The 288,358-nt window shown below is 43.9% G+C and overlaps 4 protein-coding genes and 2 long non-coding RNA genes across 8 annotated transcripts; 3 read left to right on the top strand and 3 right to left on the bottom strand.

Annotated features, from left to right (window-relative positions):
• The first annotated feature begins 111,557 nt into the window (after positions 1–111,557).
• Positions 111,558–180,971, top strand: DNASE1L3 (deoxyribonuclease 1L3). 2 transcript variants are annotated; one of them, XM_089654794.1, is made up of 9 exons: positions 111,558–111,657; positions 120,358–120,451; positions 124,245–124,333; positions 131,164–131,253; positions 160,658–160,770; positions 162,830–162,942; positions 168,542–168,699; positions 173,114–173,207; positions 177,724–180,971. In XM_089654794.1, exons 2-9 carry the CDS (start codon positions 120,371–120,373, stop codon positions 177,799–177,801), a joined length of 816 nt encoding a protein of 271 aa, XP_089510920.1. In that variant the 5' UTR covers positions 111,558–111,657; positions 120,358–120,370; the 3' UTR covers positions 177,802–180,971. The 2 variants fall into 2 exon arrangements, with proteins under 2 accessions (XP_089510920.1, XP_089510919.1); XM_089654793.1 differs by lacking the exon at positions 111,558–111,657 and having other exon boundaries at positions 120,159–120,451.
• Positions 180,972–183,768: 2,797 nt separating this feature from the next.
• LOC149444219 (uncharacterized) lies at positions 183,769–200,518 on the bottom strand. Its single transcript, XR_016306545.1, has 4 exons — positions 200,366–200,518; positions 193,609–193,664; positions 187,664–187,751; positions 183,769–184,033 (listed from the first exon to the last, which is right to left on the bottom strand). It is a non-coding gene; the product is annotated as an uncharacterized LOC149444219 (long non-coding RNA).
• Positions 200,519–201,085: 567 nt separating this feature from the next.
• On the top strand, positions 201,086–215,300 carry CCDC51 (coiled-coil domain containing 51). The gene is made up of 4 exons (XM_089654792.1): positions 201,086–201,411; positions 202,120–202,447; positions 207,759–207,923; positions 214,485–215,300. Exons 2-4 carry the CDS (start codon positions 202,148–202,150, stop codon positions 215,259–215,261), a joined length of 1,242 nt encoding a protein of 413 aa, XP_089510918.1. The 5' UTR covers positions 201,086–201,411; positions 202,120–202,147; the 3' UTR covers positions 215,262–215,300.
• A 6,151-nt stretch (positions 215,301–221,451) lies between these two features.
• LOC149444217 (putative CENPB DNA-binding domain-containing protein 1) lies at positions 221,452–221,868 on the bottom strand. The gene has a single exon (XM_089654781.1). It carries the CDS (start codon positions 221,866–221,868, stop codon positions 221,452–221,454), a length of 417 nt encoding a protein of 138 aa, XP_089510907.1.
• A 6,388-nt stretch (positions 221,869–228,256) lies between these two features.
• LOC149444216 (mitogen-activated protein kinase 12-like) lies at positions 228,257–285,087 on the bottom strand. The gene is made up of 12 exons (XM_089654791.1): positions 284,910–285,087; positions 271,985–272,114; positions 270,197–270,255; positions 263,872–263,983; positions 245,919–245,948; positions 244,490–244,537; positions 240,219–240,333; positions 238,607–238,678; positions 235,603–235,682; positions 235,053–235,131; positions 231,367–231,540; positions 228,257–228,691 (listed from the first exon to the last, which is right to left on the bottom strand). Exons 1-12 carry the CDS (start codon positions 285,026–285,028, stop codon positions 228,630–228,632), a joined length of 1,080 nt encoding a protein of 359 aa, XP_089510917.1. The 5' UTR covers positions 285,029–285,087; the 3' UTR covers positions 228,257–228,629.
• On the top strand, positions 247,343–285,475 carry LOC149444215 (uncharacterized). Of its 2 annotated transcripts, none has more exons than XR_016306544.1 (3): positions 247,343–247,466; positions 284,734–284,764; positions 284,854–285,475. It is a non-coding gene; the product is annotated as an uncharacterized LOC149444215 (long non-coding RNA). The 2 variants fall into 2 exon arrangements; XR_016306543.1 differs by lacking the exon at positions 247,343–247,466 and adding an exon at positions 283,915–284,454.
• The last annotated feature ends 2,883 nt before the right edge of the window (positions 285,476–288,358 follow it).

The following is a 288,358-nucleotide window of genomic DNA, read 5'->3' as shown; positions in this document are numbered from 1 at the left end:
AGCAATGTTCTCACCTGCGCCATCCCTTCTCTTCTTCTCTCCACGGTGCCGGCATCTCAACTGTGGGCACCAGGCTGCGACAGCTTGCAGCTTCACAGCTGGGTGCCCACTGCACCTCCTGATTGATCCAGCAGTCTTCTGGAACCTGTAAAGAAGCCCAGGAGACTGCAGGAGGGAGGAGGGGGTCGAACGTCCAACTAACTTTGCCACGGCAAACTGAGCCGGAAGTGGGAGCGGGTACCTGTCAAAACCAGGTACCTGCTCCCCCCCAAAAGGTGCCAAATATGGCATTGGAGGGGGGGAGGAGGCAAACAAGTGGAGCTTCCACTTTTGGGTGGAACTCCATTTTAAATGATCTCCTAGGCTACCTGAGTCAGTAAGGCTGCATATTGGTTAGGAAGCCTACCAATCAAAATAAAGGACCAAAGTCTTGGGAAGCTGGACAAAGCGGGACCAAGATATTTTAGTAATTAAAGTCCACCTTCAGGAATTTTAGAAAGTCCACCCTTGCAGTGGGCCCCCCCTTGAATGACAAGGGATAAGTGCTCTTTACATATAAAGGTATATGAACAGGGTGTAAATACTTACCTCATTCCTCGTCCCAGCAGGGACCCTCCTCCGGTCCCCCACAATCTGTTCTGTAAGCTGCAACCAGCTCCAGAGTATTCCAGCCTCCTCAGCCTACAACACAAGATTAAAGCGGAGCTCCGGACTCCCCCCCCCCCCCCAAAATAAAGTCAGCAGCTACAAATCCTGTAGCTGCTGACTTATAATATAAGGGCACTTACCTGTTCCAGGGGTCCAGAGATGTCCTCACCCAAGCCTATTCTTCAATCGGCCTCAGGTGCAGACGCCACCATCTTCAGTAAGGGAAACCGGAAGTGAAGACTTGCGGCTTCAGAGGTAATTCCCTACTTCGTATGCAGGAAGTGCACTGCGTTTTGTGAATGGTCCGCAGTCTTCTGGGACCTGTGAAGTGTCCCAGAAAGCTGTGGGGGGGTTAGGCGGGGTGGGGCAAACTTTGGGCTCAGATTTCTGCTTTAAAGTGGAACTAAATTTCACTAAGGCTAGGTTCACACCTATGCAGTTTGCGTTTGATCCATCTCTGCAGTGCTTTTTGGGTTGCGTTTTGCATTTTGGCACACTCCCTTGAGTGACATGCTTTTTTTTATAGGGGGTTTTTTTTTTTTGACCAACTTGTTGCTAGGTAGATTAAAAACGCAAAAGACATAAAAAACGTGTCAAAAACGCACTACATGCCTTTCTGCAGTGAACCTGTCCCATGGTTAAATGGATTGTGGTGAATTTCTGCATAATGCTAAATGCTGAGGCTCCATGTACACTGCGGCTGATAAACTGACGCTCAGGAGCTGTCCTGCATTTTTTTCAGCAGCCCCTGAACTCTCCCTAATGTTCTCCTATGTGTCCGTGTACACATCGTCGCTTACAGTCGTTTACAGGCAGTTGAGTTTACAGCAGGGGTGGACTGACCATTCCGGCACTCGGGCACTGCTCGAGGACCCGGGGTCAGTAGGGGCCCCATGAGATGCCCCTGGTACCTTTCATAGGCTTTTTTGGGTGTGGTTTGAGTGTAAGCGAGGACACGGGGCCCCATGATTGCCTATTGTCCGGGGGCCACATGAGTTGCCAGTCCGCCCCTGGTTTACAGTTGGTTTACAGTGCGTTCAGGAGCAGATTTTATCAGCATTTCAAATGCCAAACGCTTGTAAACGCGGTTAACCACGTTTATAAGCGCTTGCGTTTAGAAGTGTTTTTTAACTGTTCCATGTCCAGATGCTGTCCAGAGCCTTTCCATCATCAGAAATGAATGCAAAGCATTTTCCATGTATTCAAATGGACCCGGTACACCAGCGCAGTCAGTTCCAGGTTTTGCGTGAAAGAAACAATGGTAGAACGTGCCGCATTATACTCCTGATGGGATCCATAGTGAATACAACCGGAAAAGACAGGTCATCTCAACACATACTGCTCTCTCTGCTTCTGCGCTCTCTATTCCTATCAAAATGTCTGAAATAGTTAATTTTTTACTATTTTTCAGTGCATTCTGGGCGTTTGGGAAGGTCTCCTGAGGTTATCTTTTAAAAACGCTTCTAAACACAAACGCACATAAACGTGGTATGCAAACGTGGTAAACTGACATTTTTTTAACCTACGTTTTCCAGCAGTCAGTTTCCATCTTTCAGAAGAGTTTTCCAAACGCCCCGTGTACATGAGCCCTAAGGTGCGAACCTAGCCATGTACACGGGATACTTCTGAACAATGGAAACTGACTTCTGGAAAACGTTGGTTAAAAAACGTCAGTTTAGCCGCGTTTTTGCGCATTTGTGTTTAGAAGCGTTTTTTTAAAGATAACCTCAGGAGACCTTCTCAAATGCCCAGAATGTACTGAAAAACAGTAAAAAAAATTAACTATTTCAGACATTTTGAGAGAAATAGAGAGAGCAGAAGCAGAGAGATCAGTATGTGTTGGATGTGTTCCAGCTCATTTCTGTGCAGAAATTATTGCAGCAGCGTCTAACGTATTTTCTTTCATGCGAAACCTCAAAGTATGGTGTACCAGGTCCATTTGAGTAAAAAGAAAACGCTTTGCATGCATTTTTCTGGACAGCATCTGGAAATGGAAGAGTTAAAAAAAAATTCCAAACACAAACGCTTATAAACGCGGTTAGCCACGTTTACACCCATTTATAAGCGTTTGAACCGCCGGTAAAATCTACTCCTGAATGCAAGTTTGGTGCATTCAAAAAAACGACTGTTAACTCAACTGCCTGTTAAGGACTGTAAATGAAGATGTGTACATGGACCCATAGGAAAACATTAGGGAGAGTTCAGAGGCTGCTAAAAAAAACGCAGAAAAGCTCCTAAACGTGAGTTTATCAGCTGCAGTGTATGGAACCTGAATCAACATGAACTATTTTGAATCCTTATGCTGCTTATGCATCCCAGTTGACATGAATGGGACTGCCTGCATACAGATGTACAGATGCACATTCACATCAGTCCCTGTCATCAAAGAGCTTACAATCTATTGTGTTTTAAAGATTTATACAGAGTTTAGCTCAATGAAAAGATTAATTCTTGCAGACCCAAAGGTGACGAGTAACGCACAGCTTCGGGACTGGCCAGAACAAACGGTCTAACCCTCCGGCACCTCACCGGTTAACCTCTCTTATTCATTAAGGCCCTTTTATCTCCATAGGAGCCTACAGGAGTCTGCAAATGACTTACTGTGCCACTGGACGCTGTTAATCATACGACCAATTATTAACAGATCAGAGTTAAGTGACTATAATCCTCTCTGTGTCTCTTTTTGAAGTGATAGATTATGTCTGCGCTCCAAACATCCTCAATTAACTGCGAAACAGACTCTGAAAGAAGTGCGTCCGGAGGGACAGTTTTGATGAGTGCGTCTTCAGGAGCAGATGACGAGCTCCCAAATTATCGTTTTTTGTTTTGTTTTTTTTCTTTCAGCCACATTCTTTCACGGCACTGATTTGCAGGTATTTAAAGAGAATGTGTCACTGGGAATTAAATATCTGGTTGTAGATCACATTAAACACTACCTATACATTTGTCTGTCACCAGATCTTTGGGGTTTTTATTCACCATACGTAAACCTCGTCACCAAAATATGAGCTTTTTTTATGTTAATTCAAAAGTAATTTTCAATATGATCAAAGAAAAATTTCAGGTATGGATATTTTTACATAGTTTCTTTGATCCACTTTGGACCAATGTAACCATCTACTGCACGGGTGTCAAACTGGTGGCCCTCCAGCTGTTGCCAAACTACAAGTCCCATGAGGCATTGCAAGACTGGCAGTTACAAGCATGACTTCCAAAGGCAGAGGCATGATGGGACTTGTAGTTTCATAACAAATGGAGGGCCGCCAGTTTGACACCCCTGACTACTGTATATACCATACCTGTGGGATCCCTCTAGAATAGCCTTTCTCAACCTTTTTACTCTAGAGCAGGAGTAGCCAACTTTTGAGAGGTGGAGACCTACTTGGACAACATGAAAGAGATCAAAGCTCTACAGAGTTCGGCACCCTCTTTTTTTTTTTAAAAGCAGTGGATGGTAGGCAGGGGTGTATTTGCCTTGGGCGGCATGGTTTTCCTGGGCACCGGGACTGGTTGTTGAGTCTCTCTCCTTCTCTGGGGAGGGGTTGGCAGTGGTGTACAGGGGTCGTAGGTGGGGGGCACTGGGGGGCGGCACTTGGGCTGAGGCTGATGCCCAGGGTTTGATCCCTCTCCTCCAGTGTGATGAGGTTGCTGGCCAGTGATGGTCTGTGCCTCACCCTGGCCACCCTTGCCCCTCCTAGCGGTCCACCGATCATTGGTATGAGGCGGACTCCTGGCGACACCGGGACCGGTGCAGGAAGCCAGGGTGGGGAAGAGGAACAATCCAGGATACATATACACCCTGGGGCAGCACCTCCCCTTCCGGGGAAAAAAAATCACAGACCACCCAGAGAGGAGAGCCGCTGTTCAGAGGAGTCTGCCTGATCTCCAGGGTGGGGGAAGTGTCACACCAGGAATACCAGCACTGAGAAATCCCCTCCCCCCACCCGTACATGACCATGGGCAGCCACTGCACCCTTCAATTGCTTTGGAGGAGATGTCACTGGTAGAGTGGGGGTGGGGGGGAATGTGTCAGATTTTTTGGTGTTGCCTAGGGCAGCACAAAATCTAAATTCTCTCTAGTTCCCTAGTCTCCTAATCCCTCGCCGCCTCCAGGACTTCTCCAGGGCCTCGCCCATCCTCTGGAACACCCTACCCCAATCCATCCAACTATCACCTACTCTCCTCTCCTTTAGGCGCACCCTGAAAACCCATCTCTTCAGGGAAGCCTACCCCACCCCCTGCTAATTCCCGACCTCCTCCACTCTTCCTACCACTCCAACCTCCACAGCTATTCCTCCCGTACCACTCTCCCCTCCCTCCTAGATTGTAAGCTCCAAGGAGCAGGGCCCTCGAACCCCACGTGTATCGCATTGTATTGTTATTGTTCTGTCTCATGTATTGTCTCCCACTATAATGTACAGCGCTGAGCAAACTGTTGGCGCTATATAAATACTGTATAATAATAATAAATACACTCCTGTCAGTAGGGCAGTGGATGGTGTCAGTAATTTAAATTTTTTTAGTTTTTTTTTACAATTGTTTTTTTTTTTTCTTACAATTTTGTCGGAGCCCCGTTATGGGGCTTTGGTGAGATTTCAGGGGTCTAGACCCCTGATGTATCACTTTTGAAATAGAGAAAGGGACTGAAGAAAGAGAATTCCCAATCCTTTTCTCTGGACAGTGAATAAATGGGAAATGCTCTGGGTTGAGTGGCTTCCAGTTCATTTACTAACACAGTTTACTATGCTTTAGATATAAATGAACACCACAGGGAGTAATCAATACCAATCACTCACTGTGTTTATTCAAAAAAGAAAGAGGGCTGTAAATTATATAATTACTGGTGGCTTCCCAGCTCTCCATCCTGAAGGCATCCCCCGCAGCAGTCTGCAGGAGAGGAGGGAAGCCGGCAGCGATGCGGGGGAGGGGTGGGGTCCAGAGGAGCACACATGGGGGCTGGGCAGCCAAAAGAAGAGGAACAGGTACAGGAGGGGCAGCATTTACTAGTAAAGATCTGCTTTCCTCCAGCACCTGCTGAATGCTGGCTGCAGAAGGAAAAGGTATCAGTACCCAAAAATGCCGCCAAAGCCACCCTTCCTGTCCAAGTTCTGGGGGTCTGCAAGGATCACAGTGTACCTGTCACCTATCAACGAGGAGATCGTGATCAACGGGTTGCCAACCCCTACTCTGGAATAATTATCATGTCTTGGGGAACCCCTCCCAAAACCAATGCATCCAGGATCAGTGGGGAACATGCCTCTTACATTGTTGATCAGTGGGAAGAATATGGCTGGATTACCATCCTCACAGTTGGCCAATAAGTTCATTGTTCTCATACCAATAGTTGCCAAGTGGTGCTGGCCCTGGAACTCTGCAGGCAGCATCAAATCAGAGGTCAACCAGCCACAGCTCAATTAATTTCTAACAACCTCTGGAGGAATTCTTGAGTTCCACTGAACCCTAGTTGAGAACTGATGCTCTAGAACCTGGAACTCAGTGTAATAGACACCGCTACTCTGGTGATCACCAGTAGCTTGCGGGTTCCAGGCAGAGTGGCTTCCCTGCTACATCTGAACACAGGAGGTCAGCTGCTCTGCATCGATGTCCTGCTCTCCTCCTCATCCAATCAGAAAATGCCTTTCATTCATTGAAAAATGCAAAGCATTCTCTGATTGGCACCAGTGTCCAGCTTCTGATCTCCTGTGTTCAGAGGGAAGTTGCTCAATGCAGAACCTGGAAGCTAGTGGAGATCACTGGAGTAGGAGTGCCTTCTACAGTGATTTCCAGCTTTTAGAGGGACCCCGCAGGTATGATATATGCATATTTATAGTGGTCCAATTTCCATACTTGAAATTCTTCTTTAAATTTGCAGCTTTCATTAAAATAATACCTGGAGATCTTGCAATGAAGGTCCATCAGCCACTTCCTGTTGTAGTGTGACAACATTCTGTCCCTTTGTCCCAACAGTGCTCCTGAGTTGTCACCCCACTACAGGTGGGTTATTGCAACACACATTAAAAAAAACACAGTTTTCACCATCACCATCACGAAACCTGCCCTGAAAAATGCCATACAGCCGTCTCTGGAGTGCATTGAATTATGGAAAAAGGAAAGTCAGTTTAGAGCAGAGAATCCATGTTTGTCTTTTCCTGCACAGCTTGAGCATTTTTCTGCTGAGCTGTTGGATTTTATATGAATTCTCTGGCAGCCATGTGTCTGTATGGAACATGTAGCTAAAAGTGCACCTGTACGTAAATCAAGTGGTCCTGTGGGTGGTTAAATGGACCTGTAATTGTTTTATGACAAATTAATATAAAGATACTTGATACATTTTTAAACTGTTGTTCTACGTTTGTTTCCAGGGCAGTCCTAATGCATGGCCACCCCTGGGCAGTGCCCAGGGGCCCCAGATGCATGGAGGCCCCATGGTAATCTTGCATTACATCATACTTGCCAACTGTCCCGCATTTGCCAAGAAAGTCACGCTCCCGAAGCTAGTAAGAACCCAGAAACGATGAGTATTCCGGTTTCTGCTGTCAAATTTCCTGGACACTTTTGCAATGGAAGAAGAAAAAGTACATAAAAAATGACATACGAGAAATTATATCCTGTGCCTCTATGTGCAAAAATTGTGTATACATATATAAAAAAAATAATACTGAGGAAGTCATGTGACATCAGAGTCAGGAGTAAGAGGTCATGGTCACCGAATGTGACGCGGGAGCCGCGGCCCCGTTTGCTTGAATGCACAGTTTTTGCTGTTTTATGTGTAAGTGCAATTTTTAAATAAATAAGGAATATGTTAATTTTACTACACTATGGGATACTTCTGTTTCTTGTGAGCTTAACATAGACTAAAGAAGGGGATCGCGATCTTAAAGGGCCAGAATATATAGAGATACATCCATTCCTTATAGAAGAGGCCTGGAAGCACCAGTCTATACTGGCTAACAGAGGTGGATACATTTAAAGAGCCCCATTTGGGGAAAAGGTGCACTTAGACCTGAACACCACAGTAGAATTTGGAAGAGAGCGCAGCAATTTCTCATCAGCAGTTAGAGCAGTCTTTTGACTTCTATCAGTGTCCAGCAGAGCATTGGTTAAAGCTTGTAGGAAGAGTTTTAATTCTCCCCTGATTGTCCTATGAGGCTGCATGACCCCTGACCCTGTGTCTGGACAGTGCTGATTGGACTTGTGCTGATAGAAAACACTCTCTCAAAAAAAGAAAAACCCTCTATTATTATTATTATTATACAATATTTATAAAGCGCCAATAGTTCGCTCAGCGCTGTACATTACAAAGGGGGACAGAACATGTGACAGAACAATACCAATACAATGCAAAACATGAGGGGATTGAGGGCCCTGCTCCTTGGAGCTTACAATCTAGGAGGGAGGGGATGGTGGTACAGGAGGAGATAGCTGTGGGGGGTGGAGTGGTAGGAAGAGTGGAGGAGGTCGGCAAGTTAGCAGGGGGTGGGGTAGGCTTCCTTGAAGAGATGGGTTTTCAGGGTGCGCCTAAAGGAGAGGAGAGTAGGTGATAATCTGATGGGTTTGGGCAGGGAGTTCCAGAGGATGGGTGACACCCTGGAGAAGTCCTGGAGGCGGGCATGGGAGGAGACCAGGGAACTAGAGAGAAGGAGGTCTTGTGAGGAGCATGTGCAGCTTGCCCCCAAGGCTCTGTTCTATCAGCAGATGGATTGGGGACTGTGGAAGAAGGGGAGGATCAGAGAAGACAGGATCTCACAGCCTTTTAACAATGTGGAGGATTAACCCCTTAGGTTCCACAGTGAGTATAACAAGCATGCTTTATTTTATATACAAACTGATTTTACTGTTGTTGGTTTAGTAAAAAGTAAACATTTATTATATTGCAGCTTACCAATTCCTACATATGATGGCTGCATCAGTTTCCTTTTTTAAGAAAATTTCAGTATTTGCCGCCATTTGTAGACGCTATAACTTTCACGTAAACCAATTAATTTACATGTATTGGGATTTTTTTTTAGGAAAGACATGGAGCAGAATACATTTTAACCTAAATTGATGACGAATTTGATTTAAACATTTTTTTCACTGGACATGTTTTATAGCAAAAAGTCAAAAATATAGCTTTTTTTCAAAATTGTTGGTCTTTTTTTGTTTATAGCGCAAAAAAATAAAAAATTCACAGACGATCAAATACCACTGAAAGAAAGCTCCATTTGTGGGGAAAAGGACATAAATTTAATTTGGGTGCAGCGTTGCATACCTGCGCAATTGTCAGTTAAAGTAATGCAGTCGTATCGCAAAAAATGGCCTGGTCAGGAAGGGGGGGGGGGGGGGAACCCTCAGGAGGGCAAGTGGTAGATCGGGAAAATTGTTTAATTTTTTTTAAATATAAAAAGTATTGCAATAATAATTAAAAAATTGTGAAATTGTCAGTTAAAGTAATGCAGCCGTATTGCAAAAAATGGCCTGGTCAGGAAGGGGGGGGGGGAATCCTCATGAGGACAAGTGGTAGATCGGGTCATTTTTTCATTTTTTTTAAATATAAAAAGTATTTCAATAATAATTAATATCTGTGTTTGCTGAGAATTCACTGCACTGTCCCTTTAACTTAACCACTTGCCGTCCGCCTGCTGTTTATAAACGGCAGGGCGGTGGCACTCCAGGGGTGGGTTGCCGTTCATAAATGGCACCCGCCTTTTCTAGCTGTGCGCGCTCCCTGGGAGCATGCAGCACCGCGATCCGGTGCCCACAGTGAAACACCGATCGTCGGACGGGACCTCTGTACGAGGTCCCGATCATGTGATCACTGATTGGCCAATCAGTGAATACATGCAAAGTAGTATGCAAGATGTCACTTGTGACATCATTGCTTACTATGTGTGAAATCTGTGAATGATCACAGAGGTCACATGGTACAAGGCTATTCACAACAGCCTTTTACCATGTGACAAGGTGTGACCAATCACAGCTCACTCAGTATTTCTCAATGGCTGCAAGAATGCAGACAGAGAGAAAGAGAAATGATTGCTTTTACATCCTATATGGGTGTAAAAGCAATCACTGTAAAAAAAAATTAAAAAAAAATCTTCATCACCCCCCACAAGTAGTACAGTGTCACCATGGTGACACTGTACTGCTAGGGTGACAGTATGTAAAAAAACAAAAAAAAAACAAATAATAATATAAAAAAATAAAATACAAATGTAAAAAAAATGTTTAAAAATTATAATTTTTGGTTATAAACTAATTTGGCTTATTTTTTTTTTTACTAAAAATATAACGAAATACATTTTGGTCAAGATTTATGATGAAAGATTATTTATTTGCAAAATTTTATAAGAAAAACACTTTTTTTTCAAAATTTTTGGACTTTTTCATTTACATAGCAAAAAAAATAAAAATCTCAGCGGTGAATAAATACCACCAAAATAAAGCTTTATCTGTCTCCAAAAAATGGTAAAATATTCATATGGGTACAGTATTGCATGACCGCGCAATTGTCATTCAAAGTGTGATAGCGCTGAAAGCTGAAAATTGCCCTGGTCAGGAAGGGGGTAAAAGTGTCCGAACAGGAAGTGGTTAAATATTATCTCATTTGTAATGGTCTGTTCATCGTTCACGCAGAAGGCTTTTTTTTCCAACTAATTTCCTCTACTTACATTTTTCAAGATCCGAGTTTTGTTTTCTTAAACCCAGTTTAAAAATGTAAAATACTTTTTAAATAAAAAAATGAAAAAAAAAAAAAGAAATCATCTGATCTACATTAACGTATCAGTTCCTTTGCATCTTCTGTAAGCAATACTCCTTGAATAGAAATCGGTCTCTTAAATAAATACAGAATCTTTCCATTCCAGGCCGAGAATTCGCGGCTTGTGTTGGAAATACTTCCTTGCTATAAAAATATACGGAGCCCCGGTGGACAGTGACGCTTTGTGCCCTCCGAAAATTACATTACAGACCAGAGATGAATATGAGTTCTTTTCTCTTGCTGGTCGTTAGCTTGTAGCGTGACAAAAAACTGCGAGATCCCCTGCTGGAACAAATCTGGGGAGACGCTGCCCTGTCTTGTATCTCAACTCAATGCAAATAGAAAAACAAAAAGGCTGCATTCACATCGGTGTAACATGGGAACATGCGCAAAATTGAACAATTCTGTGCGCATTCACAAAATACACGAAAACTGCATGTTGCGCTTGAGGTGCCATCATTTGTTGCTAAATTATATGTGAACACTCACCCTGTAAAACAACCCATTCAGTTTAAAACAGAAAGGAAGGGCAAAACATTTGTGTATACATATAAATAAAAACATTATAAATAACTTTTTTTCTCTTTTTTTCTTAGTGATCACATTCCCTGGGTTCTCAGCTGCACAAGGAGCTCAGGGAGGTAGGGGAAGCGAAACAGTAGCACACTGGTCTTCCCAGTGAATGGCTGTGCAGAGGAGGCATGTCAGCAGATCTCTGATCATTGGAGGAGAGCAGGCTGAGTTCCCAGTACAGCTAGAGAACTGACCATGCTGTGCTCTCATGCCTACTATGGTCAGTTTTAAATAGGAAAGCAGAGGGATTGGCAGGAACACCAGGGATTTCACACAAAGGAAGCAATACAAAGAGAACGGGATACTTTTTTTTTTTTATATACAAGGACATGGTACAGCAGGCACATATCAGGAATATGAAATGTTAGGTTTGCATATTCTTTAATGGCACTCTAAATGTGGCAAGCAAGACAAAAAACAGGCAGTAAACAAGCTAAACCATGTGGTTAAAAATGGAGCAAAACATGAAGCTCAAAAAGCTCAAATGAGCTTTTTGTCGTGTTTGTTGTGCATAGGGCAGCCCACTGAAATGAATAGGCTGACCTATGTGTGAAAAATTAAAACGCACAAGATAACCGCATGCACGTGGCACCTGATGCAACATAGTGTGAATGGGAGGGGGGGAAGGGGGGGTTTATCCCCATTTATATTTAATATACAATTGCTTTTTGTTTTATAATATGCTGTGTATTCTTTCTTTGTACTGAAGTATATGTGATTCAATAGAAAAAAAGACACTCCACCTCAGGGGCGGACTGACAACTCATGGGGCCCCCGGGCAATAAGGGATCATGGGGCCCCGTGTCCTTGCCCAAACTCAAAAAAGCCTATGAAAAAGGTACCAGGGGCATCTCATGGGGCCCGTTACTGACCCCGGGCCCTCGGGCAGTGCCCTAGTTTCCAAATGGTCAGTCCGCCCCTGGTAGGAGGTCATGCGAGAAGCGAAGAATATGGTTTTGGGTGATATTTAGAGACATGTATTGAAACAAAAATTGAACAATCAGCCAACTTTGCATTCAATTTTCTATCCAGGTATGGCCAGCTTTAGTTTTGGCTTCAATTGCCAAAGTCAGCCCCTGCTCCACCTATATGCTAATATTGTTTTTTTTCCTCACAATTGTTGGATTTTTTTGTTTATAGTGCAAAAAATAAAAAAAAGCACAGGTGATTAAATACCACAGAAAGAAAGCTCTATTTCTGGGTAAAAATGGACGTAAATTTCATTTGGGTTCAGCGTTGCATGAGCGCGCAATTATCAGTTAAAGTAACGCAGTGCCGTATCACAAAAAATGGCCTGGTCAGGAAGGGGGGGTAAATCCTCTGGAGGGCAAGTGGTTAATGAGAAGCTAGGGTGCATTTCACACATTTGCACACAGTATGTGTTATTATGCATTATTTATGTTGCCTGTTGTTCCTATATAATATACGTTTATCACATATAATAGTTGCATACCATTATCAGAGGATTGAAGGATCGTCCCACGTACTGGGAGATGGTTCAGCAAATCTAAAAACTCTCCCTGTATAACAATAATTGCCACCAACTGCTTGAAGCTCTCATTATGACCCAACAGGGCATCAGAAATGGCCCGACCATCGCAAGCAATGCCCCAAATCGGAGGTACAGTATTGCGTTTATTGAGCCATTTATATGGGGATGACTTCTTTAAGCGCTGATATTAATACATTAAGACTCTAAAGAGCCGGGTCAGCTATAGGTTATTGCGCCCTGGGGGGAAGCATCTGCATTGCTGGATAAGATGACTCCTGAATATGTATGACTCTCTAAAATGATGTGAAAACTCTCACAAATGCCTCTGAAGTCCTAATTCCCAGCAGAAATGGCGAGTTTGGAATATCAGATTCCTGACGGTTTCCATGAATTGGGCCAAAGCTGAGGAATAACCATTAGGACAGATGTGGTCACAGTTTGTGGGGGTTGGCTAAGATGTTACTCAGACCTACAGGATCAATTTCTGCAGAGCCGAGATAAAGGTAGAGAGTGGTTGTAACCCTTTCTTGACTATTGCACCAGAGATAGGCTTGTCCACTCCCCATTACCACCATGACCGTTCCGTACCAACCCCCCTTTCCACTTAACCAATTATACTTACAAAAAACATGACACCAATTTTGGAATAAATGGCCAACATGGCCTTTTATTAACAACACAAATTTAAATACACCAACCATTCCTTATTACAGAAACCCAAAGAATTGTTGTTGGTCTTCGAAGGCACCCCCAAACAATCCGAAATGCACCTACAGACAACCATATACACTAGGCCTCCAGCCGCAACCAACCAGCTCGGAGACAACCATACCGTCCGCAGTGCAGCACCACCACCTTCCAGTTAAACCTTGGTTAACTGGGAATGTCCACGGGCATCCCATACCACCGATGGGTCCCACACCATTGTTTTTACCTTCCAAGATAAGAACCGCCTCCAAAGACCAACAACCACCCAGGAACCATCATAACCCCCTTTTACCTGGAGGGACCCAATACTCACCAAAAACAGGGAGGGCGGGAGGGAAGCTCTCACTCCTGACGTCCAGCTCAAACTGACGCCCCCTCACTGAAACCCCCCACCCTAAGGTGCAGGAAACCCCACCTACTCTCAACCTTCCACCAACCAAATACCCCCACTTTCAAAAACAAACCCCTTGGATCTGCCTTAACCCTTTCTGTTCCTCCTTCCCCCCCCTCTGGGCCTAGTCATGTATGCCCTGCGCCATTTCTTCTTTCTTTTTTACTACGGGCAATTCTTGACCATTATTTATTTATTATTATTTATTTATTTCAGGTACTTATATAGTGCCGTCAATTTATGCAGCGCTTTACATATATATTATACATTCACATCAGTCACCAACCCTCAAGGGGTGTACAATCTAAGGTCCATAACTCACATATACTAGGGCCAATTTAGACAGGAGCCAACTCACCTACCAGTATGTCTTTGGAGTGTGAGAGGAAACCAGAGTACCCAGAGGAAACCCACGCAGGCACAGGGAGAACATGCAAACTCCAGGCAGGTGGTGCTGTGGTTGGGATTTAAACCAACGATCCTAGTACTGCCAGGAGGAAGTGCTAACAATTATTGATGCTTAGCAAACCAAAGATAGCAGCATACATGGAAAAATGAACAAAGTATATCCTTCTATATTGTACACTTGCCTGAAACCAAAGCACCTAGTGTCTCCTCTCTTATCCCTCTGCTATCTGCATGAGTCACTTCTGATACTCTAAGCCAGAGTTTCTCAACCAGGTTTTCATGGAACCCTAGGGTTCCTCCAGGGGTTCCTAGGGGTTCCTTGAGCAATTTCTGCCTCTCAGATAAGTTCCCGCTGACAACATTGATCTTTTTAGCAATCTGTAAGGGGGTAATTCTTCCCAATGATCACAAGTGTAAGGAACATTCTTCCCACTGACCATCACACTAATGTATCATGAGTTGTAGATAAAGTACTTTTTAGCAGGGGTTTCCTGAGACCTAAACATTATTTCAAGGGTTTCTCTGTGTTGAAAAGGTTGAGAAAGGTTGGTCTATGCCAACACCAAGCAATCTGCCCCGCAGGTGATTGACAGCCTCAGGGGTGCATGTTCCTCTATGAGACTGTGTAGGGGGAGGTGTCCACTCCCTCCACTTAGGTCTCAGATTACACTCCTGCTCTGTGCTGTGCATAGTGCAACGTCAGAGCCTTCTGGAGCAGAGAAATGCTGTGTAAATTCTGGACTTTGAACTGATGAAAGAGGGATAAACAGGTAGAACATATGTAGGAGTATTTACTTTATCTCTTAACCTGAGGCTAGTCACTTCAGTGGGTAGATGTAAGGGATTACAACCACTTTCATTACCTAGACTAGGACAAATTTGCAAACCTAGTCTTATTTTAAGACACAAAAGCTTTATTTTGGTATGCTGTTTTAATAAAAAGGCTACTTTTTATTATTATTATGATTATTATTATTATCAACGTTATTGCTCCCTGTCAAATGCAAAAAAAAAGTACATTTATTTTTAATGTAGATTTTTTTTTAATACTGTAATTGTACAGTATTTAAGAAATGGCACTGCAGATGCCACTGCAACCTGAAGGTGGCAGTGTTCATCTGCAGGCTGAAGGATTATATTGCCAATGATGTCTTTGGCCTGTATGTGATCACTAGGATCCCCATGTCATAAATAAGTAATCATATGATCAGGCACCTCATCCCTTTGGCCTAGGTCAAAACGATGCCATACATCCCAGGTGTCCAGGAGGGGCTTTCATAGCTAACAACACCCTCCTTCCTGCATGCCCAAGCCAGAGGCACGTTCATTTTTTACAATTAACAAAAAAACATTTTTAACTTTTTTTTCATCCCCTATGTGATGATTTTTTTTGGTGACAGGTTCTCATTAATGAGACCTCCAGGGTTGAAAAGACTTTGGATGTCTCCCCTGTTCTCCACTGAATCTAATGCAATCTAATCTACTACAGATCACACTTCGTTAGATTCTTTCCTGGCCATACTGACCGAGGACACTGACATGGGGACCTGGAAGGGAAGGTTTACATGGGTCAGCAACAAGAAGGGGAGGAGATATGTGTACCAGATCCCAGCGGATCCCGGTCTGTTTGCCAGATGTACACACAATCCCTGTGACTACAGCCAGGGCCGGATCCAGCCTATCTGATCTGGGGGTGCAGTAAATAAAGTCAGGGGGCAGAATGTCAATACTGTGTGTGAGTCACTGACAGTCTGTCACAGTGTCATATCCTGGGAAACACTAGTATGGATTTGGTTATCATTAGAATTGAATGATTAAACAACATGTACCCCCTTATATCCAGGTCCCTATCAGAGTGCCCTCCTTACATCAAGAGTCCACATCAGAGACCCCTTTATATCAGGTTCCCATCAGCTTGCCCCCTTACAGCCCCCTTTCAGGTGCTCCCATCAGAGTATCCCCTTACATCAGATATCCCCATCAGAGTGCCCCATTACATCAGGGTCCACATTAGAGTGCCCCCTTACATCAGATATCCCCATCAGAGTGCCCCATTACATCAGGGTCCACATTAGAGTGCCCCCTTACATCAGATATCCCCATCAGAGTGCCCCCCTTCATCAATTGTCCCCATCAGAGTGCCCCCTTACATCAGATATCCCCATTAGAGTGCCCCTTTACATCAGATGTCTCCATCAGAGTGCCCCCCTCCATCAATTGTCCCCATCAGAGTGCCCCCTTACATCAGGGTCCCCATCAGAGAACTCACATCAGGTGTCCCGATTAGAGTACCCCCTTACATCAGGTGTCCCCATCAGAGTGCCTCCTTACATCAGGGTCCCCATCAGAGTCCCCCTTACATACGATCAGTTATCCCCATCAGAGTGCCCTCTTACAGTACAGGGGGGAGTCAGGAGGGCACAGTACAGGGGGAAGTCAGGAGGGCACAGTACAGGGGGAGTCAGGAGGGCACAGTACAGGGGGAAGTCAGGAGGGCACAGTACAGGGGGGAGTCAGGAGGGCACAGTACAGGGGGGAGTCAGGAGAGCACAATACAGGGGGGAGTCAGGAGGGCACAGTACAGGGGGAGGAGTCAGGATGGCACAATACTGGGGTCAGGAGGGCACAGTACAGGGGGAAGTCAGGAGGGAACAATACTGGGGTCAGGGGGCACAGTACAGGGGGAGTCAGGAGGGCACAGAACGGGGGGGAGTCAGGAGGGCACAGTACAGGGGGAGTCAGGAGGGCACAGTACAGGGGGAAGTCAGGAGGGCACAGTACAGGGGGAAGTCAGGAGGGCACAGTACAGGGGGGAGTCAGGAGGGCACAGTACAGGGGGGAGTCAGGAGAGCACAATACAGGGGGGAGTCAGGAGGGCACAGTACAGGGGGAGGAGTCAGGAGGGCACAATACTGGGGTCAGGAGGGCACAGTACAGGGGGAAGTCAGGAGGGAACAATACTGGGGTCAGGGGGCACAGTACAGGGGGAGTCAGGAGGGCACAGAACGGGGGGGGAGTCAGGAGGGCATAGTACAGGGGGAAGTCAGGAGGACACAGTACTGGGGTCAGGGGGGCACAGTACAGGGGGGAGTCAGGAGGGCACAGTACAGGGGGGAGTCAGGAGGGCACTGAATGGGGGGGGAGTCAGGAGGGCACAGTACAGGGGGGGAGTCAGGAGGGCACAGGACCGGGGGGAGTCAGGAGGGCACAATACAGGGGTCAGGAGGGCACAGTATAGGGGGAGTCAGGAGGGCACAGTACAGGGGGGGGGGGAGTCAGGAGGGCACAGTACAGGGGGGGAGTCAGGAGGGCACAGTACAGGGGGGGAGTCAGGAGGGCACAGTATAGGGGGAGTCAGGAGGGCACAGTATAGGGGGAGTCAGGAGGGCACAGTACAGGTTCCTGGATGCTGCCTGGGCCATCCCGTACCAGCTTATTAAAAGGTGTGACTGTCCTGGCAAATCCGGGATAGTTCACAAGCATGATGTAATGAAAGATCTAATGGGGGCTTCATGCACCTGGGGCCTCTGGACAATGCCCAGGGGTGTCCATGCATTAATACATGGGCCCTGGTGTGCAATCACCCATTACATGCCTGTCTATGTGGGGGTAGGTCTATGTAGCCGCTGTGTCCCCAATAACTAGGCTGCCTGCAAGCTGCTCCAGACACATACACAATTTGCGCTCACACGCTGTACAGGCCTCTGCACCCATGTGAATGACCCTAACAGACCGAACTGGTAGATCTGCATTATGAGTAAAGTCAACCACTGCGTAGTACCACTAAGAAGGAAGTAGAGGCTGCTTATGTAATGAGGGAAAAAGGCTGCAGTAATATAGAAACATAATTACAGCTATGCACAATAATAAAATTTCTAAAACATTACCATACCCTGATAAAATATTTCCATTAAACAGACCAAGCATATATATATATATATATATATATATACAGGGCTTTTTTCTCAGATAATAGGTGCAGGAACTCCCACTTTCTGAGTCACCCTTTATTTCCGACTTCCCAGTACCACCCCTTTCAGAGAATATGTTATGTACGGTAATTTTTATGGAATTTATTAACAATAACAAGGAAAGCAGTCAAACAGACCCCCCAGCAACAATAGATCCATCGACCACAATAGACCCTCCCCAGCCACAGAAGATCCCCAGCAACATCAGACCACTTGTAACAAAATACCCCCAGCAACAATAGACCTAAGGCAGCAGCAACAGATCTCCCCACAGCCAACCCCCCCCACAACAGTAAGACCCGGTTCACACCAATGCAGTACGGGAAATGCTGCAAATCCTGTGCGTTTCCCACACCACATTGCAATCGCGATCATGCGATCTGGTGCGGATGTCAATGATGAATTAGTGACACCCCGAAACAGATTGCAAAACATGATGTGATTGCCAGAATCAGGTGGGGTATTAAAAAAGGGTCCTGTGCATTTTTGATGCAGATGCGGTGCGATTTGAGCCATACAAACTGTATGGCTCAAATTGCACCGCTCTGACATTTGCATGTAATTCGCACAGGAATGTGGTGCGATTCCTGTGCAAATTACATGCAGTGTCCTGCAAGGCATAGTGTGAACCTGGGCTAAATCCCTCACAGCAACAGATGACTCCCCCCCCCAGCATCAACAGATACCCCACCAGAAACAAATAATAGACCCTCTAGCACACCCCAGCATGCTTGCCATTAGATACATTCAGTGCTGATGGTGCCGGAACTATGTTCCCCCACGTTCCCAGTACAAAAAAGCCGTATATGTATGGGCAGCGCAGTGGCTGAATGGGTCGTTGTCGTTTGGTGGTGCAAATCCCAACCACGGCACCACCTGCCTGGATTTTGCATACTTTCACTGTGCCCGTATGGGTCTTCTCCAGGTACTCTGGTTTCCTCCTACACTCCAAAGACATGCTGGTAGAGCCGCAGGACTACAAGTTCCATCATGCCATGGCACCACCTGCCTGGAGCTTGCATGTTCTCCCTGTGCCTGTGTGGGTTTCCTCTGGGTACTCCAGTTTCCTTCCACACTCCAAAGACATGCTGGTAGGTTACTTGGCTCCTGTCTAAATTGGCCCTAATATGTGTATGTATGAATGTGAGTTAGGGACCGTAGATTGTACACCCCTTGAGGCGCTATATAAGTACCTGTAATAATTTATATACTTTTTAAATTATTTTTTTAATTGCATAAATCTCTGAAGTGCAGCGTAAAGTTCACTAATGATTGCTCTAAACCCAGACATTGCAGATTATTGTCCAAACCTGAGAGTGAATTTTGTGTCTCACTGTAACAATAATCCGAGTACTGACAGACTAAGTAAAAACATGCTGCTTTATCTGCTCAGGGCCTTGCTACATGTTGAAGTGTTTTTAATAAGTGACAGATCCCATTTCAGCCTCTTGTAGATGAAAATTGAAGCTTAAAACGGTATAAAACCCCAAAAGATGGATGTAGTGTATTGCAGCTTACCAGTTCTTAGATGTAGGTATTGCATTCGGTTTTTTTTCCCTTTACTTTCACCTGTGATCTGGCCTGTAAGTCTGTTTGTTATTTTTCAGCTTCCTTTAACAGACTGAGCTGCTCAGCAAAAGCAGCAGTTAGAGGGTTTAGACAAATCATTTACCACTGACAGGGGGGGGGGGGTTACAATCAGGGCGGACTGACCATTTGGAAACTCGGGCACTGCCCGAGGGCCCGGGGTCAGTAGGGGGCCCCATGAGATGCCCCTGGTACCTTTTTCATAGGCTTTTTTATTTATCATTGTTCTGTCAACTTATATCTGATTGTTTACTTAAGAGAGTAAGGAATTTAAAGAAGAAGCAGAAAGTAGCAAAACTATAAAATTGTCATTTTACTGATCATCTAATAAAACGTGGACTGTCCATCACAATCCACTACAGGGCAAGGACACAGGGGCCCCATGATCCCCTATTGCCCGGGGGCCCCATGAGTTGTCAGTCTGCCCCGGTTACAATGTTCAGCTTTTATTTATTTATGTAAAACCTTTAGCCCAAATATAACAAAACTGTTTGCTGCAACTGATTATAAAATGTTAGCTGGTGCTTCAGTGTATTTGAATTTTCTAGTACATCTAACACTCCACTCCCCCCAGATTACCAATGCTGCTGTCCAAAGGTGTCTCAGTTGCTCCTCCACCAAGAGTGGAGATACCCTAAACCTGAGTTCATACTTCTGCGGTGTGGAACATCGCATTTGATTCGCACAGGAACCGTACCGTACCGCATTCCTGTGCAAATCACATGCGAATTCTATGCGGTGCGATTTGAACCATACATTTTGTATGGTTCAAATCGCATCGCATCTGCACCAAAAAGGTGCAGGACCCTTTTTTTTGTCTATACCAGAATTGGATCACATGGGTATTCACACCTATGCGATCCGATTCTGCACATCACATCGATTTTGGAGTGTTTTTAACTTAACATACACACCCGCAGCGGTTTGCATGAACGGGGTGCAATTGTGATGCTTTGCGGAATTTGCAAAGAAACTGGTGCAAATTCCACACCTCATCAGTGTGAACCAGGGCTTAGGCTGCATTCACACTTGAGCAATTTGTAGCTTGAGCCCTGGTTCACACTGATGCGGTACAGAATTTGCAGCGAATTCCGCACCGCATCAGAATTGCACCCTGTTGATCCCAATACGTGTAAATTAATTGGTTTACGTGAAAGTTATAGCGTCTACAAATGGCGGTATATATACTGGATTTTTTTTTCTTATATACCAGTAATGGTGGTGATCAGCGACTTATAGCGGGACTGCGGCGGGCATTCTAACATGGGGGGAACTGACTAACTGCCACTGACATCCCCAGTGACACTAATACAGTGATCAGTGCTAATAAAAAGCCCTAACACTGTACTAATGGCACTGAGCAGGAAGGGGTTAACATCTGGGGCGATCAAAGGGTTAACTGTGTGCTGTATGGGTTTTACTATGTAAGCATGCTGCTTTGTATTGCTGTGCTGCAAAGCAGCATGCTGGCACTGACAGGGGAGAGATCTGTGTTGTTTAAATACAGACCTCTCCCCTGTCAGTGTTCCTTGGCGATCGCCAGGTGGAGGCGGGGAATCTCTGTCCGGGACCCGGTGATCGACAGCTGTAGCCGCCAATGGCGGTGTGAGTAGGGCAGCGCGCCCTATACCTGGAAATGCAAAATCATGTATATATACGTGCTTTTGTGCAGCCCTGCGCCCTTTTTTCCATTAAATATATCCAGTAAAAACATTTTTTAAATAGAATTTATTCATAAATTTAGGCCAAAATGTATTCTACTCCATGTCTTTGCTAAAAACAAAAAATCACAATGCATGTATATGAATTGGTTTACGTGAAGGTTACAGCATCTACAAATGTAACCAGTAGTAGTTCCCAACCCCCCACCCCTAAATACTTACCTAAGCCCAATCCAGCGATGTGCACAAGAGCAGAGACTTTCTCGGCTCCCTCCCCCCTCATTGGCTCAGAAACAGCAGTGTAAACCATTGGCCAGTGAGGAGGGTGTAGGGGTGGGGCCCAGCAGCACTCTGTGTATGTTATAGACACAAAGTAGCGGCTCGGGAGCAAGCATGCCCAAGAGCCCCCATACCAAGTGGCTTGCTATGGGGGCACATGGCAAGGGGGAGGAGCCAGGAATGCTGGTGGGGCACCCTGAGAAGATGAGAATCAGGGCTGTTCTGTGCAAACCCATTGCACAGAGCAGGTAAGTGTAACATGTTTGTTATTTTAAAAAATAAAAATCACGCTTACAATCATTTTAATTTAAGGTGAATTAACCCTTTCAATAGAATCTGAGCCTAGGCAGAGTACACACTGCACATGTTGGACACTGTCATTGTACCCACTAAATACTCTGTAATTACAATGTCACAGGAGACATACACTACCTTACATCTCCTTCTGCTCCTCGTACATAGCGAGGTGTACCGGCTTTTTTAATAACAGTACAAATAGCCATTTATTAGAATAACCCATATCCACCAATCAGGAGCCAGACTGCAGTTACATAGGGTGGACTGACCCTTTAAACTAAAGAGAGCACACAATTCCACATGGAAGTTATATAAAGTCAAATTAATATTGTGCAGGCGTGTTCTACAGATCTATTTGTGGAAAACATTCAGAGCTCGTTATTACTGAACTATTTTTATTTTTTTATTGCTCTTTTAAAGGTGAACTCTAGGCAGATATACAAAACACTGAGGTACTTATATATAGCCATCAATTTACGTAGTGCTTTACATATATATTGTACATTTCATCAGTCCCTAACCCTCAGGGAGCGTACAATCTAAGGTCCCTAACTCACATTCACATACTAGGGCCAATTTAGACAGGATCCAATTAACCTCCCAGCATGTCTTTAGAGTGTGGGAGGAAACCGGAGTCTGCAGTCTCTGACCATCTCTTCTATCATGTCTGCAGTCTCTGACCATCTCTTCTATCATGTCCGCAGTCTCTGACCATCTCTTCTATCATGTCTGCAGTCTCCGACCATCCCTTCTATCATGTCTGCAGTCTCTGACCATCTCTTCTATCATGTCTGCAGTCTCCGACCATCTCTTCTATCATGTCTGCAGTCTCTGACCATCTCTTCTATCATATCTGCAGTCTCCGACCATCCCTTCTATCATATCTGCAGTCTCCGACCATCTCTTCTATCATATCCGCAGTCTCCGACCATCTCTTCTATCATATCCGCAGTCTCCGACCATCCCTTCTATCATGTCTGCAGTCTCTGACCATCTCTTTTATCATATCTGCAGTCTCCGACCATCCCTTCTATCATATCTGCAATCTCTGACCATCTCTTCTATCATGTCTGCAGTCTCTGACCATCCCTTCTATCATGTCTGCAGTCTCTGACCATCTCTTCTATCATGTCCGCAGTCTCCGACCATCTCTTCTATCATGTCTGCAGTCTCTGACCATCTCTTCTATCATGTCTGCAGTCTCCGACCATCCCTTCTATCATGTCTGTAGTCTCTGACCATCTCTTCTATCATGTCTGCAGTCTCTGACCATCTTTTCTATCATGTCTGCAGTCTCTGACCATCTCTTCTATCATGTCTGCAGTCTCTGACATCTCTTCTATCATTTATTTATTTATTTCAGGTACTTATATAGCGCCGTCAATTTATGCAGCGCTTTACATATATATTGTACATTCACATCAGTCCCTGACCCTCAAGGGGTGTACAATCTAAGGTCCCTAATTCACATTCATACATATACTATGGACAATTTAGACAGGAGCCAATTAACCTACCTGCATGGAGGAAACCGGAGTACCTGGAGGAAACCCACACAGGTACAAGGAGAACATGCAAACTCCAGGCAGGTGGTGCTGTGGTTGGGATTCAAGCCAATGATCCCAGTACTGCCAGGTGGAAGTGCTAACCATTTTGCCACTGCACTTGTGTGTATGAATGTAAGTTAGGGACCTTAGATTGTACACCCCTTGAGGGTTAGGGACTGATGCAAATGTACAATATATATATGTAAAAGCACTGTGTAAATTGTAGAGCTGTAGTGTAAAAGGCAGAAGCAGCACAAGGAGCCAATCAGTCCACGCGCTTAAAAGATGCATGCTGATAGAAGGAGAGAGCAGAGTGACAGAAGGATGAGCTCATCACTGCAGGGGAGATTTACTAAAACTGGAGCACTCAGAGTCTGGTGCAGCTATGCATTATAGCCAATCAGCTGCTAACTTCAGCTTGTTCAATTAAGCTTTGACATTAAAACCTGGAAGCTGATTGGTTTCTATGCAGAGCTGCACCAAACTTCACACCATGCAGTTTTAGTAAATAACCCCCTGTGCTACTACTCTTTTGATTATCCACAGGCTGAGGTGGATTTAGAACAACCTGGGCTCAGAGGAATACGGCTGAATGATGCTGGCCATCAAACTGAGGACATCTAAAGGCAGAAAAAAGTACTGCAGCAAAAGCTAATTTTGTTATTTTATCTTGCAATGGGCTATTCAATGATATCTTGTTATTTTTAGGTTTAGTTCTGCTTTAAGACACATCCTATCTCTGTATAAGGCTCAGTATAACATAAGCAGCTTATTCCAAAGTAGTTGTCATCACAATTTTACAGTAAAAGAAAAGTCTGGATAACAGATGACTATTCCCTATATACTGGGGTGCATGTGGGGGTATATTTTGTTCTCCAGCTTTACAGCTGGGACAGACATCATTGTAAATGTGATTTAAGACTCTACTACTGTCTGATGTTATCGTCAGCGGCTGGAGTTGGAATTTGTCTGAGTGTACCCAGCACAGGGAAGCAGACTGATACTGGGGAGTGGGACTGAATACTTAACAAACTCCCCTGGAGATAGACTGTATGGAAGAGGTCTGTGTTTGGGGACATACAAATCGCTGCATTGTAACTCAACCACAGGGACAATAAATCTGGGTATATACCAGCAGGGGCAGACTGACCATTTGGAAACTAGCACTGCCCGAGGGCCCGGGGTCAGTAGGGGGCCCCATGAAATGCCCCTGGTACCTTTTTCATAGACTTTTTTGAGTTTGGGCAAGGACATAGGGGCCCCATGATCCCCTATTGCCTGGGGGCCGCATGAGTTGTCAGTCCGCCTCTGGCCGGGTCCATTTGTGTGCTGTGTGAAGGGTGTGTGTGTGCCCCTTCTTTCCAATCAGCTCTCAGAGCATTCCTCACTTTAGCTCCCCACCCCCTGCTTTTCAGAGCTGAGAGATCCTGTGTAATTTCTGCACTTTGAATTGATGTAGGGGGAAAAGAGCTGCAGATAAACAAGTGCAACTTACTTAGGATGATTCGTTTCATCTCTGTGTATCATCTGAGGCCAGTCACTTCAATGGGTATATGTAAGGGTTCAAAACTACTTTAGGCAAATAGGCCTGACCAGTAGTGTCTACAGGAGCTGTAAGGAGACTTAACTCTATAGCATCTACTCAATACTAAAATAACAGTTGATGGGCATCCCCTGCAACAAAAATGTCATTGTTGGTGAGATACTTCCAAAGGGAGATCACGTCTAATGAGATGCAGACCCTGCCACTTTCCTCATTAGAGCCCTCCAGGTGCAGCAGCTGGTTGATATTTAGTAAGTCACTCTCATAAAGAATCACTTTGCACATGGACACAGTGGGGTTTATTTACTAAAGCTGGAGAGTCCAAAATCAGACTCCCTTCTGCATAGAAACCAATCAGCTTCCAGGTTTCATTGCCAAAGCTTCATTGAACAAGCTGAGGTTAGAAGCTAATTGGTTTCTATGCAGAAGGGAGTCTGATTTTGGACTCTCCAGCTTTAGTAAATAAACCCCAGTGGGTCAGTAGGGGGCCCCATGAGATGCCCCTGGTACCTTTTTCATAGACTTTTTTGAGTTTGGGCAAGGACATAGGGGCCCCATGATCCCCTCTTGCCTGTGGGCCCCATGAGTTGTCCGTCCGCCCCTGTATTCCAGTATCTATTGATTACAGGTGTATATATTTTGCTGTCAATTTACACAGCACTTTACATATATATATTGTACATTTCTGGATCAGTGGGAGGAATAGTGCCTCACTGAGCAGGTGTCAGGAACTATGTCAGCAACAGTGGAAGGGGGGGGTAATAGCCTAAGGACCAGATAAAAGAAAGTAAAGGGTCGCATTCAGCCCCTGGGCCACAGTTTGGAGACCACTGATAGAATGTATAAAAACATTTAAAAAAATCAATTAAATTTAAAACGTTTCAAAAACATTTTCTTCAATAATTAGTCCATGGAAGCTTGTTAGGTTGGGCAGCTCTTATCTTTTTGTATACGCCGACCAGGGGTGGACTGACCATTTGGAAACTCGGGCACTGCCCGAGGGCCCAGGATCAGTAGGGGGCCCCGTGAGATGCCCCTGGTACCTTTTTCATAGGCTTTTTTGAGTTTGGGCAAGGACACAGGGGCCCCATGATCCATTATTGCCCGGGGGCCCCATGAGTTGTCAGTCCACCCCTGATGCCGACCTAACAGTCTCCCTGACAGAAGCTTAGAGAAAGAAGTTGGGGACGTTTGCAGCTTCAGATAAATTAACAGCAGGCCCATTTTTCTTGTGAATGGATTTATTGACTGTATGGGACTCTGTGTGAATCCAGTTAGCATGAGTTGAAATAAGAGCTCTCTCTGCTCTCTCGGCATATTAACTCTTCCTCGCATGGGCTCAGCCCCTGTCTTTCCATTACGCTCATAACCAGCCATTGTTCATGGCGCTCAGAGGGTTACACCAATCACTTGGCAAGAAGCGATGGTTCTGTCTGGCTAGTGGACACATAAAAAGAGAATTATTCCCTAAGTAAAAATCCTCTTCTAAGTCCTCCTGAACAGAGTCATTACATGAAAATCAGAGATTACATCGTCCTCCCGAAAAGGCCGTTTGTCTTTCTGCACAGCCCGTTACTCTGGCATGGCGACCATGCTAATAAACTGCTGATTCGACTTGTTTCTCTGACATCGGGAATTGATATGTACAATGGGAAACAGCTCTTTCAGTCTGGAAGCTGGTCCCCGTCTACATGGGGGGTTCGAAAGTCGTGAGAGCTTGGCAGCCGTTATAGAGGCACATTCTTCTTTTCGGTAGAAATGGATAGAAAAGTTTGCATTATGTAGAAATAAGGGTTGTCTTGAAGTGAAACTAAAAGGCAGTAGTGATGGGCCGAGCACCCCCTTGTTCAGTTTGTGGTCGAACATTGGAACCTACCGAAAGTTTGAGGACCCCTGTCCTATAAAGTAGGAATCATACTGGAAGCAAAAGAGGCAGCATTAGGCACCAATCAGGAGTGCTGCGGGCATATGTCCTCACTAAGAACATGCTGACAGAAGAAATCAGAGAGAAGACCTCATAGGTTTGCTGCTGCTCCTTCATTGCCCAGTCAGAGGCTGGGAGCAGGGATGTGACCTGGTTGTATTGGCTTAGTCCAGGCCCAGACTGCCTAGGCACACCCTAATCCCCCCATGCACATTAGCATTACAGCTTTTGTGTGCCAGTGGGAAGATGGGAAAGATCTGCCTCTTACTGGCTCTGCCATAAGAGAAGTGCTTACTCACTTCTCTTTTACTGTGCTGGCATGGAGAAACATAAGACCCCCCAGGTACAATAGATTCTCCACCAGCAACAATAGACACCCCTCCAGCAACTAAAGACCCCACTCAAAAATAGATCGACAATAGATACCCCAGCAGCCAGCATCAACAGACCTTCCAGCACACCCCTGCACCCCTTGCCATTACATACATTCAGACTGAAAGTGCCGGAACTGCGTTCCCCAGCGCTCCCACAAAAAAAAGCCCTGGACATAGATATGTAAATCTCAAGACTGAATTACAAATCCTTTGGCAGATAATACAGCTCCAACATGCGTATTTCAGTTGTGTATATGCTTAGAAGTTGGTTTTAAATCATTGGCGTGCGCAGAGGGTGTGTCTGATATGCCTAGGCACACCCTAATCACCCCATGCGCATTAGCATTACAACTCTGTGTGCCAGTGGGAAGATGGGAAAGATCTGCCTCTTACTGGCTCTGCCATAAGAGAAGTGCTTACCGTACTCACTTCTCTTTTATTGTGCTGGCATGAAGAAACATAACACCCCCACAGGTACAATAGATTATCGACCAACAACAATAGACACCCCCCCAGCAGCTAAAGACCCCACTCAAAAATAGATTCTCTCTGGCGACAATAGATGCCCCAGCAATCAGCATCAATAGACCTTCCAGCAGACCCCAGCACCCCTTGCCATTACATACATTCAGGCTGAAAGTGCCGGAACTACGTTCCCCGGCGCTCCCACAAAAAAAAAAAGCCCTGGACATAGATATGTAAATCTCAAGACTGGATTACAAATCCTTTGGCAGATAATACAGCTCCAACATGCGTATTTCAGTTGTGCATGTGGCTATTTGCTTAGGAGTCGGTTTTAAACCATTGGTGTGCGCACAGGGTGTGTTGGTGTGCCTAGGCACACCCTAATCACCCCATGCGCATTAGCATTACAGCTTTTGTGTGCCAGTGGGAAGATGGGAAAGATCTGCCTCTTACTGGCTCTGCCATAAGAGAAGTGCTTACTCACTTCTCTTTTACTGTGCTGGCATGAAGAAACATAAGACCCCCCCAGGTACAATAGATTCTCCACCAACAACAATAGACACCCCCCCAGCAACTAAAGACTCCACTCAAAAATAGATCCTCTCTGGCGACAATAGATGCCCCAGCAATCATCATCAATAGACCTTCCAGCACACCCCAGCACCCCTTGCCATTACATACATTCAGACTGAAAGTGCCGGAACTGCGTTCCCCAGCGTTCCCACTGAAAAAAAAGCCCTGGACATAGATATGTAAATCCCAAGACTGGATTACAAATCCGTTGGCAGATAATACAGCTCCAACATGTGTATTTCAGTTGTGTATATGCTTAAAAGTTGATTTTAAATCATTGGCGTGCGCACAGGGTGTGTCTGATGTGCCTAGGCACACCCTAATCACCCCATGCGCATTAGCATTACAACTCTGTGTGCCAGTGGGAAGATGGGAAAGATCTGCCTCTTACTGGCTCTGCCATAAGAGAAGTGCTTACTCACTTCTCTTTTACTGTGCTGGCATGAAGAAACATAAGACCCCCCCAGATACAATAGATTATCCACCAACAACAACAGACACCCCCCCAGCAACTAAAGACCCCACTCAAAAATAGATTCTCTCTGGCGACAATAGATACCCCAGCAGCCAGCATCAATAGACCTTCCAGCACAGCCCAGCACCCCTTGCCATTACATACATTCAGACTGAAAGTGCCGAAACTACGTTCCCCAGCGCTCCCACAAAAAAAAAGCCCTGGACATAGATATGTAAATCTCAAGACTGGATTACAAATCCTTTGGCAGATAATACAGCTCCAACATGCGTATTTCAGTTGTGCATGTCGCTATTTGCTTAGGAGTCGGTTTTAAATCATTGGTGTGCGCACAGGGTGTGCTGGTGCGCCTAGGCACACCCTAATCACCCCATGCGCATTAGCATTACAGCTTTTGTGTGCCAGTGGGAAGATGGGAAAGATCTGCCTCTACCACTCACTTACTCACTTACTTAAGTGCTTACTCACTTCTCTTTCACTGTGCCGGAAGGGAGACCAATGTGTTGGGGACCTAATATATGTGTGTTTGAGTTTTAGGGTGCCGTGATTTTTGTCCCCTGGTGCTGTGGGCCCACTCGATGCAGCAAAAGCGAGGTTAAAATCGGGAATGTTCAACACACTCTTCCATCTCACGTCTATGCATAGTTCTATACGGCTTCATTCCAAGAACACATTTTTCATGCAGGGATCTTTCTACAATGAAAATCAACTTCTTTGAAAATATGTTTAACATTTTCCCCCTTGTGCCCATAATCTAACTTAATTAAAAACTTTTTTTTTCCTCTTTTAACCAAAAAGCGCACATTCAGCTAAAAAGCTGCTAACATGATAAAACTGAAAGCCTTATTGTTTTGGCAGACAAAAGGCGTCCTATCGCATTTCATAACTCCTCGTTCCCGAGACAAAAGTTCTACTCTGAAGCCGACTGTTCCTTTGAACTTTTACATACCATCATTTTTCGGTGAAAGAGAGAAATATGGTCATAAGTCCATCTGATAAATACAGAACTGAAATATAATTGTGCTGAGACATTTCGGCTATTTAATTATTGCATTGGGAAAGAAAAATGTCACATGACCTCTGCGAGACGGGGTTAGACTGTGCGCTACTATTGTGTTACAAGTCAAATTCCATTACAATCTGTAGGGTTTCAGGCATGAGTAAGCTCTGGTAGTATCAGGATTTTGTAGCAGAAGCGATGGAATATTAAGAGGGTCGCCAAAAACTGGCATTTTAGGGCTCATTTGCACTTGGGGTTAGGGAGAGACGGTAAAAATACATGGTCGAGACTCATTTTTACCAATCTCTCATTGGAAGGGCAGCAGCCATGGAAGCTTTGCTTCCACCTCCATCTCCCCTGGCTACGCTCAGCAGCCAGTTCACAGCCACACGTCTAATCCTACCCTTACTGTTTGGTGGATGTTGGTGAGTCAAACCTTCCAACAGTCTCTTTTTTCATTTTAGGACCACTGTGCAATAAATTCCAGCACTCATTGGGATAGGGATCTTAGATCCCACTTTTCATGTGGTGTTCCTAATTTCCATTATGAAGAATGCAACAGGAGGAGTGAGAATGTCTCCGGGAACTAAAGTGTAAAGGAACTTGTTTCTGGAGGGTCTAAGATAGTGGTCTCCAGACTGCAGCCCTTTGCTTGCTTTTATCTGGCCCTTGAGGCACTATTTAATCCACTGATACCAACAATCACCCCTCTCCAGACTGACCCCAATGAAGGGGCGAAATTCATCCCAATGACACCATTAATAGGGCACAATTCCTCCCAATGACACCAACGATGGGGTACTATTCCTCCCAAACTGTTGAGGCACTATTTCTTCCACTGATACCAAAAATGGGGCACAATCCTTCTCCCCCTCCAGACTGACCGCATTGAAGGGGTGAAATTCCTCCCAATGACACTAATGACTGGGCACTATTCTTCCCAATAACACCAATGATAGGGCGCAATTTCTTAAAATGACACCAATGATAGGGCACAATTCCTTCCAATGACACCAACGATAGGGCACAATTTCCCCAAATGACACCAACGATAGGGCACAATTCCTTCCAATGACACCAACGATAGCGCACAATTTTCCCCAGTGACACCAATGATAGGGCACAATTTCTCCCAATGACACCAACAATAGTGCACAATTCCTTAGAATGACACCAACAGTAGAGCACAGTTCCTCCCAATGGCATAAACAATAGGAGACAATTCCCCCCAATGACACCAACAATAGGGGACAATTCCTTCCAATGACACCAACAATAGAGCACAGCTCCTCCCAATGACACCAATGATTGGGCACAATTCCTCCCATTGACATCAATGATTGGGCACAATTCCTCCCACTGACACCAACAATTGGGCACAATTCCTCCCACTGACACCAAAGATGGGGCATTATTCCTCCCAATGACACCAACAGTGGGGCGTTTTTCTTCCCAATGACACCAATGATAGGGTATTATTCCTCCCAATTGCACTAACAATAGGGAATTATTCCTCCAAATGACAAAATTGCCCCAACATTGATGTCAGTGGATGGAATTGTGCCCTATTGTTGGTATCAATGGAAGAAATTGTGCCCCATCCTTGGTGTCAGTGGGAGGAACTGTGCTCCATTGGTGGTATCAGCAACAGGAATTATGCCTCATTGTTGGTGTCAGTGGATGGAATAGAGCCCCAAGGGCCAGATAAAAGCAAGTAAGGGGCTACATGCCTTGTGATGAAATAACCTGCAGTAATGTGATGCATTCACGTGTATTTCGTTAAGGCAATGCATAGCGCCGCACTAATGTAGATTGCTGTGCTCAGTAGCCTGGGATGTCCTTACTGTCCCACGGGCTTTAGGGGGCCCGATAGTGGCCAGTGAGTATAGAAAATGTCCTGGTGTCCAGTGGGAGTAAACAATGCCCTATCTTTGGTTTCATTGGGAGGAATAGTGCCCTATCATTGGTGTCATTGGGAGGAATAATGTCTTATTGTTAGTGGAATTGGGAGAAATAATGCCCCAACATTGCTGTCATTGGGAAGAATAATGCCCTATCATTGGTGTCATTGGAAGGAATCATACCCCATCATTGGCGTCTTCAGGGGTGGCCAGACTTTCTAAACAAAGGGCCAGTTTATTGTCCTTCAAATTTTAGGGGGGCAAACTGTGGCCAGTGGGAGTAGAATATCTTGGTATCAGTGGGAGTAAACAATGCCCCATAATTGTTATTAGGGGTATTAACAGTTGGTATCAATGGGAGGAATAGTGCCCCATCAATGGTGTCAGTGGGAGGAATAGTGAGCCATCATCGGTGCCAGTGGGAGGAATAATGCCCCATCATTGGTGTCAGTGGGAGGAATATTGCCCCATCATTGGTGTCAATGAGAGAAATAATGCCCCATCATTGGTGTCAGTGGAAGGAATTGTGCCTGTTATTTGTGTCAGTGTGAGGAATATTGCTCCATCATTGGTGTCAGTGGGAGGATTTGTGCCTGGTATTTGTGTCAGTGAGAAGAATTGTGCCCCATTATTGATATCAATGGAAGGAATTGTGCCCCATCTTTGGTTTCATGGGTGGGAACTGTGGCACATTGGTGGTGTCAGCAACAGGAATTATACCCCTTCGTTGGTGTCAGTGGATGGAAGGGCCAGATAAAGGCAAGCAAAGGGCCACATCGGGCCCCCAAGCCATAGTTTGGAGAGCTCTGTTCTAGAGGTTAGACAATCATGGGAGGAAATATCGGTAATAAATGCTATTCATGAGTTTATTGGCATGTCTGCCTTAGGACATATTATTGGTGGGATGGATGGACTTGGTTGTGCTCTCAGGTCACTGATCTGGAACAAATGCTTCTTTCTTGTTGCACTATTGAACACCTTGGCATCTCCATTCCTAAAGTTTGTACAATAAACTGTTGTGAGGTCTCCTATTTGTATATGGTTCTGCCGGGATAAGCCGCCCTGTTTGGGGTCTGGTAGGGATAGTCGGGAGGTATGTAGAAAATGTTCTCCATGGTTCTGATGCTACTAATCTATACGCCGAACACAACAGCACCACTCGAAGCGCATTAAGCATGTCACTCAGAATCAGGTGCCAAGTAAAACAAAGCTGGCGGCTTGACAGCTACAAGATAAGTCTGCCATTGATAAGGGCTTGGCGAAAGGAAAGCGTATTTACACAAGAAACAAAACAATAATCCGATTCCAAGTGTGATCCAATCTCTCCGAGATAAATGACTCTGTTTAGATTTGTATTTGCCAGATCCAAATGTCAAGCCGTATTTTTTCCAAAACATCACACTTAAGGATTTGACGTGATTCTGATTAAAAAGCTTAAGCCCCATGAACACTGTGCATTTAGCCCCGATGCATGAAGCTCCGGTATTTAGGCGCAGATGGAGGGCATGGGTGCATCGTCCAGCCCCGCGGCCAGCGGCCTGTCAAACTCCATGAGAGAATGATCGCTGCTGCAGTTGGATGTGGTGGATGGTGCACATAGCAGTACTTACATATAGGGAAGTATGCACCCAGAGATGAATGCTTGGAATACAGGCTGTTTGCATCACTACAGGGACTGACACTGGCTGGCCAAGTGGCTTCCATGCTGCTTAATGGATACAGGCGATCACTCAAAGCAGAGGTGCCATTCAAAGAACACTTTGCATTTTCTCAATTAACCAATTCCCATCCGGTCCATGTATATAAACGGCCGGACGGGAGCAGTGCAGGGGTGGGTGGCCGTTTATAAACGTCTTCCCCACTCCCTGCTTGTGCGCGCTCCCTGGGAGCGTGCAGCACCGCAATCCAGACACAGCGGAACACCAATCGCTGTACGGGACCTCTGTGTGAGGTCCCGATCATGGGATCACTGATTGGCCAATGAATGCATGAAGGTAAAATACCTTGAGCCTTTATAACCACTTTAAAGCGGAGTTCCACCTGAAATAAAAAAAAAATAAAAGTCAGCAGCTACAAAAGCTGTAGCTGCTGACTTTTAAAATACAGACACTTAACTGTCCCTCGATCCAGCGGTGTCCTCACCAGCGCTGGTTTCACCGGCCATCTTCTCTCCCTGGCATCTTTAGTGTGGGCACCCGGCTGTGACAACTTGCAGCTTCACAGTCGGGTGCCCACTGCACATGTGTGAGAAGTGCTGTGCTTTGTGAATGGCCCCGTAGTCTTCTGGGACCTGTCACGTGTCCCAGAAGACTACCAGGGGGAAGGGGGGAGGACAACATCCGCTTCCAATCGCCTAGGCCAGGGGTAGGCAACCTGCGTCTCTCTAGCTGTTGTGGAACTACATTCCCCATGAGGCATTGCAAAGATTACTAAACTGACAGTTACAGCTATGACTTGCAGAGGCATTTATTTATTTATTATTGATTTCAGGTACTTATATAGCGCCATCAATTTTTTTAAGCTGCGCTTTACATATATATTGTTCATTCACATCAGTCCCTAACCCTCAAGGGGCGTACAATCTAAGGTCCCTAACTCACATTCATACATACACATACTAGGGCCAATTTAAAGAGGAGCCAATTAACCTACCAGCATGTCTTTGGAGTGTGGAAGGAAACCAGAGTACCCAGAGGAAACCCACACAGGCACAGGGAGAACATGCAAACTCCAGGCAGGTGGTGCCATGGCATGATGGAACTTGTAGTCCTGCGGCTCTCAGGTTGCCTACCCCTGGCCTAGGAGATCACAGCAGAAGTGGGAGCGGGTAACTGTCAAATTTGGGTGCCAAAGGTGCCAATCCTTAATGGGGAGACAAAGGCTTAAAGCGGAACTTCCCATTTTGGGTGGAGCTCCACTTTAAGTTTTAGACTAGGGAAGAGTTAAAGCCTTATGGGGTTATTTTTTTTCAGGCCTGTGTGCCCCTGGGTAGATTTTCCTTCACTTCCTGTTCTGGAGATGCAATAGGAAATAGAATTCTCATCTTAGGGAATTGTCACAGAAACAGGGGTTCCCACTTGTTTTTGCGATTTCCTCTCACTTTGGATCTCAGTAACAACGGTCACCAGAACATAGAAAGGGTGAATTTCCCCATTGGGGACAAAGACAGCAATAAAAACTTGACAAAGGGTCTAACCCTGCCTTACCCTATCCAAAACTACAATAATGACTTTACTTACAGTATATAAGTCTTTGAAAGGTAGACAGGTTCACTTTAAACCATTTAAGTTTTCTTTTTTGTTTTTTTTTGGAAGCCGCAGTTTTTCTTATCGCTGTAAAAGCCGAGGTTTCAGAAAACCACAAGGGAGAGTACAGCAGCATTACTGTATTGTGTGAAAACCAGACCGTAGGCATGGCGAGTGACCTTAAATTGCAGGGTAATTATGTTGCGGCAGGAGGGCGAACAATAAGCGGTGACATGAAATGATAGGGAACTAAGTGTCCTCTGTCATGATCAGCAGCTTGTCGTGTGGTGGGAGCCGGTTACCATGATTATTTATTGGAAAATTGAAGTGTGGTTATAAAAAAAAAAAACCAATGCCTTTGGTGACAATAAATCATTTCAGCACGAGCCGGCCTCTGTCATCTCACACTAAGCTGCAGGCAGTTCTTTGTAGACATATTGGGGGTTATTTACTAAAACTGGAGAGTGCAAAATCTGGTGCAGCTCCACATAGAAACCAATCAGCTTCCAGGTTTTATTATCAAAGCTTAAAACCCTGTCAGAAAATAAAAGTCAGCAGCTACAAAAACTAAACTAAAAAACAGCCACTTACCTGTCCCTCGGTGTGTCCCCCGCAGCCCGTTTCACCGGCCGTCCTGTATTCCAGGAGGCTGGCATCTTCAGTGTGGGCACCCGGCCGGGTAACCACTGTGCATGTGCGAGTAGCGCTGCATTTCATGAATGGTCCTGTAGTCATCTGGGACCTGTCACGTGTCCAAAAAGACTACAGGGAGGCAAGACACCTTCTGCTTCCGATCGCCTATGCGATAGGACTGGAAGTGTTAGCGGGTACCTGTCAAATTCGGGTACCCGCTCCCCCCTGCCCCACAAAGGTGCCAGTCCTTAACCTCCCTGGCGGTATTCCTGAGTGTAGCTCGGGGTAAAGTTTCAGCACCGCAAGCGGTAACCCCAAGCTACACTCAGGAATACCCTGCAGCGTTGCTCCGGGATCCCTCGATCACTTACCTTGTCCTGCGCTCCCGCGATGTCCCTCCTGCAGTGTCCCCGGCAATGTCCTCCGGCCGATGCCGGCATCTGTCTTCTGGGTTCCATTCCCTGCGACGTCAGGATGTACGGGGACAGAACTGGTGGGAAATTTTAAAATTTTAAAAGTGACATTCACTAAACTCACTAAAATAACATAGTACCCCAAAAAAAAGTACCCAAGTACCACCCAGCATGCACACTCTGCTCCTCAAAAGACCTCCTTCTCTCTAGTTCCCTGGTCTCCTCCTCCCATGCCCGCCTCCAGGACTTCTCCAGGGTGTCACCCATCCTCTGGAACTCCCTGCCCCAACCCCACTCTCCTCTCCTTTAGGCGCACCCTGAAAACCCATCTCTTCAGGGAAGCCTACCCCACCCCCTGCTAACTTGCCGACCTCCTCCACTCTTCCTACCACTCCATCCCCCACAGCTATCTCCTCCTGTACCACCATCCCCTCCCTCCTAGATTGTAAGCTCGAAAGAGCAGGGCCCTCGATCCCCTCATGTTCTGTCCCCCTTTGTAATGTACAGCGCTTAGCGAACTATCAACGCTTTATAAATACTGTATAATAGTAATAATAATAATAAAACATTACTGTATCAAACCATTTCACATACATTTTGTCCCGAATGCTTTGTCCAGCGCCCTGCCTGCATTTTTACCGTTCTTTCTGCCTGGAAACAGAAACGTCCATGGCGTCCAAAAAGCGTCCCTTTAGGTCAAAAGCGGTTTTAGACCGGCTAGAGAACAGCGATAGTAAATCAGAACCACTTGCAGAATTGAGTGATAATGATTCGTGGGGGAAATTCCTCATCAGACACTGAAAACAATTTTGCGACTTTGCTCAGCAATGTGCGAACTTGGCGCTATATTTCAAATTTCAGTGTTTTGGTTTGATTATATTATTGAATTAAATTTATTATTATTATATTATTATTTTTTATGATTATTTATTAAATTATAATTTATGATTTCATGTTTCAAATTTTATCATACCCGGGATGTTTATTAGACTCTTGTTCGGACAGATTTCAGTGAGTGATTCCTAAAAATTACAGGCCAACAATAAAAAAATACATATTTCCATGCAAAAAAATGTACCGCTTTGAGCACAGAAATATGGACATAATCAGACCGCTAGGGAGGTTAATAGGGAGCGGGGGAGCAGTCCTTAAAGCAGAACTTCCCCTTTTGGGTGGAGTTCTGCTTTAATTGAACAAGTTGAAGTTAGAAGCTGATTGGCTCCCATGCACAGCTGCACCTGATTCTGAGTGCTCCAGTTTTAGTAAATCACTCCCACTCAATCTTAAAGTGGACATAGCATTTGGATGTATTTTCCATGTTTTCTGAATGATTGCTAACCAATGTGTAAGTCATGGCTGGACAATTCCTGGTCGCCAGGTCACCATGGCAGCTGTAAAAACTGTCTGGCGACAGAGTCATTGCGAGCTGTTTCTGGTGAGGTAGAGCCACCAATGCAGGCAGTCTTACCCTTGGTTCACAAATCCGCATTCTTTTGCGCAGGCAAGAGGGCCCATTCATTTGAATGGACTCCCATGCCCCGGGACACACAGGGAAGAAGTCCCTGCACTTCTGAAAACGCAGCCCGCGCGGAAACGTCAGTTCCCAGTACGGTTGCGATTTCCAGTACGTGTGGCGTGCCATTAGAATTTCTTGTGGAGATTTTTGATAAATATTTCTGTCCCACGTGGAGGAGCTTCTCTAACCTAGTCTGCAGGAGGGCCACCAAGATTAATATTACACCTTTTCATCCACTCCAGAAGGGAAGATTTATTGTCTTTATTTAGACAAATTCCCGTTCCCTCCATAGGCTATAATCAGTGGGTAGATGGGTAGCTCATAGTCCCCTCCAAAAGCCCCTTGCCCCGGTTGGATCTGTCACAAGGAGTGTAAAACTAATTTCAGCATTAGGGTTGTCTCCAAAGGGTCGGTTATATCTGTAAGACTATGTACACAGAGTCCAGGAGTACACCATGTACAGGGTGCAGGGTTTAGGGGTGTGCTATGCACAGAATGCAGTGTTCAGCTCTCTTTCATAGGCTGTCCACATCTCTCTTCCACCCCTCCTCAGTTTTGACCTCTGTACCAGTCTGCCCTGGGTGCGAGAGCCCCATGAAATAGCCTGGTGGGTTGGATTCAGATTGTGCTTGACACATGTGCCATAGATGTGTCTTCTGCCTATGTGTCCCAAAACATACTGGTACATCAGATGTCACAGTGGAAGAATCCCCAATAATAAGTATATCTCTGACCGACTCAATTAGCACCAACTACAGTTCCTGGGGTAAAGTTGGTGTGGATGCTATTCTCTCATTCCCCAAGGATGCCAACCCTTTATCCAACTCCCATTAGGAGCCAAGACTGTGCCCACAGTCTGAGAAGACTCCTCTTCGGACTCCTTGGAGGGCACAGATCACCAGTGATGAAGCCGAGGTCCTGATGACATGCAGGTGCTCAAAGACTAAAACTGGGGGGCTACATCTATATTATCCAGTCTGTCACCTGGCCAGTGACTTGTTTAAAGTAAAACCAAAAGAACTAGGATTTCCTAGAGCAAATTTCCACATCCTCACTCCTAGATGCTAGGCTAATAACTGAGTTTGTGCACTGTGGGGGGTGGTATGGGTTTGGCCACCAGCAGTGTCTGACTCTTGGCTGTCTTTTTTTGTAGTTATGCCTAGCATCCTACTAGGTGGCACTATACCCCAGAAAGTGCCCATCCTGAAATCAGGTCAACAGGAGTAGGGGGGGGGAGGGGTTGAAGGGGCTATTCTGGGACTGTGGCCCTCACCTGGAAAGGGGCAGGGACAATGTCCTAGGTAAAACATGGATTTCTGATGCTGTTGTGCTGCTGACTACTCTATGTCCAGCCTGGCAGGTTACTTTATGTGCAGCCTTGGAGGTCTGCAGAAAGGCTCCCTCCTAGGTGGGAATTGCTGCACTGAACGCCCCTTCAGTTGACTAGTGGACTTGTGCGTTCACATAGAAATAAGTAAGCTGCTCAGTGCATGCTTGTCTTCTGTCTGCTCATCACGTGTTGGGTACCACTCAGCTACAGACCACCCAGATCAATGGGTGTCTAAGGATAGCTGCCAGCAGAGAGAGTGATAGCCAGACAGCTTCATCAGCACCAGAGCCACATGCTTCAGGCACCACTTATCAGGTACTACCTAGAGATAGCTGCAGATGTCTTCATTTGGGCTGTCAGGACCCAAAATAGTTTAAACACAAGAAAAAAAGGGGGCAGGATTCAGATTTTCTAAGTGTCCCCGAAATTGTCATTGGGCACACTGGCTCAGGTTCAGCAGCGCACCACAAAATGGGGACCGCCCTCAGTAAAAAGGGAAAAGGCCCAGAGTTGAGAATCCACACGCATACAATCCAATGAGAGTGCCAAACATCCAAGAGTCCAAGGTATTTTATTGATAATATTGTTTCATAGCAGAATAGATCTAACACATTTCAGGAGCAAAACTTCATCAGAGCTATAAAACAAGTATAAATACAAAGCTACAAATACATAAATGCTATACTTGTTTTGTGTCCCTGATAAAGGGGAAATGTGCTTGGCCCCTGAAACACGTTGGATCCAGTTTGCTATGAATCAATTTTATCAATAAACTACCTTGTACTCCTGGATATTTGTATGTGAGGACCTGGAATAATGACATGCCTATAGCATGTGTTAGGTGACATGGTGGGGGGATGTAGAGTACAGAATAGATGACAGAGGATGATAGAGCTGAATGGGTCCCCATGATTTTTGATGATGTACCCTGATGGGGAAGCAAGTGCTGAAGTGCCGGGGATATTGACCGTGCATTAAAACATAGCAGCCAATGTGACTGTATTGACAGCTGGCGTTGCACGAGACAGACTGAGCTAAGTCTTGCCAGTATATAAGACAGGTGAACTTAGCTCAGTCTGCCTTGTATAACGCTCCCCACCAGCAATAGTCATCAGAATGTTGGGGAAAACCCCAGGCACAAATGCTCCCTCCGCAAGCTGACATTTGTCAGCTCCAGGACCACGGCTTATCTAAGTTGTGAGCAGGGGCGGACTGACAACTCATGGGGCCCCCGGGCAATAAGGGATCATGGGGCCCCGGTGTCCTTGCCCAAACTCAAAAAAGCCTATGAAAAAGGTACCAGGGGCATCTCATGGGGCCCCCTAATGACCCCGGGCAGTGCCCGGGTTTCCAAATGGTCAGTCCACCCCTGGTTGTGAGAGATGGTGCAGCCAAGCCATCACATGACTGTGACTGGTTTTCAGCTATAACCCCCCACTGTTGTTCTTGAGCACTAAAATTCATCCATTCAGGCGGAATGAATCAAAGACTGAACACTGCTATTGCTGTTCCTAGTGCCAGAATGTAACAAATGTATTTATTTATTTCAGGTACTTATATAGCACCATCAATGTAGACAGCACTCTACATATATATTGTACATTCACATCAGTCCCTAACCCTCAAGGGGCGTACAATCTAAGGTCCCTAACTTACATACACATACTAGGGCCAAGTTACACAGGATTGAATTAACCTACCAGCATGTCTTTGGAGTGTGGGAGGAACCCAGAGGAAACCCACGCAGGCACAGTGAGAACATGCAAACTCCAGGCAGGTGGTGCCATGGTTGGGATTCAAACCAACAACCCGAGTGCTGCCAGGTGGAAGTGCTAACCATTTAGCCACTGTGCTGTTTAGGCATCTTGGAATCATGGGCAGAACCACCACAATTTTGCACTAGATTTGAAATTGCGGCAAACCACGTGACGCACGTTTGGTTACCATTATTGATAATGGAAACCCAAACGCGGTGCAATTCTACCCCAATTGTCAGAATCATGGCAAAACATGGGATTAATAATTGCTCCATGCTTGTCGCCAAAAAGGAGCAGGATCATCTTTTGGGCAACAAATGCACATAGAATAGCCCATTGAAGTAAATGGGCTGCCTTATGAGTGGCACATGGAAACATGTAAATCACACTTTCAGAATCACAAGTGGGAACACTTGTTCACACAATGCGATATCTAAATATGCAGCTTTTTTAACTTTTAAAGTGTTACTAAACCCACAACAGTAAAATCAGTCTGTATATGCAGTAAAGCGTGCTTGTTATACTCACTGTGGAACCTAAGGGGTTAATTCTCTGCATTGTGGCTGTTTGATCCTGTCTTCTCTGATCCTCGATTCTTCTACTGTCCCCAATTCATCTGCTGATAGTACAGAGTTCTAGGAGTCACTCTGCATGTGCTCAGTTTGGTGTTTATTTTACTAGTCCCCTCCATGGATGTGAACCTTCATGCGGAGGAGGGCTTCTACGCAGACTTGGTGGGCTTGGCCTGCAAGGGATGCTTGCTCACTGTGGAGGTAGAGGACTTAGAGGATTTAGTCCTCTTGTCTGAAAAAAAAAAAACTTTTATGAGTTGAAAAAGTAGACCTTGATTTGTAATAAGAATCCTTGGCCTTTGTAAGCTGAGGCCAGAAGGTACTTTTTCCTACAGTGAAGTTCTTGATGACCTTGTCCAGCAGTGCGCCAAAAAATATCAATCCCGTGTGAATGGCAGAACTGTAAGAGCCTTTTTAGATGTTTGGTCCATTGACCAACCTGTGGTTCACCACAGATGAAGCTAGCAGCCTAGAGACGAAGGAACCTGAATCCAGTGCTACATTGCAAACATACTTCAAGCCCTGTAACCAGCTGCTCCGCCAAATCCACGTAAACATGTAAAACCTGTTTCTTTGCTAGACCCTTGAACTTTGCAGACTCTGTTAAAGTTTGTAAAACAAGCGATGATGCTAAAACTGGACACAAGGATCCTACGACTGTGTACATAGCGCTTGCAATTGCTTCTGCATTCCTTTTTATACGGTCTTTAAAGGAAGGAGGATCCTCCAGAGGAATAACTGTGGCCTTGTTTCATTGAAAAACTGGAGCATCCATCACAAGTGGAGATGCCCACTTTTTGGCAGATTGTTCCTAAAGAAGGGTAAAGCATAAAAAATGCCATGGCAAAGCAAATACCCAAGTTGGTCCTCTCCACTATTTTTAGAGAAAATCATAAAAAAAATAAGTGGCAGGGAATGCTTAGTGGAGTGCTTTTGCATATGAATCCTAAAAGATACTAGTGCATCAGAAGAAGAATCCACAATCATGAGCATATTCCTGACCAACTTAATTAGAACAGACTCCAACTTTTTCTTCTGGAGTCAGGGGCGGACTGACAACTCATGGGGCCCCCAGGCAATATGGGATCATGGGGCCCCTGTGTCCTTGCCCAAACTCAAAAAAACCTATGAAAAAGGTACCAGGGGCATCTCATGGGGCCCCCTACTGACCCCAGGCCCTCGGGCAGTGCCCGAGTTTCCAAATGGTCAGTCCGCCCCTGTCTGGAATACAGTTGTGGATGCTTTCTTGTTGCTCTCCAAGGAGGTCACCCTGTATCCAACTCCTTATTAGGTGCCAAGACTGCACCCACACCCTGAAAAGACTCCTCTATGGGCAAGGAAGGGGGAGGCACCTGTCTTGAGTAAGAAAAAAGTATGTTTTACCTGTGACAAGAATCCTAATTGGACACCAAGGAGTCCGATGAGCATAACGGCCCTGGAATACCCAAGGCTGGGAGAGGGAAACCAGAGGATGGGAAGGATGCCCTCGTAATGGGCATTAAAAAATATATTCCCTGAAGCCCCCTGCATTGCCAAATGGGCCAGAGAAGGCAATCCCTGTCCTGTAGCCCCCCACCCTCCATGGATACCCTACCCCTGTGACATACCACTCCTAAGACTGCCCCCTCCCCAGCAGCTTTCTGGTGTTTAATGCTACACTTGGGGAGGAAGCCCATGGCCCTGCTGCAGAGAGCCTCTCTACTGCAAGCCGCATCTTCTTCGCTTCAGAAGGTCCAAGGCCATCTTTAAAGGACCAGAGTGCCTCAAAATACCCAATCAGTCCCCACTTGAGTCCCAGTGGTAACCCCACTCAGGGGAGCCTTCACACACCCTTATATATTCTCCTATAGTAAAATTGAGGGAGCAGGAGAGGGTAAGGGACTATGGATAGTGGGTGACTGAGAAGGGAAACTCCCTACTTGCTCTACCAGGGGTGGACTGACAACTCATGGGGCCCCCGGGCAATAGGGGATCATGGGGCCCCTGTATCCTTGCCCAAACTAAAAAAAGCCTATGAAAAAGGTACCAGGGGCATCTCATGAGGCCCCCTACTGACCCCGGGCCCTTGGGCAGTGCCCGAGTTTCCAAGTGGTCAGTCCGCCCCGTGCTCTACCTTTCTTTGATATTTGCTTGGATACGAGCTGTTCGCTTGCAAGGCACCACTGGTGGATGCTGCGCTCGAAGGCTAAAACTGGGGGGACTATATCTATATTATCCAATCTGTCACCCAAAAAAGTATGATTTCCTCACTCCTAGATGCCAGGCCAGCCTTTTTCAATCCTTTGACCCCAGATGAACCCTTAAAATAATTTTCAGGTCTCAAGAACCCCTGCTAAAACTAACTGATGTAGGGTCAATAGGAAAAATGCCTCTTAGATTGGTGGCCAGTTGAAAGAATGCTCCCCTTACATTAGTGGTCAGAAAACCATCATTAAAGACCGTTAAAATAATCATTAATGTCATGCTGATGACTTTGCCAAGTGGCATTGGTTCCAGAATTCTGTGGGCACCATCAGAAGAGAGGTCAATCATCCATACCTCAAGGAACCTGTAGAAACTTCTGAAGGAACCTTAGGGTTCTGCAGAACCCTGGTTGAGAATGGCTGTGCTAGGCTAATAACTGAGCTCGTCCACAGTGTGTGTGGGGGGTTAGGAGCCCACTATTAGGGGCCACCTTTTTTTTTTTAGTTGTACATAGTGTCACACTAGGAGGCACTATAACCCAGAAGGTGATGATCTTAAGTAAGGCTGTGTCCTCCTATGAAAGAAAGAGAAATCAAGTATATTGCAATAACGAAAAAAACACATTTAATGTTTCCATATTCCATAGTTTGCTGTGAGTTTTACATTTCTATCTGCAATTGTTTTTCCCTCCAATCCTGAGAATTTTTTATGTCTGTTTTGGGATCCCTTAAGCCACACATGAACTTTTCGGTCTAGACTCGAGCAAGGAAGCACGATTAAAACATTGTCTTCTTGGACAGAAAACATTTTTCCAACTCGCTCTCCTTGCCACTGGGGTATGTGCGGATGCTTAGTTTCCTAAGTAAAAACGTGTTAAAACGATATCCTAATGTATTATAGAAGCAGATTGTCTCAGTTTTTTATGTCTTTAAGTTGGAGAGAAGCATAGCCATATTCTATGTGTTCCAGGGTTTCTGCTTTTTGCTGGTGTTCGGTGTCACTGGCGTGCCAAATATGGGATTTCAAAGAGAGGGACTCTGAAATTTAAGGGGTTGTACTTTGTACCTCCTATGTGACATAACAGTAAGGACAACTTATGCAGGCCATAGATGGGTCGAAAAAAATCGGCCAATTTTCTCACCGTTAATGGGTTAATTGGTCGTCCGTTTTTCGGGGGTTTTGGCACATTTTTTTATCGGTACAGTTGGAAAAAAATCGGCTGATTTTGCCAATCAGCCGATTTTCCCGGCAATGATGGGCAAATCGGCCAATCGTTTTATCGATAAAAAAGCTGTGCATGAGCCGTGACCTGCAAGAAGAAGAAAAGAAGGAGAAGATGAAATAGAAGAAGAAGAAGAAAAGAAGAAGAAAAAGAAGAAAAAAAGGAGAAGAAGAAATAGAAGCAGAAAAAGAAGAAGAAGAAACAGAAGAAGAGGAAGAAAAAGAAGCAGAAAAAGGAGAAGAAGAAATAGAAGAAGAAAAGAAGAAATAGAAGAAGAGGAAGAAAAAGAAGAAAAGAAGAAAAGAAGGAGAAGGAGAAATAGAAGAAGAAAAAGAAGAAGTAGAAGAAAAAGAAGAAAAGAAGGAGAAAAAGAAATAGAAGAATAAAAAGAAAAAGAAATAGAAGAAGAAAAAGAAGAAGAAGAAGAAGAACAAGAAGAAGAAGAATTCCACTCTGCTATTATATTTGACATGAAAAAGTATTGCAGTTGCAACAATGTATCTATTTGTATCTGAATAAAAACATCTGTATCCGAAATGGATACAAATAGATACATTGTTGCAACTGCAATACTTTTTCATGTCAAATATAATAGCGGAGCTCTCTGCAGGGACAGAAGTAATTAAATGCCGGCCGTAGACGGGACGAAAATCGTCCAATTTTTTTCACCATTGGTGGTAATGTCGGCCTATTGAATGACCGATTTTTTGTTTTTTTATTTTTTTTAAAACGGCCGGTTTTCGACCCATCTATGGTGTCCATTAGTAAGGACAAGCCCCCTGCAAAAGTGTTTCCTATGAGTATTCCTATGAGGACAGGATGTAAGAAGAAATCTCCCCAGTGAAGTCCTGGCAGCAAAACCTGACAGATAGTTTAAGCTACCCTACAACAAAATTATTTATCCTATTACACGAAAAAACAAAACAAAAAAAAATTTGGCTGCAGCTATATTTTCAAAATATTTCTCTGCCTTGCCACAGCACCCCCACACCCTCCACTGCTGATCTAGTATTCATCTTTCTAGAAATTGAAATTTCTTTTGAAATTTTGGATTAGCCCATTTCGTTTTGGAATGAATGGGGGCAAATTAGAGTTCTGAGCGTAATGGAACTTACACTATGTGAGGGATAAAGGATAATACTATGATCTGCACATAACAATAATTTATGAATAAAGGCTGCAATTGCAGTCTTTATTCATAAATAAATGAAGAGTGGGATTCTGCACTGACAGTCTTGCCGTTTACACTGGGTGCAATCACTGGAGTTCTGCTATTACAGTGGTTCTCAACCTGTGGGTTGCGACCCCTTTGGGGGTCGAATGACCCTTTCACAGGGGTCCCCTAAGACCATCAGAAAACACATATTTCCGATGTGTAAAGAGCAGCTACTGTGTAGAAAGCAGCTGCTGTGTTGAAAGCAGCTACTCTGTTAAAAGCAGCTACTGTGTTGAAAGCAGCAGTATTGGAGGTAAAACGACACTCATGAATTATAATTACTGGGTAAATAATTTTATGGTTGGGGGTCACCACAACATGAGGAACTGTATTAAAGGGTCACGGCATTAGGAAGGTTGAGAACCACTGTGCTATTACTTTGACAGTGGTTCCATGAAATTCGAATTTTGGAGGACGGGTATATTCTTTCTATTTTATTCTATTCTATTGTTTATTCTAATCTATTTTTTTATTCTATTCAGTTCTCCTATTTTCCATTCTTTTCTATTCTATTCCAATTTGAATTTATTCTATTTGAAATTCGCATTTCGGAGGACAGTTATATTCTATTGTATTCTATTCTATTGTTTATTCTAGTCTATTTTTTATTCTATTCAATTCTCCTATTTTCTATTCTGTTCTATTCTATTCTCTTCTAATCTATTCTATTCCAATTTGAATTTATTCTATTCGAAATTCACATTTCAGAGGACAGTTATACTCTATTTTATTCTATTCTATTGTTTATTCTAGTCTCTGTTTTATTTTATTCAGTTCTCCTAATTTCTATTCTATTCTAAGCTATTCTATTCTAAGCTATTCTATTCCAATTCAAATTTATTCTATTCGAATTTTGGAGGACAGTTATATTCTTTCTATTTTATTTTTTTCTATTGTTTATTCTAGTCTATTTTTTATTCTATTCAATTCTCCTATTTTCTATTCTATTATTTTCTATTTTATTCTAATCTTTACAAATTTATTCTGTTAGAAAGATGATTTTCTGAAGGTGGTTACATTCATTCTATTCTATTCTTTTCCATTCTTTTCTATGCTATTCTAGTCTTTTCTATTCTATTCTAATTCAAATTTATTCTATTCAAAATTTTTACTTTTGGAAGACAGTTATCTTCTATTTTATTCTATTCTGTTGTTTCTTTTCTATTCTTTTCTATTCTGTTCTAGTTTTCTATTCTATTCTTTTCTATTCTAATCTATTTTATTAGAATTTTAGAAGATAATTTTATTCTATTCTATTGTTTTTTCTGATCTATTCTATTAGTTATTCTATTCTTTTCTATTCAGTTATATTCTTTTATTTGCTTTTCTTTTCTTTTCTATTCTATTCTAATCTTTTCTACTCTTTTTCTATTCTATTTTTTTTTATTCAGTTATATTATTTTATTTGCTATTCTTTTCTATTCTATTCTAATCTATTCTACTCTTTTATGTTCTAATCTTTTCGTATTCGAATCAAATTCAAATTTAAATTTTGTAATGTATTTCAGAAATTCTGATACATTCGAATTTCTGAATAATGGAAAATTAGTTGGAATTTCGATTAGGAACAAAATGAAACATGTCTACTGATCACCCCTAGACGAAACGAGCAGTTGATCTGTGCAGTGCGGGCACGGCTCGAATGCATGGGAAAACTTTTTCTGGGCTTTAAGAACCTGAAGGGGGCTCCAGCAAAGACATTGACCATAGGATGTGGCATCTCAGGGTGCCTGCCATGCACTGTCCAAATGAACCTGGTTTTGTTACCAACTTTACAGGTCTGATTTTGGTACTGTTTGGCAGTATACTTGAATGCCAAAGTCGCATGCGTATGTGCAGCCAAACACCCGTCCATAATGATGGGCTTTGGAAGGATCAAGGTTGGCGCTCGCTCTTTGATGAGGCACAGGGCTTGTAAAGTATATTGTAGAGAGCAATTCCGTTCAGTTACCTGCACAGCAGTCCCAGACAGAAGGCCTATTGTCTGTCCCCTAAAGGCTGCCCATTCTTAAGAGCTCAGTTTAATAAATGCTTAATTAAACCCCAACACAGTATATGCAAGGAATTTCCCTGCATATGCAAATTTATTTTTTTTTCTTTAAGTCTGAATGACTCTCGGGGCAGATTAAACCGACTCCGTCACATGCGAAGTAAGATCACAGAGCTGAAAACAAGGAGAAATTGCCTTTCTATTTTAACCTCATGCTGTTTTTTCAGCTTTTAATTTCAATCTCAGAGCCAACCAGAAAAAGTTGCTCTGTGTCTGAACCCTGGTGATCAGTTCATGTTATAAAATCATAATTAAAAAAAGTAATGTCCAAAGTTTATTTTTGGCAGAAATTGAAAACAATCAGACAGAAGAACGGTTCCAATCAGGGGCGGACTGACAATTCATGGGGCCCCCGGGCAATAGGGGATCATGAGGCCCCTGTGTCCTTGCCCAAACTCGAAAAAGCCTATGAAAAAGGTACCAGGGGCATCTCATGGGGCCCCCTACTGACCTCGGGCCCTCGGGCAATGCCCAAGTTTCCAAATGGTCAGTCCGCCCCTGGTTCCAATCTTTATTGTTCCTGAAATTATAGTACATTTTAGGGTACTGTAGTACTGAACTCTCTGGGGTCCCTTTATAAAACATTTGTTGGACAAATGTAACATACTTTTGTGCATGGTGCTTAAATTCTGGCTTTTTCTAATAGATTAATCCCAATGATTGCCATCTAGTGGTCAAAATATGGTATTGTTTTCTGAAATGCCTCAATGAGAAAATATACTGCATTTTGGCCACTAGGAGAACTAACGATCCTAGAGATTACTCTATTAGAGAAATTAGTCGGAATACTTGCTTACTGTATTCCAAACACTACACTGCATCTGATCAGCACAAACCAATAGCACATTTAATTCATTTTTAATATTCAAAGCAAACTCTCACATCCATCCATGTCTCCATGCTTTATTTTGCTGAGAAATAACTTTAAAAAACACCCCTCTAGCATTTCTGGTCATGGCCATCTTAAGTAAGGGCAGATTAATTTACTTCCTGGAATCTGCAATCCATCTGCCTTAGCTGAGAAAGCCCCTCCTCCCCTCCTGACGATATATGACATCATTTGCCTAGGCATGGAAATCAGGAAGTAACTGAGGAAATGTATGAGATTTTTTTTGGCTGTTTTGGGTCTCACTGTCTGCAGGCACAATTACATCTAATTGATTCTAGAATGTAGCAGACCCTGGGCCTGAATTTATGTGGTCTTAGCCAATCCTTGGGGGGATGCTCAGTAGGTGTGCAGCACCCTCCTAGTTAGCTAGGGGGAGCTAGCTAATTTTTTTTTAGATAGAAGGCTGAGTAGCAGCCTGGGTGATAGTTAGAGGGTCAGGGCTGAGAGGCTCTGATACCTCCCCCTGATCTAGAGACTTGGAGAAATCTCCAAAATTCAGTGGGCAGGGGTGAGGAGTGGCTGATCTGCATACTTAGAGGATCCCAACCAATGCCCAGGCAGGAGGCTTGGCATGGGTTTGGGACAGCCTTTAAGTATGTTTGAGCCTGCTCAGCAGCAGGAGAGTTCAGGTGGAAGATGGAGTGAGAGGAAGAGTTGCAGGAGTCTAGGAGGGGACCCAGTGGGGAGGGGCCTACCTACAGGCTGGGTCTTGGACAGGAGGATCATTCAGCCTCACTAGTCAACGGAGGGAGGACTACCTATGGATCCAGGAAAGGAGCCAGCCAAGCAAAAGGCCTGAAGGCAGCCACCTACTTAAACCAGCTTACAGGAAAGAAACTGAATGCGTAAACCTTCACCCCCTGGGCCAACTGAGGGGAAAAGAGCACTCTGGTGGGAAATGTGATGAGCTCCTTACCTGGGACTGTTCATCTTAAGGTGGCAGGTACTGGATCCCCTTGCCCAGGGATTCCTCCAGACAGCTGGGTAAAGAAGAGGATTTATCTGGGGTCTTGGGTGATACACCAGGAGAGGCTGGAGAGCTCTCCCAGAAGAGTTTTGCTGTGTAAAGACTTGTATATAGTTTCCAGAACGTTATCCTCAGTTTACTGTTCTTTGAGCATCCCATGCATCCCTCAACCCCATCCAAGTTTATTACCCCTAATAAAGCCCCCCCAAAAAACAAGTGCAAGGACTGTTTACTGTCTCTGGAATGCAAGTATGTGGAAAAAGCATGTTGCCTGACTGTGCAGTACTATAGGAGGACCCAAAGGGGTTGTTCCTTATGTCATCACACCCGCAGACCAGCTCTGGACGTGAGGATGACAGGGACACTCCACCACTGGACGTGGGGGAGTGCAAGTTTTCCAGAGGATCGGAGGATGGGGTAAGTATAGCTTTTCCCTGAGCCCCTAGACAACATGAGCACTTAATCCATGCAGTGCGGGCACAGCTCCACTGTATGGGAAAATAAAAACTTTAACTGGATTTCTGCTTTAAGCTTGCATTACATGGATCAAAATTTGGCCGGTTCAGCAGGGACTGGAAGAATTTGATCCATGTATGGGCAGGCTGATTATACCCAAGTCCACTCATCATTTGACCTTGGTACAACCAGCTTGTCGGACTATAGGAGGATCCAAATCCTACAGGTGGCTGAGGAGTGCATAAATAGTCTGAAAATTCAGGGTTCCTGTTCAGAAGGAGAAGACCCCAGATTGATGGGCTCCTGACCTTCTGGGCAGTATACCTGAAGTATCTTCGAGGTTCTCCGAGGTTCCAGCTCAGGGAGAGCTGGGGGGGAGCCAATTCAAAGATGCTCTGGGGATCTGGCCTGGAAGATCACAGGAGAAATATCTGGCCATTATTGGATGGAGACATCCAAGTATACAGGGGTATTGTGAGTATAGGCTGGAGCAGGGGCGGACTGACAACTCACGGGGCCCCCGGGCAATAGAAGATCATGGGGACCCTGTGTCCTTGCCCAAACTCAAAAAAGCCTATGAAAAAGGTACCAGGTGCATCTCATGGTGCCCCCTACTGACCCTGGGCCCTCGGGCAGTGCCCGAGTTTCCAAATGGTCAGTCCGCCCTTGGGCTGGAGAGAGAGATCCTAGTTACGGTTGCTGCTTTAACCCTTTGAGCATTTGCTTTAGTGTTGCTGTTGTTGACTTTTCCTGTGCTTGGAGTCCCTGACTTGCTTTTTTTTCCTATAGTCAGTCATGAGGGAAATTATCCTGAAGAGTATAGTTAAGGCAGAGAGTGCCCTCTGCTACTTTGTGCACTGAATTTGGAATATCCTAAAGCTCACCCTGCTCCCTATCCAAGTTCAACAAGCATTCAATCTTAAAAAGTCCTTGTGTCGTGAGACAGTTTGTTCTGCTGTGTGCCTGGCTGTTTTGCACCCATCAGGGGTCTGCGCTACATGTACACACACACTTTAAGGTGACCATAAATTGCCTCAACGTAATGATTTAGTAAAACTGAAAATGTAAGTGAAATCTTAGTGGATACTTTCCTTTTCGTGTGTCTAAGCTGCAAAAAACCCCACCATTGAAGATAAATTCTCCTGTATTGATCTCCTGGTCCTCTACTGCCCTCTGTGACTTCTTCTGGCATACCCTACATCATCACAGGACACAGCAGTGACTAAAGCAGGTCATAGATGATGTCATTTTCTTTCCCGCAACCAGGAAAATCTCTGATTGTGTTAATGGGGGAATCCCCCCTGCGGAGCTATAGTGTTCTTCCAGCTGGGGTCGTGGGGAGCATCCTGGCCAGGAGAACACAGTGATTACTGCTAGCAGCTATAGCTGCTGGCAATAAACGCATGCCATAAATCCAACATGCTGGTTGTACCCAGGGGTGGACTGACTATCTGGAAACTCGGGCGCTGCCCGAGGGCCCGGGATCAATAGGGGGCCCCATGAGATACCCCTGGTACCTTTTTCATGGGCTTTTTTGAGTTTGGGCAAGGACACAGGGGCCCCATGATCCCCTATTGCCCGGGGGCCCCATGAGTTGTCAGTCTGCCCCTGGTTGTACCCAAGTCAATCGATGGACTAACTTGGGTACAATCAGCCAGCCCACAGATGGATCAAATTTTTGGCCCATCCATGCCGAACCAGTCGAAATTTTGTTAATCTATGGCCAGCTTTAGAGGTTGGCTCGGAGGAACCATTGATTATAGCAGAAGACCTGGAGATAGACACTACTGGAAAAGTTGGTTTCTGAATGCAAGGTCTGCTTCACTGTCCATCCATTGTGACTATTCACTCTACCTCTTGGAGAACCCTTCTCAGGAGCAGGTAGAAGCAAACAATGTCCTGGGCTTAGGAGAACCTAACGATCCTAGAGAACATAAACAAAGCTCAGCCTACTTGCAAGCACTAAATTTAGACCAGGGACGCTATGGCTTAATGCAGGGTCTCTATAATAATTAAACTGAAATTGAAAATGAGATCACAAAGGACTCACAGCAAATCTGTCAGATGTAGAAGATGTGAAAAGAATACACAACTGCAATCTAACAACCATGGACAGGTCTACTTTGCTAAGTTTGCAGTTCCAGGGTCTGGACTCGTGCCTAGGCTCAGTGTGGGGAGCCAAATGCATGTTTTTGTTTTCTCTATGTCTCCAAAGCATGCTGGGAATTTTCTTCCAGCCCCCCCCCCCCATGATCAGATAAGATTACAAATAAAACAGGGCTATGTGAATGGGGGTCTTGCCATTTGATAGCCATGTGATGACCTCAGCTGTACCAGCTCCTGCAGAAGGAATGCTACAACCACACACTCAATGTGCTGTCAGATTGTTTTATTTTGTAGGGGTGATATGCACATCTGACAGTTCACACCTTCCATTACTAGGTTTAAAGAAAATTGTGTTCTGCCACTGGGGAAAGGGGGGGGGGGGGGCTATAGCCGCTACATGTGCGATCTACTGTGTTTTTGATGCATTTTGCCACATTACAGATTATTATTATTATTATACAGTATTTATAAAGCGCCAATAGTTCGCTCAGCGCTGTACATTACAAAGGGGGACAGAACATGTGACAGAACAATACCAATACAATGCAAAACATGAGGGGATTGAGGGCCCTGCTCTTTCGAGCTTACAATCTAGGAGGGAGGGGATGGTGGCACAGGAGGAGAAAGCTGTGGGGGATGGAGTGGTAGGAAGAGTGGAGGAGGTCGGTCAAATTAGCAGGGGGTGGGGTAGGCTTCCCTGAAGAGATGGGTTTTCAGGGTGCACCTAAAGGAGAGGAGAGTAGGTGATAATCTGATGGGTTGGGGCAGGGAGTTCCAGAGGATGGGTGACACCCTGGAGAAGTCCTGGAGGCGGGCATGGGAGGAGGAGACCAGGGAACTAGAGAGAAGGAGGTCTTGTGAGGAGCGGAGTGTGCGTGCTGGGCGGTACTTGGATATTAGGTCAGTGATGTAGTTCAGGGCAGTATGGTGGACAGCTTTGTACGTCAGTGTTAGGATTAGATGAGTTCCATATAGAGAAAATGCAGCATGTGCTACATGTGTTGACTGCTCTGGAATGCACTGCACTGGTGTGTACTAGAGCCATTGAAATCCATGTTAAACACTGTCCATGCGTTTGCGATGCAGAATAAAAATGCACTGAACTGCATCAGATGTGAACCAATCCCAAATGCAGGAAATATGGGAAGTACAAACAACAATTATTATTATTATTATACAGGATTTATATAGAGCCATCAGTCTGGACAGCGCTTTACAAAGTGAAGGCAGACAGTACAGTTACAATACAATTCAATACAGGAGGAATTAGAGGGCCCTGCTCAGCAGAGCTTACAATCTAAGAGGAGGGTCAGGTGATACAAAAAGATAACTGTGAGGAGATGAAAAAGTAAAAACACAGTATATTAGTTAGGAGCAGAATGGCTTCTATAAAGAGATGTTTTTCAGGGATCACCTAAAGATGGATAGATTAGGAGATAGCCAGACAGATTGGCAGAGTTCCAGAGGATGGGAGAGGCTCTAGAGAAGTCCTGCAGGCACATTTATGCCTCCCAGACCCCTTTTTCCTGCATTTAGATGTTCCTACATTGCAGCAGATTTAGTCACATTTACATGCATTTAGCCACATTTTTGTCTATTCAGATCCCCAAATTCTATTTTCTCCAAATGCAGCCAAACTGACCAAACCTAAACCAATATAAATTATTATTTATTACAGGTATTTATATAGCGCCGTCAATTTACGCAGTGCTTTACATATATATTGTACATTCACATCAGTTCCTAACCCTCAAGCAACTTACAATCAGGGGCGGACTGACCATTTGGAAACTCGGGCACTGCCCGAGGGCCCAGGGTAAGTAGGGGGCCCCATGAGATGCCCCTGGTACCTTTTTCATAGGCTTTTTTGAGTTTGGGCAAGGACACAGGGGCCCCATGATCCCCCATTGCCCGGGGGCCCCATGAGTTGTCAGTCCGCCCCTGCTTACAATCTAAGGCTCCTAACTCACATTCATATACTAGGGCCAATTTGGACAGAAGCCATAACCTACCAGCATGACTTTTGAGTGTGAATGAAAACCAGAGTACACGGAGGAAACCCACGCAGGTACAGGGAGAATATGCAAACTCCATGCACCCATGTGGAAGAAAAATATATTTGAAATATATTCTTCCCAAATATATTGACATATATTTGAAATGCTATAATTTTGGCCATATTCAATTTATTTCCAAAATATATATATATATACTGCATGTAGAAATGCATTTTTATTACAAAATATATGAAAAATGTTTTTTAAAATACATTTCAAATATACTGTATGTCTTTAAAAATACAAATCTACATTTTTGGAGTGCATTTACAAATATATGTAAAAATATATTAAAATGACATTTTGTTTATATGTTAAAAAAAATCTGAAGAATATATTTAAAAAATATATATTTTTAAAAATATATTTTTTAAAATATATTCTTCAGATTTTTTTTTAACATATATGTAAAAATATATGTAAAAATGACTTTTTTATATGTTAAAAAAATCTGCAAAATATATTTAAAAAAAAAAATTTTCTTCCATGTGGGCAGGTACTGCTGTGGTTAAGATCTGAACCAAGGACCCTAGGGCTGCTAGGCAGAAGTGCTAACCAGGGGCGGACTGACCATTCGAGCACTCGGGCACTGCCCGAGGGCCCGGGGTCAGTAGGGGGCCCCATGAAATGCCCCTTTTTTATAGGCTTTTTTGAGTGTGGGCAAGGACACAGGGGCCCATGATCCCCTATTGCCCAGGGGCCCCATGAGTTGTCAGTCCACCCCTGGTGCTAACCATTTGGCCATACGCAATTATAAATCCTCTAAATGCATATAAACACAGGTTAGACAGTGCCGGTGTGAATGAGGCCCAAGGCAATGACGCTAACCATCACCTGCCCTTCTCAACTTTTGTCTGTCGATGGAAAGCTGTCAGGACAACATTGATGTTGTTAATATATGTGATATTACGTATGTAAATAAATCCCGAGTCTTTCTTCTTGTGAAGCCACACAGGAGAAAAACACGTTAAAACCTGTTATACAGCAAAAACCTGAAAGCATGGAGGAAAGATCTCTTTTACTTCTTTGATTACAAAAAAAATGTATTTACTACAAATGCTGTCAGTCTGAGTTATTGTAGTGTGAGGGGTGACCTGCCATTGATGAGTCAGACCCCGCTCACAATTGCGCAGTTTCCAGTAGTAAAGCGAATCCTTTCCAGCAGCCGCGATTAACTGCTCTCTGATTCCGTACGCAATTTAACCCTTTCGCATACAGAGTCGTTTTTTCCTTTTTTTTTTACACACGTGTTAAAAATCATTTAAAGTGTTACTAAACCCCAAACTGTAAAATGAATCTGTATATGCAGTAAAGAATGCTTGTTATACTCACTGTGGAGCCTAAGGGGTTAATCCTCCGCATTGTGCAAAAAGGCTGTTTGATCCTGTCTTCTCTGATCTGACTTCAGTACTCAAAATTTTCCATAGGTAACGCTTTAAAAGCCCCTACAGGTCATCAGTTTAGATTTAACTGTGAATAATGGGCCTAGAATTATTTTTCTCACTCTGGAACACAATCAACGCTTTTGTGTAGAGATGCCCCCACCATGTGTGTTTATATTTATATGTGAGTGTATGGGGGGGGGGGGCAACATTTTTTAAAGGTGTTTAAAGTGGTATTAAATCCTAACCCAAGAATGTAAAATATTGTAGCTTACCAATCATTAGATGTGGTGGTTACATTAGTTTTTTAGGCTTTTTTCCCTCTGTTTTCACCTGGCGATCTGACCAGTAACACATCTCCTGTATTAGAGTACCCCCACTTTGGATGAAGGAGCACAGGGGGCACCTTTTGTTTTTTGTTTTTTTTTTTAATTATTTTTTTGTATTAATTATAGTTACAATTACAACAATTTTCCATACAATAAAAAAAAATACCATCTCCATAACAAATTTTACAAATTCCATTCATTTCCCTCCCCCTTACCCAGGCGCGGACTGACAACTCATGGGGCCCCCGGGCAATAGGGGATCATGGGGCCCCTGTGTCCTTGCCCAAACTCAAAAAAGCCTATGAAAAAGGTACCAGGGGCATCTCATGGGGCCCCCTACTGACCCCAGGCCCTCGAACAGTGCCCGAGTTTCCAAATGGTCAGTCTGCCCCTGCCCCTACCCCACCCGCTACCCCTGGTCACCTCTTATTTTAAATCTCTATCTTCCTATTCCATTATTTTATTCTTGTCACCTTATTTTATTTATCCCTCTTCACTCTCCCTCCCCACCTACCCAACGTGGAGGAGCCTTCAGTCCCCTGCTTTCTTAATCCTCTTTTACACTCCAGTCAATTCTAGGCATCTCATGGATTTTTTAAATCCCACATTTTGTTTTACATTTTTCAATTGTATCATCTCCAATATGGTATAGTCCTTCCATCCTATATATATACTCCACTCTAATTATCCAATCTTTAATATTCAGGGGAACATGAACCTGCCAGTACCTAGGGATCAGTCCTTTCGCCACATTTATTAAATTAAATATCATCGTGTTCTTATATTAAAGATTGGATAATCAGGGGACACCTTTGGACAGCAGCATTGTCAGTCTTGGGGGAGGGGAGTGTTAGATATGCTAGCAGATTTTATTACACTAACAAATTAAAGCCAAACCCTGGCTAACGCAGGCCATAGATGGGTTGAAAATTGGCTGATATTTTGGCCGAAAAAAAATCGTCGGAGTTTCGCACCGTTAATGGGTTAATTGGTCGGCCGTTTTTTGTGGATTTTGGCACATTTTTTTTACCAGTAAAGTTGGAAAAAATTCGGCCGATTTTGCCGATCGGCTGATATTCGCGACAATGATGGGCAAATCGGCCGATCTTTTTACCGATAAAAAATCTGCGCATGAGCTATGACCTGCAAGAAAAAGAAGAGGAAGAAAAAGAAGAAGAAAAAGAAGTAGAAGAAAAAGATGAAGAAGAAGAATTCCAGTCCGCTATTATATTTGACATGAAAAAGTATTGCGGTTGCACCAATGTATCTATTTGTATCCGAATAAAAACATCTGTATCTGGAATGGATACAAATAGATACAATGTTGCAACCGCAATACTTTTTAATGTCAAATATAATAGCGGAGGTCTCTGCAGGGACAGAAGTAATTAAATGCCGGCCGTAGACGGGACGAAAATCGGCCGATTTTTATTACTGTTGGTGGTAACGTGGGCCTATTGAACGACTGATTTTTCGTTTTTTTTTTAAAAAATGTCCGGTTTTCAACCCATCTATGGCCTGCATTAGACTTTAAAAGCAATTACAGCAAACATTTTTTTTCCTCTTTGGATAAAAGTTTTACATAAATAAATAAAAGCTGATCATTGTAAGCACCCCTGTCATTTATAAATGGTTTGTCCCTGTAACTGCAGGACAGCTGGTTCTTTTGAAAAACAACAGACTCACAGGCCAGATCACCAGATGAAAATAAAGAAAAGAAAACCAAAAAAAAAAGAAAACTAATGCAGCCATCACATCTAAGAATTGGTAAGCTGCAATATAGTAAATGTTTGCTTTTGGGTTTTACTAAACTTTATTTTTTTTTTATCTCATAGGGTACATAAAGTCCTGTGATACTTTTTGTGACAGGTTCTCTTTAATAGGACATCAGAGGTCTTCTGGGGGAACAGATCCATTGGCTTCTTCCTTGGTCACAATGGTCAGGGAAAGTGACAGCTGGACACAGAAGTGACATTTGACACTTTGCTTCTGGGTTCTTACTAGGTAGAGGAGATCAGTGAATGGATATTCACTGGTCTCCCTGCCAACTCCCTGGTGGCTCCCGCCATGCCAGCCCTGTGTCTGCTGATGGTAGTGTAGAGACATGGCGGAGAACTCTTTTTTTTTTGTTTCTAGGATAGTCATTTAACTCATTCCTCAAGCCCTTCTCCACAATAGCCATGCTTTTCATACCCGACGCTGATGATAGCCGACAAGCCTTGAACAGCTTTAGGACCTGTGTCAATTGCCTGGGCTTGTGTTGATGGCCTTAGCTTGACATTAGTTTCAAAAGGAATCTGAGATCATTCAGAGTTTATTGACGGGTGTATTAGACCTCCTTAGTCTGCTTCTTGCAGTTGTTGCATTCCCATAGACTTGTATAGGAACACAAAATCCACCTTAAAGCGGAGTTCCACCCAAAAGGGGAAGTTCCGCTTTAAAGACTGGTCCCCCGCTCCTCACTAAGGACTGGCACCTTTGGGGAGTGGGGGTGGAGCGGGTACCCGAATTTGACAGGTACCCACTCCCACTTCTGCTGCGATCGCCTAGACGAATGGAAGCGGATGTTGTCCTCCTACCCTCCCTCCCCATAGTCTTATGGGACATGTGACAGGTCCCAGAAGACTACGGGGCCATTCATGAAGCGCAGCGCTACTCGCGCATGCGCAGTGGGTACCCGGCTGTGAAGCCGCAAGCTGTCACAGCTGGGTGCCCACACTGAAGATCCCGGCATCTGGAACACAGGACGGCCGGTGAAACGGGTTGCATGGAGGACACTGCGGGACCGAGGGACAGGTAAGTAGCTGTTTTTTAAAACTTGAGTTTTATTTTTTTACAGTGTGTGTGGTACTCCACCTTAACCTCTTGGCGCTGGCCGCACGCAAATGTGCGGCCTCCCGCGCTTGGGCCTTGACATCGAGCGGTCGCACATTTGTGTGCAATTAAGAAAAACATATGTGCTAAGAGTGCGCCCAGCACACATGTCTGGTACTCATGGAAAGGTCCCAATCTCTTTGATCGGGACCTTTCCCGATCATATGACCGCTGTGACAGCGAATCACGGTGGTCACATGACCCTACAACCCCGCCCCGCCTCCCGGCTTCTGAAACCCTTAAAGGGCCGGGAGGCGCCGGCACCAAGGGGTTAAAGTATATGTAAAACAGCTCAAAAATAAAAATCTAAGGTAACACATTTGTGTATACATATAAAAACATAAAAAATACCTTTTTTCCTTTTATTATAAGTAATCACATACCCTCTGTTCTCAGATGAATAAGGAGCTCAGAGAGCTGGGGGAGGGGGGGCAACGGAACACTGGTCTTCCCAGGGAATGGCTGTGCAAGGGGGGTATGTGAGCAGAAGTCTGATCACTGGAGGAGAGCAGGCTGAGTTGTCAGCACAGCTAGAGAACTGACTACACTGTGTTCTCATGCCTGTTGTGGTCAGTTTTTAATAGGAAAGTGGAGAGACTGGCTGGAACACCAGGGATTTCACACAAAGGAAGCAATACAAAGAGGACAGGATACTTCTTCATACAAGTACATGGTACAGCATGCACATATCAGGAATATGAAAAGGTTGGGTTTACATATTATTAACCTCCCTGGAGGCATTCCCGAGTGTAGCTCGGGGTAAAGTTTCAGCACCACAAGCAGTAACCCTGAGCGACACTCGGGAATACCCTGCAGCGCTGCTCCGGGATCCCTTCTTCCCTTACCTTGTCCTTCACTCCCGCGATGTCCCTCCTGCAGTGTCCCCGGCAATGTCCTCCAGCCGATTCCGGCATCTGTCTTCTGGGTTCCGTTCCCTGCGACGTCGGAACGGCGGGAAATTTAAAAATGTGAAAAAAAGACATTCACTAAATACAGTAAAATCACATAGTATAACATTCCTGTATCAAACCATTTCACATACATTTTGTCCCGAGTGCTTTGTCCTGTGCCCTGCCTGCATTTTTACTGTTCTTTCTGCCTTGAAACTGAGAAACATCCATGGCGTCCAAAAAGCGTCCCTTTAGGTCAAAAGCGGTTTTAGATCAGCTAGAGAACAGCGATAGTAAATCAGAACCACTTGCAGAATTAAGTGATAATGATTTGTGGGGGAAATTTGTCATCAGACAATGAAAACGATTTTGCGACTTTGCTCAGTGATGGCGAACTATTTCAAATTTCATTGTTTTTGGTTTGATTACATTATTGAATTACATTTATTATTATTATATTATTATTTTTAATGATTATTTATTAAATTCTAATTTATGATTTCGTGTTTCAAATTTTAACATACCCGTGATGTTTACTAGACTCTTGTTCGGACAGATTTCAATGAGTTATTCCTAAAAATTACAGGCCTACAATAAAAAAAATACATATTTCCATGCAAAAAAATTTACCACTTTGAGCACAGAAATATGGACATAATCAGACCGCTAGGGTGGTTAAAGTAAGTAAAAGCCCATTGGAGCAGGATCGGGGACCCAGTGCAATTTTGAATAAATACCTCTACAACATTATGATGACCCAGAGGTGCAAAGGAATGTTTCAGGTGGCCCTGCCCACTATCATACCATCAGGAGCCCTTTATATGTTTGGGATGGAAGTGAGACATGCAGACGGCTTCTGTTCTAAAAAGGTTCTACTTTGCTTCATAACTCACAAGAAGCCATCCAGTGTAGGTGGGAGTAACAGTGCCATCTCATGGTGGATCTCAGGTACGGCTCACACACAAAAAAAATCCAAAAAAGTAAAAAGGGCCAGTAAAACAATATTGCAGTGATATTGTAAATATTGGAAGTCCTTTAATTTTTTTTTTTTGCAACATTTCAAGCACATTTTCTGCCTGCAATGCAATTTATGTTTTCTTCCAAATCTTATTGCGTGCTGTTGGCATCCAGTAAATAGAACTGTTGCAAAATGCCAGATTTGCAGAGCCCAGCTCACAGCAGACCTTGTGCAGGAATCCGTAGACAGTTTTTGTTATGTTAATCTCTTGAAGACCATGTAATGCATATAATATAATATAGCATATTAAATAATGCTGTTGTATCATATATCATATCATATAATGCTGTTGTGTTACTAGACCCACAACAGTACAATCAGTCTGTATATGCAGCAAATCATGCTTGTTATACTCACTGTGGAACCTAAGGGGTTAATCCTCTGCATTGTGTAAAAATGCTGTTTGATCCTGACTTCTCTGATTCTCCCCTTCTCTTTTGATAAGACATATCATGTGGAGTCACTCTCAGGGGCGGACTGACAACTCATGGGGCCCCCGGGCAATAGGGGATCATGGGGCCCCTGTGTCCTTGCCCAAACTCAAAAAAGCCTATGAAAAAGGTACCAGGGGCATCTTTTGGGGCCCCCTACTGACCCCGGGCCCTCGGGCAGTGCCCGAGTTTCCAAATGGTCAGTCCGCCCCTGGTCACTCTGCACATAGTCAGTTTGGTGTGTATTGCTAGAGACCAATAAGTGCTGTCCAGACAGAGGTCAGAGGTCCTGCATCCAGCCTCATAGGACAGTCAGAGCAAAATGAAAACTCAAGGAGCAGGGCCCTCCTAACCAGGGGTGGACTGACAACTCATGGGGATCCCGGGCAATAGGGGATCATGGGGCCCCTGTGTCCTTGCCTAAACTCAAAAACGCCTATGAAAAAGGTACCGGGGGCATCTCATTGGGCCCCCTACTGATCCCGTGCCCTCGGGCAGTGCCCGAGTTTCCAAATAGTCAGTCCGCCCCTGGGTGTCACATTACCTCCTCTCTGCCTATCACTTGCCTCTGAAAAGCGATCCACCAAACATGACCCATGCAAGTGAATGGGAAATTGCCACAAATGCCATGCAACCATGTGCAATGCATGTGGTTTTGGCATGTCATGGGGCCCCCTACTGTCCCCGGGCCCTCGGGCAGTGCCCAAGTTTCCAAATGGTCAGTTCGCCCCTGCTCCTAACCCTCTTGTATTGAACTGTATAGTTGCTGTATTGTCTCCCTTTATATTGTAAAGCGCTGAGCAAACTGTTGGCGCCATATAAATCCTGTATAATAATAATAATAATAACAACTCCTCTTACAAGCTTTAACCAGTGTTCTGCTATAGAAGTCACAAGACTGCTATATACTGCTGATGAAAAAAGGTATTTAGCAGTTTATATTTACTAAAATAATTGCATTTTCATGTTGTGTGTACTGTGAGAGATCAGATATAGTGAATGCAGGGTCCAGGGAGACCAGATATAGTGAATGCAGGGTCCAGGAAGAGCAGATATAGTGAATGCAGGGTCCGGGGAGACCAGATATAGTGAATGCTGGGTCCAGGAAGAGCAGATATAGTGATTGCAGAGTCCGGGGTCCGGGAAGATCAGATATAGTGAATGTAGGGTACGGGGAGACCAGATATAGTGAATGCAGGGTCCGGGGAGATCAGATATAGTGAATGTAGGGTACGGGGAGACCGGATATAGTGAATGCAGGGTCCGGGGAGACCGGATATAGTGAATGCAGGGTCCGGGGAGACCAGATATAGTGAATGCAGGGTCCGGGGAGAGCGGATATAGTGAATGCAGGGTCCGGGGAGACCAGATATAGTGAATGTGGGGTCCTGGGAGACCAGATATAGTGAATGCAGGGTCCGGGGAGACCAGATATAGTGAATGCGAGGTCCGGGGAGACCGGATATAGTGAATGCAGGGCCCGGGGAGACCGTATATAGTGAATGCAGGGTCCGGGGAGACCGGATATAGTGAATGCAGGGTCCGGGGAGACCGGATATAGTGAATGCAGGTTCCGGGGAGACCGGATATAGTGAATGCAGGGTCCGGGGAGACCGGATATAGTGAATGCAGGTTCCGGGGAGACCGGATATAGTGAATGCAGGGTCTGGGGAGACCAGATATAGTGAATGCAGGGTCCGGGGGGATAAGCCCACCATTGCCCTCCATAGCCATAACAGACAGAGAGACTCAGCTGCTTCTGTCCAACCAACTGCCAAGACTGCTTCCCGGGCTGCCGGAGGAAGGTGTAAGCACTTTCACTAGAAAGATCTATTATTTACATAGCTACGTGTGCTGGATAACATTTTTTTCCACTGGCGTTCATCCCGTGTTGATGCTACAAGCAAACAATTGATGTTGAGGGGCACAGGAAGGAGTATTGATACTGTACTTACATGTACAAACAGCGGGAGCTGGAGAAATGTCATGTAATAGGAGAGGCCTGGGGCTTGCTCTGATTCAGGAAAGGAGCGCTGGATCCCTAGAAGTCGCCAACTGTCTGCAGAGTCAATAGCTAAAGACCTCCAAACTTGGTGTGGCCTTCAGATTAGCATAAGAGCAGTGTGTAGAGAGCTTCATGGAATGGGTTTCCATGACCGAGCAGCTGCATCCAAGCCTTACATCACCAAGTGCAATATAAACGTTGGATGCAGTGGTGTAAAGCACGCCACCACTGGACTCTAAAGATGTGAGGAGTGATTTCTGGAGTGACCAATCACGCTTCTCTGTCTGGCAATCCGATGGATGTGTCTGGGTTTGGCAGTTGCCAGGAGAACAGTACTTGCCTGACTGCATTGTGCCAAGTATAAAGTTTGGTGGAGGGGGGATTATGGTGTGGGGTTGTTTTTCAGGGGTTGGGCTTGGCCCCCTAGTTCCAGTGAAGGGAACTCTGAAGGCGTCAGCATACCGAGACATTTTGGACAATTTTCATGCTCCCAACTTTGTGGGAAGAGTTTGGGGATGGCCCCTTCCTGTTCCAACATGACTGCGCACCAGTGCACAAAGCAAGGTCCATAAAGACATGGAGGAGCCAGTTTGGGGTGGAGGAACTTGACTGGCCTGCACAGAGTCCTGACCTCAACCCCATAGAACACCTTTGGGATGAATTAGAGCGGGGACTGTGAGCCAGGCCTTCTCCTCCGACATCAGTGCCTGACCTCACAAATGTGCTTCTGGAAGAATGGTCCAACCTTCCCATAGACACCCTCCTAAACCTTGTGGACGGCCTTCGCAGAAGAGTTGAAGCTGTTATAGCTGTAAAGGGCGGGGCCAACTCAATATTGAACCCTACGGACTAAGACTGGGGGCCATTAAAGTTCATGTGTGTGGAAAGGCCGGCCGACCAATACTTTTGGCCATATAGGGTGTCTCTGGTTTTTTTTCCTATTTTCTGGTCCCAGCCTATAAAGGATGGTTGTAAATCCTGAATCTGGCTCTGTGATCATGTGATGAATATAATGTGATTGGTGTCTGGGGGTGAAGTGTAACACTGAATGGTATAATATGGAAGGACGGGAGGATCACTGAGCGTGCAGATTGTATGCTGACAGCGCCACGTCTCAGGAGGCCAGATCTGAATGTATTTATCTCAGGAAACTCCACTGCTGAGACCCCGCCAGTCAGACAATGTGTTCTTATAAAGCATTATTCATCCTGCACCCCCACCCCCAACTCTTCAAGGGGGGCATTGCAATGACACGGCCCTTGACAAATTGCTTCACTCACACCACCAGTCACCATAATCAGTCCTGAACGTGACCACAGATCACTTCCAGGACTGACATCATTAGCTGAGATGTTCCGTCGTCTTCTATATTACACCCAACACGAGAGCATACAGACCATCTAGATGAAAGCCTCTGAGATCCATTAGGTCCCCAATGCAGATTGTCAAAAAGCCAGATTCACAACACAGACAGAATACATATTAGTGCACCATCTTTATTTATTACAGGCATTTAAAAAACACTTCATATACAGTATATTGTACATTCACATCAGTCTCTGCACCAAAGGAGCTTACAATCTAAGGCCCCCGACCTCACATACTAGAGCCAGTTTCGAAAGGAGATAACTAACTTACCAGCATGTCTTTGGAGCATGGAAGGAAACTAGAGGTGCACCGAAATGAAAATTCTGGTGCCAAAACGAAAATTCATGATGCACTTGGCCGAAAACCGAAACCGAAATGGACAGTTTTTAAAAACGTATATATTTTTCAAACGCAATTTAAAGAAAAAAAAACACGTTAATTAATAAAAAAAAAGACAAAACACATTATATACCCCAATATTTTTGTAAAATATAAAGGATGATGTTACGCCGAGTAACCAGATACCCAACATGTCGTGATTTAAAATGTACCAAACTACATATGCCATGCTTGTGGAATTGTGCCAAACTATGGTACTTAAAAATCTCCATGGGTGATGCTTTAAACATTTCTACAGGTTAGCAGTGTAAAGTTACAGTTGAGATCTAGTGGGAGAATTATTGCTCTTGCTCTGACGTTTGTGGCGATACCTCACGCGTGGTTTGAACACCATTTACATATGTGGGCTTGGCCTACGTATGCGTTCACCACTGCGTGCGACCATGGTGGGGATGGGGGAACGTTAAATTTTTTTTTATTACTTTTTTTTACACTGTCCCTTTAATTTTTTTTTTTCATCACTTTTATTCCTATCACAAGGAATGCAAACATACCTTGTGATAGAAATAAGCAGTGACAGGTCCTCTTTATGGAGAGATATGGGGTCAATAAGACTCCACATCTCTCCTCTGCAATGTAAAGCATTAGATTAAAAAACTATTTGTGCTATGAGGGGACATTTTTTTTTGGGGGGGGGGAGGGAACTAGGTTGGGGGATTGGGGAAGGGAATTTGTGCTGTGGGGGATTTGGAGTGGGGGAGAGGATTTGTGCTAGGAGGGAGATTTTTTTGGGGGGGGAGGGGATTTGTGTTGGGGCATATGGGGAGAGAGAGGATTTATTTGACCTGGAGGGGATGGGGGGTAAAGATTTCTGCTGGGAGGGGGGATTTCAGTAAGGGGGCAGATTTGTATTGAGAGGAGAGGGAATTTCTAATTAGGGGGTAAGAATACAGATTAGTGCTCGATTTTTTTTTTTGGGGGGGGGGTGGGATTTTTGCTGACACATAATGTCCATTCACCTTGGGGGGGCATGTTCGCCCTGGGCTCTAGATGACCTTGTCCCGGCACTGACAGTGATCAAGCTGTCAAAGTCAACTTTTGGTCTGGCAGAACAGGCCCCTGATCATGTGACTGCTGTGACAGATCGGCCCATTCGTCTGGCCCCCCCAGCACACAGACCCTATTAAAGGGACACCAGGACACTCTTATTAAAATCTGATTGGCAGTTAATAATTGTGGAAGAGAAATGATGACAGTTCCTATTTTTGTTCTCTGCCCGTCCCAATGATGTCAGGTATATAAATCACTGCAAACCAGTCCTGCCAGGGACAGGAGAGCTGCCATACAGCCACCAGCCCTTTTCATGAATGTAAACATTTCATTTCCAAGCAGCACGGAAAACATGAGTCAAAATTCGGTCTGGTTCCCCTCTGGACGGCAGATTCCACCTCCACCCCTTTCAAACCGTGCCAAATTCATCTCCTGCAGCCTGTGTTTAGGAGGTGACCGCGCTCAGCCTGAGCTTATACGATGTGGTTCTGTTTCGTAGAAATAGACATTTCTTTTTTTCTAATGACTAATGGCCTCTCTATCATGCCACAGAGGTTATACGGGGTGGCCGGTTTTGAAAGGGAAATTTTTTTTTTTTTGCTCGCTTGCCTTTAAAAGTCATATGTGTACCAGACGAGTTGGCTACCCCTTCAGCCCGGGTTCACACTGATGAGGTGCGGAATTTGCAGTGTTTTCTGTGCGAATTCCGCACCGCATCAGAATCGCACCCTGTTCATGCAAACCGCTGCGGGTGTGTATGTTAAGTCAACAACACCCCGATATCGGTCTGCAAAACGCAGTGCGGTGTGCAGAATCGGATCGCATAGGTGTGAATACCCGTGCGATCCGATTCTAGTGCGAACCAAAAAAAGGGTCCTGCACGTTTTTGGTGCGGATGTATGGCTCCAATCACATCGCACACAATTTGTACAGGAATGCTGTGCGAATCACACGCGATATACCGAACCGCACAAGTGTGAACCCAGCCTTAGGCTAGGTTCACATCTGTGCGGGTGGTGCCGCCGTGGATCCGCACAAAAATCCACCCACAGGGGCTTCTTCCCTGTGCAGGGACTTCTTCCCTGTGTGTCCCGGGGCCCGGAAGTCCATTCAAATGAATGGGCTCTCGTGCCCGCGCAAAACGCGGCCCGCAGGAACGCAGATATGTGAACCGGGGCTTAGTGTGGAAATGGGAGGTGGCAAAAGAAAGAGGTGATGCTGATAACAACCAATCAGATGCATCTTTTATTTTCTAGCCTACATTAGAAAAGGCACAGCTGAGACCTGTTGGGTTACTATTTATTTATTTCAGGTACTTATATAGCACCGTCAATTTACACAGCACTTTACATATATATTGTACATTCACATCAGTCCCTAACCCTCAAGGGGTGTACAGTCTAAGGTCCCTAACTTACATTCATACATACACATACTAGGGACAATTTACACAGGAGCCAATTCACCTACCAGCATGTCTTTGTAGTGTGGGAGGAAACCAGAGCACCCAGAGGAAACCCACGCAAGCACAGGGAGAACATGCAAACTCCATGCAGGAGGCACCATGGTCAGGAATCAAGCCCATGACCCATTTACTACAAGGCAGATGTGCTAACCACTAAGCCACTGTACTATGGGCATCATTGATAATTTAATGGGGAACTAAAGTCTCCAACAAAAAACTGTGAGCAGGCAGGCTCTTTGTTGCAAAGAAATACAATGACAGTTCACCCAACTTACATGAATGCTTCTGCACAGGGGCGGACTGACCATTTGGAAACTCGGGCACTGCCCGAGGGCCTGGGGTCAGTAGGGGGCCCCATGAGATGCCCCTGGTACCTGTTTCATAGGCTTTTTTGAGTTTGAGCAAGGCCACAGGGGCCCCATGATCCCCTAGTGCCTGGGGGCCCCATGAGTTGTCAGTCCACCCCTGCTTCTGCAGCAAATATTTTATAACTAGAACCCTAAGTTGGCATTTGCATAGGCCTAGGTCCATCAAATCAATTTGTTCTGATTTTGGCCCTGCTTGTTTTTGGCTCAGGGACTAAATGGTTTTAGCTCCAATGGCTTAAAGCGGAGTTTCACCCAAAAGGGGAAGTTCCGCTTTAAAGACTGGTCCCCCGCTCCCCATTAAGGATTGGCACCTTTGGAGAGCGGGTACCCGAAACTGACAGGTACCCACTCCCACCTAGGCGATTGGAAGTGGAAGTTGTGCTTTTTAAATGAGCTCATTAGTATTAGAGGCTAAAGAAACCACATTCAGCAGGGTATTGTAATTACATGTGTCCAATCTGTATCTACTGTACTTACAGTGCCTCTCTTTTTTACAGCCTGGGCAGAGTTACCAGCACAGTTAATCTCTCAGAAAATTGACACTTCCTGTAGTGTCAGAATCTCAGACTTCCAACTGCAACACTGCCCCCACTGGTCACTACGAACGCACTGGAACCATATCTCTTTTTTACAGTCTAAGCAGAGTTACCAGCACAGTTAATCTCTCAGAAAATTGACACTTCCTGGAGTGTCAGAATCTCAGACTTCCGACAGAAACACTGCCCCCACTGGTCACTACGAACCTACTGGAACCATATCTCTTTTTTTACAGTCTAAGCAGACTTACCAGCACAGTTAATCTCTCAGAAAATTGACACTTCCTGGAGTGTCAGAATCTCAGACTTCCAACCGCAAAACTGCCCCTACTGGTCACTACGAAGGCACTGGAACCATATCTCTTTTTTGCAGCCTAAGCAGAGTTACCAGCACAGTTAATCTCTCAAAAAATTGACACTTCCTGGAATGTCAGAATCTCAGACTTCCAACAGCAACACTGCCCCCACTGGTCACTACGAATGCACTGGAACCATATCTCTTTTTTGCAGCCTAAGCAGAGTTACCAGCACAGTTAATCTGTCAGAAAATTGACACTTCCTGGAGTGTCAGAAGCTCAGATATCCAACCTCAACACTGCCCCCACTGGTCACTATGAACGCACTGGAACCATATCTCTTTTTTACAGCCTAAGCAGAGTTACCAGCACAGTTAATCTCTCAGAAAATTGACACTTCCTGGAGTGTCAGAACCTCAGACTTCCAACTGCAACACTGCCCCCACTGGTCACTACGTCATCAGTCCATCAGGCTGCATAGTAAACACATCGCACTTCACTTTCTATTTTGTGTATACATGCATCATTTTAACAATATGCACATATACATACCCAACAATGAAATCGCCCCTTTTCTCGAATATCTTTGATGCTTTATTAACACCGAGTTGACCGTCAGTAATTGCTACCCATCATTTTAGTCCCGGCTTGACGTGTCGACAGCCAGCGAGAACAGCAAAGCTTATTAATTCCGACTGCCAACCCACTAGGTGATTGTAACCATATGCAGCTCAGCAAACCTTGGGCCCTTAGGGCGGGGGTCCGAAATCAGTACATTGTAGTGCCATCTGGTATCACCTCACTTGATCATCGCAAATTACATGCAAATCAGAGACAAAACCACAAAATGTGCCATATGAGCGGGTGAGGACTTTCAAGAACCTGGCACCGTTTCTGATCTAGCAATCCCCACTGATCTCTTCTGGAACACAAGTTCATAAAATATTCAGGCTTGATCTGGAAATGTTAACGTGACATCAAAGAGAAAAAAAAACGGTTCCTATATTGATACCATGGCAAAAGATATATTTGATGCCGTGGAAAAGCTAAGTACGTCTTGGTCGCGGGCAGATTACAGGAAATCTTGTTTCCATTACCGGTGATATTATTGGGTTAGGTTATGTACATGATTAACATCCTGTTCCAGATCTTGCTTTAGTACTTTAAAAAGATTCATTTTTGGAGGATTTAGCAAGTTTTCTATAATGGCCATTTATTTCCTTCCAACTCCTTTCTTCAGAATATTGTAGTCTTAAAGTGAACCTGTAGGAAAAAAGAAGAACAATCAGCACAAAAACTGCCACCATTCAAATTAATTGAAGAATTGTCCATAGAGTCCAGTAAAGAGGGCTGCAAAAAGGTCCATGGGGCACTAGGGCAAGCGTCCTATAGTAGTAGTAGCAGAACTCTGTATGAATGAAGAAGAAAAGAAAAGAAGCGCCTCTAAGTGCAGTATAAACCAGGGGCGGACTGACCATTTGGAAACTCGGGCACTGCCTGAGGGCCCTGGATCAGTAAGGGGCCCCATGAGATGCCCCTGGTACCTTTTTCTTAGGCTTTTTTGAGTTTGGGCAAGGACACAGGGGCCCCATGATCCCCTATTGCCCGGGGGCCCCATGAGTTGTCAGCCCGCCCCTGGTATAAACCACTATTTAATAGGAGTCAAATGTAGAACAACCAGGGGCGGAATGACAACTCATGGGGCCCCCGGGCAATAGGGGATCATGGGGCCCCTGTGTCCTTGCCGAAACTCAAAAAAGCCTATGAAAAAGGTACCAGGGGCATCTCATAGGGCCCCCTACTGACCCCGGGCCCTCGGGCAGTGCCCAAGTTTCCAAATGGTCAGTCCGCCCCTGAGAACAACTCACATTTCTTTGTGAAAAAACAGGCTCATAGGGTGCAGTCTCATAGAGGTAGAGGACCGGCTGTGTCCTGGCTATGACAGCCGCATCTGCACTCAGGAATCGTGGTAACAGGAGAAGAAAAGCCGACTGGCATGTGGAGTCTCCTAAAGATGGCGTCTGGAACTCACGTTGAGGCGCAACGGCGGCGTGATGACGTCAAGGACCAGCATGCATAGTGACGCGTTTCAGAGCATGCGCTAACCACGATTCCTTAGTGCAGACGTGGCTGCCATAGCCAGGACACAGCCACAGATTGATGAATCCGCAGGGGACAGTGCTGGACACAAGGTGACTTTTTCAGCGAGTGCTGCTTTTGTCATTTTATTACCACGGGGGGGGCTTGAAAAAGAAAATGGAGATCCGCTTTAAAATAGTGTACAGCAGATTCACTTTAAGAAGAAAAGAAGCGCCTCTAAGTGCAGTATAAACCACTATTTAATAGGAGTCAAATGTAGAACAACTCACACTTCTTTGTGAAAAAACAGGTTCATAGGGTGCAGTCTCATAGAGGTAGAGGAACGGCTGTGTCCTGGCTATGACAGCCACATCTGCGCTCAGGAATCGTGGTTAGCGCATGCTCTGAAACGCGTCGCTAAGCATGCTGGTCCTTGACGTCATCACGCCACCGTTGCGCCTCAACGTGAGTTCCAGACGCCATCTTTAGGAGACTCCACATGCCAGCTGGCTTTTCTTCTCCTGTTACCATGATTTCTGAGCGCAGATGCGGCTGTCATAGCCAGGACACAGCCGTTCCTCCTGGCTATGCATAGTGACGCATTTCAGAGCATGCGCTAACCACGATTCCTGAGCACAAGTACGGCTGTCATAGCCAGGACACAGCCGTTCCTCTACCTCTATAAGACTGCACCCTATGAGCCTGTTTTTTTACAAAGAAATGTGAGTTGTTCTACATTTGACTCCTATTAAATAGTGGTTTATACTGCACTTAGAGGCGCTTCTTTTCTTTTCTTCTTAAAGTAAACCGGTACACTATTTTAAAGTGGGTCTCCATTGTTTTTTTTTAACCCCCCGTGGTAATAAAATTACAAAAGCAGCACTCACTGCAAAAGTCACCTTGTGTCCAGTGCTGTCCCCTGTGGATTCATCAATCTGCCACCGATCGTCTTAAAAGCTGCATGACAGCAAGGTTCAACCCACATCCTGTAAGCACAGGCTGTCATGGACACACCCCCAAGGAGCCTGAACTCGCAGTACAATACTACAGAGAAAGGTGCTAAAGTCATCAATGCCATGTTCTGCAATTTTCGAAAAAAGAAAGAAAAGACTGCATTTCGGAACCTGGGCAGCTCCAAAATGCGTAGCCATGCCCCTTTGCCCTCCATCAATGTCTTACACATCTTCCAGTCTGACCCTGGAGGAAAAGGAAAAAGACATGATAACATTGAGTGAGCAACCAGAATAGGAAAAAACTTTGGGCAACACCAGGGAAAACCCTCCAGCAACATGTGACATATCTTTTTGGCTGGCCCTGAGCTCCAACGTGATCCCTGGCTTTCTGGTCCCTGGTTCTGAGCCTGATTCCTGGTATCTTCCACCTGGCCAGCAGAGGTAAGGCTGTTTCCTGGCATGGAGTGATCTTCCATCCATCAACATGGGATCTGTATCGGGATGTGCTTATGACAGACTCCATATTTTTCTACCTTTGTGAGTTGTTTATTGTCTTTTTATCATTAAAATATTTTGAATGCTACACTTAGGGGGGCATCCTCTGATGTTCTGCAGTGTTGAAGCGTCGGCCACCACAATCACTACAGGAAGAAAAGATAGAAGACACGATAACATTGTGTAACCAGCCAGAAGAGGAAAAAACTTTGGGCAACACCAAGAATAACCCTCCAGCAACATCTGAGATAACTTTCTGTCTGGCCCTGCGCTCCACCGAGATCCCTGGCTTCCTGGTCCCTGGTTCTGAGCCTGATTCCTAGTATCTTCCACCTGGCCAGCGGAAATGAAGCTGTTTCCTGGCATGCAGTGATGTTCCATCCATTCACATGGGATCTGTACTGGGATGTGCTTATGACAGGCGCCATATTTTGCTACCTTTGTGAGTTGTTTTTTGTCTATTTATCATCAAAGTCTTTACAACGCTACACTTAGAGAGGCGCCCTCTGACGTTCTTCAGTATTAAAGATTGTCCACCATCATCACTACAGGAAGAAAAGATAAAAGGCACAGAAGAATTGCGTGATCAGCCAGAAGAGGAAAAAACTTTGGGCAACCCCAGGAAAAAAATTTGGGCAAGGTTCACTTTTTTAATGCCCCCCCCTTCTTCCTTGTTAAAACTCAGCAAAGTCATGAACGGATCTGTAGTTCTGTAGCTTGGAAAAATGTAAGTATGCTTAAATCATACCAGTGGGATCCCTCTAGACGTTGGAACTCACTGTAGTAGACCCCGCTACTACAGTGATACCCACTAGCTTCTAGGTCCTGTACTGAGTAGCTGCCCAAATTCTTACTGAACACAGGAGGTCATCAGGCTAGCACAGGCGCCACTCAGAGAACACTTTGCATTTGAGAATGATTGGATGAGGTGAAAAGGTAGGGTATTGACATCACATTCCCTACCTCATCCAATCAGAGAATGCTTTGCATTTATTGAGAAAATGCAAAGAGTTCTCAGCCGTGACCTCCTGTGTCCACAAGGCAGCAGGGGATAGCACCCAGAAGCTAATGGAGATGATTAGAGTAGGGATGTCTACTACATTGATCCCCAGGTTCTAGAGGGATCCCGCAGGTGTAGTATGTATGTACATAGTTACACTATATGGACAAAAGTATTGGTCGGCCTGCCTTTACACGCACATGACCTTTAATGGCCCCCCAGTCTTAGTCCGCAGGGTTCAATATTGAGTTGGCCCCGCCCTTTTAGCTATAACAGCTTCAACTCTTCTGGGAAGGCCGTCCACAAGGTTTAGGAGGGTGTCTATGGGAAGGTTGGACCATTCTTCCAGAAGCACATTTGTGAGGTCAGGCACTGATGTCGGACGAGAAGGCCTGGCTCACATTCTCCGCTCTAATTCATCCCAAAGGTAGAACACCTCAGGTTGAGGTCAGGACTCTGTGCAGGCCAGTCAAGTTCCTCCACCCCAAACTGGCTCCTCCATGTCTTTATGGACCTTGCTTTGTGCCCTGGTGCGCAGTCATGTTGGAACAGGAAGGGGCCATCCCCAAACTCTTCCCACAAAGTTGGGAGCATGAAAATTGTCCAAAATGTCTCGGTATGCTGACGCCTTCAGAGTTCCCTTCACTTGAACTAGGGGGCCAAGCCCAACCCCTGCAAAACAACCCCACACCATAATCCCCCCCTCCGCCAAACTTTACACTTGGCACAATGCAGTCAGGCAAGTACCGTTCTCCTGGCAACTGCCAAACCCAGACACGTCCATCGGATTGCCAGACAGATAAGTGTGATTGGTCACTCCAGAGAACACGTCTCCACTGCTCTAGAGTCCAGTGGTGGCATGCTTTACACCATGGCATCCGATGCTTTGCATTGCACTTGGTGATGTAAGGCTTGGATGCAGCTGCTCAGCCATGGAAACCCATTCCATGAAGCTCTCTATGCACTGTTGTTGTGCTAATCTGAAGGCCACATGAAGTTTGGAGGTCTTTAGCTATTGACTCTGCAGACAGTTGGTGACTTCTGCACACTGTGAGTTTCAGCATGCACTGACCCCACTCTGTCATTTTACGTGGCCTACCACTTTGTGGTTGAGTTGCTGTTGTTCCCAGTTGCTTCCACTTTGTTATAATCCCACTAACAGTTGAGCGTGGAATATTTAGTAGCCAGGAAATTTCACAGATGGACTTATTGCACAGGTGGCAACCTATCACAGGACCACGCTTGGAGTCACTGAGCTCCTGAGAGCGACCCATTCTTTCACCAATGTTTGTAGAAGCAGTCTGCATGCCTAGGGGCTTGATTGTACACACCTGTGTCCATGGAGGTGATTGGAGCACCTGAATCCAATGACTGAAGGGCTGGCCCAATACTTTTGGCAATATGGTGTAGAGCTCATCCTAGTGTATGCAGGTCAGTAAAGTACTAATTGGGTCATCCCTTAGATCAGCCGGTGCCCAGTGTAGTGTGTGGGCTCAGTGGCGGTCAGTGAAGTGTGTGGGCGCAGTGGCAGTCAGTGTAGTGTGTGGGCGCAGTGGCGGTCAGTGAAGTGTGTGGGCGCAGTGGCGGTCAGTGAAGTGTGTGGGCGCAGTGGTGGTCAGTGTAGTGTGTGGGCGCAGTGGTGGTCAGTGTAGTGTGTGGGTGCAGTGGTGGTCAGTGAAGTGTGTGGGCGCAGTGGTGGTCAGTGTAGTGTGTGGGTGCAGTGGTGTTCCCAGTTTCTTCCACTTTGTTATAATCCCACTAACAGCTGACTGTGGAATATTTAGTAGCCAGGAAATGTCACGGATGGACTTATTGCACAGGTGACAACCTATCACGGGACCACGCTTGGAGTCACTGAGCTCCTGAGAGCGACCCATTCTTTCACCAATGTTTGTAGAAGCAGTCTGCATGCCAAGGTGCTTGATTGTATACACCTGTGTCCATGGAGGTGATTGGAACACCTGAATCCAATGATTGGAGGGCTGGCCCAATACGTTTCACAATATAATGTATATCAGTCAAAGCTAGAGCAATGTAACTGTAAAAGTATCCATACCTGGAATTCTTCTTTAATATCTTTACTGGCCACATGCTGAGCAATGTCAATTATGAGTGATATTGGGTTACACACAACTAATAGAGGACTATAAAAGCAATACAAGAGAGACAATCAAAAAAGGTTGTTTCTTTGTGTTGATACTAAGCCAACCAATCATTCTAAACTAACAACCATCAATGTGATTTATTATTGAACACGGCCAGCCGGTCTTTCTCTTTGAAAGTTCTGGATCTGGTCAAAGAAAACTACAACCTCCCACCAGGACATAAATCTTTTCAAATCTGTGGATCGCCACTGGAAGGGCCCCCCTGCAATCCCTAATTCATTGAAGTAATGACAATAGATTATTCGCCAAAATTGAACTTGACCCCAACATATTCCCAAGGCCGTCCCAGGAGCCTGCGAGAAATGCAGAAAATGGGGCTATTTTGGTAGGTCTGCCTCTATAATGAGCTCACGCTACAGGAACACTGCCAGACAGCCAATGAAAACACACCGTCAGTGGCTAAAAATCTGAGATAAAAAACAGCTGGGATTTTTTTTTTTCTTGGGCAAATGGGAAACAACTTTGAACTATGTAGACAATGTCGCCTAAGCCCAAACAGATGTGGTTTAATCTTGTTTTTGATCCTGTAGCTGACTTTTTTTCTCCCCTGAGACGTATGCATACGTGTACAAATGATGACTTGCAGATGCTTATGTAACGGGTTTTTTTCCTCTACACTGTTCTGTCACCTTGGAACACACCTTAAAGGGTCAGTCCACATGAAAATGACCTTTTTGTTTTTAGTAATCACGGGTTCTTTGATTTTACGGGGACTCCTATCATTCTGTTGCAAATTCCATTTTATGCATTGACATACCTCCTTAGTCCCAGTCTGTCCAGACAGTATGGTCACCTGCTGACTTGGCACTATCCACAGGCAGCCTAACTCTTCAATATGGCACAGACGTTAAAGTGTTACTAAACCCACAACAGTACAATCAGTCTGTATATGCAGTAAAGCATGCTTGTTATACTCACTGTGGAACCTAAGTGTTAATCCTCCACATTGGACAGCACAGTGGCTAAATGGTTAGCACTTCCGCCCAGCAGTACTCGGGTCGTTGGTTCAAATCCCAACCACGGCACCACCTGCTTGGAGTTTGCATGTTCTCCCTGTGCCTGTGTGGGCTTCCTCCCACACTCCAAAGACATGCTGGTAGGTTAATTGGCTCCTGTATAAATTGGCCCTAGTATATGTATGTATGAATGTGAGTTAGGGACCTTAGACTGTACACCCCTTAAGGGTTAGGGACTGATGTGAATGTACAATTTATATGTAAAGTGCTGCATAAATTGACAGCACTATATAAGTACCTGAAATAAAATTGTGAAAAGGCTGTTTGATCCTGTCTTCTCTGATCCTCCCCTTCTTCCAGTGCCACCTTCTTATCTCCTGATAAGTCATGTAGTGTGGAGTTACTCTGCACATGCTCAGTTTAGTGTGTATTGCTAGAAAGGTTTTTTAACCTAAGGGGTTAATCCTCTGCATTGTGTAAAAAGGCTGTTTGATCCTGTCTTCTCTGATCCTCCCTTTCTTCCAGTGCCCCCTTCTTATCTCCTGATAAGTCATGTCATGTGGAGTCACTCTGCACCAGGGGTGGACTGACAACTCATGGGGCCCCCAGGCCATATGGGATCATAGGGCTCCTGTGGCTTTGCCCAAACTCAAAAAAGCCTATGAAAAAGGTACCAGGGGCATCTCATGGGGCCCCCTACTGACCCCGGGCCCTCGAGCAGTGCCTGAGTTTCCAAATGGTCAGTCCGCCCCTGCTTTCAGATATTTTTCCATACAATTGTCCATCCAGGAGGAACACTAAAGTGGAGAAAATTCCGGAATGTCGCAGTCATAATGAGCTCGCAATGGCCATGAATGCTAATGATGTAATCATACACTCTCGTGTTTCCAGCATCGCAGGCGAGTGGCCAATAAGGGGATCAGGGGGATGTAAAATCTCTTCCTTCCTCCTTTCTTCTTCATCTGTAAGTGAAAACTTGCAGCCAGTTTTTCTGCTACATTACAAACAGATGAAGAACACATGATAAGTGTTTTGGAAAAACAAGGCGCAGCGTATGATGTGCTTCCAGGGACCTCCTCCGTGTTGAGCTTTCCATGCTGCAAATGCGCACGAGCAACATAACAACGTGATACAAGCAAACAAAGCTCCATAAAGCAGAACTCCAGCAAGATACTGGATATGGAGAAAAAGGGTCTCAAAAATGAATGAAAGGATATCAGCACAGTGGCTAAATGGTTAGCACTTCCACCTGGCAGTACTGGGGTCGTTGTTTCAAATCCCAACCTCAGCACCACCTGCCTGGAGTTTGCATGTTCTCCCTGTGCCTGCGTGGGTTTCCTCCCACACTCCAAAGACATGCTGGTAGGTTAATTGGCTCCTGTCTAAATTGTCTCTAGTATGTGTATGTATGAATGTGAGTTAGGGACCTTAGATTGTACACCCCTTGAGGGTTAGGGACTGATGTGAATGTACAATGTATATGTAAAGCGCTGTGTAAATTGATGGCGCTATATAAGTACCTGAAATAAATAAATCATGTTAAATGAACGCACCGGGTGAAAACGCACAGATGTGAACGTGTCCCATAGGAAATCATAATAAATGGACTGTAGTGCACTTCTGCAAAATGCTGCAGAAAACAGCAGGTGTCACATTTAAGTGTTTCCTGCAACATTTTGCATTTTGCAGAAGCGCGGTACAGTCCATTTATCATGATTTCCTATAGGACATGTTCACATCTCTGCGTTTTCACCCGGTGCGTTCATTGGAAAGGGTCAGGGACTTTTTTAAATGCAAAAAGTTGCGTTTTTGGTTCTATAGCCTTCAATGGAAACACTGCAGAAAAGCATGCAATGCATTTTCAATGCGTGTTTGTCGCGGTTTTGATGTGAGTGTGGGGGGAGGGTAGTGTCAGATGCACTTGCAGATTTAGCCTCGGTTCACACTGCCACATCGCATGTGATTCGCACAGGAATTGCACAGCACAGATTCACATGTAATTTGCACAGGAATCGCACAGATTCACATGTGATTTGACCAGGAATACGGTGCAATTTCTGTGCGAATCACATGTGCTGTGACAGTGTGAACCGGGCCCATTCATTTTGTATGGCTCAAATCGTACCGCATCCGCACAAATGAAAAGCGCAGGTCCACTTTTCTGCACTGGAATCAGATGACATGGACGTTCACACCAGGGGCGGACTGACAACTCATGGGGCGCCCGGGCAATAAAGGATCATGGGACCCCTGTGTCATCGCCCACACCCAAAAAAATCCTATGAAAAAGCCAATGAAAGCAGGGGGTCCCCTACTGACCCCGGGCCCTGTGCCCGAGTGCTCGAACGGTCAGTCCGCCCCTGGTTCACACCTATGCAATCCGATTCCAGCAATCACACTTTGCGGCCTGTTTTTGGGGTGTCGTTAACTTAACATTGACACCCGCAACAGATCACAGGAATGCGGCAGAAAAGCATGTAGTGCATTTCTGGTGTGTTTTTGCAGCATTTTGATGCATTTTTTATGCATTTGGGGGTTACATCTGCATAGCTTTAAAAAAACGCTCCTAGCAGCAGCTTTTGAGTGCTATTTTTCCTGCTTCTAGAATCAAATAATGCTGTCCTGTGTCCATGCACACGACTTTAGTCTAAAAGCATTTGTAAAACTTCAGCTTCTGGAAGCAGAAAAAAAGCTGAACGCTCCTAACTGCTGCTAAAAGCTACTGCAAAAAATGCTATTATGAGCATTTTTCATTCAGTGTTTTCTGGCATTTTTTTTAGCCTATACTGTGCATGGAGCCTTAAGCATCACCTTTGGAAAATTTAAGGTACTAAATTTTGTCAATATTTTTAGGCTTGTTGGGTATCTATATAGTCAGCGCAACCTCATCTTTTATATTTTACCACAACTGTGGTAATATATTGCATTTTTGTGTCCTGAATGTAACTTTAGTGTGTTTGTTATTAAAATTTTGCTCTTGATAAATCGTTACACTAACGTTATATGACATAAAAAATTGGAACTACCGCTATTTTATTCTCCAGGGTGTCTGCTTTCAGAAAATATATATTGTTCGGGGGGTTTAACTAATCTTCAGGGCTAAAATTTTTTTCTTAAATGTGTGTTCAAAAACAGCATCAAACGGGTTAATCCTGACAATTTTAATAATAATTAACCCATTAGGGGAAATGTTCACATTTGCATTTTAAATCATGGCTCTCTAAAAAAAAAAAAATAAATAAAATGTAACTTTAGTGTATTTGTTATTAAAATTTTGCCCTTGATAAATCGTTACACTAACATTGTATGACATAAAAAATGTAAACTACCTCTATTTTATTCTCCAGGGTGTCTGCTTTCAGAAAATATATATTGTTCGGGGGGGGGGTTTAGCTAATCTTCAGGGCTAAAATTGTTTTTTTAAATGTGTGTTCAGAAAATAATAATAAACCCATTAGGGGAAATGTTCACATTTGCATTATAAAAAAAATTAACTATATTTTACCAAACATTTGGTAATATATTGCATTTTTGTGTCCTGAATGTAACTTTAGTGTGTTTGTTATTAAAATTTTGCTCTTGATAAATTGTTGCACTTTCATTGTATGATATAACAAAATTGAAACTACCACTATTTTATTCTCCAGGGTGTCTGCTTTCAGAATATATATAATGTTTGGGGGGTTTAACTAATCTTCAGGCCTAAAATTTTTTATTAAAACATGTGTTCAGCAAATTGCAAAAAAGCATCAAACGGGTTAATCCCGACCATTTTAATAATAATAAACTCATTAGGGGAAATGTTCACATTTGCATTATAAATCATGGCTCTCTAAAAAAAAAAAATTAACTTTATTGTATTTGTTATTAACATTTTGCCTTTGATAAATCGTTACACTAACATTGTATGACATAAACAAATTTAAACTACCTCTATTTTATTCTCCAGGGTGTCTGCTTTCAGACAATATATATTGTTGGGGGGGGGGGTTAACTAATCTTCAGGGCTAAAATAGTTTTTTTAAATGTGTGTTCGGAAAATTGCAAAAACAACATCAAACTGGTATATCCCGACCATTTTATTAATAATAAACCCAATTGGGGGAAATGTTCATATTTGCATTTTAAATCATGGCTCTCTAAAAAAAAAATTAACTTTAGTGTATTTGTTATTAAAATTTTGCCCTTGATAAGTTGTTACACTAACATTGTATGACATGAAACATTTAAACTACCACTATTTTATTCTCTAGGGTGTCTTCTTTCAGAAAATATATAATGTTCGGGGGTTTATCATCATCAGGGCTAAAAGTTTTTTCATTTCATTTTGTAAAGCGCTGCGCAAACTGTTGGCGCTATATAAATCCTGTATAATAATAATAATAATAATTTTAATAATAACAAACCCATTAGGGGAAATGTTCACATTTGCATTTTAAAATCATAGCTCTCTCTAAAAAAAAAATTTTTGCCAGAATGTTCTTGAAATGCAAGCTCTTGGTTTAGAGTGCCCACCACATTTAAAAATGTAACACATTTAATATTTTTTTTTTTTAAACGTGTGTTAAAACAAATTGTAAAAAACAGCAGCAAATGGGTTAACCCCAACCATTTAATTTTGTAAATCGCTGCGCAAACTGTTGGCGCTGTATAAATCCCGTATAATAATAATAATTTTAATAATAACAAACATATTAGGGGAAATGTTCACATTTTGCATTTTAAATCATGACTCTCTAAAAAAATAAAAAAATAACTTTAGTGTATTTGTTATTAACATTTTGCTTAAATGTGTGTTCAAAAACAGCATCAAACGGGTTAATCCTGACAATTTTAATAATAATAAACCCATTAGGGAAAATGTTCACATTTGCATTTTAAATCATGGCTCTCTAAAAAAAAATAAATAAATAAAATGTAACTTTAGTGTATTTGTTATTAACATTTTGCCCTTGAAAAATCATTACACTAACATTGTATGACATAAAAAAATGTAAACTACCTCTATTTTATTCTCCAGGGTGTCTGCTTTCAGAAAATATATATTGTTCGGGGGGGTTAACTAATCTTCAGGGCTAAAATAGTTTTTTTAAATGTGTGTTCAGAAAATTGCAAACACAACATCAAACGGGTTCATTCCAACCATTTTAATAATAATAAACCCATTAGGGGAAATGTTCACATTTGCATTATAAAAAAAAATGAACTATATTTTACCAAAAATGTGGTAATATATTGCATTTTTGTGTCCTGAATGTAACTTTAGTGTGTTTGTTATTAAAATGTTGCTCTTGATAAATCGTTACACTAACATTTTATGACATAAGAAACTGAAACAACCACTATTTTATTCTCCAGGGTGTCTGCTTTCAGAAAATATATAATATTTGGGGGTTTTATCTAATCTTCAGGGCTAACATTTTTTTTCATTTAATTTTGTAAAGAGCTGCGCAAACTGTTGGCGCTATATAAATCCTGTATAATAATAATAATAATTTTAATAATAACAAACCTATAAGGGGAAATGTTCACATTTTGCATTTTAAAATCATAGCTCTCTCTACAAAAAAAAAAAAACTATGCCAGAATGTTCTTGAAATGCAAGCTCTTGGTTTAGAGTGCCCACCACATTTAAAAATGTAACACATTTAATATTTTTTTAATTTTTTTTTTTTAAACGTGTGTTAAAAAAAATTGTGAAAAACAGCAGCAAATGGGTTAACCCCAACCATTTAATTTTGTAAAGCGCTGCGCAAACTGTTGGCACTATATAAATCCTGTATAATAATAAGAATTTTAATAATAACAAACATATTGTTCACATTTTGCATTTTAAATCATAGCTCTCTAAAAAAATAAAAAATAAAAAAATAACTTTAGTGTATTTGTTATTAACATTTTGCCCTTGATAAATCGTTACACTAACATTTTATGACATAAGAAACTGAAACAACCACTATTTTATTCTCCAGGGTGTCTGCTTTCAGAAAATATATAATATTTGGGGGGTTTATCTAATCTTCAGGGCTAACATTTTTTTTCATTTAATTTTGTAAAGAGCTGCGCAAACTGTTGGCGCTATATAAATCCTGTATAATAATAATAATAATTTTAATAATAATAAAACCCATAAGGGGAAATGTTCACATTTTGCATTTTAAAATCATAGCTCTCTCTAAAAAAAAAAAAAAAAACTATGCCAGAATGTTCTTGAAATGCAAGCTCTTGGTTTAGAGTGCCCACCACATTTGAAAAAAAAAAATGATCTCCTTGAAGTTCAAGAACAGCTCGCAGGCTACCGACTGGTAATTGCGCCTTACGTATAAAAAGGAAATGGCTTAAAATAGATGGGAAAATAAAGGTTTGGGGTTAGAATCCCACTCTAAATCCTCTCTCTGCGGAACTGAAGCTTTTATTTGTGATGTCGGACGAGGCCTCCCATCCCGGGGTAACCACATCAAGGCCCTGATCTCTGCTGTAATTCATATGTACACACATCACATAATTGGGATGGGAGCTGTACAGTATCAAAGGCTTGGGGGGGGGGATGTTGATGCTAGTAGCACACTATGAAACAAGGAACAAAACCTTGGAATGGATCCGGCCATCCAAACATCTGTATCTTAAAAGCCATAAACTAAACAGAGGCTTCTTCGCTCTGAAAACACTGGTGGGGAAGATTTAGCGGCGAGCAGCCATCACAGATCTGAGGGGGTCCCATCTGCCTGTGCCATGTGAGTGCATGCACTGTCAAGGTCTGATAAACAAAGGAACACGGGGGTTCCGGAACCGTGAAAGACCAGTTATGGGAAAAAAAACAAGTTATTTTATGCAGATAAGATAAGGAGAGCTATTTTAGGGGAATTACGTGATATGGATGAGACAAATCCAACCTTTGTCATCTCACGAGCCACAATGGCATAGTACCACTAGGACACCTAGAAAAAAAAAAGAGAAGAATAAATGTTGTGTCTCATTAAAACTGGAGGAAAAAAAGAAAACGGGAGCAGGAGGCTTGGCATGGGGTCAAGGCAGCACTTAAGTATGGGAGAGCCTGATCAGGAAGTGGTCAGTGTTGGATGGAAGATGGTGTGAAAAGGCTGGAGTGTGGAGCCTGGGAGGGGGCCCAGACAGGGGCCTACCTGCAGGCAGGAGCTTGGAAGGAGGATCTCTCAACCTCAACCGTCCCCTGAGAGAGGACATCCTGGGAAGCAGGGAAGGAGCCAGCCCAGCGTAAGGCCTGAAGGTCGCCAGCAACCCATCAAGCTTACAGGAGAGGACTGAGTGAGTAGTCCTGCACCCTCTGAGCCAGACAAGGGGAGAGGGCAGTCAGTTGGCAAACCCAACTAGCTTCTCATCTGGGGCAGCTTTACTAAAGAGGCAGCTTCTGGGCCCCCTTGCTCAGGGATTCCCTCAGACAGCTGGGTGAAGAGGAGGATTTACCTGGGGTCTAAGGAGGTACATCCAGAAGGGCTGGAGGGCTCTTCAGAGGAGAGTCTTTTTTTTTCTCTTTATCCCCATCTGTACATAGTTGTTAAGGAGTTTGTCCTCAAGTTTCTACAGTTCCTTGGGCATCCCATACAGCCCTCAACCCCAGTAGCTTGGAAGGAGGATCTCTCAACCTCCACCGTCCCCCGAGAGAAAATAACTGGAGGAAAAAAAATGAGAACAAGATTTGAGTTTTTTCCAGAAGCAACCAATCAGAATTCTTGTTGAAACAATTTCTAGATTGAACGGTGGAAGCTATTGGCGACAACCTCAATTTTGCACTTATTTTCCTTTTTACAGTTTTCATGAATCACTGCCTGGGATGAGTCAGCCAGGTAACTTGAAGCAAAAACTGTAGCTGCTGACTTTTAAAATACAGACACTTACCTGTCCCAGGGTCCAGCGGTGTCCTCACCACCGCTGGTTTCACCAGCCGTCTTCTCTCCCCGGCGCCGGCATCTTCAGTGTGGGAACCTGGCTGAGACAGCTTGCAGCCTCACAGCCGGGTGCCCACTGCGCATGCGCGAGAATTGTTTTGTTTACAAACAATCTTCCTCCCTGTCAGCTCGGGCACAATGCTCAGGATGGCTGCGCACAGTACAGCCATCCCGATCAGTGTGCTTACAGTGAAGAACACACCACTAGTGAAACACTCCCAGCACACAGTTAACCCTTTGATCGCCCCTCACATTAACCCCTTCCTGCCCAGTGCCATTAGTACAGTGCCTGTGCTTTTTTTTTTTAGCACTGATCACTGTAATGGTGTCACTGGGGTGTCAGTGACACCAAGTTAGTTCCCCTCCAGTGTCAGAATGTCCGCCGCAGTCCCGCTAAAAGTCGCTGATCACCACCTTTACTATTAGAAAAAAAAATCCCATTATCTATACCGCCATTTGTAAACGCTATAACTGTCACGTAAACCAATTAATTTACACATATTGGGGTTTTTTTTTTTCAAAGACATGGAGCAGAATACATTTTGGCCTAAATTTATGATAAAATCTGATTTTTTCAAATTTTTTTACTGGACATGTTTAATAGCAAAAAGTCCAAAATATTGCTTTTTCTCAAAATTGTCGGGATTTTTTTGCTTATAGTGCAAAAAAATAAAAAAGCACAGGCGATCAAATACCACCAAAAGAAAGCCCAAAAGCCCAAAGAAAAAAAGGATGTAAATTTCATTTGGGTGCAGCGCTGCATGACGACGCAATTTTCAGTTAAAGTAATGCAGTGCCGTAACGCAAAAGATGGCCTAGTCAGCAAGGGGGGAAATCCTCTGGAGGGCAAGGGGTTAATAAAACTGCAAAAAACAAGCTCAGGGACTGTTTACTGTCTCCAGTGTGTAAGTGTGGAAGAAAATGTGTGTTACCTGGCTGTGCAGGACTATAGGGGGGAACCAAAAACTCAGCGACTCCTAAGGGGGTAGTGCCACACCTGCAAAGCAGGAATGAGAAACTTAGAGATCTCTAATGCAGGCCATAGACGGGTCGAAAACCGTCCGTTTTTAAAAAAGAAAAATGAAAAATCGGGTCGTTCAATAGGCCGACGTTACCACCAACGGTAAAAAAAAAATCGGCCGATTTTCGTCCCGTCTACGGCCGGCATTTAATTACTTCTGTCAATGCAGAGAACTCCGCTACTTTACAAAATCTTTTTCTGCTGCAATGTTTTTTACCTGGAGATCCTGCCATTAGAGTGATACTAAACATACACTGTTTAATTTGCATTATCTCTTCTCTTTCAGTATATAGATGATGGCACTGTAATTATTTTAATTTGAAAAAAAAAATCATCTGAGTACCTTTTTCCTAATCCTATCTGCAGGGAAACATAAGCAGGAGGAGCTTCTAGTCCTCTGCTGCTGGCCACGAGAAGGCCTGGCTCACAGTCTCCGCTCTAATTCATCCCAAAGGTGTTCTATGGGGTTGAGGTCAGGACTCTGTGCAGGCCAGTCAAGTTCCTCCACCCCAAACTGGCTCCTCCATGTCTTTATGGGCCTTGCATTGTGCACTGGTGCGCAGACATGTTGGAACAGGAAGGGGCCATCCCCAAACAGTTCCAACAAAGTTGGGAGCATGAAATTGTCCAAAATGTCTTGGTATGGTGACGCCTTAAGAGTTCCCTTCACTGGAACTGATTGGTATCTCTAGGGTTTACAGAGAATGGTCCGAAAAAGAGAAAATAACCAGTGAGTGGCAGTTGGGTAGACAAAAGTGGCTTGGTGATGTCAGAGGTCAGAGGAGGTTGCCACCTCATCCCTTTAAAACAGGTTCTGAGGCTAATTTATTGCAGATAAGGCACTAATTGAGTTTAATTACCACCTTAATCAGACCCAGAACCTGTATAAATAATATGTGTTTGGTTTTAAAGAGATTTATTTATTATTTCAGGTACTTATATAGCGCCATCAATTTACGCAGCACTTTACATATATATTGTACATTCACATCAGTCCCTAACCCTCAAGGAGTGTACAATCTAAGGTCCCTAACTCACATTCATACATACACATACTAGGGACAATTTAGACAGGATCCAATTCACCTACCAGCATGTCTTTGGAGAGTGGGAGGAAACCCATGCAGGCACAGGGAGAACATGCAAACTCCAGGCAGGAGGTGCCCTGGCTGGGATTTGAACCAACGACCTGAGTACTGCCAGGTGGAAGCACTAACCATTTAGCCACTGTGCTACCCATGAGATGAGGTGGCAACCCTAGAGGAGAATGGGCAGACTGGTTCGAGATGATAGAAAGGTAACAGTAACTCCTGTCAATATGGATCAAAATCTCTGAGGAATGTTTCTAACACCTTGTTGAATTTATTTCAGGTACTTGTATAGCGCCGTTAATTTACACAGCAGTTTACATATATATTGTACATTGACATCAGTCCCTATCCCTCAAGAGGTGTACAATCTAAGGTCCCTAACTTACATACACATACTAGGGCCAATTTAGACAGGAGACAATTAACCTACCAGCAGTACCCAGAGGAAACCCACGCAGGCACAGGGAGAACATGCAAATTCCAGGCAGGTGGTGCCGTGGTTGGGATTCAAACCAATGACCCTAGTACAGGGTAGACTGAAGTGCTAACCATTTAGCCACTGTGCTGCCCAGTTATCCTACCCCGAATCTATGCCATGAAGAATTAATGCAGTTCTGAGGGCAAAAGGGGGTCCAACCCGGTACTAGCAAGCTGTACCTAACAAAGTGGCCGGAGAGTGTATATTATATACCTGGCCTAGTTTTTTATACTACAGGAAAAAGGTGACTGGGTGTCATTGGTTTATATATATTAGCAGAAAGATGTCACCCAATAAAGTGAGTTTTAAAATAAATGTATTAAAAAAGTAGAATACAAAAAAAACTGTAAAATACAAGTAAAAAAAAAAAAAGTCTTCAGTGCTATTGATAGTACTTTTCCCAGCCTAAGAGTTCCTATTCTTTGTCTTTTTCAGGTGCACAACTACAGATCCCTCAAAGCTTCGGAGATGCTGTATAGGTGCCTCTCCTTCACGCCGGAGACAAAGGAAGGTGTAAGCTGTGCTAACACACAAGTCAATCAATTCCCTACAAGCACAGGCATCTGCCTGCCCCATAACAAGGACTGAATTGGGCCTATTATGCCATGAGCAGGACTCCATGGCTGGATGAAGAAGCTGATCATTCATGTGAAGACACCCACCTGTAACACGGACCATCCTCGGTCACAGTGCTTGCTCTGAAAACACTGCTAAGTAAACAAGAGTTCCCAGGTGGACACGGGAATGCCCTGAAACTGACATCCGTGGAGGGGCCCCCATTATTTTTACAGCTTAGAAGCTGCTGAGATTTAAGGAAAAGGTCTTTGCCAACCTGTCGAGAAAAAAAAATAAAAAGAAAAGCTCGAAAGACGCCCCATAAGGAATTTTACAATAAAGGGGATGTATAGTGGTGATGTATATATTTTATTTCACATGGTTGGGTCAAATAAAATTTAAATTTAATTTCATTTTCATTTGGCTTTGTATAGTCATGTAACTGATTAACAACCCCCTCTGCTACTTAACTGACCAGATCAATATCCCAGGAGTTTCATTGACTTGATGCTATACTCTGATTAAAAAGTGTTCCTTTAAATTTTTGAACAGTGTATTTATAAAACACAATTAATAAAAATACATAAAATGATATAAAAAAAAGTTAAAGAAAGGTTTTGAACTCTTAGATCTTAGGTCTACAGCTCTCAACTCTAAACTTTTTACATGTGGGTTTTTATTGTCCGTGATCTCACTAGGAAGATTAATTCTCTTTATTTTGGTGACCACTCTTAACAGAGAGAAAGTGATATGAAATCTAAAATTTTGTGGTTGTCACTGAAACAGGAATAGAGGAAAACCTTCCATTGAGAACACCTGTTCAAGAGGTAACTGTCTTACCCCTGGTTCACATATACAGTTGTGTTCAAAATAATAGCAGTCAGACATCACTAACCGGATCAATCACTGTTTTTGGTAGAAATTATATTTCTACATGGCAAATAATTTACTAGCAGGTGTAGGAGAGTAATAGAAATCCAACAGACCCAACAGTCATGACATGCATGCTGCTGATTCTGTGTCATTGAATCACTCATTGAAAGGGGCATGTTCAAAATAATAGCAGTGTGGAGTTCTATTAGTGAGGTCATTCATTCTTTGAAAAACAGGTGGCAATTATTGCCCTTATTTAAGGAAGGAAGGCAGCAAATGTTGTCCATGCTGGTTACAGTGCATTTCTCTCTGAAATTCTGAAGAAAATGGGTCATTCCAGAAATTGTTCAGAAGAACAGCGTACCTTGATTAAAAAGTTGATTGGAGAGGGGAAAACATATAAAGAAGTGCAGAAAATGGTAGGCTGCTCAGCTAAAATGATCGCAAATGCTTTAAAATGGCAACCAAAACCTGAAAGACGTGGAAGAAAGAGAAAAACTACCATTCAAATGGATAGAAGAATAGCCAAAATGGCAAGGACTCAGCCAACAATCAGCTCCAGGAAGATGAAAGAAGGTGTAAAGTTCCCTGTGAGGACTGTTACAATTAGAAGACGCCTATGTGAAGCCAAGCTATCTGCAAGAAGCATAATATTAAAGCTTCAGTCCACTAACAAAATTCTGTATATCTCCCCTCACCCCTTTCTATTTCTCCCATAGCCTATTGATTATCAAAGCAAAAACACAGCCTCGTGTATTAAGATAAATGCATTTAAGCACAGAAAAAAAATGATATTGTAAGGGCCTGTTAATTATCTTGAATTCATACCATTGCCCTAATTCTATTGCTAATGTTTCCAGTTCTCAGGACATAATTGCAGCTGTTACACAAAAAATTGGAAATTTCTATAAATCAGGTATAACTACTGCAACTTTACATTTATTTCTAGCTCCATCTTGTGGACACAATGTGGTAGTTGTGGCAGTTTACCAATTATCAAATTACGGCCACTAGATGGAGCTGATGATCAAAGGAAATAAACATATTAGGCACATTAGGATGATTATTCAGGACAGTTGTGAAAATGCTTGGGACATTAGCACAATCATTTTTTTTTAATAAATAGACCCCTAAGCCTACTGGGAATCCCGTGTCACTGTTTATTTTGTTTATTTTTAAAACCAAGGTTTTATAGAAAAAATAAAACGTCAGATACTGAACCTATAATTAAATTTCAATTCCGCCAACAAAAAACCCTTATTCCCCCCTTTTTTTCCTTCATAGCCTATTAAACTCCAAAGCTTTGCCTATTGAGATACACACATTAATATTCTCATTATTATTATTATTATTATACAGATTTGCATACTAAAATAGAAGCATTCAAATTTAAAAAAAAAAGAAATATTTCAAGGGTCTGGTAATTATCCTGAGCTCATACCAATGCCCTAATTCCATTGCTAATGTTTTCAGCTCTCAGGAGAGTTTATTACAGCTGTTACAAAAAATTTGGAGAGATAATTTACTGCTCTGCACAGTATTAAACATTTCAAGCTTTTCATTTCCTCAACAAGCGCACTGATTTTTTATTTTTTTTTTCCAGTTTGTTTGATCAATGAGAAAAATGTGTCTAATCATTTACTGCCACCTAATGGTCAAAATATAGAAGGACTGTCAGAAATGACTTGGTTGCATCAAGCACACAATTCAAAGGGTTTAATTCCCATTGTAGAAGAAAGGTGGGAGCCATTAGAATAATTAACCAATTGCCCTCTAGAGGATTTCCCCCCCTTCCTGACTAGTGCGCTACAGCTATCGATCACTAGGCCCCGGCCGGAGATGCCCCACCAGCAACTGACGATCGCCATAGTACGGCGCTGCGTTACTTTATCTGACAATTGCGTGGTCATGCAATGCTGCACCCAAATTAAATTTATGTCTTTTTTTCCCACAAATGGACTGGTATGTGATCGTCTCTGCACTATAAAAAAAAAGACTGACAATTTTGAAAAAAAAAAAAAAAAATTTGGGACTTTTTGTTATAAAACATATCCAGTAAAAAAAATTTAAAAATCAAATTTTGTCATAAATTTAGGCTAAAATGTATTCTGCTCCATGTCTTTGCTAAAAACAAAATCCCAATACGTGTAAATTAATTGGTTTATGTGAAAGTTATAGCGTCTACAAATGGATATATACTGGATTTTTTTTTTTTTATGCTAGTAATGGTGGCGATCAGAGACTTATAACCACTGCCACTGACATCCCCAGTGACACTAATATAGTGATCAGTGCTAATAAAAAGCACTGACACTGTACTAATGAAACTGGACAGGAAGGGGATAACATCTGGGGCGATCAAAGGGTTAAATGTGTGCTGTGTGTGTTTTACTATGTAAGTATGCTGCTTTGTATTGCTCTGCTATGCAGAGCAATACAAAGCAGCATGCTGGTGCTGAGAGGGGAGAGATCTGTATTGTTTACATACAGACCTCTCCCTTGTCAGTGTTCCTCGGCGATCGTCAGTTGCTGGTGGGGCATCTCCGGGCGGGGCCTTGTGATCGATAGCTGTAGCGCACCCCCTACCCAAAGATGCAAAATCACACACACACACATATATACATATATATGTATATATGTGTGTGTGTGTAATTTTGCGCAGCCCTGCCACTCTGTAGCAGTAGTTCTGCTATAAGGCAGTCGGGAAGAGGTTAATTTCTACCTCCCATGTGACTGCCGTTTGTTCTGAAATACCTTTTCAGGTTTTATTATATGGTTTTGAAATTCATTTATAGTTAACGTTTTAAGTTTTCTATGAAGTAGGTGAAGTTTTTTTATTATTATTATTATTATACAGGATTTATGGCGCCAACAGTTTGCTCAGCACTTTAGAATATAACGGGAGACAATACAGCAACAGTACAGTTCATTACAAGAGGGTTAGGAGGGCCTGATCCTGAGAGCTTACAATCTAAGAGGTTTAAATCCGTCAGGGTTTTTTTCTGTCTGTGTCCCATTGGGAAGATTGTCCTTCACTTCCTGTCCAGGAGACCAATAGGAGGTGAGTGATGGGAGTTCCCCACTTAGATAATCATGTCATCATAACAGGTGTTTGCATTGGGAAGGTTCCCTTTACCACTTGTTCCAGTTACAACTATAAAATGTTTGTCATCAGTTTTTGTCTGAGTGTCAATGGCTGCAAGGACAAATAGAGCGGATGAGTCACCCACTTAGTGAAACAGATAAAAACGTGACAGGGGTTCTAATCTTACTAAAGGAAGAAAACATTTTTACTATGAATACCCTTTAAATCAGCCATCATCAACCAGGGTTCCGTGGAACTCTATAGGTTCCTCCAGAGGTTGCTAAGATTCCTTGAGCTGTTGCTGATTGACCTTCCATTTGATGGTGTCTTCATTCTACAGTCTAGTTTCAGGTCCAACGCTACCTGGCAAATCCATGAGCATGTCTGCAAGGGTGGCAATCTGACCACCACTTCAAGATGGAACATTCTTTCCATTGGCCACCAATGTAAGGAGTATTTTTCCGAGGACCCTCAATTGACTAATCTTAGCAGGGGCTTTCTGTGACCTAAACATTACTTCAAAGGTCTTTCCGAGGCAAAATGACTGAGAAAAGCTGCTTTACATAATACAGAAGGATGAGTCTTTGAGTTGTAATGTGCACTCAATTGCCAGAAAAATCAGAACTCCCATTTGTTGGTGCACTCAACGCCTCTGGACTTCACAGGAGCTGCATGTGGAAATGACTTTACAAGTGCTGTGCTACTGTATCACAGTATTAAAGTTGACCATGCAAACATTGAGTATGACTCCTCAGGGTTGATGGTTGGATGCTGCCTTCTGCTGAAGCTGTGATCATCCCAAAAGCAATAGGCCTCTACCTGAGTCTACCACCATGTTGGTGCAGCTACAACTAGGATTTGTTGGCCCAGATGAAATTTTTAGGCCACATTTTGGTTGAATTATTTGCTTGAAGAGCATGGAGGCAGGTGCCTTCATGTCCTTGTTGTACTCTACCTTGATGGGTTAATGTGTGGTATACTCACGGTTAATTGTGCGATGGTGCAGCTTCCCCCTTAATGTGTCACTTCTTGTTTAGAGGTGATATATGCAGAAGAGGGTCGGGGCTCAGGGCCTTCTAGCTAGTGGGAAGTTGGGAGCGAAACCATACATGTAAGATGTGATCGTGATACCAACTTTGGGGTTGCCCTGTAGTGGGACCCTGATATAGGACTATGGATTTAAACTTTACTAATAAGTCTTTCAGAGATATCCTAAATTAAGACATGGAAGACCACAGCACAGCCCAAGCACTGCACTGCAGGAAATTGAAAAATGGTATATTAGCCTGAATTTGTATCATCCTGTGAATTTTCTGAAAATGAAGCTGTATGAACAACTATATTCTTCAGTGAAGGAAGTTACTGGTTGGGCCAGAATCTGCCAATTTAATGCAGCAGTCCTGGAGGAAAAGCTAGTTGGGGTTTCCACTTGACTGTCCTCTCCCCTTATCCAGCCCAAGGGGTGCAAGAGTACTCACACTGTCCTGTCAGCTTGGTGGGTTGGTGGCTGCTTCAGGGCTTTCACTGGGCTAATTACTTCCCTGCTGCTCAGGATGTCCTCCCTTGGAGACATTGGCACAGTGGAGATCCTCTTCTCCAGCAACTACCCGCAGGTAGTCCCAATCCCTGGGGCCCCCTCCCAGGCCCTACACCCCAGCTCCTCACTCCATCTTTCACCTGACACTCACTGACACTGCTCCCAGGCTCTGAGATACTGAAGGGTTGCCTTGGGCACCATGCCCAGCCTCATGCCAGGGGATTGGCCAAGGTTCCTCAAATATCTGAGGAATCTGAGCCTCCTCCATCCCTTCTCCAGAAAGCTCTCAGGTTTCTGAAGAGGTGGGAGGGCTCCAGAAGCTCTGACCTTCAGAACCTCCCTAGCGTGTCCTGAGGTGAACTCCTGTCTCACTCACAGGCTGACTCATCCCAGGCTGCTACTCAGCCTCTGACAAAAAAAAAACAAACTACCAAGCTAACCTGGAGGGCATTACCCAATGGTTCTTCAAAAAGTTTCCACACTTTTTTATACATATAAATAAGTATAAAAGTGTGGAAACGTTTTTGTTAACCACTTAACACATGTGCAAAAAGGGTGGGAATACAAACTTGTGCCTCGTTAAAGTGTCAAAATAAATTTCACCCTTCAAGCCTCGTTAATGCCAGTTTATTGTTTGAATTTTATACATATACAGTGGGAAAAATAATTATTTGATCTCCTGAAGATTTTGTAAGTTTGCCCACTTACAAAAAAATGAAGGGTCTATAATTTTTATCATAGGTGTATTTTAAATGATAGAGACAGAATATCAACCAAAAATCCAGAAAAAACGAGATACAAATGTTACAAAAATGAGTTGCAGTTCAGTGAGTAAAATAAGTATTTGATCCCCAAGCAAAACATGACTTAGTACTTGGTGGAGAAACCCTTGTTGGCAAGTACTGAGGTAAGATGTTTCTTGTAGTTGGTTACCAGATTTGCACACATCTCTGGAGGGATTTTGGTCCACTCTCCTTTACAGATCTTCTCTAAATCCTTAAGGTTTCTTGGCTGTCGTTTGACAACTCAAAGTTTCAGCTCCCTGCATACATTTTCTATAGGATTAAGGTATGGAGAGTGGCTAGGCCACTCCATGACCTTAATGTGCTTCTTCTTGAGGCACTCCTTGGTTGCCTTGGTGGTATGTTTTGAGTCATTGTCATGTTGGAAGACCCATCCACCATCCATCTGCAGTGTTCTTGCTGAGAGAAGAAGGTTCTCATCCAAGATTTTACAATACATAGCCCCATCCATTGGCCCTTCAATTCGGCAAAGTCGGCCTGTACCTTTAGCAGAGAAACAGCCCCAAAACATAATGTTTTCACCTCTGTGCTTGACTGTAGGGATGGTGTTCTTAGGGTCATAGCCAGCATTTTTCTTCCTCCAAACATAGCAAGTCGAGTTAATTCCAATGACCTCAATTTTGTTGTCATCTGACCACAGCACTTTCTCCCAATCCTTCCCCTGAATCATTTAGATGTTCTTTGGCTGAACATGTGCCTTCTTGAGGTGGGGGACTTTGCAGGCACTGCAGAATTTCAATCCATGGCGGCGTATAACCAAAGGTTTGTTCGGTGACTGTTGTCCCAACTGCCTTGAGATCATTCACAAGCTTTCCCCATGTAGTTCTGGGCTGATCCCTCACTTTTCTCATGATCATCCTTACCCCATGAGGTGAATGCTTACATGGAACTCCAGACTGAGGACAATTGATGGTTATTTTGTATTTCTTCCATTTGCAAATAATCTGTGCTATTTTGTCTTGCCCATGGTGGCGAGGTTTGAAAGGAAGTAAGAGATTCTGTGGACAGGTGTATTTTATACACATTGAGTTGTAGTTTGGAGCACTTTCCTAAACTGACAGGACTAATCTGTGTAACACATGAGCACATAGCCAGTCTGTGGGAGCCAGAATTATTGTTGGTTGGCAGGGGATCAAATACTTATTTTACCCACTGAACTGCAACTCAATTTATAACATTTGTATCATGCGCTTTTTTCTGCATTTTTGTTTGATATTCTGTCTCTGTCATTTAAAATACACCTATGATAAAAATGATAGACACTTCATTTCTTTGTAAGTTGGGAAACTTACAAAACTCTCAGACGATCAAATAATTATTTTCCCAACTGTATATGTTGGGTACCCCCTAAAGAGCCACTGGTAGATTTAGTTCTACTTCCCCAGTCAAAGGACACACAGTCAGACACATAGCATGGTCTTCACTCTTCCAAAGGTTCAAAGAAACAGTCTGAGGGTGTCTTCGATGGTTTTATTGAATTGTTGAACTTGGATGGGGTGAAGGGATCACGGGATACCCCAAAACTGATGAACTGCACACTTCGAGGACTCCTGAGCCATCTTGCTGAACTGTACACAAATGTCCCAAAGATTCTCTATGCTAGCTGTGATTATGACTTCTCCAGAGAACAAAGAACATTCCCTAGCCCTCCAGCAGGGAGTCATTTACTCACACAACCACAGGATCAGTTGCCTCCTGCTGATATCCACCAGGATCTTCTCAGTGAGGGAGATGCAGCCTCACGCCACCATAGGCAGGGGCGGACTGACAACTCATGGGGCCCCCGGGCAATACTGGATCATGGGGCCCCTGCGTCCTCCCCAACAATCAAACCACACTCAAAAAAGCCTATGAAACGTACCAGGGGCATCTCATGGGGCCCCCTACTGACCCCGGGCCCTTGGGCAGTGCCTGAGTGCCCGAATGGTCAGTCCGCCCCTGACCATAGGACAGCTGGATACATTCCCTACCAACATTCATGTTTGACGTTTACAACCACTTTAACTCTATACCAATTGCAACCAATCAAAAATACTTTAGAGGATCTGTCCTATGCCCTGTGGTACATAACTAGAATAATAGAGAAACATCTACCAACCACTGAACAAATATGAGGAAACAAGGTTTTCAGAAAAATATCTTTACAAAGATTATTATCTTATGACTCTGACTCATTATGGAAGAAGTTCCATTGTAATAGCTTGTGGTGTGGCCATTATAACTGACAGGATAATTTTCTTACCAGGTAGAGGGCTGGGCTTTGGTTGCTTTTTCCCGTCAACTCAAATGTAATGACTAACAAAAGAATTGCAAACCACCAAAATACTTATTTGCCATAGCTTTTAAAGCATTTGCTGACACTGTGACATTTATAGTTTCAACAGCAGTAGGGAAGACATTACACAATGTACACAATTATGGAACTACACGAACACACCCTCACAATGACCAGGGTCTTGAAGACACCAACCCGTCCAACATATGCATCTTGTTAGTATTTTGGCTTACTGAGTCACCCCACTGGGAACCTGGGAAATTTTTGCACTTGAGTTCCCAGATCCACCCACCTACTTCAAAGACTAGGTAAAAGTCTGATTCTCCATGCAGGGTTCCAAGTTATAAAATCATAAAACTATAGTCAGTGCTTAAACACAAATAAATAAAAGCCAAGTGCAATGTCGGCAGATATACAAACACCTCATTCAAAATAAAAATTTTAAACTGCAGCACTTATAAATAGAGTGAAAAAGTTTGAAAAGCAAACATAACAAAATAATAACGTATCAATTCCACCCAAAGTAACTTGTGTGATAAGTCCACTTGAATAATGTATTATGATAACCATGATCAGTGTGGCGGCGTGACGTCATGCTTCATGCTCTTCCCAACACGTTTCACACATTCCTGCATCCTCAGGGGCCTCAAGCGACTGTACATGAGGCCATTGTTATGTAGCCTATGACCAGAAACTGGACCAGAGTGGACCATTCCAGGGATTTTGAATTAAGTGCATATTGCTGCTCTTTCCTCTGGAAGCATGGCTAGGTTCTAAGTAATTTGCTGTAAAAGGCTGGTCCACCCAGTACTGACATTTTGGTTATGGATAGGTGCTAATTAGGTAAATCATATATTTTGGTGGCTTTGGCAATGAGTCTTTTTTGCTGGAGTTCCAACTCTTACATTTTCCCCAACCACCCATTCTTTCCGAAGGGTCTTACTTTTTTCTGAAGTCTCAATCCTCCTTCCCCATCGGCAGTAGTGTAAAGCAGGCCATAGACGGGGTGAAAACTGGCCTGTTTTTTTTTTAAAAAAAAGAAAAATCGGTCGTTCAATCGGCCGACGTTACCACCATTGGTAAAAAAATTGGCTGATTTTCGTCCCGTCTACGCCTGGCAAATATAATAGCGGTGTCCCTGCAGAGAGCTCTGCTATTATATTTGACATTTAAAAGTATAGCAAAATTGCAACATTGTATCTATTTGTATCCATTTCGGATACAGATGTTTCTATTCGGATACAAATAGATACAATGTTGCAACTGCAATACTTTTAAATGTCAAATATAATAGCAGAGCTCTCTGCAGGGACACTCCGTTACATTTAAAAGTATTGTGGTTGCAACATTGTATCTATTTGTATCCGAATAGAAACATCTGTATCCGAAATGGATACAAATAGATACAGATGTTCTTCTTTTTCTTTGTCTTCATCTTCTTCTTCTTTTTCTTCATTTCCTTCTTCTTGCAGGTCACGGCTCATGCGGATTTTTTTTAATCGGTAAAAAGATCGACCGATTTGCCCACCAGTGCCGTGAAAATCGGCCGATCGACAAAATCGGCCGTTTTTTTTCCAACATGACCGATTAAAAAAATGTGTCAAAATCACGAAAAACGGCCAACAAATTCATCCACTTACGATCCGAATATCGGCCGATAATTCTTTGGGATGAATTTTCGGACGATTTTCGACCCATCTATGGCCTGCCTAAGACAGTGAGGTCCCCTTGCTCACAGACACAGTAGGTGGAGCTGGGAATGAAGCTGCAGAGATCTTCCCACCAAAATCACTGAAAGAAATATAAATGTGGTGGGAGATGCAGCTATCCAAGTGTCAAGGATGATTTTGGGCAGACTGACCTGGAATGTACTGCTGTAGTCTCTAAAGCTGGGCATCATTCTCGCCATCAAGTCAACTAATTGCAGATTTTCAGGTGACAGTCTAGCAAACTTTTTTTTTTTAATGAAATCCTATACACCTAAACTCTTGCCAAATTATAGCTGCCCCTGGATAGGTCAACCCTAACAAAACATTCAGAAACCTAGCTTGGAGATCAGCATTCAACACTGTGCTTCAAAAAAGACTTCATCATGGCTGGAATCTATTCACATCACCATTCTGTGCCATTAGCACCAATATTATGTGGACCAGAAAATTCCACACTGGTACCAAGAATGCAACCGTATCCACAAAAACAGGAAAATGTGCAGAAGGACCCGAATTCTCATAGTGATTACTGAAGGTGGCAGCTAGGAACTGTCCAGTCTTCCAGTCACAGTTCCTGATTTTAATAAAAATAATTTGATGGTTCTCTGTAGGATCTCATAATACTACAGAAGAGCTCTGGGACCATCAGAAAATCTTATGAATGAAAGTTGTGATTTTTAAATTCATAATTCTGTTTAAAAGTCAGAATTCTGAGATTAAATTCAGAATTTTGCATTTAAAAGAGTTTGAAAGTTAAAGTTCCAAGTTTGAAAGAATGTTGAGATTTAAAACTTAGAATTCTGACTTAATTATCTATGAATATTAGTTTAAGGAAAACTCAGAATTCTGTGATCAATGTTAACATTTTCAGATTAAAAGTTACAATTCTGAGTTTCCAAGTTAAATTTTGAAATTAAAAGTCAGAATTTTTGTTTCATAAATTTCTTCAGGATGGCCCCAGGGCTCTTCTGTATGATACATTCTAGGTATCGACGTCAATACAAAGAACAATAAAGGTACCTAATAGTATTGCTCAAGTAAAGCCTACTCTGGTTCTTATTACCATGGCAGTGTTTGGAGGTTGGGTTGTGGGAGAGAAACATGACGACTTTGACTGTCATTCAACTCCTCAGAACATAATAAGTGACAACAAACTCCCACACAATGTAACCTCCTTATTGATGTACATACACAGAGGAGAGGTTCAGAAGTGTAAGAGATAATACTTCAGGTGGTTGTAATCCCTTACAAATAACCAGTGAAGTGACTGGCCTCGGTGATACACAAAGATTAAACAAATCCTCCTGTAACTGCTTATCTGCAGTATTCTCTTCTCTACATCCATTCAAAGTACTGAATTAATTAGGCTTGTCTGTGTTGTCAAAAAGAAATGGGGCAGAGATCTGAAATTACACTCTGCAGAGCTCAGTGAGGAGAGCTCTGAGAGCTGATTGGAGGGAAGAGACACACACCGCTTCAGACAGCTCAGAGGAATGGAACTGAGGCTTTCAATCTGCTGGAGTTCCCTCCCCTGTCACCATTTTTCTCTTGGTGTCAAGAAAACTTGTCAGAAATGACTCATGATAGCAGAGGAATGAGGCAGCACACAGAAATGACACTTAGTGCTCTTCATTGAGACAAGTACACACTATAGAGGGATATGCTTTGTTCATATTTCATGTCTGCGCTCTACAAACACTTTAATGCAGTAGTAAACTCTCATTCTAAACTTGTACCTACAGGTGAGATTACAATACATCGTATTAGTAGGTACAATGAATACCTCCTCAGGGGCGGACTGACAACTCATGGGGCCCCTGGGCAATAGGGGATCATGGGGCCCCTGTGTCCTTGCCCAAACTCAAAAACGCCTATGAAAAAGGTACCAGGGGCATCTCATGGGGCCCCCTACTGACCCTGGGCCCTCGGGCAGTGCCCGAGTTTCCAAATGGTCAGTCCGCCCCTGTACCTCCTAAATGTGCACTGTTTAGGAGATATTTGCAATTTCGCCAGGCAGTGATGTCAATGTCGGATGCATAATGTGCTCTGGATTGAGGGCACACTGAGCATGCTGTCAATTCAGAACACAGTGCCGTGATCGTGACTCCTGTGCACTTATATGGGAGTAACATCATGGTGGCCTGGCCATCCAAATGGCCAGAGCACACAAACTTGGAAGGAAGACCAGGGAAAGATAGAAGCCCTTGTAGTGGTGATAGGGCTTTATTTGACAGGTAAGTCTGAGGGGCCAACAGATATTTTTTTTTTACTTTCCTACCACTTTAATCACATGAGCTCCAGTGAAGTACCCATACACAGCTGGAGTTTGGGGCAGTATACCGTACCATACAGTACCATTTAGACATTTAGAACCAAAGATCGGTTCTCTTGTAATTGCGATCAGAGCGACTAATTAGCTGTTTGATTGCTATTACAAGCAGTGGGAGGGGCGTGCCCCCTGCTTCCACCTTCTGTGGGTTTAACGGGGGGGCTCCCGTCCCACTGGCAGTCCTGATCAACCAGCTTGCCCTGCCACCGGCTGGTTACAGAGCCGGACAAAGACCATATTGGCTTTCTTTGGCTATAATAAACCAGAAGAGATGACCTGACATCACTTCCGGATTACTCAGAACTAAATGGCGTCATTTTAAAAAAACAAAAGCATTCAATAACAGCGATCTTGGTGTGATTGTATGCAGAGGAGGGATTTGGGGTCTCATTGATCCCAAATCCCTCTATAAAGAGTGCCTGTCACAAGCCTAGTGCTGCCACAAGGGATGTTTACAAGTGATCAAAAAAAAATTTAAAGCGACAGTTTAAAAATACAAAAAAAAGCAAATAAATAATTACAAAAAATTAAAGTGCCCCTGCCCCCCCCCCCCCGTGCTTTTTACATTACATTACATTACATCGAGTTTATAAAGCGCCAAAGGGTTTGCTCAGCGCTGTACAATAGAGGGGGGGAAAATACATGAAACAGAACAGCAACAACAAACAGCACACGAGGGGTTAGAGGGCCCTACTCTTTCGAGCTTACAATCTAGGAGGGAGGGGGTAGAGGTACAGGAGGAAGTGGCTGTGGGGGATGGTGCTCACACGCAAAGGCGAATACACACGTCAGTCCCACGCTCCTGCAAACAGCGATCGTTCCACACATGTGAGGTATCGCTGCAAACATCAGATCATGGGCAGTAATTGTAACACCAGACCTCCTCTGTGAATCTAACATGGTAACCTGGAAAAGGCTTTTAAAGCAAAGATAGTAAAATTGCAACTTTAAAGTGTGACATGTTTGGTATCCATTTACTCAGTGTAACATCATCTTTTATATTTTACAAAACAAATTGGGTTATGTATTGTGTTTTTTTTTTTCATTAAAATTCAAAAAAGTGTGTTTGAAAAAACATTGCACAAATACCGTGTGACATACAAAATTTACTTCATTTGTCACTGTTGCAGGGACAGGTGCAACTTTAATTTTAACTTGAATTTTAATGTTTTTTTTCCATTAAAATTCAAAAAAGTGTGTTTGAAAAAACGTTACGCAAATACCGTGTGACATAAAAAATTGACATCGTTTGTCACTGTTGCAGGGACAGGTGCAACTTTAAAGTGTGACATGTTTGGTATCCATTTACTCAGTGTAACATCATCTTTTATATTTTACAAAACAAATTGGGTTATGTATTGTGTGTTGTTTTTTTCATTAAAATTTAAAAAAGTGTGTTTGAAAAAACGTTACGCAAATACTGTGTGACATAAAAAATTGCAAAACCCACCAATTTACAGTGGATATAAAAAAGAATCACCTGCTTTAAAATAATTACATTTTGTTGCTTTGCAGCCTGTAATGAAGACAAGCACAATTTTCGTTTTATCCAGCTGTATTTACTCATAACATCCAAGTGAAAGATATAACACCAACATGTCAGAAAAAAATGCAAAAAAATTCAGGCTGTAAAGCAACAAAATGTGATTATTTTAAAAGGGGTGATTCCTTTTCTACACCCACTGTATTCTCCAGAGCCACTGCTTTGAAAAAATACATAATATTTGGGGATTCTAAGTCATTTTCTAGAAAAAAATACAGATTTTTATATCAGTCATTGTTAGAAAAAGTGCCATAAAAGGTCTGGTCTGGAAGTGGTTAAATGGTATAGACGAGGGGGCTTATTATCTTACTTCTGAGTAAAACCTTTGGGTTCCATTCACATTAACATTTCAAATCGTGGGTGGAATCGCCACGTTTCTGCCCGCGAAAACAAGGTGTGACAATGTGAAAATGCGTAATCGCGTTTGGTGGTGCCATTCATTTCAAACAATATGCCACAGAGAAGCATAAGAAAGTATTCTCTTGTTTTTCTTACTTATAAGGCTCCATTCACATTAGGGAGTTTCAAATCGCAGTCGGAATCGCCATGATTCTGCCCCCAAATTTGAAAACGCGGTGTCACAATGCACAAAAGGGCAATTGCGTTTGGATGTGCTATTCAATTCAATGGCCCCCGAAAACATGGTGTTTTGCCATGATCCTGTAAACAAAATCGTGGGACGTGCAACATTCAAAAACAGGTTCAGGAACCATTTTTTGGGTGTCGCTCGTACCGCGATTTTGTCTGCGCAATCGCGGCATATTTGTCGTGCAGAAAAACATGCCGTGATTGCGGCAAAAATGCTCCGCATTTTCAGGTGCCATTGAATTGATCAGCACATCAAAATGCAATTGCCCTTTTGCACATTGTCACACCGCGTTTTCAAATTTGGGGGCAGAATCATGGCGGTTCCGCCTGCGATTTGAAACGCCCTAATGTGAATGGAGCCTTATGGGTAAGGAAAACAGGAGAATACTTTCCTATGCTTCTCTGTGGCATATTGTTTGTTCCAAAATGACAGCAGCCTTTTAAAAAAAAAATAAACACGGCGGAAAGAAATATAATTGGCTGCAGATCTGTTATCACAGGTCACACCTGCAGTTCGGGACAAAGGGAAAATAAGCAGCCAATCAGAGGAATCGGCACAAGGAGAAATAGTAGACGCCTTTGTCTTGTGAACCCAGCAATAAAAAGGACACATAATACACATAATAGATTGTGAAACTGGATAGCACCAAACAACTGACTGCACCGTCTGTACAAAAACAGAAGGCTGTCTCGGGTTAGGTCCAGATCTGCTCTTTATGGGCTCCCAGTACCGGTGCGGCAAAGACTGAGCATGGCTCCACGTACTAACAGGTAACTAGCCACTTGCCCTCCAAAGGATTTACCCCCCTTCCTGACCAGGGCATTTTTTGCGTTACGGCGCTGCGTTACTTTAACTGACAATTGCGCGGACATGCAACGCTGCATACAAATGAAATTTATGTCCTTTTTTCGCATGAATAGAGCTTTCTTTCCGTGGTATTTGATCACCTGTGCGTTTTTATTTTTTGCGTTATATAAAAAAATGACTATTTTGAGAAAAAAACAATATTTTTGACTTTTTGCTATTAAACATGTCCAGTAAAAAAATGTTAAAAATCAAATTTTGTTACAAATTCAGGCCAAAATGTATTCTGCTCCGTGTCTTTGCTAAAAAAAAATCCAAATACGTATAAATGAATTGGTTTACATGAAAGTTATAGCATCTACAAATGGCTGTATATATACTGGAATTTTTATTATTTTTTTAATACCAGTAATGGCAGAGATCAGCAATGACTTATAGCAGGACTGCGGCGGGCATTCTGACACTGGGGGGGGGCTAACTAACTGCCACTGACATCCCCAGTGACACTAATACAGTGATCAGTGCTAATAAAAATCACTGACACTGTACTAATGGTATTGGGCAGGAAGGGGTTAACATCTGGGACGATCAAAGGGTTAACTGTGTGCTGTGTGTGATTTACTGTGTAAGCATGCTGCTTTGTATTGCTCTGCTAGGAGCTGACAGGGGAGAGATCTGTATTGCTTACATACAGAGCTCTCCCCCATCAGTGATACTCGGCAATTGCCAGGTGCCGGTAGGGAATCACCAGCCAAGACCCGGTAATCGGTGCGCGCACCCCCTATCCGGAAATGCAAAGTTAATTTATAATAACATTCAATTACAATATTAATTGTGTTGCAGTTGTAAATGCTACATTTTTTTTAATTTGCTATTTTTTTTCATGAAAGTGTGTGGAGTTACCCTTTAAGGTATTATGAACTAAATTAGTTGACTCTATAGAAAGAACAATATTTCAAATAGTTTTTTTTTTTTAAGATCTACATATGTAGAAGGAAAATCTACCTGTATGGGGTCTGCTTAAAGCAGAATTAAACCCAAAACCAAATTGTAATATATTGCAGCTGACCAATCATTAGATGTGGTGGCTGCATTAGTCTTCTTTTTAGGCTTTTCTTCCCTCTGTCGTCACCTGGTGATCTGGCCAGTAACACGTCTCTTTTATTAGAGTGCCTCCACTCTGGATGAAGGAGCACAGGGAGCACCTTTGGACAGTACCATTGTCAGTCTGGGGGGAGGGAAGTGTTAGATGTACTAGCAGATTTAGATACACTAACAACTTGAAGCCAAACTCCAGCTTACAGTGCATCCAGAAAGTATTCACAGATCTTAACTTTTGCCACATGTTGTTATGTTACAGCCTTATTCAAAAATGGATTAAATTCATTTTTTTCCTCAACATTCTACAAACAATACCCCATAATGACAATGTGAAAGAAGTTTGTTTTGAAATCTGTGCAATTTATTAAAAATAAAAAACAAAAAAAAACCCCATGTACATGAGTATTTACAGCTTTTGCCATGAGACTCAAAATTGAGCTCTGGTGCACCATGTTCCCACTGTTCATCCTTGAGATGTTTCCACAACTTGATTGGAGCCCACCTGTGGGAAATTCAGTTGATTGGACATGATTAGGAAAGGCATAAACCTGTCTATAGAAGGTCCCACAGGTAACAGTGCATGTCAGAGCATAAACCAAGCCATGAAGTCCAAGGAATTGTCTGTAGACCTCCGAGACAGGATTGTATCAAGGGACAGATCTGCGCAAGGGTACAGAAATATTTCTGCAGCATTGAAGTTCCCAATGAACACAGTGGCCTCCGTCATCTGTAAATGGAAGAAGTTTGGAACCACCAGGAATCTTCCTAGAGTGGGCCGCTCGGCCAAAATGAGCAATTGAGGGAGAAGGGTCTTAGCCAGGGAGGTAACCAAGCACCCAATGGTCATTCTGAAAGAGCTCCAGCGTTTTTCTGTGGAGAGAGGAGAACCTTCCAGAAGAACAACCATCTCTGCAGCACCCTACCAATCAAGCCTGTATGGTAGAGTGGCCAGACGAAAGCCACTCCTCAGTAAAAGGCAAATGGCAGCCCACCTGGAGTTTGCCAAGAGACACCTGAGGGACTCTCAGACCATGAGAAACAAAACTCTAGTCTGATGAAACAATGATTGAACTCTTTGGCCTGAATGCCAAGCGTCATGTCTGGAAGAAACCAGGCACTGCTCACCACCTGGCCAATACCATCCCTACAGTGAAGCATGGTGGTGGCAGCATCATGCCGTGGGGATGTTTTTCAGTGGCAGGAACTGGGAGACTAGTCAGGATTGAAGAAAGGTGAATGCAGCAATGTACAGAGACATTCATGATGAAAACCTGTTCCAGAATGCTCTGGACCTTAGACTGGGGTGACAGTTCATCTTTCAACAGGACAACGACCCTAAGCACACAGCCCACATAACAAAGGAGTGGCTACGAGCCAACTCTGTGAATGTCCTGGAGTGGCCCAGCCAGAGCCCAGACTTGAACCCAATTGAACATCTTTGGAGAGATCTGAAAATGGCTGTGCACCGACGCTCCCCATCCAATCTGATGGAGCTTGAGAGGTACCGCAAAGAAGAATGGGAGAAATTGCCCAAAAATAGGTGCACCAAGCTTGTAGCATCATACTCAAAACGAATTGAGGCTGCAATTGGTGCTAAAGGGGCTTCAACAAAGTACTGAGCAAAGGCTGGGAATACTTATCTACATGTGGATTTATTTCATTTTTTATGTTTAATAAATTGCAAAGATTTCAAAACTAACTTCTTTCACGTTGTTAATATGGGGTATTGTTTGTAAAATGTTGAGGAAAAATTAATTTAATCCATTTTGGAATAAGGCTGTAACATAACAAAATGTGGCAAAAGGTAAGCGCTGAGAATACTTTCTGGATGCACTGTACGCTTTACAATCAGTTTTTTTCCTTTTGGAATAAAATTTTTAAATAAATAAATAAAAGCTGATCATTGTAAGCCCCCTGTCAGTGGTAAATGGTTTGTCTCATCCCTGCAAACTGCCACATCTGCGGGACAGCTTGTTCTTTTGAAAAACAACACATTTGGAGGCAAGATTACCAAGTGAAAAAGGAAAGAAAGATGAACAAAGAGAATGAATGCAGCCATCACATCTAAGAATTGGTAAACTGCAATATAATAAATGTTTGCTTTTGGGATTAATACCACTGTTAAAAAGCTAAAGCAATCTCTACACTATTTCTGTCTGTTCTACAATACTGCGGGCTTATTTCACACATGACAGATTTGTTTACAGAATTTTATATTTTATGATATTTAGTCATAAACCCCTCTCTTTTATTGTAGGTGTTGTTTATGTGCTGTTTAAAGCTGACAACTCAATGAAATGCATTTCCACATCGAGCGTTTATCATTGAAAACTACTCTGCCCCATAATTACAGCATTAGCAAGAGATCAGAGATTTGCTAATTTGAACATTAAATATGTAAAGGGCAATCTAACTCAGCTTCTATTAACGCTAGATGCTAATCCCTCAATTACACAAATTCATTTTTAAAAGGGTTATTGGCCTTTTTTATTTATTTTGGTCTCATTTTCAAACAAACACAGTATAGGAGACCGAGCTACAAAGATGGCCGTATGAAGGAGACAGTCAGACGTCACTGCCTAAGCTGACCTTTTTATTTAGTTTGGATCATTCTGGTCATTTGGGACAAGATGATAAATGCTGAGAAGAACATGAAACATTTTTACACCATGATGATATAAAATTCACTTTTTTTGATTGATTACATAGCAATCACTCCTTATGTTTATACTAGCCCTGAGAAAGAGAGTCCATCACTCATAAAAAGAGTTGGGTTTATTGAATGTACATCTGATTTTATGACATACAGGCACATTTTATTTTACCCCTTTTCCAGCTATAAGGGCTCATTCACATCAGCAGGTTTGCACATGCGCTGCGTTGTAAAATGCATTGCAGTGCTTGCTTTTCTTTAAAGAGGACCTCCCCTAGCAAAAAAATGGTACCATAATAACAGTATTGCAGTCTATAATAAATTCTCACGGTGGGGCCCAGATCTGGTGTTGGAGCACTCAGGATAAAGTTTCTTCAAACACTGGAAAAGGCATCTGCACTGTTTCCCACCCAGGTTGCACTATTCCTCTTTTTCAGGGAGTGGCAGGGGTTGGCCAGTGGCCTCTCACCAACTCCTGTGGTGGCAACTGATCTCTTGCTCTGCCCCTGGTTAACAACACAACAAAGTCAGCATCTGCAGAGCACTCCCTGACAATCAGGCAGCAGGCTCAGTCATTGTTAGTAGAATTCTCTGGTATTAGAGAATGTCTGCTGCTGTGCCTCTTTCTATCCCAGATGCGGTGGTCAGCAGCCTGCAAGCAACCTTATGCACAGTCTGTCTCTCAGAATGTCCTTCTCACATCTCTCAGCCCAGGAACAAGCCTCCTTCTACTCCTTCTACTCTTCTCTACAGAACTCCAGTGCCCTTTGTGATTTGTACCTCATCCCTCAGTCTCCAAAGCAGGCTTAAACAGGCCATTCGTAGATTAAAATTTGGCCGGTTCGCCAGGGACCAGCCAAACTTCAATCCATGTATGGGCAGGCTGGTTGTACCCAAGTTGACTAGTAGCTGGAATTCATTTCTACATTTTGTAATTTTTTTCCTACTCCCAGTTTTAGTAACAGGTGCCATATTTTTGTACCTATTACCCTGTTAATTACATATTTTGTTTAAGGCTAGGTTCACATCTGTGCGGGTGGTGCCACTGCTGATCTGCACAAAAAGTTGTGCAGCCGCACCACCCGCACAGAGGAATGCGGACCCGCGGGCGGGCGCAATTCATTCTAATGGCACACCGCCAGCACTGGAAATCACAACCGTACTGGGAACCAAGGTTCCCGCGCGGGCTGCGTTTTCAGAAGTGCAGGGACTTCTTCCCTGTGTGTCCCGGAGCACTAGAGTCCATTCAAATGAATGGGCTCTCGTGCCCACGCAAAACGCAGATATGTGAACCAGGGGTAACTGATAAAAAAACACAGATAGGCATGTCTTTCTTATGCTGAAAAGGTTACCAATAGAATATATAACTCCCTTTGTATTTTCCAAAACTATGTTACAGTATGTAATGGCAATCTAGTTTACACCCAAACAAGGAGACTCTTGGATTACATATGTAGCATCCTCCTGGAATAAATTGCTAGAGAGTTTCAGTTAAATTTATATCTTTACCTCCTCTGTAATCATCGGAGCGGTTTGTGGTTATTTTTGGCTGTTTTGGGTCTCACTGGCTGCAGGCTCAACTACTTTCCTCTGCCTTCTAGTGGATTCTAGAATGTAGAGGGCTGGAAGAGGCAGACCCTGTGCCTTAATATTCATGTGGTCTTGGCCATTCCCTGGGGGAGAGGATGCCCAGTAGGTAGCTAAGGAGTGCATAAATAGTCTGGGACATGAAGCAGAGGGGTTCATGTCTAGGAGAAGACCTCAGCCTGAAGGGCTGCTGCCCCTTTGGTCAGTGTAGCTGAAGTCTACAGAAGTTCATCCAGCTCCCAGCTCAGAGGACCTGTAGTCAAATCAAAGGAGTTCACTGAGGATCTGGTTTCGAAATTCACAGAAGTGTCAGGCTTACATTGAATGGAGGTATCCAAGTATACAGGGGTATTGTCAGTACAGGCCAGAGTGTGGGATCCTAGTGACGTTACTTTAAGCCTTTGAGCATCTGCTCCAGTGCTGCTGAATTGGGACTTTTCTTTACTCAGAGTCGCAGGGTTGCTGGTTCTCCTATGGTCTGCCAAGAGGGAAACAGTCCTGAAGAGTGTAGACAAGGCAAAGAGTATCCTCTGCTTTCTTTGCGCACTGAATTTGCAGTATTCCAAAGCCCACCCTGTACCCCAACCAACTTCCACTAGCATTAAACTACTAAAGGACACTCTTTGTCTGGTTGTGAGACTGTCCAAGTGGCTGTGTGTCTGGTTGCCTGTACATCCAATTGGGAAGAGAACCTGAGACAAATCAGGGGTCCGGGGTCTTGGGCAGAAATTATCTCTTCAAGTATGATTAGTAATTAGCAATACTCCTTACTGGATGCCATACTTGATGCTTGCTTATTTAGATTGGATGATTACAATTGCTGTATACTATATGTACTATATAACTTTGTGCACAGGACATCTGTTCTCCAACACTGATAAAGAACCCAACATGTTCCACCAATGATGGAGCTTTAATTTTGTTGGTTGTACTTTATGAAGATATGCAATAAAAGAGCTATTTTATTTTTAGGTTCCAGGTGTGGCTTACACATGTGTGGTTTTGATTAGAAATTTGTGGCCTCTGATATCAAACACAGGCTGAAACATGAAGAGATAGGATATTGCTTACCACTTTACTTTCTCTGTGTGATGTCTACATCTCTGACAACCTGAAAATGAGCAAACTCAGTGTTTCCTATCGTAGAATGGACACGTCTCTGTGTGATAAGATTCCATCACAAAAAGAAAAGATTCTGCAAAAAAACAACTGGTCCTGCACATTTAAGGTACTCACCCAGCCAGCGGATCCAGCTTCGTTCTGCTTACATCTGCTTCTTTTCTGTCTCCTGCTCAGTCCCATGCCGCCATCTTTAGTGATGTCATTAGGAAGCTGCCGACTCTTCCAGATTCAGCTGGCGGCTTCCCAATGACCTGCCTCCTAGCCCAGCCCCCTCCTACTTTCTCAATGAAATGAAGGATTATGCCTCCTGAGATACAATTTGCATACCTTTGGAAAGTGTATACAGTGTGTACCATTTTTTAAGAAAACATGAGTGAGCAGGCAAAACACATTTCATTTACTTCTTATGGGATTCATATTCAACTGTAGGTTCTGACAGAAAGGCGCAATCATAAAACAAAACATGGCAACAAGTAAACCAATGAAATGTCCCCTGTTCACAAGTCTGCATTCCCTTAGTTCCTAATACTGTGTATTGCCTACTTAAGCATCAATGACAGCATGCAGTCTTTTATAATGGTTGTCTATGTGGCCCGAATTCTTTCAGGTGGTATAGCTGCCCGTTCGTCTTGGCAAAATGCCTTCAGGTCATGTAAAGTCTTTGATTGTCTTGCAGGAACCTCATGTTTGAGATCTCCCCAGAGTGGTTTGATGATAGTAAGGTCAGGAGACTGTGATGGCCACTCCAGAACCTTCACCTTTTTCTGCTGTAACCACTGGAGGGAAAACTTGACCTTGTGCTTATGGTTATTATCATACTGGAAAGTCCAATAATGTCCCACATGTGCAGGGGAATGCAACTTGCCTGCCAGCATTTTCTGATAACATGCTGCATTAACCTTCCCATCTTGCCACACCTCCAAAACATCAGCGAGCCACCACCATGCTTCACGGTGGGGATGGTATTCTTGTCGCTATAGGCCTTGTCGACCCCTCTCCAAGCATAGTGCTTATGTTTGTGACCATAAATCTCTATTTAGGTCTTATCATTCCAGATTAAAGTGTGCCAGAAGCTGTAAGGCATGTCAAGGTGATGTCCGGCATAATGTACCCAGGCTTTTTGGCGGTATTGGCCCAGTAAAGGCTTCTTTCTGGCAACTCGATCATGCAGCTCATTTTTGTACAAATATCGTCTAATTGTGCTCCTTGAAACAACCACATTGTCTTTGTCCAGAGCAGCCTGTATTTCTCTTGAGGTTACCTGTGAATCATGGGCAGCACAGTGGCTAAATGGTTAGCACTTCTGCCGGGCAGTAATAGGGTCGTTGGTTTGAATCCAAACCAGGGGCAGACTGACAACTCATGGGGCCCCCGGGCAATAGGGGATCATGGGGCCCCTGTGTCATTGCCCAAACTCAAAAAAGCCTATGAAAAAGGTACCAGGGGCATCTCATGGGGCCCCCTACTGACCACGGGCAGTGGCTGAGTTTCCAAATGGTCAGTCCACCTCTGATCCAAACCACTGCACCACCTGTCTGGAGTTTGCATGTTCTCCCTGTGCGTGGGTTTCCTCCAGGTACTCCGGTTACCTCCCACACTCCAAAGACATGCTGGTAGGTGAATTGGCTCCTGCGTTAGGGACCTTAGATTGTACACACCCTGAGGGTTAGGGACTGATGTGAATGTACAATATATATGCAAAGCGCTGCGTAAATTGATGGCGCTATATAAGTACTTTGTATCCCAAACAATTCTTCTGGCAGTTGTGGTTGAAATCTTTCCTGGTATTCCTGACCTTGGCTTGGCATCAAAAAATTTCCAAATTTTCCACTTCTTAATAAGTGATTGAACAGTGCCGACTGGCATATCCAAGGCTTTAAATATCTTTTTATATCCTTTTCCATTTGTATAAAGTGCACAGCAGAGGGGCGGAGGGGAGGAGGGCTGGAGAGAAGGCAACATCCGGATAAGGCTGAAGATCCGAATTATTTCGCAATTTAAATACCTATAACATTTGCATTTATTTGTTATTCAACTTTAAAAAAAATGTATTTGAATAGCAATATAACTTAAAAGAATTCACATTTTTCAAAACTGAAAAGTGAATCGAAGCTCTTGTAAGTACAATTTTTTTTTACGAGTCTTTTACTGTAAAAGGAAAAGATACCACATGCTGATAAGCCCTAAAGCTATTAGCAATCTAGTGTGACAAGAAGGAATTCCATTGATGTTCATGAGTTGTATTATTGTCTGGTTACAGACAAAATAAGTGTAGATGTGGAGACACTCATCAGCAGTCTGAGAAACCAGTTCTTCCTGTGGGCAGGTTTTAAGAAGAGGTTGTGTGTTGGGTCTCCCACAACACTTGTGAGCCTCTTCTACAGAAAAGCTCAAGAGCTCAACACACAAGTAAGTGTATTTTTGTATTATAATGCTGGTCATGAACATGGGCTGACAATGGCCCAATCTGGACTCCATCGGTGCTGGTCATGAACATGGGCTGACAATGGCCCAATCTGGACTCCATCGGTGCTGGTCATGGACATGGGCTGACAATGGCCCAATCTGGACTCCATCGGTGCTGGTCATGGACATGGGCTGACAATGGCCCAATCTGGACTCCATCGGTGTATGACCTCATGGCTACAGCGGAGGACACTCACCTGCACACCTCTCTTGGGCACCAAAGGTCAATCACAATCAGGGGCGGACTGACAACTCATGGGGCCCCCGGGAAATAGGGGATCATGGGGCCCCTGTGTCCTTGTCCAAACTCAAAAAAGCCTATGAAAAAGGTACCAGGGGCATCTTATGGGGCCCCCTACTGACCCCGGGCCCTCGGGCAGTGCCTGAGTTTCCAAATGATCAGTCCGCCCCTGATCACAATAGACCTTTCACAATAGAAAGGCGGTCATATGTACAGACACATTTCTTGGCCAAAGCACTTGGCATAAACATGTACGCTGGCTTTATCAGAGCATGCTCATTTATAACCCATGTTTTTGGAGAGGGCAGCATACGGAGTTTCCTAACTAAAGCTAGCTATACACTAGTAGATTTTAAAATGAAAAGTTTAGTTTTAAGAAGATTCATTTGAATTTCTAATCCTTAGCAGGGTGAGATCAGTGTTCATTTTCAACTGTACTGATGAGAAATTTCAAAGATGCAGGATGGAAAATTGTTTTCAAACAAACGAATTTCTAACAGTGTGTTTGGTTTTCATTCAATAAAGTCCATTCAATCGAATGTTAAAAGAAAACAAAATGTTGAACTACTATTGAGTTACATTTGGCAATTCGTCAATTGTAATGAGAATTTTCATACAAATGTTTGTTTGGGAATCTACTGGTGTATATCTACAGTAGCTTTAGTTAGAAAACTTCTGTATGCTGCCCTCTCAAAAAAAATGGGTTATAAATGAACATGCTCTGATAAAACCAACATACATGTTTATGCCAAGCTTAAGAGTTTTGCCAAAGGGAATATTTATTTTTTATTATTATTATACAGGATTTATATACCGCCAACAGTTTGCTCAGCACTTTACAGTTCAATACAAGAGGGTTATTACAGGTACTTATATATCATCGTCAATTTACAGCACTATATATATATATACTATACATTCACATCATTCTGGATCAGGAATACAGGAATACTGAAATGTGTTTTGAAATATGACCACCTTTCTTTGCCTAAAAGAAACCTTAAAGTGTTGCTAAACCCACAACAGTAAAATCAGTCTGTATATGCCTCTGTTTCCTCTTGTACCAAATTGTATTGTATTGTAACTGTAATGTCTACCTTCATTTTGTAAAGCGCTGAGCAAACTGTTGGCGCTATATAAATCTTGTATAATAATAATACTAATATGCAGTAAAGCATGCTTGTTATACTCACTGTGGAACTTAAGGGTTTAATCTTCCACACTGTGTAAAAAGGCCGTTTGATCCTGTCTTCTCTGATCCTCCCTTTCTTCTACTGTCCCCAATCCATCTGCTGATCAAACAGAGCCTTGGGGGCAAACTGCACATGTTCATTTTGCTGTGTATTGCTAGAGAGTTTTTATTTTCTTGGGAGAGTGCATGTGATCAGCTCAGGGCCAATCGGCACTGTCCAGACAGAGGGTCAGGGGTCCTGCAGCCTCATAGGACAGTCAGGAGAGAATGAAAACTCTGCCTACAAGCTTTAACCAGTACTCTAATAATTGCATTTTCATGTTCTGTGTACTGTGGGAGACCAGATATAGTGAATGCAGGGTCCGGAGAGACCAGATATAGTGAACGCAGGGTTCGGAAAGACCAGATATAGTAAACGCAGGGTTCGGGAAGACCAGATATAGTAAACGCAGGGTTCGGGAAGACCAGATATATTGAATGCAAGGTCTGGGGTTTAGTAACATTTTAAACACTGCTAGAATTTCATAAAAAAATTTATGTTTTAAGAATATTCGTTCGATCTTGTAATCATTAGTGGGGTAAAATCGTTTTTTTTCAACCACAGTGACAAGGAAAATTGATGGAACCGGATGGAAATTTTTTTCAATAAAACAAATTTATAACAGCAAATAAGGTTTTCATTTGGGAAAGTCCATTCATTCTAAATTTGAATGTTAAAAGCAAAGTTTTAATATACTTTTGAATGACATTGGTCATAAATCTGCTAGTGTATGATATTTGGAAGTGATGTTTTGGAAAAAGGTATAGAAAATTATGATGTAACGTTTTGTTTGACAGTATTTCACTACAACTTCCTTTAGAGTTGACACAATAATTGTATAATTCTTACAGGACAGGGGAAATCAGCATGGACATACTCAGGAGATAGTATTTTTTTTGGAAGAGGTCATATCTGAGTTGGAGATTGTAAAATGACAGCAAACAGTATAACTATACCCAGTAATTATTCAGTAAAGTTGTATTGTTCTTGAAATGTTACTAAACCCAGGACCCTGCATTTATTATATCCGGTCTCCCAGGACCCTGCATTTATTATATCTGGTCTCCCAGGACCCTGCATTTATTATATCTGGTCTCCCAGGACCCTGCATTTATTATATCTGGTCTCCCCGGACCCTGCATTTATTATATCTGGTCTCCCACAGTACACACAACATGGAAATGCATTTATTTTAGTAACTATAAACAGCTAAATACCTTTTCTCATCAGCAGTATATAGCAGTCTTGTGACTTCTATCAGTGTCCAGTAGAGAGCTGGTTACAGCTTGTAGGGGGAGTTTTCGTTCTGTTCTAAGAGGATGCAGGAACCTCTGTGTGGAAAACGCTGATTGGCTCTGTGCTGGTCACATGCAGTCTCACAAGAAAAACAAAACCTCTCTAGCAATACACACTAAACTAAGCATCTGCACAGTGACTCCTAGGGCTCTGCATTATCAGCAGATGGATTGGGGACAGTAGAAGAAGGAGAGGATCAGAGAAGACAGGATCAAACAGCCTTTTTACACAATGCAGAGAATTTGTCTTTAAGTGTAGTAAGTCTTTGTGGTAGTTGTGATTTATTATGTGCTGTTTAAAACCCACTATTTCCTTTCCTATATGATATACAAGGCTGTTCTAATAAAGAGGTAAAAGCAGATTAGTACCGGCCCCCCTCCCAGGGCATGGGCCTCACAAGATAATTGCAAAAGGAGGAGTTCAGATTGAAAAGCTATTAATGGACAGACATAACCTCCAGCCATTCATTGTATTTAAAAGACTGTAGCATCTATATATAGACAAGATTCCTCTCGGCATACATTTTATACATTCAGCTGACACCCCACTGATGGTTTTGTCTCAATGGAAAATAGCAATTCATTTGTGAAATCCATATTGGATTTACATATTGCCCTAGGACAAATAGGCAACAAGATTATATTTTTGAATATAAATAATAAATATGAAACATCCATACTAAGCTGATTAAAAGAAATTAAGTACATTTTTTGTTTTTGTTTTTTTTAGCATTGAAGATATAGCAATATATAAGAATTAAGGTATGAATGAGCACCTTGCTGTTGCACTTACTGCACCTATCTGCAAAATCTACCTTATCACTTTGGGCATTACCATCTTCATTAAAAAATGTATGAAAAAAAAATAGAAACTTGATTTGAAATTATAAACGGAAATTATTTTTAATATTCAAAGCAAATTCCATCCATGTCTCTATGATTTATTTTCTGAGAAATCACTTTGAACCCCCCCACCTAGCATTTCTAGTGAATTAGGGCAGATGATTCATGTAGCATTTATTTTCTGGAATCCATCTGCCCTTAGCTCTGGCATGCAGGCAGGTGGAAGTGCCTAGCTGAAGAAGCCCTTCCGGGCGAAAGAAAAAAATGCTCATGAAAATGAATATGACATCATTTTGGCCTAGGCCAGAAAGCAGGAAGCAACTAAAGACATGAAAAAGGTTAAAGCAAGAAAATGTAATATACCCTCCTATCTATTTACTACTGCTAGCAGCATAAGGATTACAAATAGTTCATGTTGATTGAGAGAGTTTAGTTCTGCTTTAAAGGTGCAAGAGTGCATTTTACGGAGAACTTAAAATTAACCCTTTAAAAAGGACAAAAGGAACCAACCAGCAGCAGTATTGAGCAGTGGGTGTGAAAATGTATTTATTTATTTATTTCAGGTACTTATATAGCGCTGTCAATTTACGCAGCACTTTACATATATATTGTACATTCACATCAGTCCCTAACCCTCAAGGGGTTACAATCTAAGGTCCCTAACTCACATTCATACATACACATACTAGGGCCAATTTAGACAGGAGCCAATTAACCTACCAGCATGTCTTTGGAGTGTGGGAGGAAACTGGAGTATCTGGAGGAAACCCACGCAGGCACAAAGGGAACACGCAAACTCCCTAGTACTGCCAAGCGGAAGTGCTAACCATTTAGCCACTGTGCTGCCCAAATTTGCCATTACTTCCTAAGGTACCTCATGGCCATTAAAATTCAGGACCAGGGGTGGACTGACCATTTGGAAACTCGGGCACTGCCTGAGGGCCCGGGGTCAGTAGGGGGCCCCATGAGATGTCCCTGGTACCTTTTTCATAGGCTTTTTTGAGTTTGGGCAAGGATACAGGGCCCCCATGATCCCCTATTGCCCAGGGGCCCCATGAGTTGTCTGTCCGCCCCTGTTCAGGACACTCAGATATGCAAATAATGACTTGGAACAGAAAAGTAAACGGATAGCCTGCCCTCCCACACCCTCTTAGTTATGTGCCTGCCTATAATACTCAATAAATAGGTGTGGCCAGTGCCAGGACAAGCTCAACTGGATCCCATGGTGAACGTACGAAACTATGCCCCCCCAATATGTATGAACATTATGTGCCAGCAAAAATCCCTCCCCCCCAAAAAAAAAATGGAGCACTAATCTGCACGCTTTCCCTATAAGCATACATTCCCTCTCCTCCCAGTACAAATCCACCCCTTAGCTGAACTCCCTCCTCCCAGTACAAATCCACCCCTTACCTGAACTCCCTCCTCCCAGTACAAATCCTTGCGCCCCCCTCCCCCAAAAAAAAATAATTTGAGCACCAATCTGCATGCTCTCCCTATAAGCATACATTCCCCCTCCTCCCAGTACAAATCCACCCCTTAGCTGAACTCCCCACTCCCAGCACAAATCCTTGCCCCCCCCAAAAAAAAAATTTGAGCACTAATCTGCATGCTTTCCCTATAAGCATGCATTCCCCCTCCTCCCAGCACAAATCCACCCCTTAGCTGAACTCCCCCCTCCCAGCACAAATCATTGCCCCCCCCCAAAAAAAATTGAGCACTAATCTGCATGCTTTCCCTATAAGCATACATTCCCCCTCCTCCCAGTACAAATCCACCCCTTACCTGAACTCCCTCCTCCCAGCACAAATCATTGCCCCCCCCCAAATCCCCCCCCCAAAAAAATCACCCCTCCTAGCACCCCCCACCTCACATAATACCACAGTGCCCAGGGCAGCCACCCCTCCTGCTCACCCCTTGTCCCGGCCTTGGGTGTGGCAGGCAGGTCAGGCATCAACTTTCCTGCTCCACGTCTGTAATTCCATATTACAGCGCCCTCTGAGTCCTGAAACACGAGGAGGCCTGATTAATAATACCACTGCAGCTTTACTACTTTATTGTATGAAAGGATTCACTTTACCATGTAGCCTAAAAAGCCATAAAACATAAAAAAATTTAATTTTGAAACTGACTAAAGGCTGCAATGAGAGGGTTTTTCTCAGTCCGATACGGACCAATTTGACACGGTTGCGCAAGAATGATCTGTGCGTCTTGCGTGCTATGAAATGGTAAGTTACACAAGCCCTGGCTGCAAGATTCTTCACATTCCATAACAGGACAATTTGTTTTTACAACAGAAAACAAACACAAACGTAAAACATCCATAGGGTAATTCAAGGAGAAAAGACATGCAGATGGGGACCCAACCACAATTTAGAACAGTCTAAAGCGCTTGCGGTTGTCCGTAATACACTCGCATGAAAATGACCAACGCGACTGCTGCCATTTACATTATCAGACAAAAATTTCCCACCATGCTTACCAGCTAGCCTGTAAAAAGACACAAACTGATCCTGTCTAAAAATTCACATTAAAAACAGAGGTTTATCCACTTCAATACCGGGCACTTTTACCCTCTTCCTGCCCAGGTCAATTTTCAGGTTTCAGCACTCTCACACAGGGGTGGACTGACAACTCATGGGGCCCCCGGGCAAAAGGGGATCATGGGGCCCCTGTGTCCTTGCCCAAATTCAAAAAAGCCTATGAAAAAGGTACCAGGGGCATCTCATGGGGCCCCCTATTGACCCTGGGCCCTCGGGCAGTGCCCGAGTTTCCAAATGGTCAGTCCGCCCCTGCTCTCACACTTTGACAACCAATCTAATTTCTTGAGGCCCAAGAATGTCAGAACGGTACAGATATCCCCCAAATGACCCCTTTTTGCAAAGTAGACAGTCCAATGTATTTCATAAGAGGGATGGCGAGTTTTGCGAAGTTGTAATTTTTTTGTCATAATTTTTCAGAAAATGAAGAAATAAAAAAAATTATTTTCACAATTTTTTTTTACATACTGTCACCAGTGCAGTCATCATATAACTGGTGTGGTGGTGATCAGGAACACTGACTGGTGACAGTATGAAAAAAATATATAATTTTTTTTAAATTTTTTTAAATTTTTTAATTATTTTTTATTTTATTTTTTATTACATTTTTTCTCTTTTTCTAAGTTTTTTTTCATATTACACTATGGCTAAAGTAGTATAATGTTACCAGAGTAACAATGTACTACATTGGGGAAGTGATCAGTATTTTTTTTTTCACACAATTTGATTGCTTATAGCAAATAATTTTTTGCTATTAGCAAGTATTTAATTGCATTTTACACAATGGATACATCTACTGACTGTCAATGTAAAGGGATACTTCTTTACTGACCAACAATGTAAGAAAGTACTTTTCCATGGACGACTAATGTGAGGAGTGGGTTTTCCAAGGACCACCAATGTAAGGGGGATTCACACTGGCCACCAATGTAAGGAAGGTCATCTACTTCAATGACCACCAAGGTCAATGGACACATCCACTGACTGTCAATGTAAAGGGATACTTCTTTACTGACCAACAATGTAAGAAAGTACTTTTCCATGGACGACTAATGTGAGGAGTGGGTTTTCCATGGACCACCAATGTAAGGGGGATTCACACTGGCCACCAATGTAAGGAAGGTCATCTACTTCAATGACCACCAAGATCAATGGACACATCCATTGACTGTCAATGTAAAGGGATACTTCTTTACTGACCAATGATGTAAGAAGGTACTTTTCCATGGACCACTAATGTGAGGAGTGAGTTTTCCATGGACCACCAATGTAAGGAGGATTCACACTGGCCACCAATGTAAGGAAGGTCATCTACTTCAATGACCACCAAGGTCAATGGACACATCCACTGACTGTCAATGTAAAGGGATACTTCTTTACTGACCAACAATGTAAGAAGGTACTTTTCCATGGACCACTAATGTGAGGAGTGAGTTTTCCATGGACCACCAATGTAAGGGGGATTCACAATGGCTACCAATGTAAGGTCATCTACTTCAATGACCACTAAGGTCAATGGACACATCCACTGACTGTCAATATAAAGGGATATTTCTTTACTGACCAACAATGTAAGAAGGAACTTTTTCATGGACCACTAATGTGAGGAGTGGGTTTTCCATGGACCACCAATGTAAGGGGGATTCACACTGGCCACCAATGTAAGGAAGGTCATCTACTTTAATGACCACTAAGGTCAATGGACACTTATCCACTGACTGGCAATGTAAAGGGATACTTTTCAATGGCCACCAATGTAAGAATAGATTACCAATGTAAAGGGATACTTCTTTACTGGCCAACATTGCAAGAAGGAACGTCTCCATGGACCACTGATGCAAGGAGGGACTTTTCCATGGACCACCAATGCAAGGAGACTATTTACGCTAACCACTAATGTAAATGGGCTTACATTATAGGGTTCTGTCTTTTCCACTAGTTACCATGATAGACGGGGGTTTTATTAGTAGGGGCTGTCCATCGATCATTAATCTAAAATTTTTCTGGATGGGTATCTCCAAACATGAAGCTATTGATCAGCATGACAGCCAGAAGGCTAACATTTTTAAAAGCAGGTCAGCAATGGGAGCCCCATGTTTCCTTCACATTTTTTTGACAGACTATTGCCTAACGTGATCGTCTGCGGGATTGCTGAACAGGAAGTCAGCTGTGTGGTTAAACAAAACCCGTATTGCATCGTCTTCATTTGAAACATTCAATTCTCATCCGTTTCCAGCTTTCATATATTTGTCAATACAACTTGACCACCTTATAATTTAGACACCCTGCACGGTGTACATAAAGGGATGATGTTGCATTTTCCTTGTTGTACTTACATGGCCTGACTTTGTTTTGCTTATCTCTATTTTGGCAGCATAGCTGTCTTTTAGTTTCGGTTCAGTGATAAAGTCACGCGAAGGAAGAAGAAGAGTGAGTTGTGGTTTCTAGCACTTTGAGAAAATAAAAATGGAATATCTGTGTTTTTATCCTAGAAGGGCTAAAAGAATGAAGATTGCTGCATTCAATGCCAGGCGGTTCGGGTTGAAGAAATGTAAGAACCCTAAGGTGTTTCCAATCATCACAAAGGTGGGTATAACAAAGACAAATGATTGTATGTAATAATATTGGGCTTCACCCATCTAAATGTGTAAAATAAATGGGTTTCTAATCAGTACTCAGATTCCAAAGCCCATGCACACTGGGTGTTAAGCCTGGGTGCATGGGGCTCAGGCGTTTAGCTGCAGGACGAGGGCACAGGTCAACCTCTATGAGAAGTTGATAGCTGCTGGGGCTAGATGGGGCTGGATGGTGCACCTAGGGGTACGAACATTTAGGGCAGTATGCACCAAGGGATGAATGCCAAGAATGCAAAAAATCTGGGGTGTGCTTGAGTTCTATTTCCTCACAGCCAATAAGAAAAGTCCATTCCAAGGCAATACTCCACTTGCTGTTTTTAGCTTGAAAACTTTTAGCCCAAAAATGGACCTCTCCAGCCCCTTGAACACATGCCTTATGGGTGAAAGCAGTTAATGATGTCCTAAATCGGGAATGTTATCATACCAACATAGAGGCAACCCTGGCAACTTTACAAAACTATAGAATGCCTGGCTGGATGTAACAGGTCTAGCCCCTCTACAGCTAATAAAAGATAGGCTATTGGGCTGATCCATACACATTCATGTTTTAAGATATTCATTCCCTACCCCCATATTTCAAAATGCAGTTAATGCCACACATTCGATTTGAGGAGGTTGAACTCTGACCTTATTGTATAACCACATCGGCATACGTAATATGTAATAAATTTAATTCAAATGTAGATGGTTGACCCTCTCTGACTTATACTCACTGGCCACTTTATTAGGTACACCTGTTCAATTGCTTGGTAACACAAATTGCCAATCAGCCAATCACATGGCAGAAATGTAACCCCTTGACACCGAGCGCATGCAAATATGAGGCCTCTCGGAGTTTGGGTCTTGACGCCGAGCGGTCACATATTTGCGTGCAATTAGAAAATACATATGTGCTGAGAGCACTCTCCCTGCGCCCTCCCAGAACATTTGTTCCGTGACTCACGGAACGGTCCCAATCTCCCCTTTCGATCGGGACCTAATCCCCTCATGTTTTGCATTGTATTGGTATTGTTCGGTCACATGTTCTGTCCCCCTTTGTAATGTACAGCGCTGAGCGAACTATAAATACTGTATAATAATAATAATGTGACTGCCGTGACGGCGAATCACGGCAGTCACATGACCTTAAAACCCCGCCCGCCTCCTGGCTTCTGAAACTCTTAAAGGGCCGGCACGAAGTGGTTAATGCATTTAGGTATCTAGATGTGGTGAAGATAACTTGCTGAAATTCAAACTGAGCATCAGAATGGGGAAAAAAGGGGATTTAAGTGACTCTGAATGTGGAATGGTTGTTGGTGCCGTTCAGGCTAGTCTAAGTATTTCAGAAACTGCTGATCCACTGGGATTTTCACACAAAACCATCTCTAGGGTTTACAGAGAATAGTCCGAAAAAAAGATAAAATATCCAGTGAACAGCAGTTGTGTGGATGAAAATTCCTTGTTGATGTCAGAGGGGAATGGGCAGACTGGTTGCTGCGACATTCAGATGGTAGGGTCAGAGTTTGGCGTAAACAACATGAAAGTATGGATCCATCCTGCCTTGTATCAATGGTTCAGGCTGGTGATGGTGGTGGTGTAATGGTGTGGGGATACTTTCTTGGAACTAGCAAGATGTACCTAATAAAGTGGCCGGTGAGTGTATGTAGAACGCATAACTTTACAGACATTTAAAGCCGAGGGTACAATATCTTCTATTATTGGAAGCTTGACTGTCATTGTTTTATGGGTCTCCTAAATAATTAACATTCCACGCCTTACCTATCATAGATGTACTTTAATATGAGTCTCTGTGAGCTATTCTACTGGAAACTAATTCTCTTAGCAATGTTTACACTTTCTACCTGTTACACCTCCCAATATGGAAATTTGATTAAAGAGGAATTCAGCCCCACCCCACAAAAAAAATTAAAAGTCAGCAGCTACAAATACTGTAGCTGCTGACTATTAATATTAGGGCACTTACCTGTCCAGGGATCCAGCGATGTCCTCACCTGAGCCAATTCTTCAATCAGCTATCGGGTGTTGGCGATTGGCGCTGCCACCTTGACTTGTAGCTTCAGCCCGGGTCCACACTGATGCGGTCCGGAATTTGCAAAGTTTTCTGTGTGAATTCTGTACCGCATCAGAATTGCACCCCGTTCATGTGAACCACTGCTAGTATGTATGTTAAGTTAACAACACCCTGAAATCGTTCCGCAAAACGTGCTGCGTTGTGTAGAATCGGATCACATAGGTGTGAATACCCATGCGATCCGATTCTAGTGCGAACACAAAAAAAGGGTCCTGCATTTTTTTGGTGCGGATGCGGTGTGATTTGAGCCATACATAATGTATGGCTCAAATTCGTATGTGATTTGTACAGGAATGCGAGCGGTTCCTGGGCGAATCACATGTGATGTACCGCACCGCATGAGTGTGAACCTAGCCTCACAGCTGGTTTCCTACTGTGCTTTGTGAATGGACCGCAATCTTCTGGGACCTGTGAAGTGTCCCAGAAGGCTGCAGGGGGAAGGAGGGGGGCCGAACTTCCGGGTCAGTTCGCCGCGGCAAACTGAGCCGGAAGTGGGAGCGGGTATCTGTTCCCCCCTTCACCACAAAAGGTGCCAAATATGGCAGCGGGGGGGGGGGGGGAGGCAGACAAGCGGAGCTTCCCCTTTTGGGTGGAACTCTGCTTTAAGTTATTGTCTGGAGCTGGGGCATCCCTAGGGTTGGTGTCACCCGGTGCAATAACAATTGCTGACATCCCCTCCGACGATCCCTGCAGAATGGATCGAATCTGCGGATTGAGCATAATGGATCGGACTCCGATCCATTATGCTCAATCCGCAGGTCCGATCCATCCTGCGGGGATCGTCGGCTTGCTTTACAACTCACCTTTTCGTGGCGCGGGTCCGGTGTCACCCTGTGTAGGTTGCATGCCAACGATCCCCGCAAGATGGATCAGATCTGCGGATTGGGGAGCATAATGGATTGAACTCCGATCCATTCTGCTCAATCCGCAGATCCGATCCATCCTGCGGGGATCGTCAGCTTGCTTTACAAAGTACCTTTTCGTGGAGCGGGTCCGGTGTCACCCCGTGTGGTAGGTGTCACCCCGTGTGGCGCGCACCCCCCGCACCTGCGTAGGGTGGAGATAACACCCGTTAAACCTCTTTTTTCTGTTTGGTATTTTTTTAATGCTTTTGACCTCTTTTCTTTTTCCTTTTTTGAGATTTTGTATTACTGCCAAGTGTTGAGCCAAACAGACGTATGTAATGTAAAAACATTTCAATTAAGAAAAGAAAAATCCACTTTTGGGCTGTAATTCCTCTTTATTAAGACTATTGAATATACCTTTATGTTGGGTCTCACCATATATTTGCTTTGATTTTCCTTTTGATCAAAACTTTTTAATAAGGTAATAGACTTTGTGGTAAATGTCACAACCAGCAGATTCCAATCTGAATTGATATTTCAATGTTTTCACAGCAACTTAAATATTTGATCCAGGTAATCAGCTGTTCCGATTTGAATGCTATAAAAGCTGTATGCGATTTCTGCCAAATATGTCTAGGCCTGGGTTTCAGAAAGTCACAGGGGAAATTTTAGTTTCTGATTCGCTTGCAATGCTATGAGAAATACATTTGGCCAGGCATGAGTAAACACATGGCAGCCCACTTCTGTTCCCTCTGGCGTTTATCATGTACAAAGTTCCTAGTGGCAGGCTGAAGATGATGAAATAACAGTCTCCATTCTATTTGCAGATTGTATCACGTTATGATATTATTGTACTAATGGAAGTTTTTGATGCAAAGGAGAAAGCTGCAAAAATGCTTGTAGAGCAGCTAAACAGGTGAGTGTTGGGAATAAAATACTTTTTTATTATTATTATTATTATTATTACAGGTATTTATAGAGCACCTACAATTTACGCAGCTTTTTCCAAATACAGGCATACCTAGGTTTACGAATTTAATTAGTTCTGCGTAAACCGATATGCGGTTTCCCTTAGGAATGCATTGAAAACCAATTAATCCGTTCTGGAGAGCAGAAAAAAGTAACAAAAAAAGTCTTTTATCTGTTCAAAACTCTTTATAAAGTGCACTTTAAAGGCATAAATACTGTACAGGGACATGATTAAAAATTAATTTGTAAATGCACTGAAAACCAATTAATCCGTTCCAGAGGTCAGAAAAAAGTCAAAAAAAGTTTTATCTGTTCAAAACTCTTTATAAATTGCACTTTAAAGGCATAAATACTGTACAAGGACATGATTAAAAAAAATTCCTAAATGCATTGAATACCAATTAATCTGTTCCTGAGGTCAGAAAAAAAGTAAAAAAAAGTCTTAACTGTTCAAAACTCTTTATAAAGTGCATTTTAAAGGCATAAATACTGTACAGGGACATGATTAACCATTAGCCACCCGGCCAATGGCCGTTTGGCAGCTTCAAAAGTGTCTCTGCACTCCGGGTGCACGCCATTTGGCGTGCTCCCGCACATGTGCAGTTTGCGCTAATGCAGAGCGGCGCAGCAGTGCGATCTGTCACCGGCCGTGCACCTCGGACACGGCCGATGACAGATCCGAGTACCGGCTCCCGTTGCTGGTACCATGTGACCTGCTGTGACCAATCACAGCAGGTCACATGACAGTTGTATACAATGGATGGCTTCCATTGTATACTAGTGTCTAGCTGTGAATGGTCACAGCAGGTCACATGCACATGTCATGTGATTAGCTGTGACCAAATCACAGCTAAGCACAAAAAAAAAAAAAGCTGAATGAATCGATTTTATTCAGGTAAATGTTTGCTTATAGCAAAGTAATTCTTTGCTATAAGCAAATTGTGTAAAAAAAAAAAAAATACTGATCACTTCCCCAAAGTAGTACAATGTTACTATGGTAACATTGTACTACTTTGGTCATAGTAAAATATGAAAAAAAAATCTTAAAAAAAATAAAACAAAATGTAATAAAAAATTAAATATAATTAAAAAAAATATATATATATATATTTTTTTTTTTTTCACACTGTCACCAGTCAGTGTCCCTGTTCACTGCCATGCCAGTTATATGATGATGCTGTACTGCACTGGTGACAGTATGTAAAAAAAAAATAGTGAAAATAATTTTTTTAATTTTTTCATTTTCCAAAAAATTATGACAAAAAAATACAACTTCAAAAAACTCGCCATGCCTCTTATGAAGTACGTCGGACTGTCTACTCTGCAAAAAGGGGTCATTTGGGGATATCTGTACTATTCTGACATTCTTGGACCTCAAGAAATTAGATTGGCTGTCAGTACTTCAGGATTGATCAATATTCAGATCTATACCATAGTTTGTGAACTCTATAACTTTCCTACAAACTAAATAATACATCCTAATTTGGGTTATTTTCACCAAAGACATGTAGCAGAATACATCTCGGCCTAAATTTATGAAGAACAATTATTTATTTGTAAACTTTTATAACAGAAACAAAGAAAAATGTGTTTTTTTTCAAAATCTTTGGTCTTTTTTTGTTAATTTAGCAAAAAATAAAAACCCCAGCGGTGATTAAATACCACCAAAAGAAAGCTCTAGTTGTGTGAAGAAAATGATAAAATTTTAGTTTGGGTACAGTGTTGTATGACCGCGCAATTGTCATTCAAAGTGTGAGAGCTCTGAAACCTGAAAAATGGCCTGGGCAGGAAGGTGTAAAATTGCACGGTATTGAAACGGTTAAAAAAAATTTGTAAATGTATTGAAAACCAATTAATCTGTTTGTATTGCGAAAAAAATACGTAAACCGAGGCATTATTTTCAATGGATTTTCATTCGTAAATTGAAAATTACATTAACCGAGGCGCTCGTAAACCGAGGTACACCTGTCTATGTTACACATTCATATCAGTTCCTGCGCTCAAGGAGCTTACAATCTAAGCAGTCTCTAACTCACATTCATACATACTAGTGTCACTTTATCTACCAGCTTGTCTTTGGAGTGTGAGAGGAAATCAGAGTACCCAGAGAAGACCCACAAAAGCACAGAGAGAACATGCAAACTCCATAGAGATAGTGGTTAGGATTTGAACTGAGGACCCCAGTGCTGCAAGGCAGAAAAGCCAACCACTAAGTCACTGTGCCCATGAAGCTTTACATGGAATATAGACATCAGAATGTAAGCAGGACCATGTTCCACCACCAGCAATGTCATGCTGGCCCAAGGCACCTCCCTATTTCCCCCTGCAACAGGAATGAGATAGGATACCAGACCGAGGCCCACCTCCAAAGATAAGGGAACATCCACATTTTCAGCCTTTTTAACCTTTACTACAGTTCTTTGACATAACACAACTTCGCCTCTGCCTCCTTACATGCAACATCAATAACACTGTACAGTTTAAATTCAACTTGTAGGTTCCCTTAGGTGGGTTTTTCAACAGAGCCTATACCAGGTGTAGCACTACACCCTTAGGAGTTGCTGAATTTTGGGTCCCCCTATAGTCCTGCACAGCCAGGCAACACACATTTCCTTCCAGCCTTGCACTCCAGAGACAGTAAACAGTCCTTGAACTTGTGAGGGATACTTGGGATGCCCAAGGAACTGTTAAGCTGAGGACAATTTCCTGGAACTATGTACAAATGCTCAGAAGGGCTTTTCTTCTTTGGAGACCTAGCCAGCCTCTCCTGATGTACCACCTCAGACACCAGATGAAATCTCCTCTTCACCCAGCTGCCTAAGGAAATTCCTGGGCAAGGGGACCCAGAATCTGACACTTTAAGAACAGCAGTCCTAGATGGGGGCTAGTCAGGATTCCCAACAGAATGCACTCTATCCTTGTCTATCCCAAGGGGTGTGGGATTACTCACTCAGTCCTCTCCTGCAAACTTGTGGGTTGGTGGCTGTCTTGAAGCCTTTTGCTGGGCTGGCTTCTTCCCTGCTTCCCAGGTTCTCCTCCTGCTAGGGATGGTTGAGGCCGAGAGATCTTCCCTTCCAGCTCCTCTACCTGTAGGTAGGCTCCTCTCCTTGACCTCCTCCCAGGCTCCACACTCCATCTTGCTCACTCCATCTTCCACCCCAACTGTCTTGTTGCTGAGCAAGCTCAATCACTTTTAAGGTGTTGGTCAGAATCCTTTAAGAGTGCAGACCAGCTCTTCCTCACTCCCGCCCACTGGCACCATCGGATTACAGAACAAACAACGTTTTCTATTTTCGATCGAAAAATCGTTCAGAATTTCGACCCATGTATGGCCTTCTTTAGAATTAAACTGGAATTTCATCGTAGAGAGAAAGTTTGACTTTATGCCCTCCTAATAGAATTGCCCTTCTATTTTTGGCAGTCTTTTGAGTGGGGAAGGGGGCGGGTACCTGGTTTTGACAGGTAACTACTCCCACTTTCAGTCGGATTGCTGCGACGATCCACTGGAAGTTCCCCCCCTCCCCCAGTCACAGGTTCCAGGAGGCTGCCGTACCATTCACAAAGAGCAGTGCGGCTTGCGCATGCGCAGTGGGCAGCCGTCCCTGTAGCTGCTAACTTTTAATTTTCTTCAAACAGGGCGAAGAACCACTTTAAATGTTATTTCTGTCTCAGATACTGGAAAAATTGTTATGATTTTTCTAAAAGTATAGTTTTATAAACTCTGTTAAAAAAAGTACCTAAAATTTTTTGGTGTACGTTTTTGGCACTCTCAATGGCTGGAATTGGTCTGTTTTGTTATAACAGGTTGGCTCTAGCCTTGTTTACTGAGGGATGGTTCCACAGTACAGCACACACGTCTGAATGCATCCTACAACATACAAGTGCTGATTGATAGTAAAAATAAATGTCACTCACACATTCCAATACACAGGTTTATACAAGTAAGAAGTTCCAGTGAAATGGATTTAATTAGGTGGGAAAGAGAAATGACCAATGTAATAAACAGCACTGCTATTATACCTGGCGTAATCCACCATGAACTGGCAAAACAAACTATATGTCAGTTCATGGTGTAATCATTCATTATGGCCAGTGGGGAATACAGAGGGCTGCTGGGAATACTGGGAGCCTAAATACACCCCCGCTGCTGTGTTTATAACTGTGTTAAAATTATTTGCAGACTCTTCTGCTATTCTTTTTGCGCTATAAAAAGAAAGAAAAAAAAAAAAAGACCGCGAATTTTGAGAAAAAAACTATGTTTTTGACTTTTTGCTATTAAACATGTCTAGTAAAAAATTTTAAAAGATCAAATAACGTCATAAATTTACGGCAAAATGTATTTGCATGTCTTTGGAAAATGGAATTTACGTAAATTATTTTCCGCAAATTGAGCTTTCTTTCGGTGGTATTTGATCGCCTGTGCATTTTTTATTCTTTGCTCTATTAAAAAAAAAAAACTATGTTTTTGACTTTTTGCTATTAAACATGTCCAGTAAAAAATTTTAAAAGATCAAATTTCGTCATAAATTTACGGCAAAATGTATTTGCATGTCTTTGCTAAATGGAATTTCCATACATTTTTTCCCGCAAATTGAGCTTGCTTTTGGTGGTATTTGATCGCCTGTGCATTTTTTATTCTTTGCTCTACTAAAAAAAAAAAAAAATAATTGTGAGAAAAAAAACTATGTTTTTGACTTTTTGCTATTAAACATGTTCGGTAAAAAAAATTTAAAAGATCAAATATCGTCATAAATTTACGCCAAAATGTATTTGCACGTCTTTGCTAAATGGAATTTTCGTCCTTTTTTTCCCGCAAATTGAGCTTTCTTTCTGTGGTATTTGATCGCCTGTGCGTTTTTTATTCTTTGCGCTATTAATTAAAGAAAACAAAAACAAAACAATTTTGAGGAAAAAAAAACAATATTTTTGACTTTTTTGCTATTAATCATGTCTAGTAAAGAAAATTAAATTGTCAAAAATTTAGTCCAAAATGTATTCTGCTACATGTCTTTGCTAAAAAAAAAAAAAGTGTTAATTAATTTGTTTATGTGAACATTGTAGCGTTTTCAAATGGCAGTATAATACTAGAATTTTTTTTTTCTTTTTTTACTAGTAATGGCGGCGTTCAGCGACTTATAGCGGGACTGCGGCGGACATTGTGACACTGGGGGGAACTGACTTGGAGTCACTGACATCCTCAGTGACACCAATACAGTGATCAGAGCTAGAAAAAAGCAATGACACTGTACTAATGGCACTGGGCAGGAAAGGGTTAACATGAGGGGCGATCAAAGGGTTAACTGTGTGCAGGGAGTATTTTACTAGGGTGCGGTGTGTTGGTGTTTCACTGTAAGCACACTGCTCTGGATGGCTGTGCTGTGCACAGCCATCCAGAGCAGTGTGCACGAGCTGACAGGGAGGAGGACTGTTAATAAACAAAACAGTCTTCCTCCCCGTCAGTGATTGTCAGAAATTGCCGGATGCCGGTGAGTAATTACCAGCCGGGCCCAATGATTGACAGTCGCAGCTGCAAATGGCGGCGCAGGTAGGGCGCATGCACGGCTCGTGTGCTCCCCCCTGCCCGGAAATGCAAAATCACACATATTGATTTTGCGCACCCATGCCGCCGTGTAGCAGTATTTCTGCTATAGGGCGGTCGGGAAGCGGTTAAAATAGCAAACATGTTATACATACCTGCTCTGTGTAATTTTTTAGCACAGACCAGCCCCGATCCTCCTCTTCTAGAGTCCCCCATCAGGGCTTGTGTCCTCTCTCCCTTGCTGAGTACCCCCATAGCAGGCCGCTTGCACTGGGGGGCACCTCTGTGTGTTTATGGCTCAGTCCCGTCCCCACTCCCTCCTCACTGACTGTGAATGACCATAGTGGAAGCCATTTTCTCAACCAATGAGAGGAGAGAGATCCAAAAGAAGCTCCTGTGCACAGCGTTGGATGAAGATCAGGCTCAGGTAAGTATCAGGGGGAAGATGCACACTGAAGGCTTTTTACCTTCATGCATAGGACCCTTTACAACCACTTTAAAGTGTTACTAAACCCCCCACAGCAGTAAAATCAGTCTGTATATGCAGTAAAGCATGCTTTTTATACTCACTGTGGAACCCAAGGGGTTAACCCTCCACATTGTGGAGGTTGTTTGATCCTGTCTTCTCTGATCCCCCCTTTTTCCGCAGTCCCAATCCATCTGCTGATAGAACAGAACCTTGTGAGCAAGCTGCACATGCTCAGTTTGATGTGTATTGCTAGAGAGGGTTTCTTTTTTTCTTGGGAGAGTGCATGTGATCAGCACATGACCAATCAGCACTTTCCAGACAGAGGGTCAGTGGCAGGAGCGGACCGACAACTCACAGGGCCCCCGAGCAATAGGGGATCATGGGACCCCTGTGTCCTTTCCCAAACTCAAAAAAGCCTATGAAAAAGGTACCAGGGGCATCTCATGGGGCCCCCTACTGACCCTGGGCCCTCAGGCAGTGCCCGAGTTTCCAAATGGTCAGTCCGCCCCTGGTCAGGGGTCCTGCATAGGACAATCAGGGAGAATGAAAAACTCCTCCTACAAGCTTTAACAAGTGCTCTGGACACTGATCTGCTGATGAGAAAAGGTATTCAGCAGTTTACTTTTACTAAAATAATTTATATATAACTATGATAATAATTGTGGGAGACCAAATATAGTGAATACAGGGTCCTGGGTGTAGTCACGCTTTAATTCTCTGTGTGCCTTGTCTTAGCACGTATTTATAATCTTTCTATTTATTTGAACAGCACGGGTGAGAAAGGAGCTTCATACCAGTACATTATAAGTAAACCATTGGGAAGAAATGATTATAAAGAGCAATACTTGTTTATATACCGGTAAGTGATGTAATTGTATGTGTGTCCATTCGTGAATAGGGTAAAGCAGTTTTAAACACCAGTGTTTTGCAGCTTAACACATCAAACACAGTAAAATAAACATTCCCCAGTAAACTGCTGAAATTCATACCCCAGCACTTACAATTTACAATTTTCAATGCTGCTGGCTCCTGCCCTCTCAGTGCTGCTTCCCTGAACTTCCGGTCTCCCCAGGAAAGGGGTAACAGGGCAGCCTGGAGCCAGGCTGTTATCTTGGAGAAGGGAGGGGCAAGAGGAGGGAGGAGCAGTGGAGTGCCTTGCCATTAGGCTATGGGGCTGTGTGTTTCTATTGCTGCACATAGTGTACAGAGACACATGCAAGGGAGGTTCTATAAGATACTGCAAGAGACAAGAGCTGCTCTAAAACAGGAAACCTAAGGCAGCAGTTGTGGCACCAGCTTAAAATGGAATATAGGCAGGGATTAAAAGATGAATCTGCATACTCAGTAAGTGATTACATCAGCTGTCGAAAGTGCTTATACACTGCGGGTTTAATGTTACTTTGATTTAGGCTGTGGGGGAGTTGTTGGATGTTGGACTGTGGGTGGCAGTTGTTGGGTGTTGGGCTGTGGGTGGCAGTTGTTGGGTGTTGGGCTGTGGGTGGCAGTTGTTGGGTGTTGGGCTGTGGGTGGCAGTTATTGGGTGTTGGGCTGTGGGTGGCAGTTGTTGGATGTTGGGCTGTGGGTGGCAGTTGTTGGGTGTTGGGTTGTGGGTGGCAGTTGTTGGGTGTTAGGCTGTGGGTGGCAGTTGTTGGGTGTTGGGCTGTGGGTGGCAGTTTTTGGGTGTTGTGCTGTGGGTGGCAGTTGTTGGGTGTTGGGCTGTGGGTGGCAGTTGTTGGGTGTTGGGCTGTGGGTGGTAGTTGTTGGGTGTTGGGCTGTGGGTGGCAGTTGTTGGGTGTTGGGCTGTGTGTGGCAGTTGTTGGGTGTGCGCTGTGGGTGGCAGTTGTTGGGTGTTGTACCTTTCTATTCTGTCAATGTTTCCTATATATCTTGTGTTTACTGTATGTATACCATGATTTGCACAGTAAGGGCTCTGGAGAGTTGGTCACATCTATAATGCTTGGCAACAGCTCTGCATGAAAACTGCAAAGGTGTAAATGTAACCCAGGGGTGTCAAACTCAATTTAATTTTTGTGCCATGTCATCATTATGGTTGCCCTCAAAAGGCCGGTTGTATCTGTAAGAATAGATGTCCAGAGCACTCCACCCTCCTTACATTAATTGTCAAGATCCCCACACCTTCCATTACATCACAGTGCACCCCTTGCCTTGTGCTGCTGCTGGGAAGACGCTGGGGATGGAGATGAGAAGCAGAAAGTACAGGGCCTGGAGGAGGACCAGAGGAGGGCTGGAGTCTGCTGAATGCTTACACCAGGAGAGGCAGAGACGAGGGTGCTGCAGCTGCAGAGGGGTGCAGGATCTGTAGACGGAGTTCTGTCCTCCTCTCTACTGCCAACTGCTGAGACGGGGTGGCAGAGACAAGCCTCTCCACTGCTGCATGGAGTAGCACAGGATCTAGCAGAGGAGTTCTGTTTCCTTCTCTGCTTCCAACTGCTTTGACAAGGTGGAGATGAGGGGGGTGCCGCAGCTGCAGGAAAGGTGGGGGGGGGGCACATGAAATGGTCTGGTGGGCTGAATTTGGTTCACAGGCCTTGTGTTTGATACATGTGATGTAGACTAGAGCTAACCATACACAACAGCACCCCACCAGATTCCTTCATCCATGATGCACAGAGTAAATTGAGGAATCTGCACTGATGGCTATTGTATTCAGACACAAGAACAAACTGGGCACTGGATTCAGATTTTCTAAGGGCCACTGAAATTGTCACTGGGCACACTGGTTGCAGCTCGGCAGTAATACACAAGATGGGGACCACCCTCAGGGACAGGGAAAGGGCCCAAAGTTGAGAATCCACATACATATAATCCAATGAGAGCACCAAACATCCAAAGTAATTGATTGATAAAGCTGAGTCATCGCAGAATAAAGCTAATGCATCTGGAGGGCCAATACATTTCCCCTTCATCAGGTATCCTTTGCTGCAGGATTTTCAGGGGCTCGAAGTAGATCAAGTGGATAGGGAGCACAAATAAAGTTGAAGCAGGCACTATTTTTTAACGTGGTAGTAAACTCCACTTTCTCTTGTAACTACAGGTAAGTCTATAATAAAGCTCACCTGTGGGTACAGTGGACATATCCTAAATGTGCACCGTTTAAGAGGTGTTTGAAGTTTAGCAGCCGGTGATGTCACTAGCGCATGCACATTGCGCTTTCAATGGATGGCATGCAGTCCATTCAGAGAGCTGTGTCGTGGCTATGACTCCCGCGCAGGAGTGATATCATTGCAGCTCTGCCATTAAAACGGCTGGAGCCCATGAACCCATAAGGAGGACTGGGTAAACATGTAAGACCTATCAGCGGTGACAGTGTGTCGCTGGAAGGTTCCGTTTTAAGGTAAGTCTGTTGTTGGGGACCACCCACCTGGCACCCACCTGGGTGCTTCCATCAGAGAACTGCTTCCTCTCCGCTGGGACACAGGAACAAGGTATTATAGCTGGTCATTGCACCCAAGAACTAGACAACACTAGCTTAGGTGCAAACAGGAACTCCTTTATTGAAAATTCACCAAAAATTTATACCACACAAATCAGATAAGAGCTTAATCACATGATCCTAAACAATGCAAACTTTAACCAATAATATCATCAGTATATCTAACAGTACATCTAATGAACAGCTAGCAGCTAATAGTGACCTAATTAGATTAGGTGCAAACAAGAACTCCTTTATTGAAAATTCACAAAGAATTTATACTACACGAATCAGATAAAAGCTTAATCACATGATCCTAAACAATGTAAACTTTAACCAATAATATCATCAGTATATCTAACAGTACATCTAATGAACAGCTAGCAGCTAATAGTGACCTAATTAGCTTAGGTGCAAACAGGAACTCCTTTATTGAAAATTCACAAAGAATTTATACCACACAAATCAGATAAGAGCTTAATATCCTAGATTGTAAGCTCGAAAGAGCAGGGCCCTTGACCCCCTCATATTTTGTTTTGTTACTCTATTGTCTCATGTTCTGTGCCCCACTATAATGTACAGCGCTGAGCAAACCTTTAAGCGCTATATAAACACTGTATAATAATAATAATAATAATCACATGATCCTAAACAATGCAAACGTTAACCAGTAATGTCATAAGTATATCTAACAGTACATCTAATGAACAGCTAGCAGCTAATAGTGACCTAATTAGCTTAGGTGCAAACAGGAACTCCTTTATTGAAAATTCACAAAGAATTTATACCACACAAATCAGATAAGAGCTTAATCACATGATCCTAAACAATGCAAACTTTAACCAGTAATATCATCAGTATATCTAACAGTACATCTAATGAACAGCTAGCAGCTAATAGTGACCTAATTAAACAGTGATCTGATTAACAGTAAGCTAATCAACAGCCGAGCACCCAGACCAGTCAGGGAGTTCACCCCAGACAGTCCAGCAACCACAACCCTGAATACACAAAGTACATTATACTTGCTGACTTTCAGGTGTTTGGCTTTCACTTGTGTAATCTGTCTACTAGAAAAGTCATCATAAGACAAAACTATACAATATTCCAACAGTCTGAAAAGTGGAATTAATTTATCTTCATAGATTTCTTGTGGGAGATTGTTGATAAATATTTCTGTCCCACGTAGAGGAGCTTCTCCAACCTAGTCTGCCAGAGGGCCCCCATATTTCCTCTGACCATTAACCTGTACAAGATTAATATTACACCTTTCCATCCACTCCAGAAGAGAAGCTTTATTGTCTTTATTCAGAGAATTAATCCAAGCTTCGCTCTCACATTAATATCCATCATCACAGACTGATTCGCTCTGTCCATGTGATCACAGGCTGAACTGAGCTCTTTTCCATTCTCTGACTGGGAGAAGCAGGCAAAATCCCTGGTCCCCTCCATGGGCCAGTGGGTAGGAAGCTAGTCCATAGTCCCCTCCAAAAGCCCCAGTACTGGTTGAGCCTGTCACATCTGTCATAATGTGTTAGTATGCAATACATACTAGCACATTGTGACATTATCCTGCAGGGGCCAATTTTTTTTTTTTTTTTTAGTTGTGGTTTACTACTGCTTTAATACGGAGTCTCCTTAATACACATGGAAGTATATTGAGCAGGAAACTACAAAAAGTGATATATAGATATTACATGTACGTACAGTCAGCATGGAGATAGCAAGGACTGTTGATATGCAATACTGCACAAAGGAGTGGTGTAAGCAGGTGAAGAAACTTTGGTCTGTGGGCCATCTAGATGTAGTATTCGCACCCTTTTTCTACAGAGTCTCTTTAAAACACAAAGAAGTACAGTGTGCATAAAACTGTTAAAAGAGATACATAGACTATACATGCACTTACAGCCAGCATGGAGATAGAAAGGACTGTTGATTTGCAAGAGTGCACAAAGGTGTAAGCGAGTGAAGAAGCTGTGGTCAGCTGTGGTCAGTGGACCATGTAGATTAGATGTAGTGCCTAGAAAGAAGACTTTAGCATATAGAGGTAGGAGAAGCAGTGGGAGGTAACAGGGTTATGCAGGTAATAAAGGAAAGAGGATTGAGATGCAAAGCTCAAGGATTGTAGAAGGAAAGAAACAAGGAGGGATGAGTCTGTAACTCACTGAGAAGAGGAGGCAATAAAGCCTAGTACACACTATAATAAAATCAGGTGAATTATCGTCTGGTTTTCCTCCATGTTTCACAGCAAGTCAAAATCGAGGATGGTACTAATTGTACGAAAATTCTCGAAAGACAAAGGCTTTTTTGTTGTTTGATGTAGAAACATTGTAGTGTAGATTATTATTGTTTATTGTTTCTGATCATGAGCAGTCTTTCATATCTGATTTTCTGTTCTGTTCACATACAAGAAAAATTTTGGAGTTTGTCCCTTCAGAAAATGTCATAGGAAAGTCTGATTCGGATAATGAAAGTTGTGTACACACTATACGAAAATTGGACGATCAGTCCTTTTATGGAATTTTACTTCCAATGTACTCATAGTGTGTACCCACATAAGTCAGGAGGTCATTGAATGCTTGACTGCAGAAGCTTTGATTGAGAAGAGGAATCAAGCAGAAGGGTCAAGCTGTAGCACCCTCTTAGTGCAGCTAGGAGGAGCTAAACCCTAACGGTTAGTTAGTAGCTTGTTAGCAGCTCAGGTGTGATAGCAAGAGGGGTCAAATTGTGGTCATGGCTGAGGAGTGGTTGGCTGCACCTCAGCCAATCCCCAACAGAAGGTGTGTCAAGGGGTTGGGACTCCCTTAAAAGTGGAAGAGTCTGCTCAGTAGCAGGAGTGTGGTGTTGGGAGAGGAGCGTGGAGCAGGAAGATGTGAGGCTGGAGGTGGAAGGTTGCCAGGAGACCTGCTGAGATGGGGCCTGCCTGCAAGCCTGGAGCTGGAATGGAAGAAAACTCGGGACTCACTGGCTCCTTGAGAGAGGACCACCTGTATGGCAGGAAAGGAGCAGCCCCGTTGATTGGACTGGTAGCAGCAGCCATCCTACAAGCGGTACAGGAGAGGATCTGAGTGAGTACACCTGCACCCCCTGGGCAGATAGGGGAAGGAGCACTATAGTGGAAAACCAAATTACACCCCTACTAGTGACTGTTCATCGCTTTTAAAGGAACAGGAGCCAGATTCCCTGCTCATGAAGAAAGTTCCAGATTGCTGGCTGAAGAGGAGTTCATCTAGGCCGGGTCTGGGGTGGTACAACTAGGACCTGCTAGCTAGCTCTCCAACAGAGACTGTGTTGCTGAAGAAGAGAAGCTTGTGGTTAGTTCAGAAATTTGTCCTCGGATATCAGCTCCCTTGGGCATTCTATACCCTGCTTACAGGTGAGCTCACCTGTGCTGGATGTGGATGCCACAAACAACAGACCAGCTCCAGCTCTTTGTGAGCTTAACAACGGACAGAGCTGTATAAGAGGGACAGCAGAGGTACTGCAGACTGCAGATGACCCAGAGAGGGAACTCCAGACCAGGCTGTGAATATCCTTAAAGGGACCTCCGGCTGACCACTGAGTGTACATATCTTTAATGCGTGATTTAATTGCACATCTGGTGAGTGCGTAATTCTTCTATTACCTGGCACATCACCATACCATTGGATGTAGAGTGTTGATCACCAACTTCTGAGATCATAATATTGGATCTCCAAATTTATCACGTCTTTTTGGACATTATATTTATCACCATTGTCACTTTATTTAGCACTATTAGTCACCTTTCAGTGACAGCATATAGTGTCATCATAAGCACTGTGTCACTTTATGGACATACTAATGTCATGAGTATATGGTCACTTTATATACACCAACAAATCACTTTGATTATTATCTGAAACAGTGATATATTTATTTATACTTCATTTTGTTGGTTTTTATTCATATTTCCACAATTGCATTAGCACTTTTTTGACTCATTTGCACTTTATTGATTTATGATATTCATGGTTTAGCGCTGCACCTACTATTCATACAATTTATATATAATTGTGTTTACTTTAAATGCATGATGAAAGTTTCCCAAAGCCCTATGGGTTAGCTTATGAGACAGCTGAGCAGATGCTGCCTGCTTACAGGCACAATGTGTATGATTGAAACTTCAACATGAGCCATGCAATCAGTCAATGAGATAATTAATCTAATTGTGTTGGTAAATTTCACCCTGAGCTTTTTAGTTCCATACAGACTGGCTTTTTTCAAAAGGGGCAAAGAGAAATGCAACAAGGAGTCTAGTGTTCCACCTTCTGGCTCAAACAGAGAACACAAAATATCAATATATTTTATCAGCCCTGACCATGATAAAACATGAAATATGGTAGAAAACTACAATACATTCTATTTACGGTAGGGGAGTGGGCTGCAGAAGAGGGACAGCCAAACCTGGGCTACAGCACATCCAAACCTGTGGTGGTGTCTTCTTAAAGCCCCACTCCGGGCAGAATATGACTCAGCTCTAAACTCCTCCTCCTACTCATCCTCCACAACACATCCTGCTAGGCCATTTTTCTTACCTGCGGAAGCAAGGTGTACACATCATCCCTTACCTCGACCAGAGAACAGCTAATCCACTTCTGCATCCTGCCACTGGAAGACCAGTAGGAAGTGTCCACAATGTGTACATGTGATATGGACTCCCGAAGAAGACCCCCCTGCCACCAAAAGTAAACAGAAGAGTGAAGTCTCATGTTAGTGAAGCTTATGGGAAGCTTTGAGTGTCTTAGTAATGTCCTAGTAACAAGGCAGGATGGAATTATTCCATCTCTGGGAGTTTTTCAGACAGGCTTCAGGAGGACCGTAAATGGCCTACACCTATAGCAAGGGAATTATTCAACTTTAGTCAAAGCTGCAGTTTGTTTTTTATCTACAGACGCCCCTTACTGTACACGCATAGGCAGGTTTTTTTATGAAGGTGAACTAACCCTTTAAGAATGTCACTACACATACAGAGGGATGGCTAATCCACATTTGGTTCATGTCTGTCAGTTACCAACAGCCCGTTTTGTATTGACAGTATTAAGATTTGAATCGTAATTCCAAGAAGAACTTGAATTTCTGGTTTCATGAGAGATCAATAGTTAACCCCTTGATGCCGAGTGCACGAAAATATGCGGCCTCTCGGCGTCTGGGCCTTGACGCCGAGCGGCTGCATATTTGCGTGCAATTAGAAAACACATATGTGCTGAGATCGCACGCCCTGCACACTCCCAACACATATGTCTGTGACTCACGGATAGGTCCTGATGTCCCCTTTTGATTGGGACCTTTTCCGATCATGTGACCGCCATGACGGACAAAGCAAAAGAAACCTGAAAGAGGCCCTAACCTATTTCTAGTCCATCTGAAATGAAATGTCCTGATTATACAGAATAATGTTAGGATGTCAATAACCATCCATGGTCTACAATTCATGACAGTATCACCGCAGTGTAATAATTCTTAATATCGGGCAAACTTAATCCTCCTTTTTCTTTCTTTCACAGACGTTCATACCTAATTCTTGGTTTCTTATTAGCCCATATATATTTAAGTATTTTTTTTTATTATTGCAAAGAGGGATCTTGGAATATGGACTGGGAGCATATGGAATTTATATAGGATATTTGGGACTATCTCCATCTTAACCAAATTTATACGCCCAATCCAAGAGACCCTTCCCCTTGAAAGTCTTCTCAGCAAATCTTTTATTTCGTTTACTAATGGGATATAGTTTATCCGGTATATATTTTTTATAGAAGGGGTCGATTTTACTCCTAGGTAGCCCAATTCCTTCTCCCTCCATGAGAATGGGAAGTCCTTTTGTAGAGTCTGCCTCTATTTCTTTGAAACATTAATATTCAAGATCTCTGATTTTATGGGGTTTATTTTCAAATTTGAAAGCTCTCCGTACTCTTTTATCAATCTCATTAGGTTAGGTAACGTTAACCCAGGATTCACAATATAGAACAACATATCATCAGCATATGCCGCTACCATATGCTCTATCTCGCCTATCTTGATTACTCTAATATCCACACTCTTTCTTACCGTCGCCAGCAAAGGTTCCAGACATAAAACAAATAATAATGGGGATAAGGGGCATCCCTGTCTTGTGCCATTGTACATCTTAACAAACTCAGAGAGAAACCCATTTACCTTAACTGCTGCTGTCGGGCCATTATAGAGCTCCTTTATCCAACTCATCATCTTAGCCCCTATTCCCAAGACCTCTAGGGTGTTTATCATGAACCCCCAATCTACCCTGTGAAATGCTTTTTCAGTGTCGATGGACAATATAATTGGTAATTTTTAATTTTTTGCCTTCTGTAAAAGAAGCAATGTTCTTAAACCATTTTCCCTCCCTTCCCTTCCTGGGACAAAGCCCACTTGTTCAAAATGTATCCATTCAGGCATCAGGTCTTCTACCTCGTAGCGAGCACCTTCGCAAACAGTTTTGTATCTGTATTTAGAAGTGATATAGGTCTGTAATTAGCACATTGTGAGCTATCCTTTCCTTCTGTTAGAATGATCGTTATATACGCTTGCAACAATTCTGCTCTTATTCCCATTCCCTCTCCTAAGGCTTTCATATATATACAAAACTTAGGTACTAATAGATCTCTAAATTTCTTATAATTAGAGATGAGCGAATCGAAGTATCCGAAGTGGAATTCGAGTCGAATATCGGAAAAATTTCGATTCGTGCCGAATCCGAAAAATAGCCTAATTCGGACGCGCGAATCGAAATTTTTCAGAAAATGGCGGCTGACATGTGCGGCGACGGAGCGGGGATGTCTGGGAAGGCGCGCAGACAAGGCGCGCTGACCCATAATGCATTCCTCAACTACATGTGATCGCATCAGCCTATCAGCAGCCAGCCAGCCAGCACTGTGTAATGGTCGAGCTATAAATAGCGGCCATTTTGGAATTCTTCATTTGCCTGCAGTTATTGAACAGAGGCAGACCGCTCTGTACTAGGGACAGGGACAGAGTTAGGGCCACAGAAACGATAATTGGGGACAGAGAAAAGTTACTTAGGGACAGAGAACCATTACTCAGGGACACAGACTTGTTAATGAGGGCCACAGAATCGTTATTTAGGGACAAAGAAACGCTAGTTAGGGCCACAGAATTCATAATCAGGGACAGACAGAATTGTTACTCAGTGCCAGAGAATTGTTACTTAGGGCCACAGAAACGTTATTAGGGCCACAGAATTGTTACTCAGGGACAGACAGAATTGTTACTGAGTGCCAGAGAATTGTTACTCAGGGACAGACAGAATTGTTACTGAGTGCCAGAGAATTGTTACTTAGGGCCACAGAAACTTTAATTAGGGCCACAGAATTTTTACTCAGGGACAGACAGAATTGTTACTGAGTGCCAGAGAATTGTTACTCAGGGACAGACAGAATTGTTACTGAGTGCCAGAGAATTGTTACTCAGGGCCACAGAAACTTTACTTAGGGCCACAGAATTTTTACTCAGGGACAGACAGAATTGTTACTGAGTGCCAGAGAATTGTTACTCAGGGACAGACAGAATTGTTACTGAGTGCCAGAGAATTGTTACTTAGGGCCACAGAAACTTTACTTAGGGCCACAGAATTGTTACTCGCACAGACACAGAATTGTTACTCGCACAGACACAGAATTGTTACTGAAGGCCACAGAACTGTTACTTAGGGCCACAGAATTGTTACTCGCACAGACACAGAATTGTTACTCGCACAGACACAGAACTGTTACTGAGGGCCACAGAACTGTTACTTAGGGACAAAGAAACGCTAGTTAGGGCCACAGAATTCATACTCAGGGACAGACAGAATTGTTACGGAGTGCCAGAGAATTGTTACTCAGGGACAGACAGAATTGTTACGGAGTGCCAGAGAATTGTTACTCAGGGACAGACAGAATTGTTACTGAGTGCCAGAGAATTGTTACTTAGGGCCACAGAAACTTTAATTAGGGCCACAGAATTTTTACTCAGGGACAGACAGAATTGTTACTGAGTGCCAGAGAATTGTTACTCAGGGACAGACAGAATTGTTACCGAGTGCCAGAGAATTGTTACTCAGGGACAGACAGAATTGTTACTGAGTGCCAGAGAATTGTTACTTAGGGCCACAGAAACTTTAATTAGGGCCACAGAATTTTTACTCAGGGACAGACAGAATTGTTACTGAGTGCCAGAGAATTGTTACTCAGGGACAGACAGAATTGTTACGGAGTGCCAGAGAATTGTTACTCAGGGCCACAGAAACTTTACTTAGGGCCACAGAATTTTTACTCAGGGACAGACAGAATTGTTACTGAGTGCCAGAGAATTGTTACTCAGGGACAGACAGAATTGTTACTGAGTGCCAGAGAATTGTTACTTAGGGCCACAGAAACTTTAATTAGGGCCACAGAATTTTTACTCAGGGACAGACAGAATTGTTACTGAGTGCCAGAGAATTGTTACTCAGGGACAGACAGAATTGTTACCGAGTGCCAGAGAATTGTTACTCAGGGACAGACAGAATTGTTACTGAGTGCCAGAGAATTGTTACTTAGGGCCACAGAAACTTTAATTAGGGCCACAGAATTTTTACTCAGGGACAGACAGAATTGTTACTGAGTGCCAGAGAATTGTTACTCAGGGACAGACAGAATTGTTACGGAGTGCCAGAGAATTGTTACTCAGGGCCACAGAAACTTTACTTAGGGCCACAGAATTTTTACTCAGGGACAGACAGAATTGTTACTGAGTGCCAGAGAATTGTTACTCAGGGACAGACAGAATTGTTACTGAGTGCCAGAGAATTGTTACTCAGGGACAGACAGAATTGTTACTGAGTGCCAGATAATTGTTACTCAGGGCCCCAGAAACTTTACTTAGGGCCACAGAATTTTTACTCAGGGACAGACAGAATTGTTACTGAGTGCCAGAGAATTGTTACTCAGGGACAGACAGAATTGTTACTGAGTGCCAGAGAATTGTTACTTAGGGCCACAGAAACTTTAATTAGGGCCACAGAATTTTTACTCAGGGACAGACAGAATTGTTACTGAGTGCCAGAGAATTGTTACTCAGGGACAGACAAAATTGTTACGGAGTGCCAGAGAATTGTTACTCAGGGCCACAGAAACTTTACTTAGGGCCACAGAATTTTTACTCAGGGACAGACAGAATTGTTACTGAGTGCCAGAGAATTGTTACTCAGGGACAGACAGAATTGTTACTGAGTGCCAGAGAATTGTTACTTAGGGCCACAGAAACTTTAATTAGGGCCACAGAATTTTTACTCAGGGACAGACAGAATTGTTACTGAGTGCCAGAGAATTGTTACTCAGGGACAGACAGAATTGTTACCGAGTGCCAGAGAATTGTTACTCAGGGACAGACAGAATTGTTACTGAGTGCCAGAGAATTGTTACTTAGGGCCACAGAAACTTTAATTAGGGCCACAGAATTTTTACTCAGGGACAGACAGAATTGTTACTGAGTGCCAGAGAATTGTTACTCAGGGACAGACAGAATTGTTACGGAGTGCCAGAGAATTGTTACTCAGGGCCACAGAAACTTTACTTAGGGCCACAGAATTTTTACTCAGGGACAGACAGAATTGTTACTGAGTGCCAGAGAATTGTTACTCAGGGACAGACAGAATTGTTACTGAGTGCCAGAGAATTGTTACTCAGGGACAGACAGAATTGTTACTGAGTGCCAGATAATTGTTACTCAGGGCCCCAGAAACTTTACTTAGGGCCACAGAATTTTTACTCAGGGACAGACAGAATTGTTACTGAGTGCCAGAGAATTGTTACTCAGGGACAGACAGAATTGTTACTGAGTGCCAGAGAATTGTTACTTAGGGCCACAGAAACTTTAATTAGGGCCACAGAATTTTTACTCAGGGACAGACAGAATTGTTACCGAGTGCCAGAGAATTGTTACTCAGGGACAGACAGAATTGTTACTGAGTGCCAGAGAATTGTTACTTAGGGCCACAGAAACTTTAATTAGGGCCACAGAATTTTTACTCAGGGACAGACAGAATTGTTACTGAGTGCCAGAGAATTGTTACTCAGGGACAGACAGAATTGTTACCGAGTGCCAGAGAATTGTTACTCAGGGACAGACAGAATTGTTACTGAGTGCCAGAGAATTGTTACTTAGGGCCACAGAAACTTTAATTAGGGCCACAGAATTTTTACTCAGGGACAGACAGAATTGTTACTGAGTGCCAGAGAATTGTTACTCAGGGACAGACAGAATTGTTACGGAGTGCCAGAGAATTGTTACTCAGGGCCACAGAAACTTTACTTAGGGCCACAGAATTTTTACTCAGGGACAGACAGAATTGTTACTGAGTGCCAGAGAATTGTTACTCAGGGACAGACAGAATTGTTACGGAGTGCCAGAGAATTGTTACTCAGGGACAGACAGAATTGTTACCGAGTGCCAGAGAATTGTTACTCAGGGACAGACAGAATTGTTACTGAGTGCCAGAGAATTGTTACTTAGGGCCACAGAAACTTTAATTAGGGCCACAGAATTTTTACTCAGGGACAGACAGAATTGTTACTGAGTGCCAGAGAATTGTTACTCAGGGACAGACAGAATTGTTACGGAGTGCCAGAGAATTGTTACTCAGGGCCACAGAAACTTTACTTAGGGCCAGAGAATTTTTACTCAGGGACAGACAGAATTGTTACTGAGTGCCAGAGAATTGTTACTCAGGGACAGACAGAATTGTTACGGAGTGCCAGATAATTGTTACTCAGGGCCCCAGAAACTTTACTTAGGGCCACAGAATTTTTACTCAGGGACAGACAGAATTGTTACTGAGTGCCAGAGAATTGTTACTCAGGGACAGACAGAATTGTTACTGAGTGCCAGAGAATTGTTACTTAGGGCCACAGAAACTTTACTTAGGGCCACAGAATTGTTACTCGCACAGACACAGAATTGTTACTCGCACAGACACAGAATTGTTACTGAGGGCCACAGAACTGTTACTTGGGGCCACAGAAACGTTAATCAGGGACACAGAATTGTTACTGAGGGCCACAGAACTGTTACTTAGGGCCACAGAATTGTTACTCGCACAGACACAGAATTGTTACTCAGGGACACAGAATTGTTACTCAGGGACACATAATCGTTTAATTAAAGAGTATGTCAGACAACATGCAGAGGAGTGGCAGAGGAGGCAATGTTTTAGGAGCGAGCAGACGTGGCAGCAGAGGAAGGGGTCGAGGCAGCACTATTCGCAGCCAGAGGCCAGTGCTCCCGGTGTCATCCAGCGGTCGTGTCTCCACCGACAACCCTGCCGTCGTCGATTGGTTGGCTCGGTCGTCTTCCTCTTCCCAGGTCACCTCTGACACCTACAGCCAACGGTCGGTGGGTACGTCAGACACAACCGTTAGTTGGCATGGCCCGGGACCAAGCCCACTGAAATCACGTGTCCTCTACCTGCCCCTGTCCTTTGGTGTTCCCTCACCAAGCGAAGTATCGCATGCTGTGGGCTCAGCCCCACTGTACAGTGAGGAAGAGCTAACAGAGGGCGGTCAGGAACGGGGGGAGACATCCGCCTTTTCAGCAGCCAGGCGAAGAAGTAGTGGCGAGGAGAGTGGCTCGGTAGCCGGTCTAGAGACAGGTCTGTCTCCTGACCCAGACGCAGCCGAGGGGGCTAGTAGTGAGGCGGAGACCCTACTTGATGATGAGGAGGTTGATCGCACTTGGCAGCCTCGTCGTCATCAGGCAATTTCTTCCGCATCATCAGGAGAAGAGGGTGGCAGCTTGGCAGCGAGCAAAACAGTCGGTGGGTTGCCCAGGAGACAGCAGCAGGGTCGCAGCAGTGTCAGTGGAGCCAAACGTCCACGGAGTAGAGCACCAGCTCCACTGCAGCCTACCACCACGGCCAGTAGTGGTGCCGGTGTGCACGGAGGAAGCAGCAGTCAGCCAGTGAGGAGTATCGGGGGCAAAGTTTCCTACTCGGCGGTGTGGCAATTTTTCGTCAAGCCGCCCGAGGAAGTAAACGTAGCCGTATGTCGACTATGTGGCCAGAAAGTCAAGCGTGGCCAGGGGGCCCATGTTGGGACTACAGCGTTGCGGCAGCATATGCAGCGTCGCCATTTGGTGGCCTGGGAAAACCGTGATAAAGATACGGCGGTTCTGCCCGCCCCAGCCCCCGCTCCATCACCTGCTCCGTTACTTGCTCCGTCACCCGACGTCAATCGCCCTCCATCAGCCAGTCAAGGCTCCAACACCTCTGCTGAGGGGAGTTGTCGCTCGTTGGCATCTTCCGCTCGTTCAGATGCTCCTTCTCCTGCTACTCCTCTTCACGGATTCCGTCAGCAGTCTTTCTTGGAATCCGTTTCCAAGAGACAACAGTTTGCGAGCACGCACCCGACGGTGCAAAAGCTGAACGTCCTCCTGTCCAAGTTGCTGGTGCTGCAGTCCCTCCCTTTCCAAGTGGTGGACTCAGCACCTTTCCGAGAAATGATGGCTTGTGCCGCGCCGCGGTGGAGAGTGCCAAGCCGTCATTTCTTCGCCAAAAAGGCAGTGCCAGCCCTGCATTCACATGTAGAAGACATGGTGGGCCAGTCTTTGAGCATGTCGGTCTCTGCCAAAGTGCACGGCAGCGCCGACGTGTGGAGCTGTAACTACGGTCAGGGACAGTACATGTCATTTACGGCCCACTGGGTGAACGTGGTGCCGTCACAGCCGCACCAGCAACTTGGACAGGTCACGCCGCTTTTGCCTCCACGTTTGCACGTCCTTGGTCCGGCAAAGATGTCCGCCTCTACCACCTCTTCTTCCGCCGTGTCCTCAGCCGCCACCCCCGTGCCAAGTCCCATTACCCGACCGGCATATCACATGTGCAGGGCGCAACGGTGTCACGCTGTTCTGCACCTGGTATGCCTTGGCGAACGTAGTCACACAGGGGAGGAACTTCTGAGTGTAATGAACAGAGAAATCGACAGATGGCTGTCTCCGCGCAAACTGAAAATCGGAACCATGTTGACCGACAACGGAAAGAACATGGTGTCTGCTCTGCGTCAAGGAAGGTTGTGCCATGCGCCATGCATGGCTCACGTGTTCAATCTGGTTGTCAAGCGGTTCTTAAAATCCACCATCCCACTGCAAGACATCCTTAAAATGTCACGTAAACTGTGCATGCATTTCAGCCATTCCTACACCGCAAAGCACACCCTCCTTGAGCTGCAGCGGCAGAACGGAATTCCACAGCATCGCCTGATCTGCGACGTTGCAACAAGGTGGAATTCAACCCTACACATGTTAGACCGCCTTTACGAACAGCGAAAGGCCATCACCGATTTCCTGATGTTACAAGCGGATAAAGGTACTCCCCTGTGTAACTTCGATGTCAGCCATTGGCAGCTCATGCGTGACACCTGCCGCTTGCTCAGGCCCTTTGAGGAGGCCACGCTATTCGTGAGTCGGCAGGACTATGGGATGAACGACGTCATTCCTCTGTTGCACGTCCTTGAACAAATGCTGTTAACAATGGCTGGTCAGGGTGCGGTAGACGTGGCGCACAGATCTCAACGCCACATGACCCCTGTGGGGGCAGGACAGGAAGAAGAGGAGGAGGTAGAGGAGGACATTTGTGCTCAGGAATTATTGAGTGAAATGGGTGGTTTTTCCACTCAGCGGACAGGAGTGGAGGAGCAGGAGCATCTGGTAGAGGAGGAGGAGGAGGAGACAGAGGACCCAGACGCACCGTGGCAGTATGCTGTGGAGATGGAGGCAGGGAGTCCCTCGCATTCCTTGGCACAAATGGCCCATAGCATGCTCGGTTGCTTGCGTAGCGACAGCCGAATAATAACCATCAGACAGAGGGATGACTTTTGGCTGTCCACCTTGTTGGACCCTGGTTACCGTTCCAAAATGGTGGCCTTTTTCACACCTGCTGAGAGGGAGGCCAAAATAACGTACTATAAAAACCACCTATGTAGTCAGTTGGTCTCTGCCTTTGTGCGCCAACGTCCATCCTCAGACACTGTGGGCCCTGTGCGCTCGCGTTCCGCTGCCATGGCAGCAGGGGAGGGGTGGGGTGGTAGGAGCAGTGGCAGCTCCACCAGCAGCAGCTGCCTCAGTCTGCAGTCGATGATGAGTAGCTTTCTTCACCAGCGCAGTGAGGAAACTACTAACCAGCCGCAGCAGCAGCAGCAGCATCAGGTGGACCTGGAGCAGGACCTCAAACAACAGGCTTGGGCCTACTTGGACAGCACCCTGCCAACCGAGGTAGACAATCCCCTTGACTACTGGGCAACGAAACTTGACCTTTGGCCCCAACTAGCTGAATTTGCCCTTGAAAGGCTGTCATGCCCAGCCAGTAGCGTGGCATCGGAGCGCGTGTTTAGTGCGGCAGGAGGTATTGTAACTCCGCGGAGGACACGACTGTCCACCCAAAGTGTGGAGAGACTCACGTTTGTGAAAATGAATGAGGCGTGGATTAGTCTGGATTTCAAACCACCAGTTCCTGACACAACTGACTAAATCCGCCATGAATCATGCCTCAAACATGTGCCACTTTGAGGTCTCCTCACACACTGCTGGTGTGTAGAATTTTTTGACATAGGGTGCTGGCAGATTATGGGCCTCCTATAGCTGCTGCCAGGCCCCTAATCTGCCATAGGCCCCTATATACCGCTTCCTCATGCTGCTGCCAGGTCCAGAGTCTCTCATGCCATGTGCCACTTTCAGGTCTCCTCACACTGCTGGTGTGTTGAATTTTTTGACATAGGGTGCTGGCAGATTATGGGCCTCCCATAGCTGCTGCCAGGCCCCTAATCTGCCATGGGCCCCTATATACCGCCTCCTCATGCTGCTGCCAGGTCCACAGTGTCTCATGCCATGTGCCACTTTCAGGTCTCCTCACACTGCTGGTGTGTTGAATTTTTTTACATAGGGTGCTGGCAGATTATGGGCCTCCTATAGCTGCTGCCAGGCCCCTAATCTGCCATAGGCCCCTATATACCGCTTCCTCATGCTGCTGCCAGGTCCAGAGTCTGTCATGGGTCCCTGTACGGCCTCCCATTGCTGCTGTCTCCATCGCCACACTCTGCCATGTGCCACTTTCAGGTCTCCTCACACACTGCTGGTGTGTAGAATTTTTTGACATAGGGTGCTGGCAGATTAAGGGCCTCCCATAGCTGCTGCCAGGCCCCTAATCTGCCATGGGCCCCTATATACCGCCTCCTCATGCTGCTGCCAGGTCCAGAGTCTGTCATGGGTCCCTGTACGGCCTCCCATTGCTGCTGTCTCCATCGCCACACTCTGCCATGTGCCACTTTCAGGTCTCCTCACACACTGCTGGTGTGTAGAATTTTTTGACATAGGGTGCTGGCAGATTAAGGGCCTCCCATAGCTGCTGCCAGGCCCCTAATCTGCCATAGGCCCCTATATACCGCCTCCTCATGCTGCTGCCAGGTCCAGAGTCTGTCATGGGTCCCTGTACGGCCTCCCATTGCTGCTGTCTCCATCGCCACACTCTGCCATGTGCCACTTTCAGGTCTCCTCACACACTGCTGGTGTGTAGAATTTTTTGACATAGGGTGCTGGCAGATTATGGGCCTCCCATTGCTGCTGCCAGGCCCCTAATCTGCCATAGGCCCCTATATACCGCTTCCTCATGCTGCTGCCAGGTCCAGAGTCTCTCATGCCATGTGCCACTTTCAGGTCTCCTCACACTGCTGGTGTGTAGAATTTTTTTGACATAGGGTGCTGGCAGATTAAGGGCCTCCCATAGCTGCTGCCAGGCCCCTAATCTGCCATGGGCCCCTATATACCGCCTCCTCATGCTGCTGCCAGGTCCAGAGTCTGTCATGGGTCCCTGTACGGCCTCCCATTGCTGCTGTCTCCATCGCCACACTCTGCCATGTGCCACTTTCAGGTCTCCTCACACACTGCTGGTGTGTAGAATTTTTTGACATAGGGTGCTGGCAGATTAAGGGCCTCCCATAGCTGCTGCCAGGCCCCTAATCTGCCATGGGCCCCTATATACCGCCTCCTCATGCTGCTGCCAGGTCCAGAGTCTGTCATGGGTCCCTGTACGGCCTCCCATTGCTGCTGTCTCCATCGCCACACTCTGCCATGTGCCACTTTCAGGTCTCCTCACACACTGCTGGTGTGTAGAATTTTTTGACATAGGGTGCTGGCAGATTATGGGCCTCCCATTGCTGCTGCCAGGCCCCTAATCTGCCATAGGCCCCTATATACCGCTTCCTCATGCTGCTGCCAGGTCCAGAGTCTCTCATGCCATGTGCCACTTTCAGGTCTCCTCACACTGCTGGTGTGTAGAATTTTTTTGACATAGGGTGCTGGCAGATTAAGGGCCTCCCATAGCTGCTGCCAGGCCCCTAATCTGCCATGGGCCCCTATATACCGCCTCCTCATGCTGCTGCCAGGTCCAGAGTCTGTCATGGGTCCCTGTACGGCCTCCCATTGCTGCTGTCTCCATCGCCACACTCTGCCATGTGCCACTTTCAGGTCTCCTCACACACTGCTGGTGTGTAGAATTTTTTGACATAGGGTGCTGGCAGATTAAGGGCCTCCCATAGCTGCTGCCAGGCCCCTAATCTGCCATGGGCCCCTATATACCGCCTCCTCATGCTGCTGCCAGGTCCAGAGTCTGTCATGGGTCCCTGTACGGCCTCCCATTGCTGCTGTCTCCATCGCCACACTCTGCCATGTGCCACTTTCAGGTCTCCTCACACACTGCTGGTGTGTTGAATTTTTTGACATAGGGTGCTGGCAGATTATGGGCCTCCTATAGCTGCTGCCAGGCCCCTAATCTGCCATAGGCCCCTATATACCGCTTCCTCATGCTGCTGCCAGGTCCAGAGTCTCTCATGCCATGTGCCACTTTCAGGTCTCCTCACACTGCTGGTGTGTAGAATTTTTTTGACATAGGGTGCTGGCAGATTATGGGCCTCCTATAGCTGCTGCCAGGCCCCTAATCTGCCATAGGCCCCTATATACCGCTTCCTCATGCTGCTGCCAGGTCCAGAGTCTCTCATGCCATGTGCCACTTTCAGGTCTCCTCACACTGCTGGTGTGTAGAATTTTTTGACATAGGGTGCTGGCAGATTACGGGCCTCCCATAGCTGCTGCCAGGCCCCTAATCTGCCATAGGCCCCTATATACCGCCTCCTCATGCTGCTGCCAGGTCCAGAGTCTGTCATGGGTCCCTGTACGGCCTCCCATTGCTGCTGTCTCCATCGCCACACTCTGCCATGTGCCACTTTCAGGTCTCCTCACACTGCTGGTGTGTAGAATTTTTTTGACATAGGGTGCTGGCAGATTAAGGGCCTCCCATAGCTGCTGCCAGGCCCCTAATCTGCCATGGGCCCCTATATACCGCCTCCTCATGCTGCTGCCAGGTCCAGAGTCTGTCATGGGTCCCTGTACGGCCTCCCATTGCTGCTGTCTCCATCGCCACACTCTGCCATGTGCCACTTTCAGGTCTCCTCACACACTGCTGGTGTGTAGAATTTTTTGACATAGGGTGCTGGCAGATTAAGGGCCTCCCATAGCTGCTGCCAGGCCCCTAATCTGCCATGGGCCCCTATATACCGCCTCCTCATGCTGCTGCCAGGTCCAGAGTCTGTCATGGGTCCCTGTACGGCCTCCCATTGCTGCTGTCTCCATCGCCACACTCTGCCATGTGCCACTTTCAGGTCTCCTCACACACTGCTGGTGTGTTGAATTTTTTGACATAGGGTGCTGGCAGATTATGGGCCTCCTATAGCTGCTGCCAGGCCCCTAATCTGCCATAGGCCCCTATATACCGCTTCCTCATGCTGCTGCCAGGTCCAGAGTCTCTCATGCCATGTGCCACTTTCAGGTCTCCTCACACTGCTGGTGTGTAGAATTTTTTTGACATAGGGTGCTGGCAGATTATGGGCCTCCTATAGCTGCTGCCAGGCCCCTAATCTGCCATAGGCCCCTATATACCGCTTCCTCATGCTGCTGCCAGGTCCAGAGTCTCTCATGCCATGTGCCACTTTCAGGTCTCCTCACACTGCTGGTGTGTAGAATTTTTTGACATAGGGTGCTGGCAGATTACGGGCCTCCCATAGCTGCTGCCAGGCCCCTAATCTGCCATAGGCCCCTATATACCGCCTCCTCATGCTGCTGCCAGGTCCAGAGTCTGTCATGGGTCCCTGTACGGCCTCCCATTGCTGCTGTCTCCATCGCCACACTCTGCCATGTGCCACTTTCAGGTCTCCTCACACACTGCTGGTGTGTAGAATTTTTTGACATAGGGTGCTGGCAGATTAAGGGCCTCCCATAGCTGCTGCCAGGCCCCTAATCTGCCATGGGCCCCTATATACCGCCTCCTCATGCTGCTGCCAGGTCCAGAGTCTGTCATGGGTCCCTGTACGGCCTCCCATTGCTGCTGTCTCCATCGCCACACTCTGCCATGTGCCACTTTCAGGTCTCCTCACACACTGCTGGTGTGTAGAATTTTTTGACATAGGGTGCTGGCAGATTATGGGCCTCCCATTGCTGCTGCCAGGCCCCTAATCTGCCATAGGCCCCTATATACCGCTTCCTCATGCTGCTGCCAGGTCCAGAGTCTCTCATGCCATGTGCCACTTTCAGGTCTCCTCACACTGCTGGTGTGTAGAATTTTTTGACATAGGGTGCTGGCAGATTAAGGGCCTCCCATAGCTGCTGCCAGGCCCCTAATCTGCCATAGGCCCCTATATACCGCCTCCTCATGCTGCTGCCAGGTCCAGAGTCTGTCATGGGTCCCTGTACGGCCTCCCATTGCTGCTGTCTCCATCGCCACACTCTGCCATGTGCCACTTTCAGGTCTCCTCACACTGCTGGTGTGTTGAATTTTTTGACATAGGGTGCTGGCAGATTATGGGCCTCCTATAGCTGCTGCCAGGCCCCTAATCTGCCATAGGCCCCTATATACCGCTTCCTCATGCTGCTGCCAGGTCCAGAGTCTCTCATGCCATGTGCCACTTTCAGGTCTCCTCACACTGCTGGTGTGTAGAATTTTTTTGACATAGGGTGCTGGCAGATTATGGGCCTCCTATAGCTGCTGCCAGGCCCCTAATCTGCCATAGGCCCCTATATACCGCCTCCTCATGCTGCTGCCAGGTCCAGAGTCTGTCATGGGTCCCTGTACGGCCTCCCATTGCTGCTGTCTCCATCGCCACACTCTGCCATGTGCCACTTTCAGGTCTCCTCACACACTGCTGGTGTGTAGAATTTTTTGACATAGGGTGCTGGCAGATTACGGGCCTCCCATAGCTGCTGCCAGGCCCCTAATCTGCCATGGGCCCCTATACCGACTCCTCATGCTGTGACGTTCCAACAAGGTGGAATTCAACCCTACATATGTTAGACCGCCTTTACGAACAGCAAAAGGCCATCACAGATTTCCTGATGTTAAAAGCGGATAAAGGTATTCCCTGTGTAACTTAGATGTCAGCCATTGGCAGCTCATGCGTGACACCTGCGCTTGCTCAGGCCCTTTGAGGAGGCCACGCTATTCGTGAGTCGGCAGGACTATGGGATGAACGACGTCATTCCTCTGTTGCACGTCCTGGAACAAATGCTGTTAACAATGGCTGGTCAGGGTGCGGTAGACGTGGCGCACAGATCTCAACGCCACATGACCCCTGTGGGGGCAGGACAGGAAGAAGAGGAGGAGGTAGAGGAGGACATTGGTGCTCAGGAATTATTGAGTGAAATGGGTGGTTTTTCCACTCAGCGGACAGGAGTGGAGGAGCAGGAGCATCTGGTAGAGGAGGAGGAGGAGGAGGAGACAGAGGACCCAGACGCACCGTGGCAGTATGCTGTGGAGATGGAGGCAGGGAGTCCCTCGCATTCCTTGGCACAAATGGCCCATAGCATGCTCGGTTGCTTGCGTAGCGACAGCCGAATAATAACCATCAGACAGAGGGATGACTTTTGGCTGTCCACCTTGTTGGACCCTCGCTACCGTTCCAAAATGGTGGCCTTTTTCACACCTGCTGAGAGGGAGGCCAAAATAACGTACTATAAAAACCACCTATGTAGTCAGCTGGTCTCTGCCTGTCTGCGCCAACGTCCATCCTCAGACACTGTGGGCCCTGTGCGCTCGCGTTCCGCTGCCATGGCAGCAGGGGAGGGGTGGGGTGGTAGGAGCAGTGGCAGCTCCACCAGCAGCGGCTGCCTCAGTCTGCAGTCGATGATGAGTAGCTTTCTTCACCAGCGCAGTGAGGAAACTACTAACCAGCCGCAGCAGCAGCAGCAGCAGCAGCATCAGGTGGACCTGGAGCAGGACCTCAAACAACAGGCTTAGGCCTACTTGGACAGCACCCTGCCAACCGAGGTAGACAATCCCCTTGACTACTGGGCAACGAAACTTGACCTTTGGCCCCAACTAGCTGAATTTGCCCTTGAAAGGCTGTCATGCCCGGCCAGTAGCGTGGCATCGGAGCGCGTGTTTAGTGCGGCAGGAGGTATTGCAACTCCGCGGAGGACACGACTGTCCACCCAAAGTGTGGAGAGACTGACGTTTGTGAAAATGAATCAGGCGTGGATTAGTCTGGATTTCAAACCACCAGTTCCTGACACAACTGACTAAATCCGCCATGAATCATGCCCCAAAAATGTGCCACTTTCAGGTCTCCTCACACTGCTGGTGTGTTCCATTTTTTGTCATAGGGTGCTGGCAGATTACGGGCCTCCCATAGCTGCTGCCAGGCCCCTAATCTGCCATGGGCCCCTATACCGCCTCCTCATGCTGCTGCCAAGTCCAGAGTCTCTCATGGGTCCCTGTACGGCCTCCCATTGCTGCTGTCTCCATCGCCACACTCTGCCATGTGCCACTTTCAGGTCTCCTCACACTGCTGGTGTATTCCATTTTTTGTCATAGGGTGCTGGCAGATTACGGGCCTCCCATAGCTGCTGCCAGGCCCCTAATCTGCCATGGGCCCCTATACCGCCTCCTCATGCTGCTGCCAGGTCCAGAGTGTGTCATGGGTCCCTGTACGGCCTCCCATTGCTGCTGTCTCCATCGCCACACTCTGCCATGTGCCACTTTCAGGTCTCCTCACACTGCTGGTGGGTTCCATTTTTTGTCATAGGGTGCTGGCAGATTACGGGCCTCCCATAGCTGCTGCCAGGCCCCTAATCTGCCATGGGCCCCCGTACCGACTCCTCATGCTGCTGCCAGGCCCGTAATCTGTCATGGGCCCCTGTTGTCGCTTGTTGGCATATTCCGCTCGTTCAGATGCTCCTTCTCCTGCTACTCCTCTTCACGGATTCCGTCAGCAGTCTTTCTTGGAATCCGTTTCCAAGAGACAACAGTTTGCGAGCACGCACCAGACGGTGCAGAAACTGAACGTCCTCCTGTCCAAGTTGCTGCTGCCAGGCTCGTAATCTGTCATGCGCCCCTGTACCGCCTCCTCATGCTGCTGCCAGGTCCAGAGTGTGTCATGGGCCCCCGTACCGACTCCAAATGCTGCTGCCAGGCCCGTAATCTGTCATGGGCCCCTGTACCGCCTCCCCATGCTGCTGCCAGGTCCAGATTGTGTCATGGGTCCCTGTACGGCCTCCCATTGCTGCTGCCAGGCCTGTAATCTGCCATGGGCCCCCCTACCGACTCCTCATGCTGCTGCCAGGCCCGTAATCTGCCATGGGCCCCTGTACCGCCTCCTCATGCTGCTGCCAGGTCCAGAGTGTGTCATGGGTCCCTGTACGGCCTCCCATTGCTGCTGTCTCTATCGCCACACTCTGCCATGTGCCACTTTCAGGTCTCCTCACACTGCTGGTGGTTTCCATTTTTGTCATAGGGTGCTGCATGGCCTCCCATTGCTGCTGCCTCCACCGCCACACTGTGGCTCCACACTCTGGTTTTGGCCCCGTGACTGGCCAAATGAGTGAAGTGTGCGGTGATTCTAAGATCGACGGCACTCATCTGCATGTCATACTGCCTGACAGTATTATTTCTCTTCCCCAGCAGACTCCAAGGGCATTTAAATTAAAGGTACAGTGTTCAGCACTAATATTAAGTCTCTCTGAAGCCTAGAAACACCCTTTTTTAAGTTAAATTCACAGCGAATATATTCGACTCGAATCGAAATTTTTCTACGAATTCGCCGAATCAGTCGAATCGAATTTTTGAATACTTCGCTCATCTCTACTTATAATACCCCACCATATACCCATCGGGTTCTGGGCTCTTCCCCCTGCTGTATTTTCAAGGCCTTATTAATTTTTATCCTGAGAGATAGCTTGTTCTAAAGACACTAATTTTTCTTTTGCTATTTTTGGCAGGTCTGCTGCCTTTAGATATTCCAGCTGTTTCCCCCTCTTTTCTTCCTCTAGGACGGGTGTCGGCAACCCGTGGCTCCAGAGCCGCATGCGGCTCTCTTTCGCCTTTGCTGCGGCTCCGGAGCACACTGCCCACCAGGTGACAGGCAATAGGGTTGCCGTAGCTCAGTGGTCGGCAAGCCGCGGCTATTTACACTCTTTAATGCGGCTCTTCTGTGTGCCGGGCGCCCGCTCCCCTCCCTCCTCTCGGGCGGCCGCCCCAAAAGTCAGGACTCTGCAGCTAGCCCAGCAATGGGCAAACTACGGCCCGGCGGACCTTTTAATCCGGCCCGCGGAGCGTGGCAAACATTGGCTGTCAGGATGTAGGCGGGGCAGCGTGACGAACTCCTCTCCTCTCACAGTCCGCCCTGAAGACCGGAACGGCGCGGGAACACGGCGAGAGGAACGCGCGGAGCAAAGGTAAGTGAATTGACACAATATGGGGAATGAATTACTATAGGGGGAATGAATTACTATAGGGGGGATGAATTACTATAGGGGGGATGAATTACTATGGGGGATGAATTACTATGGGGGATGAATTACTATGGGGGATGAATTACTATATGGGGGATGAATTACTATGGGGGATGGATTACTATATGGGGGATGAATTACTATAGGGGGGATGAATTACTATGGGGGATGAATTACTATGGGGGATGAATTACTATGGGGTATGAATTACTATATGGGGGATGAATTACTATATGGGGGATGGATTACTATATGGGGGATGAATTACTATGGGGGATGAATTACTATGGGGGATGAATTACTATATGGGGGATTAATTACTATGGGGGATGAATTACTATATGGGGGATGAATTACTATGGGGGATGAATTACTATATGGGGGATTAATTACTATGGGGGATGAATTACTATATGGGGGATGAATTACTATGGGGGATGAATTACTATGGGGGATGAATTACTATATGGGGGATGAATTACTATGGGGGATGAATTACTATATGGGGGATGTATTTTCAGTTTTAAAAATGTGGCTCTCAAAATAAATTTCAATCGTGGTTTTGGCGAGATTTGGCTCAGTTGAAAAAAAAGGTTGCCCACCACTGACCTAAGGCTATGATTGTGATTATGACAATACACTGTGGCCCTGATTAACCCTTTGCTTACTGGGCCCTTAAACCCCCTTCATGACCAGAGCGCTTTTTGCAATATATGCAGTGTCGGATTTGTTTTAAATGTTGCAATGGTTTTGCGGCTCCCAGTCTTTTTTTCCCTCTTGGAAACGGGTCCAAGTGGCTCTTTATGTCTTAAAGGTTGCAGACCCCTGCTCTAGGACTTTCGGGTTCTTACATTTTATATCATACAGCTTACTATAGAATGTTTGGAACATGCAATATCGGTGGTGGAGTAGACCAGTTCTCCTTTTTCGTCCTTAATTTTTTCAATATAATTTTTTGATTTCTTTTCCTTAAGTCTTTTCATCAGATATTTTCTTGGCTTATTCCCCCACTGATATCTTTCCTTTGAAACCCTATTGAAAATCCTCCTCGATTCCTGTTCCAATAAGTCTTTTAACTCTTCTCTTTTGAGTATGATCCTCGAGTAAACCTCTGTTTCCTGTCTCTTTTTATGTGCATGTTCTAATCTATAATGTTCCTCTGTCACCTCCTTTAGTTTTCTCTCACAGTCTTTCTTTTTTTGGCTCCTGCGGCTATCAGGATTCCCTTCCCCATGTATCCATTAACTGAGTTTGATGTAACCTTTTTTTCAACATTCCTAGTTTTTTACCTCCTCCTTTCTGCGCATTCGATGATGTATCCATCTATGAGTCAAGACAAAAATTAAAATCTCCTGCCAAGAGTAGAATCCCGCCTTATGTGCTTCCCAAATGGTGGCCACAGAGACTTCCTTAGTTTTGTTTAGCATGAAAAATAGCTCTATTTCCTCCCTTAGTCTCATCTCTATTTCAGGGCCCTGTATAGGTGTCTTATTTATTATTGTTATTATTATTATACAGTATTTATTTAGCGCCAAAGGGTTTGCTCAGTGCTGTACATTAGCGAGGGGGACAGAACATGAGACAATACAGTACAATACAATACATGAGGGGTTTGAGGGCCCTGCTCTTTCGAGCTTACAGTCTACTCTCCACATTGCTCTTTTGTTCCATTCTCCTCCTACTTTTAATCCCACCGTGACAGGAGCATGATCCGAGATAGACATAATTTCAATATTAGATTTAACCTATGAGTTATGATTTGGGGTAACACTCTGAACATGGACGCCTACTCCTACCCCCAGCTCTCAGCATAGGGTTTAAGTGTTTAATATCCTGTTTGGCCTTCCGACACCCCATCATCTCTACCTATCTTCCCTGAAGAGCTGCTGGGAACAAGGGAGGGGATGGGAGGGGGAAAAAGGGAAAAGAGAAAAAAAAAGAAAGGAGGAAGGAGGGAGACCACAATTCATCCCCAGAAACCCCCTATCCTTCTCCCACTGACCCCTGCCCCACTACCCCTTGTCCCAATTCAGTCTATCTTCTCTTTTTATTCACTGACTGACCCTTCTCTTTTGCTGACCTTACACTTTCACTTTCATTTGACCCCTCTGACCACCCCGCAATTCCCACATTCTGAATTTCTAATTTTTCACAAAAGTCACTAAGTTCTTCTGGGAATCTTAGCCTTGCTAATTTCCCGTCTTTCCACCCGATCAGACATGCCGGGAATCCCCAATTATAATGAATTATTTTTTCCCTCATCTGGTCCAATAAGGGTTTCAGTAATCTTCTTCTAGCTAATGTCTCCGAGGCAATGTCTGCAAAGACTTGTAATTTTGTTTCTCCAAATTTTATTTCTGGGGTCTCCCGCAATTTTTTCCATATTCTCTGTCCTCATAATGATGGAATCAAACAATCAAGTGGGGTGTCTGATGTTACTCCTGGTAGGCATCTTAATCTATGTATTCTCATAGAATTGTAGACTGGACAAATAATTCACAGAGTAAGAGTTGGGTTAAAATAGAAGGCACTTTAAGTAACACACTATTAGAGAGGAGTATTTGGATACCATTAAAGTTTCGCATTATGGATGAAATTAGTACCACACTGACACAGGAGGTGTTAAGAGTATGGAATGGAACACATAAACAAATGGATTGGAAGTATAATTCACTGATGATCACCCTGGTGGGTACTGTTTTCTTTCCACCAGGGAAGGATAATATTTCGGGGAAATGGTTTAAGGATGTAGATGCACGGTTGGGGGATATAGTAATTAAGGGGAAATTGTGCACTTTTCAAGATTTAAAGAGTAAAAAAGAGATATTTGTGGCATTAGATGAATCGAGATACTATCAATTAAGACATTTTGTTTCGAAGTTGCCTCAACCCCTGAGGATGGCGGAGGACATGCTCCTGTTCGAAAAGATGTTGGGTTCTAGTATGGCTCCAAAACATGTCACTTATGGGATATATAAGACTCTTACTGAATTGAGGGTGGCGGGTCCTCCACTGTTCTTTTAGAAATGGGAAAGGGAACTGGGAACAAAAATGAATGAATCACAGAAAAATAAAATGCTTAAATGAACACGAGGTGATGAATATGAACATGGTCAAAATGAATTACAAATGTTTAGCGAGATGGTATTTGACACAGAATGTTGCACATAGACAACGAGTAGAAGTCTCACCGCTCTGTTGGAGGGGATGTGGAGTTAAGGGAACTATGGCACATATATGGTGGGGCTGTCCAAAAATACAGGGATTTTGGCAAAATATAATCCAATTTATACAAGAGATACTGGGGACAACTATACAGAAGGATCCGTGGGTGTGTTTATTTTATAGGTCAGATGTACCAGTGAAGCAGTATACAAATAGTGTATTATACCATATAATTAGCACGGCTAAAGGGCTTATTTCCAAATTCTGGCTGGTACAGGAGCCCCCAAAAATGAGGGACTGATTAGAGAGGGTTGATTATATAAACAAGATGGAGGAGTTATACCATATAGACGAAGGTAAAATGGATAAATATAGAAAGAAATGGGGAAGATGGTTTGACTTCAAGACCTCCGGAAAATATATGGAAGTAGCGGGAGGTCCAGTGATCTTATCCGTGGTAGGAGATTTAAAGGGAATGCCTTGTAAGACAATAGCAGAAATAGGAAAAGGAAAAAGAAAGCTTGGAGGGAAAGAAAGAATAGTAAGAAAAAGAAGAGTAGGAGCAGAGGGTTGAGGAGAAAGGTTATAGACATGAACTGGACTGTTGGAAAGAGATGGAAAGAGGTATGTGGACTGGGGTGGGTTGTGTGGTGGTTGGGATATGGGGGGGGGGGGAGGGGAGGTTGGGACAGGAAATTTAGGTGAAATGTTTGTATTTTAGATGTAAATGGTATACCGTTTTATGTAATGAAAACAATAAAAGATATAATAAAAATAAATAAATAAATAACCATCCATGGCCATATGTTATATGTGGTTGCTATTACAGGGGAGACTTGGTGAGAGTAAAGGAACAGTATCAATATGCCGACATGCAGGAGGGCGATGAGGATTCTTTTGCACGTGAACCATTCATCATCAGATTTGAATCAAGAAAGACCGGTATGTGAATACAAAGTATTACTGTAATTCATGTAAATGTGTTACTATTACTGTTGTATATGTATATGTTATGAATTACTATTGTATACTGTAAACAGGGCCATGGGTAAGGTACCACCTGTCCTCCTTCACGGGGGGGCAGGTCAGCAGGGGGGCCCCGGCAGCTGGGTGAATGGGATGTGGGCAGGGTGGGTGATCGGCAAGGCTGGGGGGCAATTACTAGATCTGATCCCCTGTATGGCTCTCTCTGCAGCAGCTGAAAGCTGGCTTCTTCTCTTCTCCCTCCCACTGGCTTTCAGCTGCTGCAGAGAGAACCATGCAGGGAATCAGTTATAGTAATTGCCCCCCGCCACACCCATCACCATCCCCTGTGCACCGAACGTTTTCCCCTTCTGCCCAGGCCCCCCTGTGTGCCCCCACCCATGCAGTGCTTCCAGATTCCCTCCTCCCCATCCCACCAGCAGCTGCAAGCACACAATAGGATCCTTTAGGATGGAGAGTGGGGGAAGTGTCCGGTAAATATGTCACATTTACCAGCCCCTTCCTTCCCTGAATGAACAAAGTTAATGATCGATACCTATCACTCACTGTGTTCATTCAAAACTGAAGCATAGTAAACTGTGTACTTTTTTTTTAGGGGCACCTGTCAGATTGGCTGTATGGGGCCCTGTGGCTTCTAACGGCAGCCCTGTCTGTAATACTATTACTATTACTATTACTATTACATTATAAAGTATAAAGCCAACAAATTTACAGCATTTTATAGATTTATGTTAAAGCTGAAGAGCCAGCAACCCGTTCTCCCGATAAAAGTACTTAATTGATAAAGGGTTATTAATAAGGTTTTTCCCGAAATGCGTAAGCTGCTGTAACTTGCACACTGAACCCTTTATCAATAAAGTAGTTTTACTGGGAGAACGAGTCGCCCGCTCTTCACCTTATACTCTCATGCTGTTTAAAGTGCTAGGAAGATACTATGAGCTTTGGAGCTCCATTGGTCTACCTCTGGGGGGAAGTAGCCTCCCTGGCGGTATTCCAGAGTGTAGCTCGGGGTAAAGTTTCAGTACCACAAGCGGTAACCCCGAGCTACACTTGGGCTTACCATGCGGAGCTGCTCCGGGATCCCTCGATCACTTACCTTGTCCTGCGCTCCAGCGATGTCCCTCCTGCAGTTTCCCCTGTAATGTCCTCCGGCGGATGCCGGCATCTGTCTTCTGGGTTCCGTCCCCTGCGAGCGTCGGGACATACGGGGGACGGAACGGCGGGAACTTTGAAAATGACAAAAAGTGACATTCACTAAAATCACTAAAATCACAGAGTAAAACATTACTGTATCCAACCATTTCACATACATTTTGTCCCGAGTGCTTTGTCCTGTGCCCTGCCTGCATTTTTACTGTTCTTTCTGCCTGGAAACTGAGAAACGTCCATGGCGTCCAAAAAGCGTCCCTTTAGGTCAAAAGTGGTTTTAGACCGGCTAGAGAACTGCGACAGTAAATCAGAACCACTTGCAGAATTGAGTGATAATGATTTGTGGGGAAATTCATCATCAGACACTGAAAACGATTCTGCGACTTTGCTCAGTGATGTGCGAACTTGGAGCTTTATTTCAAATATCAGTGTTTTTGGTTTAATTATATTATTGAATTAAATTTATTATTATATTATTATTTTTATGATTATTTATTAAATTATAATTTATGATTTCGTGTTTCAAATTTTATCATACCCGGGATGTTTACTAGACTTTTGTTCGGACAGATTTCAGTGAGTTATTCCTAAAAATTACAGGCCTACAATAAAAAAAAATAGATATTTCCATGCAAAAAAATGTACCGCTTTGAGCACAGAAATATGGACATAATCAGACCACTAGGGAGGTTAATGTAGGTATTTTAGATGCTTTTTTAATGCTTAGCACAGGTTTTCTTTTATGGAGAGAAGAGTTGCAATATGCAGTAACCTATATCCACCAACTATCTTTTATTCCTTTCTCTAGTCTGAACTGTGGTCACTGCTTGTCCTGTAGTGATATGATATCCGCTTGTTTTCATTCCAGCTGCAAAGGATTTTGTCCTCATCCCCGTCCACACGACTCCCAAAGACTCCGTACAAGAGATAGATGAGTTGTATGATGTTTACCTTGATGTGAGAAAAAAATGGGGCACGCAGGTAAGGACACACTGCCGTCACAGCAGACCTAAACATAATACGGGCTCGTTCTTGTTTTCCTGCAGATCACCGCCAGGGCACATAGAAAACATTGCTCACCCCACAAAGCTGGTGTAATGTGCGTTGCTGTGCTATCTGAAAAATGCAACTTGTCCCCCCTCCCCTTTTTTTTCTTTTTTTCTCTCCTCTCCCCCCCCCCCCCCGCCTCCATCCCTACCCTCCACCTCTTTCCTCCCACCCCACCACCACCTTCCCCCCTTTTTCTTTTCTTCTCTTTCTTATCCCTTCCACTCTAATTGTCTCTCTGTGCTTTTCTTCTGGACTCACGTCCATTCCAACACGTCACCTGTAAGGAAATATGTCTTATTAACTGGCATCCATTTTGTATAATGCCTCCATTTCTAGATATGTGAACAGTTAGTTTCGGTTTTGGAACTTCTCTCTCGTTTTCTTAGACTAGTTTCATTTCTGTAAACGGAAATACCTTATATGGTATCCCTCAACTATTTGCAGTTTCTGGTTTTCACGTAACTATATTGATAAGAATGGAATGTTTCATTGGTCATCCTGAGATTAAGCAACGCCTACTGAGTTCTGTAGAACAGTTCTTGTCATGCATTAAACTTTCAGAGATTTCGCTTGCACACTTCGGTGTCTGGAGCTTTATTTCTCCCAGGCCTGAGGGTGAAAATAACGAGGACAGGAGCTACAGACATAGGTTGAATCATTGCAATCTGGTGTCAGAAGTGGGATTCAAACCCACTCCTCCATCACCTATGGTGCCTCTCCTATCCCCCTGTTGAGCAAACTGCTGAGAAAACTGTTGGTACTATATAAATCCTGTATAATAATAATAATAATAATTGTTTCTTTATTTTGTGTCAAGGTCCTACCTTTTCCCTGAGGTTATGTTACTCCATGTGCTGGCGTCCATCTTGGATTCTGCTGTGCATGATGGGAATCCTTTTTATGCCTTCAGGTCTCTGAGGTCCACCCCCCAGAGGGGCGTGGCTGATGACATATAAGCCTGTGGCCCGCACATGCTCTTTGCACTTGTGTCTTGTGTCTTTGTGTCGCTGTTACTCTGTTCTGGCTCTCGTGACTCTCCTGGTATTCTGATTCGGCTTGTGACTTGACTATTCTTTGTATTCTCCTTTGATCTGACCCTCTGTTGCTGAACCCGGCTTGTGACCTGTGATTTTCTCTCGTCTGCTGTCCTGTACTGTTTTGTCCTGTTGTTGTTGACCCCGGCTTGTCTGACTACTCTTTTGTTTCTTCCACCAGCTACACACCATTGGTGGCGGCCATTACCGCAGCTGAGGTGTCTCGGGGGCCGCGACCTGGTTCCTGGCTGCGTCAAGTCCATCCCCACCATCAGGGGCCCTGGTGAAGGGCAGCCTGGGACTTAGACTCCGCGCCCTGAGGTACTTCGGTCTGTGGGTGGTGGTTGTCGTCAGCCAGTGCGTTACATTGTTAGGCCTGCCTGTCCGTTCATCGGCTCCTGCCCTGACATTTTATTTTTGCTTTTTCATTCACAAGGTTTGGAAAGTCATAACTATTGATTGTGAAAATGACATTCTAAGTTTTTCTACACTCGCATGCCCAATACTATTGTATTTAGATGTGTATTAGCTTTTTTCAATTGAGATGCATCTTTCTGTGCTTATGTCTAGATGCCCTTTTCTTCCTCTTTGGAAAAGCAAATGGATTGCAATGGATGTATGTAGCTTTAAGTTAACTCCAGTTGAGTGGAAAGGTTATGTAATTTCTGGATTTCTATGTACATGACTGTATTTTGACTGTTACCAATTTCTGATGGTTTCATTAAGATGCTATGACTTTCTCAATGAAAGTTTTTATGGAAAAAAAATGCAGCATGTCTGCATTGTTCTGCATAGCACAGGACAGCACTGAAACGCAACGCAATGCACTGCCGTGCAGAGACTTGGGAGTGATTGTAAATGCTATTTTTTAATTAACAGGTTTATATTTACTTGCTCTATGCAGTGGAATCACACAGTGTACCCCCAAACGTCCTCTTCTGGGGTCCCCTGCCAACGCTTCTGGCGAGTGCCCCCATAGGGAGCCGGTTCTTATGGGGGCACTTATATGAGATCAGCCCCCTTGTCGCGGGCTTGAATTGACAGCTGTGGAAGCCAACGCTTCCCGCTGCCTCGGCAAAGCCTGTGAGACCAGGAAGTGAGGGAAGAGAAGAGCTGCAGACAGGCACAGCATTGGATGAAATGAGGGCTCAGGTAAGTATAAGGGGGGAGGGGGGAATAGTATTGCCTAAACATTTTTACCCTAAAGCAAGGAATGCATTAACTGCTTCGGGTCTGGAAAGTTTTACCCTCTTTATAACCAGGCCATTATTTTGCTGTGCTACATTAACTGGTAATTGCATGGTCATGCAACGCTGTACCCAAATTAAATTTATATTGTTTTTTTCACACAAATAGAGCTTTCTTTTGGTAGTCCATTGTTTTTTAATGATATTAACAAAAAAAGACAATGATATTAACAAAGAATTAAAAAAAACATTTTTGACTTTCTGCTGTAAAACATATCCAATAAAGATTACAAAATCAAATTTCTTCATACATTTAGGCCAAAATGTATTCTGCTGCATGGCTTTGGTAAAACAAAATCCCAATAAGTGTATATTGATTGGTTTATGTAAAAGTTATAGCGTCTACAAACCATGGCATATATACTAGAATTTATATATTTTTTATACTAGTAAGGGTAGTGAACAGCAACTTTTAGTGGGACTGTGATAGTGTGGCGGGCAATGTGACACTATCTGACACTGGGTGGGAAATGATTAAATTACATCACCAGTGACCCTAATATAGTGATCGGTGATAACACTATACACTGTCACTGTACTAATGACACTGGTTGGAAAGGGGTTAACATCTCGGAGTAATCAAGGGGTTAACTGTGTGCCTAACAAGTAAGTGTTAATGTGTGTATAATGTGCTTTTTTTAATGTGTGTATAATGTGCTGTTTGTTCCTTCTCCCTGCTGTGCAGGGAGAAGAAACAAAGAGATTATTTCCTCTTTTGGGAGTAGTACAGAACCCTGTGTTGATTGTCAACACAGGGCTCTGGGCTGTGATTGGATACAGCCGATCACCAGGTCCCAGCCATGAATCATTGGTCAGGACCTGCTGACAAAATCCCACTGTGTCTAATCGCAGCGGGAGTCGGCTGGGTAGAGAAGGGACGGGGGGAGACAGGCACAAACTGTGCCTGTAGGAATTGTCAGTTTGCAGTACAATACCAGTCATAAAGTGGATAAGTAAAAAAATATTTAGGCTTTATAACCACTTGAAGTATCACTATGTGACGCATCAAATAAAGTTTTTTTAAAAAAAGAAAAAAGTAAATGCAATCTGCTGAAACGTGCATTGCACCGCTCCCAGCCAGACCGCATGCCAGTAAGACGCTGCGTTACCATGTAGGCTAGTGTGCACCAAGCCCAATGATTACCATTGAAATAAAGGTGATCTCCAGGCAAAACAAAAACTAGTGTAAAAAATTATTGCTATATACCAGTGTTTTCTTGATACTTTTTTTTGGAAGAGAAATAATTGGATCGATATAAGAAAGCACTCGCCCTTCTAAACAAACTTTCAGGGCTCATTCACACTATTGCATCGCAGTGCAACGAGCGGCAACACGTTACATGCATGGACGTCACAGTGCACTTTGCTCATGGACACACGGCAACTCACTAACATGCGGATGGTGATGGTACATGCACCAATATTGATGTGTTAGGCCAGGGGTGTCAAAGTTGCGGCCCTCCAGATGTTGCGAAACTACAAGTCCCATCATGCCTCTGCCTTTCTGAGTCATTCCTGTAACTGTCAATCTTGCAATGTCTCATGGGACTTGTAGTTTGGCAACAGCTGAAGGGCCGCCAGTTTGACCCCGTATGTTAGGCAGTTCATTCAAATGAATGGATTGCCTTAATGCAATGCATGTTAACACACATGTGCCAATGCATTGTAATGGTGTGAATGGGCCCTCAACAGACTGGGCTGTTGAGGGCCATTATTATAATACAGGATTTATAACAGTTTGCTCAGCGCTTTACAATATAAAGGGAGACAATACAGGAACAATACAGTTCAATACAAGAGGGTTAGGAGCTCCTTGGAGCTTACAATCTAGGAGGGAGGGGCTAGTGGTACAAAAGGTAATAACTGTGGGGGATGGACTGGTTGGAGGAATAGAAGATTCCATTATTAGCTGAGGGCAGGATAAGCTTCCCTGAAGAGATAGGTTTTCAGCGATCGCCTAAAAGTGGGCAGAGTAGGCAATAGTCTAATAGATTGGGGTAGAGAGTTCCAGAGGATTGGAGAGGCTCTAGAGAAGTCCTGGAGATGGGCATGGGAGGAGGAGACAAGGGAGCTAGAGAGCAGGAGGTTGTGGGAGGAGTGGAGAGTACGGTTTGGGTGATATTTGGAGACAAGATCGGTGATGTAATTTGGGGCAGAGTTATAAATGGCTTTATATGTTATCGTTAATGTTTTGAATTTTATTTGTTGGGCAATCGGAAGCCAGTGGAGGGATTGGCAGAGAGGGGTGGCAGATACAGAACGGTTAGTAAGGTGGATGAGTCTGGCAGCAGCATTCATGATAGACTGAAGAGGGGATAGCCTGCGATGAGGTCGGCCAATGAGGAGGGAGTTACAATAGTCAAGGCGAGAGATAACCAGGGAGTGAATAAGTTGCTTAGTAGTTTCTGAGGTTAGGAACGGGAGTATCTTGGAAATGTTGCGGAGGTGAAGTCTACAAGATTTAGACAGTGATTAGATTTGGGGCTGAAAGGACAAATGGGAGTCTAGGATTACACCTAGTACCCTGGCATGAGGGGAGGTACGGATGGTTGTATTATTGGTCTTGATGGAGAAGTCAGGGGAGGGGGCACGGGCTGGAGGGAAAAGTATGAGCTCAATTTTCGAAAGATTTCATTTGAAGGAAGTGGAGGGACATCCATGCTGATATGTCACTTAGCAGGTCAGTAAAGAGAGAGGAGACTGAAGGGGTGAGGTGAGGAGTAGAAAGATAGATTTGTGTGTCATCAGCATAGAGATGGTACGTAAAGCCATGTACGTCTCTTCCACAGCAGCCTCTGGCTCCCACATGGGACCAGGGGCGGACCGACAACTCATGGGGCCCCCAGGCAATAGGGGATCATGGGGCCCCGTGTCCTTGCCCACACTCCAACCACACCCAAAAAAGCCTATGAAAGGTACCAGGGGCATCTCATGGGGCCCCCTACTGACCCCGGGCCCTCGGGCAGTGCCCGAGTACCTAAATGGTCAGTCCGCCCCTGCATGGGACTGACGTCCCAAGTGCAAAGTAATGATGGCCAACGTTTTATTTGGAAGTGGGAGTCATGCTGAAGTTAAAACCATGTCCTACAAGAGCAAGTCTTCACACATGAGCCAGCATTTTTCATAAAGACCTTTCCTAGTTAGAAAAGAACCCACAAATGTGCACTACCCATTTATATAAGTGCAATCAGTTTTTTTCTGGGCTTTTTAAGGTTTACATTTTTTTAAACATAATTTTTTTTAATGCAGAATATTATGGTGCTGGGAGATTTCAATGCCGATGGAGCTTACGTCTCGGGGAAGAAAATGAAAACAATCAGGCTGAGGAGCGATAAGAGTTTTCGCTGGCTGATCACAGATGACAAAGACACAACGGCCACCAATACCACGGACTGCTCCTATGATCGGTATAAAATATATTTAATGAGTACAAATCCCTCTGCAATAAAATATTCAGTATATGGTCACAAGTGGAACATCGCACCTACAGTATATGAGCTTGTTCGTGCCATTCAAAAATAATGGGCCATAAGATGGAGTTGTGAATCCTCCACCCTCACTAAAAATTGCTAGGGTGTGGGAAAGGGTTTTTTGTAGCAGAAGAGAAATGGAAAGTCTCTCTCATTTACAATGGTGGTGCCCCTGAAGAGCAATCAGCGAGGGATCACTCTTCAGAGGGCATTTGACAGGTAGTGAGGTGAGTTATGCCACCTCTTTACCACCTGTTTTATCCTCAAAACCTGCCCCCCCCCCATAACTGTAAATGAGACATCTGCTAATAACAAACTTCTATTAACTACCACTTTTTCATCTGTTAAACATACCATTGAAAGTGTTTTGTTATATTTGTTCAATAAGTGCAAAAACAAAATGCTTGTTGGTTGTGCCAGAAAATCAGGGCTGTCCTGTGATCTTCTCTCTTCCTGTGTTATCTCAGGAGTCTAGCTAGCCCTATATCTTACCTTCGTTACATAGTTAGTCTGGCTAAAAAAAGACAAAAGTCCATCCAGCTCAACCATAAAAAAAAGTTATAATCCTACACCCACAGTTGATCCAGAGGAAGGCAAAAAAACCCAGCAAAGCACGATCCAATTTGCTCCTGCAGGGAAAAAAATTCCTTCCTGATCCCCCGAGAGGCAATCTGATATTCCCTGGATCAACTTTACCTATAAATGTTATATCCAGTTATATTCTGTGTATCCAAGAAAGAATCCAGGCCTTTTTTAAAGCAATCCACTGAGCTGGCCAGAACCAACTCTTGAGGGAGTCTATTCCACATTTTCACAGCTCTCACTGTGAAGAAACCTTCTTCTGTTTGGAGATTAAGTTTCTTTTCCTCCAGATGTAAAGAGTGCCCCCTTGTCCTCTGTGATGACCTCAGGGTGAATATCTCTACACCAAGTTCACTATATGAACCACTGATGTCTTTATACATGGAGATCATATCCCCCCTTATGTATTATACATGGACATCATACCCCCCCTTATGTATTATACATGGAGATCATATCCCCCCTTATGTATTATACATGGAGATCATATCCCCCTTATGTATTATACATGGAGATCATATCCCCCCTTATGTATTATACATGGACATCATACCCCCCCTTATGTATTATACATGGAGATCATATCCCCCCTTATGTATTATACATGGAGATCATATCCCCCTTATGTATTATACATGGAGATCATATCCCCCCCTTATGTATTATACATGGAGATCATATCCCCCCCTTATGTATTATACATGGAGATCATATCCCCCCTTATGTATTATACATGGTGATCATATCCCCCTTATGTATTATACATGGAGATCATATCCCGCCTTATGTATTATACATGGAGATCATATCCCCCCTTATGTATTATACATGGAGATCATATCCCCCTTATGTATTATACATGGAGATCATATCCCCCCTTATGTATTATACATGGTGATCATATCCCCCCTTATGTATTACACATGGAGATCATATTCCCCCCTTATGTATTATACATGGTGATCATATCCCCCCTTATGTATTATACATGGTGATCATATCCCCCCTTATGTATTATACATGGTGATCATATCCCCCCCCTTATGTATTATACATGGTGATCATATCCCCCCCCCTTATGAATTATACATGGTGATCACATCCCCCCTTATGTATTATACATGGAGATCACATCCCCCCTTATGTATTATACATGGAGATCACATCCCCCCTTATGTATTATACATGGAGATCATATCCCCCCCTTATGTATTATGCATGGTGATCATATACCCCCTTATGTATTATGCATGGTGATCATATCCCCCCTTATGTATTATACATGGAGATCATATCCCCCCTTATGTATTATACATGGAGATCATATCCCCCCTTATGTATTATACATGGAGATCATATCCCCCCTTATGTATTATACATGGAGATCATATACCCCTTATGTATTATACATGGAGATCATATCCCCCTTATATATTATACATGGAGATCATACCCCCCCCCTTATGTATAATACATGGAGATCATATCCCCCTTATGTATTATACATGGAGATCATATCCCCCCTTATGTATTATACATGGTGATCATATCCCCCCTTATGTATTATACATGGAGATCATATCCCCCCTTATGTATTATACATGGTGATCATATCCCCCCTTATGTATTATACATGGAGATCATATCCCCCCTTATGTATTATACATGGAGATCATATCCCCCCTTATGTATTATACATGAAGATCATATCCCCCCCTTATGTATTATACATGGAGATCATATCCCCCCTTATGTATTATACATGGTGATCATATCCCCCCTTATGTATTATACATGGTGATCATATCCCCCCTTATGTATTATACATGGTGATCATATCCCACCTTTTGTATTATACATGGAGATCACATCCCCCCTTATGTATTATACATAGAGATCATATCCCCCCTTATGTATTATACATGGAGATCATATCCCCCTTATGTATTATACATGGTGATCATATCCCCCCTTATGTATTATACATGGAGATCATATCCCCCCTTATGTATTATACATGGAGATCATATCCCCCCTTATGTATTATACATGGAGATCATATCCCCCCTTATGTATTATACATGGTGCTCATACCCCCCCTTATGTATAATACATGGAGATCATATCCCCCTTATGTATTATACATGGAGATCATATCCCCCCTTATGTATTATACATGGAGATCATATCCCCCCTTATGTATTATACATGGTGATCATAGATCCCCTTATGTATTATACATGGAGATCATATCCCCCCTTATGTATTATACATGAAGATCATATCCCCCCTTATGTATTATACATGAAGATCATATCCCCCCCTTATGTATTATACATGGTGATCATATCCCCCTTATGTATTACACATGGTGATCATATCCCCCCTTATGTATTATACATGGAGATCATGTCCCCCTTATGTATTACACATGGTGATCATATCCCCCCTTATGTATTATACATGGAGATCATATCCCCCCTTATGTATTATACATGGTGACCATATCCCCCCCTTATGTATTTATACATGGAGATCATATCCCCCTTACGTATTATACATGGAGATCATATCCCCCCCTTATGTATTATACATGAAGATCATATCCCCCCTTATGTATTTATACATGGAGATCATATCCCCCCTCATGTATTATACATGAAGATCATATCCCCCCTTATGTATTATACATGAAGATCATATCCCCCTTATGTATTATACATGGAGATCATGTCCCCCCTTATGTATTACACATGGTGATCATATCCCCCCTTATGTATTACACATGGTGGTCATATCCCCCCTTATGTATTACACATGGTGATCATATCCCCCCTTATGTATTTATACATGGAGATCATATCCCCCCTTATGTATTATACATGGAGATCATATCCCCCCTTATGTATTATACATGGAGATCATATCCCCCCTTATGTATTATACATGAAGATCATATCCCCCTTATGTATTATACATGGAGATCATATCCCCCCTTATGTATTATACATGGAGATCATATCCCCCCTTATGTATTATACATGGAGATCATATCCACCCTTATGTATTATACATGGTGATTGTATCCCCCCTTATGTATTTATACATGGAGATCATATCCCCCCCTTATGTATTATACATGGAGATCATATCCCCCTTATGTATTATACATGGAGATCATATCCCCCCTTATGTATTATACATGGTGATCATATCCCCCCTTATGTATTATACATGGTGATCATATCCCCCTTATGTATTATACATGGTGATCATATCCCCCCCTTATGTATTATACATGGTGATCATATCCCCCCTTATGTATTATACATGGAGATCATATCCCCCCTTATGTATTATACATGGACATCATATCCCCCCTTATGTATTTACATGGAGATCATATCCCCCCTTATGTATTATACATGGAGATCATATCCCCCTTATGTATTATACATGGAGATCATATCCCCCCTTATGTATTATACATGGAGATCATATCCCCCCTTATGTATTATACATGGAGATCATATCCCCCCTTATGTATTATACATGGAGATCATATCCCCCCTTATGTATTATGCCGGAAATCAGCATGGAATACAGTTTACCCGCACGACATTCTGGTTGGAAAGAGCCCTTAGAGTGAAAAGAACAAAAGCTGTTTTTGATGTTTTACTTATAAAATAAAAATGTTATACAATTTATTTTTCAAATTCATAAAAAATGTAAACTAATTTAAGGAATATTTGTGGTTCTTGCCTTTTAGAATAGTTGTCCATGAGGATCTTCTCCAACACATTGTTCCAGACTCCGCCAAGCCCTTTAACTTCCAAATGGAGTATAAACTGACAGATGAGGAGGTGAGCTGGGGGGGGATGTTTAACCACTTCAAGTCCGGACACTTTCACCCCCTTCCTGTCCAGGCCAATTTTCAGCTTTCAGCACTGTCACACTTTGAATGACAATTGCGCGGTCATGCAACACTGTACCCATATGAATTTTTTAGCATTTTTTTGAGACAGATAAAACGTTATTTTGGTGGTATTTATTCACCACTGGGATTTTTAATTTTTTGCTATATAAATGAAAAAGTCCAAACATTTTTGGAAAAAAAGTGTTTTTCTTATAAATTTTTCAAATAAATAATCTTTCTTCATAAATCTTGGCCAAAATGTATTCAGCTATCTTTTTAGTAAAAAAAAAATAACCCAAATTAGTTTATAAGCAAAAATTATAATTTTTCAAACATTTTTATTTTATTTTTTTATATTATTATTTATGTCTTTTATTTTTTTTAACATACTGTCACCCTAGCAGTACAGTATCACCATAGTGACACTGTACTACTTGTGGGGGGTGATGAAGATTTTTTTCTTTTACACTGATTGCTTTTAAACCCATAAAGGCAGTAAAATGAATTTCTCATTCGATTCCATTCGAAGCCATTCAGGAATAATGTGAGAGCTGTGATTGGTCACAGCTTGTCACATGGTACAAGGCTGTTGTGAATAGCCTTGTACCATGTGATCTCTGTGATCATTCACAGATTTAACACGTAGTAAGCAATGATGTCAGCAAGTGAAATCTTGCTTACTACTATTCATGTGATCACAGATTGGCCAATCAGTGAGTACATGATTGGGACCTCGCACAGAGGTCCCGTACAGTGATCGGTGTTCACAGTGGGCACTGGATCGTGGTACCGCGCTCTCCCAGGGAACGCACACAGGCAGTAACTGCGAGGGCTGTTTATAAATGGCCACCCGCTCATGCACTACTCTCGTCCAGTCGTTTATGTAATTGGGCCAAACGAGAAGTGGTTAAAAAAAAACGATATACCAGAGTACAGCTGCATACAGCCATTCATGTCTACAGTACCTGGGCTTTCCAGGCAGGTGGAATACGCTGGATTTTACATCGTACGGGCTCAGGTACTCATCTGCCATTGGTCCACTTTTCAAAGGGATATGAAGTGCTGGATCATATCAGGTTATTGTTTGTCCATTATCATGGGTGAGATTCATGGAAGGTGAGGCTAAAGCTGACCATATACTAATAAAACGTTTGTTAAAATTTGTAGTTTTAAGAAAGCTCATTTGATTCACTGATCTAGTGAAGTCATACGATGTTCCTTTTTGACTGTAGTGATGAGAAAATTCAAAGGAGCAGGATGGAAATGTTCCTTCACTGAACAATTTTCCAACAGGGAATGTTGTTTTTGTTTGGTTAATGTCCATTCATTACAAAATCAAAATATTAATAGATAAGTTCAAGTGTTTCTAATCCCACAACAATAAAATCAGTCTGTATATGCAGTAAAGCATGCTTGTTATATTCTCTGTGGAACCTAAGGGGTTAATCCTCTGCATTGTATAAAAAGGCTGTTTGATCCTGTCTTTTCTGATCCTCCCCTTCTTCCAATATTCCCCTCTAATCTCCTGATAAGACATATTGTGTGGAGTCACTCTGCACATGCTCAAAGTTGGTGTGTATTGATAGAGTTTTTTTTTCTTGGGAAAGTGCATGAGATCAGCACAGGGCCAATCAGCACTGTCCAGACAGAGGTCAGGGGTTCTGCATCCTCTTAGAGCAGAATTAAAACTCCTCCTACAAGCTTTTACATGTGCTGTGCTGGACAGTGATAGAAGTCACAAGACTGTTCTAACTGCTGATGAGAAAAGGTATTTAGCAGTTTATATTTACTAAAATGATTGCACTTCCATGTCCTGTGTACTGTGGGAGACCAGATATAGTGAATGCGGGGTCCGGGGGAGATCAGATATAGTGAATGCAGGGTCCGGGGAGACCGGATATAGTGAATGCAGGGTCCGGGGAGACCGGATATAGTGAATGCAGGGTCCGGGGAGACCGGATAAAGTGAATGCAGAGTCCGGGGAGACCAGATATAGTGAATGCAGGGACCGGGAGACCGGATATAGTGAATGCAGGGACCGGGGAGACCAGATATAGTGAATGCAGGGTCTGGGGAGACCAGGTATAGTGAATGCAGGGTCCAGGGAGACCAGATATAGTGAATGCAGGGTCCGGGGAGACCAGATATAGTGAATGCAGGGTCCGGGGAGACCAGATATAGTGAATGCAGGGTCCGGGGAGACCAGATATAGTGAATGCAGGGTCCGGGGAGACCAGATATAATGAATGCAAGGTCCGGGGAGACCAGATATAATGAATGCAGGGTCCGGGGAGACCAGATATAGTGAATGCAGGGTCCGGGGAGAGCGGATATAGTGAATGCAGGGTCCAGGGAGACCGGATATAGTGAATGCAGAGTCCTGGGAGACCAGATATAGTGAATGCAGGGTCCGGGGAGAGCGGATATAGTGAATGCAGGGTCCGAGGAGAGCGGATATAGTGAATGCAGGGTCCGGGGAGACCAGATATAGTGAATGCAGAGTCCTGGGAGACCAGATATAGGGAATGCAGGGTCCTGTGTTAGTAACACTTTCACCTTTTACAAATTTTTTTCGGGCCAAAAAGTGTGCATTTATTTTTTACACTGAAGCCTGTAAAGAATCACACCTGCAATCAGCAGAGCGTGGGTGCAATGCCAGGATCCTGCAGACTCTCAGTACACGGTCTGTCCATACCTCCGATACAGGCAGGCAGTTACTGAATTGTAGGAAGAATCAATGAATTACAATAATGCTCACCACCACCCTCACAGTTTATTGAAAACTACAAGCAGTCAAGTATGTGTAGTTCATTCATTTACAGAACTCTGTGAATGAATGGTGTAGCAGTGTGGGCGGAGCCCCAGGCAACCATTTGTTTTTAAAATGTGAGAGCAGGTAAAGGGAGAAGATTGCTGTCACAGGGAGTGGGTGATCGGGGGGGGGGGGGGGTGGAGAGGCAGAATCTGAAGCATTTTACATGTTCCCCCCTAAATACGGGTGGAAGATGTAACTTGTTCCAGAGGTAAGCTCTTTAAAAAGCTAAAAAGCAAGTCAAATTTTAAAGAACTTTCAAACAACCTCCATGAAGTCTTCTAATGTACTGAATTTTCGTATGAATGATCGTTAGAAAATCTACTGGTGTACAGCCAGCTTTAGGCGACTCACGTACACCAGAGGACCTCAGGGGGCACCCAAGGAGAAGTCAAAGTTTACACACCAAATAGTGAGCACACCATAAATAGTCCAAAAATCTGAAGTATATCAGTCCTTGTTTGGAATGACACCAGCTGCCAAAGCCAACAGCAAAGGTTACCCAGTCCTCCTTCATCAGGGTTTTGAAATCTGTAAAGGACTTGTACACGAGGTTCTTTAAAAAAAAGTTTTAGAAGCATATTGGCCATTTTGATAATGAAATGCTGAAGCAGTCAATGGAGAGGATTTACTAAAGGCAAATAGGCTGTGCACTTTGTGAGTGCATTTGCTCCAGAGCGTAGTAAATGAGGGAGGGGGGCTCTTCTGACTTCCATCATCCAATCATGAGCAAGCAAAAATGTTGTTTTGTTTTATTTTTCCTTTCATGTGATCGGGCATTCTTTGTAAAGTGAAACATCACCTCATTTACTAAGCTCCGGATCTAATTCAAAGTGCAGTCTATTTGCCTTTAATAAATCAATCCCGATGAGAACTGAAATGTCTTTCATGACAGGCAAACTCGGAAGACAAATTTTCTTCAGATTTTAGTTTACATCAGCAAAATACCTTACAGGCCATTGCTAATAGCCAAGTCCGATTTTTTTTTTCTTCCTGCCATGGATCCTGTATATCCTCTACTAACCTCTGGTAGAATGATAGAATCAAAGTTCACAATCTCACAACGAGCTTGTAAAAGCCCATTTAATGATCCTTCACTCATGGGGCAGCACGGTGTTGTCGGGCTTAATGTACCTGGGCTTTTTGGTGGCATTGGCCCAGTAAAGGCTTCTATCTGGCAACTCGATCATGCAGCTCATTTTTGTTCAAATATCGTCGCATTGTGCTCCTTGTAACAACCACATTGTCTTTTTCCAGAGCAGCCTGTATTTCTCCTGAGGTTACCTGTGAATCATGAACAGCACAGTGGCTAAATGGTTAGCACTTCCACCTGGCAGTACTAGGGTCGTTGGTTTGAATCCCAACCATGGCACCACCTGCTTGGAGTTTGCATGTTCTGCCTCTGTGGGATTCCTCTGGGTACTCTGGTTTCCTCCCACACTCCAGAGACATGCTGGTAGGTTAATTGGCTCCTGTCTAAATTGTCCCTAGTATGTGTATGTATGAATGTGAGTTAAGGACCTTAGATTGTACACCCCTTGAGGGTTATGGACTGATGTGAATGTACAATATATATGTAAAGTGCTGTTTAAATTGATAGAGCTATATAAGTACCTGAAATAAAATAAATGATAACCTATGTTTATTACAGGCTCTGGATGTCAGCGATCACTACCCAGTGGAAGTAGAGCTAAAGCCATTGAAACAAAAGACTGGAAAGAAAAAGTGATGGAGCATACTCCACAAATGTGATCTGCTATGAAATATTCTGTCCAGCAGTACATCACCACCTCCCTAATCATGAATTACCTCACTTTACTTAGTTTGCTGTCAAAATCATGACAAAAGGCAGCCATTTGGCCAATGGTGAACCAATGTCCAAGGACTGAGGCCTAGATATTTCAGATGAAACCTTTCTTAGGCTCCACGCACACGGGATGTTTTAATCACGCTTTTAACATTAGCTGTGTAAAGTCACGTCAAAAAACGTGAGTTTTCAGCATTTTTTATTAGCATTTAGCTGCCTGCTGTGCATTTTTTATTCTTTGCGCTATAAAAAAAAAAAGACAATTTTGAGAAAAAAAATAACTATATTTTTGACTCTTTGCTATTAAACATGTCCGGTAAAAAGTAAAAAAAAAATAAAATTTTGTCATAAATTTAGGCCAAAATGTATTCTGGGTACATGTCTTTGTTAAAAAAAAATCTCAATACGTGTAAAGTAATTGGTTTACGTGAAAGTTATAGCGTTTACAAATGTAGGTATATATACTGGGATTTTTTACAAGTAATGGTGGCGATCAGGGACTTATAGCGGGACTGCGGCGGGCATTCTGACACTGGGGGGGAACTGATTTGGTGTCAATGACATCCCCAGTGACACCAATACAGTGACCAGTGCTACAAAAAAAAAAAAAAAAAAAAAAAGCACCGACACTGTACTAATGGCACTGGGCAGGAGGGGGTTAACATGAGGGGCAATCAAAGGGTTAAGTGTGTGCCGTTTTACTTGTGTCTGTGTGCTTCACTGTAAGCACACTGCTTTGGATGGCTGTGCTCTGCACAGCCATCCAAATCACTGTGCATGAGCTAACAGTGATTACAGTTAGCTAACAGTTCTCCTCCCCGTCAGAGATGCTTGGCAATCACCGGCTGGGACCTGGTGATTGACAGCCACGGCCGCGAATGGCGGCGCAGGTAGGGCGCGCGCGCCCCCTACCCAGAAATGCAAAATCACATATATACACGTGATTTTGCGCACCAGTAACACCCTGTAGCAGTATTTCTGCTATAGGGCGGTCGGGAAGCGGTTAAAGACTGCACGCCATCTCAGGGAGGGGACCCAAACACATGACCAGCCAGAAGATTCCTCTATTGAAAGTGTTATCTAAACCCAGGAACAAAAATATTATATACAGGGCTCGACAAATCACAGGCTCCAGGTCGCCATGGCAACTAGAAATTGCATCCTGTTGCCTGAGTTCATTGACTTCAATGCAAAAACACTCATCAATAGCAATCCTACGTGAACACTTTTTTCCTGCATGCAACTGTACTCTTATCACTTGCAAGTGTGGACCGCACAGCTACAAACTCGCACAGGACCCTTTTCGCAATGGCACTGAAAACGAAATGCGTGTGGATCCCATCTGTGTGAACCAGCTCAAAAGGGAACACACGATATCTAGCCTGCCATGGGAATCTGTGAGTTTGAAAACACATCCACAATCACAAATGTGTGAACCAGGGTGGCTTCATTCACACCTGGGGTTTGTGGCAGAATTGTTGTAATTGCAATAGGCAGGTTCAGGTGCCATTATGTTCAAAAACGTGTGGTTTTGCTGATTGTTGTGCAGCAAATCACATTGCGGGAAGTTTGTCACCCAAAAGTTGCCTTCGCCCAGGTGCTGACAACCCACGCTACAAAAAAAAACCTGCCTCTAACTTTTTTTTAGCTGGCTCCTAGATTCAAAGCAAATGTGTCAAGTCCTGATTATATATATACTAGTCCTTGGATGTGGTGGCTGCATTATTTTTATTCCTAGATTGTAAGCTCCCAGGATCAGGGCCCTCCTAACCCTCTTGTACTGAACTGTATTGTTGCTGTATTGTCTCCCGTTATATTGTAAAGAGCTGAGCAAACTGTTGGCTCCATATAAATCCTGTATAATAATAATAATTTCAGACATTTAATCCCCTTTTCACCTGCCAAAAAAAACCCAGTACTTCCCATAGTGACAATGCTTACTCACCACCCTATGCAAGGCCGAGGGCGACAGATTATTTAAAAAACATCCTGGAGTTCTGCTCCCAATAATTTAAATCTTATCTGAATACTTCAAGTTTTGAAGCTAGTGGGTGAGTATAATGGTCAGAGAGCCAACATTAAGCAATCGTATTCCCCATACTTCTCTTAAAGGATATGTAAACCCAACATTTCATATTCCTGATATGTGCCTGCTGTACCATGTACTTGCATGAAAATGTATCCTGTTCTTTGTATGAAATCCCTTCTGTTCCTGCCAGTCCCTCTGCTTTCCTATTAAAAACTGACCGCACTAGGCATGAGAGCATAGCATTGTTTTCTGTCTGTGCTGAGAACTCAGCTTGCTTTCCACCAATGATCAGACTTGTCCTGACACCCTGTCCCCCCCCCCCCCCCCCCCTTCCCCTGCACTGCCGTTCACGGTGAAGACTAGTGTCCTGTTGTTTCTCCTTCCCACCTCTCTGAGCTCCTTATGCAGCTCAGAACAGAAGGTATGTGATCACTTATATAAAAAAAAAAAAAAGTAATTTTTTTTCTATTTATACACAAATGTTTTGCATTTTATTTCTATTTTAAACTGAATGGGTGAATTTAGGGGAAAAGGCATTTTTCTTTTTTTTTATTTATCCATACACAAATGTTTTGCCTTTCATTACTATTTTAAACTGAATGTGTTATTTTACAAGGCGAGGATTCACATTTTTTAAGAAAACTATATGCAAAGCTTTTCACTTACTTCCTGTCTCTTTTACACACTGTCAGTGGACAGGAAGGGAGAAGAAATCTTGTCAACTGCTGTTTCTCCTCTCCCAGGCTCTCTGAGCTCATGATACAGCTGAGAACAGAGGGCATGTGATCACATATTTTAAATAAAAAAAAAAAATGTACATTTTTTTCTATTTATACACAAATGTTTTATTTCTATTTTAAACTGAATGGGTGGTTTTACAAGGGGAGTGTTCACATACACTTTAGGAAAGGCTTCCTTTAAGGACTTCTGTGACCAAGAGACACATCAATGTCATTTTATGTCCATAAAAATATAATCAGTGTATTTTAATTTTTTTCTTGTATAATGCTTGCATTGGAATATTTTGTGAATGAATGCAATAAACATTTTTTAAACAGTGCAATCTTCAGGTGAATATACTTTATAAACAAATCATCTTACTAACTTAGAAGGAGTTGAACGTTTAATTGAACTTTCATCTTTTTTGTATAGCATTACCACTTGAATGGCAAACTGTACTGTTCTGTTCGGTCTTTATACTCAGGTCCTTTTTTTGGAGATATCTGGGGTCACCGATATCTCCAAAAAGACCCCACGACTTCTATACAATGGAAAACATTAGATCAGAAAGACAAACACTGATCTGATGCTTTCCCAGGAAAAAAAAATAAAAAATTCAGCCGGAACTGGAATTGACATCATGACTGCGCTCCGGTCCTCATAAGTCAGAGATTAGCGAAGGCCATCTTTCCTCAGCTAATCTCTATGCTCAGTCTCCGCAATCACTGGACCAGTTCCTGGGCTCACCAATCAGGAAAGTAAGCCTGGGAACCACTAGAAAGTGGTGGGAGGGTGGGGAGGGGATCCCTCCCACCGCTTCTAAAAGTGACCCTGCAGCTAATCTGCCACTCAGATCACTTTTATTAGAAAAGGCAGCAGCTGAGGAAAAATCTTAATACCATAGTTATACATCCATCTGTAGCCATAACCCCGGTATTCCACTTTAAAGCCGCGCTCTATATATATATATATATATAAATAAATAAAACGGTCCTTAAGTGGATAATGAACAATAAAGTTTAACTGAACTTTCAGTCTGCATTAGTCAAATTCATCAAAACAAAAAACATGAAGTCTTACTGTTCATTTCGCATAAAAAAAAAAAACACAGCCACAGCCTAAGTAAAAAAGCCTGTCTCCTTCCAGCAGATGCAGGGAAGGAACTTTGTTATCTGTGCTGAAGCAGTGGTCTCTCTGCAGACGTCCGACATACCCCCTGATGAGCTCACAAATCTCCAGTCAGCAAAGTGCTAGGCTTTGACTCTGTTGGACATCTGCAGCATGTCAGGGGACAGGCCCTTCTACTCATCCTGTGAGTGCTTGTTAAGAAAATTACTAACCTCATCCCTACTGGAGATACTTCCCCCTCAAAGTGATGTAAATGACTGGAAATCCTAATGGGGACACAAGAAAAAAAAAAAAAAAAAAAAGCGGATGTTCTAACCCTTTCCCCACTCTAATAAAAAAATGCTGTGTCTTCAGCAAGGTTGATTTACTAAAACAGGACTGTGCAAAATCTGGTGCAGCCCTATACTGGATGTAACTGAGGCTACATACAGTTTATAAACCGCTGTCAGCCACTGTATGAGATAATCAGGGAAATAATGTTTGGAAACAGCTTGGTCCAAACTAACTATTTAAAGTGCACTTAACCCTGGAGTTAGGCTTTAAGGCTAGGTTCACATCTGTGCGGGTGGTGCCGCTGCAGATCCTCACGAACATCCGTGCAACCGCACCACACGCACAGAGGAATGCGGACCCGGGGCGGGTGCCATTACTTATAATGGCACGCTGCCCGCAGTGGAAAACACAACCATACTGGGAACCATGAGGGCTGCATTTTCAGAAGTGCAGGGACTTCTTCATTGCGTGTCACGGGAGTCCATTCAAATGAATGGGCTCTTGTGCCCATGCAAAACACGGCCCACACGGCCGCATATATGTGAATCAGGGGTAATCGCCTCCAGAAGTCAACCCTTGGGTGGGCCAAACACTTTTTTTTTTTAATTAGGTTTTTTTTTTTCCCAAACCCCTATTTTATCTGCTGCAGACCATTTTTAATTATTTTATCTGCTGCAGCATGTGGCAGGGGAGCAGGCATTACACAAAAGTGTAGAATAGAGGAAGCTAGTGAGCAGGGAAGTGTTTGCGTTTCAAGATGCTGGGGTATGTACTAAAACAGGAGTGCGCAAAATCTGGTGCAGCTCTGCATGGTAGCCAATCAGCTACTAACTTCAGCTTATTCAATTAAGCTTTGACAAAAAGCATGGAAGCTGATGGATTCCTATGCAAAGCTGCAAAATATTTTGCGCTCTCCAGTTTGAGTACATCAACCCAAGTGTCTCTTAAGGCTCCATGTGCACTGCAGCTGATAAAATGACGTTCAGGAGCTTTTCTGCATTTTTATCAGCAGCCCCTGAACTCTCCCTAATGTTCTCCTATGTGTCCATGTACACATCATCATTTACAGTCGTTTTTTTGAACGCAACAAACTTGCGTACACAGGAGTAGATTTTATCAGTGTTTCAAACGCCAAACGCTTGTAAACAAGGCTAACCACGTTTATAAGCGTTTGGAAATTTTTTTTTAACTCTTCCATTTCCAGATGCTGTCCTGACCCTTTTTTCATCATGAAAAATGCAAGCAAAGCGTTTTCCCGGTACTCAAATGGACCTGGTACACCATACTTTGAGGTTTCGCATAAAGAAAATATATTAGACACTGCTGCAATAATCTCTGCACAGAAATGAGCTGGAACACATCCAAACACCACAAAAATAAATAAATAAAAAAAAAAAAAAACTAGACAGCTAATCTCAACACATACTGCTCTTTCTGCTTCTGCTCTCAGTATTTCTCTCAAAATATGTGAAATAGTTCATTTTTTACTGTTTTTCAGTGCATTCTGGGCATTTGGGAAGGTCTCATGGGGTTATCTTTAAAAAACGCTTATAAACGCGGTATGCAAATGCGGCTAAAAAGATGTTTTATAACCTACGTTTTCCGGCAGTCAGTTTCCATAGTTCAGAAGAGTTTTCCAAACGTCCCGCGTACATGGAGCCTAAGACTGTGGCAGATAAATTTACAGTAGAAAAACCCTTTGATGTGATCCCTGCAATCTGTTTAAAAATGAAATAGAATTTCTTTACATATTTATTTCTTTGGGAAGAATCATGTCATGGGAATAACTGGAGGAATTAACATCGCTTTAGTCACAGATACCACTGCATTAAAAACAAAAAGGGAAAAAAAAAAAAACAAAAAAAAAACACTTGTTTATTATCACTGTACACAAAACATACAAGAGATCCACTGAGCTGTCACTTCCGGCAGTTCCAATGCCACAACCAAGCCATGTACACAATCTGGATCACTTCTTTCCCGATTTCTTTATCCCGCCGCCAGCTGAAAGAAAACCGGATGTGTTATTTCATCTTAATATTCTTTCTGGCAAGCAGAGCTGCAAAGAGGCGAAGATTCCACACAATGCCATTACAAGCATGAGCCCGTCATACAGGGAGGCTCGGAAGGACTGGAGGATATTCTAGGGTAAGCCAGCTTATAGATAAATGGTGTTACAGGAGACAGAAAATAGGATTACATGCAGATATGTAACTGAGCAAGCACAACGTGGAACGACAGCCAACGTCCCGACTAAAGCTCAGAGAACAACAACGTCAATGTGACTTTATCTAAGGCCTGACAGCATGAAAAAAGGGAAAATTTCAAGTCGTTTCCGTCACACACTAAATTCCCTGACACTCAGAGGCCCATTAAAGTGATCCTGTCACCACAAAGTCTCTTGTACACAAAAGCATACCTGCTGAAAAAAAAGAGTGAATATACTTACCTTTCTAGTAGCTGGTGTCATGAAACGCTGCCGCTTAATACATACTCCATGTTTTAGTGAACTTTAACCACTTGCCAAATGGAACTTTCACACCCTTCCTGCCCAGACCATTTTCAATGCTGTTGCACTTTGAAGGACTATTGCATGGTCATGCAACACTGTACCCAACAAAATTTTTATCTTTTTTTTTTTAAGATAGATCTTTCATTTGGTGGTAAAGTTCACCTTTAGACAAAAATAAATGCAGGTTAAATGCACAATTTTTTGCAGGTAAAAAAAAAATAAAAAAAAAAATGTGATTTATTATTTTTGTCTACAGGTGCCTGGAAAGCATTGCACCAGGGATCAGTAGATGGCTGATGCCATGCAGGTCTCCTGCAGACCTGTCAGAATATCTGCTTGCTGTATGGCATGTTCTCCTCACAAGACCTCCTACTCTCTAGTTCCCTGGTCTCCTCCTCCCATGCCTGTCTCCAGGGCTTCCCCCATCCTCTGGAACTCCCTACCTCAATCCATCAGACTATCACCTACTCTCCTCACCTTTAGGCTCACCCTGAAAACCCATCTCTTCAGGGAAGCCTATCCTGCCCTCAGATAATTACTGATCTCCTCCACTCTTCCTACCACTCCATCCCCCACAGCTATTTCCTCCTGTACCACTCTCCCCTCCCTCCTAGATTGTAAGCTCAAAGGAGCAGGGCCCTCAAACTCCTCGTGTATTGAATCGTATTGTTGCTGTATTGTCTTCCATTATATTGTACAGCACTGAGCAAACTGTTGGCGCTATATAAATCCTGTATAATAATAATAATAATTCAAGCAAGCAGATATCTGACAGGAAGCTTCAATGAACTACCACATCGCTCCACAGTGCCATGATAGTTCATGGAAAACCACCAGCCGCTAAAGCTGTTGGGACTTGCAGTTCATTCATTCACAGAAGTCCGCAAATGGATGCGGCCCTGCGGGCGGAGCCCCGCACAGTTTTCAAATTTGACAGATAGTACAAGGAGAAGTCTCCCCATACTATCTGTCAGAAGGAGGGGGGCAGTGGGCAGCCACTATGGGAACATAACCAGAAACTACCAATCCTAGAGCAACAAATTCTGGGTGGCTGCTAGCACCTATCTATATTACCAAATGGTGATAACAAAAAGGTACAGGGAATAGTGCTGCGCTACCCCAACAGCGAATATTAAATAAGTGAAATGAATAGAATAAAAATGAAATTGGTATAAAATTTGCATAGATAAACAGAATAAAAAAAAAATTGCAACAAGTGAACAAACAAAATAAATATAAGTATGACTCAATCCACTGGGTGAAGAAAAAATATTAATATGAATGTAGAATACTGCGCTTCCTCAATAGAGAATATAGTGAAAAGAATAGAATTATTATTATACAGGATTTATATCGTGCCAACAGTTTGCTCAGCGCTTTACAATATAACGGGAGACAATACAGCAACAATACAGTTCAATACAAGAGGGATTTGAGGGCCCTGATCCTGGGAGCTTACAATCTAGGAGGGAGGGGCTAGTGGTACAAAAGGTAGTAACTGTGGGGGATGGACTGGTAGGAAGAATAGAAGATTCCATTATTAGCTGAGGGCAGGATAGGCTTCCCTGAAGAGATAGGTTTTCAGAGATCGCCTAAAAGTGAGCAGAGTAGGCGATAGTCTGATAAATTGGGGTAGAGAGTTCCAGAGGATGTGGGAAGCACTGGAGAAGTCCTGGAGACGAGCATGGGAGGAGGAGACAAGGGAGATAGAGAGCAGGAGGTCGTGCGAGGAGCGGAGAGTACAGTTTGGGTGGGATTTAGAGACAAGATCATTGATGTAATTTGGGGCAGAGTTATAAATGGCTTTATATGTTATTGTTAATGTTTTGAATTTTATCCGTTGGGCAATGGGAAGCCAGTGGAGGGATTGGCAGAGAGGGGTGGCAGATACAGAGCGGTTAGTAAACAAAAAACAAACGTAATAAATCACACAACACATAATAAAACTACTATTAATGTGCACGGTCCAAAAAAAATTCTATGTTCATTCAATATGCGATATATCCAGTGATCACTGCAACAAATAATCAGCCACCAGCTAGCGTGCACGCTCACCTCCACGCTGCGACCCACAGGGGTCAACACGCTTCAATGTAGCGCTCAGAAGAGAGATCCTATTCGCATCTGCCCCCTTGGCCGTAATCCAGGAGATACTCTTGGTGGAACCAAAGGCTCTCATAAATGTACCAATAGTGGTGGTATCCCCTCACGGAAGTAATCAGCTAATCTCCTCTCAAGCAGCCCCCACATGGAAAGTTGAATCAAAAGGACTCCCATAGTGCAGTAAGCTTAAAACATTTATTGGGTAAAACGGAAAAATGCTTACTTATATGAAGAACATGTAAGGTAGGATAGAAGCGTGGTGACGTCATTTCCAGCACGGACGGCAGCCGCCATATTAATACACCTATGCAAATACACCCATTTGTGTTTTCTGCAGTTTTTATGCTTGTGGGTCTGTGGACCCTTTGTTCTTCATGTAAGTAGGCATTTTACTGTTTTACCCAATAAATGTTTTACGCTTACTGCACTATGGGAGTCCTTTTGATTCAACTTTCCATGTGGGGGCTGCTTGAAAGGAGATTGGCCGATTACTTCTGTGAGGGGATACCACCACTATTGGTACATTTATGAGAGCCTTTGGTTTTAACCTTTGTTTTTTTTCCTTCATTTACTTCCTGAATTCCATGCCGGGGCAAATGACGTCATACATCCTAGAAGTCTTCAGGAGGGGAGGGTTCTCAGCTCAGCCTATGCCTGAACTAAGGACAGGTGGATTCCAAGGAGTAACTGCTACATGAATCATCTGCCATTACTCAAGATGGCCACTGCCAGAAATTTCAGGTGTTTTTCAAAAATATTTCTCAGCAAAATAAAGCATGAAGACATGGATGGATGGAGGGGTTTGTTCTGAATATTAAAAAATGAATTATATAGCATTTTTGATTTGCGGTGCTCAGATGCAGTTTAAATAAACAATTCTACAGGAAGAGAGGAAGGCTCTAGTGAAGTGCACAGCCGGTTACGTACATCTGTCCACCATCGTTGTGATCAGACAAGAGATGCTTTTTATAACAGAGGAGATTTCTTTCCTATGGGCATTTTAATATTGGAGGACTTACTGAGAGGCCCTTTTTGGGAGGCCTTACTCTTCATCTCGTCCAGCTTTTTCTGATCTTCCTTCTGTTTCTGCTTAAAGGCGACCTCATCCTAGAAGTAGAATAAACGGTGTGAGCGATAAAACAATCGGTTACTTAAAAGTGTAACTTCTAATCATGTTGGGCCTTATGATAGATGCAGGGATCAGACATTTCAGTACAATGGTGGTTTGTGACAGACATAAGTGCTTAATTCCCTCTTAAATTCTATAAACTATACAAAATCATTTATAAATAACTGGTGCAAATTCACACTCCTATTTATGCCCCCTAGTGGTCAAAGACCGTGAAAAATCGAATACAAATGATAACACTTTATCTGTGCAAAATGATAAGTGTATCCAATTACATGAACTAAATCAAATAAACAGTCCAAAGACTTGTGATGCCACACTGTGCAAATAATAAGTGTTCAATACACAGTGATTATAACTTCACTCCATGCTGCAAACGTGCTCTTCGTGACACTCTGATGCGACTCCCCTGGATATAGCCAAAATGCCTCCTCACCTTCCACATTCGACCCTTGCGGGTCACAAAGCCTTAAATAAATATATAGTATCTCAGCCAGATTTTCATGCTCCACTGACTCCAACTCAATTAAGATCCCCCTCCAAGCAATGAATTCCTCTCAGATCACTTTCCTCACAATATGGACTCATAAACACAGGACGTATATGTAGAAACAAAGACAAACCTCCATAGTGCAACACTGTTTTAATGCACTTAAAATTTCCAAAGCAAATGAACACTCACATGTCATCCAGAAGAAAGAAGCAGTTTCCCTTGTGCTATGGGTGTACTAAGGTGTACCAAAATGGCGTCCGAACCCGGAACCAGAAGTACGTCACCCCTTAACCGGAAATGCGGACGCGTTGCACCACGATCCACGTGGCTTCTTCACGTGGATCACGTGGCGCAACTCGTCAACGCATTTCCGGTTAAGGGGTGACGTACTTCCGGTTCTGGACGCCATTTTGGTACACCTTAGTATACCCATAGCACAAGGGAAACTGCTTCTTTCTTCTGGATGACATGTGAGTGTTCATTTGCTTTGGAAATTTTAAGTGCATTAAAACAGTGTTGCACTATGGAGGTTTGTCTTTGTTTCTACATATACGTCCTGTGTTTATGAGTCCATATTGTGAGGAAAGTGATCTGAGAGGAATTCATTGCTTGGAGGGGGATCTTAATTGAGTCAGTGGAGCATGAAAATCTGGCTGAGATACTATATATTTATTTAAGGCTTTGTGACCCGCAAGGGTCGAATGTGGAAGGTGAGGAGGCATTTTGGCTATATCCAGGGGAGTCACATCAGAGTGTCACGAAGAGCACGTTTGCAGCATGGAGTGAAGTTATAATCACTGTGTATTGAACACTTATTATTTGCACAGTGTGGCATCACGAGTCTTTGGACTGTTTATTTGATTTAGTTCATGTAATTGGATACACTTATCATTTTGCACAGATAAAGTGTTATCATTTGTATTCGATTTTTCACGGTCTTTGACCACTAGGGGGCATAAATAGGAGTGTGAATTTGCACCAGTTATTTATAAATGATTTTGTATAGTTTATAGAATTTAAGAGGGAATTAAGCACTTATTTTGTATTTTTCACAATATTATTGATGAAAAAAAGGGTTTGTATACACTATATAAGTTGATTGCTTCATCACAAAAAACATATAAATTTTATTTGCACATATCCTAAGGTATAGGGCAGGGGTAGGCAACCTACGGCTCTCTAGCTTTTGTGGAACTACATTTCCCATGAGGCATTGCAACATTACAAAACTGACAGTAACAGCTATGACTTGCAGAGGCATGATGGAACTTGTAGTCCTGCAACAGCTGGAGAGCCGCAGGTTGCCTACCCCTGGTATAGGGAAAAGGTGATAGCAGCTGACTAAGTTAAAGGTTCTGTGGAGCGCAGGGGGATTCTTTCTATATTTGCGACACAGACATGACCCAGCAATCACATCAGTTCCCACACTTGGGTCGCACCAAGGCAAAGTATGGCTGCCATGCTGGAATCAATGCTCCAGGCACCCGTACAAGGCAATGTGTCAGTTTATAAAAGCAGAGTTTGTCAAACCCCATCCTTCCCCACAGCAGTCTTTGCCAGGGATTTAATTGCAATGGCCCCACACCTGGCTATTGTAGGAAAAGGGAAGCCTAATGCCAGAGGGTCGAACACCATTCCACCCATGTGTCCCACTAACTGAAAAAAATATAAGAGTAGGAGAATGCTCCAAGAAGACAAAAAGGTTTGTCTGGAGGTCTTCTCAAAAGCAGACCTAGTACCAGTATTCAGATGACAGAGGTTATGCATATCCCTGTGGCGGGAATGGAAAAGCAGCTTGAGCCCGGGTTCATACTGATGCGGTCCGGAATTCGCAGTGTTTTCTGTGCGAATTCCGCACCGCATCAGAATCGCACTCCGTTCATGTGAACCGCTGCGGGTGTTTATGTTAAGTTAACAACACCCCGAAACTGGTCCGCAAAACACGGTGCGATGTGCAGAATCGGATCACATAGGGTTAATACCCATGTGATCCGATTCTAGTGCGCACCAAAAAAGAAAAAAAAGGGTCCTGCATGTTTTTGGTGTGGGTGCAAATAGAGCCGTACAAAATGAATGGCTCTAATTGCACCGCACACAAATTGCATGTGATTTGCACAGGAATGCGGTGCGGTTCCAGTGCAAATCACATGCGATATACCGCACAGCATATATGTGAACCCGGGCTGAATCAGACTGATGCAGCTTTGCACTCTGAATGATCTCAAATGGATGTCAAATGCAGTTTGCTTTGTGGCACATTCTGCTTGCATTTGTCTACTACTAGAGGGGGGGGGGGGGGCGCTGGAAACTGCATAGAGAAGGTTCATTACCTTCATGCATACAACCACTTAAAAAAAAAAAAACATTACTTCTTGTATTACTGTAAAACTGCACAAATTGCTACTGCTAACAGCTAGCATTAAAGGAAAGTATGGCCAAAGCTTCCAAAGCTTCTCTTGTGGGTTACAGTAGTGCACTTACTTTTGCACTCCTGTGACCCAGAATCAGCCAGGCCAAAGCCTGCTGTCAGCTGACATCACAGAGTCGGTCCAGGTTCTGAAAGGATCCTGAGAATATTGGGATCCACCCAGATGCCTGATGCGTGCTACTGAGAGAATGAGCCAGCCGCTTCCGCCACCTCCACAGCCTGACGCTCCAGAGTTATGGAGGGACAGAGCGGGCGCCGACAGTCACCACTCTCTGCTCAGAGCAGACTGAGAACTGAGCAATCAGCACTCATGTGATTGCTCAGTTCTGGGGCTTAGAGCCAGCAGGGGACAGCTGCAGCATCAGACCGATGCTGCAGCCATATAGGTGGGTACATATCTTGATTTCCCACACTGTGGAGAGACTTCCGTCTAGCCACTCTGCCATACAGCCCAGATCAGTGGGGAGCTGCAGTGATGGTTGTCCTTCTGCAACTTTGTCCCATCTCCACATAAGATCTCTGGAGCTCAGTCAGTGACCATTGGGTTCTTGATCACCTCTCTTAATAGGGCTTTTCTACCCCGATTGCTCAGTTTGGCTGGGCGACCAGCTCTTGGAAGAGTCCATTTGAGAATTATGGAGACCACTGTGCTCTTGGGAACCTTTAGAGCAGAAGATTTTGTTGTAGCCTTCCCGAGATCTGTGCCTTGCAATAATGCTGTCTGAGCTCTGCAAGTAGTTCCTTTGATCTCATGGCCTTTGCTCTGATACAGTATGCATTGTCCGCTATGGGCCCTTTTATAAAGAGGTGAGTGCCTGTCCAAATCATGTCCAATCAATTTAATTCACCACAGGAGGAATCCAATCAAGGTGTAGAAACATCTCAGCCGCAATCAATAGAAATGGGAGGCAACTGAGCTACGTTTCAAGTGTTGTTGCAAAGGGTCTAAATACTATGTCCAATGTCATATTTCAGTTTTTCCTTTTTCATATACTTGAAAACATTTCTAATATGTTTTTACTTTGTCATTATGGAGTAGTGAGTCTAGATTAATGAGGGGAAAAAAATTATTTAAACAAACTCTAGTATCAGGCTGCAACATAACAAAACTGAAAATGTGAACGGGGGTCTGAATACTTTATGAATGCACTGTATACATATATCCTAGATAGGAAGTGGTTACGTTTCATCTCCTATTTTTCTTCTGGTTACTTGACAGATCATTTTTTTATATTATATAAGTTTTACTTAATAACCACTTGCAGACCAGCGTAGTACCCAGACTGGACTTCAAGCAGTTATACCGGTACAATTTTTTTAAACCATTTCTAAACGACTGAAAACATTCAAAAACAACATCCCTTGTAAAAGCATGGGCCATGACAGGCCCTCTTTATGGAGAGATCTGGGGTCTGTTAGACCCCAAATCTCTCCTCTGGGCTCCAATGCAGCTGATCAGACACAGATCGATCTGATCGGCTGCTTTCTGGCCACTAGCAGCCAGGTAAACACAAATCTGAAACCGCAAGTGACAAAATCTCATCGTTTCTGGTTTACAGGGTCAAAGAGAATGTCAGTTCCTCTCTGTGTAATGTCTCCATCGCCCCTGGGATTCACGATAGGACACGTGAGCCCAAAGGGGTGACAGAGAGGCACAGGATTTGTAGGAGGGCATATTTTTTTTTTTTTTTACAAAGCTACAGTAACTATGTCTATACCATATCTGTGGGATCCCCCTAGAAATCACTTAAGACACCACTTCTCCAGTGATCTTCTGGGTCCTGTGCCAAGCGGAATTCTGAACATAGCAGGTCGCCTGCTCAGCATAGGTGCCATTTAAAGAATGTGGAGGTGGAGAGAATGACTTCACCATCAAACATTTCCGTCTAGTCCAGGGGTGGGCAAACTTTTTGACTTGAGGGCCGCAATGGGTTCATATATTGGATCCGGGGGCCGGACCAAGAGTAGATGAATGATGTGTATGTGTCATCCATAGTAAGTATAGTAATATTCCCCCATAGTAATTAATCCCCCATATAGTAATTCATCCCCCATATAGTAATTCATCCCCCAATATAGTAATTCATCCCCCCATATAGTAATTCATCCCCCCATATAGTAATTCATCCCCCCATATAGTAATTCATCCCCCATATTAAGTCCCCAAGTCCCCCCTGTGTCAATTCACTTACCTTTGCTCCGCGCGTTCCTCTCCCCGTGTTCCCGCGCCGTTCCGTGTAGCATGAAAATCTGTCTCCTATGAGGATCTGTCCCCCTCGACATATCTGCGCATGTGCCAGTTTCAGGCATTAGCAGCCGATCGGCGATCTCCGGCAGATACGTCGAGGGGGACAGATCCTCATAGGAGACAGATTTTCATGCTACACCGGTCTTCAGGGCGGACTGTGAGAGGAGCCTAGCTCCCCTCGCGTTCGTCACGCTGCCCCGCCTACACACATCCTGACAGCCATCCTGACAGTATCACGCTCCGCGGGCCGGATTAAAAGGTCTGCCGGGCCGTATACGGCCCACGGGCCGTAGTTTGCCCATTGCTGGTCTAGTCCAATCAGAGGACATTCTGCAATCTTTAAGAAAATGCAAAGAATGGTGTCCATGCTGAGTGGCTGAACTCCTGTGTTCCCAATGCATCAGGTCGGCCAAGCAGCATGGGACCCAGAAGCAAGTGGAGATCACTGAAGTAGCGGTGTCTATTTCAGCGATTTCCAGCTTCCAGGGGCATCGGACAGATATGGTATATGCACAGTTACATCCGTCCAAGCTCCATACCAGGAATTCTTCATGTTTTTTCCCCATTTTGCTGCCTTTGCCCAACACATAGCAAGAATGTAGTAGTTAGGAAACTGTACACGATTGCTCGCTGTACAGAGCTAGAGACAGACAAACCAGCAAATACCTCATCCATCTCCTTGGAGGATTTCTTAGGCTGCTTCAGTGGCTTCTTCTTACCGCCTGCAAAATGAAAACATAAAAAAATACTTTAAATGGTATCGCTATCCAAAGATATTCATTATTGTGTCTGCATCTGCAATCTTTTTTATGTATAAATCGGTGACCTTTCAATGGCTCAATCTATGCGGGGTGATATCAGTAGTTAAATGTAAAGAAAAAAAAAAAGTTTCAAAAATTAAAGTGAAATATAATGAATAAAAATACAGAAAAAAAAGTCAACCCCCCCACGTACACACACGCGTTGGGGGCGCCTATATGCGTAATATTATATTATGAGTGAGAGCAATGATTCTAAGGCCATCATTCACTATTAACCCTAAATTTATGAGCTGTAAAAGCTTTTAATATAAGCAATTTTAGGTCCATAGTTTTTCACCATTTCGTGAGTATTGGCAAATTTAAAGCTTGACACGTTTGGTAACTAATTCTACCATGAGTAGGGGGGGGGGGTGCGCTTGCTACACCAGGAAGTGCAAAACCATGTATATATTCACACGAGATTTTGCACAGAACGGCTGTCCTGTACCAGTATATCTGCTATAGGGTGGCCAGGAAATGGTTCCGAAAGAGTGGTGATTGGTTAAAAGCCCAGTCAGACTACTATTGCTTGGGATTTCACCTGTATATTTGCCCTGTTGACCAGAACTAGGATCAGGGTAGGTCTTCCAGTGGCGACCCCTGTTCAAGAGGGGAATTTGTCCTCAATTTGTAGGGATTTCATCTTACTTCCTGTTGCATCACCAGAACAGGAAGAAAAAAAGTTAACTTTCCTCACACAGATGGCAAAAATAACCTCATAGGGGTTTTAACCCTTTCCTACTCTAGATTTGGCTATACATACATACTGTTTTATGTTAAAAAAATAGAAATGGATTAAAAAAAAGAAAAATTAAGCCAAACAATTGGGCTTAATGCTGTTCAGCAAGTTTTATTTGATTCATTTTGTACTAGTTAATAGTCTAGGAAAACAAGTATATTAAAGGAAGTTAATCAATTTTCTTTTTCTTCCAGAAATCAATGCGATCCCTCCTGAGACTACCGACGGCAAAGACATTGTGCCCGCCTCAGAAAAGGAGACTGGGGCTATCAGTGGCACTGAACAAGTGCATGTCTCAAAAATCAAGATTGGGGCCACCAGTGGCACAGACTGTGCCCACCAGCAGAGAAGCTGGACTTCACCACAACTGTAGAGGCTGTGGCTGCATCAAACGATGGGCTACAGATCAGCATCCTGTGCCAATTCCAGAAAGCGGGGTTGAGATCACCGTTACTACAGACAATGAGTCAGACCAAAAAAAGCGATATCCAATCCGCCAACTCCAAAGATGTTGTGGAGACTGTGCCCATCCCGGCAGACAGGACTGAATCCACAACCGCAGAGTGACCCCAGCTCAGACAGTACCTATGTTACAGCAGATGAACTCGAGTTCACCAGAGCTGTAAAGACGGTGGCTGAGCTACAAGACGGGATAGAGACCAGCCTTCCTCTAGAGACTGTCAACCCCAGAAAGCGAGACTACAGACAATGAGCCTGAGTTAGCAGACAAGACCCAATCCACCGATGCCACAGACGCTGAGGAGACTGTGCCCACCCTGATACATAGAATTATCTCCACACTTTTGAAGTCTTTGGCTAAGCTAACAGATGAACCGGAGATCAGCATCTCTACAAAGAATGTGCCTGCAGGAGGGACTCCAAACTTTTCTTGGTCTTCTCGCATAGCAAGCAAGACTGAGACCACAGGCAGCTGAGATGATACTGAGGAAATCATTCCAAAGGGCTTTAGTGCCTTAGAAGAGGACACCAATTCCACCACCATGGAGGGACAGTGCCTTCCTCAGTAGATGGCACTGGGTTTACAATCACTGACAAGTGAATCCGAGCTTGCAAGCAAGACTGAGACCACAGGCAGCTCAGATGATACTGAGGAAATCATTCCAAAGAGCTTTGATGCCTCAGAAGAGAACACCAATTCCACCAACATGGAGGGACAGTGCCTTCCTCAGTAGATGGTACTGGATTTACAAATCAATGACGAGTGAATCCCAGCTTGCAAGTAAGACTGAGATCACAGGCAGCTGAGATGATACTGAGGAAATCATTCCAAAGGGCTTTGGTGCATCAAAAGAGGACTCCAATTGCACCACCATGGAGGGACAGTGCCTTCCTCAGTAGATGGCACTGGGTTTACAATCACTGACAAGTGAATCCGAGCTTGCAAGCAAGACTGAGACCACAGGCAGCTCAGATGATACTGAGGAAATCCTTCCAAAGGGCTTTGGTGCCTCAGAAGAGAACACCAATTCCACCACCATGGAGGGACAGTGCCTTCCTCAGTAGCTGGTACTGGGTTTACAATCACCGAGACTGAATCCGAGCTTGCAAGCGAGACTAAGAGCACAGGTAACTCAGACAATATCTACTTTTCAGCAGAGTCTGAATTCACCCATTTTTAGAGACTGTGGCTCAGCCAAAAGACTGCACAGAAGACGACCATCCCTACAGAGACTGCCAATTCCAGAAAGCGGGATTGAGATCATCGCTACTTCAAGCAACTTGTTTGACTCAGAAGACACAATCCAATTCAACAAGGACACATACATCGTAAAGACTTTGCCCACCTCAGCAGATGGGATTGAATTCACAATTGTAGAGACTGTGACTGATCTTGAAGCTGGACTAGAGATCAGCATCCCTACAGAGACTGTGGTGTTATTCCCACAAAGAGTGATGGAAAATCAGTCTGACTTAGAGGACAGACCCCACCCCCGCAGAGAATCTATCCAACCTGCCCAGCAGATTTCCAGCCTTGGGCAGATTTCAAGCATTCTTTAGCAAGATTGGGCTTTTTACTGTATAACGAGAAGAAAAAGGTAAGAACAATATGACATACAAGTTGACAGAACAAGATTCATTTTATTTAGAGATGTTTCATATTGGTGGGGGCTCAGTATACATCTGATAACACCAAAGGTGATCTACAAATCATAGGCCCCAGAGGAAATTATTGATTAGAGTCCCCCCAGCCACCCCTCTATGTTTTTTTTTATACTTCTAATTGACCAACAGCAGTTTATATAGCACACCCCTAATTACAGCCTTTAAGACCTGTGGTGCCCAGTGACTTATTGTATACCTCCTATGTCAATGGTCACCCAGCAGTATCTACTGTAATCCTGCATTGCTGGTGGGTGTTCGGTGTCCCCTAATAGGAGTCCCTACTAAGTGGTTTTCAAAGTTGCCTCTTTTAAAAGCCTCATTTCCATTGGTCCTTGGTGAAAAATTCTCCTATTGCTTGGGCAGTTCGTTAAAAAAACACCATTAAAGGATAAGAATACATTTAAAGAACTTGCCCATTTGTAGTTCATCCAGCCATTTGAATGCATCCCCCGTGTTGAAGACCATCCTGAAGGAGAAGGCTCACCCATATGACCAAATGGGTATTATGTAGTCACTTTGCAACTTACACTTGTTCAGTTAACTTTGTTTGTATTTGGAAAACCCCAATAAAGATCATTAAAACAAACACAGGTGGAGGTAAACTAATCCTTTTTTTTCTCTTTAGAAAAGAACGAGATCCTATCTGATGATCCTGCCCCTCTGGACTGTAAAAAGCTTCAATTATGAGCTTCTGGGAGAAGAATCATTTGGGAAGGTAAGTTTTAAAGTTTCTCTGATTTTATTCACATAAACAGACAGGGAGGAGAACGAACTCACTTCAAGGCTGGATTCACACTGATGTGGTGCTTTAGGACCTGTTATGGTTGTGCCATAATATGCATCATGTTAAGAAAGTCCATTCATTTAAATGGACTTCCTAACGCTTCGAGATTCAACACAAAATGTGCATTAGCAGGATATTTTAGGGTGCCATTAAGGTCGAAATCCAGCCTAAACCTACCTCCCCCTCCTAACTCCCTATGCTAGCTAACCTGCGTAAGAAAGATCTATATATTTATCAATTTTCACTCCGCTGCGGTCCGGTCATGTGATCACCTGTGTCAGCTAACGGAGGCTGCAGGGAAGAGGAGAGAGTGCTCCAACAATGGCTGGTAAACTCGGGAACAAGGGTGTCACTCATAGGCTTCCATGTCCCAGCCGTTCTTGATACTCCTCCTTCTCCCCCTGCAGCCACCGCTGGCTGACACAGGGGAGCCAGCTCACATGACCGGACTGGAACGGGCTGTAAATAGGCAAGTATACATCGTATAAAGAATTACATTTAATTATATAGAGAGATTTTCCCTCACTTTCCGTTTTATTTATGGATTTTAATATCTGTGTGTGTCATGGTGCCCTTAACCACTTCGCCGTCGCCCTATAGCAGAAATACTGCTACAGGGCCATGCAAAATCATATTATATATATATATATATATATATATATATATATATACATACATACACACACACACATACATACATATATATACACACATATATATACATGATTTTGTATTTCCGCGCCGCCATTGGCAGCTACAGCCATCGATCCCCAGGTCCTGGCCGGAGATTCCCCACCGACACCCGCCTAGTATCACTGATTGGGGGGGGGAGGTCTGTACATAAACAACACAGATCTCTCCCCTGTCAGCACCAGCAAGCTGCTTTGTATTGCTCTGCATAGCAGACCAATACAAAACAGCATGCCTCCCTAGTAAAACACACAGCACACTTTCATCGGCCCAGATGTTAACCCCTTCCTGCCCAGTGTCATTAGTACAGTGTCAATGCTTTTTATTAGCACTGATCACTGTATTAGTGTCACTGGGGATGTCAGTGGCAGTTAGTCAGTTCCCCCCCAGAGTCAGAATGCCCACCACAGTCCTGTAGCCCTGCTATAAGTCGCTGATCGCCACCATTACTGGTATAAAATAATAAAAAAAAAATTCCAATATATATATATATATATATATATATACACATACATATACATACACACACATATACCGCCATTTGTAGACGCTATAACTTTCACATAAACCAATTAATTTACACGTATTAGGTTTTTTTTTTTTTCCAGCAAAGACATGGAGCAGAATACATTTTGGCCTAAATTTATGATGAAATTAGATTTTTTTTAATGGACATGTTTAATAGCAAAAAGTCAAAAATAGTTTTTTTTTCTTCAAAATGATCAGTCTTTTTTTGTTTATAGTTCAAAAAACACAGAGGCGATCAAATGCCACCGAAAGAAAGCTCCATTTGGGAGACAAAGGACATAAATTTAATTTGGGTGCAGCATTGCATGACCACGCAATTAAAGTAACAGTGCCGTAACACAAAAAATGGCCTGGTCAGGAAGGGGGGGGTAAATCCTCTGGAGGGCAAGTGGTTAATAGCAAAAAGTCAAAAATTGTTTTTTTTTCTCAAAATTGTTGGCCTTTTTTTTGTTTATAGTACAAAAAATAAAAAACGCAGAGGTGATCCAATAACACCAAAAGAAAGCTCCATTTGTGGGGGAAAAAAACCCAAAAAAACCCCCATAAATTTAATTTGGGTGTAGCGTTGCATAACCACACAATTGTCAGTTAAAGTAACGCAGCGCCGTATCGAGAAAAATAGTCTGGTCAGGAAGGGGGGGTAAATCATCTGGAGGGCAAGTGGTTAGGTATCTTGGTTTGATGCCATTCCACGAACATTTGCAATTTTAAAGCGTGACATGTTGGGTGTCTATTTACTCCCCGTAACATCTTTCTTATTTTACAAAAAAAAAAAAAAAAAAAAAAAACAGGGTATTATTGTGTGGTTTATTTTTAAATCAAAGTGTATTTTTTCCCCAAAGAAATTGTGTTTGAAAAATATTTTAACTTTTTTTTTTTTTTAAATTGGTTTTTGGCTAAGTGCGTTCAGAATTTCTGGTACCAAAATGTTCATTTCGGTGCACCACTATCATTGAAAGTGAAAGAAACCCTAAATTTTGGGTTGACCCCAGAAAAGTAATAAAGGGGAAGATTTCAAATGGGAACACGAGTTCTTGCGACCTGGGTGGGGGGGGGGGGCCATTTCCTCTCACTTCCTGTTTTGGCTATGGGACAGGAAGTGAAGAGAAATCTCCCCAACGGGACAGAAATGGTGAAAAAGAAAAAGTGAAAAGGAAGTATAACCCTCCCTTACTCTATCCACATGGGAAAAAAAACAGGTTTTGCCTATAGTTCTACTTTGAATTTCCTGCCACATCCTTTTTTTATATATTTCCTCCACTTCCTGTCTCATAACCAAAACAGGAAGTGAGAGGAAATCCCTCCAAAGTGAGGGAATGCCTGGTTGTCACCAGAACTAGGGTCACCCTTGGGAGATTTCCCCTCTATTCCTGTTCTGGTGACAATACATTTTGGACTTTCTGACAATTTCACTTGTGATAACCTGGCAGGGGGTCTAATCCATCACCACTTTGTGCAAACCTAGAGGCTCTCCAGCATCATCTAATGACAGGTTGACTTTAGTTGGGTGCGCACAGATTTACAGCCCCTGGGACTCAGGACTCTAGAACAGTCCGGCGGGAAACATGTCCCCAGTAATTGTAGTTCCACATTCGGTATGGAGGTCTCTGGGCTACAATCACCCTGATCTTCCAGTCATCATCTCCCCCACACCCCCCGGGTATAGCGGGGCCCCAGGCACAGCCCCCCACCCTTCATATCCCCCCCTTACACAAAGGATGGCACCAGATCCAGCCACCCCCCATTCAAATCACACACCTTCTCTTCCAGACATCTTTGACGCGACTACTGGACGAGGACCCCCTCTCTGCACCGGAAATAGGCGTCGACCACACTGCCAGAGCCGTCTCGGACTTCCGCCTTCACGCTTCTAAACGCGAAACGGTATATAAAGCAGTTCGCAATTTTGGCAATAAATGTGTTGTATTATAATTGATTGTAGCAATACGCTTTGATTGGAGTATCTGAAGAAGAAATAAATCACCGTCGGCCATATTGGTACACTGATACATTGAATTAGCTGAAGCTGCCGGATGCAGTAGTACCGCCATGTTGGTACACCAAATGCACTGAGCTAGCCGAAGCCACTGGATGCAGAAACGCGGCCATATTGGTACTCCATACATGGCTTTAGTTGAAGCCGACGGATGCAGAAGAATGGCTATATTGATACTTTATTACGTGAAGCCAGGGATGTTGGAGCGCGGCCATGTTGGCACTCAAATACAATGCGTTAGATGAACCCAGTGAGGGAGGAGTGCCGCCACATTGGTACTCCAATACATTGCTTTAGGTGAAGCCGCCGGAAGCAAGAGCGTGGCCATATTGGTACTTCAATACATTGATTCAGCTGAAGTCGCCGGAATTGGGCTGCGGCCATATTGGTCCTTCAATACATTCAGTCAGCTAAAGCTGCCGAAAGCAGGACTGCGGTCATATTGGTCCTCCTATACATTGAGTAAGCTGAAACCGCTGGATGTTGCAGCGCGGCCATATTGGTACTCCCTTTGGGGCTCTGCACACTTGTGCTTACTCAGCTTGCTATGTTTCTCTAAAGGAAATTAGGCAAACCCTGTTAAGCACATATGCTGAATGTAGCAGTGCTACCTTTGTTCTTTTTTTTTCTTATTGGTGGCAAATGGGTACAGGAAGTGCATACGCCGCCATCTTGGTGCACCCAATAGTTGTAGGAAGTCAGTAGAGTGCAGTGTAACCTCTCTGTCATTCGGATGAAGCGGACTGTGGACCATTGCAGGGCTGACAGGACAGAAGAATGACCCAGGGCCAGTCTCTGGTGAAGTCAGGTAATGAAGCAATGTGTGATGTCATGTACAAGAAACAATGACAACTTGTTATGCTGCTATAAACTCTGGGGGGTCATGACTATTTTCCCAGCATGCCTTATTATGTTACTATAGTGATTATTTGTATGTGCTGTGACATTTTTATAATGTCATCATCTTGCACTCTTTATGAGTTCTCTGTGATGAGAGACATGTTGGTGTATCAGCACCCATACCCCAAGATGATGTGTAAAATGTGTATATGGATGTTTATTATAGGTACTTATATAGCGTCATCAATTTACGCAGCGCTTTACATATATATTGTACATTCACATCAGTCCCTAACCCTCAAGGGGCGTACAATCTAAGGTCCCTAACTCACATTCATACATACACATACTAGGGACAATTTATACAGGAGCCAATTCACCTACCAGCATGTCTTTGGATTGTGGGAGGAAACCAGAGTACCCATAGGAAACCCACGCAGGCACAGGGAGAACATGCAAACTGCAGGCAGGTGGTGCCGTGCCTGGGGTTCAAATCAACGACCTGAGTACTGCCAGGCGGAAGTGCTAACCATTTAGCCATTGTGCTGTCCATATTATATAGCGAAGGGCTCTTTTTTCATCAGCAGCAGTACTTGAATCCCCCTCCTATTATTTATTATTACATTTTTTTTCTTTTAAGATAATTTATAATAACTTGTGTCTGTTTTACTTGCAGATGTTGCATAATTCTATAGCATCTCAGGATGAAACACATCTGTGTCATTCTCTCTATGAGATCCTCTCGGCAGTCCCCTCTTCTAAGGAGTCGAGTCACCCATCTCTGTATTAGGACTCTTTGTGCGCCGGCCTCTAAACCTCCTGACACCAAACCCCTTGCGGAGGAACCGGGTGTGAGCCCCTTGCAGCAATGGAAGGATGTGGGGAAGAGAGTGGGCACAAACACCATGCAAGCCGTGTCCACCACAGCCAAGAACTGGTGGGACCGATATGAAGAGTTTGTGGGCCTTGTAGAAGTTCGAGAAGCTCAGGGAAAAGTAGCCGAGGTGAAATCATTTATTGGATTTTGCAATGGACTCAATCTTAAAGGGAATCTGGAATTTCCTTTTCCCCCGGTTCACATCTATGCGGGCTTCGTTTTGCACAGACACGAGAGCCCATTCATTTGAATGGACTCCCCTGCCCGTGACACGCAGGGAAGAAGTCCCTGCACTTCTTCTGAAAATGCAGCCCGCACGGGAACCTCGGTTCCCAGTACGGTTGCGTTTTCCAGTGCGGGCGGCGTGCCATTAGAACTAATGGCACCCGCGGGTCCGCATTTCTCTGTGCGGGTGGTGTGGCTGCACAGATTTTCGTACGGATCTGCAGCGGCACCACCTGCACAGATGTGAACCTAGGGTTAAAAGGAGTGTCAGGTCACTGTCCTGAGTATGTAGATCCTCCAGAGACTGTCGCTTTGCACATTCAAGGCAGGGTGACAGAGGGGGAGATCTACAAAAGCTGGAGCACTCGGATCTGTGCATGGTAGCCAATCACCTTCTAACTGCAGCTTGTTCGCTTTGACAATAAAGCCAGTTGGTTTCTATGCGGAGATGCACTAGATTTTGCATGCTCTTGTAAGTCCTCATGCACACTGGACGTTGTTACAGCGACTGTTTTTGGCTTTTGAGGTTTTTTTCTACAGCCAGTAAACTCCCCAGCATGTTATCCCATGTGTCCATTATTATTATTATACAGCATTTATAAAGCGCTAACAGTTTGCTCAGCACTTTACATTACAATGGGAGACAATACACGAGACAGTACAGTAACAATACAATGCGATACACGAGGGGTTCGAGGGCCCTGCTCCTTGGAGCTTACAATCTAGGAGGGGGGGGATAGTGCTACAGGAGGATATAGCTGTGGGGGATGAAGTGGTAGGAAGAGTGGAGGAGATCAGCAATTAGCTGAGGGCGGGGTAGGCTTCCCTGAAGAGATGGGTTTTCAGGTTGCGCCTAAAGGAGAGGAGGGTAGGTGATAGTCTGATGGATTGGGGTAGGGAGTTCCAGAGGATGGGGGAAGCCCTGGAGAAGTCCTGGAGATGGGCATGGGAGGAGGAGACCAGGGAACTAGAGAGTAGGAGGTCTTGCAAGGAGCGGAGAGTACGTTTTGGGTGGTAGATGGATATGAGGTCGGTGATGTAATTTGGGGCAGTGTTATGAACAGCTTTGTACGTCAGTGTTAGCATTTTGAATTTTATCCGTTGGGCAATAGGAAGCCTGTGGAGGGATTGGCAGGGGGGGGGGGGGGGCGGATACGGAGTGGTTAGTAAGGTGGATGAGTCTGGCCGCAGTATTCAGGTCCATGCATACATAGACTGTAATCAACGTTTTTTGGCTGGAAAAAAACCTGGGACCAGGGGTGGACTGACCATTTGGAAACTCGGGCACTGCCTGAGGGCCCGGGGTCAGTAGGGAACCCCATGAGATGCCCCTGGTACCTTTTTCATAGGCTTTTTTTAGTTTCAGCAAGGACATAGGGGCCCCATGATCCCCTATTGCCCGGGGCCCCAAGAGTTGTCAGTCCGCCCCTGCCCTGGACTAGTTTTTTAGCTGTAAAAATGCTCTAACGCTGGAAAACGTGGTAAAACACCGCAAATTGGCATTTTCGGAGGGTTTTGGGACCAAAAAAAATATTTTTTTTTTGGTAAAAAAAAAACTAAATGCTAATGCAAAAACGCTAAAAAAAGCTGAAAACTAAAATTTTTAATGTGACTTTACACAGCCAACGTTGCCAGCGCTATCAAAATGCCCCATGTGCATGAGGGGTCAACCTCCTCCAGAGTCTCTTGGAAAAATAGCCACCACCACCCACTTATACTCACCCCCCCCCCCATGCTGTTCCATTCCTGTGTCAGAGTTGGCTGCCCATACACTGATGGAAACTGAGCAAGTTCAGCAGGGACTGGTTGAATTTAGATCAGTGTGTGGCAGTTCCCTCTTGACGGAAGTCGACTGACTCCTGTCAAACAAACACCTTGTAAAATGGCTGCAGCCACGGCCCCTTGGGGTAATTCCACCATCCTACTCATGTCAGCCCACTGGCTGAAAGAGGAAAAAATACTAACAATGTATAGACAGCTGAGATTCCCTGAAAGTCAACAGCTCAGTTCCCCTTGTTTCGTCCTCCCAGCAGGTGATGTAGTAGCTCCTTCTGCCCCTTTTTCCAGCAGTAAGACAGAAACTCAGTTTACTCTGCTTCCCCCTTCCAGCAGTGACTTAGTAGCTCATCTCATAATAATTTCCCTCCTAGCAGTGATTCAGAAATTGCTCCTCCTAGATCCCCTCCTCTCAGCAGTAATACAGTAGCTCAGCTCCTCCTGCTCCCCCTATCCCAGCAGTAGTACAGCAGCTTAGTTTACTCTATTGTCCCCCCCCAGCAGTGAATCAGCAGCTTCTGCTCCCCTCTCCCAGCAGTGAACCAGCAGCTTCTGCTCCCCTCTCCCAGCAGTGAATTAGCAGCTTCTGCTCCCCTCTCCCAGCAGTGAATCGGCAGCTTCTGCTTTCCTCTCCCAGCAGGGAATCAGCAGCTTCTGCTTCCCTCTCCTCCCAGCAGGGAATCAGCAGCTTCTGCTTCCCTCTCCTCCCAGCAGGGAATCAGCAGCTTCTGCTTCCCTCTCCTCCCAGCAGGGAATCAGCAGCTTCTGCTTCCCTCTCCTCCCAGCAGGGAATCAGCAGCTTCTGCTTCCCTCTCCTCCCAGCAGGGAATCAGCAGCTTCTGCTTTCCTCTCCCAGCAGGGAATCAACAGCTTCTGCTTCCCTCTCCTCCCAGCAGGGAATAAGCAGCTTCTGCTCCCCTCTCCTCCCAGCAGTGAATCAGCAGCTTCTGCTTTCCCCTCCTCCCAGCAGGGAATCAGCAGCTTCTGCTTTCCTCTCCTCCCAGCAGTGAATCAGCAGCTTCTGCTTCCCTCTCCTCCCAGCAGGGAATCAGCAGCTTCTGCTCCCCTCTCCTCCCAGCAGGGAATCAGCAGCTTCTGCTCCCCTCTCCTCCCAGCAGGGAATCAGCAGCTTCTGCTCCCCTCTCCTCCCAGCAGGGAATCAGCAGCTTCTGCTCCCCTCTCCTCCCAGCAGGGAATCAGCAGCTTCTGCTCCCCTCTCCTCCCAGCAGGGAATCAGCAGCTTCTGCTCCCCTCTCCTCCCAGCAGGGAATCAGCAGTTTCTGCTCCCCTCTCCCAGCAGTGAATCAGCAGCTTCTGCTCCCCTCTCCCAGCAGGGAATCAGCAGCTTCTGCTTTCCTCTCCCAGCAGTGAATCAGCAGCTTCTGCTTCCCTCTCCTCCCAGCAGGGAATCAGCAGCTTCTGCTCCCCTCTCCCAGCAGTGAATCAGCAGCTTCTGCTCCCCTCTCCCAGCAGTGAATCAGCAGCTTCTGCTCCCCTCTCCCAGCAGTGAATCAGCAGCTTCTGCTCCCCTCTCCCAGCAGTGAATCAGCAGCTTCTGCTCCCCTCTCCCAGCAGTGAATCAGCAGCTTCTGCTCCCCTCTCCCAGCAGGGAATCAGCAGCTTCTGCTTTCCTCTCCCAGCAGTGAATCAGCAGCTTCTGCTTTCCTCTCCCAACAGTGAATCAGCAGCTTCTGCTCTCCTCTCCCAGCAGTGAATCAGCAGCTTTTGCTCCCCTCTCTCAGCAGTGAATCAGCAGCTTCTGCTTTCCTCTCCCAGCAGTGAATCAGCAGCTTCTGCTTTCCTCTCCCAGCAGTGAATCAGCAGCTTCTGCTTTCCTCTCCCAGCAGTGAATCAGCAGCTTCTGCTTTCCTCTCCCAGCAGTGAATCAGCAGCTTCTGCTTTCCTCTCCCAGCAGTGAATCAGCAGCTTCTGCTTTCCTCTCCCAGCAGTGAATCAGCAGCTTCTGCTTTCCTCTCCCAACAGTGAATCAGCAGCTTCTGCTCCCCTCTCCCAGCAGTGACTTCCTTATTCAGCTTAGCCTGCTTTCCACTCCCAGCATTGACTCAGCAGCTTGTTTCCTCTTCTTGTCTCCTGCCGCTGCCCCTGCCCCTCTCCATCAGTGCGGGGGTCACATTAGCTCAGTGATGGAGAAAACTGAGGGGGAAGAGAAACATTGGGATACTAGTCAGTACCAGTGTGCAATAGTGTGTTTGCTCTGGAAGAATAAATCACCTCTAATGTTCTGTGTCCTACATGTGTGGATGTTGCTGCGTTATATACAACTATTAGAATAGTTTTTCACGTTTTAGAATGGGGTGCTCTTTTAAAATTATGGACAGTCTTGAGGCACCCCATTCTAAAATGGGGTGCCTCTGGACTGTCCATAATCTTAAAGGGTGCCTTGACTGAAAAAAGGTTGAGGAACACTGAGCTAGAGTATCACTAGATGTGGTGACTTTTAGATTTTTTTGTTTTCTTTTTTTTTAGGCTTTTCCCTCTCTATCTTCACCTGATGATCTGGCCAGTAACACATTTCCTGCCTTATAATACCTACACTGTGGACGAAGGAGCAACAGAGACACCTTTGAACAGCAGCATTGTTTGTCTAGGGGAGAGGAGTGTTAGATGTACTAGCAGTTTTAGATACACTAACAAATTGAAGCCAAACTCCAGCTTACAGTTATAGCAATGTTTTTTTTTTTACGTTTTTACATAAATAAAAGCTGATCTTTTGTAAGCACCTCTGCCGATGTTATATGTTTTGTCTCAACCCTCAACCTGCTACATCTGCAGGACAGCTTGTTCTCTTGAAAAACAACAGAAGTACTGGCCAGATCACAGGGTGAAAATACAGGAAAGAAAGCCTAAAAAATCAGAAAACTAAAGCAGCCATCACATCTAAGAAATGGTAAGCTGCAATATAATAAATGTCTGCTTTTGGGTTTAATATCGCTTTACGCTGGCCATACACTTGTAGATTTTTGAACAAACATTTGCACAAAAATTCATACTGGCATTCAGTGAGTTGCCGAATGTCATTCAAAAGTGTTGTTTGCTTGTGACATTGGATTGAGTGGACTTTCCTAAGTGAAAACTATGTTCACGGGCAGAAATGCATTCGTTCAAGAAAAAAAATTCCACGTTTCTCCTTTTTTTTGTCATCATTTCGGTCAATGTCTAATTCACCCTACAAATTATTAGAAAATGCACCAAATGTTTTTAAAACAAAAATGTTTGAAGGAAATCCTACTAATGTGTGGTCAGCTTTAGTGTGAGCTACTGGACCTAAATGTAAAAAAAAATCACTACAAAGGTACAATAGAATCTGTGATTTATTGAACATAAAAAAGCTAAGAAAAAGTTTTTCCTGTATCACGTATTACAAGGCTATATTGTCATGAAGAATAATATCCTATAAATGAACATTTCATCCTCAGGCAGAAAAAGACTTCATGGTGGCCCGTGGGATAGTGCGAGAGGCCCGTGAGAGCGCTGAGACTCAGCAGGTAAAGCTGAAAGAAGTTAGGGATCGACTGGACCGCGTGTCTCGGGACGATGTACAGTACTTGGAGCTGGCCACTCTGGAGCATAAACTACTGCAGGTACAGCATACCACAACACAAACAAACATACATATTCAAGCACACTTACCAGCCGGAATGCAAAAAAAACCCAAATTGACCCAGTCTAACAATTCACATCAAAAACAGGGTTTTTGCACACATTTGCAATTATATGTGTAAGCTGCAGTGCCTACGTCAAGGCTTCTCTCTATACTACGGTCCTATCTATAGTTTTGAAAGTCTCCAAGTTGGAGCACCCTTCCTTAACCCCTTCACGCTGGCGCCTCCCAGCCCTTTAACCTCCCTGGCGGTATGATTCTTTCCGATTTTTTTTGTGCTGAAAGCGGTACCATTATTTTGCATGGAAATATGTAGTTTTTTATTGTAGGCTGTAATTTTTAGGAATAACTCACTGAAATCTGTCCGAACAAGAGTCTATTAAACATCCCGGGTAGGATAAAATTTGAAACATGAAATCATAAATTATAATTTAATAAATAATCATAAAAAATAATATAATAATAATAAATTTAATTCAATAATATAATCAAACCAAAAACACTGAGATTTGAAATACAGAGGCAAATTCGCACATCGCTGAGCAAAGTCGCAAAATCGTTTTCAGTGTTTTCCCCACGAATCATTAGCACTCAATTCTGCAAGTAGTTCTGATTTACTATCGCTGTTCTAAAACCGCTTTTGACGTAAAGGGACGCTTTTTGGACGCCATGGACTATTCTAAGTTTCCAGGCAGAAAGAACATTCAAAATGCAGGCAGGGCGCAGGACAAAGCACTCGGGACAAAATATATGTGAAATGCATTGAAACAGCAATGACAGCAAAAATGACATTTTTTAAAAATTTCAAATTTCCCGCCGGTTCCGGCGCCCGTACGTCCCGACGTCACAGGGACCGGAACACGGAAGCCGGATGCCGGCATCGGCCGGAGGAGATGGCCGGGGACGCTGCAGGGGACACATCGCGGGAGCGAAGGACAAGGTAAGTGCTGCAGGGACCTCCTGAGCAACGCCGCATGGTAAGCCTGAGTGTAGCTCGGGGTTACCGCTCTTGGTATAGAAATTTTACCCCGAGCTACACTCGGGATTACCGCTAAGGAGGTTAAGGGTTCCAGAAGCCGGGAGGCGGGGTGGATTTTAGGGTCATGTGACTGCCGTGACGCATGATCGGGAAAGGTCCCGATCGAAAGAGGAGATCAGGACCTTTTCGTGAGTACCGGACATGTGTGCTGGAAGCGCGCAGGGTGTGCACTCTCGGCACATGTCCTTTTTTAATAGAACGCAAATGTGCGGCCGCTCGGTGTCTAGGCCCAGACACCGGGAGGCCGCACATTTGTGTGCAGCCGGCGTGAAGAGGTTAAAGGCACAGGGACGCACTGGACACCCAGCAAGTGCATCCCTGTGCCTTTAAGTAGGAGTGGACTGTCTCCAGGCAAAGCTGCCCATAATCTACCCACTGCTATATGTGCTGCAACGTGGTCACTCTCAAATCTGTAAAGTAAGGACCACAGTATACAGAGGAGTCTTAACGTGGGCACTGCGGCGTTGCAATTTGTTGTGGAAAAAATACACTTTGATCACTTTAATGAATTTTAATGCACAAAAACACAATATAATACCCAGTTCTTTGGTAAAATATAATAGGTGATGTTATGCCAAGAAAAAAGATGCCAAACATGTCACGCTTTAAAATGACATACGCCCATAGAACACTACAGTACCTAACAATCTCCATAGGCGAAGCTTTAAAAACCTTTACAGGTTACTAGTTTAAGAGGACCGGCGCTAGAATTATTATCTGACATTTGCGGCAATACCTCACGTGTGTTGTGTGATCGCCATTGGTATCTGAGCCAATGTGCGTGTTCGCATTTGTGTGTGAGGACGGGGATGCTTTAAAATTCTTTTTGTTTTTTTATTATTTATTTTATTTAAAACACTTTTTAAACACTTTTATTTAAAGAAAAAAATTCTATCATCTTTATTGCTATCACAAGGCATGAACAACATCCCTTGTGATAGCGTAAGCCATGACAGGTCCTCTTTGTGGAGAAATCTGGGGTCTATTAGACCCCAGACCTCTCGCATGGCCTCCAAAGCAACTGATCCGACACAGATCTTTTTTCTATCATCTTTATTGCTATCACAAGGCATGAACAACATCTCTTGTGATAGTGTGGGCCATGACAGGTCCTCTTTGTGGAGAAATCTGGGGTCACCTCTCGCATGGCCTCCAAAGCCACTGATCCGACACAGATCTTTTTTCTATCATCTTTATTGCTATCACAAAGCATGAACAGCATCCTTTGTGATAGCGTGGGCCATGACAGGTCCTCTTTGTGGAGTAATCTGGGGTCTATTAGACCCCAGACCTCTTGCATGGCCTCCAAAGCCACTGATCTGACACAGATGGGCTGCTTCACTGGTAAGTAACAGGCCAGTAAGCAAAGAACTGAAAGTAACAAAATCCTTGTTTCTGGTTTCTGATGTCACAGAAGAGGGACTGGAACTTCAATTTCTGCCACTCTTAGTGAATTCAGCGGAAGTTGTCACATCCTTACCAGGCTCCCTGATCGCTCTGTAGAGCCCAGTAAATGCAGCAGTGGGAGGGGGGGAGACCCCCTTCCACTGCCTGTAAAAGTGACCAAGAGGCTGCTTAGCCACTCTGATCACTTTTTCTTTGTAGGGAATCACCGACACAAAAAAATGATACCTCAGTCATTGCTGCAGCAATAACCGAGATATCATTGCTCCCATCCAAGGACGTATATGTCTGTATGATGGAGAAGAAGCAGTTATATCCTGGTGCCTGTGCAGTTGTTGGCTGGGTTCACACATTCCCGACGCCCACTGCCTCGCCTTTAACTTGCTACAAAGTCATAGTTTAATCGCTGGGGGGAAAGAGACTGAGGACATTTTTCCTTCTGCCTGCAGCAGACCAATGACATCACCTCCTGCTTTTTTTAAATGATTTGTGAATTATTTCTGTTCATATATCTGTAAGGGGAGCTCTTGCCATAAAGCAAAATGTGTGTTCCACCAAATCCCCTGACACATCGTTTATTATCCATCTTCATTTATGAAGTAATTAGTTTCCCATTGTTTGAAGAGAAGGGAAAGCGCGGGGGGGGGGGGGGCTCCAGGGTCTGTTTAAAATTAGAACGGTTTGTAAAAACTGATTTTTGGATTATCAGGGGAGATACAGATCTTCCCATGTTTCCTGTGACGTTCTCCTCCTCTCAGAGGTCTTACTGAAAGAAAGCCAGTGAGTCAGCCTCAAATATGTCATTTATTAATCAAATTTATTCCATCCAGGCCATAGCTAATCCGATCAATGGCCTCATGTCCAACATGTGTTCTGTATTTCCAGCTGAAAAGTTATTAATAAAACCATAATGGGACAAGCTGCAGGCACATGTTAACCACTTAGATGCAGTTCCATGCCAGTGATACCTCTGATCTGCGACTTATTATTTACTGAGAAGTGCTTTTGATGGGGCGCATGCTCATTTGTCTGTATAATATGGATCTGTAAAAGAAATAGTTCCTTTTAAAGGAAAACGTACAGTGTGCTATAAATGATGCATGTAGGGAAGGTAGGGCTCTCACACTCTTTTTAATTATAAGGGCTTCAATAGTAAAGTGTAACGTGAGTTTTAGTCCCTAATTTAAAAATTCCAGGTATTAAAAATAAAGCTTTTGCTGCAATGCCCCATATGGAAGAAACATATATTTTAAAAATATTCTTCCTAAATATATTGCCTTATATTTGAAATGCTACAATTTTGGCCATATTCAATATATTTCAATAAGTGTGTGTGTGTGCGCTGAAGCTGTAATATAGTTACATAGTTAGTCTGGCTGAAAAAAGACAAAAGTTCATCCAGTTCAACCATTACAAAAACAAAATAAGTTATAATCCTACACCCACAGTTGATCCAGAGGAAGGAAAAAAAATCCAGCAAAGCACGATCCAATTTGCTCCTGCAGGGAAAAAATTTCCTTCCTGATCCCCCCGAGAGGCAATCTGATATTCCCTGGATTAACTTTACCTATAAATGTTAATATCCAGTTATATTCTGTGTATCCAAGAAAGAATCCAGGACTTTCCTACAGCAATCCACTGAGCTGGCCAGAACCAACTCTTGAGGGAGTCTATTCCACATTTTCACAGCTCTCACTGTGAAGAAACCTTTCCGTGTTTGGAGATTACATTTCTTTTCCTCCAGATGTAAAGAGTGCCCCCTTGTCCTCTGTGATGACCTCAGGGTGAATAGCTCTACACCGAGTTCACTATATAAACCACTGATGATCATATCCCCCCTTATGTATTATACATGGAGATCATATCCCCCTTATGTATTATACATGGTGATCATATCCCCCCTTATGTATTATACATGGTGATCATATCCCCCCTTATGTATTATACATGGTGATCATATCCCCCCTTATGTATTATACATGGAGATCATATCCCCCCTTATGTATTATACATGGAGATCATATCCCCCCTTATGTATTATACATGGAGATCATATCCCCCTTATGTATTATACATGGAGATCATATCCCCCCTTATGTATTATACATGGAGATCATATCCCCCCTTATGTATTATACATGGTGATCATATCCCCCCTTATGTATTATACATGGAGTTCATATCTCCCCTTAATCTCCTCTTCTCAAGAGAGAATAAACTCAATTCCTCTAATCTTTCCTCATAGCTGATCTCCTCCATGCCTCTTCTCAGTTTGGTTGCCCTTCTCTGTACTTTCTCCAGTTCCCCAATGTTCTTTTTGTGAATTGGTGCCCAAAACTGAACTGCATATTCCAGATGAGGTCTTACTAATGATTTGTAGCAGGGAAATGATATCTCTCTCTCTGGAGTCTATACCTCTTTTAATACAAGAGAGGATTTTGCTCGCTTTAGAAGCCGCAGCTTGGCATCGCATACCATTATTAAGCTTGTGATCTACCAGAACCCCCAGATCCTTCTCCACCATTGATCCCCCCAGTTGTACTCCCCCCCCCCCCCCCCCCCCCCGTATGTATGATGCATGCATATACTTAGCCCCCAAGTGTAGAACCTTACATTTATCAACATTAAACCTCATTTGCCACATAGTTGCCCAATTACACAGAGCATTGAGGTCGGCTTGTAGGTTGGAGACATCCTGTAAGGACGTTATTCCACAGCACAGCTTGGTGTCATCTGCAAAGACTGAAATGGGATTTATAATCTCAGACCCTATATTGTTTATAAATATATTAAAAAGTAAGGGTCCCAACCCTGAACCTTGGGGTACACCACTGATGACTCTGACCATTCAGAGTATGAATCATTAACCACTACTCTCTGAATACCATCTTTCAGCCAGTTTTCTATCCATTTACATACAAATTTTTCCAAGCCTGTAGACTTTACCTTACACATTAGCCGGGTGTGGGGAACTGTGCCAAATGCTTTGCAAAATCCGATTATACCACGTCCACTGCCACTCCTCTGTCCAAGTATACCACGTCCACATCCACCCCTCCGTCCAAGTATACCACGTCCACCGCCACCCCTCTGTCCAAGTATACCACGTCTACCACCACCCCTTTGTCTAAGTATACCACGTCCACATCCACCCCTCCGTCCAAGTATACCACGTTCACCACCACCCCTCTGTCCAAGTATACCGCATCCACCGCCACCCCTCTGTCCAAGTATACCGCGTCCGTCGCCACCCCTCTGTCCAATTATACCGCGTCCACTGCCACCCCTCTGTCCAAGTATACCGCGTCCACCGCCACCCCTCTGTCCAAGTATTCCACGTCCACCGCCACCCCTCTGTCCAAGTATATCACGTCCACCGCCACCCCTCTGTCCAAGTATATCACGTCCACCGCCACCCCTCTGTCCAAGTATATCACGTCCACCGCCACCCCTCTGTCCAAGTAGGTCACGTCCACCGCCACCCCTCTGTCCAAGTATGTCACGTCCACCGCCACCCCTCTGTCCAAGTATGTCATGTCCACCGCCACCCCTCTGTCCAAGTATGTCACGTCCACCGCCACCCCTCTGTCCAAGTATGTCACGTCCACCGCCACCCCTCTGTCCAAGTATGTCACGTCCACCGCCACCCCTCTGTCCAAGTATGTCACGTCCACCGCCACCCCTCTGTCCAAGTATGCCACGTCTAATACCATTCCTCTGTCCAAGTATGCCACGTCTAATACCATTCCTCTGTCCAAGTATACCACGTCCACCACCCCCTTCTGTCCAAGATTTTGCTCACCTCATAGAAAGAAATCAGATTTGTTTGACAACTTCTGTCTTTCTTGACAGAATATGAAAAAGGGTCAATAGAGATGAGGCTGCTATTAGGAGTCACCAGCTAATTGCTTGCCTAAGGATGGGCAGCTTCCAGGTGTGGTACTACGTAACTCCAGTCCATAACACATTGGAATGAGCACAGCTTCTGGGAGTCTGGCAATGGCAGACCTTGCTTGGGATCCTGATCTGTGTTGGGTAGGGCCATCATGCCAGGATCCTTTTGTCTTTCTGATATAAATTTATGCTTTCCCTTTTAAGGAAGAAAAAAGGCTGAGAGCATCGTACAACCACGCAGAGGAGAGCGAAAGAGAGAAGTTTTCCCTGTTTTCTGTCTCTGTCAGAGAGAGTCACGAGAAAGAAAGGACCAGAGCAGAACGGACTAAGAACTGGTCAATCATTGGATCAGTTCTAGGGGCGATCATCGGGGTGATGGGCTCTACATACATCAATCGTGTTAGACTGCAAGAACTAAAGACTCTGCTTTTAGAAGCTCAGAAAGGACCAATCAGTTTACAGGAAGCCATACAGGAGCACGCCTCGGTGCATCACAACCAACAAAGGGACCTGGGTGAACTCATTTTAGCGTTAAGAAATATGGTGCCGACTGTGCTGCCTCCGAGCCGAGAAATGCAAAGAGGAGGGCCAGCAGTTCCGGTAAACTCGTCTGGTTCAGCAGATCAGGCCTTAAAGGCCATTAAAGAACACATGACCTACAGTAAGGAAACAGGGAAACACTTAGAAAGTTTACAGCAGCAATACAGTAACCTAGAAAAAAGTATTAACAAAATAGCAACAGATGTGCAGAACGTCAACTCGAAGGTCTCGGCGCGGACTGCGGAGCTGCCTGTTACCGCTTACATTCCGAGGGATGGAAGTCAAGAAGCACCCCTGCAAAACGTCATTCTCGAGTTGACTGATGCGGAGCAGAGACTGGGAACAAAGATTAACAGGAATTCCGTATACAGCACTGCACTGACTTGTACTGCGGTCGCATTAACACTACCAGTAATGTATATCCTACTCAAAGGGAACTAAATGCTGACAAAATAAAGTCTGTCTAATCTGTTTTACAAATTACGCTTGTCTTTGTTTTTATAATGTAGTTTAAAAAGTAACTCCACTTTTGTTGAGAAAAAAAGCATTCCCCTCTGGGTGATATATAGCCTCTGGGTGATATATGGGATTTTAACAAACTTTGTTGCAGATTCCTATCTTTTGTTTTTTGTTTTTTTAAGTAATAGCTGTTTGTATGTCTAAGTCCATGTGCAGAGTGAATCTGTATGGGAGTGATTTTATATTTATTAATCAGCTGCTGGACTTGCAGGGTTCTAATGAGGAAAGTGGCAGGGTCTGCATCCCTTTAGATGTGATTTCCCTTTAGGAGTATCTCACTAAAAATTAAATTTTTGTTGCAAATGATGCCCAAAATGATGCCCAAAATGTGACTTATCTTAGTGAAAATCAGTAAGCCAATCACACTAGCAGGAAATGACATTTCCCTAGTCATCTTCTAGGACAGCTTCACATGAGAGATAGGCTCCTCCTAGGAAACACCCGTTCCACCTCTTTTTCCTATAAGTAGCCTCTCTCCCTTGGGGACCCTCAGTACAGGAATATGACCGAAGGCCTAGGTGAAAGTATAAAGATGGCAGTAGAAACAATATATCACTAGTTCATTGCATGACGGAACAGCAGCATATAAGTACACAGTAATGAGGAGGGAGTTACGCTGTCCTAGAAGAGTCCTGGAAATACAGTTAACAGGTAAATAACTGCGTTTTCTGGGGCGCGTTCTGTACAACATCTGTGTACAGAACGCCTCCAGGGTGCTATTTTGCATTTTACAGAAAATTAGAGGAATGCAGATTGAAAAGTAAAGGTCACTATTAATAACATGCAATTACAATATGACTTGTGTCACAGTTGTATACGCTATATAATTTTTTTTTTTTTGCTATATTTTTTTCCCACCAAAGTGGAGTTACCCTGTAAAGCAGAGTGCTGAACTCCAGGCAAGGAGCTAAATGAATAGATAAAATACATCTATGGGAGCTGTTTTACCAATTGCAATATTAGTATTTTTGTCCATTCAGCGTCCCCAAGACTTCTGCAGAGCTTCCCCCATCCTCTTGAACTCTCTACCCCAATTTATCAGACTATCACCTACTCTTCTCACTTTTAGGCGATCTCTGAAAATGTATCTCTTCGAGGGAGCCTATCCTCAGCTAATAATGGAATCTTTTACTCTTCCTACCAGTCCATCCCCCACAGTTACTACCTTTTGTACCACTAGCCCCTCCCTCTAAGATTGTAAGCTCCAAGGATCAGGGCCCTCCTAACCCTCTTGTATTGAACTGTATTGTTGCTGTATTGTCTCCTGTTATATTGTAAAGCGCTGAGCAAACTGTTGGCGCTATATAAATCCTGTATAATAATAATAATAATAGATTAACACAGTCCACCTTACACAGCCAGGTGATTGGCACCACTTAAGCCTGGTACACACTATAAGATGTTTTTTTGTTCAACCCAGCGGTTTGAATGAAAAAAACCCTACAGATCGTTGTACTAACACAAGTTCTCCTGTGCTATTGCATTCTGATGGGGACAAACTCCCTCCAGGACACATGGATCAGCGCTCTCAGCCATTGGCTGCCAGCACTGATCGGATGCTGGTTTTTCAGCATGCCCATTCGAAAGACGCCGGTTGTGAGACCGGCTTCTGTCGGACAGGGAGCTGTATACGTGGGCCAATAGTTGGCTGGCTCCTTCCGAACTGACCGCTTGCAGCCAATTATCGGCCTGTGTTTACTCAACATTAGGCCCCTTGCACAGTGTGCACTCCAGCACTTTAGTTTGCCTGTCAGGCACATGTGCAACAGGCATTCCTTCCTAAACACAAAGGGCCTTAAAAACAAGTACTACTTGGTGCAGCGTTCAGCCCTGTCCAGCCGCCTCCTGCTATAGACTATGACAGGTGGAGGGTAATGGGGCTAGACCAGGGGTCTGCAACCTTTAAGACATAAAGAGCCACTTGGACCCGTTTCCGAGAGGGAAAAAAAAGACTGGGAGCCGCAAAACCATTGCAACATTTAAAACAAATCCGACACTGAATATATTGCAAAAAGCGCTCTGGTCACGAAGGGGGTTTAAGGGCCCAGTAAGCAAAGGGTTAATCAGGGCCACAGTGTATCGTCATAATCACAATCATAGCCTTAGGTCAGTGGTGGGCAACCTTTTTTTTCAACTGAGCCAAATCTCGCCAAAACCACGATTGAAATTTATTTTGAGAGCCACATTTTTAAAACTGAAAATACATCCCCCATAGTAATTCATCCCCCATATAGTAATTAATCCCCCATAGTAATTCATCCCCCATATAGTAATTCATCCCCCCTATAGTAATTCATCCCCCCTATAGTAATTCATCCCCCATATTAAGTCCCCCCTGTGTCAATTCACTTACCTTTGCTCCGCGCGTTCCTCTCGCCGTGCTCCCGCGCCGTTCCGGTGTAGCATGACAATCTGTCTCCTATGAGGATCTGTCCCCCTCGACGTATCTGCGCATGCGCAGTTTCAGGCATTAGCAGCCGATCGGCGATCTCCGGCACATGCGCAGATACGTCGAGGGGGACAGATCCTCATAGGAGACAGATTTTCATGCTACACCGGTCTTCAGGGCGGACTGTGAGAGGAGCCTAGCTCCGCGGGCCGGATTAAAAGGTCCGCCGGTCCGTAGTTTGCCCATTGCTGCCCTATTGCCTGTCACCTGGTGGGCAGTGTGCTCCGGAGCCGCAGCCAAGGTGAAAAAGAGCCGCATGCGGCTCTGGAGCCGCGGGTTGCCGACACCTGGGCTAGACACTGCGCCTGCCCTCACCAGGAGGGAGCTTGATTCCTCCATGTGCAAGGGGCCTTACAGCTAAGGCATAACGGGGTGCACCACCATTGACTGGAGAAGCAGAAGACTTAGCAGGGCATCCCTCTGCTTACTCTGCATGCAAGAAACTTGATTAGCTTCTATTCCTGCCCCTTCCTCTTCTAGGCTAAATGCTGCTGTATAGTGGATTGCTGAAGGGTGATATCAAACTAATTGTATTTGAGGCCTCATTCCCACAGGTGTACCTCTTTGTATACCTGTGTGAAGGGCCATCTATGCCTGCATGGGATGCACAGGTTGTTCTATGCATCCTCATGCATGCAGTCTTCTTTATGGCTATTGGGATGCAATGGCTGAACAGACACAGCCGTTGGTCCCAATTTGACAGCCATGCAGGTAAGGGTGCAAAAAAAGAACCACAGCGCCCAGGACCACCTTCCTACCACACTCTTTAAGTGAAATGCCGCTGTGCACAGGTATAGAGACCACAAAATTATCAACTTAAAAAACAGCACAAAACACAAACTACCTCACCCCAATCACTATATGTGAACAATAAGTAACTTTATTCATTAAATAATATTAATAAAAAATTGCAATTTAGTATAAGTGTCACAAAAAAAATATATATTAAAACAAAAGGTCCAGTGACTGGGGGCGAAATGCGTTGACGTACTTCCGGCTGGCCGTCCCAACGTCCTGCGTCATTTCCGGTGAGTGGAACGCACGCGGAGCGGTGCGTTTCAAGTGGCCATTTTGCTCAGTGGAGGAGGTTTTCTTTGAGGTCTGTCATCCTGCTGTGTACAAGGCTGTGAGGTCTTGCTACAGGAATTGTGGAATTCGTTTTTATCTTCAATAAATGCTGGTTATTACCTTTTTAAAAAAATTTTTCTTCCTGGAATCCGGTGGAGTTGGCGAGGGGAGCAATTGGAGGAATATCCATATCTTTGAGGTGGCAATAGTTGGGGGTTACAAAGGGGGTCCAGGAGCCCTAATTAATCCTGAAAGGCGTTATACTCACCAAATATCTGGTGAGTGCGGTTCATGTTGGTTTTGCACTGGTGGATGGTGGAAGGATCACGATTGGCACTGAAGATTCTTAATGAAAATAAAAATTTTTTGTGTGGGGCACTGGACTTGTTTTTGTATGTGTCACTGGACTTTTTATTTTTGTATGTGTCACTGGACTTTTTATTTTTGTATGTGTCACTGGACTTTTTGTTTTAATATATATATTTTTTTGTAACACTTATACTAAATTGCAATTTTTTATTAATATTATTTAATGAATAAGTTACTTATCATTGTTCACATATAGTGATTGGGGTGAGGTAGTTTGTGTTTTGCGCTGTTTTGTAAGTTGATAATGCAGGTAAGGGTGCTTGTCCCTAAACACACACTGTCTGCATTCTGCAGCACGCACCTGTTCGACTGTCAAATTGGGGCCAGCGGTTACGTTTGTGCCCCCATTGTTGGTGTCGGTGGGAGGAGAAGTTTCCTATTGTTGGTGTCAGTGGGAGGAATAGTGTCATAAGGGCAAGCAAAGGGCCACATATGCAGTATGGAGACCCCTGTTTTATATGATAATGACATTGGTTATATTTTCTCCACAGTGTAGGGGAAGAGAAGAAATGCAGATATTTGTGGGTATGGGATCCCTTTATAATAGTATTGAACACAAGTGGGATATTCTATGGGCACAGATTTGTCTATACAGTGGAACCTCAACTTACGAGTTTAATTCGTTCCGTGGTCGAGCTCGTAATTTAATATGCTCGCTCGTTAAATCAATTTTCCCCATAAGAAATAATGGAAACGGCCGTAATCCATTCCAACCCTCAAAATGGCACCTCATATTTTTCATTTTTCTTGTTATTTCATAAGGAAAAAAGCTTTTTACATAACAAATATTATATAAAAACAAAATAGAAAGAAAATATGAAGATATGATAAGGTTGTATACAATTTACTTACCTTGGAGATGATTTTTTTATTTTTAAATGTTTTCTTTTAGCTTAATTCTCATCACTCTCTTCACTTTCACTAGTTCTTGGCCTTTTTGCCACACTTTGCTCACTTTGAGCTGAAGGCCTTTTCTTAAGAAACATGTCTAAGGAAGTCTGTTTCATTCTCCCTTTGAAAATGTTTCTGAAACGACGTAGGCACGTGTCGTTGAAAAGCTCTGTCGCACGACTCGTTGCAATTTTTTCAGGATGGTTCTTTTCAACAAAACCTGCCACCCTCTCCCACATTGCCAAAATATCCTTGAGGTCTTTTGTACTGATTATCTCCGGCTCTGTCTCCTCTCCCTCCGAAGTAGCTTCAGTTAATGCTTCTGTGTGCCGTTGCTCTTGTAACTCCTTTAACTCGTCAGTCATAAGTTCCTCGGAGTGCTCCTCAACGAGTTCCTCGATGTCTCTTTCATCCACCTCCAGACCTATAGTCTTGCCAATGGACACGATCTCTTCCTCCACTGGCTCCTCTTCTTCCTCAATCTCAAACCCTTCAAAATCTCTTTCAGCCACATTTTCAGGCCACAGCTTCTTCCAAGCAGAGGTCAAGGTCCTTTTCGTAACCCCCTGCCAGGCAATATCGATGATTTTGAGGCCTATTGCTATGTTAAAATGCTCCTTCCAAAACTCTCGAAGGGTGAGGTTTGTGTTCTCCGTCACCTCAAAGCAACAGCGAAACAGGTGCTTGGTGTAGAGTTTCTTGAAATTTGATATTACCTGTTGGTCCATTGGCTGGAGGATAGGGGTGGTGTTTGGAGGAAGGTAGAGAACCTTCACAAAATTATACTCGTCGAGTATTTCTTCCTCGATCTGTGGTGGATGTGCAGGAGCATTGTCGAGGACGAGAAGGGCTCGCAGGGGCAGGTTGTTGTTCTTCAAATATTTCTTCACCGAAGGACCAAACACAAGGTTTACCCAGTCGATAAAGAACTGCCTGGTGACCCACGCCTTAGGGTTTGCCCTCCACATAACATGGAGTTTCTCCTTTATTATCTTGTGTGCTTTAAAGGCTCTGGGGTTCTCCGAATGGTATACGAGTAGCGGCTTTATTTTGTAGTCGCCACTCGCATTGGCACACAGGGCAAGGGTCAACCTATCCTTCATAGGTTTGTGTCCTGGCATCCTCTTCTCCTCTTCGGTGATGTATGTTCTCCTCGGCATCTTCTTCCAGAACAGCCGTGTCTCGTCACAGTTGAAGATTTGCTGGGGGATGTATCCTTCTTCCTCGCCGAATTCTGCGAAAGTTTTCACGAACTCCTCTGCTGCCTTTACATCAGCACTTGCTGCCTCACCATGCCTAACAACGGAGTGAATCCCCGTCCTTTTCTTAAAATTATCAAACCAGCCCCGACTGGCTTTTTAAGGATTCCTCCTCCGTTGAAGTGCCTGGGGTTTGCTGTTGTAAATCTGAAAAAATACTGCGCGCCTTCTCGCAGATTATTCCCTCAGTGACGCTATCTCCGGCAAGTTGTTTTTCCGTCAGCCACACCAACAGCAGATTCTCCATCTTCTCATGCACATCTGTACGGCGCTTTGAAATAATCTTGACACCTTTGGCTGGCTTAATTTTCCTTAGGGACTCCTTCTGCTTTAAGATGGTGCAGATCGTTGGCGTTGTACGGTCGTAGTGCTTGGGCAGTTCCTTTACTCGCATGCCTTGCTCATGCTTCTCGACGATTTCAAGCTTTATTTCGAGGGACATCATCCTCCTCTTCTCGGTACTCTCACTACCACTTGTTTTCTTTGGTGCCATGGTTACAACAAAGTTAGAAGTTGGGATTTCACAGAATATCACGTGTAGACAGCGAGAGAGAGAGAGGGAAAGGCTCGGAGATGGGATGCTGTGACTCATACCCTCTGAGCTGCGCGCGCCTCGAAAATATACACTTAGAGCTACGCGCGCCTCGAACTCGTATCTTAAAATTCTGCTCGCGTGCTGAAGCAAAAAATCGTCCAAGCGACTGCTCGTATCTCGGAAAACTCGCACGTTAGTTCACTTGTAGGTTGAGGTTCCACTGTAATTTAGTTCCTTCACTTTTTCTTGTCCTAAAGTGGAAGAAAAGGCAAATCTTAACTAACTCTAAAGCCACATTCTAAGCTTAATCTATCTAGCCCTGTAAAGAAAATAATCACTATACTTACCCTGTTCTGCAGCCGCTCCGGTCCCACGCTGAGCTGTCAGTGGTGGCTTCAGCATGTAGAAGTGTGCAGGAGAGGCAGCCAAAAACGAAAGCCCCATAGCAACTCTATGGGTGTGTAATGGAACCAAGCCAGTCTGCGCTTGGGTACTTTTGTTAGAATACAGCTTCCCCGTCAGAACACAGACAACAGATACCACAGCTGACCATAAAAGACTAGACGACACCAGTCTGGAAGTAAACCAGAGTAGATTAGTTTATTTGAACACAGATACAAGATATATACACTCAGGGGACAGTCCCCCCTTCCTGCATAATGACACAGGGCGGGGCAATCTACATTTGGTAACAGGAGACACACCAACAGACAGTCCCATCAGGAAGGAGGGCTGCTGGAGACACCCCCCCCCCCCCCACCAAGCCAATACCCATAAACACATACATCCCATAATAGTTTGCTCCCAAGCAAGACATGCAATAGAACAATGGGATGCAACCACATGGCATTAAACAATCAACAACCCCCCACCCCAATATTAGGACAGATTACCCTGTACCCATAACAGGCACAGGGTGACTTACACATAAGAGAGATATGGGGAGCTGAGACAGGGGTCTCCCCACCTCTCCAAAGTGAGCTGTGTTCCATGGGCCCCCCACCCAAAGTGACTCCCGTCCAGGGGCGGACTGACAACTCATGGGGCCCCTGGGCAATAAGGGATCATGGGGCCCCTGTGTCCTCGCCCACACCCAAAAAAGCCAATGAAAGGTACCCAGGGCATCTCATGGGGCCCCCTACTGACCCTGGGCCCTCGGACAGTGCCCGAGTGCTCGAATGGTCAGTCCGCCCCTGCTCCCGTCAGTGTGACATCACTTCCCAGGCATTTTGTAGCCGTTGTGGGCACACAGGGCACCCCTGGAGATCGGCCTGGAGTGGCTGCAGAACAGGTACAGTGGGGAAAATAATTATTTGAACCCCCTGCAGATTTTGTAAGTTTGCCCACTTACAAGGAAATGAAGAGTCTATAATTTTTATCATAGGTGTATTTTAAAGTATAGGGACAGAATATCAACCAAAAATCCAGAAAAACACACGATACAAATGTTATTAACTGAGTTGCAGTTCAGTGAGTAAAAGTCTTTGATCCCCAAGCAAAACATGACTTAGTACTTGGTAAAGAAACCAATATAACACATGGCTCCAAAAATAAGAACACAATGCTAATCTCATGAACTGCAGCAGATGTTTTTGTTAAAAATGTAAAGATTATTGTATAGTAAAAATATATATTTGTATTAATGCTGAAATCAGGAATGTTTTTTTTTTTCTTTTTTGCATAGTTGCATTGGTCCAACTTTGACCAATATAAGTATACATATGCCATGCCTGACCAATCCCTATGGAAGCAGAGAATCATGTAGGAGATGACGGCACTACAGTGATCCTTGTTGTCTTCTGGATCCTGTGCCTTGCTGCATAGTAAACGGGATCGACCGTTGTGCCTTGCTGCATAGTAAACGGGATCGACCGTTGTGCTTTGCTGCATAGTAAACGGGATCGACCATTGTGCCTTGCTGCATAGTAAACGGGATCGACCGTTGTGCCTTGCTGCATAGTAAACGGGATCGACCGTTGTGCCTTGCTGCATAGTAAACGGGATCGACCGTTGTGCCTTGCTGCATAGTAAACGGGATCGACCGCTGTGCCTTGCTGCATAGTAAACGGGATCGACCGCTGTGCCTTGCAGCATAGTAAACGGGATCGACCGCTGTGCCTTGCAGCATAGTAAACGGGATCGACCGCTGTGCCTTGCTGCATTGTAAATGGGATCGACCGCTGTGCCTTGCTGCATTGTAAACGGGATCGACCGCTGTGCCTTGCTGCATTGCAAACGGGATCGACCGCTGTGCCTTGCTGCATAGTAAACGGGATGGACCGCTCTGCCTTGCAGCATAGTAAACGGGATCAACCGCTGTGCCTTGCTGCATTGTAAATGGGATCGACCGCTGTGCCTTGCTGCATAGTAAAGGGGATCGACCGTTGTGCCTTGCTGCATAGTAATCGGGATCGACCGCTGTGCCTTGGAGCATAGTAAACGGGATCGACCGTTGTGCCTTGCTGCATAGTAATCGGGATCGACCGCTGTGCCTTGCTGCATAGTAAACGGGATGGACCGCTCTGCCTTGCAGCATAGTAAACGGGATCAACCGCTGTGCCTTGCTGCATTGTAAATGGGATCGACCGCTGTGCCTTGCTGCATAGTAAAGGGGATCGACCGTTGTGCCTTGCTGCATAGTAAACGGGATCGACCGCTGTGCCTTGGAGCATAGTAAACGGGATCGACCGCTGTGCCTTGCTGCATAGTAAACGGGATCGACCGCTGTGCCTTGCAGCATAGTAAACGGGATCGACCGCTGTGCCTTGCAGCATAGTAAAGGGGATCGACCGTTGTGCCTTGCTGCATAGTAAACGGGATCGACCGCTGTGCCTTGCAGCATAATAAAGGGGATCGACCGTTGTGCCTTGCTGCATAGTAAATGGGATCGACCGCTGTGCCTTGCTGCATAGTAAACGGGATCGACCGTTGTGCCTTGCTGCATAGTAATCGGGATCGACCGCTGTGCCTTGCTGCATAGTAAACGGGATGGACCGCTCTGCCTTGCAGCATAGTAAACGGGATCAACCGCTGTGCCTTGCTGCATTGTAAATGGGATCGACCGCTGTGCCTTGCTGCATAGTAAAGGGGATCGACCGTTGTGCCTTGCTGCATAGTAAACGGGATCGACCGCTGTGCCTTGGAGCATAGTAAACGGGATCGACCGCTGTGCCTTGCAGCATAGTAAACGGGATCGACCGCTGTGCCTTGCAGCATAGTAAACGGGATCGACCGCTGTGCCTTGCAGCATAGTAAAAGGGATCGACTGTTGTGCCTTGCTGCATAGTAAACGGGATCGACCGCTGTGCCTTGCAGCATAGTAAAGGGGATCGACCGTTGTGCCTTGCTGCATAGTAAATGGGATCGACCGCTGTGCCTTGCTGCATAGTAAACGGGATCGACCGCTGTGCCTTGCTGCATAGTAAACGGGATCGACCGCTGTGCCTTGCAGCATAGTAAATGGGATCAACCGTTGTGCCTTGCTGCATTGTAATCGGGATCGACCACTCAGCACAAATCCCATTCAGAAAACACCTTGCATTTTTCTCAAAAGCATTCTCTGATTGGACAAGGTAAAGCAATATCACCAACCTGCCTATCCACTTTGTCCAATCAGAGAACACTTTGCATTCATTTAAAAAAATGTCAGTGCTCTGTAACTGGGAGTAGATGTCACCTTTACCATAGTGATGGCGTGCTCTGGTGTACGCTATCACTATGTGAAGAGAGAGCTGTACGGGACTCCGGGACCAGACAATAATGGGTTTATTTGTTTTTTGTTTTTTTTAACAGAGTACCCCGTTAGAGAACCAAGGACTATAAGGGACACTTTCTCCACTAGATTACGATAGAATGTTTTTGTGGTGGGGGGCTACAGGGACCACTATAGAAAAGCTGTAGGGCACCCTCACAATTTCTGATGACAGCTCTAGCCTTAGTGCCATTGTTGTATTTCTCTTAAACATGAATTCCAGGCAGGGGCGGACTGACCATTCGGAAACTCTGGCACTGCCCAAGGGCCCGGGGTCAGTAGGGGGCCCCATGAGATGCCCCTGGTACCTTTCGTAGGCTTTTTTGGGTGTGGTTTGAGTATGGGTGTGGACACGGGCCCCATGATCCCCTATTGCCCGGGGGGCCCCATGAGTTGTCAGTCCACCCCTGATTCCAGGCATGGCTTATTTTTACAGTTACACTGGGTCAGCTAGGACCAATGTAACTACAGTATGTATATACCGGCCGATGCCCCTGGAAGATGGAAATCACTGAATTAGACACTGCTACTCCAGTGATCTCCACTTGCTTCCAGATTTTGCACTGAGCGGCTGGTCTAATGTATTGCTAATATAGGAGGTTGGCCGCTTGGCACGGGCGCCATTCAGAGAATGCTATGCATTTTCTCAGTGAATGCAAACCGTTCTCTGATTGGACGGGGTGGAGAGCATTACATCACCGCCAAGCCTCTCCACCTCATCCAATCATAGTTACATTGCTGGACCAATTTAAATATTTAAAAATATACCATGTCTGGAATTCTTCTTTAATATACGAGGGGCGACTGAAAAGTTCTCGGCCTACCCATGAAGCATTTGTCTTAGCCCAATTTTATTTTTGCTACTCATAGTTCATATCTTTGCAAGGTTCCATACCAAATTTCTCACAAATAGCCTTTTCTGTGTTTCAGTTATTGAAGACCGAAGCTCAGAAGGTCATCATTGTCTGAAAGATGGAGAAAGTGAGCAAACGTGCTGTTATCCAATACCTGCCATCTGTTGGGTTTGTTTTCAGCAGTCAACATTCTCAGAATCCACCGACTTGACACCTTGTGCATGTCCAGCACTACTGTTAACCACTTCAAGTCCGGACACTTTTACCCCTTCCTGCCCAGGCCAATTTTCAGTTTTCAGCGCTGTCACACTTTGAATGACAATTGCGCGGTCATGCAACACTGTACCCATATGAATTTTATTGTATTTTTTTTGAGACAGATAAAGCTTTATTTTGGTGGTATTTATTCACTGCTGGGATTTTCATTTTTTTTGCTATATAAATGAAAAAGTCCAAAAATATTTAAAAAAGTGCTTTTCTTATGAAATTTTGTAAATAAATAATTTTCTTCATAAATCTTGGCCAAAATTTATTCAGTTATCTTTTTAGCAAAAAAAAAGAACCCAAAATTAGTTTATAACCAAAAATTATAATTTTTCAAAAAATATTTTTACATTTTTTTAATGTTATTATTAATGTTTTTTTTTACATACTGTCACCCTAGCAGTGTCACCATGGTGACACTGTACTACTTGTGGGGGGTGATGAAGATTTTTTTTTTTTTTTTTTCACACTGATTGCTTTACACCCATAAAGGCTGTAAGAGCAATAATTTCTCATTCTCTCTGGCTGCATTCTTGCAGCCATTGAGAAATACTGTGTGAGCTGTGATTGGTCACAGCTTGTCACATGGTACAAGGCTGTTGTGAATAGCCCTGTACCATGTGATCTCTGTGATCATTCACAGATTTCACACGTAGTAAGCAATGATGTCAGAAGTGACATCTTGTTTACCACTCTTTATGTGATCACTGATTGGCCAATCAGTGATCACTGATTGGCCAATCAGTGATCACTGATTGGCCAATCAGTGATCACTGATTGGCCAATCAGTGATCACATGATCGGGACCTCACACAGAGGTCCCGTACAACGATCAGTGTTCCATTGTGTCAGGAGGATACAGCGGGCACCGTATCGCGATGCTGCGTACTCCCAGGGAGCTCGCACAAGCAGGGGGCGGGGAGGCCATTTATATACATGGGCCGGACGGGAAGTGGTTAAAATGTGTCCAACACGTTCCTGGGATATTCCCACTTTCTCTGCGATGAAACGTTCTGTCACACGCCTGTCTGCCGTTACAAGATCCTGGATTGCTGTGATGTTTTCCTCCATACAGGTAGTTGCTGGTCTTCCACTGCGAGGGGCATCTTGGACAGAGGGGTTCCCCCTCTTGAATTCCACCGCCCACTTTTTAACAGTGGAATAGGAAGGGGCATCCTCCCCTAATGTTTCCATCATGTCCTTGTGGATGTCCTGTCCACTCATTCCCTTTTTCAGCAGGTATTGGATAACAGAACGTTTGCTCACTTTCTCCATCTTTCAGACAATGATGACCTTCTGAGCTTCAGTCTTCAGTAACTGAAACAAATAAAAAGCTAATTGTGAGAAATTTGGTATGGAACCTTGCGAAGATATGTACTATGAGTAGCAAAAATAAAATTGGGCTGAGACAAATGCTTCATGGGTAGGCTGAGAACTTTTCAGTCGCCCCTCGTATTATAAAGGAAATATTCAACAATAAAGATGAGATCCCTTTATTCTGGCTGCATCGGGTGGGTTCAGTGATCTTGATGATGTAGCCCCTAATAGTAGAAGGTATCAAGTGTCTCAGTTTGCTGGCAACCATCCAAAACAGAAAAAAAAGTTTGCTCGCTCAGACGGGCAAGTCCAATAAAACTGGATATCCTCAGGTTGTAAAAGACACCTTCGTGTTGGAAATATACGCAGTTACAGTAAAAAGTAGTCCTCTTTGGTCCATGAGGTTGTTCAGTTTGGAAGATGAATCCATCTTTGATGAAAAGGCTGTTCTTCGCTGTGACACGGTTCTGGAGCTTCTTCAACGTTCCATGTTGCGGTTGCCTGGCAGACAAGAAGAAACTGCACCAGTGTAGTTAAGTAGCGCGTTGGCTCGGGCTTTTCGGATCGAATGTCACGACTTCCATGTGACTTAAACCTGTGTAAATACAAATGAGAAATGGAATTTTGCAAACTTCTTGGAAGATCTGCTGACAAAATAATCAGATTAAAATCGCCCTTTACAAAATAAATATATTGCTTGATATTTAGTCTCGCTGGCAGAGCTAAAATGTTTTTTTTCGTTACCTATGTGTCTCCTGGCAAAAAATTTAACATTTTCAGTATTTGAACTAAAATGCTTGGATTGGTGAATCTGTAAAAAAAAGTTTTTGAGAAGTGATTTCTGTTACAGCAATAACAATGATCATTCTTTGCCAAAACCTAAAGCTGAACTCCAGGCAAACATCTACAATTTGAAATACATACTGAATATGGGAGCTGTTTTACCAGTCAAAGGATTTTCTATTTCTCTTCAACCAGTTTTGGTATTTTCACAGCTCAACCACACAACAAAACCCTGTCTGGCAGAGAAAGACACCTGATATTCCTCAACTACAGTTTAATAATACAGGTCTTGTCCCTCCCTCAACCTTTGACTGGAGATTTAAAGGAAAAGCTGCAGACTGATGAGATTATCTCTCTGCTCACTCCTCCTAACAGCATGCTCCTTGAACTGATTGGTTCCATGTGCTGTTTCTCCCTCTCTGTCTGAGCTCTGCTGTACAGGAATGCAAGAGGCCACTATCAAGCCACATATAGGTACTTATATTGCTTGCCATTGCATGTAAACCATAGCTATAGTTGCTGTCCCAGAAATTGTGCATGGGAAGGTTTTTGAAAAGAGACATACTTTGTTTCTTACCTTCCTGTTTGCAATACCCCCCCCCCCCCCCAAAAAAAAAGATTCCCAAAGGAAGAGGGGTGGGACATAAAGCAGAACTTCCCCTTTAGAGTGGAGTTTCACTTTAATATCTGCTTGGAGGTCAACTTTACCCATGTGGTTGCAGAAGTTTATTGGTTTTCTACCTTCCTGATGCAGGTGGACTCAAGTGTGGCACCTGACGTCATGGCCGCACATAACATGCAGTGAAATGTAATGCTACGGAAATCTGTCAGACATTGCAGACGTGCAACAGGAGATGGTCAGAGACTACAGGCACGCTACAAATGATGGACAGAGAATGGGGACTTGCTGTTGGAGTAGTTGGAAACTGGGGAGTCATAGACTAGAGACACATTATATGAGTTTGCTAGAGATACTGTTTTTACAGCACTTTTATAAATCAATACTCCCACAATGTGCTCCCTACAGCCTCCTTAAAACATTATTTGTGCAACATATGATATATCTTCCAGCAGACTCATTGTAAAAGATTAGAAGGAAAAAAAGGTAAAAGGGAATAGGCAGCACAGAAAAAAAGTGAGAAACACCATTTAACCGTTAGAACCCAGAATATCTTTTTCTTCACTGACCTGAGCAAGCACCTTGGCAAGGTACTGATTGCAGGGACCCCGAGGGCCACACAGTAAGTAGCAAAGGACTGATGAACTAGTAGTTTAGGTGTTCCATTAAGTGTTACTGCCACCTAAAGCCAGCCATTGAATCTCAGCCGGGCCGGCTGAGATTCGAACCATCTATGAGCAGGCTGATTGTACCCATCGATTGACTTGGGTACAACCAGAATCTCAGGTTTTTGGCATGTAATTATTGCCAGCAGCTATAGCCACTACCAATAATCATGGTGGTCTCCCAGCATGGACGGTTCCCACGCCTCCCCACCAGGGGAGCACAATAGCTTCGGCAGGAGGGATTTCCCCATCAACTGCATTGAGCCCATGGTTGCAGGAAAGGAAATCGCATCATCTATGGCCTGACTAATCATAATTAGGGTGTGTGTCTCATGGCCAAGTTTAATTTCCCCAAAATGTCTTTGTTTTGAGATTATCTCATAATCCACTTGGCTGTCATACATGTGATCAGGCTTCAATACTTCACTGACCCAGAACAAGTACAAAGCTCAGGAGTTCTGACTTTAATTTGCTGCATTCTTGTTTCTGAGTTATTGTTGTCCAAATGCAGGCAGGGAACTATCATTTTCCAAAGGGTAGTTGGGTTGAGGATGGCTCTGGATTCAAAAAAGTTTTATGGATCAGAAAGATCTCAGTCTCTACTATCAGAATGGATGGAAGTCAGTCTTGTGGCATAAATAGAGTGACTAGGCTGATCCTTAGGCCACAAGTACCACCTACCACTGGGGGACCTTGGGTGAAAGCTTGAGGTACAGAAGTTAATGGAAAGCCAAAGCAACGGGTCAGTCAGACAATCCATTGTGGTAAAATCTTAACCATACCTAATCTTCTGATTGGTCCATTCCTTTGGTGTTCCATTATCTTCTGTTCCTTTTTTACACCAATGCAGGAGAACAGTTGGGAAACAGGGACAGAGCGTTGTCACCCCATAACAGAAAGTTCCTGAGCAAGGACCTTTATGGAAGTATTTTAATTGTAGCTTCAAATTTTCATATACTGAAAATTACTTTTAAAATTACATTAATATGTTAAAGCTGTTATAGGATTTTAGTTGTTGGGTTTACATATCCTTTAACTCAAGTATATAGATATTTGAAGGATCTTCTAATCCACTGGAGCTTCCTCTTTAACCTGCATTCTTTGACCTCGGACCTCTGCCTTGTTTTATGTATTCATCTCATTGGCTTTTATTTTGTGATCCTGGCTGTATCTAGAATAATAATTAAAACACAAATACATTACTTTTCCACTCTGCGATACCAAGGTCCAGGCTTTCAAAGGAGTCATCGTATTTCTCTGCAGGCGGGTCAGGGTCCGAGTCCTGGTATTCTTCTAGGTATGGATGTGCCAGACATTCTGTAGCAGATAATCTTTTTTCTGGGTCCAGTTCCAGCATTTTCTCCACCAAATCGATCTCTGGTGAGACAGGAAGGAAATCCGTCAATGACCTGTCTAGATAGTACATGCCAATTCAAATATTCGATTGCAGGTGACTCATGTTGAACTGAAAGATGATTTTTATGCACAGCTTCACAGTGTAACATGTATTACAGTTTTAAGCCACTTTTGCCTCGATTCAGGAAGCTTTATACAAGGATAAGGATCTGTATGTGACTGTAATTTTCAGATCTCATTGAACTCGGCTCAAAATAATCACTTAAAAATGAAATATCCTTATATTGGCGTGCCAGCTTTGTGAATTGAGCGTATTGTATTCAATAGACAAAGTGTACAATAGATGATATTTTGCAATGGATGATACCCTTTATATCCATTTAAAGCGGAGTTCCACTCACTCTGTAAAAAATAAAAGTCAGCAGCTACAAAAACTGTAGCTGCTGACTTTTAAAAAACAGCCACTCACCCGTGCAACGATCCTGCGGTGCCCCCGCCGCAGCCCGTTTCACTGGCTGTCCTGTATTCCAGGCGCCGGCATCTTTGGTGTGGGCACCCAGCTGTGACAGCATGCAGCTTCACAGCCGGGAGCCCACTGCGCATGCGCGAGCAGCGCTACGCTTCCTGAATGGCCCCGTCGTCTTCTGGGACCTGTCGCGTGTCCCACAAGACTACAGGGAGGGAGGGTAGAAGGACAACTTCAGCTTCCGATTGCCTAGGTGATCGCAGCAGAAGTGGGAGCGGGTACCCGTCAATTTCTCAATTTCGGGTACCAGCTCCCTCCCCCCCCCCCCGCTCCCCAAAGGTGCCAGTCCTTAATGGGGAGCGGGGGAGCAATCTTTAAAGTGGAACTTCCCCTTTTGGGTGGAACTCCGCTTTAAGCTGGGATTTCCAGTTTTCCATGATCAGATTATAACACCTAATAGTGTGCAGGAGCAAAGCAGGGGAAACTCCAATTCCAACAGTACAGTTATTTCAGTACAGGTTCACTTTAACAATCACTTTTCTTGTTCTAGAGTCCTTTTCTTCTTTCGCTAAGAGATTTACTTTTGGCCTAAAAAAAACTTCCCCTGGGATTCAATCTTCATTTTTGTTTTTTAAACCATATATAGATTTCACCAACTTTAAATTTGTCAGGTTTGCTTTTAAAGACTTTCGGAAAAACCGAACCTTAACTAACTACTCTTCACCCACTATGTAAACTTATTTGAATTTGATGGCTGTCGCTTGCCTGAATCTTTACAGCCTTTGGCCAAAGTCTTTTTCTGGCCTGCATGGGCAATCTCTATAGACCTCTTTTTGGTCATCTCACAAGATGGGGTTCAACTGCCCAGGTGGAAAGAAGATTTGAGTCAAAGGCTCTGCAGACTCATTTTGGACACAGATGTCACATTTAGGTAAGTAGGCATTTGAGAAAGGGAGGGGGGGGGGTTATATTGCTGTCTGTCCCTAAGGGGTAAATGTATGCTCTCTATTTGTCCTGGTGACCATTATCCTGGAATTTTACATCAAATATTTACAGCTGTCACTGTAAAAAAAAGGTGAGAAGAAATCTTCCTACAGGGACACCTTTTCTGATGACAGTTGTCCAAGAGGGATTTTTCCTCTTACTTCTTATTAGGCCTGAAGAACAGGAAATGAAGGGAAACCTCCAAGACAGGATAAATACAGAAAAAAATTAACTTTCAGAGAATTTAATAGTTCAATAACACAGGTCTGCAAAAAAAATTTTTTCAAGAGCTGTTTTGGTTATTCCACGTAATCTTTATGTTTTTTGGTGCGCTGAATCCGAAAATCACCTCCATTTTGTCATAGGACATCACGTTTCCTGACAATTTAGGTAACTATGTTAAATAAGGCAATACCTCAAAATAAATGGAAATAAACTTATAAAATTAAAGTTTTATTACAATTTTTTCATGAAAATCCTTTTTTTAACTGAAATGAGCTCACCTACACACACTATACTCGATTCTTCTTCCCTGTGAGGCTCCTCTTGGTGCATTTACGCTTGTGAGTAGCATCTGGAATGTCTCTCTGAAGCATCCAACAGTAGTCTGCCATCATTGTAATGCTCCATTTTCCCTGGTATCTCCTTTCCATCTCTTTAATGTCTTGATGGAATCGTTCACCTTGTTCCTCACTCACAGCTCCCAAATTTTCAGGAAAGTAGTCAAGGTGGGACTGGAGGAAATGCACTTTCAAACTCATCAGGCAACCTAAAGCTTGAAATGCTTTCAGCATTTGTCCGATGATCTTTTTGTAGTGAGGATCTTTGTTATTGCCTAAAAATTTCTGTACGACTTCTTTAAATGCAATCCACCCTTCTTTTTGAGGATCCGTCATGGTATTGACAAACTCTTCATCAACTATAAGCCTTCTAATGTCTGGTCTGACAAACACACCTTCCTTCAATTTTGCCTCCGACAGGCCTGGAAACTTGGTGACCAAGTATTTAAAGCATTCTCCATCTCTTGGAAGTGATTTTACGAATTGCTTCATCAATCCCAATTTTATGTGGAGAGGTTGTAGAAGAACTTTATGGGAAGGTACCAAAGTTTCTTGAAGGACATTTTTTTCACCGACTGTTAGCACCCTCGGCTGCCAACTCTTCTTGGTCCAGTGATTTTGTCGGTCTCGACTGTCCCATAGACACAGAAAACAAGGGTATTTGGTATCCCACCCACTGGATTCTTCAGGAAAGATTAACCCCTTCTACCATTAGAAGCACAGACTCAGGGCTGAGGCTTACACATACAGCATGCTGCTGAGTATCCCAGTAGTCAGACATGTCACTCAGAGCAGCATTTGTATTCACCCCCTTTGCAGGGGGGGAGGCGCAGAGATTGTTTACCTGCAAATAACAACAAAGGGCCAGAAGAGAACTGGGGAAATGAGGAAATAGAATTTTTTTTCCCTAAAACTTGCTTCGCTTATGTATATATTGCTGACCATCAGATTTACAGTGCTATATTTTTTTTTACATAACTCGGACAACCCCTTTAAGGTTTTTTTGGCATTTTATATCTTAAATGCACTTATGTGAATTAATTAATAGTAATTTGGTTAAAAACCCATAATATAAAAAAATACCAAAAATTTTAAAAATTTGAAGACAATTTTGCATTTTGTGGCAAATCATGACGTCTAGGAGTTTTTTCAATATTTTATTTGTTTTCAGCACACCAAAAGACATGGAAATTAGATGAAAATAATCAAACAGCTTTTTAGTCGCAGACCTGTGTAATCAATCCATAATAAAAAAAAAAAAAATTGGGCTATACATACACCTTAAATGAGCACACATTGCTAAAGCAATAAATTGTTGGATTAATGCTGGATATGAACATTTCTGACAAGGTCCAGGTAGATCTGTGACAATATAAAAGAAAAGAGGAAGGAGCTATGCAAATACCAAAATATTACAGTAAGGCGAATTTGGAAAGCGTCAAGGCACAGGGCACACCTAATTCACAGATGTCCTACTCATTCCTGTTATTATGGGTGAATAATAGGTTGGGTAGTTTTCTTACCTAGTGCGCTCATTGTTGGGAAAAGCTCTTTAAAATTCTTCTTTTGCTTCTGTGGTAGCATTTTTAAATAGTCTTGAGCCTGTAAAGAGAAATTAATAGTTGCAGATGACAGTCAAATGGGCAAGTACTAAAAGATGTTTGGAAAAAAAAAATATATAAAAACCGATAGTCTAGAAAAAAAAATCAATGCTAAAAGAAACCTCTCCTGGAAAAACTGGAAGATTAAAATACTGATACCTCCTAATAAAAATGTAACTTTCCTGGCAGTCATACTGTAACTTTTATTTGTAAGAACATCCCAACCCACTGAGACAGACCTCCACCACTCTCCCCTGCCACTCCGTTGTTCCATCAGAACAGGACAAATACCTGATTCTTTTGGGTATGGGGGGAGCGTGTGATCTCCCACCAGGATGCAGCACTTGCACCTCCAGCAGCCAATCACCAGGTCCAAACACTTCCAATTTAAGACTAGATGCAAAATTTTGGCCACAGAGGAGCAGCCTACATACCTATCCAGTGTTGATCTGCAGAACCTGTAGGTACTTACATGTTTGCTTTCCATCTTGTTGATTAATGATGGTTGGGGACTTCCTATTACTTCAATAATTTTGTTCAGTTCGTCAAAATCTGTTATGCATGTTAAGTACATATTATGCCATAGCACATACATAGAAAATCATCTTTCCCTGCATATTATAAGAAAACTAACATGGATTTTGGTCATGATTTGACACTGTTGTGTCCTATAGTGGTATAGGGGTTGGACCCAGGAGATCGTTGCTCCTGGAAGAGACAGTTTGAGAAGAGACTTTGGTGGAGAATTTCTCTTCAAGGGGAAGATTTTTGGTGGCACAGGCACCAGGAGAGGCAAATTTTTACTTTGGTAGCACTTTTTTAGGCAAGTTTGTTTAACCCCCCTGGCGGTATTCCTGAGTGTAGCTCGGGGTTAACTTTCAGTACCAGAAGCGGTAACACCGAGCTACACTCGGGATTACACTGCAGCGTTGCTCTGAGATCCCTCGAGCACCAACCTTGTCCTGCGGTCCCGCGATGTCCCCCTGCAGCATCCCCGGCCATGTCCTCCAGCTGATACTGGCATCTGTGTTCCGTTCCCTGTGAGCGTCGGGACGGAACCGGCGGGAATTTAAAAAAATTTAAAATGTGACATTCACTCAATACACTAAAATCTGATAGTATTACTGTATCAAACCATTTCACATACATTTTGTCCCGAGTGCTTTGTCCGGCGCCCTGCCTGCATTTTTACTGTTCTTTCTGCCTGGAAACTAAGAAACGTCCATGGCGTCCAAAAAGAGTCCCTTTAGGTCAAAAGCGGTTTTAGACCGGATAGAGAACAGCGATAGTAAATTAGAACCACTTGCAGAATTGAGTGATAATGATTCGTGGGGGAAATTCGTCATCAGACACTGAAAACGATTCTGCGACTTTGCTCAGTGATGTGCGAACTTGTTGCTCTATTTCAAATTTCAGTGTTTTTGGTTTGATTATATTATTGAATTAAATGTATAATTATTATTATTTATGATTAATTATATTAGAATTTATGATTTCGTGTTTAAAATTTTATCATACCCGGGATGTTTACTAGACTCTTGTTCGGACAGATTTCAGTGAGTTATTCCTAAGAATTACAGGCCTACAATAAAAAAACGACATATTTCCATTGAAAACAATGTACCGCTTTGAGCACAGAAATACTGACATAATCAGACCGCTAGGGAGGTTAAAGAGATGCTGGTAACTTTTCCATGCAGCTCCCATTCTCATAACCTGACACAGCAAGAATTGAATTTGCCAAGTAAGTAGGGGCAGGATAGCAGTGTCTCTGGAAAGTGCATCCATGACTCCCATATTCTCACTTTACTTGGTACCTGGCATACCTCACCTTAGTATGGAGAGCATCTGACCTGCTTCCCTTGTGATGGAGCTCGGGCTTAGCAGCCAACCATTGGGCCAAAGCACTGTCACATGACCAGTGAGAGTGAAATCACCATTCCCTGGGTTGCAGACACAGCCAATTCCAGCACCAACTGCAGGGGAGTAGCACGAAGCTGTGAGGTAAGGTGGGTATGAGGATGTTGGGAATGTCCTTTTCAGAGACACTGCCACTTTGCCCAAGATACTTGGAAAATTAAATTCTTGCTGTGCCAGGGTAGGAAAATGGGAGCATTGTCAGGAAGGGCATACCAGTATACGGAATGGTACATCAGAAGGACGTCTGTGCAGGCCAACACATAGACGCAAATATGCGACTACGCAAGCACAAGAATATGTGTATGGGCCTGCCACTGACTCTGGCACCAAGTGAGCTATGTAAACTGCTGCACATGACCAGTCTTGTCTACATCTTTCAGCCATAACTTGCTATCTGCTACTCTGTATTTTAATATTGGTTATTGATCCAGCCTGCCTTGACTGCTTCTAATATCCGCCTGTACCGATCCTGGCTTGCAATTGGACCATGCTTCTGCCTGCTCTTTCCCCATTCTACGTGAATACACTCAATCTGATTGCCAATTACCAACCTGGCTTTCCTGACTCTTTTGATCATCTGCCTGCTGACTAGTCAGTCTCCACCAGGGGCGGACTGACAACTCATGGGGCCCCCAGGTAATAGGGGATCATGGGGCCCCTGTGTCCTTGCCCAAACTCAAAAAACCCTATGAAAACGGTAACCAAGCCCATCTCATGGGGCCCCCTACTGACCCCGGGCCCTCGGGCAGTGCCCAAGTTTCCAAATGGTCAGTCCACTCCTGGTCTCCACTGATCATCTACCCTTTACCCAGCCAGTCTCTACTGACCACCTGTCTGTTGACCAGCCAGTCTTCGCTGATCATCTTCCTGCTGCCAGCTAGTCACTGCTGATCCTCACCCACTGCCCAGCCAGTCTTCTTTGATCTTCTGCCTCCTACCCAGACTGACTTTGCTGGTGTTCAACCTAACAACCCATACCAACTGCTGGTAATAACTATAAGACACTCATGCCCTTGCACCACCTGTCACTTTACCAGGAGCCCTGACCAGGAGGTGTAGGAGTGGCCTGTATGGAAATATGTCTTATTAACTGGCATCCATTTTGTATAATGCCTCCATTTCTAGACGTGAGAACAGTTAGTTTTGGTTTTGTGAATTCTATGACTTCTTTCTTGTTTTCTTAGACTAGTTTAATTTCTGTAAACGGAACTACCTTATATGGTATCCCTCAACTATTTGTAGTTTCTTCACATAACTATATTGATAAGAATGGAATGTTTCATTGGTCATCCTGAGATTAAGCAATGCCTACTGACTTCTGTATAATTGTTCTTGTCATGAATTAAACTTTCAAAGATTTAGCTTGCACACTTCGGTATCTGGAGCTTTATTTCTCCCAGGCCTGAGGGTGAAAATAACGAGGGCAGGGGCTACAGACATAGGTTGAATCCTTGCAAGGCCGTCCTCATCACTTCAGGTTCCACTACCAGGTACGTGACAGCTATCTCCAAAACTGTCCTTTAGTTATATATATATAAAATTGTCACAAAGGATACAGTCTCCTCCAGGAAACAGAACACGGCCAGTGATCATTTCAGCCAATATGCATCCAACAGACCAAATGTCCACTGTAAAGAGAGCAAGAATTGGGTTAGCACGCCCAAGGAGACTGAGGTGGTGAGGACCCCCCACCTCACCACCTCAGTCTCCGCCCGAATCACACACCTACTGAGCGACATATCTGACTGGATGTTGCTCCACTTCCTGAAACTGAACCTCTCCAAAACCAAGTTTCTTGTCCTCCGCCCAGCCCGGACACCACCCCCCATTGACTTCTCCATCACATCCAATAACGCCACCATCAAACCTGCCCCGCAGGCCAGAGTACTTGGTGTCATTTTGGACTCCAACCTATCCTTCCAGCCCCAAGTCCAATCTTTAACAAACTCGTGCAGACTCCACCTCCGCAACATCGCCAAAATACGCACGTTCCTAACCCCAGAAACCACTAAACAGCTCATCCACTCCCTCATCATATCACGACTTGACTACTGCAACTCCCTCCTCACTGGCCTGCCTCGCCGCTGGCTATCCCCGCTTCAGTCGATCCTGAATACGGCTGCCAGACTCATTCACCTTTCCAACCGCTCCATCTCCGCCACCCCCCTCTGCCAATCCCTCCACTGGCTTCCGATTGCACAACGGATCAAATTCAAAATCCTAACACTGACGTACAAAGCCGTCCACCATACTGCCCCGAACTACATCACTGACCTAATATCCAAGTACCACCCAGCACGCACTCTCCGCTCCTCACAAGACCTCCTTCTCTCTAGTTCCCTGGTCTCCTCCTCCCATGCCCGCCTCCAGGACTTCTCCAGGGTGTCACCCATCCTCTGGAACTCCCTGCCCCAACCCATTAGATTATCACCTACTCTCCACTCCTTTAGGCGCACCCTGAAAACCCATCTCTTCAGGGAAGCCTACCCCACCCCCTGCTAACTTGCTGACCTCCTCCACTCTTCCTACCACTCCATTTCCCACAGCTATCTCCTCCTGTGCCACCATCCCCTCCCTCCTAGACTGTAAGCTCGAAAGAGCAGGGCCCTCAATCCCCTCATGTTTTGCATTGTATTGGTATTGTTCTGTCACATGTTCTGTCCCCCTTTGTAATGTACAGCGCTGAGCGATCTATTGGCGCTTTATAAATACTGTATAATAATAATAATAATAATAAAGGGCCTTGTACAGAAAGTGGTTGCCCATAGTCATCATTAAGCTCCATTCTTTTATCTAGTCTACTGGTGTAACACTGTTTTGAAGCTGCCTGCATATGATGTTTCCTTTAGAGTCACTATACGGTTTTTGAACTTTCTGCTCATATGTACATGGGTTTCCTTGAGGTGCACCGTTTTATACCAACACCCCATAAAAATACTTGCAGGTCAATCAGCTTACACCCAGATTGAAACTAGAGCACATGTGCAGTAGAGACAATAGATTTTAAGCTCATTTGTTGGTAAGAACAGGTGTAAATGAATCATTGCCATCTTTAATGTGATCCTATGCCTTGCCCATACTGAGATTTCTCATACTTTGCCAAGTTGCATTTTTACCTCCATTTTCAATGCATGACATTTATAAAAATCCGAATGGAGTCCCATTCACCTGTTTGGTTGTAGTGCATCCAATTTAAAATAATTTCTGGCGCTCTGTACCAGCGTGTCACCACATATCCCGTCATTTCACTTTCCGTTTGGCGAGCCAGACCGAAATCTAAAATCTAAAGGCAGAAATTAATCTCATTGCTATTCAAAAAAGCTTCATTAGGCATAATTAGATTGTAATTATTCTGGTCTACAAGCATACCCCTAGGCTGCTGCTGGGATTTCCATATAATATACAATTCAATGCAAGGAAATAAATACATTAGAATAATGTGGCTAATGAACCAATGTCTCCATGTCTCATATTTTTTTTAATGGACTGTTCTGATTTATTCTATTACTCACCACATAGAGCAGCAATAATGTGCAGTTCACTAGTCCTAAATGTTATAGATAAATCAGTGATAGGTGATTGCTGATTGGGCATTATGGCTCACTCAATTTTGCACATTTCCCTATGCTTTGCTGAATAGGCGCTGTAAAACTCTGACAGTGTGGGGGTTATTTACTAAGGCTGGAGCATGCAAAATCTGGTGCAACTCTGCACAGAAACCAGTGAGCTTCCATGTTTTATTGCCAAAGCTAAACTGAACAAGCTGATTGGCTACCATGCCCAACTTCACCAGATTCTGATTGCTCCCATTTTAGTCAATCTACCCCAGTGTCTTTGATGGCTTTATATAACAACCAATTCTCTGATGATTTTTGACCACATTTAAATTGTAAGCTCCCTCTTAGATTGTAAGCTCTAACGAGCAGGGCCCTCTGAACCCTCCTGTATTAATTTGTATTGTAATTGTACTTTCTGCCCTTATGTTGTAAAGCGCTGTGTAAACTGTTGGCGCTATATAAGTCCTGTATAATAATTAAAATGATGCTATGAGAGACTAGATTTTCTTTTGTGTGAACCTGTGCTTGCAATAAATTCATTTGAATGCCCCTCTCCTAGCCAGCCAATACTTAACTTTTCATTGTTGCTCTATTTAGCTGCTGGGAGGGAGGAAAGGAAGTCCAGTGTAAGCTCTAAGTCACTTAAAGCTTACACTGGAACGTCTTCCACTTCCACGTGACAGTACTAGACCAATCACAAATCACCAGTACTGTCATGCGAGACAAAGGACAGGTATAGATAATGTACCCGAGTAATAAAACTTCATTTTTTGCAATACCTACATACATTATATTGCCAAACCTATTGGTCAGCCTGCCTTTACACACACATGAACTTTAATGGCATCCCAGTCTTACTCAATAGGTTCAATATTGAGTTGGCCCCGCCCTTTGCAGCGTTAACAGCTTCAACTCTTCTGGGAAGGCCGTCCACAAGGTTTTGGAGGGTGTCTATGGGAAGGTTGGACCATTCTTCCAGAAGCACATTTGTGAGGTCAGGCACTGATGTCGGGGGAGAAGGACAATGTTGGAACAGGAAGGGACCATCCCCAAACTCTTCTCACAAAGTTGGGAGCATGAAATTGTCCAACATGTCTTGGTATGCTGACTCCTTAAGAGTTCCCTTCACTGGAACTAAGAGGCCAAGCCCAACCCCTGAAAAACAACCTCAGATCATAATCCCCCCTCCACCAAACTTTACACTTGGCACAATGCAGTCAGGCAAGTACCGTTCTCCTGGCAACTGCCAAACCCAGACATGTCCTTTGGATTGTCATACAGAGAAGCGCGATTGGTCACTCCAGAGAACACGTCTCCACTGATCTAGAGTCCAGTGGCGGCATGCTTTACACCAGTGCATCTGATGCTTTGCATTGCACTTGGTGATGTAAGGCTTGGATGCAGCTGCTTGGCCATGGAAACCCATTCCATGAAGCTCTCTACGCACTGTTATTGTGCTAATCTGAAGGCCACATGAAGTTTGGAGGTCTTTAGCTATTGACTCTGCAAACAGTTGGCGACTTCTGTGCACTGTGCGCATCAGCATGTGCTGACCCCGCTCTGTCATTTACATGGCCTACCACTTGGTGGCTGAGTTGCTGTTGTTCCCAGTTGCTTCCACTTTGTTATAATCCCACTAACAGTTGACCGTGGAATATTTAGTAGCCAGGAAATGTCACGGATGGACTTATTGCACAGGTGGCAACCTATCACGGGAGCACGCTTGGACTCACTGAGCTCTTGAGAGCGACCCATTCTTTCACAAATGTTTGTAGAAGCAGTCTGCATGCCTAGGTGATGATTTTATACACCTGTGGCCATGGAGGTGATTGGAACACCAGAATCCAATGCTCTGGAGGGGTATCCCAATACTTTTGGCAATAAAGTGTATGTTAGCTGGGTCCTAAGGCTCAAGTGCATTCCCAGCAAGAAGAGCGTAGAGTACGAAAAGGAAAAGAAGAGAATCGACTATCGGTCCCAAAGGAAAGAAAAGAAATGAGAAGGAAAGAAATGAGAAGAGAAGAAAAAAATAGGGGGTGGGGGATGGGGGGGGGGGGGTTTGCATCGGGGACCTTCTCAAGCGACAGAAATTGCTAATTGCTCAAGGAACCCCTAGAGACCTCTGGAGGAACCTTGGTTGAGAAACCCTGCTCTAACGCATCAATATCTGGTTCGATGAATGGAGTAGCAATTCTCAACGAATTCTCAAGGTGCTAATCAGATATTTTGGTTTTAATTTTGCCCTTCGTGTGCTTCATCCTTGAAAATAATTGCTAATAAATATAGGTGTGCTGCCAAAACCTGATGACATGAATAAGGCGTGATTGTGAAGAGTGGGAGATATTTCTTTGGGAAGATAAAACTTAGAAAAGTCCAGTAAAGAAACTGTCAAATGTTTCTTCAGCTGTATGTGTTCGCTAAGTATAAACGCATTTTTCTGAAAATTTTTTTTTTAAAAATCAACATTTTTTAGGTAAGTTTATGATATCATGTTGGCCCAAATTCATAGCCGTCCTGGGCGGCAGCTTGGACATCCCTGGTGTAATGGATCAAATGGATTCTCTCTAGTTGGTCCTCTATAGTGGGGCCTGTTTAGGTTTCTGGATTTTGTGCCTACCCTGTTCTGGGGAAATGGCAGTCTCCTATCTAAATGTAGGCATCCCTGCAGCCGCCATTGGAGCAATCACTGCAGAGGTCACCTGCATTCCACCATTTGTAGGAAGTAGAGTTCTTGTTTAGAACAGGAGTGGACTGACCATTTAGAAATTCGGGCACTGCCAGAGGGCCTGGGGTCAGTAGGGGGCCCCATGAGATGGCCCTGGTACCTTTTTCATAGGCTTTTTTGAGTTTGGGCAAGGACACAGGGGCCCCACGATCCCCTATTGCCCGGAGGCACCATGAGTTGTCAGTCTGTCCCTGGTTCAGAACCATGTTGGGATCCTGTCTCTTTTCAATGGTGGAGAGTCCAGGAAATTATGGGGTGAGATTACTTGCGATATCACTGCCATAATAAGTAGGTAAAACATCAGTTTATAAACCGGTAAACCCTTTTTTAAAGTGTAAAATAAACAGAACAAAAACTATTTTATTTATCCTTTAACCCTGGTTCACACTGAGGTGCGGGAAACGCAGCAAATCGTGTGCGTTTTCCTCACCGCATCACAGTTGCAGTGTGTTCTGAAATCTGCTGCAGGTGTCAATTAAAAGTTACCAACACCCCAAAACCAGATGACAAATGCAGTGTGTTTGGCAGAACCAAATAACATGGGCAGCACAGTGGCTAAATGGTTAGCACTTCCGCCTGGCAGTGCTTGGGTTGTTGGTTCGAATCCCAGCCACAGCACCTCCTGCCTGGAGTTTGCATGTTCTCCCTGTGCCTGCGTGGGTTTCCTCTGGGTTCTCTGGTTTCCTCCTACACTCCAAAGACATGCTGGTAGGTTAATTGGATCCTGTCTAAATTGGCCCTAATATATGAATGTAAGTTAGGGACCTTAGATTGTACACCCCTTGAGGGTTAGGGACTGATGTGAATGTACAATATATATGTAAAGCGCTGCGTAAATTGACGGCGCTATATAAGTACCTGAAATAAATAAATAAATAAACACCCATGTGATCTGATTCCAGTGTAGCCTAAAAAAGTGCCTGCACCGTTTTGATTCAGATGCAGTGCGATTTGAGTCATCAAAAATGAATGGGCCCAGATCACAGCACACAGAAACAAATGGGATTTGCACAGGAATGCAGTGTGATTCCCATGCAATTCACATGCGGCTTCCAGTGTGAACCTAGACTCAAATGGGAGCAAAGCATTGCCAATCCCAAATCTGATCAGAACTACAACGTACAATGTGCGGATGCTGAAGTCGTTTGGTCGCTCACCTTAATCTCATAGTTTTCATTTACTCCCAGATTGCTCGGTTTTAAGTCCTACAATACAGAAAAATAGGCATATGATTAAATATTTTTAAAGAAGACACATAAAAATGTACTAATCAATCAATATGGTATGACATTGTTTCAAGAATGAAAAATATGTTTTTCATAAATTTTAATTTGAAGCCCAACTCTACAGTGCACCCCCCACTGCAAGGGTTAAGCACTCAAGTCTAGGGTGTGGCAGAAGAGGCTGTATTACTTACTGCAGGCGATAAAACCATGGCTCAACTTCAGTTTTTACCACCCCCAGCCTGCTCCATGTAAACAAAGTCTAAGACTCCATGTACGCTGCAGCTGATAAACTGACGTTTAGGAGCTTTTCTGCGTTTTTTTCAGCAGCCCCTGAACTCTCCCTAATGTTTTCCTATGTGTCCATGTACACATCGTCGTTTACAGGCAGTTGAGTTTACAGTCGTTTTTTTTAACTCACCAAACTTGCGTTCAGGAGTAGATTTTCTCAGTGTTTCAAACACTTGTAAATGCGGCTAACCGCATTTATAAGCATTTGCGTTTGAAAAAATGTTTAACTCTTCCAGATGCTGTCCAGAGCCTTTTTTCATCATGAGAAATGCATGCACAGCGTTTTCCCAGTACTCAAATGGACCCGGTACATCATACTTTGATGTTTCGCATGAAAGAAAATATGTTAGACACTGCTGCAATAATTTCTGCACAGAAATGAGCTGGAATACATCCAACACCACAAAAAAAAAAAAAGACAGCTTATCTCAACACATACTGCTCTCTCTGCTTCTACTCTCTCTATTTCTCTCAAAATGTCTGAAATAGTTAATTTTTTACTGTTTTTCAGTGCATTCTGAGCATTTAGGAAGGTCTCCTGAGGTTATCCTTAAAAAACGTTTCTAACCGCAAACGCTCATAAACGCGGTATGCAAATGCAGCTAAACAGACGTTTTTTTAACCTACGTTTTCCAGCAGTCAGTTTCCATCGTTCAGAAGTGTCCCGCGTACATGGAGCCTAAGGATGCTGTTGCATTGTTTTAGCTATTAAAAAAGTGTTTGATGGTGGAGGTAGCCATTCAGAAAGCAAAAATGCCTGAAGTTATTTATGGATAGTTATCATAGTCTATAGTTTTATAAAACCTTTTTATTCCAGAGGTTATTGGAAAAGCTGATACAGTGGCAGCTCATTGGAGGTGACCTCTGAAAACTTGAGCAAAAGACAACAGGAGCAAAAGTGGAGCTTTTCCAATTGTAGCCGTTCAGATTCCCAACTTTGATGCTTTACTGGCTGCTATGGGCAACAGTTGGTCAAGGGTTGTCTACTTTTCCATACTGAATACATGTTGTGAAGACAGTACTAGGAAGTTAGTTTGTGGGACAGTTAGATTGTAATTTATAATAAACTTACCCTGTGCACGACACCCGTAGAATGAATATACTGGAAAAAAAAATATACATATATAATTAAGATGTCATCCATAAATTGAGTCAGATGGCACTCTGCATTTGAAGTCACCTCATTTCCAGTATGGTCTGTTTATAAAACATTTGTTGCATGAATGTCAGAAAGCTGAACAAAATGTCACTGTATGTACTCTAATAGATTCATTTCTGTATCATCAGCCCCTTCTAGTGGCCAAAATGAAGTATGGTTTTCTGAAAAACCTCATTGAGAAACTATACTGCATTTTGTCCACTAGATGTCGCTGATGATACAGGCATGTGCAGCTCAGTGTACATTCTACAGAAAACTCCAAACAGGCAGCTCATTTGATGTTATTGCAAATTTGTTTTTGTTACCATTTCAAGTCCGGACACTTTCACCCCCTTCCTGCCCAGGCCAATTTTCAGCTTTCAGCGCTGTCACACCTTGAATGACAATTGCGCGGTCATGCAACACTGTGCCCATAGGCGTTTTTTAGCATTTTTTTTGAGACAGATAAAACTTTATTTTGGTGGTATTTATTCACCACTGGGATTTTTATTTTTTTTTGCTATATAAATGATAAGTCCAAAAACTTTGAAAAAGTGTTTTTCTTATAAAATTTTACAAATAAATAATCTTTATTCATAAATCTTGGTCAGAGTGTATTCAGCTATGTTTTTAGTAAAAAAAAAAATAACCCAAATTAGTTTATAACCAAAAATTATAATTTTTCTAAACTTATTTTTATATTTTTTTTATATTATTGTTTTTTAAAACTGTCACCTTAACCTTCCTAGCGGTATGATTATTTCAGATTTTTGGTGCTGAAAGCGGTACATTATTTTGCATGGAAATTTGACGTTTTATATCGTAGGCTGTAATTCTTAGGAATAACTCACTGAAATCTGTCCGAACAAGAGTCTAGTAAACATCCCGGGTAGGATAAAACTTGAAACACGAAATCATAAATTATAATTTAATAAATAATCATAAAAAATAATAATATAATAATAAATTTAATTCAATAATATAATCAAACCAAAAACACTGAAATTTGAAATATAGCGCCAAGTTCGCACATCGCTGAGCAAAGTCGCAAAATCGTTTTCAGTGTCTGATGAGGAATTTCCCCACGAATCATTATCACTCAATTCTGCAAGTGGTTCTGATTTACTATCGCTGTTCTCTAGCCGGTCTAAAACCGCTTTTGACCTAAAGGGACGCTTTTTGGACGCCATGGATGTTTCTCAGTTTCCAGGCAGAAAGAACAGTAAAAATGCAGGCAGGGCGCCGGACAAAGCACTCGGGACAAAATGTATGTGAAATGGGTTGAAACAGCAATGTTTTACTATGTGATTTTAGTGATTTTAGTGAATGTCACTTTTTGTCATTTTCAAATTTCCCGCCAGTTCTGTCCCCCGTACGTCCCGACGCTCGCAGAGGACGGAACCCAGAAGACAGATGCCGGCATCAGCCGGATTACATTGCCGGGGACACTGCAGGAGGGATATCGCGGGAGTGCAGGACAAGGTAATTGATCGAGGGATCGCAGAGCAGCGCCGCATGGTAAGCCCGAGTGTAGCTCGGGGTTACCGCTTGTGGTACTGAAACTTTACTTGAGCTACACTCGGGAATACCACCAGGGAGGCTAGCAGTACAGTGTCACCATAGTGACACTGTACTTCTTGTGGGAGGTGATGAAGATTTTTTTTTTTTTACACCCATAAAGGCTGTAAAAGCAATAATTTGTTCTGCTCTCTGGCTGCTTTCTTGCAGCCATTGAGAAATACTGTGTGAGCTGTGATTGGTCACAGCTTGTCACATGGTACAAGGCTGTTGTGAATAGCCTTGTACCATGTGATCTCTGTGATCATTCACAGATTTCACTAGTAGTAAGCAATGATGTCAGAAGTGACATCTTGCTTACTACTATTCATGTGATCACTGATTGGCCAATCAGTGATCACATGATCGGGACCTCGCATAGAGGTCCAGTACAGTGATCAGTGTTCTTCTGTGTCCTCTGGACTGCATGCCGCACGCTCCCAGGGAGTGCGCACAGACTGAAAATGCGGGCGGAAGCAACCCGCTCCTGCACTGCTCCCGTCCAGCTGTTTATATACATGGGCCGGACGGGAAGTGGTTAATAAACAAATTGCCTGTTTATCGGTTTTTTTTTGTTTTGTTTTTTTTTTTTAGGTGGGTTTTGAATTGCCATAGACTTGTATAGGAGTGCTAGAGCCATCTAAAGCAAGGAAAAGCCCATTGACGCAGGCCTTAAAATGCTACAAATCCAATAAAAACCTGTTGATCCTTCTAGAAATGCACTCAGCTCCTAACGTTCTGTTTGTGCTGACAACATTGTGCCTCTGATGCACTGAGATCCCAAGCAGTGTTGTCAGTCCTGCCTATTTCTCTTCTGCTGGACTACAGAACAGCTCCCCCCCTGTCCATCAGGAGATGTTTTCTATTATTTATTTATTTCAGGTACTTATATAGCCTGTTAATTTACACAGCGCTTTACATATAGATTGTACATTCACATCAGTCCCTGACCCTCAAGGGGTGTACAATCTAAGGTCCCTCACTCACATTCATACATACACATACTAGGGACCAGGGGCGGACTAACAACTCATGGGGCCCCCAGGCAACAGGGGATTATGGGGCCCGTGTCCTCACCCACACTCAAACCACACCCAAAAAAGCCTATAAAAGGTACCAGGGGCATCTCATGGGGCCCCCTACTGACCCTGGGCCCTTGGGCAGTGCCCAAGTTTCCAAATGTTCAGTCCGCCCCTGCTAGGGACAATTTAGACAGGATCCAATTCACCTACCAGCATGTCTTTAGAGTGTGGGAGGAAACCCATGCAGGCACATTGAGAACATGCAAATTTCAGGCAGGTGGTGTGATTGGGATTTGAACTAACAACTTGAGTACTGCCAGGGGGAAGTGCTAACCATTTAGCCACTGTGCTACCCAGTATTTGCCCAAACTGGCCCTAGTTTGTATGTGAGTGTGTATGCAGTAGGGATCAGAGGTGAACTGACCATTTGAGCACTCAGGCACTGCCCGAGGGCCCGGGGTCAGTAGGGGGCCCCATAAAAAGACCCTGGTACCTTTTATAGGCTTTTTTTGTGTGTGTTTTAAGTGTGGGCAAGGACACAGGGGCCCCATGATCCCCAATTGCCCGGGGGCCCCATGAGTTGTCAGTCTGCCCCTAGTAGGGATATTGGATTGTAAACGCACTCAGCAATGCATACTTCGCTGTCAGGGCTAAAAAAATATGAAAAATATAAAATATAAAAACAGAGGGTCTGGGCTGGTTACATGAACAGGAGCACTCTGCGAGGCCTGCTGACAGCCGTGATGAATGTCCCCGGCATTGGAGGATCAGATAAGTACAGATAGATTGGGGTGGAATGTACAGTCATCCCGGCATTCCTCTCTGATACGGCCCATTTAACGAGTGGGAGGCAACTGTAAACATAGAAGAGCAAGATTGATAATATTTCTGTCTCTACTCCCTCCGAGCAATAAATATCTCCGAGGAATGTGCTTCCTACTGGCACAGAGGTGTTAGACCTTATGATAAACGCACTTATTGATTTCCTTGCCGGACAACACAGGATCACCTACTGCGGTATGAAAAAAATACAAAACGTTTAAACTTTTTATTTTCAATCCAAATTTCCATGTCCCGCAGCAAGCTGTATAAATGTTCTCGTATAGTAAGTGAAAATGTAGCAGTGAAATAGCAATGATGATGTATAGAGCCCAGAAAATCGTACAAGCCGGCTCTATTTTATTCTAAAGACATGTACACCCTTGGCCAGTGACCATTGATTGCACCGACATTAATAAAACATTAAAGTAACACTAAGAAATATCCCTTTTCTCCTAAAATAATCCATACACATCCTCTACTTAAAGTGTTACTAAACCCACAACAGTAAAACCAGTCTGTATATGCAGTAAAGCATGCTTGTTATACTCATTGTGGAACCCAAAGGGTTAATCCTCTGCATTGTGTACAAAAAGGCTGTTTGATCCTGTCTTCTCTGATCCTCCCCTTCTTCCACAGTCCCCAGTCCATCTGCTGATAGAACAGAGCCTTTGGGGCAAGCTGCACATGTTCAGTGTGGTGCATATTGCTAGAGAGTCTTTTTTTTTGGGGGGGGGGGAGGTGTATGTGATCAGCACAGTTCCAATCAGCACTGTCCAGACAGAGGTCAAGGGTTCTGCATCCTCCTAGAACAAATGAAAACTCCTCCCACAAGCTTTAACCAGCACTCTGCTGGACACTGATAGAAGTCACAAGCAGGGGCGGACTGACAACTCATGGGGCCTCTGGGCAATAGGGGATCATGGGGCCCCTGTGTCCTTGCCCAAACTCAAAAAAGCCTATGAAAAAGGTACCAGGGGCATCTCATGGGGCCCCCTACTGACCCCGGGCCCTCGGGCAGTGCCCGAGTTTCCAAATGGTCAGTCCGCCCCTGGTCACAAGACTGCTATAAACTGCAGAATTTCACATTTGCTCTTTGTTCTAACTTTCTGTCCATGATGAAATAGCAGACGTGTTAATGCATGTGGTCAGAATAGCACCAGTTGCCCAGCTTCTGATGTACACAGGACAAAGTGTTTTGGCACACTGACTTATGAAGGTCAGTGCTCTCTGTGGCTGTGTGTGCAGCCTTGTGCTCCCATTTGCTGGTGTGTTACAAAACTAGTCTCAAAACGTGTTGATACCAACCCATATGGAAGAAAAATATATTTGAAATATATTTTAAAAATATCCTTCCCAAATACATTGCCATATATTTGAAATACTACAATTTTGGCCATATTCAATATATTTCAATAAATATATATATATATATGCACACACACACTGCATGTTGAAATGCGTTTTTATTACAAAATATCTGAAAAATATTTTTAAAAATACATTTCAAATATACTGTATGTCTTTAAATATACAAATCTACATTTTTGGAATGCATTTAAAAATATATGTAAAATATATGGTAAAATGACTTTTTTATATGTTAAAAAAAATCTGAAGAATATATTTAAAAAAAATATATTGTTATTATATATTTTTTAAATGTATTCTTCAGATTTTTTTAACATATAAAAAAGTCATTTTAACATATATTTGTAAATGCATTCCAAAAATGTAGATTTGTATTTTTAAAGACACACAGTATATTTGATATGTATTTTTAAAAATATTTTTCATATATTTTGTAATAAAACACATTTCAACATGCAGTGTATATGTATATATACACATATATATGTGTGTATATATGTACATATGCATATACACTGCATGTTGAAATGTGTTTTTATTACAAAATATATGAAAACTATTTTTAAAAATATATATTTTTTAAAATATATTCTTCATTTTTTTAAACATATAAAAAAGTCATTTTTACATATATTTGTAAAGGCATTCCAAAAATGTAGATTTGTATTATTAAAGACATACAGTATATTTGAAATGTATTTTTTTTTAAAATTCATATATTTTGTAATAAAAACGCATTTCAACATGCAGTGTATATGTATATATACACATATATATGTGTATATACGTGTATATATATGTATATATGTGTATATATATATATACATACATATACACTGCATGTTGAAATGTGTTTTTATGACACAATATATGACAAATATTTTCAAAAATATCTATTTTTTAAATATATTCTTCATATTTGTTTTAACATATAAAAAGTCATTTTTACATATATTGGTAAAGGCATTCCAAAAATGTAGATTTGTATTTTTAAAGACATACTTTATATTTGAAATGTATTTTAAAAAAAAAATCATATATTCTGTAATAAAAACGCATTTCAGCATGCAATATATATATATATATATATATATATATATATATATTTGGGAAGAATATTTTTAAAATATATTTCAAATATATTTTTCTTCCATGTGGGAATTGCTATCTCAAATATCTACCGAATATGGATCTCCAGATAAAGTTAAATAGATCAGGAGATATACTTGTTGTGACCTACATTCCAAAAATGTAGATTTGTATTTTTAAACACATACAGTATATTTGAAATGTATTTAAAAAAAAAAAAAAAATCATATATTCTGTAATAAAAACTCATTTCAACATGCAATACATATATATATATATTATTTATTTATTTATTTTTTTTAATATATTGAATATGGCCAAAATTGTATATGTATATGGCAATATATTTGGGAAGAATATTTTTAAAATATATTTCAAATATATTTTTCTTCCATGTGGGATATGCTATCTCAAATATCTACCTAATATGGATCTCCAGATAAAGTTAAATAGATCAGGAGATATACTTGTTGTGACCTACATTCCAAAAATGTAAATTTGTATTTTTAAAGACATACAGTATATTTGAAATGTATTTTTTTTTTAAAAATTCATATATTCTGTAATAAAAACGCATTTCAACATGCAATATATATATATATATACCGGTATATATATATTTTTTTTTAATATATTGAATATGACTGAAAATTGTATATGTATATATATTTGTATATATATATGTATATATATTTGGGAAGAATATTTTTAAAATATATTTCAAATATATTTTTCTTCCATGTGGGAATTGCTATCTCAAATATCTACCTAGTATGGATCTCCAGATAAAGTTAAATAGATGTGGAGATATACTTGTGACCTATACCAATAATTCATGGTGTCACCCTAGGTAGGTCCATGCTCACCCACTGTAGTCAGGTGCTCATACAACCAGTCACTGGCAATCACTATTAGAGAAGATAGATAACGGCACCCACATATACCAAAGCAGCTTCCTTATTGATCAGTAAAATGAAATACACAGGAAATGAGCAGAAACTTCTAACCTGTTTCAGCACATAGGGGTTAAGTCATAGAAAGCCATTCTTCCTCATCCTATGACTAAGCGCCTGTGTACGTGAAATGTGTTAGAAGTCTCATCTCCTGTCTATTTGATTTTATGGATCAATAAAGAAGCTGCTGTGGAATGGGGTGCTGTGGCGTTATCCATCTTCTCTGTAACAGTACAACTATATTCTTCACATTATTTCTTCCAAGGTAAATAACAGCATTGTCAGAAAAGTTCAATTCAGCATTAAATGTTTGCCGTATCACAAACCAGCACTCTATGTAAATACCGATCTAGTATCAAATCCATTTAAATATCACAGAGAAACTAGCTCTATTCAATGCCAGATGAATGTCCGTATTGTATGATGAACCTCTGTAGGTAAGTGATGAGAACACAAAGCTGTTGGCAGAACCACAGGCCAGCACTCTGGATCAGACCGTATGTCAAACTCATATTAACCACTTGCCCTCCAGAGGATTTACCCCCTCCCTGACCAGGCCATTTTTTGCGATACGGCGCTGCATTACTTTAACCACTTCCAGTCCGGACACTTTCACCCCCTTCCTGACCAGGGCAATTTTCAGCTTTCAGCGCTGTCACACTTTGAATGACAATTGCACGGTCATGCAACACTGTACCCAAATACATTTTTTACCATTTTTTTGAGACAGATAAAGCTTTATTTTGGTGATATTTATTCACCGCTGGGATTTTTATTTTTTTTGCTATGTAAATGAAAAAGTCCAAAAATTTTGAAAAAAAGTGTTTTTTTTATAACATTTTGCAAATAAATAATATTTCATCATAAATCTTGGCCAAAATTTATTCCGTTATCTTTTTAGTAAAAAAAAAATCCAAATTAGTTTATAACCAAAAATTATAATTTTTAAACTTTTTTTTACATTTTTATCTTATTTTTTTATATTATTATTATTTTTTTTTTTTTTTACATACTGTCACCCTAGCAGTACAGTGTCACCATAGTGACACTGTACTACTTGTGGGGGGTGATGAAGATTTATTTATTTTTTTACACTGATTGCTTTTACACCCATATAGGATGTAAAAGCAATCATTTCTCTTTGTCTGCATTCTTGCACTCATTGAGAAGTACTTTTATTACAGAAGCATCAAAAACAACATGATACGTGTAATCGGGGTACATCTCACCCTGTACTGCGACGCAGCGCACCACGTAGCAATACAGTTCAAGCATACAATAAATACATTCAGAAATAAATACATTCGCTCAGCGGTATGATGCCTGACGTGATGTGCAGAGGATGAATCCCCAGACCGCCACGTCATGCATGACGCCGCTTACCCCAAAAACCATAGCATCCTGAGAAGTACTGAGTGAGCTGTGATTGGTCACAGCTTGTCATATGGTACAAGGCTGTTGTGAATAGCCTTGTACCATGTGACCTCTGTGATCATTCACAGACAGGGGCGGACTGACAACTCATGGGGCCCCCGGGCAATAGGGGATCATGGGGACCCTGTGTCCTTGCCCAAACTCAAGAAACCTATGAAAAAGGTACCAGGGGCATCTCATGGGGCCCCCTATTGACCCCGGGCCCTCGGGCAGTGCCCGAGTTTCCAAATGGTCAGTCTGCCCCTGTTCACAGATTTCACACGTAGTAAGCAAAGTGACATCTTGCTTACTACTTTGCATGTGATCACTGATTGGCCAATCAGTGATCACATGATCGGGACCTCGTACAGAGGTCCCGTCCGACGATCGGTGTTTCACTGTGTCCGGAGAACACAGCGGGCACCGGATCGCGGTGCTGCGCGCTCCCAGGGAGTGCGCACAAGCAGGGTGCGGGGAGGCCGTTTATAAAACGGACACCCGACCCTGCAGTGCCACCGTCCGGCCGTTTATATGCAATGGCCGGTTGGGAAGTAGTTAACTGACAATTGCGTGGTCATGCAATGCTGCACCCAAATTAAATTTATTTCCCTTTTTTCCCTTTTTTCCTTTTGGTGGTATTTGATCACCTCTGCATTTTTTTTGTACTATAAGCAAAAAAAGCCTGACAAATTTGAAAATAAAAAACTAAATTTTGACTTTTTGTTAACTATAAAACATATCCAGTAAAAAATTTTTTAAAAATCTAATTTTGTCATAAATTTAGGCTAAAATGTATTCTGCTCCATGTCTTTGCTGAAAAAAAAGCACTAACTTTAGGGGACACCATCATTTCTACTTTGTGTGTTTCTTTTCTGTCATCATTCATTTAGGCACTGCCCGAGGGCCCGGGGTCAGTAGGGGGCCCCATGAGATGCCCCTGGTACCTTTTTCATAGGCTTTTTTGAGTTTGGGCAAGGACACAGGGGCCCCATGACCCCCTATTGCCCGGGGGCCCCATGAGTTGTCAGTCCGCCCCTGTTAGGCCATTTATATTTCTGAGACATTTCTGACACTCTGATCTTGATAACAGCAAGTGAAGGGGCCGAGGTGAAACTTCCTGGGTGAACACTGAGCTATTCATCATTTCTCATAGGAAATGCTCCAAAATAATCCTTTGAGATTCGGCTTCCTTTATTATTATTACCCGGCTTCTTCCGATTGATTTTCAGCGCTCTTGCAGTGCAGGGGTGTTAATAAATTTACTGTATGGGAACAAATCGATGAAGCTCGGCCGTAACTCTTCCTCTGCGCGTAGGACCGCGCTCCGGGAGAAGGAAAAGTTTACTCCTGAGAACTCTGATACGGGGGAATGACTTGTTTGTTTAAAAAACGGCCAACTCATAAATGAGAGACACAAACATATTTCTTCATACTAGTGACAACGCCGAGCCGCAGGACAACATTTATTTTCTATTTTTAAATCAATCTCTAGGTTTGCACGCAACGCATGCTAATGCAGGCAAACCGCCGCAGTCCTCTGATGTCTGCTGCCAATTGGAAACGGCTGGATGACAGACATGAGTAACCATATAAAGAGTTTTGGGATCTCCCATCAACTGCCATTTAGAACTCAGTAACAGCCATTTAGAAATTACTTACTGCCAGAGAGAGCTTTTTTTACCTGTATGTCTGTCCATCCAGCCCTGAGATTTGCAGAGCTCTGCCACGCAGCACAATCCTGTCACGCAGATTTGGAAATCTGATTTTTTTTTCCAGTTAAAGCGGAGTTCCAATGAATATAAAAAAAATAAAGGGCAGCAGCTACAAAAACTGTAGCTGCTGACTTTTAAAAAACGGACACTTACCTGTCCCTCGATCCCGCGGTGTCCTCACCGCAGCCCGTTTTACCGGCTGCTCTGTGTTCCCGGCGCCAGCATCTTCAGTGTGGGCCAGGGGTGGACTGACAACTCATAGGGCCCCCGGGCAATAGGGGACCATGGGGCCCCTGTGTCCTTGCCCAAACTCAAAAAAGCCTATGAAAAAGGTACCAGGGGCATCTCATGGGGCCCCCTACTGACCCCGGGTCCTCAGGCAGTGCCTGAGTTTCCAAATGGTCAGTCCTCCCCTGGTGTGGGCATCCGGCTGTGACAGCTTGCAGCTTCACAGCCGGGTGCCCACTGCACATGCGCAAGCAGGGCTGCTGTTAGAAACCACGGGGCCTCATATAGCCAACCTGACAGGGCCCCCCAAACCACGGGGCCCCATATAACCAACCTGACAAGCCCCCTCCATTCTCACAAGAAAACACAGTTTTCTATGCCTTAATTATGAATGAACACAGTGATTCATTGGTACCAATCACTCATTGTGTTCATTCAGGAAAGGAAGGGGGCTGGTAAATGTGACATATTTTGAGGACCCTTCCCCCAGTCTCCATCCTGAAAGATCCTATTGTATGCTTGCAGCTGCCGATAGGAATGAGAGGAGGGAAGCTGGAAACATTACAGGGATGGGGGCAGCAGAGGGAAATGTGTGGTGTACAGCAGGGGTGTCAAACTGGCGGCCCTCCAGCTGTTGGGAAACTACAAGTCCCATCATGCCTCTGCCTTTGGGAGTCATGCTGGTAACTGTCAATCTTGCAATTCCTTATGGAACTTGTAGTTTGGCAACAGCTGGAGGGCCGCCAGTTTGACACCCGTGGTGTACAGGGAGGTGGTGGGTGGACCGAGGGCGGGGGGGCAGTTACTGTAACAGTTTCCCTGAATGGCTCTCTCTGCTGCAGCTGAATGCTGGCTTCTTCCCTCTCACTCCCGGTGGCTTTCAGCTGCTGCAGAGAGACGTACAGGGGATCGGTTCCAGTAATTGCCCCCCACTGTGCTGATCACTCTTCCTGCCCACATTCGATTAACCCAGCTGCCTGGGCCCTCTGCTGACCTGGGCCCCGTACAGGAGGACTGGTGGTACCCCCTTATCTACGGCCCTGGGCACAAGTACCGCTGCACTTTGTGAATGGCCCCGTAGTCTTCTGGGACCTGTCACCTGTTTATGGACTACGGGGAGGGAGGGGGACAACTTCCGTTTCCGATCGCATAGGCAATTGCAGCAGAAGTGGGAGCGGGTACCTGTCAAATTCAGGCACCGGCTCCCCAAAGGTGCCAATCCTGAACGGGGAGTGGGGGACCAATCCTTAAACGGAACTTCCCCTTTTGGGTGGAGTTCCGCTTTAAGTAACACTTATAGGTCTTGTCTGCCCCCCAGCCTGTCTGTGATTAGACAGTGAAAAGAGAAGTAGCATTGATGAGCTCAGCTCTCGGTCACTCTTCTCTCTCCTCCTATCATTGTGTCCCTTGTTATCATATGAGCACAACTGATTAGCTCCTTGTGCTGCTTCTCCCTCCCCCAGTGTGAGCTCTGCTGTACAAGGACTGCAAGAGGCTGATGTCTAGTCAAGTTCAGGTACTGATGCTGCTTCCATTAATAGAAATACATTTAGTGATGTGATAAAGCCCAAGGCCCCGTTCACATCTGGGCGTTTTGTATCTCGGGCAGAATCGCCGCAATTGTGCCCACGATCCAAAAACGATCTGCAGACACGAAAAATCGTAAGTAGGTGCCGCTAAAGTCGCATGATAAATCGAGGAATCCTGCATCGTGCAAAGCTTGTCTCCCTAAAAAAAGGAGCGGGAGATTCTTTTGGGCAACAAGCTTTGCGCAAAACGATTTGCAGCGATTGCAGCACGGCAATTGCGGCAGAACTGCACCGCGTTTAGGTGCCATTGAAAATCAATGCCACCTGAACAAGCGTCGTGCGATTTGTCATTTTTGCAAAGCATTTTGGGATTGCAGGAAGAATCGCAGCGATTCTGCCTGAGATAGAGAACTCCCAAATGTGAACGAGGCCTGAATGTAGCTAAAGTGAAAAATAGAAAATTCAGCACAAGGGACATAACTTACAGTCAGTAGGATGTGTCCCTTGTGCTGATTCCTTGTCTTTTAGGGTCAGTTCACACTATAGAAATGCAGTTCGGATGAGTTTCTGCACGTGCTTTTTTGATGTGTTCTGGTCAAGGGCGACTGACAACTCATGGGGCCCTGGGCAATAGGGGATCATGGGGCCCCTGTGTCCTTGCCCAAACTCAAAAAAGCCTATGAAAAAGGTACCAGGGGCATCTCATGGGGCCCCCTACTGACCCTGGGCCCTCAGGCAGTGCCCGAGTTTCCAAATGGTCAGTTCGCCCCTGGGTGTCACATTACCTCCTCACTGCCTGTCACTTGCCTCTGAAAAGCGATCCACCAAACATGACCCATGCAAGTGAATGGGAAAGCTCCTATTTCATTGCCATCTTCTTGCAGTCTTCACTGAGCAGCCACAGATGGATGGTGTAAAACCTACATGTGTGCACTGGAGTTACAGCATCCTGGCACCAGGGGGGACTGACAACTCATGGGGCCCCCGGGCAATAGGGGATCATGGGGCCACTGTGTCCTTGCCCAAACTCAAAAAAGCCTATGAAAAAGGTACCAGGGGCATCTCATGGGGCTCCCTACTGACCTTGGGCCCCCAGGCAATGCCCGAGTTTCCAAATAGTCAGTCCGCCCCTGGTTCTGGTACGCTTTTGATGCCTTTTTGTTCCAGTTCCAGTGCGTTTTTTATACATTCCAGTTCATTTTCCCCTCTCTCTTTCTTCAATTCAAATAGGGACATGTGCATTCCAGCACGTGTTTGGTGCGTTCCGGTTCGTTTTTGAAGTGTTTTGCCGCGTTCCAGTACAGTTCTTTGCAGGATAAATGCAGCCTGTTCTACTTTTTTTTCTGCAACCGGAACGCACTGGAACTGCAAGCACTGATGTGAACGATGACATTGACAACCATATAACCTACTTTCTGTGCGTTTTGGATGCAGAAAAAAGCAACTGAAACGCATGGAGTGTGAACTGGCCCTAAAAGCTGGTCCACACTTTAGAGACGCAGTCCAGATGTGTTCCGGATGTGTTTCTACATGCAAGTTTTTGATGCATTTTTGGTGCGTTTTTAATGCGTTTTTTGGCCTCTTCCACCAGGCACCTCCATATCTTATGTTATCATCAATCCTCTTATAAACTGGGAATTATAAACGCGGTTTTGTTTTCCCAAGACGTGTTTTGTCGCAGACGGCGAGGTGTCTGAACACGTACGGCGAATGTTTGCTGAGTATTTTATCGTCTGGAGCCACTGATAAGATGGGCCTGGCAAACAAGCCGAGTGACAAGGGAGCGAGGGAACAGGCTGGCAGCGATCACAGGGGAGGGTCTGTTCTATCCCCCCCCCCCTTGTCCTATTTACTGTTTTCTTGTCTTCCATTATCCCCTGACAATATCTAAGTTATGTTCCCATATGAAAGCCTGACCCCAATGTACTAAGATCAACATCTGTTTATTGGAAAATGGTGATTTTCTGTGGGAATTCCTGGAAGCTAATCTCCAGCCTTCCTTGCAGTCGTACTGCTTTATCTTCTGGACTGGAATAGCTTACTCTGATTTCACTGCACACTGCGAGCTTCTCACAATGCGATTTAGAAGCCGCAGCAAATCTTACAGAGCCTGCCTCATTTTTTGGATGAAGCACGTCCAGCATCAGCTAGCTCTTTCATCCTCATCCCTGGCCTGCCCCTTTCATTCATTGGATTTCAGTTTTTTCAATCATGTCTCACCTTCCTAGGGCAGTCTGCATGCAAATGTGGCTTTCCTAGGCACGCCCACGCCTTCATCCACCTATCAAGGCATTTTGATATTTGCATAACTCCTCCCAAGAGCCATTCCACTGCTTACATCAGGGCAGAGGGCTTGTGAGATGAGTACTGTGGCAGGGTGCTGTGATGCTTTCAGGAAGCTATGTACAGCACCCTGACAGCTCCTCCCACAAGCCATCATCTGCTGCACTGCATACAGAAACACAGAGACCCAGTGATGACTTCACCGGGTCTAAAATAAGGTATATAATATAAACAGAAAGTTTTCACTATAATATAATATTATTCATAAATATAATACATATTATTATTATTATATATTTTATTTATTTATATACAGTTGTGTTCAAAATAATAGCAGTGTGTTAAAAAAAGTGAATAAAGCTGAAAATCCTTCTAATAGCTTTTATTTCCATACACACAAATGCATTGGGAACATGACACATTCTATTCCAAATCAAAACATGAAAAAAATATATCAAATTTGTGTTGTTCCTCTAAAAAATTGAAGAAAAGTGAATATTAGACTGTTCAAAAAAATAGCAGTGTTTGTATTCTTCTTTACAAAATCAAACATTCACTATATAAACTGAAAAATGTTTGAAGATTTTGCTTTCCTTTGAATGACATAATAAATATTTGGTTGTAGTCGCACTGTTTCTGAGAACTGCTGTACATCTGTGTTGCATCGAGTCACCCAACTTCTGGCCCCTGTGATCAGGTATTCCAGCCCAGGATGATTGGACGACATTCCACAGTTCTTCTCTATTTCTTGGTTTTGCCTCAGAAACTGCATTTTTGGTGTCACCCCACAAGTTTTCTATTGGATTAAGATCCGGGGATTGGGCTGGCCACTCCATAACGTCAATCTTGTTGGTCTGGAACCAAGATGTTGCACGTTTACTGGTGTGTTTGGGGTCGTTGTCTTGTTGGAACACCCATTTCAAGGGCATTTCCTCTTCAGCATAAGGCAACATGACCTCTTCAAGTATTCTGATGTATTCAAACTGATCCATGATCCCTGGTATGCGATAAATAGGCCCAACACCGTAGTATGAGAAACATCCCCATATCATGATGCTTGCACCACCATGCTTCACGGTCTTCACAGTGTCCTGTGGCTTGAATTCAGTGTTTGGGGGTCGTCTGACAAACTGTCTCCGGCCACTAGACCCAAAAAGAACAATCTTACTTTCATCAGTCCACAAAATGTTGCGCCATTTCTCTTTAGGCCAGTCAATGTGCTCTTTGGCAAATTGTAACCTCTTCAGCACATGTCTTTTTTCCAACAGTGGGACTTTGCGGGGGCTTCTTGCAGATAGCTTGGCTTCACATAGGTGTCTTCTAATTGTAACAGTCCTCACAGGGAACGTCACACCTTCTTTCATCTTCCTGGAGCTGATTGTTGGCTGAGTCCGTGCCATTTTGGCTATTCTTCTATCCATTTGAATGGTAGTTTTTCGCTTTCTTCCACGTCTTTCAGGTTTTGGTTGCCATTTTAAAGCATTTGTGATCATTTTAGTGGAGCAGCCTATCGTTTTCTGCACTTCTTTATATGTTTTCCCCTCTCCAATCAACTTTTTAATCAAGGTACGCTGTTCTTCTGAACAATGTCTGGAACGACCCATTTTCCTCAGAATTTCAGAGAGAAATGCACTGTAACCAGCATGTACAACATTTGCTGCCTTCCTTCCTTAAATAAGGGCAATAATTTCCACCTGTTTTTCAAAGAATGAATGACCTCACTAATAGAACTCCACACTGCTATTATTTTGAACATGCCCCTTTCAATGAGTGATTCAATGACACAGAATCAGCAGCATGAATGTCATGACTGTTGGGCCTGTTGGATTTCTATTAGTCTACTACACCTGCTAGTAAATTATTTGCCATGTAGAAATATCATTTCTACCAAAAACCGTGATTGATCAGGTTAGTGATGTCTGACTGCTATTATTTTGAACACAACTGTATATATATATATATATATATATATATATAAAGAGAATTGCTGCACTCTTTTCCTTTTTTTATATATGGCCCTTTGGGAGGGTCTGATTGCTATGAACGCTATTAAATGGAAGAAATTCCCACGTTGGTTATATATTTTCCAGGTTTTGGAGGAAAAAATTAGTAACCACTGACATTCCAGAGGCTGCCCTGGAATAACAGCAGCAACAGCCCGGACGAAGGGAGAATCTCTTCTCCCGAAATGCATTGGCTTGATATCATTACTCTCAATAAATGCCTCTTAATTTACCATCAAAAGTGCATTCATTTGGACATCGGATGCTCCTTCTTTTCTATTATTCCAACTATACTGTCCTTGACTGACATTACACTGATCTCAGTTATGCGTTGTGTGGGGAGGAACAGCTCTGCTGCCTGTGCCCAGGCTGTGTGCAGTGCAGGGATGGGAGAAGAAGCTGTGCCCCTGTCCTCTGCCCTGCAAATAGTGACCCCTGTCTTCTGCCCTGCCAGCAATGACCCCTGTCCTCTGCCCTGCCAGCAATGACCCCTGTCCTCTGCCTTGCCAGCAGTGACCCCTGTCCTCTGCCCTGCAAATAGTGACCCCTGTCCTCTGCCCTGCCAGCAGTGACCCCTGTCCTCTGTCCTCCCGTCCTGCCAGCAATGACCCCTGTCCTCTGCCCTGCCAGCAATGACCCTTGTCCTCTGTCCTGCCAGCAATGACCCCTGTCCTCTGCCCTGCCAGCAGTGACCCCTGTCCTCTGCCCTGCCAGCAATGACCCCTGTCCTCTGCCCTGCCAGCAGTGACCCCTGTCCTCTGCCCTGCCAGCAATGACCCCTGTCCTCTGCCCTGCCAGCAATGACCCCTGTCCTCTGCCCTGCCAGCAGTGACCCCTGTCCTCTGCCCTGCCAGCAATGACCCCTGTCCTTTGCCCTGCCAGCAGTGACCCTGTCTTCTGCCATGCCAGCAGTGACCCCTGTCCTCTGCCCTGCCAGCAGTGACCCCTGTCCTCTGCCCTGCCAGCGGTGACCCCTGTCCTCTGCCCTGCCAGCAGTGACCCCTGTCCTCTACCCTGCCAGCAGTGACCCCTGTCCTCTGCCCTGCCAGCAGTGACCCCTTCCCTCTGCCCTGCCAGCAGTGACCCCTGTCCTTTGCCCTGCCAGCAGTGACCCCTTCCCTCTGCCCTGCCAGCAGTGACCCCTGTCCTTTGCCCTGCCAGCAGTGACCCCTTCCCTCTGCCCTGCCAGCAATGACCCCTGTCCCCTGCCCTGCCAGCAGTGACCCCTTCCCTCTGCCCTGCCAGCAGTGACCCCTGTCATCTGCCCTGCTGACCTCCCATCCTCTTCCCCCCGGACATTTTTTACTGCACCTTCACATTGGACAGTCTACATCCGGCCGTTTTAAAGGCACGTTTTTCTGCAATTTCCATGCAATTCTGTCACATGACAAACACAGCAATATTGCACTGTGCTTGTGGTCCCATAAAAACGAATGGTACCCAAACAGGCATCACACATTTTACTGCGATTTGGAATCACGGACAGAATTATGGCAATTCCACATTGCCTAGTGTGAATGGGACCATAAACTGCAAAGACAGCGGATGGGGGTGTATACATGCCACTGCTGCAATGATTTGTATTGTGGCACTGCAACAATGACCCCCCCTGTCAGGTGGTGTCTCCTGCTGAAAGCGACCCACTCAAAAGAAGGAGAAGTGCTGCAACTGCACTGCAAGGTGGTTGTGGTGCAGGTTTTTAGCATTAAAACATAGGCAGCATAAGGCCTCCTCAACCTTTGTCAAACATCTTTTGAAAAGTGATCCACTGCAGATCACTCCTCAGAGGGCAACACCAATGTAAATGAGTCCCTTCGAGGGGATTACCCCTCACTTAGTAAAGATTTCTTCTTACTATGAAAGATATGAATATCATAAAGCATTGCTTCCCATCCCACCATGCCTCACCTGTAGTCCTCGAAGAATCTGGTAGAGGAGATAGACGATCATGCTGTGGTTTAGTTTTTGTATCTTCAGGACCCGTCCCAGGTCCAGGGGAATAAATGGCATGACAAGGTAACTAGGAGAGATGCACACATACAGAATATATTTAATTCAGGCCATGCAGAGCACAACTTTAATGCAGATCTCCCCAGCAGCATAGAAATACCTTTCTTTCCCTTTTCTGCCCCCATGTTGAGCTACCAGAAGTGATATTAATCCTCTGCATAGGTTAGAAGTCATTGAAGTTGTAGCCTATACAATGCTACGGGCTCCTTGTGTCCCAGCGCTGTCACATGGAGTCCAGTTCCTCCTCTCCCCTTTCTCATACCTGGAAGTACCAGGTAATGGCGTGAGCTCCCAGTGCCAATGGGAGTCTCTGGGGAGAGAAAGAAAGGTGAGTATATGATGGGAAGGGGATAAGGGCTCATGCGTCCTCGCACGACCTCCTGCTCTCTAGCTCCCTTGTCTCCTCCTCCCATGATTGTCTCCAGGTCTTCTCCAGAGCTTCCCCCATCCTCTGGAGCTCTCTACCCCAATTTATCAGACTATCTCCTACTCTGCTCACTTTTAGGCGATCTCTGAAAACCTATCTCTTCAGGGAAGCCTATCCTGCCCTCAGCTAATAATGGAATCTTCTACTCCTCCTACCAGTCCATTCCCCACAGTTACTACCTTTTGTACCACTAGCCCCTCCCTCCTAGATTGTAAGCTCCCAGGATCAGGGCCCTCCTAACCCTCTTGTATTGAACTGTATTGTTGCTGTATTGTCTCCCTTTATATTGTAAAGTGCTGAGCAAACTATTGGCGCTATATAAATCCTGTATAATAATAATAATAGGAGCAATGAGAGGCAGTGTGATGCATCGTTACGTTTTTCTTTTTATAACTTTATTGAAATGTCACAAAATGGCACTTAATTCAAGTCTATGCACCGCAGCATGTTGTGATTTGCCACGGTGCAGTGCCATGCTGCCTTTGTATGCAGCTCAAAGCGGTATTAAACCCAAAAGCAAACATTTATTATGTTGCAGCTTACAATGCGAAGGCTGCATTCATTTTCTATCTTAGGCTTTCTTTCTTCTATTTTCACCTTGCGATCCAGCCAGTAAGTCTGTTGTTTTTCCAAAGAACAAGCTCTCTTGCAGATTTATCAGTTATAGGGATGAGACAAAGCATTTACTGACAGCTTTTATTTATTTATGTAAAACCTTTATCCCAAAAGGAAAAAGAAACTGATTGGTGAAACTGATTATAAAGTATTAGCTGGAGTTTGGCTTCAGTTTGTTGGTGTATCTAAATGCTAGTCCACCTAACACTCCCCTCCCTGCAGACTGACAATTATGCTGTCCAAAGGTGCCCCCTATGCTCCTTCACCCGGAGTGGAGGCACTCTAATACAGGAGTTGTGTTACTGGCCAGATCACCAGGTGAAAACGAAGGGAGAAGAGCCTAAAAAAGGAAAATTAAGGCAGGCACTACATGTAAGGATTGGTGAGCTGCAATATATTACAATATTGGTTTTATGCTTATTACTGCTTCAATATATCATTATTATTATTATTATTATACAGTATTTATAAAGCGCCAATAGTTCGCTCAGCGCTGTACATTACAAAGGGGGACAGAACATGTGACAGAACAATACCAATACAATGCAAAACATGAGGGGATCGAGGGCCCTGCTCTTTCGAGCTTACAATCTAGGAGGGAGGGGATGGTGGCACAGGAGGAGATAGCTGTGGGGGATGGAGTGGTAGGAAGAGTGGAGGAGGTCGGCAGGTTAGCAGGGGGTTTGGTAGGCTTCCCTAAAGAGATGGGTTTTCAGGGTGCGCCTAAAGGAGAGGAGAGTAGGTGATAATCTGATGGGTTGGGGCAGGGAGTTCCAGAGGATGGGTGACACCCTGGAGAAGTCCTGGAGGCGGGCATGGGAGGAGGAGACCAGGGAACTAGAGAGAAGGAGGTCTTGTGAGGAGCGGAGTGTGCGTGCTGGGCGGTACTTGGATATTAGGTCAGTGATGTAGTTCGGGGCAGTATGATGAACGGCTTTGTACGTCAGTGTTAGGATTTTGAATTTGATCCGTTGCGCAATCGGAAGCCAGTGGAGGGATTGGCAGAGGGGGGTGGTGGAGATGGAGCGGTTGGAAAGGTGAATGAGTCTGGCAGCCATATTCAGGATCGACTGAAGCGGGGATAGCCAGCGGCGAGGCAGGCCAGTGAGGAGGGAGTTGCAGTAGTCCAGTCGTGATATGATGAGGGACTGGATGAGCTGTTTAGTGGTTTCTGGGGTTAGGAACGTGCGTATTTTGGCGATGTTGCGGAGGTGAATTCTGCACGAGTTTGTTAAAGATTGGACTTGGGGCTGGAAGGATAGGTTGGAGTCCAGAATGACACCAAGTACTCTGGCCTGCGGGGCGGGTTTGATGGCGGCGTTGTTGGATGTGATGGAGAAGTCAATGGGAGGTGGTGTCCGGGCTGGGGGGAAGACCAGTGTAACAGAAGCGTAGGCAGGACAGAGCACACGGAGAAGATGGGGGACACACAAAGCTTTCTTGAAGCAACAAAATGACAGACACTCAATGGGGAAATGGCAGGGAGGGTGATGTGTGCGCAAACCAGGGACGATTCCAGGCACAGGGGGTCTTCAGCGATTGTGAGAACAGGACTTATAGAACATAATTGTTTGCGTAATGCCCTTGTGTTGAGTTTGCATTGATCTATGCAGAACAACACAGCTTAATGGACATTGACTAGAGTCATTTTGGATTGTGTCCACCAGCTCTTTTCCACACATTCCACATTACACTTTACTCTCTCCAACCTGAAGGTATGAGAATAAGCTGCTGTACACTACACAAGGCTTGCACACTGCGGTCCAGGCCCAGTCCATAGGAGGGTTCCATTACGCAGCGGACCCTAGCATAAGGACCCTGACACTTAAAGGGGCAAACCATAAAGCCCCTAGTCCACCTTGCCAACAGAACCTCCATCACTGGCCACCACCACCTCTTCTTCCAGGATGGCTGCTCATCTTTTCCTTAACTTCATAAACTCAATGATGCAGAAGGTTACAATTAATTCCCTGTATCCTTTCGCTGTAGGAGAGCACTTTCACGTTTCATAAAGTAAATCAGACCGGTCATTGTTACTAGCTCAGAACTTCCATTACTTGATAAAAGGGTTAATTAAATCAGCAGTTCCATTGTAATTCCACATCATAGTTCTCCAATATATTACGATATTGGTGTTGGGTTTATAACAGCTTCAGTGTATCATTATTGTGAGAACAGGACTAATAGAACACAATTGTTTGTGTAATGCCCTTGTGTTGAGTCTGCATTGTCATTGCAGATCAACACAGTTTAATGGACATGGACTACAGAGTCATTTGGATAGATACCGCATTGAGCGCATATTCTGTCCACCAGCCCTTTTCCTCATGTTCCACATTACACTTTACTCTCTCCAACCTGAAGGTATGAGAATAAGCTGCTGTACACTACACAAGGCTTGACACTGTGGTCCAGGCCCAGTCCATGGGAGGGTTGCATTACAAAGCAGGCCCCAACATAGGGAACCTGCTGCTTACAAGGGCAAACCATAAAGCCCCTAGTCCACCTTGCCAACAGAACCTCCATCACCGGCCACCACCACCTCTTCTTCCAGGATGGCTACTCATCTTTTCCTTAACTTTGTAAACTCAATGATGCAGAAGGTTCCAATTAATTCCCTGTATCCATTCGTTGTAGGAGAGCACTTTCATGTTTCATAAAGTAAATCAGACCGGTCGTTGTTGCTAGCTCAGAACTTCCATTACTTGTTAAAAGGGTTAATTAAATCAGCAATTCCATTGTAATTCCACATAGTTCTCCAATTGTTACATGTGCAATGCAACATATCAGCAAACATGGCAATGCTCTTTCTCCCCTTTCTGTAAGTTAAATGAAGCTGCTGTGTTCTATGTGGGTTATGCTGTGGTGTGTGTACCTTTAGTTTTTGATAGTTCCCAGCTGATAACAACTTGTCAGTCTTGTTTCAGGGTCTACTAAGGGCTAACCGTACTCACAATGCAACCCTACATCTCCATGTGTATGGTCTTTTCAACCCCCAGCCTGTTCTGAATGGAACCTGTCCTGTTAAACCGCTGTATGGTCTTGGCCACCATGCTGCAGCTCAGTTTCAGGGTCTTGGCAATCTTCTTATAGCCTAGGCCAGTGATGGCGAACCCGTGGCACAGCCGGCACGCCGAGCCTTATCTGTGGGCACGCCAGGAGAATACAGTATTTTTCGCTCCATAAGACGCACTTTTTTTCCCCCAAAAAAGGGGGGGAAAATGTCAGTGCGTCTTATGGAGCGAATATAGAGCGGCCGGTCCGGTATTTCCACCGCCGCCGTGTCAGAATACCGGGCCGGCCGCTCAGCTCTGCAGTGGGACCGTACCTGTCCCTCTATCCAGCGGCGCGCTGTCTTCCCGGCTTCTGTAGTGTGCGTGACAGCCGGGTCCCAAGTGCGCATGCGCAAGAAGCAGTGCGCTTTGTGAATGGTAAGGCGGTACCTGGGACACATGACAGATCCCAGAAGCCGCCGGACCAATCACAAAGCGCAGCGCTTCTCGCGCATGCGCACTGGGCATCCGGCTGTCCGACGAGCGCCCACACTACAGAAGCCGGGAAGACAGCGCGCGGCTGGATAAAGGAACAGGTAAGATAAAAAAAAAACTCTGCGGAAGTAAGAGCGGGTACCTGTCAAATTCAGGTACCCGCTCCCCACCTCCCCAAAGGTCAGCAGTCATCTGTACTGTCCGCAGTCTCTGGTCATCCCTGTGCTTTCCGCAGTCTCTGGTCATCTCCTGTACTGTGTCCGCAGTCTCTGGTCATCCCTGTGCTGTCCGCAGTCTCTGGTCATCTCCTGTACTATGTCCGCAGTCTCTGGTCATCCCTGTACTGTGTCTGCAGTCTCTGGTCATCTCCTGTACTGTGTCCGCAGTCTCTGGTCATCTCCTGTACTGTGTCTGCAGTCTCTGGTCATCTCCTGTACTGTGTCCGCAGTCTCTGGTCATCTCCTGTACTGTGTCCGCAGTCTCTGGTCATCTCCTGTACTGTCCGCAGTCTCTGGTCATCTCCTGTACTGTGTCCGCAGTCTCTGGTCATCTCCTGTACTGTGTCTGCAGTCTCTGGTCATCTCCTGTACTGTCCGCAGTCTCTGGTCATCTCCCGTACTGTGTCCGCAGTCTCTGGTCATTCCCTGTACTGTCCGCAGTCTCTGGTCATCCCTGTACTGTGTCCGCAGTCTCTGGTCATCCCTGTACTGTCCGCAGTCTCTGGTCATCTCCTGTACTATGTCCGCAGTCTCTGGTCATCTCCTGTACTGTCCGCAGTCTCTGGTCATCTCCTGTACTGTTCGCAGTCTCTGGTCATCTCCTGTACTGTGTCCGCAGTCTCTGGTCATCTCCTGTACTGTGTCCGCAGTCTCTGGTCATCTCCTGTACTGTGTCCGCAGTCTCTGGTCATCTCCTGTATAATTGAAAGCTCTGTTATTGTGTTTTTCTTTTAAGACAAAAGCTGTTAATTAGTTTGCACTACTGTACGAGTTGTTTTTTCTAAACCAAAAGCTCGATATTCAGGTTTCATTGCAGTGTTGGCACTTTGAAAGAAATAAGTTGGTTTTGGGTTGCAGTTTGGGCACTCGGGCTCAAAAAGGTTCGCCATCACTGGCCTAGGCCATCTTTATGTAGAGCAACAATTCTTTTTTTCAGATCCTCAGAGAATTCTTTGCCATGAGGTGCCATGTTGAACTTCCAGTGACCAGTATGAGAGAGTGAAAGCGATAACACCAAATTTAACACACCTGCTCCCCATTCACACCTGAGACCTTGTAACACTAACAAGTCACATGACACCGGGGAGGGAAAATGGCTCATTGGGCCCAATTTGGACCTTGTCACTTAGGGGTGTACTCACTTTTGTTGCCAGCGGTTTGGACATTAATGGCGGTGTGTTGAGTTATTTTGAGGGGACAGCAAATTTACATGTTATACAAGATGTACACTCACTACGTCACATTGTAGCAAAGTGTAATTTATTCAGTGTTGTCACATGAAAAGATATAATAAAATATTTACAAAAATGTGAGGGGTGTACTCACTTCTGTGAGATACTGTATATATCCCCACTACAGGAAGCATAATGGACCAAAAAGGGCCGACTCATCACAGTGCATTAACCCATGCATTACTAGACATCAACCCCAAGAAAACATGAAATAACATAAGAGGCACCCGCCAACATACTTACAATGTCTGAAATGATTCCAAGGAGTCATCAGCGCAGAAGACGTTTAGCAGGGATATAACCTGTAAGACAGTGGTGAGAGCTCAGCTATCATTTGCATGAGGTCAAAATGGACATTTTTAGGGTAATTTAAGGAAGAACCCTAGCCAAAATTCTAAACTAAAACATAGGTTGTCACAGGAACAATGTAAACCTAGCAGAAACGCTAAACCTTCCAAAACTAGAATAAAATGCTTCGTCTTTAAATATACTTTAATGTGGGTGTAAACCTCAGACATGAAATATGAACAAAGTATATCCTTCTATAGTGTGTGCATGTCTCAATCCAGAGTACTAAGTGTAATTTCTGTCTTGTTCCTCTGCTATAAGCATGCGTTGCCTCTGATCAATTTTCCTGACACCAATAGAACAACGGTGACTGGGAAGTGCACAGCCTGTGATTGTCAGCTTCAGCTCTGTTCTTATGAGCTTTGTGAAGGGGGTGTGTCCCTTTCCTCTAATCAGCTCTCAGAGATCTCCTCACTGATGTAATTTTGGCTCCCCGCCCCCTGCTTCTCAGAGCTGAGAGGTCCTGTGTAAATTCTGCACTTTGAATGGGTGTAGGGAAAAGACAGCTGTAGATAAACAGGTAAAACTCATGTAGGAGGATTTGCTTCATCTCTGTGTATCACCTGAGGCCAGTCACTTCACTGGGTATACGGAAGGGTTTACAACTGCTTTAAGTGCTAGGGGGTGTTTTAGTGTGGGGGGGGGGGGGTTGGCCTTAAAAGAAGGTGAAGAGTCCTTATTTGTGCCACATCTTATCTACCAGCATCGGACAACAGTACAGGAACAATCTATTGCCCCAAAATACATGTACTAACGTGAAGAACATGCAAAACTCCATGCAGTTTTCCAGTTCTAAGTTCTGAATGAACCTCACACCTATAGCCTCATTCACACTGGACATTTGGCCATCTCTCCTAGATATCTTTCCTCCTGGCAGCAGCATTTTGGCAGAAAACATGCTTGCCGCTTGTAAACGCTTGTTAATACTACGCACATCAGGCTCTTGGGTGTTAAAGTGTTACTAAACCCACATCAGTACAATCAGTCTGTATATGCAGGAAAGCATGCTTGTTATACTCACTGTGGAACCTAAGGGGTTAATCCTCCTCATTGTGTATAAAGGCTGTTTGACCCTGTCTTCTCTGCCCCTCCTCTTGTTCAAATGTCCACGTCTTATCTCCTGATAAGACAGACTGAACTCGTAGCCATGTGCACATGCTCAGTTTAGTGTGTAGTGCTAGAGAGGGTTTTTTTTCTTGGGAGAGTGCATGTGATCAGCACAGGGCTAATCAGATCGAGGTCAGGAGTTTTGCATCCTCCTAGAGCAAAAAGAAGTGCAGGGTCCTGGGTTTAGTAAAACTTGAATTAATTTAATTGGCCAGAATAATATTCTAGCCATTGAAATGAATTAACGCTCAAGCACTAAATGTGCCTAGCATTAACGAGCGTTTGTAACATGCCAAGCGTTTTTTTTATGCCATGACACTGCTGCTCCTAGACCCGCTGGCAATGTTTTTTTTCCTACCTCTAAATGCCTATGTGTGCATGGACACATTCAGAGGCAAAAAAAAAAAAACGTGTGCATGAGGCCTAAATGATAATACATTTTGATAAGGTTGATAAAATTTAATCATTGTTCATTTTCATCATAAAGTGTACACCAGGAACACAATAGGTGAAATTTGATTGGCTGCTCTCATCAGCACCACCATGGCTCACATTATGTCCGGTCTGTGGACTTACATTCTCATGGTTCATATGTTTTAGAAGGCGGAGCTCTCGGTAAGCTCTCTTGGCATGCACCAGAGACTGGAATGGGCGCAGCAATTTCTTAATGGCGATACGTTCCTCGGTGACAGAGTCCATGGCAGAGCTGTAGGAAGATATTGTATGTTATTGTATTTACCACTTGCAACCAGCAGGGGGCAATATCAAGGTTATAATTCCAGTTTTCTGAAGCCTGATTTACTGCTAAACCCTAAGCAGCTTGAATAGCCTCAAGTGTGCATAGCCCTGAACAGCAGGAGATCAGGCTGAAAGACATTCTACTCCTCCTCCTCTAGCAGATACAGGACCCACCTAGATTTTGAGTCTGCAGAGGCAACGGCTTTCTTGCCATGGTTGCTTCCTGTGATCATTTCTGATTTGTCAAATAAAACATTATAAAAAAATTTCCTTTTTTTAAAAAATAAACCTTCAAAATAAATGAACAACTGCAGGCAAAACTTTTTATTTTGTTTTGAATGGATCAAGTAACATTTCTGGACTCAGTTGGCAATGTCGGGACAGGCTGGTCCAGCTCCCAAGATGAAGATGATGGACTGCAACCCACTCCCCCACTGCTGGAGCATGATGTGGATGGGCGTACTGCTCTTCAACCTCATGCTTCATCTGCCCATAGTTGGCATGGAGGGTGCACTGCACATGAATACCCAATCACTTGCTCTGTAGCAGCTGGGGGTGCGTAGATGGTCACGAATGAGCAGAGTGTTTTTCCTGTGGGCAGTTGGGGTGAGGGGGATGGAGCATGGGCATGTTAGAGATATGGCATGGCAGCAATAGCTTTCAGAGTAGACAGAAAACAGAGGCCATGGTCCACAAATTGGACAATGCATGTGGTAAGGTGCAGGCTGGGTAGCTCCTTCAGCGTGATGGCACTGTACCCTGAATGGTTGCCCATCTGCCCCTCCCCCCTTGCCCCAGCACTGTCTGTCAATATCCCTGTTTAGGAGATGTACCCTCACTTTCTGTGATGGAAAAGGAGGAACCTGACAAAAGCACATTTTTAGTAGAACGGGGAAAGGTTAGGAGTATGAACAATGTTGGGTAATGCTCCTTCTCTGTACTGGTGACCAATGTCTGGCTTGCCTGGAGTTAAATTTTAAAGCCTAATTCTTGGATCCAGGACATCCCCCAGAGGACCACCCTTGAGGCCCCTTTATCGTGCGTATTTTATGCTTCTTTTTTTGTATACTTACCCTTTCCACATGTCTTCAGGCTGGTCATGTGACACGCTGGGCTCTCTTCCTCTTTAGTCTTCCCAATGAAATATGTGGTCCTCAATGATGCAGGGAGCAGTGCTGACGTGATGACGTTAGTTACTCATTCTGCATCAATAAACTGTAAGGCTGCCCATAGATGGGTCATCAGCAGACTGATCAGAAAACAAAAAAACAGGATTCCTCTATCCACTTTGCTTATATGGATGAGAAATCTAACCCGCTGTACTACTGTATTTTGACAGCGGGGACTCCTCCCCTGCCAGAATAGACTGGTCCAAGCTGCAGCCACTGATCAAATGAAAATTTTCTAACGTTCCCATTCAACAGTTGATCATTAGATGGACTTCTGTTGAGTAAGAATGGTCAAAGATAGATCATAATTTGTCCGGTCCGTGCACAACTGGCTGAAATTCAGTCCATCCAATGCCATATTAAGTGAAGGGGCGTTGTCGAGATGCTGCTGCGGGGGGGCGGGTCCATGACATCCTGCACTTCCAGTATGTCCTCAATCTTCGTGGCATTCAGGGACAGCAAGAAGCTGATATGAGCTCAAATCTGGGTACACACGTGTTGCAATGACAAAAATAAATGTAGAGTTGTATTAATGACTACTGGCCTGCATTAGCATTTTTCTGTTTATTTGCCTGGGGTTAGGTTCTAAAATACAAAACACCAAGTAGTTACCTGGCATTATATAAGTTTACTTACAGCTGAGTGGAAGAAAATTCCTGTTTTAAAGTCGGTTGCGCAGGGATATATGTCCTCTAATGATTCACGGTAAACGTCAGCAGTTTTTCAACGTAATGACTGGTTAATTGCGGTCTAATTACCGGCAGCCTCTGCAGAATCACCATTCAGGCTTTGTTTAATGGGCCGCACTGTACGGCGGAGCCAGACAAATCATCTTCCATATAACTGAACAGGTTATGCATGGAAGAGGCCAGGCATTGCACGAGCATGAAAAGCCCATCCACGTAATGTTATTTTCATGCTGCACTGAGCAGTCATCACCGCAGGTCGTTAGCTTCACTTATAATTACTCCCAATGTATTTATCTGTGTAAGTACGAGATTTGCCAGCTGCTTGCTCCTGGTAATTTGGCAACGGAAGTACTCATGGCTTCTTCCATTTTTCTTTGAGGCTGGAAAGGGTTAAAGAACAGGAATTTTTTAATAACTTCCTATAGGAGATGATAATTGTGACACCTATAAAATATTTTCTATACGTAATTGTGTCCAGCTTTATATTTTCTGCATGTGGCTGAGCAAAATAAAAAATGTTGGGGGATAAAATCATTTTTTGGGGTTTTTATTTTTCTAGAGTGCCAAAAAAAAATTACTAACACAGTCAGTAAACAGATGGCCAGTTTGTGTACATATTCCCGGTTCTGATTAGTAATTAGAGGTATCACCATAATTAACATATCCTTGGTGAATCCCTCAGGGGACCAAATGCATGCAGCAGTTGGTCCCATTCTGATCTGTGCTGTGGTTTTGCATTAAAACACCTCTTTATCTCTGCTTGTGCTGGCTGTCAGCTCCACCCCAGGCTGAAGCCCAATTTATGGACATTCCCACAGGGGAGTTAAAGTGCAGTACTGAAGCTAAAGCCTCTCTCTATTGTAAATGCAGACTGCACTCACTAAATTCCGGGAAAAGTCAGCACTGGCAGGGCTGTGTGACCCATCTGCTGGCTGCTACTAAACATTCCCCAACACTCATAATAGTAAAGGATCAGTCAGCGCTGGTGGGGCTGTGTGATCAATCTGATGGCTGCTAGTAAAGACTCAATGCACCATGCAGTGGATGATTTGCCAGCTGCTTGCTCCTGGTAGTTTGGCAATGGAAGTACTCATGGCTTCTTCCATTTTTCTTTGAGGCTGGAAAGGGTTAAAGAACAGGAATTTTTTAGTAACTTCCTATAGGAGATGATTATTGTGACACCTATAAAATATTTTCTATTTGTAATTGTGTCCAGCTTTATATTTTGTGCATGTGACTGAGCAAAATAAAAAATGTTGGGGGCTAAAAACATATTTTTGGGGTTTTATTTTTCTAGAGTGCCAAGAAAAAAACGACTAACACCAGTAAACAGATGGCCAGTTTGTGTACATATTCCCGGTTCTGATTAGTACTGAGGGGTATCACCATAATTAACATATCCTTGGTGAATCCCTCAGGGGACCAAATGCATGCAGCAGTTGGTCCCATTCTGATCTGTGCTGTGGTTTTGCATTAAAACACCTCTTTATGTCTGCTTGTGCTAGCTGTCAGCTCCACCCCAGGCTGAAGCCCAATTTATGGACATTCCCACAGGAGAGTTACAGTGCAGCACTGAAGCTAAAGCCTCTCTCTATTGTAAATGCAGACTGCACTCACTAAATTCCGGGAAAAGTCAGCACTGGCAGGGCTGTGTGACCCATCTGCTGGCTGCTACTAAACATTACCCAACACTCATAATAGTAAAGGATCAGTCAGCGCTGGTGGGGCTGTGTGATCAATCTGATGGCTGCTAGTAAAGATTCAATGCACCATGCAGTGGATGATTTGCCAGCTGCTTGCTCCTGGTACTTTGGCAACAGAAGTACTCATGGCTTCTTCCATTTTTCTTTGAGGCTGGAAAGGGTTAAAGAACAGGAATTTTTTCATAACTTCCTATAGGAGATGATAATTGTGAAACCACCACATGCAGTTGTCAGATCAATCACACAGCCCTGCCAGAGCTGACTGATCCTTTACTATTGTAAGAGCAGAGGAATATTTATTAGCAGCCAGCACCTACTGTTGTCATTCCTTGTATTGCGATTCATGGTGACCCCTTCCCCTGCAATGCTGAGTGGTGGTGCACCTGCTGCCAGAGATGAGCACTGTCAATCAGCACTAGTTAGTTATCCATTTCAACAGAGCAATGTGTTCAGATGGCAGTGGGGGGTGCACTGTTGACCATGGTAAAGACGGCCATAGACAGATGAACTGGATGAATTTCAATCCATCTATGGACAGGCTGATTGTACTGATGTTGATCTATTCACCAACTTCAGTACAACCAGCCTGTCTGCATTTTTCATATGATCACTACTGGCAACTATAACCACCAGCATTCATCACTGTATTCTGATGTCGGGGGAAAACTCCTGCTGTCAGAATACAACAGTGCAGCAGGAGGGAGTGTTGATGGGGGTATTGGGCAATTTTATTTCTTTCAAGCCATAGTTGAAGGGAAGAAAATTGCATAATCTATGGCCAGTCTAACTGGATCCAATGCACCAATCAAAACAAGACAAAGTACATTCAGCATTTAGGTAGACAGGATACAGAACATTTCTGGATGTTGAGACTTCTTCTGTAGACCAAAGGACATTACCCAAAAAATAGAAGGAATTTACACAAGAATATATAGAAAGTATACCAAAAAACTTGAGGAATCCCATTATAGATAAGCGGAAGTTGCTGGCTCTTTATACTTATCAAGCTATTTATATATTTTATTACTGTCAGCAGCTATAATTACATTTTTAGCTTAAGTCTTGAAAAAACACCCTGATTGTCCATTGGCTATACAATTTGATTGTCTGATTCCCCTGGAGGCAATTTGCCAGCATGAGCTGTGTGAATGCAAATGCAAATTCATGGAAACAAATCTGCATCATTCTGACTGAACGATAACAGGGCCATTAAAAGGGAATTACTTTCCCTGCGTTTGCTGATAATGTTTCCAGCATAACTACCCATAAATCTTATGTAGACTAGACTGCTCTCTGGTTTCCTGGGCTGAATCCATCACTGTTTATCTGAGACTAGGGAGAGTTTTCCATTTCCCTAAAAACTAAATCAAAATTTGGAGATTTGGGTGACATTTTAACATTTTGGCAAAATGCATTGAAGTCAATGGGCAATTGGAAATTAAGGTGGTTTATAAAGGTGCAATAGGCATTACATGGCTCCTTGGGTTACAGAGGCTCCTTTACACTATCATGGGCGTTTCCTAGTGCCAAAAAATGGCAGGATGAAAAAATTATAAAAAAGATATAAATAAACAACAGTACACAAAGAAAGAGAGCACTGAATAAAATATACTAAACAACCCTAACCTTTACTTTAGTGGACCCCCGCCATGCAATTTAAAATGGTCATTCATTTGGTTTACTTACCTTTTGTCATGTTCCAGCCTGCCCTTGCTTCCGTTTTTGACAGGGCAAAGATGGTGTCTCCTCCATTCCTAAAGCCCCCTGGGATATGCACACATCACATATCCCAGGAGGTATCAGCTACAGCAGCCGGAGGAGGGCAGACCTGGAGGCGTATCATTATGGGGCTGGCTACCTGAACCAGAAGGAAATAGCCAGCTCCTGATGATGTAAAAAGCCAAGATGGTGGTGTGTTACCCAGTGAGCAGCATGAAGTGGCAGATTACAGCAGATGAACGATGGATTCGCCTGCCGTGTAAGTATAATTTTTGAAAATAACCCAGCTTTAAAGGTAAGAGGAGATAAAAAAAAGACGCCGGGAGGGAGGAATTAAGTTCCTCTTTAATACATAAAAAAGTAGATTTTTTTTTTTTTCAAGCAAATTTCCCATAAACACATCAGTGAGCAAAATTAGAAGTTTGTGCTTTAGTGATATTTTGTGCCAAGAAATAAAAAGAGTCAAAATCTCTCCACTCATCTCTATCGGAGACTGATAATCACACAGTTGTCAGGAGTTCCACCATGTGCAAACTAATGAGAATATCAGACGAATGATTGTCCATTTGTTTTGCATGGTAGCCTCATACCGAAAATGAAGTGGTTACTAAAGTTGCAAAAATTCTCCTACGACAGAATACAACTTCGGAAGTGATGTAATGTGTTGCATTGTATTGTAATGTATTCTTTTGCTTATGAGTATGCACGGTCTAGCTCTTCCGATTTGTTTCAGACGAATACAGTACTACTACAAAAATCATACCAAAAACTATTTTGTGTTTGTCCCTTCGAATAATTTCAGATGAAAGCTGTGTACTAATGATCAGATTGTCATTCGATTGCTTCGAAAGTGGTATTTTTCAAGTACAAAAGTATTGAAAAGAGTAACAAGGCATGAGAGCAAAAATGGTACATCACATACAGCGTTCAAAAAATGAACAGTGTACAGCGTCATAATAGAAAATATTGAACAATGCAGGTATCAGTCGTAATGCATGGTTGTCTAGAGCAGGGGCGGACTGACAACTCATGGGGCCCCCGGCAATAGGGGATCATAGGGCCCCTGTGTCCTTGCCCAAGCTCAAAAAAGCCTATGAAAAAGGTACCAGGGGCATCTCCGTGGGGCCCCCTACTGACCCCGGGCCCTCGGGCAGTGCCCAAGTTTCCAAATGGTCAGTCCGCCCCTGCACCGAGCTCATAACCAGATGTATAGCTAAATCTGGTAGCCTACAGCAAATGTTTGTAGAAGGATCATATAACCCGACTGCAAGAATGTCTCCCATCAATATCCCAACATTAACTCATCCCCATAAGAAGAAGAATAAAAAAAAAAAAGTGGAGGGTCATGAGCAGGGCCGGACTGACCATTTGGAAACTCGGGCACTGCCCGAGAGCCCGGGGTCAGTAGGGGGCCCCATGAGATGCCCCTGGTACCTTTTTCATAGGATTTTTTGAGTTTGGGAAAGGACACAGGGGCCCCATGATTCCCTATTGCCCGGGGGCCCCATGAGTTGTCAGCCCGCCCCTGGTCATGAGTCAATTCCGTGATCCTAAGAAAGGAGGCATGGAGGATGGGAGAGCTTGATGTCTTAGTCCGGGTTCACACTGATGTGGTGCGTAATTCGCAACACATCAGAATCGCACCCTGTTCATGTGAACCGCTACGGGTGTGTATGTTAAGTTAACTACACCCCAAAAGTGGTCGGCAAAACGCGGTGCGATGTGCAGAATCGGATCGTATAGGTGTGGATACCCATGCGATCCGATTCTAGTGCGGACCCAAAAAAGGGTCCTGCATGTTTTTGGTGCGGGTGCGGTGCGATTAGAGCCATACAAAATGTAGGCTCCAATTGCACCGCACACAAATCGCATGTGATTTGCACAGGAATGTGGTGCGGTTTCTGTGTGAATCGCATGCGATATACCGCACCGCATGTATGTGAACCCAGGCTGACAATACCAAGCAGTGACCACAAAGGCCCTAGCAAAAAATGGATTGAGAAAAACGAAAAAAAGAAAAATTAGTGTAAAAGAAGTAGAAAAAGACAGGAAAAGAACAATCCCACCACCTTGGTAAGGAAAAAAAAGAACATGAAGAAGAAACTGAGAGGAAAGCAGGCAACATAGACTAAGGCTGGCCATACACTATTCGATTTTCTTTTCAATTTCTGCCCAATTTCCTTTAGATTTACCTTCAACTATGTAGTGCAATAGCCTATCTAATTGGATACAATTGAAAGCGTTGTTAGGTTTGACCTCCTATTATATGGTTTTTGGTAAATCTAAACCAAAAATCTCAAGAGAATTTTATAATGTATGGCCAGCCTAATGCAGGCCATAGATGGTTCATTTATCAGCTGAATTTTCGTCCAAAAGAATAAGAGGCCGATATTCGCACTGTTAGTGGGGCAATGTCATTGGCCGATTTTTGCGGTTCCTCCTCATTTCTTTTATTGGTCATGCTGGAAAATGTATGAAAAACGGCCGATTTTCGTAATCATTGGTGACAACAGAACGACCGATGTTTTGTTTTTCGGCCCAAAATTCAGCCGATAAACAAACCGTCTATGGCCAGTCTAAGAGAAGGAAAGGAGTTCACCTTTGGGAAGTGCTAGATCGTGTCAACTCCACAAAGGGGATTAGGGGAGTGCCGCATTGTGGATTAGAGGTTGGTTAATCTTGTGGTAAAGAGGGAAATGAGGTGATAGCCCAGCCATGGTTGCCAGATGCAACAAAACTTGTCCTGGCTATTTTCCAACACCACTGTTACTTTTTAATTGATAAAAAAAGATTTGACTTCCTCGAATTGGAGAGTGGGTGGTTTCCAAGAGTATGCTATAGTTTGTTTTGTCGCCATGAAAAAAAAACGAATCAGTATGCGAGTTTTATGGGGCACATCTCGGAGGGGTTTATGAAGCAGTGCTTCACTAGGGTTCTTCCTGAGGTTGATATGCGTGACAGAGTGAATTAAATTATAAACTCCGGTCCATAAATGATGGGCTTCCCGACAAGTCCACCAGACGTGAAGCATTGTACTGTGAGAACTCGCTTCAAATGGTAGAGCTTGGTTAAACGCACACAGGAACTCGCTTTCTTTTTAAGGCCTTTTTATCCCACTTTTATTTAAAGAAAATGTTCCACAAAGCTTCCCACGCAGGGGTATTCACCATCAATATAAACAAAATTCAGCCTCCTGGCTCTCTCAGATATACACACTCTTCTACTGGCCTTCCTCTTCAGGCTTACGTCTGTCTCCTGCAGACTCTTTCAAAAATATGGCTCTCGCACACAGCTTGCCACTAGCACACAGCTAGTCTCTAGCAGCTCCTTGCCGCTTTTGGCTTCCACCTCTCCTTGGTGGAGCCCTCCTGACTCCAGTCTTCCAGGTGGAGCCCTCCTGACTCTTATCTGCTGGGGTGGAGCCCAGAACCCTGGTCCTGACTCTATGAAAAGGCCTGCACACACCTGTGCAATCAGTCTCCTGGCCATTCCCAAAACCTGGTCCCAGGATTAGAGATTTCATCCCTCCCAGATCTCTTTGAAATCTCCAGGCTCCAGATCCCAAAACAGACCTTACAAACAAAGGAGGAAAGTGAAAAGCCACTTTCCTCCATATCAAACTCTTACCCTGGAGCCCCTCAACCTGACTTGTTGAGTATCCTGGGTGACAGATCGTCACACTGTCACAGTACCATCAGCCTTACAACCACGGAATCAACAAGGATCAAAAGCGTTATTTTTCATCCAATTTTTTGATTGTGTGTACTAGGCTTACGTGGTCTCATTCCTGTCAACATTATTTACTAATTTACTGAGAAGCAAGAGAAAAGTTCTGATTATATGGGGCAATAACGGACTAAAGGCTCAACTAGATGTAAGAAATGTTGTCACTTAATATCATTGTACTCAATATAGTCTGAAGTATGAGGACTACTTCAGATATGATTTTGGTGATAATCCTCACTTCTCTTGGTCCAGCAGGCTGCACCAGACCCCCTGGCAATCCACTATGTTGGATATTTTTGGCTCATTCTGTAAATGCTGGGAATGGCACAATGGTATAGTTAATAGACCAAAAGGGAGCAAATAAGAGAAGCTCATTGTTAGGGTTTACATACACTTTAAGTTAATATAGATGCAAGCTTTTGGGACCAGTTAGGTTGGCATGCCTGCATATTACGGCACAGTCACCCTCAGGGGTGGACTGACAATTCATGGGGCCCCCGGGCAATAGGGGATCATGAGGCCCCTGTGTCCTCGCCCACACTCAAAGCACACCCAAAAAAGCCTATTAAAGGTACTAGGGGCATTTCATGGGGCCCCCTACTGACCCCGGGCCCTCGGGCAGTGTCCGAGTGCTCAAATGGTCAGTCCGCCCCTGCTCACCCTTTAGTGCACCCTCCTTCGGTGAACTGACATCTGCATTACCCCTTTTTCATTGCCATCTTCTTGCAGTCTTCACTGAGCAGCCACAGATGGATGGTGTAAAACCTACATTTCTGCACTGGAGTTACAGCATCCTGGCACCAGGGGCGGACTGACAACTAATGGGGCCCCCAGGCAATAGGGGATCATGGGGCCCCTGTGTCCTTGCCAAAACTAAAAAAAGCCTATGAAAAAGGTACCAGGGACATCTCATGGGGGCCCCCTACTGACCCCGGGCCCTCGGGCAGTGCCCGAGTTTCCAAATGGTCAGTCCGCCCCTGCCTGGCACCCAACTCAGTTCCAGGCATCGTACAGAATGAGTCCAGGTGTATTCTGTACTGTGCAAGCCCTGCAGGCACTGTACACAAAGTACATGGCATCACACTGTTTACTTTTTTTTTTAGATAAATTTATTTAAATGTCAATATGACATTTAATTCACCTTTACGCATTGCAGCAGTGTAGTGCGTTGCAACATGGTGTGGTAAGCTGCGATGAATAAAGAAGAACACGTCCTACTTTTTTCAGTGCACATCGCCCCAATGCCATGGCGTGAGCTCAGTACACAGGACACAAGGCAAACTGACTTGTCTATTTGGTGGGCTGCGCTAGACAAGGCTGGCCAGCACATTGGGGTTGATTTACTATTATTTTTTTATTTATTACAGGTACTTATATAGTGCTGTCAATTTACACAACACTTTACATATATATTGTACATTCACATCAGTCCCTAACCCTCAAGGAGTGTACACTCTATGGTCCCTAACTCACATTCATACATACACATACTAGGGACAATTTAGACAGGAGCCAATTCACCTACCAGCATGTCTTTGGAGGTGGGAGGAAACCAGAGTACCCGGAGGAAACCCACACAGGCACAGAGAGAACATGCAAACTCCAGGTGGTGCCGTGGTTGGGATTTAAACCGACAACCCATGTACTGCCAGGCGGGAGTGCTAACCACTTGGCCATATTATATAGCTAAGGGCTCTTTTTCATCAGCTGCAGTACTTGGATCCCAACCACCCACAAGAGCGATCCACAATGGATCGCTTTTAACCACTTCCAGTCCGGACACTTTCACCCCCTTCCTGTCCACTTTTACTAAAGGCAATTAGACTGTGCACTTTGCAAAGTGCAGTTGCACGCTTCAAGAGCAGTTACTATAGAGAATAGTAAATGAGGGGGAACTCTGCTGACTTCCATCATCCAATTATGTGTAAGCTAAATGCTTTTTTTTTTAAATTTCCTTGCATGTGATTGGGTATTCTTTGCAAAGCGAAGCTTTACTTCATTTACTAAGCTCTGGAACTACACTTGGAGAGTGCAACTGCACGTTTGAACAGCCTATTTGCCTTTTTTGTAAATCAACCCCAATGTGTCTTGGTGTGAACAGGACCTAACGTGTGGACATTCCTTCCACTGCACATACCAGGTACAGTACATAAAGCATACAGAGAATAATGGAAGACATCACTGATGATATAAATAGCTGTTCTTGGGGCAATATCCAAATAAAAATGACCATCCAATCATTTTTAGGCAGTTTGGGGTGGGCAGCTCTAAGTCAGGTATCCTTTGATGGCCATAGATGAGTAGAATTTTGAACAAAAAGTTGTTGGGAAAAGAAGGTTCTAAGAAAGTTTGTTCAATTTTCTAATCATTAGTGGGGGTCAAATCAATGTTCATTTTCGAACGGGATGGAAACATTCAGAGCAGCAGGAGGGAAATTTTTTTTCGAATGAACAAATTTGGGTAAAGTCCATTCGTTCCAAAATCAAATGTTAGCCAGTAAATTAAATCTTTCGAACACCAAACAAAATGTTGAATGTAGACTTTTCCTGAGAATTTTCCTTTGACATTCTACCCGTCTATGGCCAGCTTTGTTCCCGGTCTAACACTGTGACAAGTGTGACTGGTCTTCTGAAGGAAACTTTTTGTAAAACAAACCTATGGGCTACCATTCACTTCCAAAAATCTTGACAAGTTCAGTGACTGACGCCTCTGGTTACTTCCTACTCAGTAGTGGTCGCTGGTGACGTAAAAAGGTGAGAGGTGTTGAGGTCCTTGTCAAGTCGCTGGTCGGGCTCAGCTGTGCACAAGCTGCAAGGTGCAGCAGTCTTCCTAGTGCGTTATCAGCTGTGCAGTGTACGACAGCAAGGTGGTTCTTGAAAAATCCAGTATCACCCGACTTCCCAAAAGCTCCACTGAAGGAACCCCCAAAAGCTCCTCTGTCATCTTTTTTTCGCTTTTTACGTCACCAGTGACCACTACTGAGTAGGAAGCACCCAGGGGCGTCAGTCACTGAACTTGTCAAGATTATTGGAAGTGAATGGAGAGCATTTCCAGAAGCTGAAAAACAAGAGTACTTATTTTCATAAACCCTGTACCAGGATCCAGGAACCATACCAAGAGGTGGAAGATTCCCTGTAAACAGGCAGTTCCTTCCAGCCAGCCCCTTTGAGGAAACCTCTGGTCACCTGGATCTTATTCATCTTTTCTGAGCCCTGTGATCACACAGAAGGGAGGATTGCCGGACCTTTGACCGGACCTCTGATGAGGAATTTTATACAACGCTCATATTCATTTTATTTCTGGTGAGTGCGCATTTTTATCACTTCCCACGGAGCACCACCATTATCCAGTAGATTCACCAGTCACAATTCATAGACTTTATGGATGCTTCTCTGGATTTTATTTGATCTTATATATCAATTTTAGCGCTGCACTATTTTATATTATTTGATTTATTGCATATATTGGTTGCTTTGAGTGCTTAGCTGCTTTATGGATTAAGCGCTCACTATATACCTTTTTCCGTTTGTTTTATATGGGCTACCATTGTTGACCTCCTTCTGAAATTGGTGATCCAAAAGTTTCAATGCCTCCTAAGTCACTGACCTGCCGGTATGTAAGTCTATCTTTACCAGCTAAAGCTTGTTCCAGGTCAGAGATGGAAACCAACAATAATAGTCTCCGTATTTCTCCCAATACAGATTTCCTTAAAGATCTGACATATGTATGACCCAACTCACCAGTTCTGAGGACTTACCAGACGGTTCCATAGGCTCCAGAACCGATGGCTCTCAGTTCTTTGTATCGCGCGGGGACTTCCCATTTTGTTTTATTGATCTCCTGAGTGTAGAAGCCTTTCCTGTGTGCTGACTCCATGTTGTGTGTATTCTGACTGAGGTTTTATCGCAGCAGCTATGGGAAGGTGAATTCTATCTCTTCCCCAGGGAAATGGACCCCTCCCGCCTCAGGTATGTCATGTAAACAGCTGCACTTCCTCCGGTTTGTATATGAAAGGTCGTACAGATGGAATTCACTGCTGTAGGGACTGTAGGGGTGATAACAGGTAGAGCTATTAAAGACTTGTCATGACACATCCAAGAATTGATAAAGACCTGAAAATGAAAGGAAAATTTGCCACAGCCTCACTTTATTGACTTCTGCCCTCGTTGATCATGACAGAAACCCATATGAATTTATTGACTTCCTTCCAAGATACAAAATCAAGAACCGGAAAACATTGCTGGAGAATACGATATATTTCTGCTGGTATTATGTCCAGCCAATCAGCTAAAAAAAATTAGAAAATAAAATGTTTTGATATTGTATGTTTTGTTTCTTTTAGATGACCACAAGGTTGTGGCCATGTAGTGCATGATTGTACAGTATATATAATTAATATTGATATTATAATACAGTATTTATAAAGTCCCACCAGTTGGCACATCCTTTTAAGCTGGTCATAGATAGATGGAATCAGGAGCGGACTGACACCTCATGGGGCCCCCAGGCAATAGGGGATCATGGGGCCCCTGTGTCCTTGCCCAAACTCAAAAAAGCCTATGAAAAAGGTACCAGGGGCATCTCATGGGGCCCCCGGGCAATAGGGGATCATGGGGCCCCTGTGTCCTTGCTCAAACTCAAAAAAGCCTATGAAAAAGGAACCAGGGGCATCTCATGGGGCCCCCTACTGACCCCGGGCCCTCGGGCACTGCCCGAGTTTCCAAATGGTCAGTCCTCCCCTGGATGGAATATTGGCCGGTTCAGCAGGAACAGACGGGATTCCATCCATCTATATGCAGGCTGGTTGCACTGAAGTTAATCCATCAACTGACTTGGGTACAACCAGCCTGTCGGAATTTTTTACATGTGATTACTGCTGGCGGCTATAGCTGCTAACAGTGATCATTGTGTTCTGCTGGTCAGGAAGGCTCCCTGGGAGCCTTCCCAGGAGGGATTCCCTCTTCAACACTGACTGTGTTGAAGGGGGAATTGAGAGATTTTCTTTCCTTCCACCCATGGTGGAAGAAAAGAAAATCAAATCATCTATGGCTGGGCTTACAGAATAAAGGGAGACAGTACAGCTAGAATACAATTCAGAGCATCGGCAGATAGGAGGTCAATCAGCCACAACTGAAGGAACCCCTGACAACATCTGGAGAACCCTATGGTTCTGGAGGGAAGGGCAACTGATACAAAAGCTAATAATTGTGAGGAATGAGTTGATGGACGAAGTAGAAGTTCTGCTGGTAAATGGCGGTGGGATAGACTTCAATGAAAAGATGAGTTTTCAGGGATCACCTGAAGGTAGAAGAAGTTGGAGATAGAGGTCCCAGAGGAAGGGAGAGACTTTTGATAAGTCATACAGACGGGTATGGGAAGAGGTGATGGGGGAAATAGAGAGCAGGAGTCTTGGGAGGCGCACAGAGGATGGTTTGAGTGATATTTTGAGATGAGGTTGGTGATGTATCTCAGGACAGAATTGTGGATGGCTTTGTATTGTCGTTGGGATTTGGGGATTTTATTCCTTGGGTGAGCAGAAGCCAAAGGAGGGAGATGGGGGGTGGGAGGGGGTTGTAGAGATACTATAGCTGCACCTATTCTCTGAGAAAAAAAGTCCTGCTATATATATTATATATAATGCAGAACAAGGAGCCAATCAGTTTGCTGACAAGAAACATGCTTAGGAACAGGGGGCTAAGCAGAACAGGGGCAGAGAAAGAAGAGTTCATCACTGTGCTGCTTCTCCTTTCACTGTCCAGTCACAGGCTGGAAGGGGGGTCCAGGACAACCTGGGCTCAGATTAAGTAGATTGACTGATGCTCGCCATCCGAATGAAGACCTCTAGTGGTATAAAAAAGGAATTACTGTGTAAGGAAAAATTAAATTGAAGCTGAATATTGCAGCAAATGCTGTGTTGTATAGTACCTTTTAATTAGCTATTCATTTTTTCTTGTTATTTCAGGATAGAGTTCTGTGCAGGTTTAACCACTTGCCAACCGCGCTATAGCCGAATGACAGTTACAGTGCGGTTGTCCAGTTCTGGGAGGGTGCCATAGGACATCCTTCCAGAACGCACCCTCCCACACGCCCTCGGGGCGTGCACCCAGCGATCTCCGTGATTGCTGTGTCCTACGGACACAGCTGATCATATGATGTGGTAAAGGGCCAATCACAGCGGCCTTTTACCACGTGATCAGCTGTGTGAAATGACACAGCAGATCACCGGTAAAAGCAGTTGCCAGTTATCGGCTGCACTTTCCTCACGCTCTCACAGCATGTGGAAAGTACTGCTGATAACTGGCAATTGTCAGAGGACGAATCGGCACCAGGGGCGGACTGACAACTCATGGGGCCCCCGGGCAATAGGGGATCATGGGGCCCCTGTGTCCTTGCCCAAACGCAAAAAAGCCTATGAAAAAGGTACCAAGGGCATCTCATGGGGCCCCCTACTGACCCCAGGCCCTCGGGCAGTGCCCGAGTTTCCAAATAGTCAGTCCGCCCTTGATCGGCACCGATCATCTGGGCACTGATGATCAGTGCTCTGATCATCAGTGCCATCCACAAGTGCCCAGCAGTGTCACCCACCTGTTCCCATCAGTGCCCAGCAGTGCCACCCACCAGTGCCCTTCAGTGGCCAGCAGTGCCGCCAGTCAGTGGCCAGCAGTGCCATCAGTCAGTGCCACCCATCAGTGCCGCCTATCAGTGCCCATCAGTGCTGCCTATCAGTGCAGTCTCATCAACGCACATCAGTGAAGGAGAAAAATTACCTGTATACAAAATTTTATATTAGAAAAAAATAAAAACTTTCTTTTTTCAAATTTTTTGCTCTTTTTTTTGTTTATAGCGCAAAAAAACAAAACACCCAGCGGCGAGTAAATACCACCAAAAGAAAGCTCTATTTGTGTGAAAAAAATGATAACATTTCATATGGGTACAGTGTTGCATGACTGTGCAATTGTCATTCACAGTGCGACAGCACTGAAAGCTGAAAATTGGCCCGGGCAGGAAGGGGGTAAAAGTGCCCGGTAGGCGAGTGGTAAAGTAAGGTCAAAATGTTTTTCTTTTAGTTCTGGATAAAGTAGAAAATAATTAGATCTGCGTCTCCATCGGGTACATACCTTCTTTCTCTTTGTCCTTGTGACCACTGTCACTGACACAAAAAGTGATAGGAAATCCCGAATTTTTCAGTTGTCACCAGAGATGAAT

Source organism: Staurois parvus, unplaced genomic scaffold (genome assembly GCF_062004578.1).
Source record: "Staurois parvus isolate SC_StPar_1 unplaced genomic scaffold, SC_StPar_1.0 ptg000799l, whole genome shotgun sequence".
NCBI lineage: Eukaryota > Metazoa > Chordata > Amphibia > Anura > Ranidae > Staurois > Staurois parvus.
The sequence above is the reverse complement of the archived record's forward strand: the minus strand, read 5'-3'. Positions and strand labels throughout refer to the sequence as shown.

Coding starts and splice junctions, on each gene's coding strand:
- LOC149444216 (XM_089654791.1), bottom strand. CDS start 285,028: ATGGAGTCAGCACACAGGAAAGGCTTCTACACTCAGGAGATCAATAAA. Junction 263,984..270,196: donor TTGGAATCATTTCAGACATT/GTAAGTATGTTG, acceptor CATCTCTCCTAG/TTACCTTGTCATGCCATTTA. Junction 244,538..245,918: donor CTACGGGTGTCGTGCACAGG/GTAAGTTTATTA, acceptor TCTGTATTGTAG/GACTTAAAACCGAGCAATCT.
- LOC149444217 (XM_089654781.1), bottom strand. CDS start 221,868: ATGGCACCAAAGAAAACAAGTGGTAGTGAGAGTACCGAGAAGAGGAGG.
- CCDC51 (XM_089654792.1), top strand. CDS start 202,148: ATGAAACACATCTGTGTCATTCTCTCTATGAGATCCTCTCGGCAGTCC. Junction 202,448..207,758: donor CTCAGGGAAAAGTAGCCGAG/GTGAAATCATTT, acceptor TTTCATCCTCAG/GCAGAAAAAGACTTCATGGT. Junction 207,924..214,484: donor TGGAGCATAAACTACTGCAG/GTACAGCATACC, acceptor TTCCCTTTTAAG/GAAGAAAAAAGGCTGAGAGC.
- DNASE1L3 (XM_089654793.1), top strand. CDS start 120,332: ATGGAATATCTGTGTTTTTATCCTAGAAGGGCTAAAAGAATGAAGATT. Junction 120,452..124,244: donor TGTTTCCAATCATCACAAAG/GTGGGTATAACA, acceptor TTCTATTTGCAG/ATTGTATCACGTTATGATAT. Junction 173,208..177,723: donor ATAAACTGACAGATGAGGAG/GTGAGCTGGGGG, acceptor TGTTTATTACAG/GCTCTGGATGTCAGCGATCA.